At 61.0% G+C, this 266,140-nt stretch overlaps 18 protein-coding genes and 1 pseudogene across 34 annotated transcripts; 13 read left to right on the forward strand and 6 right to left on the reverse strand.

The window, feature by feature from the left end:
• Nucleotides 1-7,576: 7,576 nt before the first annotated feature.
• On the reverse strand, nucleotides 7,577-19,464 carry LOC135326632 (maestro heat-like repeat-containing protein family member 7). Its single transcript, XM_064504444.1, has 23 exons — nucleotides 19,314-19,464; nucleotides 18,932-19,101; nucleotides 18,329-18,423; nucleotides 17,986-18,111; nucleotides 17,600-17,679; nucleotides 17,037-17,157; nucleotides 16,622-16,708; nucleotides 15,940-16,044; nucleotides 15,342-15,522; nucleotides 14,783-14,892; nucleotides 14,107-14,256; nucleotides 13,746-13,900; nucleotides 13,197-13,344; nucleotides 12,405-12,592; nucleotides 12,182-12,319; nucleotides 11,580-11,694; nucleotides 10,982-11,119; nucleotides 10,196-10,372; nucleotides 9,398-9,553; nucleotides 9,019-9,120; nucleotides 8,527-8,629; nucleotides 8,248-8,304; nucleotides 7,577-7,941 (listed from the first exon to the last, which is right to left on the reverse strand). The coding sequence occupies exons 2-23, from the start codon at nucleotides 19,098-19,100 to the stop codon at nucleotides 7,769-7,771; spliced, it is 2,874 nt and encodes a 957-aa protein (XP_064360514.1). The 5' UTR covers nucleotide 19,101; nucleotides 19,314-19,464; the 3' UTR covers nucleotides 7,577-7,768.
• Nucleotides 19,465-23,927: 4,463 nt separating this feature from the next.
• Nucleotides 23,928-26,665, reverse strand: GP1BA (glycoprotein Ib platelet subunit alpha). The gene is made up of 2 exons (XM_026120786.2): nucleotides 26,578-26,665; nucleotides 23,928-26,396 (listed from the first exon to the last, which is right to left on the reverse strand). The coding sequence occupies exons 1-2, from the start codon at nucleotides 26,578-26,580 to the stop codon at nucleotides 24,291-24,293; spliced, it is 2,109 nt and encodes a 702-aa protein (XP_025976571.2). The 5' UTR covers nucleotides 26,581-26,665; the 3' UTR covers nucleotides 23,928-24,290.
• A 3,195-nt stretch (nucleotides 26,666-29,860) lies between these two features.
• On the reverse strand, nucleotides 29,861-37,682 carry LOC112995666 (butyrophilin subfamily 2 member A1-like). Of its 6 annotated transcripts, XM_026120791.2 has the most exons (11): nucleotides 37,545-37,682; nucleotides 36,799-36,900; nucleotides 35,524-35,871; nucleotides 34,655-34,930; nucleotides 33,872-33,976; nucleotides 33,457-33,477; nucleotides 33,145-33,165; nucleotides 32,392-32,412; nucleotides 32,217-32,237; nucleotides 31,507-31,539; nucleotides 29,861-30,751 (listed from the first exon to the last, which is right to left on the reverse strand). In XM_026120791.2, the coding sequence occupies exons 2-11, from the start codon at nucleotides 36,878-36,880 to the stop codon at nucleotides 30,234-30,236; spliced, it is 1,446 nt and encodes a 481-aa protein (XP_025976576.2). In that variant the 5' UTR covers nucleotides 36,881-36,900; nucleotides 37,545-37,682; the 3' UTR covers nucleotides 29,861-30,233. The 6 variants fall into 6 exon arrangements, with proteins under 6 accessions (XP_025976576.2, XP_025976578.2, XP_025976577.2 ...); XM_026120793.2 differs by lacking the exon at nucleotides 33,872-33,976; XM_026120792.2 differs by lacking the exon at nucleotides 33,145-33,165.
• A 1,101-nt stretch (nucleotides 37,683-38,783) lies between these two features.
• LOC112995665 (butyrophilin subfamily 1 member A1-like) lies at nucleotides 38,784-48,766 on the forward strand. 6 transcript variants are annotated; one of them, XM_064504448.1, is made up of 8 exons: nucleotides 38,784-39,172; nucleotides 41,166-41,406; nucleotides 42,623-42,730; nucleotides 43,766-44,110; nucleotides 44,660-44,938; nucleotides 45,557-45,655; nucleotides 46,785-46,817; nucleotides 47,781-48,766. In XM_064504448.1, exons 3-8 carry the CDS (start codon nucleotides 42,628-42,630, stop codon nucleotides 48,296-48,298), a joined length of 1,377 nt encoding a protein of 458 aa, XP_064360518.1. In that variant the 5' UTR covers nucleotides 38,784-39,172; nucleotides 41,166-41,406; nucleotides 42,623-42,627; the 3' UTR covers nucleotides 48,299-48,766. The 6 variants fall into 6 exon arrangements, with proteins under 6 accessions (XP_064360518.1, XP_064360519.1, XP_025976572.2 ...); XM_064504449.1 differs by having other exon boundaries at nucleotides 42,628-42,730; XM_026120787.2 differs by lacking the exon at nucleotides 41,166-41,406.
• A 336-nt stretch (nucleotides 48,767-49,102) lies between these two features.
• Nucleotides 49,103-58,585, forward strand: LOC112995667 (myelin-oligodendrocyte glycoprotein-like). 7 transcript variants are annotated; one of them, XM_064504454.1, is made up of 11 exons: nucleotides 49,103-50,044; nucleotides 51,710-51,833; nucleotides 52,539-52,623; nucleotides 52,724-52,840; nucleotides 53,578-53,919; nucleotides 55,084-55,188; nucleotides 55,605-55,625; nucleotides 56,337-56,357; nucleotides 56,633-56,665; nucleotides 57,254-57,394; nucleotides 57,879-58,585. In XM_064504454.1, exons 4-11 carry the CDS (start codon nucleotides 52,741-52,743, stop codon nucleotides 58,283-58,285), a joined length of 1,170 nt encoding a protein of 389 aa, XP_064360524.1. In that variant the 5' UTR covers nucleotides 49,103-50,044; nucleotides 51,710-51,833; nucleotides 52,539-52,623; nucleotides 52,724-52,740; the 3' UTR covers nucleotides 58,286-58,585. The 7 variants fall into 7 exon arrangements, with proteins under 7 accessions (XP_064360524.1, XP_064360527.1, XP_064360523.1 ...); XM_064504456.1 differs by lacking the exons at nucleotides 49,103-50,044; nucleotides 51,710-51,833 and adding an exon at nucleotides 51,840-52,223; XM_064504457.1 differs by lacking the exon at nucleotides 56,633-56,665 and having other exon boundaries at nucleotides 49,103-51,833.
• Nucleotides 58,586-59,484: 899 nt separating this feature from the next.
• Nucleotides 59,485-100,937, forward strand: LOC112996251 (complement C4-B-like). The gene is made up of 41 exons (XM_064504447.1): nucleotides 59,485-59,613; nucleotides 60,374-60,566; nucleotides 61,602-61,788; nucleotides 62,287-62,357; nucleotides 62,827-62,915; nucleotides 63,536-63,618; nucleotides 63,918-64,014; nucleotides 65,090-65,198; nucleotides 66,075-66,198; nucleotides 66,968-67,083; nucleotides 67,881-68,075; nucleotides 69,799-69,978; nucleotides 70,137-71,690; nucleotides 75,868-76,032; nucleotides 77,204-77,330; nucleotides 77,739-77,813; nucleotides 79,755-79,943; nucleotides 80,713-80,821; nucleotides 81,405-81,475; nucleotides 81,995-82,134; nucleotides 83,668-83,868; nucleotides 84,497-84,548; nucleotides 84,628-84,717; nucleotides 87,361-87,564; nucleotides 89,642-89,717; nucleotides 90,920-91,076; nucleotides 91,910-92,023; nucleotides 92,991-93,141; nucleotides 93,840-94,006; nucleotides 94,449-94,625; nucleotides 94,864-94,923; nucleotides 95,535-95,628; nucleotides 95,745-95,898; nucleotides 96,628-96,718; nucleotides 96,791-96,865; nucleotides 97,324-97,426; nucleotides 97,602-97,691; nucleotides 98,290-98,382; nucleotides 99,433-99,516; nucleotides 100,114-100,243; nucleotides 100,647-100,937. Exons 1-41 carry the CDS (start codon nucleotides 59,546-59,548, stop codon nucleotides 100,786-100,788), a joined length of 6,447 nt encoding a protein of 2,148 aa, XP_064360517.1. The 5' UTR covers nucleotides 59,485-59,545; the 3' UTR covers nucleotides 100,789-100,937.
• Nucleotides 100,938-101,138: 201 nt separating this feature from the next.
• CENPA (centromere protein A) lies at nucleotides 101,139-105,953 on the forward strand. The gene is made up of 5 exons (XM_064504436.1): nucleotides 101,139-101,289; nucleotides 101,474-101,567; nucleotides 102,361-102,461; nucleotides 104,500-104,577; nucleotides 105,684-105,953. Exons 2-5 carry the CDS (start codon nucleotides 101,477-101,479, stop codon nucleotides 105,813-105,815), a joined length of 402 nt encoding a protein of 133 aa, XP_064360506.1. The 5' UTR covers nucleotides 101,139-101,289; nucleotides 101,474-101,476; the 3' UTR covers nucleotides 105,816-105,953.
• A 2,109-nt stretch (nucleotides 105,954-108,062) lies between these two features.
• LOC112981956 (steroid 21-hydroxylase-like) lies at nucleotides 108,063-129,862 on the forward strand (the record flags this gene model as incomplete). The annotated part of the gene is made up of 11 exons (XM_064504438.1): nucleotides 108,063-108,180; nucleotides 116,735-116,824; nucleotides 119,379-119,530; nucleotides 123,342-123,437; nucleotides 124,284-124,391; nucleotides 124,910-124,996; nucleotides 125,562-125,985; nucleotides 127,015-127,067; nucleotides 127,297-127,427; nucleotides 128,100-128,203; nucleotides 129,043-129,862. Coding segments are annotated over 11 exons (1,599 nt in total), but the record flags the coding sequence as incomplete, so codon positions are not given.
• On the reverse strand, nucleotides 129,797-167,830 carry LOC112995890 (tenascin-X-like). Its single transcript, XM_064504437.1, has 41 exons — nucleotides 167,111-167,830; nucleotides 166,931-167,029; nucleotides 165,631-165,930; nucleotides 164,834-165,127; nucleotides 163,806-164,099; nucleotides 162,833-163,123; nucleotides 161,661-161,951; nucleotides 160,994-161,287; nucleotides 160,223-160,513; nucleotides 159,259-159,549; nucleotides 158,366-158,653; nucleotides 157,089-157,385; nucleotides 156,338-156,634; nucleotides 155,595-155,894; nucleotides 154,542-154,835; nucleotides 153,787-154,083; nucleotides 152,663-152,962; nucleotides 151,933-152,232; nucleotides 150,809-151,108; nucleotides 150,079-150,378; nucleotides 148,947-149,246; nucleotides 148,217-148,516; nucleotides 147,093-147,392; nucleotides 146,363-146,662; nucleotides 145,231-145,530; nucleotides 144,501-144,800; nucleotides 143,382-143,678; nucleotides 141,353-141,649; nucleotides 140,076-140,369; nucleotides 139,031-139,330; nucleotides 138,472-138,765; nucleotides 137,228-137,521; nucleotides 136,627-136,920; nucleotides 135,334-135,627; nucleotides 134,236-134,366; nucleotides 133,639-133,771; nucleotides 132,852-133,003; nucleotides 131,990-132,086; nucleotides 131,211-131,372; nucleotides 130,575-130,738; nucleotides 129,797-130,018 (listed from the first exon to the last, which is right to left on the reverse strand). Exons 1-41 carry the CDS (start codon nucleotides 167,718-167,720, stop codon nucleotides 129,938-129,940), a joined length of 11,112 nt encoding a protein of 3,703 aa, XP_064360507.1. The 5' UTR covers nucleotides 167,721-167,830; the 3' UTR covers nucleotides 129,797-129,937.
• A 13,925-nt stretch (nucleotides 167,831-181,755) lies between these two features.
• On the forward strand, nucleotides 181,756-184,094 carry LOC112995891 (T-cell surface glycoprotein CD1b-3-like). The gene is made up of 6 exons (XM_026121128.2): nucleotides 181,756-182,121; nucleotides 182,285-182,557; nucleotides 182,684-182,965; nucleotides 183,060-183,344; nucleotides 183,450-183,549; nucleotides 183,728-184,094. Exons 1-6 carry the CDS (start codon nucleotides 182,070-182,072, stop codon nucleotides 183,780-183,782), a joined length of 1,047 nt encoding a protein of 348 aa, XP_025976913.1. The 5' UTR covers nucleotides 181,756-182,069; the 3' UTR covers nucleotides 183,783-184,094.
• A 412-nt stretch (nucleotides 184,095-184,506) lies between these two features.
• On the reverse strand, nucleotides 184,507-188,061 carry LOC112995892 (T-cell surface glycoprotein CD1b-3-like). Its single transcript, XM_026121129.2, has 6 exons — nucleotides 187,908-188,061; nucleotides 186,857-187,135; nucleotides 186,181-186,462; nucleotides 185,803-186,087; nucleotides 185,615-185,717; nucleotides 184,507-185,512 (listed from the first exon to the last, which is right to left on the reverse strand). Exons 1-6 carry the CDS (start codon nucleotides 187,957-187,959, stop codon nucleotides 185,506-185,508), a joined length of 1,008 nt encoding a protein of 335 aa, XP_025976914.2. The 5' UTR covers nucleotides 187,960-188,061; the 3' UTR covers nucleotides 184,507-185,505.
• Nucleotides 188,062-190,127: 2,066 nt separating this feature from the next.
• LOC112981297 (antigen-presenting glycoprotein CD1d-like) lies at nucleotides 190,128-192,595 on the reverse strand. The gene is made up of 6 exons (XM_064504443.1): nucleotides 192,282-192,595; nucleotides 191,536-191,793; nucleotides 191,029-191,301; nucleotides 190,651-190,935; nucleotides 190,465-190,564; nucleotides 190,128-190,339 (listed from the first exon to the last, which is right to left on the reverse strand). The coding sequence occupies exons 1-6, from the start codon at nucleotides 192,340-192,342 to the stop codon at nucleotides 190,216-190,218; spliced, it is 1,101 nt and encodes a 366-aa protein (XP_064360513.1). The 5' UTR covers nucleotides 192,343-192,595; the 3' UTR covers nucleotides 190,128-190,215.
• A 187-nt stretch (nucleotides 192,596-192,782) lies between these two features.
• On the forward strand, nucleotides 192,783-200,649 carry LOC135326627 (maestro heat-like repeat-containing protein family member 7). Its single transcript, XM_064504439.1, has 13 exons — nucleotides 192,783-192,810; nucleotides 194,141-194,274; nucleotides 194,492-194,617; nucleotides 194,924-195,003; nucleotides 195,446-195,566; nucleotides 195,895-195,981; nucleotides 196,559-196,663; nucleotides 197,081-197,261; nucleotides 197,711-197,820; nucleotides 198,347-198,496; nucleotides 198,703-198,857; nucleotides 199,259-199,406; nucleotides 200,013-200,649. The coding sequence occupies exons 1-13, from the start codon at nucleotides 192,783-192,785 to the stop codon at nucleotides 200,262-200,264; spliced, it is 1,677 nt and encodes a 558-aa protein (XP_064360509.1). The 3' UTR covers nucleotides 200,265-200,649.
• Nucleotides 200,650-200,934: 285 nt separating this feature from the next.
• LOC135326633 (maestro heat-like repeat family member 5) lies at nucleotides 200,935-205,043 on the forward strand. The gene is made up of 8 exons (XM_064504445.1): nucleotides 200,935-201,025; nucleotides 201,486-201,623; nucleotides 202,233-202,409; nucleotides 203,052-203,207; nucleotides 203,485-203,586; nucleotides 203,976-204,078; nucleotides 204,301-204,357; nucleotides 204,665-205,043. The coding sequence occupies exons 1-8, from the start codon at nucleotides 201,008-201,010 to the stop codon at nucleotides 204,835-204,837; spliced, it is 924 nt and encodes a 307-aa protein (XP_064360515.1). The 5' UTR covers nucleotides 200,935-201,007; the 3' UTR covers nucleotides 204,838-205,043.
• Nucleotides 205,044-226,892: 21,849 nt separating this feature from the next.
• Nucleotides 226,893-229,858, forward strand: LOC112997036 (class I histocompatibility antigen, F10 alpha chain-like). The gene is made up of 6 exons (XM_064504460.1): nucleotides 226,893-226,987; nucleotides 227,242-227,502; nucleotides 227,660-227,932; nucleotides 228,067-228,339; nucleotides 228,421-228,522; nucleotides 229,194-229,858. The coding sequence occupies exons 1-6, from the start codon at nucleotides 226,921-226,923 to the stop codon at nucleotides 229,211-229,213; spliced, it is 996 nt and encodes a 331-aa protein (XP_064360530.1). The 5' UTR covers nucleotides 226,893-226,920; the 3' UTR covers nucleotides 229,214-229,858.
• Nucleotides 229,859-233,344: 3,486 nt separating this feature from the next.
• On the forward strand, nucleotides 233,345-237,286 carry LOC112997037 (class I histocompatibility antigen, F10 alpha chain-like; annotated as a pseudogene).
• Nucleotides 237,287-243,633: 6,347 nt separating this feature from the next.
• On the forward strand, nucleotides 243,634-250,873 carry LOC135326628 (maestro heat-like repeat-containing protein family member 7). The gene is made up of 13 exons (XM_064504440.1): nucleotides 243,634-243,800; nucleotides 245,351-245,520; nucleotides 246,029-246,123; nucleotides 246,341-246,466; nucleotides 246,773-246,852; nucleotides 247,295-247,415; nucleotides 247,744-247,830; nucleotides 248,408-248,512; nucleotides 248,930-249,110; nucleotides 249,560-249,669; nucleotides 250,196-250,345; nucleotides 250,552-250,706; nucleotides 250,825-250,873. The coding sequence occupies exons 2-13, from the start codon at nucleotides 245,352-245,354 to the stop codon at nucleotides 250,871-250,873; spliced, it is 1,428 nt and encodes a 475-aa protein (XP_064360510.1). The 5' UTR covers nucleotides 243,634-243,800; nucleotide 245,351.
• LOC135326630 (maestro heat-like repeat-containing protein family member 1) lies at nucleotides 250,486-252,538 on the forward strand. The gene is made up of 3 exons (XM_064504442.1): nucleotides 250,486-250,706; nucleotides 251,108-251,255; nucleotides 251,862-252,538. Exons 2-3 carry the CDS (start codon nucleotides 251,115-251,117, stop codon nucleotides 252,111-252,113), a joined length of 393 nt encoding a protein of 130 aa, XP_064360512.1. The 5' UTR covers nucleotides 250,486-250,706; nucleotides 251,108-251,114; the 3' UTR covers nucleotides 252,114-252,538.
• Nucleotides 252,539-252,792: 254 nt separating this feature from the next.
• LOC135326634 (maestro heat-like repeat family member 5) lies at nucleotides 252,793-256,892 on the forward strand. Its single transcript, XM_064504446.1, has 8 exons — nucleotides 252,793-252,874; nucleotides 253,335-253,472; nucleotides 254,082-254,258; nucleotides 254,901-255,056; nucleotides 255,334-255,435; nucleotides 255,825-255,927; nucleotides 256,150-256,206; nucleotides 256,514-256,892. The coding sequence occupies exons 1-8, from the start codon at nucleotides 252,857-252,859 to the stop codon at nucleotides 256,684-256,686; spliced, it is 924 nt and encodes a 307-aa protein (XP_064360516.1). The 5' UTR covers nucleotides 252,793-252,856; the 3' UTR covers nucleotides 256,687-256,892.
• Nucleotides 256,893-266,140: the final 9,248 nt, after the last annotated feature.

Raw genomic sequence — 266,140 nt, forward strand, 5'->3', positions numbered from 1 at the left:
GCCTCTGATGGGGAGGGTCACACTGGCTGCAGCCCTGCTGCCGGGCTCTCACCCACCTTGGGGCAGTGGAGAAGAGCAAAGTGCCTGTGCTGTGCCCCCTCCCTGCCAGTTCTGCCTCCTGCATGTGTCATCTTTCCCCCTTCCTCTAGCACCAGGTGAGGGCCTGTTTCTGCTTGGGGAGATGTGTTGGGAAGGACAGGATCCCCGGGCATCCCGGCTCCTCTGCCCTCCGCAGGAGCTGGGTGGCAGCCAAGGGGCCTCTCCCCGGTGCGCTGAGCACCGAGGGGTCCCTATGCCAGCCCTTGGGGATGGCGTGTCCTTGGGTGGGGGCTGAGCCCAGCCCTCTGTCTCCCTGTAGGGCTGGGCAGGGGCTGGTGCAGCCCTGGGGCTGGCCAAGCGGGTGCTCGCCCTGTAGGGAACGGCGATCGGAAGATCTCGCGATGGCACGGAAAGAGGAAGGAAGAGGAAGGATATGACGTAGAGATAGCAGTATGCTTGTAGGTATATAAGCAAATACATGCGTACAATAAACGCCATTTGCAGCATCCTCATATTGGTGTCAGTGCTCATTGGCCCGGAGGCTGGGGGAGCCTCCGTGCCGTCTCAGGCAAACGGGAGATTGTCGCATCAGAAGGCGACAAGTGGTGACCCCGACGTGATAGCTGAGACGGCGGACCGCAGGCGGTCGAGAGGATCCGGATCATGGACGCGGTAATTAAGGTTGTACGCGTGGGTGCCCGGGAATGGGGGCTCTCTATGAGAGCGGATGCAGTAGCAAACTGCGTCGGGCGGCTCCTGAAAGATGGAGCGATAATTAGACCAGGGGACATTTTTTCCCCTTCTAACTGGGAGAAGTGCACTCGAGCACTTGCTCAGAGAGCTACGGCCACTAAGAAGGCCGCAGAGCTTAAGACGTGGGGAGATATAACGATCATTTTAGAAAGGACTAGGGAGGAGCTTGAGACCTGGCAGGCTGCCCGCGCGGCGCTACACATGTCCGCGGAAATGGCAACACAGACAGCAGCGAACGCAGAGGAGCGAACGGAGGCGATAGAGGGAGAGGCGATAGTAGGGGATGAAGTGAAAACGGAGAGTGTGGAAACAGACATAAAGGAGGAGGCGGTTAATCAAGAACCAGAGCGGGGAGAGGGGGAGGCAAAAACTCCAGAGGCTTATCCAATAACGCCCTCTTCTCCGCCTCCGCCGCGGTATCCGTGGAAAGAAATGAGGGCGATGGAAGGGGGAGAACTAGGAGAACCAGGAGACCTTTGTGGAGACCGAGATATGAAAAAGCCAGAGGCGGGTAGAGGAAAAGAAAGTAAGGTGAAAGTGGAGGAGGCAGAAGAAAAGGAAAGACCGATTATAGTGGATGATCCCCGAGACTGGCTACCGGGGGCCATGATTCGGGTGCAGTGGGAGGACGAAAGAAGAGAAGAAGCAGGGGAAAGACCAGAAGCAGGGGAAAAACCGAGGGTCCCGCACCCGGGAAAAGATGGCGCTGGCCGAGAGAGGAGTGGGCGTCGACCAGCATTGCGGAAGGAGGAGACTGAAGACTCAGGTGCAGCAACTAGGGCGGAGTTCCCCCGCCGCAGTCAGAGGCGAAGGAAAAAAAAAAAAAAAAAAAAAAAAAAAAAAAAAGAGGAGGAAAGTCACAAGAGATATGGAGCAGATGTTTATGCTGCTTACAGCTCTGGAAGAAGAAACAGCTAAACAAAGAGGGCTATCAGAGGCAATAGCTAAACAAAGAGGGCTATTAGAGGCAACAGCTAAACAAAGAGGGCTATCAGAGGCAGCAGCTAAACAAAGAGGGCCATCAGAGACAGCAGGTTCCACCCAAGCGGGAGGGGGAAAAGAAATTCCCCTAACAGACTGGAAACTGATAGCGATGGAATGTGCCGTGAGTGGCCTCAAGTTTCGTGCGCCAATAGGGGCCTTCCCAGTACGAGTTGCCCCGGGGGGGGGGGCAGTGGAATGGATGCCCCTCGACCCAAAGACGGTACAACAGCTATTGAAAGCAGTGCAAGAACAGGGCCTGCGACACCCGGTGACACAGAGGTTGCTGGACGCGGCGCACGCGGGAGGCCTAATACCGTGGGATTGTCGCGCCCTCGCGCGACTGGTTTTATCGCCCACGATGGTCCTTATGTGGAAAGAAGCGTGGACCTCGCGCTTGCAGCAGGCGTTGATGGCCGCACAGGCAGACCCGCAGAACCCACTGGGCCAATCCACCCTAGCGCGGTTAAGAGGAAATGATGCGGCCATGGCTACACCCCAGCAGCAGGCAGCGGGCCTGAGACCTCGGGAGATACTGGTGGCAACAGAAGCATCTCGAAAGGCCTTTGATGATATTGGGCCACTGGTGCAGCAGGCAGACCCATGGACGACTGTGAAGCAGAGAGTGGGAGAGCCGTTTGACAAGTTTTGTGACAGGCTACAGGCAGCAGTAGAACTTGCATCTTTACCAGACGCTGCAAAAGGAGCGGTGATGTTGGAATGTATCAAACAACAGGGCAACGAGTTGACAAAAGAAATCCTAAGAACAGCGCCTAAGGGAGCAAGTCTAGGGCAGACGATCAAGTACGTATTAGAACACCGGGACAAGACCACAGCCCTACAGATTGCTGCAGCAGTTATGGCAATGCCGGAGGTTAGAGCTAGAGGAGGTCCAAAAGGAGGCCCATGCTTTGGCTGCGGGCGAATGGGCCATTTGAGAGCACAGTGCACGAATAAGGGAAGTTACGCGCGCCCAACAAGGGGTATGGGGAGCCTTACATGCTGGGCCTGTGGAAAACCAGGACACAGAGCACGAGATTGTCAGCGGTCGGGAAATGAGAAGCGGGGAGGGCAACTAGGGGGCCACCCCTCCCCAGTGAGCCGGCCTCAAGTAGCCCCTGTCAACAACAACACACTGCTGATGGACAGCTCCAGCGACCAAACTCCGAAGGGAAACCCCGCGTGGCCCTGGTCTTAGGGTGTGAGAAGAGACCCCGAGTGAAAGCGCATCTGATAGGCCCACCAGGGGCGGGTCCTCCTAGCATCCCCTTAATAATGATGCTAGATACGGGGGCAGATGTTACATGTGTGCCCTCGTGGTTGTGGCCATCGAGTTGGCCAGCAAAAGTGGCAAGCTCGTTAGATGGAGTGGGAGGCAGGGCGGAGGCTATGATTTCTGAAACCGATATCACAATTGTATTGGAGGACCCGGATAGGCCTGCTCAGATCATCCGTGTGCGGCCATACATAACTGCCATAGGGGAACCATTGTTAGGGCGAGATGCCTTATTGCAAAGCGGCTTTCACCTGACAAATTTAGGGTAAGGGCCACTGCCTACCTCCTCGGGGCTCATTTCGCTGTCCCGCTGACATGGTGCTCCAATGAGCCTGTGTGGGTAGAGCAGTGGCCATTGACAGGGGACAAATTGGCGGCTGCCCGACAAATAGTAAGTAGAGAATTAGAGCAGGGACACCTGGAGGAAAGCCACAGTCCCTGGAACACTCCTATATTTGTGATACACAAAAAGGATAAGTCTAAATTTCTATTACTGCACGACCTACGAGCGGTAAATCAGCAGATGGAAGCGATGGGTGCCCTCCAGCCGGGGTTGCCACTACCATCAGTAATACCAAAGAATTGGCCAGTGGTGGTGATGGATATCCAAGATTGCTTTTTCTCTATACCATTAGCCCCTCAGGACAAAGCTCGATTTGCCTTCACACTGCCCTCAGAGAATCTGCAGGAGCCAGCAGCGCGATATCAATGGACAGTCCTCCCGCAGGGCATAAAAATTTCACCTACGATTTGTCAGGCGGCAGTAGCTAAGGTATTGCAGCCGGTAAGGGCGCAGTTCCCGCGCGCGCTTATCATCCATTACATGGACGACCTCCTAATAGCTGCAGAGACCCAGCAAGAAACCGATCAGGCAGAACAGGCAGTAATTAACTGCCTAAATGAAGCGGGATTGTACGTCCGGAAAGCGAAAACGCAAAGGGGAGAATCTGTCGACTATCTGGGAACCACCATCCTCCCCAGAGCTGTGGTCCCACAGCCGATAAAGCTCAATAAAGAGATACGGACGTTGCATGATGTACAGCAATTGGTTGGAGCTCTCCAATGGCTGCGAGGGCTGATAGGTATTCCCAAGGAGTGGATGGAGCCACTGTTCGAGTTGCTCAAGGGCCACAAACCATGGGAACTGAGGCAGATGACACCAAACGCGTTAGAAGCCCTCCGAAAAATAGAAGATCTCATGGCAAAGGGCGGAGTAACGAGATACGACCCGGCCAGACCTATCAATCTGTACGTGGCAGTTACAAGAACAGGAGCCATAGGCGTTTTAGGACAAGGGACGCCGGAGCGTCCGGAAGTCGTATGGTGGATAGTGTCGAACCAAATAAGTACGGCATACGTCACAATCGTAACAGCGTTGGCACAGATGATACAGAAGGGACGAACCGCCACCGTTCGGCACTTCGCGAAGGAGCCTGAGTCCATTTACCTGCCGGTAAAAAGGAGTCAATGGGACAGCGTGGTCCAGAAACAAGATAGTATAGCAATAGCTTTAGAAGGATTCCCAGGAACAATCAGATTATCGCCTGTGCTGGAGATGTATACACACCTCACCGTCCTTCGGCCCCATCTGAAAGCCCGAGTGCTACAGCGACCTGCACCTGGGCGCACAGTGTTCACCGACGCGTCATCGGTGACCAGGGCAGCGGTTGTTGTGTGGCAAGATCAGAAGGCCCAATGGCACCGAGTGAAGATCAGCGAGCCGGACAGTAGTGTACAGCATCTAGAGGCCCGAGCTGTGGCGCAGGCATTGCAAATGTGGCCAGAAGAGCATTTGAATGTAGTGACAGACTCCATGTTCGTCTTTAAATTGTTACACAACATGTCGTATCCCGGATGGGCCGGATCGCCCATTGCGCTAATGCTAGAAGAAGCCCTACAACAACGGCAGGCCACTGCCTCCGTTATTCATGTTCGGAGTCATGAGGCAATCCAAGGAGTGTACCAAGAAGGCAACAATAAAGCCGATCAAGCGGCCAAAGGTGTGTGGACAGTCGCAGAAGCAAGGCAGGTGCACGACCTTCTCCATGTTGGTGCAAAAGCACTGGCAAAAAGCTGCAACATCCCCCTCACCACGGCTCGTGAAGTGGTTGCGGCTTGCCCGTATTGCCAAAAAACCCCCCTGTGGGGCGCCGGCATCAACCCCAGGGGGCTGAAAGGAAACCAAATATGGCAAACGGACTTCACAATGTGCCAGCGACTTCGACCACGGCCCTGGCTGGCTGTTACAGTGGACACACACAGCGGTATCATCGTTGCGACCCAACATAAACGAGTCACAGCGCGGGCGGCACAGTTGCATTGGCACACGGCAATGGCCTGGCTGGGTGCCCCAGAAACTATTAAAACAGACAACGGCACGTGTTTCACAGCGCAAAGCACGAGAGAATGGGCCGTACGGTGGGGAATTAAGCTAGTGCATGGTATTGCCTATAATAGCACAGGTCAAGCCATTGTCGAGCGAGCAAACCACACTTTAAAGCAAAGGATCGAGATTCTTGGGGAGGGGGAAGGATATACACAAAGAATCCCCGCGCACAAACAATCAGAAATAATTATGCGCGCCTTATTCGGTCTGAATCAGTTCATCAGGGGGGAGGAGAACAAGACGCCAGCGGAAAAGCATTGGGTGGTCCGAGCGATGCACGAGGGACCAGACGTAAAGGTCCGAATCCCGGAAAAAGGGGAATGGGAAGAGGGGTGGCAACTGGTAACCCAAGGACGAGGGTATGCAGCGGTCAGGCAGGGAGAAATGGTAAGATGGGTCCCTATGAAGTGGGTACGCCCAGACCTCAGGGCAAGGACAAGACAGGAAGCAGAGAGTCAGGTGAATTAATGAATGTCTGAGTTTTATTGCAGGGGAGGACCACCCTGAAAAGCTGATGATCCCTTCTAGCAGCAAAGACAGCAGACAGGAGAAGAAGAACAGATGAGAAAAGGCGCATGAAACCACAAGAAGAACGCGTAACCAGAAAACCCGAGAAGATGGCAGGGGGAGCAACCCAAGTAGCTCTCCTTGTAGCGATGCTGGGACTGGGACTCCAAGGGGTGAAAGGCGAACCAATGTTAGTGAAATGGGGTAGTAACAATCTATGACTCACCTGGCAAACCGGACAGGAAATAAGCAATTTTGCCTGACGTTGGTGGGTGCGGGGCAGCCCTTTTAAGACATGCTTAATAGGGGTCCCATTGAATTTGACCGTAGACCTACCAAAGCTGAGAGAGCATTGACACGCTGAATGCGTCATTGCCCTGGGACCCGCAAGAGCTTGACCTTCTGGGTTCAGTAGTGGTAATTGGCTTGGGCTAGGACCATGGGCCAGGCAATTACTAATAGAAGAGTTGCACCTGCTACTGATGCTCGTGCTAGGTATATTAGTATGTAGACTAGTGTTTAGATGCTTGGTAAGACAACTGCTAGAAAAGGGGTGGTCCCACCCACACCCACACTATGAACGCTTAACCCGCGACACGGCAATTTAAAGCAAATAGCATAGTCAAAGCATGGGGAGGGGGAGATGTAGGGAACGGCGATCAGAAGATCTCGCGATGGCACGGAAAGAGGAAGGAAGAGGAAGGATATGACGTAGAGATAGCAGTATGCTTGTAGGTATATAAGCAAATACATGCGTACAATAAACGCCATTTGCAGCATCCTCATATTGGTGTCAGTGCTCATTGGCCCGGAGGCTGGGGGAGCCTCCGTGCCGTCTCAGGCGAACGGGAGATTGTCGCATCAGAAGGCGACATCGCCCCATGGCAGAGGGGCCGTGGGGCTGAGCAGGGCCGGCAGCCCTTGCTAAGGTGCCTTTGTGCTGGCCCCAGCACGGCCCCCGGCTGCAGCTGAGCTCACGCTGGCAGCTCCTGCATGGTGCCCACGGGACGAGCAAACCAGGATCCCGCACCCAGGCCTGGGGAGGTTTGTGCTCCCGACCCCTGCTTAAGAGGCCGCTGCTTGAACCCCTGAGCTGCAAGGCCCCCCTGCAGCCTGGCACCAGCTCCGCACTCGCACTGCCAGCTCCCAGTGCTCCAGGACCCTCATCTTCCTCCTGAGCAGCCCCTGAGTCGGGGGAGAATCCCCCACTCTTCTCCACCCCAACTGTGGGAGGCCCATGGGAGAGGAGCCTTCCCAGAGCGAGACCCCTCGCAGGTGGGTAACGCACACAGGTGCTGCAAACACAACCCCAGGCCCCAGGGGAAACCCTGCTCCTGCCAGGACACAGGCTCCAGCCCTGCATCTACCCCCATGGAGAGACGGGCCGGGGCTGGGGAGGGAGGGGGCTGTCTCGGGGCAGGGGCTGCTGGCAGGGAGCTCAGCTGAGCCTTGGCCAACTGGCGCTTTGCAGCAAAACCAGAGTGTCTCAATCTGCTCGCCACTGTCTTGGCATGCTGGAAAGAGAGGACATCTGCCACACCCAGAACAAGCCAGAGTCCTGCAGAGAATAAGTTCTCCCCCTCGCTCTTGTCTCCCTAAAAAAACAACACGCACTCGGGATGAAGAAACAGGGCTCTATCTTTGCGGAAAGCACAATAAAGGCATGAAGGGGGAGCACAAGAGTGGGACAGGCTGCACTCCAGGTGTTGAGCTCTCCTGTGGCTGCAGCAGATGCCAGCAATGGCCCAGACCTTCCAGCACACTTGCTTGTCTGCGGCGTGCCGCACCAGGGCATTGGCACAGCTGTGCCAGCTCTGCTCAAAGAGTCACCTCCTGGCGGGACGGGGACCCCTCTGCCATGCTCTCTGCAGCCACTGACCCAGTGCTCCAAAGCTGAACCTCGATGGAGACGTTGTCCTGGCACTTCTCAGGTTCAGCAAGGTCTGTGTCACCAGGCAACGCACTGAGGGGTCAGGGTCATTTTCCAGGAGCTGGAGGGCTGACAGAGAAAGCAACAGAGCAGATAACAGACTCCCCTCTTTGCAGAGAGCCCACCAAGCACCCCCAAAGAGGGCCAGGCCCACCCAGCTCTTCCCAGGGTGGGCAGGGAGCACGTGGCACAAACAGAGCAGCTGCAAGGTGCTGCTCAGGAACGCCCCAGGTGACCCCCAAATACCCCCTCCTCTGCCCCACGCAGGGACACAGGGCCTTCCTTGCCTGGGGCAGGGCAGCGACCTGCAGCTCACTTCCCAGGCCCCTTCTTCCCCCTGCCAGGGCCACCTGACACAGTGCTGCTCTCACTCACCCTCGCAGATCTCCTGCACCTTCGCCGCCTTCTGCTTCACTTGCTGCCCAATGAGCCCTAGGCAAACACCTCCTGTCACTCCTCCTCCTCCCCACCAAGCCCCCAGCAGCACACCTCCCATCTGGCCTTGCCAGCCTGGCCACGCATCCTCCTCCCCTTGGGCAAGGCTGGCCCCAGCGCCATCCCCGGGCTGCAGCAGCCAGGCATGCTGGGAGCGACTGAAGAACCTCCTCGCAGCCCAGCTGCATGCTCAGCCATGGCACTGGCCTCCTGGCTCACCAATGAGCCTCACGGCTGCCTCCCGCAAGGAGGCCTGAGGGTTCTCCAAGTAGGGCCGGCTCTGCTGCAGGTATTGCTCCACTCTGCTCCTGTCCCTCAGCACCTGAGGACAGCACAAGGCCAGGGGCTTGGCACCCAGACTCCCTGCGCAGCCAGGCCTGCCCCTCCTCCCAGCACCCACCTCCTCTCCCTTCCTGGTCACACCTCCCAGCTAGAACCTGGGTGCTACCAAGCTGCGGAGGCAGCACAGGGCACACTGTGGCCTGCGGCTGCCGAGATCCCCCCAAGCCTTCTGCCAAGGAGCAGCCACACCAGGGGCCCCTTCAGCATCCTGAGGGGCAGCAACGGCAGAGGGGCCTGCAGCAGAGCCCATCACGCCTGGGGCTCTGCACTGCAGCAGGGCGCCAGGGGCACAGCTCTGTGCCCTGCACACTGTGCAGGGGGCCAGCCCTCATCCGGCCTCGACCACAGGCACTTTGGCATTGTCCTTACCAGGTACTCCCCGATCTTCCACGTCTCCCATGCTCTGGCCAGTTGCTCGAGCTCCTCCCACTTCAGGAGCTGTGCAGCACTGACAAGGGCTTCCCGAGAGGCCTGCGGAGCAGCAGAGACCGGGAGATGCCACCACAGCCGGGGAACGACACCCTGCATCCCCCTCATCTCGCCAAGGCTTGGAATGGGAAGATGTAGCTTGGCACCAGGGCTGCCCCTCGCTGAAGGCACAGGCAGCTCGGCCTTGCCCTTGCGCACACAGGCAGTTGCACCTCACGCTGACGTGCATTCAAAGGGACACTTGTCAGCAGCCCTTGCCACGGTGCTCAGGCCCACCCAAGGCATGTCAGCATTGCTCCCCAGAATCACCGCTCCGTACCTGGGCCACGCTCGCGATCTGCTCACTCATGTGCAGCAAGAGCGGCACCAGGCTCCTCTGCACATGCTGCTTCAGCCACCGTTTGTTCTTCCCCACCACACTCCCCATCAGGTCTTTGAAGACGAGGATGGAGAGCTCTCGCACTGTGCGGTCTTTCTGTGGGGAGGGAGGAGAGCAGGGGAAGCCTCAGCAGTGACTCCAGCAACTGGCCATGAGCAGAAGGTTCTCCATTGCAAGGCTTCATCCTCTCCAGGCACCACTGTCCCCCACCCCGGCCGGAGGGCGGAGCTGGCCACAAGCCTCTGCGGAGGCAGCCTGCCCAAGGAGGGTTGCCGGCAGCAGCAGCACAAGCTTCCCTGGCCTCTGTCTCCCTCTGCCTCTGCAGGGAACTTCCTGTGGCTCCATCAGGGCCCCCGCGCAGAAGAGGAGCACAGAAAGGCACAGCCCCGCGGCATGGCCTCTCCCTTGCTCTCTAGCCTGCTCCTGCCTCTTTGCTCATCTCTGACCCAGGCTGTGACAAGCGCTGCAAGGACTCGAGCGCGACACGGAGCAGCCGAGGGCAGAGAGGGGGCTTGTTTGGTCGAGTCCCACAGCCCAGCACACCAAGGCCAGCACAGGCAATGGTCTGACACACACACAGCAAAAGGCTTCCTCACAGGCAGCAGGGCCTGGGGCAGGAGGGACAGATACACATGCCCATGGGCACACAATGGTGCAGAGGGACACACAGCACCCACAGCCATGCATACAGACCCCCGGACACGCCACGAGAGCCCCTGGCTCTCCCACCAGCCTTACGTCAGCAAAGAGCAGCAGAAGCTTCTCCGCCAGCTTCAGAGCCATGGGGTTGGAGCCCTTCTGCTCTAGGTAGCTGAGGATGTTGCGCAGCAGCAGCAGGCTTCCCACACGCATGTCCCTGCGAACATCCTGCAGACACTCCAGGAGCTCTGGCAGCATGCTCTGCATTTTCCTTGCCTGGGGGAAAGACACAACTTCCTTTGGGGGAAGCAAGGCCACGAACCCCTGGCCAGAAGGGCTCTGGCGGCTGATTTCCCATCAGGGCTCAGGCTCCAGGGCCAGGGCTCCACACACCCCCACCCCCACGGCTTGGGCACAGAGGCTGCAGTGCAGGGCAGCCATCTCCAAGGGGGCCCTCAGCAAGCTAGGGCCTCTCTAGGGAGGAAGGCTGCTGCCTCGGGGCCCAGCAGCAGCCGGCTGCCTTAGCCTGGCCCTCTGCTCTGGCTCATCCTCCCTCTCCCAGCGGGGCTCTGGGCACAGCGCTCCCACAACGGAGGCTCTTTGCAGCTGCCTCGCTTGCTGCTGGGCCTGCATCTCTGCCTGGCACAGCCCAGACGCGCCACCACTGGGAGCTCTTCCCGCGGGGCACTGGTGCCTTTCTTCTGGTGCAGCACAGCCAAGGGCCTGGCATGAAAGACTCGGGGCACGTGAACGGGGCAGCAGGTACCCAGAAGTAGCTACTGCACCTCCTGATTGCCAGCAAAGTCCAAGCTACTGTCTGGCCCAGGGCCTCCTGGCAAGCCCCAGGCTGCCAGCATGGCTCCACCCAGCTGCCCCCCTGCTCACCATCTCGGGGCTTGTCGACAGCCTCAGGAGGCCTCTGAATGCCAGTGTGCGCATCTCCAGGCCCTGAGTCTGCACAGAACTCCAAAGCAGCGGCAGGACGGCATCATCCGTATCGGCGAGGTCAGGGCACTCCAGCAGCTGAAATGCACACAGCGCTCAAAGACGGGCAGAGCCGGCACCACTGCCTGCATCCTGCAGCCCACCCCCAATTCAGGCCAAGGGCTCCAGGCTCTCACCAAGCTCAGCTCACACGCAGCAGCAATCGTGCAGACACTCCCAGGCCCTGCTCCCAGCCCTGCGCCTCACGGCACACGGCACACACCGCTCGCCTCCCCCTCCCGGCCTCCCAGCCCTCTGCAGCCTCCTCTTCTCAGCCCTTCCAGCAGCACTTGAACACAGACAGTTGCCTCAAAGCAGGCAGCAAATACAAGTGCTTGCGAGTGGTTGCCCAGCAGAAAGGAGCCAAGGCCAGGGCAACTAAGAGGAGGCCATGTCTTGCCCCAGCTCCATTCACCAGCAGCACCCCACAGGCATGGGCACCAGCGAGCACAGCACTTAGAGGCACCTCCAGAGAGGCACCGCTTGCCATGAGGCCCACCTCAACGAAGAAAGCCATGGCGGGCAGCTGACGACACTGGTCCTCCCTCCTCAGCACACTTGCCAGCTGGCAGAAGATCCAGCGACACAGGTGTCTGGGAACTCCCCTCACCACTCTGGCAGAAGCAAGAAGGCACTGCTGGTCACAGCCTTCCCACACATCCCATTTCCTGACTCCTTTGCATTCCTCTCCCCCTGGGGCCTTCCCAGCTGCTGCTGCGGCTGCTGCTCCTCTTGCACCTTTCCCGGGGCTCTGCCCTCGCTGGCACTGCAGCCACACCATCCCCAATGCTCTCTGCGATGGGAGCCCAGGCCCCACGCGAGGGCACTCCAGGCCTTTGGGAGGGCACCACTCCTGTGAGGGACCCTCTCCCACCACTCCAAACACCACCTGCTCCCCCAGCAACTCTCCCAGCTGCCCAGCAATGGGGCAGGCAGATCCCATGGCCCTTTTGCTGGGGGACCCCTTGCCACAAGTGCTCAGGCTGCAGCTCCTCTCTTGCAGAACTGGGGTCCCCCCTCACCCACAGGGAAGGACACTGGGGGGGCACCCCAAGTCCAGGGAAGAGGTGCTGGTGGAGAGCAGGGAGAAAAGGGCTGTACCTGGCCAGCACAGACACTCCCCTCTGAGATGTCTCTGCACGCAGAAACAGCTCCCAGCCACCCTTCCTCTCAACAGCCAGGGCTGCATGCTGATAGCCAGCGCAGCTGAAGAGACCTTTCATGGCCTCCACAGCGCACCTGCATGGAGCAAAGCCCACGTCACACGGCCAGCCTGGCCCTGCCTCCAGGTCCGAAGCAGAGACGGGGCACTGGGATCCAGCACCTCACGTGGCTGCAGGCACGGGACTCATCCCGTTGGCATTCCCTCAGGAAGATGTTGGCCTCCTGGTGGGTGAACTCTGCTGTGAAGACCATCTGAAAGAGCAGCGCCAGGAAGAACTGGGGGAAAAACGCCTTCACCACCTGCGCGCAGGCGGGCTCCTGGACGATTGCATGCAGTGCTCTCGTTGCCTGCAGAAAACACCCAAACACACCTCTCACTCCACAGCAGCGCCTCCCACGCTTCCTGAAACCCCGAGGTGGGAGCCTCAGGCACAGCCTTGCACCATGGGAAATGCAGATGGAGGGCACAGCCTTGCTGCCTCACCAGGGTCAGTGCCCACAGGCTCTTGGGCCTCAGCTCCTCTCTGTACACAAGGAGCCTTCCTGCGCCAGCAGGACCATCACCTGCGCAGGCTTCATGCAGCGTGCAGGTTCTGCCAGGATCCCTGTCCCAGGCCTTGCCTTTGGCTCAGGTTTTGCAGGAGCCCTAGTCCAGCCCCGAGCCTTGCCCTGAACACTACCCTGCGTTTCCAGCCTGCCGAGAGAGCTTGGGGGATGCAGGGGCAGGGTGGGATGGAGATGTCCTGGGCATGGCCAGCCTGGCTGGTTGTGTGCAGAGGCCCAAGCAGCACTCGGCAGGCCCGTGTGCTGGCAGTCGGAGGCCTGGCGCTGGGCACATTGTCTCCATGGGCCCAGGCGAGGTCCCTGCTTGGGGGCACATAGGCAGGGGAGAGATGGTGCGCAGAGGCAGCTGCCAGCCTGCAGGCAAGTGAGGCCTCGTCCCCTAACTCACGGCCAGGGGAAGGATGCAGCTGTTGTCCCTCTCGCAGCTGGACTGCCTGCGCAGTGGACGCTCCTCCAGCAAGCTCAGCAGCTCCCGCAGCACGTCTCTCGCAACCAGCGGCTTAGCCATCAGCACCTTCCACAGGGTCATGGCGGTGCTGCAGGCCCACAGTGCTCTGTCAGTGGTGCCTCCTTGGCCACAGCGCCACAGCCTGGGCAAGCCCTGGAGGGCCAGGGCTGTCTGGCAACCCTGGCCCTACCCACCCCCTCCTCGCTGGGAGCCCAAGGGGGTCCTGCCCACGCAGGCAGGACAGCACCAGGATGAAAGGCCCTTGTGGAGCCAGCAGCGAGCAGAGCTGCTGGGCTCTGCGCATGAAGGCAGGCACACTTGCTCAGCTCTGGCTTCTGAACACCTGCTTGATGCACCAGGGCTGCGCAGTGCTGGGACAGACAGAGGGCCCTGCCCTTCAGGGGCGGCCTGGGAGGCTCCTTGCGTCTGGCCCTCTTTGGGCCCCTCTCCCCATGTGCCATGAGCCCTCCAGCCTCAGGGGCCCCATACCTGTTGCACAGTGGCGAGCAGTACAGCAGGCTCACGGTCACCTCAGCAGGCTTCGAGCAGGCCAGCTGGCAAAGGGTCCTGTTTAGCGTGACCCGGGCCGAGAACTCCCTGACGTACTTCAGGTTTCGGTAGAGGCACCTGATGATCCGCGACACCTGCAAGACACATGGGCGAGACTGGGACTGCTACCAGACAGCAGCCATTACCCACCTCCCACGGAGATCTCCTCCCCTCTACACCACTCCCAACGCTCCTGGCTGCATTCAGAGGCGGTCGGGTGCTCAAGAACCCTGGCTCTGGTGCGGGGAAACAATGGCCCACAGGGCTCGAGGCCCAAGCACGCCAGCCCCAGGCTGCTTACGTCTTCCAGCGCAGAGACAGCACCCAGCACGAACATGTTGAGCAGGTGGGTAGCCACCACCGTGCTGTAGCTGCTGCAGTTCCTCATGCCCTCCATGGCTGTTACAATGACGTCGGTCGCCTCAGAAGGATGGAGGTTTTTCACAAACAGCTATGGGAGAAAGGAGGTGAAGGGAGAAACGTCACGCTGTGTGCCACGGTAGTGGCGCTTAGCTGAGCAGTGCACGCAGCTCTGGAGAGAGGTGTGGGGCAAGGCTGGCACCGTGGCCCCAGCAGAGCCAGCAGCGCATGCTGTGCTGGGCAGTGGCACCACGGGGCATGTGGCCAGAGGGCCATCAGGGCAAGGGAGCATGGCTGGGAGCAGGGTCACTGCACTGCCTCTGCAGGCAACCACAGCTTGCTGGTGGCCAGCAAGGCTGCAGCTGCTGCTGGCATCTTGGAGGGAAGCCTCTGGCTACGCCCCACTCAGGCACAGTGGAAGAGACACCAGGGAGGGCACGGCTGCTGCCACGCTGCAGCCATTACGCAAGCTACCACTGAGCGCTGCTTCACTCCCTCGCACCACTCTGCAGGAACCGTGAGGCCCTCTCAGCCCTACTCTCTAGGGATCCCTTTGCTCATCCAAATCTCCTGATGACCCCATGGCCAAGAGGCCCAGCAAAGCAGGTGCTCCTCACCCTCATGATCACACTGATGTTGCTGGTCCAGCAAAGGCAGAGCGCATCCTCAGCTTCCACCTCCTTCTGGCACTCTACATGCTCTGCATCATCCTGAAAGGGCTCCCTGCCTGAACAGCAGCAGAAAGACAGAGCGGTCAGCAGGGGTGATGGAGACTTGAAGGTGGCACGCCCATGGCGGCAGGGAGAAACCAGCCTGGCAGAGAAAAAGGCCATGCCAGGAACGCATGGGGAGCAGCATTCCCAGGGAGGCTCGGCGCCTATTCCACAGCAGAGAAGGGCAACTGCTTCAAAGGGTACCAAAAGCTTGAGGGCTGGCACTGCACTTTCTGCTGTGAAGCACCACAGAAGCCCAACGAGGAGCACGGGCTGCTGAGCATTTGCCACACCAGGGGGATTCAGGGCAGCTACTAACATACTGCTCCTCTCCTCCTACATCAGCCAGGTTTCCTGCTCCTTTGTCTCACGGAGCAGAGGGGCCCAGGCAGTGGCATGCCTTCCCTGGCCTTGCCAGGAGGTCTGGCTCCAGAAGGACGCAGCCCACCACAGCTTCTCTTACGTTTTCGTTGCACGACGAATCTGAACAGGCAATGAAGAGCATCCAAAGCGCCACGGTTCGTCTCCGCGTCCTCATAAGCGCAGCAAAGGATGAGACGCCCCACCAGCTGTCCCAGCATTGGGACAGAGATCTTTCCAGAGCAGGTGGGGCTCTCATCAACTCCTCCAAAGGGGCACCAGACCTGGGCAAGGAGGAAGGGCTGATGGCAGGCAGTCCCCACCACAGCCCTGAAGCCAAGAGTCTGCCCAGGCATGCATCCCAGCTGAGGCAAAGCTTTGGAGGGCCCTGCACGCCTTGGCTCCCCAGGCAGCCGCGCAGCAGCCCAGGCAAGGCAGCACTGCCACACCTGGCCTCACATCATGCTCCCCGCGCACTCCTGCCCTGCACAGTGCTGGCGGCACAGCTGCCTCCTCAGAAAAAAACGACTGCAGACAGAAGCTCATGGCAAGAGGGCCAAAGACCTTGGGCTTCAGGCCAGAGCCTTGCTGACCGCTTTCACCTCTGCCCAGGCTTCCCTTAGAAGGGCCCCTAAGCTGCAGGCTGCTCTGCTCTGCAGGGAAGGGGCAAAGGGGTGGCTGGAAGGGGCCTGGCTCCTTACCTCCAGCGAGGAATAGTTGGCCAGCAAGTTGCTCAGCCTTCCAATCCTCCCCACGGCCCTCTCACGCACAGCTGCTCTCTCCGAGGTTGTGAAGGGCAACAGGAGCTGGGAGGAGAAAGGCTACTGGTCTGCCCGCAGAGCTGAGGCCCGCTCCAGCAGAAGCGGCTCTGCTAAGCCCCTGGCTGCATTGCTCCAGTCCAGCAAGGCTTCCTCAGAGCTGCAGCAAAGCCTGCAAGGGGCTTCCTGCTCCTTCCCCAAGGCAGGAAGCCAGACCCCCACCCCCTCCACACACCCTGCTCCTTTCCATGCCCCCCTCCAGAACATCGCCCTCTGGGCCCTCTGCAGTAACGCAGGCCTTTAGGGCAGCACCTTCCCTGGGAATCTGCCCTGGGCAGCCTGGGCCACGGCCTCTTGCGATGGCCCAGGAGCGCAGGCGGCAAGGCTTTCCCAGGACCCGGGAGCAGTCTGGGGAAGGGGAAGGGACTTGGGCTGCAGCCAGGGCACGCTGGGATCACCCCAGAGCACAGGGGGCAACCCCTGCTCACCCAAGGGAGGGGGGCCCCCTCCCTGCAGTGTGCTGCCTGCACATGGCACTGACGGGGGGCATGTCCACTTGAGGGGGTCACTTCCCTCTGAGCTCAAGAAGGGGCCCTGGGAAGCCCACCCTTTGCAGATGCCACACCTGCAAGATATGCTGCAGCTCCAGGAGGCTGGAAGTGGCAGACTTGAGCACCAGCACCTCCAGCATGCTGTCCATGCTCTCCAAGGTCTGCAAGGAGGACACAGGGCTGTGGCACTCCTTCACCACTCCCTCCGACCCCCAGCAAACTGAGTTGAACTCCTGCTGCCAGGGCACGACACCCACTGCCTTGTGGTGCCCAGGCAGAGGCCTCACCATAGGAGAGCTGCTGCACACAGACCAGCTCATGGGCACTGCCCGTGGCCCAGCCCAGGGGAAGGGGACCAAGGCAGGACGGTCAGAAAGCAAAGCTGAGATCCTGCCCTCTCTGGCATCTTACAATCGCCTCTCAGCACAGCCTAGACAGGGGCAAGCCCAGAGCGGCTGGCAGGCTCCCTGTGGCTCACCCAGTGCATACCTTGGAATACAGGGATGTGTCCAGCTTCTCCACGTCTTCTTTGGGAGGAAGCAAGAAGACACTCCTGAAGCAGGCATGCAGCAGGCTGCTCTTTTGGCCCTCCAGAACTGGCTCCACTGCACTGCAAAGACAGAGAGATGCCTGCTCGACACTGGGGCTGGGAGCGCTGCCTTCATGCCTTGACGGAAGGGGGATGTGGATATCTGGGGCAGGAGTCCCTGGGCTGCTACAGAGAACAGCTAGGGCAGCCCTGCAGGGACGCGCCCCCTCCTTCCATGACACTGCTCCAGGCACAGAGGGCAGTCCTGGCGGAGAGGCCTCACGCCTTCTCAACCATCTGCCTCCCCTCCTGGGGTAAAAGCCCAGCTGCCCTGGGCAGCTGCAGGCACCCCTCTGCCTGCCCAGCTGCCCTCCTGACAAGCCCAGGGCACAGGAGAGCAGAGGCCCAGCAGACAGCACCGACAGCCTCCCCCCACCATGGGGGACACCTCCCTGACAGGCACGGTGACACCAGGGCCACGCTGTGGAGAGCTCTGGGACAAACCAGCCCCTCGGCTAGGTACCTCATTGCCGTGAGAGCAACCATGGCTTGCTGACGTACTGCTGTGCCCAGCTGGTCCAGGGGCTCCTCTTCCAGCAGCACCTGCAGAGCACAGCCAGCAGTCAGGCTTGGCAACTGCCACCACCCAGCACTAGCACACCAGCAGCAGTCTGCGAGGCAGGCAGAGCCCTGCTGCCCCCATCCCTGCACCGCAGCCCACAATGGCCCCCACCTCGCCAAGGCCTCAGCTCGCAGGGCTTCTCAGCGGCACCCGCACTCCTGTCGGCAGGAGCTCTTTGCCAATGCATCCTTGCCCCAGCCCTCCCAATGCCCGAGTCCTGTCCTCAGAGCTGGGTCTGTGCCCAGTGCCCTTGACCCCTTCCGCAGACCTGCTGCATCTCCCCTCACCTTGATATGCTCGGCCAGCTCGTATCTGCAGCAGAAAACATCCAGGCCCCACGACAAGGCCTTGGAGCTGCTGCCTCTGCAGAGGGTGCAGATGGATGCGAGAAACTTCAGCTTCTGCACCTCTTCCTGACACACGGGCAAGAGAGACGGAGGGAGGCTCAGAGGGCACAGCAAAGGCCAGCAGGACCAGAGCAGCCAGGCGGCTGCAGTGCTCTGCGGAAGCCCTGGATGGCAGTAGCTCTGCACAGACATCTGCCTCCCAGCACCCTCGCAGCAGGCACCAGACCCGGCGCAACCCAGAGGGAGACTCAGGCACGGCCCCCATGCACATGGCTGCAGCTACCTTCTGTCTGCCGCTCACAAAGTCCCGGATGAACTCCAGGGCTTCCTCATCCTCTCTGGACAGCGCTGACCAGCTGCAGATGGAAGACCTTGCACCTGAGGAAGGAAGAGAGACAGCAGGAATGGAGACACTCACTGCAGGCAGCAGCGAGGAGCACTCTCAGCTCCGCCCTCTCTCCAGCCATGGCCTGCTCCCGTGGACGCAGTCTCCCCCAGGCTTCTCCGGGCTGCAGGGTGCCCAGCACACGGGCTGCCATGCTGGAGCCAGCAAGGCGGGGGGAACGCCTCAAGGCACCGGGGTTGGGAACTTGCTCGCAAGTGGGCAGGAAAGGTCCCCGTCCCGCAGCGTCGCTCCTCCTTCCACGGAGCTGACGCTCGCTGCCCGTCCCAGGGAGCAGAAGCTGGGTCCATCTACACTCTCCCTTCCTTGGCGCACGCTGGGCTGGGGCCGGCTCCCAAGGCCTGAGCGGGCCCAGGCATCCGGGCACCGCCGTGCCACCACCCCTGGGGACCCCGACGCCAGTATGCAGGGCAGACAGGAGCCCGGCACAGAGCTGGGCGCGCTCCCCGGCCCCGGCCTGGCCCCGTGGGGCCGCTCACTCACTGCTCGGTGGGCTCTGCGACGCCTGGCGCTCGCACCCCTCACAGGGTTCCGGGGCAGAGCTGCTCCCCTGGGCAGCCCCGTCCTGCTGCTGGGCCGCCCGGGGGCTGCGGGGGTGCCCGTCCTCCTTCTCCCAGGCTGCCCGGGGGCGGCTGGGGGGTCTCTCCTCCATCCTGCGGGACAGAGCAGAGGCGTGAGGGGGAGAGTTTGTCACCCAGAGCCCGCGAGGGTCCCCCGGTGGGGGGGTGGCAGCGCTGCGGCGTCCCCCCGCCCGCCCCGGCCCTGGCGCCAGCTCTCCTGCGCCTCAGCCCCTTCCGCGAGGCTCTGCCCCGCCGCCGCCGAGGGCCCCCGTGGCGCTGCCCAGCCCCAGCCCCGGGGCTCTCACCCGCGCCAGCAGGTGGGAAGGCCTCGCAAAACGCCTCGGCTCTGCGGGGCTGCCGGGGTGGCAGGGAAAGACGCGGCTGCGCTCGGCGGCTCCTCCACGAGCCTGCACGCTCCTGCCCTCTCCCGTCGCCGTCCTCCCGCACACTGCAGGGCCGCGACCGCGCCCGTGCCTGCCAGCGCCGCCGGCGGCGTCACAAGGGGGGGGTCACAATGGCCCCGCCGGGTGGCGCCTCTGAGGTCACCTCTGCTGCCGGGAGCTGCTCCAGGAGCAGCACTGGCGCCACAAGGGGCTCCAGGGCCTGAGCGCGGCCGCCCCGGCGAGCAGAGAGCTGCCGCAGGCCAGGGGGAGGCAGCGCGAGGGGCAGCAGGGGGCTGCGCGTGGCCACGTCCCTCGTGTTTCAGCCCCCACTGCCCGGGCCCTGCACGCACTGGCCTACTCAGCACTCACCACTAACCTTAAGCCCCATTCCTAAACTTAACCCCAGCCCTACCTCTTACCCCAATCCCCTACTCGAAGCCCTCACCCCAAATCCAAACCGCTAAGGCAAAACACGGACTGGTAACTCCTTTCCCTAACTCCTGCCAGAGCCCTCACCCGAATCCCTAACCCTAGCATTCAGATGCTAGCCTTCACCCCAGCCCTCACCTCCAGCCAGAGCCCAATCCCCCACAAAGCTAGACAGCACTCACAACAAGGACCACCAACCCTAAGCACAACAAAACCTCACCCTAATCCGCACCCAGTCCCTCACCCAATACAGCCAGCTCTTGTCCCCAGCCCCGCCCTCAACACCACCCCAAAGCAGAAACCCTAACGAGATGCCTCAACCCTAACTGCTGGCCTCAACCCCTTCCCCGGTAGCCCTACGCCTCGCAGACCCTCCTAACCTGCAGCCCCTCTGCCAGCGCTCACTCTGGGCTCCCTCCGACCCCAGGAGGCAGAGGAAGGGCAGGCACTGGGAGCTGCTGGAGCAGCTGAGCTCGGCACCGACCTCTCGAGATGCTCTGGTCCAACCCTCTGATCAAGCTACGGCAGCTACAACAGGGTGCCCAGCACTGCGTCAGGCAGGTTTGCAGTATCTCACGGAGTCGAGACTTCACAGCCTCTCGGGGAACCTCTTCCCGTGTTCAACCAGCCTCACAGCGGAAAAGGGGTCTCCTGCATTCAGCTGGGATCTCCTGCTTTGCCATTCTGTGCCCATTGCCTCCCCTCCTCTCACTGGATACCACTGACAACCGCTCAGAGCTATCCACGGTCTCCGTCTTCCTCACACCCCCATCACATACTAGAAGCCCTGAAAACATCCCCACCAGCAGCCTGTTTCCCAGCAGAAACACTCCCAGCTCTCGCAGCACCTCCTCCCAGGGCAGATGCTCCAGCCCTGCAGGCATCTTGGGGACCCACAACAGCAGCAGCCATGACCCAGGGCTGTGCCCAGGGCACACAGGGGTGGCTTTGGAACCGGACACTCAGCACAAACCGCTCCACCCGGGCAGCCGCGGCCCCGGCCCAGCCGGCGGCAGGCAGCGGGTGCTGCGCCACGCGGGCCCCTCGCCTGGGCAGCAGGCACCGCCCCACCGGGGCACGCCAGTGGGCGGCCTGCATGTCGCTCAGAGCACGGCCCGCCCCTCCCACGCACCCATTGGCCCGCCGCCTCCCCTCGCTCGCCGATCGGCCAGGCGCGGGCGGCCCTTCCTGACGAGGGCGGGCAGGCTCGGGGCCCACCTGGCTCCCGCGCAGCCCCGGCCTGGCCCGGCCCGGCTCCTCGTTGCCGCCCGGCCGCACGGGGCGCCGCGGGGCTGGAGGCAGCGGGGGCGCGAAGGGCGTCAGGGTGGGCGGGCCGGGCTGGGGTGGGGACCGCGCGGGGAGACCGGGGCTGTGGGGCCTGGCCCGGCTGCGCACCGCTGCCCTGGAGCCGGTCCTGGCCCCGCCCCCCACCCCCTGGGCCCAGCTGCACAGCTGCCCCCCCGCCCCCGAGCCTCCCCTAAGCCCCCCGAAAGCCGAGCCCGGACACATAGCCCAAGCCTAAACACGGAGCCCCCACCAGAAACCTGAACCAGGTGCCTGTGTTATGAGACAACCCTGGAAGCTCAGGAGGAATGTTCATGCTGTTTAAACTAGGCAGGTTAGGACAACCTCTCTCACTACTTTCTGGAAAGAAGCATTCTTTAATCAAGGGTATCCTGGAACTGCTAAAGCCCTAAAAGAAGCATGAAATCCAAATGTTTCATTTCTAGGTACGTATTGCGAATTTGGCCAAAGAATTGGAGGTCCAGGTATCCCTGACTGAACTGTCCTCATTATAATACCAAAAATCACACCCACAGGTCAGAAAGACCTGTGCCCAGGTGAAGACCCCTCCCCTGAGCATGCGTAGGAGTAAAATGGTGTGTAAGCAAAGTTAGAATTGTATGTAAATCACTAACCAATCAGTGTAAAAGGGAAAGTTGCCAACCTTGCAATTTGCTTGTATAAATGCTACTTGGAAAGCCGGGAGTGTGTGCTTGATTTGTGAGAAACCACCGAGCACCCAGGCGTGTGCAACTTTGCAATAAAGAAGCAAATGTCTCTCCTGAGTGTGTAACTATTGGCCTGTTGCACACCGGGCAACGAATCCGCTTTTCGGACAACAATATGACCTAGCATGAAGCACAGAAACAACATCGTGGCAGCAAGGGCACCCCCATGGCCATCCCAACTGCTGTCTACCTCCATTCACACTTTGGCTTTGCTCCATCTACTCTAGCCTGCTGTCCCCAAGCCTTTTGCTGAGAGTCCTTGCTCTCTTCAGACCTGCCCAAGAGAGGTGCAATTTCCCAACAGGCTTGACAAGAGGAAAAGCAAAGCAACCTCTGTTTTGGCAGTATTCCCAAAGTGTCTTGGTGCTGCTTTGTCACTGCTTCTAGAGGAGAGAAAGAACAAGCAAACACCTCATTGCCACCCCAAGGGACTGGGATGCAGCCTGTCTTTAATGGCCACCTGCTTCCTTCCCATCTACACACACAACCAGGCCATCCCGCATGCTTCTGCAGCCAGGTCAGCAACCACAGCAGAGGTTCCTGGGACTTCCCAGAGCCCTGACAAGCCTCCAGAGATCCCATGCGCAAGCCAGGAGCCCCAGAAGGGAGCCAGGCCTCCTGGCTGGGTGTTGTCTTGAGCACACGCTGCAGCAGGAAAGACCTGGCCTTCAAACATGGCCAAAAATGCTTTCACCAACCCCATCCCCTCTTGCATCTCTTGGACCTGGCACACATAGAGAAAAGGAAAAGGAGCCCCCAGACCTTGCCAGCTGCAGGAAGCCCGATGTTGCCATCACCTGGCCTCTGCGAGAAACCCTGACTCCAACAGCAAAATACCCATAGCTAACAAGGGCCCAGGTAGGACTCCACAGTCCTGCCCAGAGAACAGCCACTCTGCAGCAGCATGGTTGTCTAACTCAGCTGGAGTCCCCAAGCCTTGAGGCCTCCACCCCCTCAAAAGCAGCTGCCAAACCCAAGCAGAGCCCTGACACCACCCAAGAACCCCCACTTCAAACATGACCAGCCCCCAGCACAGCTCCACCTGACACCAGCTGGCAGAAGAGGCCTTGGTCTAGCATCAGGGTCCCCAGCCTGTCCCCAGAGTCCCCAGCATGGCCCCAGTGCTCCAGCACCCTGGTACAACTCCAGCACAGCCCCTGCGATGCCTCATAGCTACCTATGTCATTGCATGCAGGACAGGTCTTCCCTGCAGCCCCCAATGTGGACACCCCATCCATCAACCTGCTCCAGCTCCATGCTCCTTCTCTGCAGGTTTCTGCTGACCAAGCGGTGATGGCCAGCTCCACTCTCCCAGAACAGCCCCTTCTTGTGATTCCCCTTAGGATTTTGCACCCTCCAGAGCAGCATTTCTCCTCCTGGGCTTTGCTGCAGCAGCACAAGCTCCCCGCCTAGGCAGGCTCCTTCCCAGGGGGCCAAGAAAGGGTTTAGAGCTGGGCTTCCTCACAGTCAGCTTGCAACCACAGTCAAGCGCAGCCCAGCAGAAGGGGGCTAAGGCACATCCAAGCAGCAGCCAGGGACCAGCAAAGAGCCCTGGACACCTTTAAAGTGGCCCTGGAGACCTCCAAAACACCCAGAGACAATGAGGAAAGCCTGGGGGGCACCAAACAAGCCTTAGAGACACGGAGGTGGGATCAGAGACCCAGGAAGAAATAACTCCCTGACGCACCCTGGGAGACCTCCACATGTTTCTGGGAACCCCAAAAAGATTTTGGGGAAAGTTCCAGCTCTTCCGTGGGCCCTCAGGAATCCCGGCACCCCTGTGGCTACTCTGGGATCTCTGCAGAGCCATCCTGGTGTCCCTCGGCTGTTCCGAGGCTCTTCTGAGATCTCTTGGGCTGTTGAAGGCATTCCTAGGGTCCATCCAAGGTGTCTGGGTCAGCTTTGGGGTCCCTGGGGCTGTTGCCTCAGGGAATGGGGAGACGATGTGGTGTGAGCATAAAGCAACAGCAACACACAGGCAAACGCTTGCTGACAAATGCAGTGCTTGCATGTTTGCACATAACAGTCTTGCATTTACTATACACTGCGAGGACTACGAGAGGTCCACATGAATAAAACTAGCACCCGTTTGAAATGCAGCCAAAGAGAATATTTATTCTGGGATTAATGAACAAAACTGCCTGGCGCTGAGTTGAAAGCATAGCGCATCTTTATGTGCACTAGGACCTTGTGCATAAAGCAAGCTCTGCATTCCCAAGCCCATCCACAAACCAGGCCAATGGCAGGCCCAAAAATATCACTGAGCGGTCTTGGTGGGAATCTTCCCCCCCGTATGCAAGCAATTCTTTCAATCTAGCAACCACAGAAGACGTGAGAGTAGTGCTAGGGGAAGGAGAGAGCTTCCCTCCAGGGAGCAACCACACCATCCCCTTGCAAAAGAGAATGACAGGCAGCACCCCCCCCCCCCCCATCCTTTCGTCTGAACCGACAGAAGCATTCACAAGGTGTTGCCAGCGTATTTCACTTGGACAGCACCAATGGCCTTGAGACCCCTGTCCAGGCTGTAAGCAGAAGGAGTCGTCAGCGAGCCGAGCTTTGGGAGCATGAGCTTCCCGGAGAACGGCTTGAAAGGAGCATTCAGAGGGCGGGGATGGATCCACAGCTCCTTCGTAGTGCGGAAGGAGGACCTTGCGGGAGGACTGCGCTGCAGCACTATATCTTTGATAGTGCAGTAAGTGTAGGATGTGGCGACATCAGGGCACAACTCCACTTCCTTGATGGTGCAGAAAGTGGGGCGCCGCGGGGGGCTGGCGAAGCTGCTGAGGTGCATCACGGGACCTTCTGCTGACTCCCTTCTCCCTGGTGGTGGGTACCACATCTTTTGCACCTGAAGGGAGGACTTGTGCCAGGAGGGCCACCCCACCAGACACAGCCATGCCAGCCAGGCGGCCAGAGCTAGCGCAGAAAGGAGCAGCAGAGCCAGAGCGGCCAGGTAGAGCAACCAGTGCAGCAGGCAGCAGTGGCGCAGCACCCACCGGCCCCACTGCGGGCCCTCGCCAACGGCCTGTGGGCGCCGCACGGGTACGGCCGGTGCTGGCATGGAGCAGGGGCAGGGCAGGACCGGGACAGGCTGGGGAAGGTGGGTGGAAAGCACTGCCGTGGTGCTGGAGATCACCGGCGTGGTCATGGTCGGTGGAGAAGATAAAGATCTGTGGGGGGTGGAGGCTTCCAAAGTAGGAGAGGGAGGCACCGCAGTAGAAGTGGTGAAAAACGTGCCAACGGACACTGAGAAAAGGGTACGGGTGCTGGCAGTGCCAGTGGTGAGAGTGGCTGGAGCAGGGGTGCTGGTGCCACGCGGTCCGGTGCTCGTTGGGATGGCCAACGAGGTGGTCGAGAGGAGGGTGGTGGAGCTCCCAGGGGTGCTGGGGGAGGTGGCGGTGCTGGCAGGCTGAATGCTGGCGTGGGCGAGGGTAGTCGCGACCGCTGGAGTGGCTGGCACAGGGGCAGCGATGCTGGGAGCTCTGGGGATTGCAACCCAAGTCCTTGGGATGAGGGTGGAGCTACCAGAGCTGCTGGGGGGAGCCCTCGTGGTGGTGGAGGGAGGCCGGGTGGAGGTCCTGTGCTCTTCAGGGGTGGTTGAATGTTGGGGGGAGGAGGAGATCTTGGCAATTGCCTCCCGCGTGCCTTCCCCATAGTCATAGTCATCCCCGTCTTCATCATCGGCATCCCCCACGTTGCCGCAGTCAGGCTTGAAGCGGATGACTGGCTTATGCCGATGCTCAGCAGGGCTATGGCACAGCACCTTCTCCGGGGCCACCTCAACCTTTGTCTTCTCCAGCCCGCGCTCAGGCTGGTAGACGCTCATCTCGTTCTGCCGGATCCAGGCCCGCAGGTAGAGCAGGCTGCAGTCACAGTGCCAGGGGTTCTCAGTCAGGAAAACATACGGGAAGAAGTGGCCCTCGGGGAAGAAGCCTGTGGGCAGAGTCTGGAGGCGGTTGCCCGAGAGCCACAAGTTCTCCAGCTTCCGCAGGTCCTGTAGCAGCTCCTGGGGCAGCTCCTCGAGGACATTGTCAGAGAGGTCCAAGTCCTTGAGGTCCCCCAACCCTGCAAAGGCCTGCGGTGGGAGAGTCCGCAGCTGGTTGCCTCGAAGGTCCAAGTCCTGCAGCTGTGGCACGGCATGGAAAGCCCCTGGGGCCAAGAACTGCAGGTGGTTGTGAGCCAAGGCCAGGCGGGTGAGGGCAGGCAGGCCCTGCAGGGTGGGCAAGGCCCTCAGGGCATTGCGAGACAGGATCAGCTCTTTCAGAGACGGCAGCAGGGGCCCCGTGTGCAGATCCACTAGCCCGTTGTCGGACAAGTCGAGGTCCTGCAGCGCAGCGAGGGGCAGGAAGGCGTCGGTGAAGACAGACGCCAGGTGGTTGGCACTGAGCAGCAGGATGCCCGTGTCCTTGGGCAGGGCCGAGGGCACTGTACTGAGACCCTGCCCTGTGCAGTTGACCTCGAGGAGGTCCTTGATGTGGTTCATGTCTGATGGGCAGGGTTCAGCCCCAGCCAGGGGCAGCAGGGCCAGGAGGACAAGATGGACCAGGGCAGGGAGCCTCATGGCCTGGGATGGAGAGACAAGACTCATTTGCACAAAGCAGCACCAAGGGATGATGCACCACCAAGGATGAAGCACCAGGGGTGCCACGATGCTCCTGCCCATGCTGCCAGCAGCCATGACCGCATCCCCCACCACCCCATCACCTCCTCCAGCTTCACCCCAAGGAAAAGGATGTGTCCCTCACCATCGCCCCTCCCCTGGCACGCGTCCCCTCGTATCCTTGCCTTCACCGGTGGCTCAGCCAGGAGGCACCGTCCCAGCTCCTTCGCTCTTCTGCTTCTCTGCCGGAGGACGCGGTGGGGCTCCGGGGGCAGCTGGCCCCCATATCAGCAGGCGCAGCCGCTGGGCAGGGAGCTGTGGTTTCCTGCAAGGCCAAAGTGCCCTCCACATGCCGGTTCCATAATTCATTGCTGCAACATGCTGGGGCAGTGCGGGGGGGCCTGGGAGCAGCCCTTGCATCACTCCCCCCCCCCCTTTTTTTTTTTTTTAATTCCAACATAACTGAGGGATAAGGGTGAAAATAACCTAAAATATTTCATTCAGCTCCAAGTAATGTGTTCTGTCTTGTCTTCAGCTTAGGTTTTTACCCTTTTTACCCTTTAATTTACTTTTTCCTAGCAGAAGTCAGCATCTCAGTTTGCTTCTAAACAAGGTTTCCTGAAGTTCATTGAATTCTCCATCCATTGGAAGGAAATGTTTTGCCATCCCCCTAACATTTTTCAGCTAAAACCGTTTCCTGAGTTTTGGGCTACATCTATCATGAGTTGTTATGAGGGGTTCCCAGAAACTCCAGTTTTGGCAGCCTGAGTGTTCAGAGGTACTAAATTTCAGGGCTTTTCTTCAGGCTGTGGCAAGCGGCAGGCAGCAGCAGAGGCAGAAGTCTTGGCGTCATTTTAAAAAATAAATATATTCATTTCTCTATAATATATTTATATAGAAATATACATATTTCCTTTATATATCTATAATTCATTTACATATATTTCATTTTTATATATAAATATATACACATACATATACAACATTTTCATAGCTATTCATTTATTTATATAAATATATGTATATATGAATATCCATTCATATAAGTACATTATTTACAGAGCTGAAAGAATCTTGGACAGTTTCTGGCAGGCCAACATGTCCTTCTGCTGCTTCCAGCAGCACTGACATATTTTGCTTTCATGGTTTTGGACAGCCCGGTGTCAACATCCAGCTGCTGGAAGCTCCTCTGAAGAATGAGTCTTGTTTATTCAAGTGATGTTTGCGTGACTCCGTCATCTGTGAGTGGGAGCGCAGTCCCGCCAGTGTCAGTGCTTGGGCTGTGAATTAGCCTTTATTAACTAGAGGATAATAACTGGTGCGAGCAGCTAGAGAGTCACATGCAGAGCGTTTTCCAATATCACATTTTTCCTTAGTGATTCAATGGCCCCATCCGCAGGCTTTTCCTGTTTTGCTCTGGTATCAGATTCCTCTTAGCTGTCAAAGATTGAAGGCTGCTGTCTTACTTCCACCTTGCTACCATGAACCTCCTCCCTTTCCTTTCCAGACTCAGTAAAACTACTTCCTCAGGTAGCTTTTTTTCTTGCTTTCCTCCCTAAATGCATTGCAGTGTATCTGTGTATCCCCAAACTCTTCCTCATAAACATTTGTGCCACTTCGTCCCGAACACCCCGTGGGGGGACAACCCAATAACTCAATAGCTCATGCCCTGGCAACCAGCTCCAGGGCTGGTGTAGACCACGAGCTGTATGGGGAAGGGGTTGTCCTTCCCCTGATGGCTTTGGGCGCTAGTTGCCTCTCTTCCACACATTCCCACCACCTCCTTTGGCCTTGTGTGGGGCGGGACAGACAAACCACCATCTCCCCTGACAGCAAGAGCAAACCCTGTCCAGCTCCAAGGAGGAGTCTGAGGTCTCTTCCAATGGACAGACCCTGGGCAACCTTGCCAAGACTATGGGTCAGTCTGTGGCCCAGCATGTCTCTGCCTGCAGAGATCACATACACTTTCACTGAAAACCTCTCTCTTTTTCAGATTTTGCTCCTGCAGAAGCCCCTTTGGGGCTGTGCGGGCCTTCTGAGGTGCATGGGGAATGATGGGGGAGAAGTGAGAACAAGGTGCTGAGCAAACCAAGTAGGGACAAGACAGGCTGACCTCAGCCAAGAGATAGCCCTGCCTGGATGGGGCGGTTGGGTCCCTCTTTCTTGGCTTAGGGAGGCCCAAAAGAGCAGCTGGGGTCAGTCCTTCACTGCTATATTCGAGGTATATTGACCCTTCCACCACCATGTGGGTGCAGGTAGGGAAGGGAAGTGGGGTCTGGAGGATCTGAATCCCCCATCTCCCCTCCCAGTTATTTTTCCCCACCCCTCTTTTGCTGAAGGGAGATTTCCCTCTCTCCTTCCCCAGGGCTGGCAGGGGGGACTTTCCTACAAAGGGGCCATCAACTGTTGGGCTCTCTCCATTCCTGTGTCCCATTCTGACACTCAGCATCTCACCAACAGTGCACATGACTCCAGGAAATAGGAAGGGTGACCATGAGGTGATGGTGTCCAAGGATCATAGGAATATGCAGCTGTGTCACCCCTGGCTTGAGGAACATGGTGCTCCTTCTCAAGCATAGAGAGTAGAGACCACATCTTCAACTTCCCACCAGCCTCCTTTAAGGATACAGCCCTGACAGTGGGGGCCAAGCTCACACTGCCTGTCCCCATGCCCATAGATCCGTGACACTGTTCACGGGGGCTTTGGAGCCTTCAGTCACCAGTTTCTTCATAAGCCCCTGAGCTACCTCAGGCCTCGCAGCTGATGTGGCATCTGCTACCTCATGTGGGGTTGTGTATAGTAAGCAATAAACCGAAGACTTGAGCATCAAATTGTGTGGGAGCATTACTCCTGAGCGGTGGTCAGATCCGGAGAGAAAGGCGAAAGACCTGAAGGCACCTCTGACCTCTTTTCTTTGGGCTCCTCCCCATGTATGAAGACATGTCTGGCCTCAGAGGAAGCATATATCTATATCCTCCCCTTGCAGGTGGCAGCTTCCACTACAGCAAAGTCATCTGGAATTGCCAGAAAACATGCCTCAAGTTTAGAGGCCTTGCTTCATAGGAGATTGGAGTTTCTTCAGCCTTATTTCAGCCCACGTGGGACACTGAGCCTGCTGCAGGCTCCTCACTGGTGTAGTCAAAAGCGGCTTTTCCTCCCTCAGGGTGAGGGACCAAAGGTGGGCTTCATCTCCAGAGCATGAGATGTCTACAGTGCGCGGCTGAGCTAGTCATCTGGGCTCATGCTGCAGCCAGGGGCCAGGATAAGCACATCCATGAGCCAATCCCACCGCTGTGCCTTAGCTGTCTCCTTGGGGATGAGATGAACTGTATTCCCAAAAATGCCTACAATTACCCACTAGCTGTAAAGGGGGTGGAGACAACTGTCTAAGGTGCAGGCATTAATGCTAGACTTGAAGACAGACAAATCCCAATGGAGTTACTTTATTCTGTGCATCTAAAAACTTCTCCCTATTTAAGACATGTGCCATTTGTACGATAAAGCGTGAGCGTGAAAGGCAACAGTCACAACCAGGGAAATTTTGACCAAGTATTGAGGAGCAATTCTCCCCTCGGAAAGCAGTGCAGCCCCAGACAGAGGTCCAGAGAGGCGGTGGGATCTCCCCCCTTGGAGGTTCTGAAAATTCAGCGCCAGCTAATCTAGCCTTGAAGTTAGCCCTGCTCCGAGCAGGAGGTGGCAGTAGAGCTCTCCACAAGCTCCTTCCAACCTATTTCTGTGAGTCTATGAGGTACTGAGGTCTGATTAAAAAAAAAAGGTCTTCTTTTCCTCCCTTCCCTTTGTCAGGGCCACATTTTGAGCCATGTCCCAGGACCCAGCCAGACCCACGGGTGGATTCTTATCCCATTGAATGACACCAGCGGAAATGTGAAGAGTGGACTCTCCTCATCAACATTGAAAAATGCCACCCGTCCCTCTTCGTAATCCAGGGACACCCGGATCCGCTTGGGACTCTGGATTTCAGTAAGGAAAGTGCGTTCAGGAGAGGTGAGGGCTTGGAAGCGACCTGCCCACTGCCCCACTGCCCAGATGCCCTCTTCTGGTTTAAATTCGATCTCGCCCTTCCTTCTCACATCTTCTCTAGAAACGCCTACAGTCCATCCTCCTCCATCCACCACCTCCACCTCCCAGTAGTATCTCCCCGAGGTGAAGCCTTCACAGCCCAGCACGCAGCGCCATGGCATAAACCTCTGAGGGATGTCAGGGAGGTCCTGCGGCACGTCTTCTCGTTTCACACTTTTGCGGTCATCGGACAGGACAAGGTCACAGTGGGCCGTGTCTGGATCCAGAATCACCTTCACTGTGGGAGAGAAGGAGTCAATGAGTCAGGGGCAGAGCTCAGCCCTGGGAGGGGGCTTCACGGGGGTTGTAAAAGGAAGAAAAAGAAGGTAGCAAGTAATAGCTGGCTGGCAATGAGAAGCTGTGCAAGGCCACAGTACTCGTACAGGGATCTAAAGACAAACCAGAGAGATGACGCTGAGCAGAGAGAGCAGAAGATCATCAGCAGACCTCCAGCCTGAGGAAGTCCCCATGTCTCTAAAGCGTAGCCAGCATTCCTCATTGAGGACTAGGACTCTATAGACTTCCCTGAAACTGCAGCATGCACCCCTCCAACAAGGGTTACACTTTCTCCTGCAAACATAGGATTGGAGGAAGCCTCTCTGGTCCCACCAGGGTCGCTGTGGGAGGGGAAGCAGCACAAAGGGATTAAAGCAAGCAAGATGGTTCAGCATCCCAAACCCAAGAGTTTAACATGGAGAAAAGAGAAAAAAAACAATACTGATGGGCCTACAGAGACAAAAGGGGACAACGTGGCCGTGCACAGCCCCAGCAGCCCTGTGCTGCTCTGGCTGCGATTTCAGGGAACGGTGAACAGCTCGTTGGACCCTTGGGGGCTGGAGATGCCTTTTCTGGGCTGTGCCTGCTTCAGAAACTACCTTCAGCAGCTGAGAGAAAAACACTTGTCTCTTGTGCAAGAGACGTGCTCTGCTTTCTTCTCTCCGGTGTATTTGGGGAATAGATTCAAAAAGTCCAGAAAGACCAAACTTTAATTACCTTCTTCTATATGCACTGCATATCTTCTCCATACTTTAAAAAAAGAAAAGAAAAGAAAAATTTCAGATGAGAAGTTATCTGAACGTGCTTGTGGTACAGGGTTAGCTCCGGGTAACGATAACGCCAGCAGGTAGCTTCAAAGCTTGAACGTCTGACACTGTGGGAAAGCTCCATCTATTTTGTATAAATTTAATCGCACTGTCCAGATTCACGCACATATTTAGGATCTGCACACACTGCCTTTGAGAGGAAGAAGTAAATTTTTCCTAGCATGGCAGGATTATGGGGAATAGCTTAAAAACAGAAAGGAAAATACAGTTTCTGAAATGAATTCAACGTTTTGCCTCTCACTTCTGGAACTGAGCGATCCACCTCGTCTTTTCCCAGAAAAAAAATATATCTTTCATTAAGCCTCTTACATTTGCCAGGCATGAAAGCATCTATATATTTTAAATCCTTATATTGCATCAGGTTTTCTGTACTAAAAACTGAGATACTATTTAATAAAACCCTTTTTTTTTCTTTTTTTTCTTTTTTTCAGCGATACTATGGCTTTATCAGATGACACCCCCACCCCAGGCCGAGTTATAACAAATATCAATTTAGCCTCTACGTGAGAAAACAGAAGCAAAACCAGTGCCTAAATGCAATACCCAGACTGGAATATCGCCCCGCTGGGACGTTTCCTACGTAGGAAGAACGACACTCACCCAATTCTGCAGCTTGTTTCTCTGAAAAGCAAAAAGAAGAAAGATCAGTGCGGATGGGATGCAGATTTGGATGCGCTCTCTGCCACGTGCCCCCGCCAGGCAAGGCAAAGCCCTTGGGGGCTATATAGGCCCTATATAGACTCAGCAAAAAATCCGTTGCGAGAAGGAGACTCACCGATTTCTGCGTCGCGGGCCCCTAAAAAACAACCGGAAACACGTACAAGTCAATATTTTGCTATTTGACACATATATTTCCCCGGGATTCCGGTTAAAGGCCCGTAAGGGTGCGGGTTGCTTTGGAGGAGGGGGCAAATTCAGTGACTTATTGCAAGGCTGCTCCGAATTCCCATGCACAGACACTGGCTACGTTAAACCGCATTCATTTTCCCCACTGGAAGCAATTCAGAAAGAGCTCCGCTTTTAATAGCTAAATGGTTATTTCTTGGGAACACCAAGATGGAAACATAAAAAAAAAAGTCCGTAACTCAGTGTGCGGGGTTCTTTTTCGGTAACTCAACCAGTAACTCAAGTGTTTGGGGATTTTTTCCCATTCATTTAGTGAGAATGCAATCCAGCTTTCCATAGAGTTTTCTTCTTATATTTTGTATTATATTTATATTAGATTCTTGCCATATTTTCTCGTTTTGGATTGCATTCAAAACTCTTGGCAGCATCGTTTTCCATGAGCTGCTCTGCATTTCCAGGACTGTTTCAGTACTTCAATGAGAGTGCTAAAAAAAGCATTGCCAGCCACTCAGGAAAAAAAAACTAATGATTTTTGGGCTGAATTTGCACATTATTAGGATTTTGGCCTGGGAAGGGAGTAAAGCATTTGCAGGAGAGGAGCATTCAGCCTGAAAGGAAGGATAAATAAAAATATCTGCATGTTTTCCCGACGAATTAAGCCCCAGGGGAGAGCGAGACTTACGCAGCGCCGCCACCTGCATTGCTGAAAAGCAAAACCGAAAAAGCATGTTAACACCAAAACCAGTCATTTTTTCATGGGTACCTGGGGGAAGCACCACGGAGGGGCCTTTGCAAAGCAAACTCACCCTGCGACAAATCCCCCACACGCGGTTTTCCTGTCAGCAATGATTCTTCCCCAAATCACAGCATAATTTCATATTTTCAAACAGCCACTGGCCTCCCATCTGTCCCCCTCCAAAAAAATTGTGCCCAGTGGATGCATTGTTTTTCTGGGAATGCTCCAATTTTTTGCAAGCTGGGAAATAAAACTCACCGATTTTTCCCTCGTGCTTTCCTACGGGAGAAAGAAAGAAAGAAACGTAAATTGTTTTTGCCTTTTTTTTTTAAAAGGCCCCTTCCAATGAATGCTAAATTACTAAGTTAAAAGAACTTGCAGCATGGAAAGGCCTCTGGAAGTGCTTCGGTGGCTACACAACCCATGGTCTTCGTGTCGTTTTGGTAAAAAATAAGGGATTTCCCTTTATTCCTCTGTTTTATTTAGGTGTTGTGGGGCAGCATGGGAAAAACAGTGTTTCCTACCGTTGCATTTTTACACTCCAACACGTGGGCACCGAGACAAGGCTCCAGCATCCTCCCAAACCCACCAATCCGTTAAAAATGGAGGCCATTCAATATTACAAATCTTTCCAGCTATCCTTCCCCCTCGAGATGCCGCGCGGAGGCATTACCTTTAATTTTAAATAGATAAACAGTGATAATAAAGAGCACGACCATGGCGACGGCGACCAGGCTCAGGGCGATCTTCCATGGATGGGCGTTTTGGAAAAAGGGATCTGAAAACCAAAGGCAACCCAGCAAGCGGGAACAGGATTATTTGTGTTTCGGATGAGCCAGTGCAAATCCCGCCAGGGGGTGAAAATCTCATTGCACTGCACGACCCGAAGAGGCCAAGAAGCAGCCAAAAAAGAATAGCGATTTCATGCGCAGATGAGGCCGATGGTTTGGCCTGCAAAAGTTGCAGGAGCTTTTGACAAGGGAAAATGGATTTTGAACGGAATTATTTCTAATGAAATCATGCTTTCTTCGCCTTTTCGGGCACGGGGAGGGGGTGACTTATTTTGCATTAGGCAATGCAGGAATAAAAAAAGTCTAAATTCTTGTTAAATTCTTTGGTTTAGCAGCAAAATTGCTGCGCGGAGCGACATCACCCGGAGAGCAGCACAGCCCCACCAGGGAAACCAACTTTCCCCAAAATTTTTCATCACAACATGATAAAAAAGGAGCCAGATGCAGCTGAAAAACCATGCAATATTGCAACGCGGCTCGAAATCCCATTATTTTAGTTCACTGTTGGGTCTCCGTTTCCGGTTTTCCCTCCCCTGCAAAAAATATCGACCCTCTGGTTTAAAAAAAAAAAAGAGAGCTTTCTTGTGTGACGAGGGAAAAATCAAATTAAAATATATTCAAGCAGGCGACAAAATGAGTCATGAGCGCCCTTGCCCGCTGCTTACCTGCCATGGAAAAAGCCAAGCCCTTCTCATGGTGGTGCAGGGCATCCCGGATCAAACAGGACAGGTTTGCAGCCTGGCTGAGGACCACGGTGCTCTCGGCCTCAAAGAGGCCGCTCGCGTCCTGGATGACGTTTTCAGAGGCAGAGGGCAGCGGCTGGCCCCAGCGGTCCCTCCACAGCACCTGGGGCTGAGGGTACCAGCCGGCCCCCCGGCACGCCACCCGGACGCCCCCAGCCTCGTAGCCCTCCAGCGAGATGAGCGGCGCTGAGCCGGCGGCTGGGGGAAAGCAGAGCAAGCCTGGTTATTCCCTGCAGGAATCAAACCCTTCCTTTGGCTGAGAAGGGTGAATAAACCCCAATATTGGAGAAATCTCTATTTTTCAGGGTCATGTGGGCATCCTAAGTGTCGGTTGCAATCAGAGGCGGAAGCATGGAGGCGTTTCTCACTGCCTTTTTTACATGATCCAAAATAATCTGCTCTGGAGACCATCACCTCAGCAAGAAAACCTTCAAGCCTGGCCACTAAAACATGCCCACATGGACCGAGACCTTCTTCATTACGCCATGGGAATTTGTTTCCGTGCACCCATCAACATTGTAAAAATAATGCTAAGAAGACTTTTGAAGCAGGTGGGACATGTCATGAGCTCCTTACCACTGTTCAATGGATCGTTTCCACTCTCCAAGAGATCTCGTTTATTTTTTTTTAAGGAGGAAAACTAAGGGATTTAACAAAAACATGGTCCCAAAGTGACTCCCTAAAATTGCCACTGGGATGGGTGACAGGTAGGAGCAGCTTCATCTAAGGACAAGCAAATTGGGTATATTGAGACCTGTCCGGCAGCAGAAACGGGGACACCAGCTACAGACCTGTCACCTTCAGCTCCAGGACGGCTTCCTCGTAGCCTGCATTGGTGCGAACGAAGCAGGTGTAATTCCCTCCATCAGACAGGCGGACGCTGAAGATCTTCAGGTCCACCCTGCCGTTGTCAAGGCTGTCCTGCAGCAGCTCCGTCCGCCCTTGGTACTGCAGCATCTGCTTGCCATGCTGGTCCCTTCCCGCCTTGTAGCGGTGCACGAAGGGCGAGAAGTGTCCCCGAAACCAGGTCACCTCCATGTCCCGGGCGCTCTGCTCCGGCATGATGTGGCAGGGCAGCACCACGTCCTGTCCCACGGCAGCCACCACGGGGTGCCCCAGTGCCATCACCTTGAAGGGAGCTGGGCAGAACAACCCAAAACCAATGGGAGGATCCCACATGGATTGGCTTGTTGAAAAGCAATGGATCTACCCATGCCCACGTTTCACCCTGCCACTGCTCCGATGCTCCGAGTGTGCCAGATGCAATAAGGAGTTGAGGGACACATGTTACTTCTGCTTTCGGGGCTGTCCTGTGCTATAGTGGAAGGTCTTCTCATCTCCAACAGGACTGAACACCTTTTCTATGGGGGCCAAGTACTGCTCGGGCCTCGGAGGATGGAGAAGGGAGGAGAAAGAAGGAAGGAAGTGGTGGAAAGGGACTGAGGTGGTTTTGGGTGGTTGGCTGAAGAAAATGGACAACTTGGACACAAATAAAACTCAAATACCCTCAGCTAACCACATCTATTACTAGAAAAAGTACACAGCTCTGGGAATCGTTGGAATTTTTTTTAAATGCTTATTAATAAGCTGGGCAGCTTAGCTAGCTAAAACAACCATTTTTCTGGCTCCCTTTCTTGCAAGGTGACTTCCAAGTCGGCTCAGCAAGACAATTGAGGGAGGCCGCCATGCTTGAAGGATGCGATCAGTGCGGCTTTTGAAGCAAGTGGGACATCTCAAGAGCCTGGCTGAGCCAATCTGAATGTTTTTCTGCCCAGAAAAGGGAGAGGGTGCTTCGGCACCTTCTGCCTCTTCTGGGAACAGAAGAGGGAAACGGCAGCGAGTGTTAAATCAACCCATCTGCGCCACCTTATCACCCCACAAGGCCACCAAGGCTGTGCAAATGCCACACTAGCATGGTGAGAAGAACAAAAATGAGGATCTGGAGGGATGCTACTATTTTTTATGCCACTGCTCTGCACTTAACGGTCCATTGGGAGCAGCTCTGAGGAAATGATTCCACCTGGAAGCAATTTGCTGGGGACCAGCGGGACCATGGGGATCCCTACCTGATTGCAGCTCACGGACATGGAGAGCAAAAATGCAGATAAAACCAGGCAGAAAGTGGCTGGCCAGGAACAAAAGGACCATCCTCCTTGCGGGCACTCAACCTGGAGCCGGGAAAGGAGGGAGAAAAGGAGAAAGGTGGGAGAACAGAGTGTTTATGAAAAAAGGGACATTTGAAATACAGAACATCACGGGGCACAATTTATGCTAAAAAGGGATAAATGCTGATTTTAGCTCTTTTTTTAATAATGCCCAGCGAACAGTCATTTGACAGCTAAAGTTGCAATCAGTTTTCCACCATCAGCCTGACTTTGCTTTGCACGTGTTACTTTACATGCAAAGGAGCCCGAGGGGCATAAAAAGTTGTAGAAAATTCCTGTGGGGAAGCAAAAGATGAACTCCAACATCTCCTCGAGTTCAACTAAAATGCAACAGAAAAAGCCACGGTCATTTTAATGGGGACATCTTATTTTTCTTGTTCAGCCCTCAGAGCGAGGAAGGTGCTGCGAGAAAAAACAGGCCGAGGGAGTTGGAGCAGCATGATTTAGCTGCTCCCACAGCTCAGACCGGAGGAAAACGCAGAACTGGAATAACCGAAATGCTAATGCAACCCACTGCCAACAGGGGACATCATGTTGCTGCGAACCCCCCCGAAGCAGCTTTGTTAGCAAGTCGCATGGCCGCTTTCAGCAGAAATTACAGGAAGTGATTTGCATTTGCAGCTTGCAGAGGAAGAGACGCCGCTTACCCAGCCGACCGTCCTGAGACGCTTCCTAGGCAGCTGCTCGAGCTCCTCGCTGCATCAACCCTGGCAGCTGACAGGCTCAGCTGCTGCTCCCTGATTCCAGCCAAGCATTTCCCCGCGCGGAAAGCGAATAAAACCTTGTGCCGACTCCAGCACCGCTGGCACTTCCCTCCATCAGCACCTCAACACTGAAAGCGAAAGAAACTCGGCCTCACCACGGTTTTGTCACTGCTTCTGCCCCGGAAATGCTCTCTCCAAGGAAATCCTGCAGCCCCAGCGTCTGTGCAGCGCAGCCTCCTGCTTTGCCTCTCCCCGGGGTGGGTAACAGCTTTGCAAGCCCCGAGGCGAAGGAGCAGGGCAAGGACGGAGGTCCGACATGACGTCTCTGCATTTTGCTAGCTCGTCCCCACCGGGTACTCAGCCCTTTGCAAGCAGGATGGGATCCTGCACCCTTCTCTTAGAGAGCCAGGAGGTTTCTGCTTCAGCACGAGCTCTGCGGACTCTGCTAACTACGCGTCCAGGCGTGCACAGACTTCTCTTGCCTGCACAGGGTGCCTACAGCAGCTGGGGCTGTGCCCGTGCCACCATGCAGACTCTGGTTATCCCTGAATATCTCCCACAGAGCCAGCCTGTCCCGGGTCCTGCCTTCCCGAGGCCCTTCCCCAGCACCACACGGGAGAGCAGCACATCCACGGGAGCTGACTGTGGATTTTGGAGCGATTTCACAGGGCAGAGTCATCTCCACCTCCTGGGCCGTTCCTGAGGAGCCAAGGTGAAGCCACCAGGCCAGTGAAGAGCAGAGAATGGGGAGGTTGGATGCAAAGCCCAGCATGAGCCATCCCTGTCTACAGGTTGAGCAATCTGGGCAACTTGCGCCCTGCAAGCACCTCCACCAGCATCCCCAAAACCCATCGACAGCATGAGAAATCCCAGCAGGCAGCAGCTGTAAGGGCCCAGACCGCTTCCCTTGCCCCACTGCTTCAAGGTGTATGCAGCTCTGGTGCCCTCTCTGTTAGCCTCGAGCATGGCCATGGCCAGGGGAGTTTCTCCCTGGGGCCAGTTGATCTGTGGCTGGTGTCCCCGAGTGACATCCTGCCTGACCCAGGGTGGCTTCCAAGATGACCGATCCTGGCCAGGCTCCATGCTTCCTGCTGCGAGGAGATACTGCCGCTCTCAGGAGCTCAGCAGGTTCTTATCACCAACCTGCAGCTGGCCAGGGGGAGGTAGGGAAACCCCACCACGTGGGAACCGCATCTCCACAAACAGCCCCACGGGGCCCTGCAGGAGGAGAGTCCCAAGACAGGCAAAATGGAGACGTGCAACGCAAGGATTAAATGAGATCCCACGACTGCGTCGAAGCGCAGAGAGCTGTTGCAGAAGGACCCATCCAGCAACCTCCTTTCCTGGAGTCGTCCTTCAGGGGAGCGCTGGCTGTCCAAAAAGCGCCCGAATGCTGTGACTCTTCCATCATTCCCTTCTCACCATTCGTCATTGAGTCTTGCCATCCACTTCCAGCCAGGAATCATGTTGATCAATGTCCTGTGGATTTTCTGCAGACATGCAGGTACCTGAGCTGGAGATAGAAGAGGGGGAGGCCCGAGCTGATGCAGTGGAGGAGATGAGTGAAAAAGGTGAGTTCCAAGGTGGGAAGAAGCGGGGTGTTGTCTTCTGCTTGGGAGAAAGCTGTGTTGTGTCTCTGATGTGGAAGAGCCATTGCGGGTCAATGCACTTGGGGCTTGTCCTGGCCTGGGCTTGCCATGAGGTTGAGATGTGGTGGCCGCAACATCCCGGCTGGATACCCCCCCCATGGCCCACTGGGAGAAACAGGAAATCCGGGGGTATGGACTGCCATCTCTCTGAGCTGGCTTGTGCCCAGACATGCCTGGGCGCATCGAGCTGTCACCAAGTCTGGGGCAATTCAGTGCCAGGGGTTTTCCCACCCCACACTGGAGATGGCTAGAGGCAAGGAGGTGCCTTCTCTTGCCAGGGGCAGACATAGGCCACCATGTGTCCCACCTTCTCTGGGACTGCCCCTTCTAAGGGTCTTCTCTGTCCCCAGTGGATGTCACCCTGGACCCGGGCACTGCCAACCCCTTCCTGGTCCTGGCGGCAGATCGGCGAGGCGTGAGGCGGGGAGATGTGTGGGCTTCGCTGCCTGACACCCCAGAGAGGTTCACCACCGAGCCCTGCGTGCTGGGCTGCCCAGGCTTCACCATGGGGCAGCACCACTGGGAGGTGGCAGTGGCCGATGGCGGGGACTGGTGGGCCACCGGGGTGGCTGGAGGATCCATCCGGAGGAAGGGCGTCCTCCAGCTTTCCCCCGAAGAGGGGATTTGGGCCGTGGGGCAGTGGTTCGGGCAGTACCATGCTTTCACCCACCCCGACTGGACCCCCCTGCACCTCCACCGGCCCCCCAGGAGCATCCGGGTGTGCCTGGACTGCACCGGCGGGCAGGTGGCCTTCGCCGACGGCGAGGACAGAGTGCCCATCTTCACTTTCTCCCTGCGCCCAGGCCCTGGCGAGGCTCTGCACCCGTGGCTCTACATTGGGAGCGACTCGTGGCTCGCGCTGTGTCCCTGACGTGGTGGGACCCGAGTCCCCCTGTGGGGACCACGGGGCTCCTCCCTGCCAAAAACACAGTATATAGGGCTATAGCTCCTCTACAGCTACATAGGGACAGAGGGACAGAGGGAATACTCCCTTCAGCTCATGCTCTTTACAGCTATTCCCTAGAGCTATAGGGGTATATAGAGATATAGCTCCTCTATAGCTCTTCTCTATAGCTATACACCTATATATAGGGATATGGCTCCTCTACAGCTACTCCCTATAGCTATAGGGATAGAGGGAATACTGCCTATAGCTCACACTCGTTATAGGTATTCCCTAGAGCTATAGGGATATAGGGAATATTCCCTAGAGCTATAGGGATATAGCCATGGGAAATAGCAATAGGGGAGTGCCAGCTCCTCCGAAGGGAGCGGGAGCTCCTGATAACACTTCTTATCTTTTCCATATGTTCAGCGCAGCTCCCCGCCCCCTTCCCAGCTCTCGCTGCCGGGTGCGTTGCGCAGGGCTGTTTTTCTGCCCGCTTCTCCCTGTAGTTTTTCTTCCAACTCTCGGGCGCCGGTGCCATCTGTAACACAGGTTGCCTTGGCCTCCATTGCAGCAAATTCCTGCCTTGGGAAAAACCGAACCGCTACGTTTTCCTCCCAAAAACCCTCTGCCACAGCCGGCGGGGAGAGGGGGAATGGCCCAGCGGAAGGCCCCAGTGGGCCTTAACGTATTTTAAAAAGTAGCAATTATCGCTTTGCAAATTAAATTATTTGGATGTGCCAACTCCGCTGGCAGCGTGCTGAAAGGCAAATCCGTATCCGGAGGGGTGGGTGGACCCCCCCCCGGCACTCGGCAGCCCCTGGGGGGGTCGGGGAGGGCGCTGGCACTGGGGGGGGCAGCGGGGGGGCAGCGCTCGGCGCTTTCTCTTTCGCTTTCCACCGTGGGAAAGGAGCGAGCGGCGCTGCCGGGAAAGGGCTGGTGCCCGACGGCTCCGGAACCCCCGACGGCTCCGGGACCCCCCGACGGCTCTGGGACCTCTGACGGCTCTGGGACCCCCGACGGTTCCAGGACCCCCCAGTGATTCTGGGACCCCCCGACGGCTCCGGGACCCCCCCCAGCGGCTCTGGGACCACCCCCAACAATTCTGGGACCCCCGACGGCTCCGGGACCCCCTGACGGCTCCAGGACCCCCTGACAGCTGCGGGACCCTCTGGGGCTGCAGGACCCCTGACGACTCCAGGACCCCCGACGGTTCCAGGACACCCTGACGGCTCTGGGACCTCCCTGACGGTTGTGGGACCTCTCAGAGGTTTGGGACCCCCCCCCGGCGGCTGTGGGACCCCCCCCTCAACGGTTGTGGTACCCCTGTGAGGTTCGGGAACCCCCTTCCCCCATGACTGAGGGAACCCCCCCCCCAATAACTCTGGGACCCCCCCCTCCGGGGGGCTGCAGACCCCCTGAGAAGTTAGGGATCCCCCGACGGCTGCAGGCCCCCCCCCATGGCTGTGGGACTCCCCCAGCCCTGGTGGACCTCCGACGGGTCTGGGACCCCCAAAGGCTGTGAGACCCCCCCAACGGGTCTGGGACCCCCCCGAGTGTTTCAGGGTCCCCTGACAGCTGCAGCCCCCCCCCCCCCACATGGCTGCAGCACCGTGCAGACACCAGACATCCTGGACTCGTTCCAGGTCCCACACCACCCCAGGGGGCCCGGACCCACCAGGAGTCCCACAGGCACCCGGAGGTCCTGAACCCATCAGGGATCCTGCTGCCACCCAGTCACCTCGGGGGACCTAGACATATTGGGGACCCTGCAGCCACCCTGTGGGTCCTGGACCCACCTGGGGGTCCCGGGCCTGCCGGGCATCCTGCAATGGCACAGGGCACCGGACCCATCGGGGGTCCTGTTGCTGTGTGTGGGTCCTGCACCCACCAGGGAGTCCCACCACTGTCAGCGGTCCAGGACCTCTCCGGACTCCAGGACCTCTTAGAGGTCCCACAGCCACCGGGGGGGGAGGGGGGTGTCCTGCACTCACTGGGAGTCCCACAGTCATCAGGGGTCCCAGACCCATCGGGGGTCCCCCAGGATCAGGGAGTTCCCAACATGGGGTGGGGGTCCAGGACCCCTGGGGTGGCTGCAGAACTCCCAGCAAGTGCAGGACCGCAACAAGTCCAGGACCACCAAGGCCACTGAAGGACGCCAAATGGGCCCAGAACCCCAATGGGTCTGGGACCCCTGGGGTGAGTGCAGGACCCCCAACGGGTGGCTGCAGAGCGCGGTAGGGCCGGAGGGAGGGAAGAGGGAGCCCAGGCTTGAAACTCCTACCCAGGTTCCTTGTCGCTGTTTGGGCTGGCAACCCAAATATCTCCAGATCCGTGTATTTTCTGAGACAGGATTTTTTCATGCTTTATTTCTCTCCTTTCAGACTGCAGCCCACTCAAAGTAAAGCCGTCACCGTATTTCAATACAGCGACTGTAGGGATCAGCTAAACATTTTTTTTCCCCCTGACCTCTTCCTCTTTGGTAGGTCAGATGGTTGCGAGGATGAAGCTTCTTTCATTTTTCCGTGCCAGCTGCCCTCTGCCTCACTTCGTTATCTGCTTCCTGATGCTCTGCATTCCTGAGCTGGAGGCAGGTAGGATCCTGCGTGTTTGCCGCGCGTTGGCTGCATCCTACGTGACTTAAGTGCATTTAAACAGCAAAGGTGCTGAGAAATTCAGCGTGTCACAGCTTTATGGTGGTCTCATAAAAATTTAAAGATGTTGAAATAGATTTAATTTGGGCAGATGACTGAGGAAGAAAGCAGGGGACATCAGGTCCCCTCGTGTTGCTCCTCGGCCTGCTCCTTCTCCAGCCTGCAGGGACCATGCTGGTTCATGGTGGACTGCAGGAACCACAGTGGTTCATGGTGGACTGCAGGGACCATGGTGACTCATGGTGGACTGCAGGGACCATGGTGGTTCATGGTGGACCGCAGGGACCACAGTGGTTCGTGGTGGACTGCAGGGACCATGCTGGTTCATGGGAGACTGCAGGGACCATGGTGGTTCATGGTGGACTGCAGGGACCATGCTGGTTCATGGTGGACTGCAGGGACCATGGTGACTCATGGTGGACTGCAGGGACCATGCTGGTTCATGGTGGACCGCAGGAACCACAGTGGTTCATGGTGGACTGCAGGGACCATGGTGACTCATGGTGGACTGCAGGAACCACAGTGGTTCATGGTGGACTGCAGGGACCATGGTGACTCATGGTGGACTGCAGGGACCATGGTGGTTCATGGTGGACCGCAGGGACCACAGTGGTTCGTGGTGGACTGCAGGGACCATGCTGGTTCATGGGAGACTGCAGGGACCATGGTGGTTCATGGTGGACTGCAGGGACCATGCTGGTTCATGGTGGACTGCAGGGACCATGGTGACTCATGGTAGACTGCAGGGACCATGGTGGTTCATGGTGGACTGCAGGGACCATGGTGGTTCGTGCTGGTTCGCAGGGACCATGGTGCTTCATGGTGGTGTGCAGGAACCATGGTAGTTCATGGTGGGACGTAGGGACCATTGTGCGTAGGCTGCATATCTAATGGCGCCCTTTTGAGCTTTGCATTAAACATGCACACGCCCTCCTCGCCACCACATTTGGCCCAATATCCTGCTCTGTCCCACAGCTCAAGTTTCACGGCGAGGAGCAGACAGCCCCATCCTCCTCGTCACTGTTGGGGCAGACGCCGTGCTGCCCTGCAGCCTCACCCCGTCCAGGAGCCCTCGGCCAGTGGAGGTGACCTGGCTGCAGGTGCTGAACTCCTGGCCATGGCATCACAGCCACGCAGGGACGGCCAGGGATGGGGCGCCAGGACACAGCCGAAGGACAGTGCTGCAGAAGCGCTGGACCTGTGGGGGCCACGCAGATTTGAGGCTTTCCGGAGTCGGACCCTCCAACGAGGGACGCTACACCTGCTTGGTTCAAAACAAGATCAAATATGAAGGTGCCCGGCTGGAACTGAAGGTGACAGGTTTGTAGCCCATGGCTGTGCGGTCTCAGAGAGAGAACTCTTAAAATTTAGTCTTAGACACATTGGCTGGACATGGCCTTTCCAGAAGCTCCTTGCAACTTTTAGAAGGGAGTGTCTGTTCGGTCTCAGCCAAGACACCACTGTGGTTTTCTTTGCAAGAGGGTCCAGGGCAGATGTAGGTGTCAAATACCTCATCCAGGACTGAGCAGATTTTTGGTCATTTCAACTCTTTATTTGTAGGATCACACAGAGGTGGTGGTGAGGTGACATCACTGGAGGTTTTACTCCATTTCAAGGGGGGTTATTTTTTTCCTCTGAGCTGCTGTCTTTCTCTAAGACAAGTAACTATGAAGCACATCTAATTCTAACATATAAGGACTATCTCTAGGTAAATATTGAGTTGGAATAAGACTGAGAAGTTTATTCTTCTAGCTCGCCCCCATGCAAAATAATTGAAACTCCGTGTTGCTGCGGTTTCTGGAATCTGAAATCCCTTTTGAAAATGAGCCCCATTTAACCCCAATTTTGTGTGCGCACGTGTCATCCTAGCCACAGGGTCTGCTCCTTACATCTCCATGGAGAGCTACCAAGGAGGCGTCAGAGCTGTGTGTCGATCGGCTGGTTGGTACCCACAGCCCCAGATGGTGTGGAGGGATCCCAACCATCAGCTCTTACTGCAGCAGTCCCAAACACATTCCCAGGATGAGAGAGGCCTCTTTGAAGCACGAAGTACCCTTGTTATAATAGGAAACACTACGAAGAACCTGTCCTGCGTGGTGAGGAACATCTACCTCAACCAAGAGAAGGAAACGGCTTTTCAAACCCCAGGTTGGTTACCGTAACACGGCACTCCACAGACAGGCAGGGTAAGATTTGGGGAAAGGTGGGGTTTCTCCAGAGGTTTGTGGCTGGCATCTGGGATTTCAAAGGTCTGTGCACATATTTAGTGGTGAAATATTCCTACTGGTGGTTGGGTGTAGCTTCATGGCTAAGTTTAGCAATGAGGTGTCCACTGGGGAGCAAAAACCCACTCAGCCTAGATTTCTGTAGTACTGCAAATCAGCAGCTCAGTGAAGACACTTTTGCAACAGATGAACAGGGCAGCATCTAAATCCTTTGGTCAGTGGGTCTTCAAATGTCCCGTTCAGCTTTACAAGATGAACAAGACAATGAAGGAAAGTGGTAGGTCACAGCTCACCCTGACATGAGAAACAAGACAATTTTACACAGTGTAGCACTGTGAAGACTCGCAGGAGCTGAGATCCAGCACGCTGGTCCCCATCATGTCTGTAGGACACACTTGCTTAGCACCGTTTCTCTCTCCTGAGGAAACCTGGTTCACTGCTGAAGCTGGGGGAGAAGAGAATCCTTGCATGTTATCAGAAAAAACTTAAAATGGAGCAATTTTTGGACATTTCTCTCGTTGGTTTTTTTTTCCTTTTTTAGACTTTTCACAAGCTGCCTATCCAGGGATGGGTGTTCTAACCATGATCCTGACAGTGTTTGGTTTCATTGGCTTCGTTGCATATCTGTCAAAGACCAAAGGTAAAAGCTTAACCTGGTTTCGAGGGGGGAGGATCTGGGTTATCGCCCTTTAGGAAACCCATCAAGGCACAAGGGATGCGTAGGATCATGAGCTTTATCTTCTGAAGCAAATGAGAATGCTAAAAGGAAAGCATGGGTAAGCTGGGAAGTGGAATTTTCTTGGATTCCTGAAGCTCTTGAGTGAAAAGAGTGAAAGAGAAGAATAAGGAAGAGGGAAGGGCCCAGCAGAATGCTGGGACATCTCCGTCCCTGTCATGCTTGGGTGTCCAGTGCCCTGAGTGTGTCAGAGCGACCGCAGCTGCAGGAAGCTCCGGGGTTGCCCTTGGTCTGACCATCACTGAGGTGCTTTAGCGTTGCAGCAACGACTGGAGGCCAAGTCCCAGCCCAGTGCTGCCCTTGCTCTTGCAAGGGAGATTTTCAAAATTCAGGACTTAGCAAATCCATATATGTATAGCTGAAGCATTACTGATACTCCTCTGCAAGTTGTCCCCTAGCTGTCTCCTATTCTTTTTTTTTCTTTTTTTTTGGCCAGTGTTTGGTTCTTTAATGCCAATTAATTTCTCGTGAGCTAAGCAAAGCCCGAGTTACTGCATAATGCTGGAGAAACCTTGGAAGAGCTGAAATCCCTTTATTTTGAAAACGAGAGCCCAGCTATTTTAGCAGAAAACAGTCAAAAATGGATGTGAAGGATAAGCACCCCTTCCATTTTATCAGGCTTATGTATGCTGGGGAAGAGAAAATACTACTTTTGTGACTCCAAGAAGAGATAAATGCAGAAATGAGGCTTTCCTCCCTTCTTGTGCTTATGTTTACTGTCCTGAATTCAATGGAATTTGGTCACGGATTCCGATGGGAAAAGGGCAAGGGCCATAAATAGCCGCGTGTGTTTGTTTTTGCTGCTCGCCCAACCTGTTGGTCTGGAGAGATAAGGTTGATCAGGGTAATTCCGCAGGCAGTGAGGCAATGCATAGGAAGGAGGAGGTGACTTCAGTGCCTGAAGGAGCGGTGTAACCTGAAACCACCCGACACATCGTAATTGCCTTAGTGACACAGCAATAAACTAGTCAAGGGGAAAACAAGCACGTTTGGATCACTTCTCATCTGGGTTGTTTTTTTTTTTTAATTTTAGGGTGGCGGAGATTTGTGGACAAAATGGGAAAAGGTAATTTAAAGCATGTTCAAGAGCTTCCCGTGAGCAGCTCCTGTTGCATCAGCAGGGCCGGGGGAGAGTTTGCCTTCCCTGCCCCCTCATAGCTCCCCATTTTTCTGCCTGGTTTTAATTCTCACCTCCTCCTGCTCTTCTCCTCCCCACTGCCCTCATGGGAGGTGTTCACAGCCTGGAGAAAATCCACAGTCCCCAAGTGCCTGGGGGAAGGGAAGCAAAAAAAACGGTGGAGAAAATCGAGATGGTGGGAAGAAACTCAGCTTGGCTGTGGCTTCTCGCAGCACCAAACACGGTCCCAGAGTTGGATCATGTAAAAGAGCAAAGGGTGGTTCTGATAAAGTGTTCTTGGACCCACCACTGGTGACAAAACATGGTGCTGAGCCAAGTCCTTTCTCAAGCTGCTGCATTTTCTAGTGGAGATGATGCTATAGAGATATCATGATGTCCCCTGCTTCTTCACATGGAAATCTGCCCAACTAAAGGGCCAAATGGGGCAATTACATGCTTCTCTTCTCCAGTGGGTCACCTCTTATTCTCACCATGTCCTTTCCCATTGTCTCCCTCCCCCTCCATCCTCCTGCTCATTCCTGCTCTGGGTTTGCTGTTTGGGAGGTGCCTGATGCCAGTCTCCCTTCCCGGGCAAGGCCTTCATGCCCCTGCTAGGGATTTGGACTGTCAGGAGCGGCGATGTTGATGTCATGCCCGCTCTTCTGCTTGTTCTTCCGTCTCAGCCATGGAGGTAGCGACTTGACCACAGTTGAGAGCAACCTTGACCCCTCCTGTATGGATGGTGTCTCCTGCTGACCTTTAATTTCATTCTTTCTTTCCTTCTTTCTTCTTTGAGGACCATGTCCCAGCAGGAGGACGTAGACATTCCCCATTGGGTAGGTCCCTGCCACCACCCCAAGCCAAGCTCTGCCCCGATCCATTGACCTCTCTCTCTCTCTCTCTACCCCGCAGCAAACATGACCCTGGATCCGGCCACAGTTCACCCCTGGCTGCTCCTCTCCAAAGACGGCAGAGGCGTGAGGTGGGGAGAAGAGCAGCAAGAGCTGCCCGAGACGCCAGAACAATTCGACACGTGGCGCTGCGTGCTGGGCCGTGAGGGCTTCTCCGCAGGCAGACACGCCTGGGAAGTGACGGTGGGCGGTGGGAAGAGCTGGGGCGTCGGGCTGGCCAGGGCCTCTCTGAAGAGGAAGGGACGGACCTACCTGGGCCCTGAGGAGGGGGTCTGGGCAGTGGTGAAGCTGGAGGAGGTGTTTCGGGCTCTCACCTCCCCTGAACGCACCCCACTGCCACAGAGCTGTGTCCCTAGAAGGATCCGCGTGTCCCTGGAGTATGACAAGGGGCAGGTGGCCTTTTCTGATGCAGAAACTGATGCCCCCATCTTCACTTTCCCGCCAGCCTCGTTCAGGGGGGAGAAGATCCATCTTTGGCTCTGGGTGTGGGACAAAAACTGGCTCAGGTTGGCTCCCTGAAGTGCCCCTCAGAGGACCCATATGAGTCTGGCCTTGGTCATTTCATGGTCTTGCTGCTTCTCAAGGATATCTTTCTTGAAGACTTCCTCCTGAATCAATTCGGTGACCCCAGAGGATCAGTGGTTTTGGACTGGTCTGTCGAAGGACAGTCAGCCAGCAAGCACTGAGATGAAGCAGGGGAAACCCCCCGACTGCCGTTTCTGCCCAGAGATGGGACTGAGTTGGACTTATTGCAACGTGGTCTTTCTTGCGGTTGTGTCTTCCCCAACCCTGGGAGCATATGTCCTTCGCTTCAAGTGTTAATGGGGAGAGCTGATAGCTGGTGCTGGGCCTTTCTTGCCGTGCTTCTTCTGGTTGTGTTGGGTGGGAGAAGCTGTTCAAAAGAAATGGTCTTCCAAGCTACCAGGATTGTGTGCTGGTGTGAGTGTGGGCAAGCACTGGGCTCTAAATAAAGGTCTTCACACTTCCCCTGGGAGCACTTTGAGCTCTTTCCCTGCAGTATCTATGTCTGCAAAGGGTGACATTTGCTCCTGGTCCTAGTGGCAGCTTCTTTGGGTGGCAGTTGAAGAGCATAGCTCCAGATCACTTCCATCATTTCTGTGCATTTTTTCGTTTGGTTTCTTTTTTTGCAAACTGTTCATGCTGCCATTACTAGGGTCTTTGCAAAGGTGGGGAGGTTCTCCCAAATGTGCTTCCACTTCAGATCAGAGGGAGGTTCTGCTGCCTGGTGTCCATGGAGGAGGTGTCTGGTGAGGGTTAGTGAGCGGAGATGGCGCCAAAGGGAGCACCCAAAAGAGGTGTGTTCATTTCCATGCACTATTTTTCCCATGTTGGGGTGCTCTGAGAAAAAACTGTGTTTCAGAGCATCCTTTGCGGGGCATTTTGCCAAAGCCTTGGGGTCTCTGATGACCTGGGTCTCACTGGATCTGCTGCTGCCAGCCCCCATCTGTACCCATCCCTGCTCACACGTTCAGGGGCTGTTACGGACCCATCTGAGAGCTTCCGACACCATCCACTGCAGTCACCATTGCCACACCGTGCAGGCACAGTGCTTTACACCACATTTCCCCAGAAAGCCAACACGAGAGTATGAATTATTAGCACAGAAATAGGTCTTCTTGATATCATGTGGGTTGCTGCAAAGAGTCTGTCTTCTCTCCAGCCACCTATCTTTGGATGGCCTTGAATAATCATTATTTACTCCTCTACCCTTAGGAAACTTGCTTCTGAGGTCAAAAAATGTGAAGGAATTGGTTCAGGCCTTAGAGGTGGCCAAGGACAAGGCAGCTTGACTCCGGTTTAGTGGGTGAAAGGGGGTGTCTGCAAGTCTGAACCACAGGAGAAACAGCACCGTGGTGGCCCTTCTCATGCAACAGCCACCACCTCACCGCTTCTGCCTCAGGCTCATGGTTACTGCAATAATCAGCTCAAAACTAGATCTGAGAGCTCAATATTTTTTCCATGTACCTCCCCTTTTTTGACTGTTTTTCTGCTCCAGGTTCATTACCCCTGCCACAGCAACATAGCCCTGAAACATGGCATTGGCTGGAGCTCTTCCCAACCAACCACTGGTTTTAACGTTGCGTCTCTCCTCCCTCACCAGCCATGGGCTCTGCTGCAGCCAGTCTTTCTGTTTTGTACTCAAAATCTTGCCCAAAATCTTGTTTTGGGGGCGAAGAGGAAGCACACCTCCTGTTTGGTCCCATTGCTGCTTCCTTGCTGCAGGTTTTTTTAATACTGCCAGAGGTAATTTTTTTTATCTTGTCGCCCTCCTTTTCTGACTTTTCCCCATTTCTTTTGATTTAGCAAAGGCAACAGCATGCACTGGCCCAAGGTGGTTCCTCTTCCTGATGGTTCCCATTAGTTTATGATCATTCATTTTCCCCCAGATGACTCTCATATTCAGGTCTCTAACACAGCCCAGACTCATCTGCAACAGCTTTTTTAAATGCAACCTGATAAGAATTTGGGGCTGGTCCACTTGCGTTATTTAAAATACCACCAGCAGAAGCTAGTAACTTTTTCCTGCTCTAAAATATATTTCTCCACTTTCATGACACAATTTTCCAATTTCCAACCTTCCCCTGAAAGCCCGCGTACCTGCTCCTGCTCACTGCGGCCAGCGCAGCGGTGACTCCCTGATACGAGCAGTTAGTTTGGCTTTTAATTCCCGTTTTTCCCTCATAATTGCCTGGGTTTATTCAAACGCTTCTTAATGCTGTATAACTGTCGTAGAGCTGCAGCTGCTTCACAAATTTTGCACTCTTCTGGCTAGTTCAGTAGGTTTTTATTTCAGTTTCTGGTTTTGCATTTCCTGTCTACATTCTGATTTTCCTTCCCTGGTCCATTTGCTAACCACACTGCCACACTTTCTGGGAGAAAAATTGGAACTTGGCAGTTTTCTTTAATTCTGCAAATTCTTGCTCAGCTTGCTCAATGCTTTTGCAAGGATCCCGGTCCCAAGGGTTTGGTCCCCACTGAATAACCCCATTCCTCAGCTCTGACATTGCTTGAAAAAACGTGGGAGGGGATGTGTGTGTGGTCTGGGGTCAGAAAAACGCTTGGCTTTTGCTCTTCATTGCTGTGTTTTCTTTCGCTTTGTTTTTTGTGGCGCTCTTACAAACGCGCCTGGCTTGCTGTGCTTTTGCAGAAAAGCCTGCCCAAAAAGGACAGCTGCCTGCATCCTCCACCAATTTATGATGCTCGAAATCTTGGTTTTGGGCAAAGACGATGCAGACCTTGCATATAAATAAAGGCAAGAACGTAGTATAACCGAAATCACGAAGATCTTACTATTAGTCCAGATCTAATTATTACAGAAAAAGAAGGAATAATGCAATTAAAATTACACACATTTCATGCTTTCTACCTCTTTTCCTGGGGTTGTGCTCACACCTCATCCTGCTTCTCAGGGTCCTGAGCTTGGGGGTTTCATTTTGGTGCCACCGGCACGTTACAGCTCATTTTTGTATGTTCGTTAATGTTATAAGCATTATTTGCTTTTGCAAAAGTATTTGCTTTTGCACCTTTGCTCATTCTTTTTTGGTTGGCAGCTCCGTGTTGCATCTGAATTTGCTTTATATGGTGCCATTTATGCATGTTAGTCCCATGTCCGCGCTCTTCTGCGTCACCACTTTGCAAGGGCTCTGCTACTGCGCCAGGCTCCGTTTCCATGCTCGAGTCATAAAACCGGGGTGTCCCCACACCAAGATAAGCAAAAATAAAGCAAAACTGGTGCCACTGCTCAACCAGATGGAGCAAAGCAAGGAAAGCTCTGGCTGAGCTGCCAAGCTGCTGGATGTGGCTGCTCCTGCATGAGCAGGCTCTAATCTTCCCACGCAGCTGGGCTGGAAAGTGCGGCAGTAACATACCCGCCCGCTCGATCGCTTTAATCTTTATTTTTTATCTGAGGCAAGTGCTGAAGAGGCCAAAACATTTCTTCACTGGCGACTATGACTTGCTAACGGAAAGTCACTGAACACTCAAAAACTGGAGAATTTGAGAAGTGACTGCAGTTTCCAGGAGCACCGAGCTGGTAAGCGACAATATTCTGCCTGGAAATGTTTCCCTGCAATAAATGATTATTGCTTCTACAGCTCATAAATAGAAAAAATCCTAAAAATCCTCATCACCCTCTCTGCCTGCAAACACAGCGCGTGTGCACCAGCATGGGGACCCATTGCACAGGAGCAGAGTAGTGCAGGGAGCTGGGTCTCAGCTGGCTTTGGCCGTTGACCTCCCCCAGGAGTAGGTCGTCCTGACTTCCTTTATAGCTGAGAGGAGGAAATAGCAGTCCGTAAAGGAATTTTTCCAGCTCCCTGCAGTTTCCGTCTCTCTCCAGCTGAGACACGCTGAAGACCCTTGCCCTTTTCCACTGCTGTCATCATTCGCTGAGTATTTTTCCCCTGGAGGCAGCCAATGTCCGGTAATTCACATGAACAATTTCTTTGTTTCTTGCACATACAGGCATTACGAATCCTGCTGCATTCCTTGCTGTTTCTGTCACATGTATGGAAAGACATCGCAGAAACGTAATTTGTGCACTGCAGCCAAGCCTGTGTGCGGTCCCCTGCCCTGGGGACCGTCCCTCACGCCAGCAACCTCCCAGGGGTCATGGTCTGACGGTGTCAAGCACGCTTGCAGTGAAACAACCCCAAGAAACACAGAGTCTTCGCCTTCCAGGCCTTATTGCAGTGCAGATAAATGATGTGATTTATCCTTCTTTCTCTTGCCCCATCAGGGTGCTGTCACTGCTGGCTTTGCTTTACCTTTAGCCTTCCACCAGCAAAGTGAGAAGCACAGGTGGAAAACCAGCAGGTGTTGCAGTAAGTCAGGGAAAAAAAAATAAGGTGGTGCTGGTACTGCCTGCACATCAAATTGCCATAATCGCTCTTTTTTCTTCGCTTCCTCCTCTCTTCTCGCTAGGTTGAGGTGCAGGGAAGATGTGGTTTCTCTCCTTCTGCGGGAACTTCAACATCAAGTCTCCCCTGCCTGGCTTCATCATGTATTTCACAGCATCCGTCGTTCAAAAGCTGGAAGCAGGTAGGTGTCCTCACTGCTCCTGCGGGCTCCTAGAGGATCAATTCTCCATTATCTGAGATTGTACATGATCTCGACCACTCAAGTAACTGAAGAACAAGGAATGAACCCTCCTTTTGCCATCGGCTTCTAAGGTTGGGTCCCGAATCCCTTTCAAAGCTCAGACCCCATTCACAGAGTCACTGAATGGTTGAGGTTGGAAGGGACTTCTGGAGATCATCTAGTCTAACCCCCTGCTCAAGCAGGATCACCTAGAGCACGTTGCCCAGGACCCTGTCCAGATGGGTTTTGAATATCTCCATCCAAAGCATTGGGAAGGGCAGCACTGAGGTGCATTCTTCAAACCTTAAATAGCACAGGAGAACAAGTCCGCCACAGGGTCCCTAAAGCACCAAGCGGAGTCATCCCCTGGTTTCAGCAGGGTTCAAACTGGACTTCAGCTCCTCCTTGCCCAGAGATGTTGTAGAGTCTCCATCCTTGGAGATATTCAAAAGCTGTCTGGACACAATCCTGGGCAATGTGCTCTAGATGACCCTGCTGGAGCAGGGGACTTGGACTAGATGGTCTCCAGAGGTCCCTTCCAACCTCAGCCGTTCAGTGATTCTGTGAATATCTCCTCCAGCTTCTTGCTCTTGATGGCCTCGCTTGAGCTTGCCTGACCACACAGAAGGGAGATGCAGATGAGCCTCACACGGGTGCCCGCATTTGCCCTGACAGTTCTGCCCTGCCCCTCTCCACAGCCCCGTTCACGCTGGTGGGACCTGCCGGCCCTGTGGCAGCGGTCATGGGCCAGGGCATCGTGTTGCCCTGCAGCCTGCGTCCCCGGAGGAGCGCCACCAACATGACGGTGACGTGGACCCGAGTCGCCGACGTCGTGCACCACTACGGCAGCAGGCAGGACCAACACGAGAAGCAGGGGCCGAGCTACCGCGGGAGGACAGGGCTGTCCAAAGAGGGTCTCGCCAGCGGGAGTGCAGCGCTGAGCATCTCCACGGTCAGGCCCGCCGATGAAGGCCAGTACATCTGTTTTGTTCAAGATGGTTCTGATCATGAACGTGCCACGTTGACGCTGGAAGTAGCAGGTCCGTAGCTCAGATCCGTGTTTTCAGGGAAAGATTGTCCTTGGGGTTTCTCTTCTGCTTGCCCAGATCATTTATTCCCAAGAAGAAACTCCAGAGAGTCCCATTTGGAAATGTGATAGGGGATCCCTAAAGCACCTTCATGCTTTTGAAAATATTGACACACCTTGGCAGGGTGCTCCCATGTCTCCTGGACCCACATTCCTGTGACAGGCTGAGATGGGCACCGCCGCTAGGTCAGAGCTCGTCCCCTTTTTTAAGTTTATTTCCAAACAACCCAAATCCACCAGGGTCTGTCAGATCACAGCAGCGCGTGGGCTGGCAGAAGGGAGCAGTGTGCATGGACCCAAGGGGACAGGGAAGATGCTGCGGGCGAATATTCAAACGTCTTACCCCTCTTCCATGGAGAACACCCCAAAGCAGATGTCGCAATGGAGAACATGAGCAGTGGAGAAGCATAGCTGTGTTGCTAAACTGTCCAGGGTTGTGACCCATCAAAACCATAATGTGGACACTGATGTTTTCCACAGCAAGAATGGTCAGACCTTACCAGCCTGGGAATGTGCGATGAGGGTGGAGAAAGACCTCCTCCCCGGTGCACAAAATGGGGAGGAGACCCCACCTCCCAAAGCGAGCGTCAAAATCAAAATCAGTCACCCAACATGGAAATACTCAGAGCCAGCAAATCCAAAAAAGTCCTCCTAGGAATGATAAGCTCAGTCGCTCTTTGCTTCCGTTCTTCTCCGTGGAGCAGAGCTCCAGCTCTCATGATTTTCTCTGCAGGCAGCCACGTTGAGGACTTTCTACATTTTCCACCTGTGGAGCATGGCATAATTCAGATTAGACCCTGCAGAGCTGGAGGAAGCATTTAGAGGCACAGCTTATTGCTGAAGATCTGGGGCTTTTTCCCCTTGGAAAGGGACCAATTATCAAAAGCCATGTTTAGACCAGACAAAAGCTAATTTCTGTGTATTCTTACACTATCTTAACAAAAAAATAATACCAAACAACTGGAATAAGCCTCAATTTATCCCCCCAGTGTTAGTACAGCTAGCGCTGTAGTCCCCACCTCCCCGCTGCCTTCTCTTTTTCAGACCAGTGCCCCTAAGGATAGATTTCTACAATTTTTTTCTACTATTTTCTTTCTTTTTCTGTTTTTTTTTTCAGCTCCCTTTTCTCTAGGAGTGTTTCCCTGGATGGTGGCTCTGATCGTGACCCTGGTGGCTTGGATGGGGTCTCTTGGCCTCATAGCTTACCTGCTTAAAGCTAAAGGTAAAGTCTTAATGGAGGAGTGGGAGGATGCTTTGGATGGGGAAGAGTTTGTCTTAAAGTGCATGAAAACAGAGAGGAGAGCGACCAGGACCCCTGAGTCACAGGGCTTATGAATTAAATAGAAGAACAGGGCTCATGGGTGACTTAGATGTATTAAATGCACTAAAGACTCCAAGTGAAGAGAAAAGGGGAGGAAAAAGGAGAAAAGGAAGAAGAGAGGCGGTTGGGTGGGAAGGAAGAGCCCCAAGGACTCCACTCAGGTTTCCAGCTCACCCTTCATCTTCTTTGGAGATACATATTCCATAAGGCACGGTAGGGAAAGACATGAGAGAGAGGGATAAGAAAGGGAGCACCGAATTCGTCTTGAAATAGAAATTGTTTTGCCGATAACACATTCTTTGTGGTTTGTTTTCCAGCAAGGCAGTCCACAGAATGGGGTGAGTCTCTTTTTTCCCCCCACTTCCAACTGGTGAAATTGTGTTCCCATGGCAATGTTTTCTCTGGAGTTTTCTTCTGATGAGATTTCATGAAAAGTATCTCTGTGGAGGAGCTGACAGGCAGCTTGATAGAGCTGCTGGAAAGTCCCTGAAGGGCCGTGAACGATGAGAAAAGAGGAAGAAGGGTGTTTGTGCAGGGTGAAAATGGGGAAGTAAAAAGCAGAGAAAGACAAGGTCAGCATCTCACTAATCCAGACAATGTGCTGCGTGTCCCTGTAGCTTAACCCAATTATAGACTAGAGCTAGATGTATGAATAATGATTTTTAGTGAATCATGAGTAAGAAAGATTATGTATGAAGAATCTATACGGGTATAAGTATATGTGCAAAACCTCAATAAAGGGTCTTCTGATTCACCCGCATCAGGAGTCCATGCCTTAACTCTCCGTCATATCTCCATAGCTGAAGTTGGCCAAGAGTGAGACTGTAAAGTTTTGTATCGCAAGGCAATGGGAAATAACCTAATATATAGTCTAAAAGCCCACAGTGATTTTCACTCCTTTCCTGGAGGCATCCCTGCATTTAACGTTGTCCAGTGACGGGGTGCAAACAAAATAATCTGAAGAGCAGGGGGCAGGACCAGATCTGCCCTTCCCAAATAGCAGATTCATTTTTTGTAACTGCTTTTTCTTTATGAATTATCTCTTACAGGCAGAAAAGCTGCAGAACTTGGTAAGTCTCTGTCCTGCTTGCAATGCCTTCACCCTACAGTGGGGAGGTTCTTTGTTTTCTGTCTTTTCCCCACATTTTAATTACTGCATGTTAGGGAATTAGTAGCGCCTTAGCTGAGCAACTGTGACACATTACTAAAAGAATTAATTAAAAGAAGTAATTGGCACCACCTTCTGCCGCCGCTGTAAACCCAAAAGCATGATGACTGGCGAGAAAACGCTGTAAACAGTGTGTCATGGTCACGTCTCATCTCCCACCATGTGATTGATTTGCAGAGTGGAGAAGACGCATCATGCCCATCCAGAAAGGTGAGCAAGCATCGTGTCTCCTGGAACAAGGCAGAAGTTGTATCGTGGCCCATACGGTGGGGGTGGTGGGATCTCCACCCTTGGAGATGTTCAAAGCCTGGCCCTGAGCAGCCTGGGCTAGCTGGACCTGCTCTGAGCAGGAGGTTGGCTTGGAGACCTCCAGAGGTCTGGTCCCACCTCAGTTACTTAGTGATTATGAGGTTGACCTGGAGACCTCCAGAGGACCGGTCCCACCTCAATTCTTTGGTGATTATGACTGATTTCCCATGTTCTGGACACAGCCACAACCTGATATTGGGTGAGTCCCTGGGCAGCACCATGAGGAGGTGGGGCATGTCCTCTTACTGGTCCCCTGTGATAGCAAATGTCTTGCAGCTGTGACAGCAAAAGCATGCAAACCCCACGGAGGAAAATTTCAGGAGAAATTTCCTGAGAGCTCAGAGCTGTTTTTCTGCAGTCCTGGGCCCAACCCGGAGGCAGGCGATTGCCTGATTCCCACCAAGCTTGGGCAGATGCCAACAGCTGCCGCAAAAACTCTATGGGAAGGGGGTCTTCTCTTGACGCTCTGCCTCCCTCTCCCCCCTGCAGCCGACGTGACGTGGGATCCCGACACGGCTCACCCTCTCCTCCGCCTCTCCGCGGACGGCAGACGCGTGGAACGGGGGGAGGCACCACAGCTTCTGCCCCAGCGCCCGGGGCGATTCGACACTGAGCGCTGCGTGCTGGGGGGTGAGGGCTTCGCCGGGGGGCAGCACGCTTGGGTGGTGGAGGTGGCGGAGGGAGGACACTGGTGGGCGGTGGGGGTGGCCGCCGGGTCTGTGAGGAGGACGGGGAGCTTCGCCTTCTGCCCCGAGGGCAAGATCTGGGCAGTGGGGAAGCTCATGGACCACCACCGAGTCTTCACAGCTCCTCACCCCACACCGCTGCCCCTGGACCACATCCCCCAGAGGATCCAGGTTCTTCTGGACCACGCTACAGGGCAGGTGGTGTTCTCCGATGCTGATAGCTGGGCCACGATCTTCATTTTCCCTCTGTCCCTGTCTGCTGGAGAGAGGCTCTACCCTTGGCTCTGGCTGGGGGAGGCTGGAACCCACCTCGAGGTCTGCATCTGAGCCCGGAGGAGAAACTGCCTCCTCAGCAGCAACCCAACAAAAACTGGAGGCTGGCGCATTCTTTCTTCTGTCTGTTTGGACAAGTTTCCATCTTCTTGCAGACTTTCTGTCCTGCCACAGCGTTGGTGGAGCCACCACTGCTCCAAGCAAGGAGGAGAAGCCAGAAATGGGGAGAATTAGGGGCTTCTCTGCCTCACCGGGGAGGACGCATGGAGCAGAAGGAGACGTCATCGCGTGTGTATTACACACTCTTTGGCCCAACTTTTGTATCACAGGGATTCAACCCCAAATTGCTGGAATTACGATTAAAAAATTACAATTAAAAACAACCAAAAAAAGCGCTCACAACTACATTGCGGACACGTGTTTTCTCCGTGCATTTTTCCATGCTTTTCACAGCCGGATGGTGTCACAAGGGCATCCAGGGCTTCTCCGAGATGCAGAGGGGCATCTCAGGTGGCTTTTACCTCCGGGGAGTTTATTGTCAGGCTGGTTCACGCTTTACTAAAAGACTCATTGTTAGTCCGATCGCAATAGCGACATTTATAAGCCACTTTGCCCCAAATTTCCGGGCTGGAAGGGAAGGAGATGCAGGGGAACGCGAAGGAGGTCTAGAAGTAACCTACGGAAAGGAGAAGGTGAGCTGGGACCTGCTCGACATCTCTTGAAGCTGGAACCAAGGTCACCTGCGGACAGATCTAATTAACAAGCAGAAGGCGACGGACGCGGCAAGTTTCCATTGGGCCAAAAAAATCATTTGGCTGCAGGGATGAAGGAAATAATTGAATGAAACAAATGAAAAAATGAATGGATAAGTCTGAGGGTTGCCTAAGTTTTGCGTAAACACAAAACTCTGGGATTTCAGCCCGGAATTTGCCCTTCCTCCTGCATATTTCAACTCTACCTTATATCCATAGGGCTCCCACAGACCCTATAGGGCCCCATAGACCTCCCCAACCCTATAGGGTCCACCTAACCCTGTGGTCTACCCTGATCCCATAGACCTCCCCTGTTCTTAGGGCCCCCCCAATATAACCCCCCCGACTCCATAGGGCCCCCATAGACCCCCCCCAACCCCATAGGGTCTTTCCCAACCTCGTGGTCCTCCCCTGCCCCATAGCCTCCACCCCCACCCTTAGGACCCCCTATATGTGCCCCCCCAAACTCCATAGAGTCCCCATAGACACCCTAGACCTCATAGGACCCTCCCAACCCCGTGGTCCCCCACCCCATAGTCAACCCCACACCCTTAAGACCACCTGGACCCCCCACAGACCCCTTCCAGCCCCTTAGGACTCCCTGGACCACCCAGACCCCATAGGGTCCCTCCAACCCTGTGGCCTCCCAAGGCCTATAGACCCCTCCTATCCTTATAGCCCCTATAGGTCACCCCCAGACCCTATAGGGTCCCCACAGACCCTCTCCAGACCCCACAGGGTCTCCCCAACACTTTGCCCCCCCCCCGCTCCATAGTCCCCCCCAGACCCTTAGGACCCCCCCCAGACCCCATAGTATCCTCCCCGTTAGCCTCTGGACCCCATAGGGTCCCCCCGCATAGGCTCGCCAGCCCCACAAGGCCCCACAGTTTCCCCGCAGCCATGTGGGTGCCGGGAAGGGGGTCGATGGCCGCCAGGGCTGCAGCTGCCCAGGGCAGACCCAGGCGTCCGGGCCCCTCCCCCACCCACCCCAGTTAATGATTTACTCCCCACCCCATAGGCCCTATGCCGACCATCCCCGGGCTGCACCACACGGTCCCCAGCCCTGCGCCATGGGGCCTCCCTGGACCTTTCTCCTCCTCCTCCTCCTCCTCCCGGGGCCCAGCTACCAGGACCCACAGTATGGAGCCAGGGCTATGGGGCCAGCAGAGCCGTTGGGCTGGAGTTATGGGGCTGGACAAGCTGTGGGGCCAGCTATGGTGCTGGGGAGCTATGGGGCTGGAGGAGCTATGGGGCTGGCTGTGGGGCCATGGGGGGCTGTGGAGCAAGAGGGCTCTGGGGGGGCTGTGGGGCCAGTCATGGGGCTGGCTATGGGGCTATCTATGAGGCTGCAATGGGGTGGTGGAACTGGTGATGGGGCCATGGAGTGGCAGTGGGACAGCCGTGGGGCCATGGGGCAGATGTGGGACTGGCTATGGGGCCAGAGGGTGGCCATGGGCCTGTCTATGCCACTGGCTTTGGGGCCATGGGGCAGCTGTGGGGCAGCCATGGGGCTGGCTATGGGGCCATGCAGCTGCCTATGGGGCTGCAGTGGGGTGGTGGAGCTGGCTGTGGGGCCATGGACCAGCTGTGGTGTGGCCATGAGGCTGGCTATGGGGCTGTGAGGTGGTCGGGGGGTGGCCATGGGGCTGGCTATTGGGCTGCCTTTGGGGTTGCCTGTGGGGCTGACTATGGCACTGCAATGGGGTGGTGGAGCTGGCTATGGGGCCGGCTATGGGGCCATGGGGCAGCCGTGGGATGGCCATGGGGCTGTGCAGTGACCATGGGGCAGCCACAGAGCTGGCAATGGAGCCATGGGGTGGCTGTGGGGCAGCTGCGGCATGGCCATGGGATTGTGGGGCTGGCGACAGGGCTGTGGGGCTAAGCGCAGCCTGTTGCAGGCTGGCCATGGTGGCCCCGAGGCGCGTGGCGCTGGGGGTGCCGGCCGGGGTCCTGCTCCAGGCCACAGGGCCGGTGGCTGGGGCGCTGGTGGCCCAAGCCCAGGGGGCCACCGACGGGACCGGGCTCTGCTCCGCCGAGGTGCCGTTCTCCCTCGAGCCCCACAACGACTTCAGCCAGCTCCTGCACATCCAGGTGGGGCCAGCACGGGGACATGGGGACACAGGACATGGGACACAGGGACATAGGGGACAGGAGAACATGGGACACGGGGACATAGGGACATGGGACACAGGGACATAGGGGACACGAGAACATGGGGTACACAAAACATGGGGACATGGGGGACCCAGGGACATGGGGACATGGGACATGGGCAAGACAGGACATGGGGACATGGGGGATGTGGGACATGGGACACAGAGGACTCGGGAAACACAGGGGACACAGAGCCATAGAGGCAGCTCCATTGGGTGGAAGGACATGGGACATTTCCAGGGGGCATGAGGATGGGTGGGACATGGGGGGCACAGGGCCATCCCTATGGGGGCACAAGGAGATGGGGACATCCTCATGTGGTGGGGGAACACAGGGTCATCCCCATGGGGCAGGAGGACATGGGGATGTCCCCATGGAGTCAAGAGACACAAGGATGTCCCCATGGGGTGGGGGGACATGGGAACATCTCCATGGTGTGGGGGCACAGGAGGACATACCCATGGGGTGGAGGGGACACGGGGATATCCCCATGGAGTAGGGGTACACAGGGGCATCTCCATGGTGTGAGGGGCCATGGAGACATCCCCACAGGATAGGGGGACATGGGGACATCCCCATGGAGTGGAGGGACACGGGGGTGTCCCCATGGGGTGGGGGCACATGAACACATCCCCATAGAATGAGGGGACATGGGGATGTCCCCATGGATGGGAGGAACATGACGGCATCCCCATTGGGTAGGGGGACATGGGACATCTCCATAGCGCACGAGGACAGGAGGGACGCTGGGGATATGGGAACATCCTCATAGGGTGGAGGACCATGGAGATGTCCTCATGGGGCACAAGGAAATGGACACGTCCCCATGGGACAAGAGGACATGGGGACGTCCCCATGGGCTGGAAGACCATGGGGACGTCCCCACGGGGCAAGGGGACGTCAAGTCCCCCATGTCCCCCCCATGCTGCCCGCACCTCCACCCCCGGGTCCCCACGTGTTCCCCCGCCGCAGGTGTCCCTGGAGCAGGCAGCACGCTGCGGGCTGGTGGACAAGGGTGGGGGCCGGGCGCTGCTGCTGGAGGCCCGGAGCCCCCAGCTGCCCCCCCCTGGGAGCCAGCGTCTGCAGGTGACCTGGGGAGGTCCCCGGGGCCACCTCTTCGTGCAGACCGACAAGCCCATCTATGCCCCCCAGCAGACCGGTGAGCCGCCGTCTGCCCCCAGCGCCTCCAAATGTCCCCTGAAACATGGGGAAAGTCCCCAAATGCCCCTGGAATGCCCCAAGATGCAACCGGCGCCCTGAAAGCCCCACATCTGCCCCAAATAATCCCTCCAGGTCCCCACATGTCCTCTACATTGTCCATGTCCCCCATGTCCCCTCATGTCCCTCCATGTCCCCCCATGTCCCTCCACGTCCCCCATGTCTCCTCGTCTCTCCCCATGTCCCCCATGTCCCTTCATGTCCCTCCATATCCCCCCATGTCCCCTCCTGTCCTCCATGTTCCTCCATGTCCCCACGTCGCTCCATGTCCCTCCATGTCACCCATGTCCCCCATCTCTATCCATGTCCCTCCATGTCCCCCCATGTCCCCCAATCTCTCCCCATGTCCATCCATGTCCCATGTCCCCGCATGTCCGTCCATGTCCCTTCCTGTCCTCCATGTTCCTCCATGCATCCATGTCCCCCCATGTCCCCCCAGTGCGCTTCCGTGTTTTCTCCCTGGACCTGGACCTGCAGCCCAGCCTCAGCCCCATCCTCGTCACCATCCTGGTGAGGCCCCAGGGACGGGACGGGGGGGCGGGATGTGGGGCACAGCAGGGCGGCAGTGGCTGGGCGTGGGGCAAGGGGGTGGCCAAGGGGCAGGCCATGGGTCAGCCATGGGTGGCAGCAGGATGGGCAGGGGGCTGAGGGCTGGGGGCAGGCCATGGGTTGAGCTGTGGGTCAGGCCATGGGTCACGCAGGACGGGCTGGGGGGCCGTGGTCCAGGCCACGGCTCAGCCGTGGGTCACGCAGGACGGGCGGGGGTGCCATGGGCCAGGCCACGGCTCAGCTGTGGGTCACGCAGGACAGGCAGGGGGGCCGTAGCTCGGCCGTGGCTTGGCTGTGGGTCACGCAGGACGGGCGGGGGGCCGTAGGCCAGGCTGTGGGTCAGCCGTGGCTCGGCCATGGGTCGCGCAGGGCAGGCTGGGGGCTGTGGCTCAGCTGTGGCTCGGCCGTGGGTCGGCCGTGGGTCCCGCAGGACGGGCAGGGGGTGCCGGTGCGGCAGAAGCAACAGGTGCCGGTGAACGCGGTGCTCAGCGACCACCTGACGCTGCCCGACGTGGCCCGGTGAGACCACGGCCGCCGCGGGGCCCCGGGGGTGTGGGGGCAACACGGGGTATGGGGGGCTATAGGGGGCTGCAGGGGTAGGGTGGCTGGGGGGTATGGGGGCTACAGGGGTATGGGGGCTGGGGGAGTAGGGGAGCTATAGGGGACTGCAGGGGTAGGGGGGCTATGGGGGTAGGGGGCTATGGGGGGCATGGGGGGGCTATAGGGGTTATGGGGGGCTACATGGGGCCCGGGACTCTTGGGAGCTATGGCGGCTATGGGGACTACAGTGTTATGGGGGAGGGGGGATAAGCCTATAGGGGGCTACAGGAGCTATGGGGGCTGGGGGGGGGGGTCTATAGGGCAACCAGGGGATATAAGGAGTGTTACAGAGGGCTATAGGGGGCTATGGAGGCTTATAGGGGGCTGATAAAGGGCTATAGGTGCTATAGGGGCTGGGCAGCTGTAGGGGGCTATAGGGGTTGTAGGGTGCTGCGAGGGGCTATGGGGGTGGTAGGGAGCTGTAGGGGTTATAAGGGGCTATAGGGGGTTGCATGAGGGTATAGGGGTGATAAGGGGCTATAGGGGGCTGTAGGGGGCTATACGGTCTATAGGGCAACCCCCAACGCGCTGCCCCCCAGGCCGGGCACGTGGCAGATCCAGGCCCAGCTTATCCACTCACCCGAAACCGTGGGGAACATCTCCTTCGCCGTTCGCAAGTATGGTGAGCCCGGACGCCTGGGCCCCGGGGGGCCGGACGCCTGGGTCCTGGGGACATGGGGTGCCCGGACACCTGGACCCCAGGGACATGGGGGGCCCAGACGCCTGGGCCCCCAGGGGCTGGATGACTGGGTCCCGGGGATGTGGTGGGGGCCCGGACGCCTGGGCCCCCGGGGGCTGGATGCCTGGGTCCTTGGGGGAGGGGGCCCAGAGAGCTGGCTCTGCTGGGTGGGGGCCACCCGGATGCCTGGGTCCCTCAGTCCCCGGACGCCTGGGCCCCTTCCCTCCCCCCCCCCCCCCCAGTGCTGCCCACTTTTGACGTGAAGATCGTCCCTGAGCAAAAGTTCATCCTGGTGACGGACCCTGACCCCCCCGACCTCCACGTGGAGCTCCACGTCAAGTACGGCCTCCCCCCCCGCCCTGGGACCCCCCCAAATCTGCCAGGACCCCCCCAAAACCCCCCCAGAAGCCCCCAACCCCCCCAACTTCCCCCCAAATCCACCGGGGACCCCAAAATGATCGCGACCCCCCCAAAATACCCAGAACTCCCCAACCCCCCCCAGATACCCCCCAAAATCCAGCTGGGACCCCAAAAACTGTCACGACGCCCCCTAAAATAACCCAGAACCCCTAAACTACCCCAGCCCCCCCCAAATCCACCGGGGACCCCAAAACCATCACCCCCCAAAAAAACACCCCATAACCCCCAAACTGCCCTGAAACCCCCCAAAATCCACTGGGGACCCCAAAAACCATCGTGATCCCCCCCAAAAATGGAACCCCCAAACTGCCCCAGACCCCCCCCAAAATCCCCCAGGACCCCCAAATACCCCCCGGGATACCCCAAAATCCACTGGGACCCCCCAAAAAGATCCCCAGACCCCCAAATCCCACGGGACCCCCAAATACCCCCCCCGAGCCCCCCAAAATCCTCTGGGGACCCCCAAAAACCCAGGACCCCCCCCAAACCTGCCTGGACCCCGCCAAAATCCACCGGGACCCCCTAAAATCAGTGGGACCCCCCCAAAATCCCCAACCTGCTCCGGATTCCTCTGGGACCCCCCGGGACCCCAGGCCGTTTTGGGGGACCCCCCCCATTTTGGGGGAACCCCCCCACACCCAATTTGGGGGAAAACCAGCCGGTTTGGGGTCTCCAGCCTTTTTTGGGGTCCCCGGGCTGATTTTGGGGGTCCCCCCAATTTTGGGGGTCCCAACCCATTCGGGGGTCCCCAGCTGCTTTTGGGGGCCCCTGGCGGCTTTGGGGGATCCCGGGGGTATCGGGGCCCCCCTCCCCATTTCGGGGTCCCCCGGCTGATTTTGGGGGTCCCCCCAATTTTAAGGGTCCCCCAACTCATTTGGGGGGTCCCCAGCCGTTTTGGGGGGACCCTGGCGGCTTTGGGGGACCCCGGGGGGTATCGGGCCCCCCCTCCCCATTTCGGGGTCCTCCGGCTGATTTTGGGGTCCCTCCCCGGCAGGTACTTGCATGGGGCACCGGTGGGGGCTGGGCTGGCACGGCTGCGCGTGGGGCTGGGGGCCGTCGGCACCCCGGGGCGCTTCCTGCGGCCGCTGGAGCAGCAGGCGCCGGTGAGCACCCCGAAAACGGGGGGACTCCCCAAAATGGGACCCCCCCAAAAATTTGGGGCACCCCAAAACCCTTGAGCACCCCCAAAACCCTGGGAGAGCCCCAAAAGGCCTGGGTGGGGGGGGATTTGGGGAACCCCCCCTCGATGGAGCCCCCAAAGTGGGGGGACCCCCAAAAAAGGGGGGACTCCAAAAAAGAGGTGGGACCTCCCGAAAAAAAGGGGGCCCACGAAAATTTGGGAAGGGGGGGTGAAAATGGGAGGCAGCCCGGAAAGCTGGGTGGGGGGCCCAAAATCTGGGGGGGGGCTCAAGATTTGGGGGGGGCGGCAAAAAATCTGGGAGAGCCCCCCCAAAAAAGGGGGGCGCAAAATTTGGGGGGACCCCAAAAGCCTGTGTTCCTGCCCCAAAAAGAGGGGGGACCCTAAAATCTGGAAGCGAGCCTGAAAATCTGGGAGGGCCCAAAAAAGGGGGGCCCCAAAAGTTGGAGGGACCCCAAAACCCCTGGGTTTTCCCCCCAAAAATGGGGGGAGCCCCAAAATTTAGGTGGGACCCCAAAACTCTGGGTTTTCCCCCCAAAAATAGGGGGAACCCCAAAAACCTGAGTTTTCCCCAAAAATCTGGGTTTTCCCCCCCAAAATGGGGGGAGCCCCAAAATTTAGGTGGGACCCCAAAACCCTGGGTTTTCCCCCCAAAAATGGGGGGAACCCAAAATCCTGAGTTTTCCCCCAAAACCTGGGGGAACCCCCCCAAAATGGAGGGAACCCCAAAATCCTTGGGAGCCCCCCCAAAATCCGCCCCCCCCCGGCGCCCCCCAAAGCGCTGGCACTGACCAGGCGCTCCGGCCCCGCCCCCTGGCCCCCCGGGCCCCCGCCCCCTCAGGTGACGTCAGGGCGCGCAGTGCTGACGGTGTCGCCGCGGGAGGTGGCGCGGGCGCTGGGGCGGCCGCTGCCGGAGCTGGCGGGGGCGCGGCTGCGCCTGGCGGCCGCCGTGCTGGAGACGCGCGGTAGGGGCGGGGCCGGGGGCGGGGCCTCGGGCCGCGGGGGGCGGGGCCGCGGCGGCCGCGCTGGGACCCTGGGGAGCGGGGAGGCAGGGGGCGAGGCCTGGGCGCAGGGGGCGGGGCTAGGGGCGGGGCGGGGAGCGGGAGGGGCGGCCTAGAGGGCGACGGGGCGATGGGTGGGTGCCACGTGGGTGGGGGTCCCAGGGGTGGGTGCCCCCGGGGTAGGTGCCCCATGGGTGGGGGTCCCAAAGGGGGGGTGCCATGGGGGGGTTCCTGTAGGTGGATCCCACGTCTGGGTGCCCCATGGGTGGGTGTCCCATGAGTGGGGGGGGTCCCTATGGGCAGGTGCTGTAGATGAGTATCCCATGGCGGGGGGGGATTCCAGAACTGGATATCCCATGGATGGGGGGGTCCCGTGGGTGGGTGCCATGGGTAGGGGTCCCTATGGGTGGGGGTCCCATAACTAGGTGTCCTATGGGTGCGGGTCCCATGGGGGGGGGGGAATTCCATAGCTGAGTATCCCATGGATAGGGGTCCCATGGGTGGGGGGTCCCCATGAGTAGGAGTCCCATGGGTGGGGAGTCCCATAACTGGGTGTCCCATGGGTGGGGGTACCATGGGTGGGGGGGTTCATGGGTGAGGGGGGGGTCCCATAACTGGGTGTCCCACACCTGGGTGTCCCATGGGTGGAGGTCCCACGGGTGGGGGGATCCCATGGGTGGTGGTGGGGGTACCCCGGGGGGGCGCTGAGCAGGGGGGGCCCCCACTGGCGCAGGGGGGGAGCTGGTGCAGCAGGAGTCGATGGCCGTGAAGCTGGTGGCGTCGCGCTGGAGCCTGGAGCTGGCCGAGACCCCCCGCGTCTTCGTGCCCGCCGCCCCCTTCCTGCTGCTGGTGAGCCGCCCCCCGGCCAGGCTCCGGGCCACGGGCCCCCTCGTGCGAGGCCACGTGCACCTATGTCCCCGTGTGAGGCCATGCATGCACACGCCTGCCAGTGCGAGGCCACGTGCCCTGCCCCGTGTGAGGCCACGTGCTCGCCCGTGCATGCACCTATGTCCCCATGCATCCTTGTGCAAGGCTGTGCGTGCACACGCGTGCGAGGCCATGTGCACCCTCGTGCGAGGCTACGTGCCCCCCTGTGCAAGGCCACGTGCACCTATGTCTCCGTGAGAGGCCACGTGCCCCCCCGTGCGAGACCGTGCGTGCACATGCGCGTGCCCATGCAGGGCCACATGCCCCCCCTTGTGAGGCCTCTTGCCCCCTCGTGCAAGCCTAAGTGCCCCCCCCGTGCGAGGCCATGTGCACCCCCATGGGAGGCCACAAGCCCCCCATGTGAGGCTGTGCATGCACACACATGTCCGTGCAAGGCCACGTGTAAGGCCACATGCAAGGCCACGTGCACACGCATGCCCATGCGAGGCCACATGCCCCCCCATGCGAGGCCACATGCCCCCCCCATGCAAGGCCGTGCATGCACATGCATGCTCATGCAAGGCCACGGGCAAGGCCACGTGTGAGGCCATGTGTCCCCCGTGCAAGGCTGTCCATGCACACGCATGCCCGTGCGAGGCCACGTGCCCCCCCCCCCATGCAAGGCCACACAGCCCCCCTCCTGTGAGGCCACACGCATTCCCGTGAGAGGCCACGCGCCTCCCCCCCCCCCCCTGTGCAAACCCACGTGCCCCCCCCAGGTGCAGGTGAAGGAGGCGGACGGCGCCCCGGCACCCCACGTGCCGGTGCGGGTGCGGGTGCTGGTGCAGGGCGCCGGGGGCCCCCTGGAGCTGCCCCCCCCCGGCGAGGGGGCCGAGGTGCCCCGCACTGACGCCACCGGCACCCTCGTCTTCCCCGTGAACGTCCCCGCCGGCGCCACCACCCTCAACCTCACGGTGAGCGAGGGGGCTGGGGGGCGCTATAGGGTGTCACGGGGGGGTTGGGGGGGTCTCAGGGGGGCTATGGGGGATTATGGGGTGCTAAGGGGTGTCATGGGGGGGTTAGGGAGTGTCTCGGGGGGCTATGGGGGGTTATGGGGTGCCGCTATAGGGTGTCACGGGGGGGTTATGGGGTGTCACAGGGGGGCTATGGGGTGCTATGGGGGATTATGGGGTGCTATGGGGTGTCACAGGGGGGCTATGGGGGATTATGCGGTGTCACGGAGGGATTAGGGGGTGCCATGGGGTGCTATGGGGGATTATGGGGTGCTATGGGGTGTCACAGGGGTTATGGGGTGTCACAGGGGGGCTATGGTGTGCTATGTGGGGGCTATGGGGTGCTATGGGGTGTCACAGAGGGGTTGGGGGTGTCTCAGGGGGGCTATGGGGGGCTATGGGGTGCCATGGGGTGCTATGGGGTGTTATGGGGTGCTATGGGGTGCTATGGGGTGTCATGGGGGGGTTAGGGGGTGTCTCGGGGGGCTATGGGGGGTTATGGGGTGCTATGGGGTGCTATGGGGTGTCATGGGGGGATTAGGGGGTGCCATGGGGGGTTATGGAGTGCTATGGGGTGCTATGGGGTGTCACAAGGGGGGTTAGGGGGTGTCTCAGGGGGGCTGTGGGGTTAGGGTTAGGGTTATGGGGTGCTATGAGGTTTCATGCGGCTTAGGGGGTGTCACAGGGGGGCTATGGGGGTTACGGGGTGCTATGGGGTGTCACAAGGGGGTTAGGGTGTGTCTCAGGGGGGCTATGGGGGATTATGGGGTGCTATGGGGTGCTATGGGGTGTCACAGGGGGGTTAGGGGGTGTCACAGGGGGGCCATGGGGTGCTATGGGGGTGTCAATGGGGGGTTATGGGGTGCTATGGGGGTTATGGGGTGTCAATGGGCCCTATAGAGTCTCTAGGCTCTATAGGCACTATAGGGTCAGGTGTGGAGATGGAGGTAGGGGCGGCGGGTGCCCTGGGGAGGGGGGGATCCCGGGGGGGGGGGACCCCGGGGGGGTCGATCTCTAGGCTCTATAGGGTCTATAGGCGCTATAGGGTCGGCTCGGCAGGTGGAGGCGGGGGCGGCAGGCGCCCCGGAGGGGAGGAATCCCGGGGGAGGGGTCCCGGGGGGGTCGGGTCTCTAAGCTCTACAGGCTCCATAGGGTCTATAGGGTCTATATGGTCGGCTGGGCAGGTGGAGGCGGGGGCGGCGGGCGGCCCGGGGGCGGGGGGATCCCCGGGGGGGTCGGTTCTCTACGCTCTGTAGGGTCTCTGGGCTCTACAGGCTCCATAGGGTCTATAGGCGCTATAGGGTTTCTGGGGGCGCAGGTGGAGGCGGGGGCGACGGGCACCCCGGGGCCGGGGGGAATCCGGGGGGAATCCGGGGGGGGAAGGTCCCGGGGGGGTCGGGTCTCTAGGCTCTATAGGCTCCATAGCGTCTATAGGGTCCCTGGGGTCGGGGGCGCAGGTGGAGGCGGGGGCGGCGGGCGTCCCGGGGGGGGGGGGGGATCGCAGGGGAGGGGTCCCAGGGGGGTCGGTCTCTAGGCTCCATAGGGTCTATAGGCGCTATAGGGTCGGCTGGGCAGGTGGAGGCGGGGGCGGCGGGCGGCCCGGGGGCGGGGGGAATCCCGGGGGGGGTCCCGGGGGGGTCGGGTCTCTAGGCTCTATAGGGTCTATAGGGTCCGTGGGGCGCAGGTGGAGGCGGGGGCGGCGGGCCCCCCCGCGCGGGCCGCCCTGGCCGCCGCCGCCGTCGCGGGGCCGCTGGCGCTGGCGCTGGAGGCGCCGCCGCTGCCGCTGCCGCCCGGGCAGCTGCTGCCGCTGCGCATGCGCCGCTCCGGGGGCGGGGCCGAGCCCGACGGCCCCACCCACCTGCTGGTGAGCCCCGCCCCCCGGACCCTCCCCCCCCCGCGACCCCCCCTCATGGGCCCCCCCTCAATGGGACCCCCCGCCATGGGACATCCCTGGGACAACCCCCCCAAAGACATCTCCATGGGACACCTCCCCCAAAGACATCTCCATGGGACACCCCCTAGGACACTCCCCGCCATGGGCCCCCCCTCCATGGGCCCCCCCATGGCCCCCCCATGGGACACCCCCCCCGGGGAACCCACTCCATGGGACCCCCAGGGACACCCATCCCGGGACCCCCCCAGGACACTCCCCCCCCCATGGGACCCCCCCCTGCATGGGCCTCTCCATGGGACACTCCCCCCCCGGGATCCCCCCCAATGGGACACCGCCCCCATTGGATACCCCCCCGGGACCCCCCTATGGGACCCCCCCAATGGGACACACACCCCCCGGGACACCCCCCAATGGGACCCCCCCATGAGACACCTCCGCTGGGGACCCACCGTGGGAGCACTCCGGATGCCCCTGGGTACACTCCCCCATTGGATCCCCCCAGAACTCCCCCATGGGACCCCCCCGGCCCTCCCCGACCCCCCCCAGGACCCCCTCGGGAGCCCCCCCATGAGACCCCCCATGGGAACCACCTCGGGACTCCCCCCCCAGGGACCCTCGGGGCTCCCAGCTGGCGCGGGGAGGGGGGCAGCGTGGGCTGCATGTGCAGGGCAGGGAGCACACGGCGGGGGCGGGGGGGCGGCGGGGGGGGCGTTGCGTTGCGTGTTATTTGGTGTGTGGCGTGTTGCATCGCCTGTTGCATCACCTGTTGCATTGTGTGTTGCATTGCATCTTGCACGGTGCATGGCGTGTTGCATTGTGTGTTGTGTGTAGCATGGCACGTGGTGCATGGCATGTTGCTTCGCCTGTTGCACTGCGTGTTGCATTGCACTATAGCATTGCATGTTGCATTGCGTGTTCTGTGTTGCATGGCGTGTGGTGCGTGGCGTGTTGCATTGCCTGTTGCATTGCACGCTGCGTGTTGCATCGCCTGTTGCATTGCACGTGGCATGGCGTGTGGTGCGTGGCGTGTTGCATTGCCTGTTGCATTGCACGCTGCGTGTTGCATCGCCTGTTGCATCGCCTGTTGCATTGCACGTGGCATGGCGTGTGGTGCGTGGCGTGTTGCATTGCCTGTTGCATTGCACGCTGCGTGTTGCATCGCCTGTTGCATCGCCTGTTGCATTGCACGTGGCATGGCGTGTGGTGTGTGGCGTGTTGCATTGCCTGTTGCATTGCACGCTGCGTGTTGCATCGCCTGTTGCATCGCCTGTTGCATTGCACGTGGCATGGCGTGTGGTGCGTGGCGTGTTGCATTGCCTGTTGCATTGCACGCTGCGTGTTGCATCGCCTGTTGCACCGCACGCTGCACTGCACACGGCCTGCTGCGTGGCGCGTCGCGTGGCGCGTCGCGTGCTGCCGTGCACGGCGCGTGGCGCGTGGCGCGTTGCTCCGCCCGGTGCCTCACGCGGTGCCTCCCGCGGCGCCCGGCGGCGGCGCAGGTGGTGGCGCGCGGGCGGCTGCTGCGGGCGCTGCGGGCGCCGCCGGGCGCCGTGACGGAGACGCAGGTGCCGCTGCCGCCGGCGCTGGCTCCCGCCTGCCGCCTCGTCGCCTTCTTCCGCGCCGGCGGCCGCCTGGTGGCGGCGGGGCTGCGGCTGCGCCTGGCGCCGCCCTGCCCCGGCCAGGTGGGGGGGGCCGGGGGGCGGGGGGCTGTAGGGGCGGGGGCTATGGGGCCGGGGGGGCAGTGTGGGGCGGGGGAATGTATGGGGGCAATATGGGAATGCGGCAATATGGGGGCTATAGGGGGCTGGGGGATGTATGGGGGCAATATGGGAATGGGGCAATATGGGGGCTATAGGGGGCTGGGGGATGTATGGGGGCAATATGGGAATGCGGCAATATGGGGGCTATAGGGGGCTGGGGGATGTATGGGGGCAATATGGGAATGGGGCAATATGGGGGCTATAGGGGGCTGGGGGATATATGGGGCAATATGGGAATGGGGCAATATGGGGGCTATAGGGGGCTGGGGGATATATGGGGGCAATATGGGAATGGGGCAATATGGGGGCTATAGGGGGCTGGGGGATATATGGGGCAATATGGGAATGGGGCAATATGGGGGCTATAGGGGGCTGGGGGATGTATGGGGGCAATATGGGAATGGGGCAATATGGGGGCTATAGGGGGCTGGGGGATATATGGGGCAATATGGGAATGCGGCAATATGGGGGCTATAGGGGGCTGGGGGATGTATGGGGCAATATGGGAATGCGGCAATATGGGGGCTATAGGGGGCTGGGGGATGTATGGGGGCAATATGGGAATGGGGCAATATGGGGGCTATAGGGGGCTGGGGGATATATGGGGCAATATGGGAATGGGGCAATATGGGGGCTATAGGGGGCTGGGGGATATATGGGGGCAATATGGGAATGGGGCAATATGGGGGCTATAGGGGGCTGGGGGATATATGGGGCAATATGGGAATGGGGCAATATGGGGGCTATAGGGGGCTGGGGGATGTATGGGGGCAATATGGGAATGGGGCAATATGGGGGCTATAGGGGGCTGGGGGATATATGGGGCAATATGGGAATGCGGCAATATGGGGGCTATAGGGGGCTGGGGGATGTATGGGGCAATATGGGAATGCGGCAATATGGGGGCTATAGGGGGCTGGGGGATGTATGGGGGCAATATGGGAATGGGGCAATATGGGGGCTATAGGGGGCTGGGGGATGTATGGGGGCAATATGGGAATGGGGCAATATGGGGGCTATAGGGGGCTGGGGGATATATGGGGCAATATGGGAATGGGGCAATATGGGGGCTATAGGGGGCTGGGGGATGTATGGGGGCAATATGGGAATGCGGCAATATGGGGGCTATAGGGGGCTGGGGGATGTATGGGGGCAATATGGGAATGGGGCAATATGGGGGCTATAGGGGGCTGGGGGATATATGGGGCAATATGGGAATGGGGCAATATGGGGGCTATAGGGGGCTGGGGGATATATGGGGGCAATATGGGAATGGGGCAATATGGGGGCTATAGGGGGCTGGGGGATATATGGGGCAATATGGGAATGGGGCAATATGGGGGCTATAGGGGGCTGGGGGATGTATGGGGGCAATATGGGAATGGGGCAATATGGGGGCTATAGGGGGCTGGGGGATATATGGGGCAATATGGGAATGCGGCAATATGGGGGCTATAGGGGGCTGGGGGATGTATGGGGCAATATGGGAATGCGGCAATATGGGGGCTATAGGGGGCTGGGGGATGTATGGGGGCAATATGGGAATGGGGCAATATGGGGGCTATAGGGGGCTGGGGGATGTATGGGGGCAATATGGGAATGCGGCAATATGGGGGCTATAGGGGGCTGGGGGATGTATGGGGGCAATATGGGAATGGGGCAATATGGGGGATATAGGGGGCTGGGGGATATATGGGGGCAATATGGGAATGGGGCAATATGGGGGCTATAGGGGGCTGGGGGATGTATGGGGGCAATATGGGAATGGGGCAATATGGGGGCTATAGGGGGCTGGGGGATATATGGGGCAATATGGGAATGGGGCAATATGGGGGCTATAGGGGGCTGGGGGATGTATGGGGGCAATATGGGAATGGGGCAATATGGGGGCTATAGGGGGCTGGGGGATGTATGGGGGCAATATGGGAATGGGGCAATATGGGGGCTATAGGGGGCTGGGGGATGTATGGGGGCAATATGGGAATGGGGCAATATGGGGGCTATAGGGGGCTGGGGGATGTATGGGGGCAATATGGGAATGGGGCAATATGGGGGCTATAGGGGGCTGGGGGATGTATGGGGGCAATATGGGAATGGGGCAATATGGGGGCTATAGGGGGCTGGGGGATGTATGGGGGCAATATGGGAATGGGGCAATATGGGGGCTATAGGGGGCTGGGGGATGTATGGGGGCAATATGGGAATGGGGCAATATGGGGGCTATAGGGGGCTGGGGGATGTATGGGGGCAATATGGGAATGGGGCAATATGGGGGCTATAGGGGGCTGGGGGATGTATGGGGGCAATATGGGAATGGGGCAATATGGGGGCTATAGGGGGCTGGGGGATATATGGGGCAATATGGGAATGCGGCAATATGGGGGCTATAGGGGGCTGGGGGATGTATGGGGGCAATATGGGAATGGGGCAATATGGGGGCTATAGGGGGCTGGGGGATGTATGGGGGCAATATGGGAATGGGGCAATATGGGGGCTATAGGGGGCTGGGGGATGTATGGGGGCAATATGGGAATGGGGCAATATGGGGGCTATAGGGGGCTGGGGGATATATGGGGCAATATGGGAATGGGGCAATATGGGGGCTATAGGGGGCTGGGGGATGTATGGGGGCAATATGGGAATGGGGCAATATGGGGGCTATAGGGGGCTGGGGGATATATGGGGCAATATGGGAATGGGGCAATATGGGGGCTATAGGGGGCTGGGGGATGTATGGGGGCAATATGGGAATGGGGCAATATGGGGGCTATAGGGGGCTGGGGGATATATGGGGCAATATGGGAATGGGGCAATATGGGGGCTATAGGGGGCTGGGGGATGTATGGGGGCAATATGGGAATGGGGCAATATGGGGGCTATAGGGGGCTGGGGGATATATGGGGCAATATGGGAATGGGGCAATATGGGGGCTATAGGGGGCTGGGGGATGTATGGGGGCAATATGGGAATGGGGCAATATGGGGGCTATAGGGGGCTGGGGGATATATGGGGCAATATGGGAATGGGGCAATATGGGGGCTATAGGGGGCTGGGGGATATATGGGGCAATATGGGAATGGGGCAATATGGGGCTGGGGGATATATGGGTGCAATATGGATGGGGCAATATGGGGGTGGGCCGTATGGGGCAATAGGGGACAGGGAGCAATATGAGGGCTATATGGGGCTGGGGGATATATGGCGGGCAATATGGGGGTGGGCTGTATGGGGCAAGATGGGGTGAGGGCAATATGGGGGCTATAGGGGGCTGGGGGATATATGGGGCTATATGGGGATGGGGCAATATGGAGTGGGGGCCATATGGGGCAATGTAGGAGTGGGGGATATATGAGGGGGTTAATATGGGAGTGGGCCTTGTGGGGCTATATGGGGTGGGGGGTGTATGGGGGCAATATGGGGGTGGGCCATATGGGGCAATATGGGGCGGGGGCAGTATGTGGCTATAGGGAGTGGGGGTAATATGGGGTCTATACAGACCATACTGGCTTATATTCGCCCATACTGGCCCATACCGGGTTATACTGGCCCATCCTGGGCCATACTAGCCCTTATTTGTCCACACAAAGTTTGTGCTGGCTCATGCTGGGTCATATTGGCCCTTACTGGCTTATACTGGCCCATACTGTGTTGTGTTGGGCCATACCTGGTTATACTAGTCCATACTGGTCCATACTGGGTTATACCACCCACAGCCAGAATGTGCTGGTGGGGCCATGGCCATGGTCATACTGGTGGGTGCCAGTCTATACTGGTGTGTGCTGGCCCATACTGGTTTATACTGGTGCATACTGGTGTATACCAGTCTATACTGGTGTGTGCCAGCCCATAGTGGTCCACACTGGTACATACCAGTCTATACTGGTGCAAAGCGGTCCATAGTGGTCTATACTGGTGTATACCAGTCTACACTGGTGCATACCAGCCCATAGCAGCCTATACTGGTGTGTACTGGTGCATACTGGTGCGTACCAGTCTATACTTGTGCATGCTGGCCCATAGCGGTCTGTACTGTTGTATACCAGTCTATACTGGTGCATAGCGGCCTATAGCAGTCCATACTGGTGCATACTGGTGGCAGGTGGCGGTGCAGCGGGCAGTGCGGGGGGGGGAGCTGCTCCCCCAGAGCACGGTGGAGCTGACGGTGACGGTGACGGAGCCGGGGCCGGTGACGGTGGCCCTGGGAGCCACCGACGGCGCTGTGCTGGCCCTGGACGGGGGGCGCCAGCGCCTGAGCCAGGACAAGGTGCCGCCCCCCCCAAATCCACCCCCTCCCAAAACCCAGATCTGGGGACCCACCCCAAAAAAACCCCCGAAAATACCACCAATCTGCCCCAAATCCCCCCTGATCTGCCCCAAACCTGGAGGACCCCCCAAATCCCCCCCAAATCCCCCCAATGTGCCCCAAATCTGGGGGACCCCCGCCAAATCCCCCCAATGTGCCCCAAATCGGGGGGAACCCCCCCGAAACCCCCCTGAACCCCCCAAATCCCCCCTGAACCCCCCAAATCTGAGGAACCCCCCAAATACCCCCAAATCCACCCCAAATCCCCCCAATGTGACCCCCCTGAAACACCCACCCCCCCCCAAATCTGGGGACCCCCCTGACCCCCCCAAAATCTGGGGAAACCCCCCAAAATCCAGGGGACTGGGGCCCCCTCACGATGTCTTTGGAGGGGACTTTGGGGAGCCCCCCCGGGGTGACCCCCCCAATTCTGCCCCCCCCACTGCCCCCCAACTGATCCCCCCCGGGGTGACACCCCCCGAAAACGACCCCCCCATTGACTCCCCCCCTTGGGTGCCCCTCCCCTAAAGACCCCCCCCCGGACTGACCCCCCCCCTTGGGTCCCCCCCCCAAACTGACCCCTGCAGACTGTCCCTCCCCCGAGTGACCCCCCCCTTGGGTGCATCCCTCAAAACTGACCCCCCCGAGTGACCCCCTCCGAGTGAGTCCCCCCCTTTGGGTGACCCCCCCCAAAAACTGACCCCTCCAAACTGACCCCCCCAAGTGCCCCCCCGACTGAGCCCCCCCCTTTGGCTGCCCCCCGCAACTGACTCCCCCAAGGGACACCCTGAGTGACCTCCCCCTTGGGTGCCCCCCCCGAGTGACCCCCCCCTTGGGTGTCCCCCCTTTGGGTGCCCCCCCAAACTGATCCCTCTGGACCAACCCCCCCCCTTGGGTGCCCCCCCCTTGGGTGCCCCCCGGACTGACCCCCCCCCTTGGGTGCTCCTCCCAGACTGACCCCCCCCTTGGGTCCCCCCCAATGACCCCCCCCCTTGGGTACCCCCCCCTTGGGTGCTCCCCCGGACCAACCCCCCCCCCGAGAGACCCCCCCCCTTGGGTGGTCCCCCGGAATGACCCCCCCAATGACCCCCCCCTTGGGTGCCCCCCCCGGACTGACACCCCCCCCCCGCAGGTGGCGGTGGCCCTGGGGGCCCTGGACCAGGGCTGTGGCCCCGGGGGGGCCCCCGACGCCTGGGGGGTGTTCGAGGCCGCGGGGCTGGCGCTGGCCGTGGGGGGGGTCCAGAGAACCCCGGAGCCACGTGAGTGATGTGGGGCCACGGGGGGACACAGGAGGACTGCAGGGACATGAGGACATGGGGGGACATGGAGGGACATGGGGGACATGGGACATAGGGGACATGGGGGACATGAGGGACATGGAGAGGCATGAGGGACATGGGGGACATGGGACATGGACATGAGTACATGGAGGACGTGGGGACATGAGGGACATGGGTGGACATTGAGGGTCATGGGGACATGGGACATGGAGGGACATGTGGGGACATGAGGACATGGGGTGTTGAAGGGGACATGGAGCCAAGCCTGGGGGTTCCAACTCCCCCGGGTGACACGGGGGTGGGGCCAGGGGACATGGGGGACAGCGCAGGGCCGGGGGCTGGTGCGGGGGGGCTTGCCATGTCCCTCCGTCCCCGTGTCCCCCGCAGCCGCATGTCCCCCCAACCCTGCGCGGCGACGGCGCTCGCTGGAGCTACAGAAGCTCTTGGAGGAGGAGGAGGAGAGTGAGTGTCACCGTGTCCCCAAGCCATCGCGTCCCCATGCCATCATGTCCCCAAGCCAGCACTCCCCCAGGCCATTGTGTCCCCATGCCATCGTGTCCCCAAGCCACCACATCCCCATGCCATTGCGTCCCCAAACCACCACATCCCCATGCCACCACATCCCCAAGCCACCACATCCCCATGCCACCATGTCCCCGTGTCCCCACATTGCTCTTGCCATGTCCCCAAGCCACTGCGTCCCCAAGCCACCCTGTCCCCATGCCACCATGTCCCTATGTCCCCGCATCACTCTTGCCACCACATCTCCATGCCATCGTGTCCCCAAGCCACTGCGTCCCCATGCCCCCAAGCCATCATGTCCCCAAGCCACCATGTCCCGAAGCCACCACGTCCCCATGGCATTGTGTCCCCATGCCATCACGTCCCCAAGCCACTGTGTCTCTACACCACCACATCCCCATGCCACCATGTCACCATGCCACTGTGTCGCCCTGCCCCCACACTCCACACCCCCATGTCACCTCCTGTCCCCGCTGCCCTGTTCCTGGGTCACCGTGTCACCCTGTGTCCCCGCGGTGCATGCATGCAGGGACAGTGGCATTGGCGGGTGGCAGCAGGAGCAGGCAGGTCCCCGCAGCCCTGTCCCCACGGTGACAGTGCTATTGCTATGTCCCTGCATGTCCCCATACTGCATCCCCGCATGTCCCTGTGTGTCCCCGTGCTGTGTCCCATGTGTCCCCCATGTCCCTGTGTGTCCCCGAGCCATGTCCCGTGGTGACAGCCTCCCACTGTGTCCCTGTGTGTCCCTGCATGTCCCCATGCTGTGTCCCTGCACTGACACTACCATTGCCAGGTCCCCACACCGTGTCCCTGCATGTCCCCATGTGTCCCCATGTGCCCCCATGCTGTGTCCCTAAGTGTCCCTTCATGTCCCTATACCGTGTCCCTACATGTCCTTGTGTGTCCACATGCCGTGTCCCTGCATGTGCCTGCGTGTCCCCATGCCATGTGCCTGTGTGTCCCCACATGTTCTCATGCCATATCCCCATGCTGTGTCCCTACATGTCCTTGTGTGCCCCTGTACCATGTCCTCATGTGTCCATGCATGTCCCCACGTGTCCCCATGCTGTGTCTCTGCATGTCCTTGTGTGTCCCTGCGTGTCCCCATACTGCATCCCGTGTGTCCCCATGCCACATCCTTGCATGTCCCCATGCCGTGTCCCTGCATGTCCCTACAGTGTCCCTGTGTGTCCCCGCGTGTCCTCATGCCATGTCCCTGTGTGTCCCCATGTATCCCCACACCATGTCCCCATATGTCCCTGTGCCATGCCCCTGCAGTGACAGTGCCATTGCTGTGTCCTCACGGGTCTCCATGCCATGTTCCCACGTGTCCTTGGGTGTCCCCATGCTGCGTCCCCACGGGTCCCCTTGCTGTGCCCCCCTGTGATCCCCCACGACTCTGCAGTGCCCCCCCTGTGTCCCCACCCCGGTGCCCCCCATGACCCCCCTGTGACCCCCAATGCCCCATCGCCCCTCCATGCCCCTCTGTGTCCCCCTCTGCACCCCCCATGCCCCCCCGGTGACCCCCCCATTACACCCTGTGACCCCCCCGTGACCCCCCCGGTGCCTCTCTGTGTCCCCCCCCCACACACCCCCCCGTGTCCCCACCCCGGTGCCCCCCCCACGACCCCCTGTGACCCCCCATGACCCTGCCATCCCCCCTGTGACCCCATTACCCCCCTCGTACCCCCCCACATGACCCCAGTGACCCCCCTGCAGCCGCTGTGACCCCCCCGCAACCCCTCCGATGCCCCCCCCGCACTCCTCGCGCCCCACTCGTGTCCCCCCCCCATGGCCCCCGATGATCCCCCGGTCCCGCCCCGTGACCCCGCGTGACCTCCCGCGACCGCGTGACCCCCCCGTGACGCGGGGCCGCCGCAGGGGCGGGGCCGTCGGGCGGCCGCTGCTGCCGGGACGGGGCGGTGGCGCTGCCGCTGCGGCGCTCGTGCGCGGCGCGGGCGCGGCGGGTGCCGCGGGAGGACGGCTGCCGCGCGGCCTTCGAGCGCTGCTGCGCCCGCGCCCGCCACTGGCGGCGCCGTCACGCCGCGCGGGGCGCCGGGCTGGCGCGCGGTGAGCGGGGGGGCAGCGGGTTGTATGGGGGGGCACCTGGGGCTGTGGGGGGGGCAACGGGGGGGCACCTGGGTGTAGGGGGGGGCAGCTGGGGCCATGGGGGGGCAACAGGGGGGCACCTGGGTGTACGGGGGGGCACCGGGGTCTATGGGGAGATATCGGGGGGGGCACCTGGGTGTATGGGGGGGCAGCTGGGGCCATGGGGGGGGCAACAGGGGGGCACCTGGGTGTACGGGGGGCTACCGGGGCCCATGGGGGGGGCACCTCGGGCTATGGGGGGGGCACACCAGCACCCATGGGGGGTCACCTGTGTGTATGGTGGGGGGACCTGGGTAATTGGGAGGGGGACCTGGGTCTGTGCGGGGGGCACCTGAGCCCGGGGTGGGCATCTGGGTCCATGGAGGGGGGGACACCAGGGCCCATGGGGGGGGGGCAGGCCGGACACCTGGGTCCCTTGGGAGGGGAACACTGGGGTCCCTGGGGGGGGCATGCGGGTCCCTTGTGTGTGGGGGGGAACGCGGATGCCTGGCTCCCTTGGAGGGGGACACCTGGGCCCCTTGGGGGGGGTGAACCCGGATGCCTGGGCCCATGGGTGGCCATGTGCAGACACCTGGGTCCCCCGAGGTGGGGGGTGAAGACACCTGGATCCCTTTGTGGAGGGGGTGGTGAAGACACCTGGGTCCCCATTGGTGGGGGGTACCCGGCCGCTGGGGTCCCCGGGGTGCGGGGGGGGGGACACCAGGGTGACGGTGACCCGCGGTGGTGGCAGTGCTGGACATGATGCCAGACGAGGAGCTGCTGGAGGACGATCTGCCCACGCGGAGCTTCTTCCCCGAGAGCTGGCTCTGGCGCAGCCTCAGGGTCAACGGCTCGGAGCGGTGTGGCCCCCCCCCGCCCCCCCCAGCGGCCCCCGAGCACCTCCTGTCCCCCCATGTCCCTCCATGGCCTCCCACAGCCCTCCATGTCCTACCTGACCCCTCATGTCCCCCATGTTCCTCCATGTTCCTCTATGTCCTTCTGTGTCCATCCATGTTCTCTATGACCGCTCAGGTCCCTGCACATCCCTTGATGTCCTTCCATGACCATCCATGTCCTTCTATGACCGCCCATGGCCCTCCATGTTCCTCCATGACCCCCCATGGCCCCCCATGGCCCCTCATATCCATCCACGGCCCCCCATGTCCCTCCATGTCCCTCCATGACCCTCCATGGCCCCTCATGTCCATCCATGGCCCCCCATGTTGCTCATGTCCCTCCATGTCCTCCATGACTCTCCATGTCCTTCCATGTCCCCCATGTCCTCCATAAGCCTCCATGTCCCTCATATCCCTTCACATCTCTCCATGTCCCCTGTTGTCCCTCCATGTCCTCCGTGACCGACCATGCCCCCCATGTCGCCCCATGTCCCTCCATGTTCCCCATGTCCAACATATCCCTCGTGTCCCCTGTCCCTGTTCCCAGGCTCTCAGTGCCACTCCCTGACTCCATCACCACCTGGGAGATCCAGGCCATCGCCATCATCCCCGGCTACGGTGAGTGTCCCCATGTGTCCCTGCGGTGTCCCCACATGTCTTTGTGTCCCTGGTGTCCTTGCAGTGTCCCCACATGTCCCCCCATCTCAGCGGTGTCCCTATGGTGTCCCCATCACTCTGTGTCCCTTTGGTGTTCCCATGGTGCACGTGTCCCCGTGATGTTCCTCCAGTGTCCCCACGTCCCCAGAGTGCCCCATAGCCCCGGGGCATTCCGTGTTGGTGGTGACCTCAGGAATGTCCCCACATCTCCCCATCTCAGCGGTGTCCACACGTCCTTATGGTGCCCCCATTACTCTGCGTCCCTTTGGTGTTCCCATGGTGCCCATGTGTCCCTGTGATGTTCCTCCAGTGTCCCCATGTCCCCAGAGTGCCCCATAGCCCCAGGGCATCTCATGCTGGTGGTGACCTCAAGAATGTCCCCACGTCCCCCCAACATCCCCATGTCCGTGATGACACTGTCCCTGTAGGGGGGTGCCGTGTGTCCTGTGGGGGGGTGTCACGTGTCACGTGTCCCCATAGGCGTGTGCGTGGCGGCCCCACTGCGCCTGCAGGTGACGCAGGATCTGCACGTGGGGCTGCGGCTGCCCTACAGTGCCCGCCCCCGCGAGCAGCTCCAGCCCCGGGCCCTGCTGCACAGCCGCCTGCCCCAGGACGTCAACGTGAGCCCCCCACCCAGCCCCTATAGATGCCCCATAGACCCCCGTAGATCCTCTATAGACACTCTGTAGCTCCCCCTTAGGCACCCCATAGATCCCCCCTTAGAGCCCCCACTGAGCTCCCACAGATGCCCTGTAGACCCCCCCATAGATCCCCTATAGACACCCCACCGAGGCCCTGTTGATGCCCCATAGACAGTCCATAGGCACCCTATAGATCTCCTATAGATGTCCCGTAGAGCTCCTACAGACACCCCATAGATCCCATATAGGCAATCCAGGGGTGCCTTATAGACACCCTATAGATCTTCTATAGATGTCTCGTAGATTCTCTATAGACACCCAGCAACACCCCACAGATGCCCTAGAGACCGCCTTGCCCCACAGCTGCCCCACAGACACTGATGGCCACCCCACGGCTGCCCCATAGCCCCCATAGTTGCCCCATGGACACTCATAAGCCCCCATAGCTGCCCCATAGCCACCCCATAGCCACCCCATAGCTGCCCCAAAGCCCCCATAGACATCCGTAGCCCACACAGACACCCATAGACCACGTAGCCCCATAGCCCCCATAGACCCCCTTAGACATCCATAACCCCCATAGACCCCCACAGCTGCCCCAATTCCCCTCATGGATACTCCATAGAACCCGTAGATACCCCATAGCCCCACAGATGCCCCAAAGCCCCCATAGACACCCTATAGACACCCCATAGCTGTCCCAAAGCTCCCCCCACCATGGTACCAGCCGCAGTGATGGTGGCAGTGGCAGGGACGGAGACAGAGACGATGGTGATGGTGGGGATGGGGACAGCGGTGGGGATGGGGATGGGGCAGCAGGGACAGTGATGGTGACAGGAACAGGGACAATGGCAGGGACAAGGACAGTGGTGGGGATGGTGATGGTGACTGTGGTGGGGACCGTGGTGGGGATGTGGACGGTGGCAGTGGTAGGGGCAGCGGTGGGGACAGTGACGGTGGTGGGGATGAGAATGGTGGCGGTGATCGGGACGATGAGGATGGGGGCAAGGCTGGTGGCAGTGGCAGGGATGGGGACAGTGGGGACGGTGGCAGTGATTGGGACAAGGATGGTGGCAGTGGCTGGGATGGTGGTGGTGGCAGGGGCAGCGATGGGAATGGTGGGGACAGTGACATGGCAGCGATAGTGGGGACGAGGATGGCAGTGGTGGCAGAGGTGGCAATGGGGATGGTGGGGACGGTGACATGTCACTGATGATGGGGACGAGGATGGTGATGGTGGCAGAGATGGTGATGGGGATGGTGGGGACAGTGACGTGGTGACGATGGGGACAAGGATGGTGATGGTGGCAGAGATGGGGATGGTGGGGACGGTGACACGGCGATGATGATGGTGGGGACGAGGATGGTGATGGTGGCAGAGATGGCAATGAGGATGGTGGGGACAGTGATATGGTGACGGTGGTGGGGACGAGGATGACGATGGTGGCATGGACGACGATGGGGATGGTGACACGGCGGTGTGGCGGTGATGTGGCGGTGACATGGCGGCAGGTGACGGTGAGCCTGTCGGTGGCGGCGGGGGTGTGCGCGGCGCTGGCTGAGGGCCCGCAGCACCTCGAGGTGCCCGCCGGGGCGGTGGTGGCCATGCCCTTCACCCTGGTGGCCCTGGGCCCCGGTGACATCCCCATCACCATCACTGCCCGCGGGCCCTGGGGTTTTGGCGACCGCATCACCCGCATCCTGCACGTCAAGGTGAGCCCGGACACCTGGGCCCCCAGATGCCTGGGTCCCCACAGGTCCCCTCCTGGGCCCCCTGGTCACCTGGGTCCCTTTGGGTCCCCAACTGGGTCCCCTGGTCACCTGGGTCCTTTTGGGTCCCCTCCTAGGTCCCCGGACACCTGGGTCCCTTTGGGTCCCCTCTTGGACCCCCAGACACCTGGGTCCTTTTGGGTCCCCTCCTGGACCCCCGGACACTTGGGTCCTTTTGGGTCCCTTCCTGGGTCCCTGGTCACCTGGGTCCTTTTGGGTCCCCTCCTGGACACCTGGGTCCCTTTGGGTCCCCTCTTGGATCCCCGGACACCTGGGTCCCCCAGATGCCTGGGTCCCTATGGGTCTCCTTCAGGGCCCCAGACACTGGGGTCCCCACCAGGTTCCCTCCTGGGTCCTCCAGATGCCTGGGTCCCCACAACCCCCCCCCTTGGTCCCTTCTGGATCTCCCGGACACCTGGGTCCTTCCAGGACCCCCCGTGGGTTTCCCAGCCACCTGCGTCCTCGTTAGTCCCCTGGACGCCTGGGCCCCCCCGGGTCCTCCTGGCTCCCCCGGACGCCTGGCTCCCCCAAATGCCTGGGTCCTCGCACCCATTGTCCCCTGTCCCCACAGGCTGAGGGTGAGCTGCACCTGGAGGAGACCAGCTACGTCCTGGACACTGACGGTGGGTCTGCAGGGGGGCCCAGGCGTCCGGGGGGGGACCAGGTGTCTGAGCCCCCTCCCCTGACGGCCCGTCCCTGCAGGCCAGAGGGGCTGGAGCCTGCAGATCCCCGGGGACATCCCGGCCGATGTCGTCCCCGACGGGGACTTCTCCATGAGCGTCCGTGTGTCTGGTGCGCGGGGACGGGGACGTGACGAGGACGCGGGGATGGGAGGACGTGGGGACACGGGGATGGGTGGATGTGGGGACACGGGCTTTGGGGACTTGGAGACAGGGAGATGGTGGGGACACGGGGGTGGGAGGGCGTGGGGAAACGGGCTTCAGGGACTTGGGGACAGGGACATGGTGGGGACCCAGAGATGGAGACATGGGTGCTGGGGACATGGGGACAGGGAGATGGTGGGGACATGGGGATGGGGGACCACAGGGCCGGGTGGGGACACAGGGATGGATGTTGGGAACACGGGGATGGGGGGGCCGGGGACACATTGGGGACCCAGGGATGGGGATAGGGTAGAGACATGGGAACGGGTGTTGGGGACAGGGAGATGGGGACATTGTGGTGACACGGTGAGGACATAGGGACGTAGCGGGGATGGGTTTGGGGGACAGGGATGGGGACACAGACGTGGGGACACAAGGACGGGTGTTGGGGACATGGGACAGGGACCTGGCGGGGACACAGGGACCTGGTGGGGACGTGGAGATGTGGTTGGGGACATGGGACAGGGACACAGCGGTGGAGTCGTGGGGCCACAGGGATGGTGGTCAGGGCCACGGGGATGTGGCCCTGATCTGGCCTCTGTCCCCATCTCTGTGTGTCCCCTTGCATGTCCCCTTGCGTGTCCCCCCATCTCCTGCATGTGCCCGGTCATGTGGCCCCTGTCCCCCCATGCATGTCCCCATGGCCTGTGTCCTCATGCATGTCCCCATGGCCTGTGTTCCTGTGCATGTCGCTATGTGTGTCCCTGTGTCCCCATGCCTGTCCCTGTGCATGTCTGCATGTGTGTCCCCATGTGCCCCATGTGTGTCCCCATGCATGTCCCATGTGTCCCCATGTCCCCATGTGTGTCCCTGTGCATGTCCGCATGTGTGTCCCCATGCGCCCTGTGCATGTCCCCATGCCTTTCCCTGTGGCCCATGTCCCCATGCGTGTCCCCCTGCGTGTCCTCATGCGTGTCCCCATGCATGTTCCCATGACCTGCCTCCCTGTGTGTGTCCTGTGCATGTCCCCATGTGTGTCCCTGTGCGTATCCGCATTTGTGTCCCCATGTCCCTGTGCATGTCCCCATGCATTTCCCTGTGACCCATGTCCCCATGCGTGTCCCCGTGCATGTCCTCATGCGTGTCCCCATGCATGTTCCCATGACCTGCCTCTCCATGCCTGTCCCCATGCGTGTCCCCATGCGTGTCCCATGTGTGTCCCCATGTCCCCATGTGTGTCCCATGTGTGTCCCCATGCATGTTCCCATGACCTGCCTCCCCGTGCCTGTCCCCATGTGTGTCCCCATGCATGTCCCATGTGTCTCCCCATGCATGCCCCATGTGTGTCCCCATGTCCCCATGTGTGTCCCTGTGCATGTCCACATGTGTGTCCCCATGTCCCTGTGCATGTCCCCATGCATTTCTCTGTGACCCATGTCCCCATGCGTGTCCCTGTGCGTGTCCTCATGCGTGTCCCCATGCATGTCCCCATGCGTGTCCCATGTGTGTCCCTATGTGTGTCCCCATGTCCCCGTGCGTGTCCCATGTGTGTCCCCGTGTATGTCCTCATGTGTGTCCCCATGTATGTTCCCATGACCTGCCTCCCTGTGCCTGTCCCCACGTGTGTCCCCATGCGTGTCCCATGTGTGTCCCCATGTCCCCATGTGTGTCCCCATGCATGTCCCCATGCGTGTCCCCATGCATGTTCCCATGACCTGCCTCCCCATGCGTGTCCCCATGCATGTCCCATGTGTGTCCCCATGTCCCCATGTGTGTCCCCATGCATGTCCTCATGCGTGTCCCCATGCATGTTCCCATGACCTGCTTCCCCGTGCCTGTCCCCATGTGTGTCCCCATGCATTTCCCATGTGTGTCCCCATGTCCCTATGCATGTCCCCATGCATTTCCCTGTGACCCATGTCCCCATGTGTGTCCACATGGCCTGCATCCCCGTGCATGCCCTGTATGTGTCCCCATGTCCCCCTGTGTGTGTCCCCATGCGTCTCCTCATGCATGCCCCATGTCCATCCCCATGTCCCCATGCATGCCCCATGTGTGTCCCCATGTCCCCATGCGTGTCCCATGTGTGTCCCTATGTGTGTCCCCGTGCATGTCCCATGCGTGTCCCTATGTGCCACATGCATGTCCCCATGCATGCCCCATGCATGTCCCATGTGTGTCCCCATGCATGTCCCATGTGTCCCCATGTGTGTCCCTGTGCATGTCCCCATGCATGTCCCCATGTCCCTGTGCATGTCCCCATGCATGTCTCATGTGTCCCCATGTCCCCGTGCATGTCCCATGTGTGTCCCCATGTGTGTCCCTGTGTGTCATGCACATCCCATGTGTGCCCCCATGTCCCCATGCATGCCCCGTGTGTGTCGCTGTGCCCCATGCGTGTCCCACGTGTCCCCATGTCCCCGCGTGTGTCCCCATCTGTGTCCCCGTGTCCCTGTGCATGTCCCCATGCGCCCCATCTGTGTCCCCATCTGTGTCCCCATCTGTGTCCCCGTGCGTGTCCCCATGCGTGTCCCTGTGTGTGTCCCCGCGCGTGTCCCATTCGTGTCCCCCTGCCCCCCCCGTGTCCCCCCCGGTGCGGGCACGGGCGCAGGGCGGGTTCTGGGGGCGACGCTGGAGGCGGCGCTGGGCGCGGGGGCGGCGGGGGTGCTGCTGCGGGCGCCGCGGGGCTGCGGCGAGCAGACCCTGATGGTGCTGGCGCCCGCCGCCGCCGCCCTGCGCTACCTGGACCACAGCCGGGCCTGGGCCCGCCTGCCCCCGGGCTGCCGCCAGCGGGGCCTGCGCGCCCTGCAGCAGGGTGAGACACGGGTGCGGGGGGGTGCTTGGGGCCTGCGCGCCCTGCAGCAGGGTGAGACACGGGTGCGGGGGGGTGCGGGGGGGTGCTTGGGGCCTGCGCGCCCTGCAGCAGGGTGAGACACGGGTGCGGGGGGGTGCGGGGGGGTGCTTGGGGCCTGCGCGCCCTGCAGCAGGGTGAGACACGGGTGCGGGGGGGTGCAGGGGGGTGCTTGGGGCCTGCGCGCCCTGCAGCAGGGTGAGACACGGGTGCGGGGGGGTGCGGGGGGGTGCTTGGGGCCTGCGCGCCCTGCAGCAGAGTGAGACACGGGTGCGGGGGGGTGCTTGGGGCCTGCGCGCCCTGCAGCAGAGTGAGACACGGGTGCGGGGGGGTGCGGGGGGGTGCTTGGGGCCTGCGCGCCCTGCAGCAGGGTGAGACACGGGTGCGGGGGGGGTGCGGGGGGGTGCTTGGGGCCTGCGCGCCCTGCAGCAGGGTGAGACACGGGTGCAGGGGGGTGCGGGGGGGTGCTTGGGGCCTGCGCGCCCTGCAGCAGGGTGAGACACGGGTGCGGGGGGGTGCGGGGGGGTGCTTGGGGCCTGCGCGCCCTGCAGCAGGGTGAGACACGGGTGCGGGGGGGTGCGGGGGGGTGCTTGGGGCCTGCGCGCCCTGCAGCAGGGTGAGACACGGGTGCGGGGGGGGTGCGGGGGGGTGCTTGGGGCCTGCGCGCCCTGCAGCAGGGTGAGACACGGGTGCGGGGGGGTGCGGGGGGGTGCTTGGGGCCTGCGCGCCCTGCAGCAGGGTGAGACACGGGTGCGGGGGGGTGCGGGGGGGTGCTTGGGGCCTGCGCGCCCTGCAGCAGGGTGAGACACGGGTGCGGGGGGGTGCAGGGGGGTGCTTGGGGCCTGCGCGCCCTGCAGCAGGGTGAGACACGGGTGCGGGGGGGTGCTTGGGGCCTGCGCGCCCTGCAGCAGGGTGAGACACGGGTGCGGGGGGGTGCGGGGGGGTGCTTGGGGCCTGCGCGCCCTGCAGCAGGGTGAGACACGGGTGCGGGGGGGTGCGGGGGGGTGCTTGGGGCCTGCGCGCCCTGCAGCAGGGTGAGACACGGGTGCGGGGGGGTGCGGGGGGGTGCTTGGGGCCTGCGCGCCCTGCAGCAGGGTGAGACACGGGTGCGGGGGGGTGCTTGGGGCCTGCGCGCCCTGCAGCAGGGTGAGACACGGGTGCGGGGGGGTGCAGGGGGGTGCTTGGGGCCTGTGCGCCCTGCAGCAGGGTGAGACACAGGTGCGGGGGGGTGCGGGGGGGTGCTTGGGGCCTGCGCGCCCTGCAGCAGGGTGAGACGGGTGCGGGGGGGTGCAGGGGGGTGCTTGGGGCCTGCGCGCCCTGCAGCAGGGTGAGACACGGGTGCGGGGGGGTGCGGGGGGGTGCTTGGGGCCTGCGCGCCCTGCAGCAGGGTGAGACACGGGTGCAGGGGGGTGCGGGGGGGTGCAGGGGGGTGCTTGGGGCCTGCACGCCCTGCAGCAGGGTGAGCCGCGACGTGCAAAGCTCTGCACGGGGATGCGATGCTCTGCAGGGGCGTGCGATGCTGTGCAGGGGGGTGGAAGGGGTGTGCAATGCTGTGCAGGGGTGTGCAAGTGGCGTGCAATGCTCCGCAGGGGGGTACAATGCCCTGCAGGGGTGTGCAAGGGGCGTGCGATGCTCTGCAGGGCCGTGCAATGCTCTGCAAGAGGTGTGCGACACTTTTCAGGGGTGTGCAATGCCATGCACGGGCGTGCAACACTGCAGGGGAGTGCCATGCCCTGCGGGGGTGTGCGATGCTCTGCAAGGTTGTGCAATGCATTGCAAGCGTGCACAAGGGGTGTGCAATGCCCTGCAGGGTGGCAATGCCCTGCGGAGTGGCAATGTCCTGCAGGGGGGTGCAATGCTCTGTGGGGGGGGGTGCAAGGCCCCGCAGGGGTGTGCCAAGGTGTCCCCTGATCCCATTCCCCCCCCATCCATGTGTCCCCCCTTCCCCCCATCCATGTGTCCCCCCCCGTCCATGCATCCCCCATCTGCGTGTCCCCCGTCCCTCCCGTCTGTGTGTCCCGTGTCCCCCCGCCCGCCCCAGGCTACGAGCGCATCCAGAGCTTCCGCAAGGACGACGGCTCCTACGCGGGCTGGCGGCACCGGCCCAGCAGCACCTGGTGAGGGGACCGGGGGGACACGGGGGCACATGGGGCAACCTGGGGGACATGGAAGACATGGGACATAAGGGACATGGGAGGATATGAGGGACATGGGGGCCATGGAGGAACATGAGGGACATGGAGGACATGGAAGGATGGGGAGGAACATGAGGGACATGGAGGGATATGAGGGACATGGAGGAACATGGGGGATGTGGATGGGGGGGGACATGAGGAGACATCGGCGGACATGGGGGACCTGGAGGACATGGGGGACATTGGAGGAGATGGAAGACATGGATATGGGGATATGGAGGGACATGGGGGGATGTGGACAGAGGGGACATAAGGGGACATGGGGGACATGGGATGTGGACGGGAGGGACATGGGGGACATGAGGGACATGGAGGAACATGGAGAACATAGAGGGCCATGGACGTGAGGGACATGGAGGACGGGGACATTGGGGGACATGGAGGGCCATGGAAGACATGGGGGGACATGGGGACATGGAGGGACACAGGGGGACATGGGGGATATGGGGGACATGGGGATATGGAGGGACATGGAGGAACACGGGGGACGTAGAGGGACATGGGGGGACACTGGGGACTTGGGGACAGCCACGGTGCCCCATCTCTGATGAGCTGCCCGTGTCCATGTCTGTGATGTCTCCGTGCTCGTCTTGGCCTTGGTGACCTGCTGGTGACGTGTCCGGGTTGGTGGTGTGTCCCTGTGGGTGGCCTGTGGTTGTGTGGTGGTGGTGGGTGCGTGGCATGTGGGTGCCCATGGGTGTGTCCGGGTGCCATGTGGGTGCCACGTGGGTGCATGTGGTTGCACGCGGGTGCCCTGTGGGTGCCGTGTGGTTGCATGCTGGTGCTGTGTGGGTGCCGTGTGGGTGCCCATGGGTGCTATGCGGTTGCTTGTTGGTGGTGGGTGCCATGTGGGTGCCCATGGGTGCATGCTGGTGCTGTGTGGGTACATGTGGGTGCTGTGTGCTTGCATGTGGGTGTGCGTGTGTGCCACATGGGTGCTGTGTGGCTGCACACGGGTGCTGTGTGGGTGCATGTGGATGCACATGGGTGCCACATGGGTGCTGGGTGGGTGCATGTGCGTGCCCTGGGGGTGCCATGTGGTTGCATGTGGCTGCATATGGGTGCCGTGTGGGTGGGTGCGGGTGCCTATGGGTGCCCATGGGTGCCATGCGGGGGCCCGGCAGGCTGTCGGCGCTGGTGCTGCGGGTGCTGTCGGGGCTGCGGCGCTGGCAGCAGGTGGACGAGGCCGGGCTGCGGGCCACCACCCGCTGGCTGCTGCGCCAGCAGGGCCCCTCGGGCGCCTTCCGCGATCCCCAGCCCATCATCCACCGGCGCATGCAGGTGGGTGCCCCCTCCCAGCCCCCCCCGGCACCCTGACCCCCCTGCAAGGCCCTTGTGCAACTGCCCCCCGTGCAAAAGCCGTGTGCAACGTCCCTGTGCACCCTCCCCGCAACATCCCCTGTGCAACATCCCTGTGCAGCCCCCCCGTGCAACATCCCCCTGCAACCCCCCTGTGGAAGACCCTTGTGCCACATCCCCATGCAACTCCCCCAGGCAAGATGTGCGTGCGACATCCCTGTGCAACATCCCCGTGCAACATCCGTGTGCAAAACCTCCATGCAAAATCCCTGTGCAACGTCCCGTGCAAGACGCTTGTGTAACATGCCTGGGCAAAACTCACATGCAACATCCCCGTGCAAACCCCCTGTGCAACATCCCCGTGCAATGGCCTTTTGCAAAAACCCTGTGCGACATCCCTGTGCAAACCCCCTGTGCAAAACCCCTGTGCAACATCCCCGTGCAATAGCACTGTGCTACATACCTGTGCAGGGCCCTTGTGCAACATCCCTGTGCAAACCCCCCATGCAACTTCCCCGTGCAAACCCCCCATGCAACATCCATGTGCAAGGGCCTTGTGCAAACAGCCTGTGCAAAACCCCCATGCGGCATCCCCGTGCAAAACCCTTGTGCAACATCCCTGTGCAAAACCTCCATGCAACAGCCCTGTGCAACATGCCCATGCAAGGTCTTTGTGCAACATCTCCATGCAACCCCCGCCATGCAACACCCCTGCGCGAGGCCATACAGACCTCCCCCCGTGCCTGAGCCATGTGCAAGCCACATGCACGTGACCGCGCATGCGAGGTGCGTGTGCGAGCGTGCGTGTGCCGCAGGGCGGCATGGCGGGCGCAGAGGCGGCCGTGGCGCTCACGGCCTTCGTGGCCGTGGCCCTGCACCAGGCCCGCGACGTGCACGGCCCTGAGCACACCGAGCAACAGCAGCTTCTGGTGCGTGTTCCCTCCCCCCCATGTCACCCTGTGTCACCTCCTGTCACCCCATGTCCCTCTGTGTCCTTCTCTCTCCCCCTGTGCAGCCCTGTGTGGACACATGTCCCATGTCTGCGTCCGTGTGCTGTGTCTATGTCCCCATCTTCCGTGTCCATGTCCCTTGTCCATGTACACGTCCAAGTCCATGTCCCTGTCTCATGTCCATGTCCCTTGTCCCATGTCCATGTCACGTCTCATGTCCATGTCCCATGTCTGTGTCCCATATCCATGTCCCGTGTCCATGTCTCCACGTCTCGTGTCCATGTCCCATATCCCTGTCCCCATCCCATAACCCATGTCCTATGTCCATGTCCCATGTTCAAGTCTATGTCCCATGTCCATAACCCATGTCCTTATCCCATGTCCATTTCCCGTATCCCATGACCCACGTCTGTATCTCATGTCCATGTCCGTGTCCTCATCTCCCATGTATATGTCCCCTATCCCATAACCCTTGTCCTATGCCCAAGTCCACATCCCACGTCCCATGTCCACGTCCTGTGTCCATTTCCCATATCACATGGCTCATGTCTATGTCCCATCTTCCGTGTCCATGTCCCCTATCCCATAACCTATGTCCTATGTCCATGTCCCGTGACCCACATCCATGTCCCATGTCCATATCTCCCATGTCCCTTATCCCATAAGCCATGTCTTATGTCCATGTCCCATGTCCCAGTCCACATCCCACTTCCCATGTCCATGTCTCATGTCCATTTCCCATATCTCATGACCCACTTCCATGTTCCATGTCCCATCTCCCATGTCCGTGTCCCATGTCCATTTCCCATATCTCATGACCCATGTCCATGTCCTGTGTCTATATCCCATGTCCATGTCCCATATCCCATGGCCGTGGCCACGTCCCGTGTCTCCCATCCCATGGCCACGTCTGGTGACCGTGCCCACACCCGTGTCCATGGAGCAGGACGCGGCGCTAGCGCGGGCCGCAGGCTTCCTGCGGGGCCGCATGGAGATGGCAGGGCCCTTCGCGGCTGCCATCGGCACTTACGCCCTGGCCCTCAGCGACACCCCGGGGTCCCCCGAGCCCCTGCTGCGGCTCGCGCGGAGCGCCCACAGTGAGCCGGACGCCTGGGTCCCTTGCCGGGGGAGGGGTGGGACACAGGGACGCCCAGATGCCTGGGTCCCGTCGCACCCAGGCACGTGGGTCCCTGGGGAGGGGGCACCTGGATGCCTGGGTCCCTGCCATGGCGGTGGGGGATGCCTGGGTCCCTGGGGGGTGGCAAGTGCCCCAGACAGCCGGGTCCCCCCATGGGTTGGTGGCTTCCTGAACACCTGGGATCCTGGAGGTCAGTGGGTGCCATGGACACCTGGGTCCCTGGGGGTTGAGGGGTTCCCCAGACACCTGGGTCCTCCACGGGTTGGTTGCTTCCTGGACACTTGGGGCCCTGGAGGTCAGTGGGTGCCCCGGACACCTGGGTCCCTGGGGTGGTAGGGGACACCTGGACGCATGGGTCCCTGGGGGTTGGTGGGTGCCCTGGATGCCTGGGTCCTCCATGGGTTGGTTGCTTCCTGGACACCTGGGTCCCTGGGGAGTTGGTGGCTTCTCAGACACCTGGATCCCTCGGGTTTCGTGGGTGCCATGGACACCTGGGTCCCTAGGGGTTGGTGGCTTCCTAGACACCTGGGGGCCCCATGGGTGGGTGGCTTCTCAGCCACTTAGGTCCCTGGGGTAGTGGGGTGTACCCGGACACCTGGGCCCGTGGGGGGACGTGCAAGGCTCCACGGCCCCCTCCCGGATGCCTGGGTCCTGCAGACGGCTCGGCGCAGTTCTGGCCGGCCGGCGGGGCGGCCGAGACGGTGGAGGCCACGGGCTATGGGCTGCTGGCGCTGCTGCGGCTCAACGACGTGGCTGGGGCCCTGCGGGCAGCCCGGTGGCTCCGTGAGCAGAGCAACTACGGCGGTGGCTTCCACTCCACCCAGGTGCCTGGACGCCTGGGCCCCTTGGATGCCTGGGCCCCCGGGGTCTTGGGCAACCCGGACATCTGGGTCCCTTGGACACCTGGGTCCCTTGAATGCCTGGGACCTTCAGGCGCCTGGGACCCCGGGGTGGAGGGTGACCTGGACTCCTGGGTCCCTCAGACACCTGGGACCCCGGGGTGGTGGGTGACCTGGACACCTGGGTCCCTTGGACACCTGAGTCCTTTGGATGCCTGGGACCTTCAGACACCTGGGACCCCAGGGTGGGGGGCGTCCCAGACACCTGGGTCTTTAGGGTGACGGGGTGCCTCGATGCATGAGTCTCTCAAACACGAGGGTCACCAGGATGGTGGGGTGCCTGGACACCTTGGTCCCCTTGGTTGGACATGTGGGTCCCTGAGGTTGGTGGGGTGCCTTGGCCCACCTGGACGCCTGGGTCCTGCAGGACACAGTGGTGGCACTGGAGGCGCTGAGCGAGCTGTGGCTGCACTCGCCGCAGCTGGAGGAGCTCGGCCTTGATGTCACCTTCGCGTGGCCACGTGGCCCTGGGAGACACAGTGCGGCCGGGAGGACGCAGGTGACACTGCGGAAGGGGCTGGAGCACGTCGAGAGGAAGCTGGAGGTGGGACGGGGACGAGAGGACATGGGGGGATATAGAGGGGCATGGGGGGACATGGATGGATGTGGAAGGACATGGGGGACACGGGGGATCATGGAGGGACATGGGGGACATGGAGGGACATGGGTCATGGGAGGACATGGAGGGTCATAGGGGGACATGGGGGGACACCGGGCTCCCCAGGCAGGTCTTTGGGTCCCTCAGTCCCTGTTGTCCTCCCCATGTCCCCCCATGTCCCCAGGTGCCCCTGGGCAGCCCTGTGACGGTGCAGGTGAAGGGTGAAGGCCAGGGGACCCTCACCGTGAGTGACCGCCCGGACACCTGTGTCCCTTGGGGGTGGGGCAAGCCCGGACACCTGGGACCCCCCCTTCCAGCCACCAGGGTCCCTCCTGGATGCCTGGGTCCTTCCTGGACACATGGTCCCTCCCCAGACACCTGAGTCCTTCCCGGACGCCTGGGCCCTTCCCGGACTCCTGGGTCCCTCTCGGACACCTTGGTCCTTCCCGGACACATGGTCCCTCCCTGGACGCCTGGCCCCTTCCCAGAGGCCCGAGTCCTTCCTGGACACATGGTCCCTCCCCGGATGCCTGGGCACTTCCCGGATGCCTGGGCCCCCTCTCCCAGATGCCTGGGTTCTTCCCAGGCACATGGTCTCTCCCCGGATGCCTGGCCCCTTCCCGGACTCCTGAGTCCTTCCTGGACACATGGTCCCTCCCCGGATGCCTGGGCCCCCTCTCCTGGATGCCTGGGTCCTTCCCAGACACATGGTCTCTCCCTGGATGCCTGGGCCCTTCCTGGACTCCTGGGTCCTTCCCGGACATATGGTTGCTCCCTGGATGCCTGGGCCCTTCCCGGATGCCTGGGCCTCCTCTCCCGGACGCCTGGGCCCTGCCCGGATGCCTGGGCCCACAGGTGCAGCGGCAGTACCGGGTGATGTCTCCTGCCAATGGGACCTGCGGGGAGCTGGGCCTCGAGGTCTCCCTCAGTGGCCCAATCAACTATGAGCGTGAGGCCCTGTCCAATCCAGCCCCGCCTGTCACCGCCGGGCCCCACCCCCTTACGATGGCAGGCGGGGCCTGGGCATCCCCCCCTCCCCCACTCAAAGGGCCCCTCCCCCGGCAGAGGAGGACTACGAGGACTACGAGGACTACGAGGAGGGGGCAGGACCGGGAGAAGGGGCGGGGCTGGAGGAGGGGGTGGAGCCCCGGCGGCGGCGGCAGGCTCTGGCCTCCCCAGAGCTGCGGAGCCGCCAGGCGGCCATGCACGTCTGCATCTGGTGAGGGGGCGGGGCTTCCTGCCCGCCCCACCCCCGGAGGGCAGGACTTCCTGCTGTGCCTTTATTTAGGGGGGGCAGGGCTTCCAGTAGTCCCACGGTTTGTGGGTGGGACTTCCTGTATCACTCCAGAGCAGGGTTGGGATTTCCTGCCTTCATGGATATTGTGGGTGGGACGTCCCGTTTATGCCATGGGGTGGGACTTCCTGTTTTCCTGGGTTTTGTGGGTGGGACTTCCTGTTTAGCCCCATAATGGGGGTGGGACTTCCTGTTTCCCTGGGTTTTGTGGGTGGGACTTCCTGTTTAGCCCCATAATGGGGGTGGGACTTCCTGTTTCCCTGGGTTTTGTGGGTGGGACTTCCTGTCTATCCCCATTTTTGTGGGTGGGACTTCCTGTCAACCCCCATAAATGGGTCAGGGCTTCCTGTTTTTCCAGGGTTTTGGGATGGGACTTCCTGCTTTTCCCCATAATGGGGGTGTGGCTTCCTGTTTTCCCAGATTTTGTGGGCAGGACTTCTTGTCTATCCTCATCACGGGGTGGGACTTCTTGTTTCTCCCTCTTTTGTGGGTGGGACTTCCTGTTTTATCCCCATCATGGGGGTGGGACTTCCTGTTTATCCCCATTATGGGGGTGGGACTTCCCATTTCCTCCTGGAAGTGGGGGGCGAGGGGTGCAGGACTTCCCACCCCCCCTGCCCCGGCTGACGGGGTCCGGGCCGTGGGGGGCGGCAGGCGGCAGGCGGGGACACCGCTCGCTGGCATGGCTGTGGCCGAGGTCGCTCTGCTCAGCGGCTTCCGGCCCCACCGCGACGACCTGGACAAGGTGGGGGGCGCTGGGGGGTGGGCGACGTGGGGCCCCATGGGGGGACCTGGACCCACAACCTGCCCCACGCAGCTGCGGGACGTGGTGGACCGCTACATCAGCCACTACGAGCTGGACGGGGGGCAGCTGGTGCTCTACTTTGACGAGGTGGGGGGCGCGGGTGCAGTGGGGGGGACATGGGGTGGGGGTGCTGTGGGGACAATGTGCTGTGGGGCAATTTGGGGGGCAGTTGGGGGGGGATATGGCAGGGGATTTGAGGTCGCCCAATGGGGGGCAGGGTGGGTTGAGGGGGAAAGGATTGGGCTGGATGCTCACTTGGTGGCTGCAGAGACCCCCGTGTCCTCCATGTCCCTCCATGACTCCCACGTCCCTCCATGTCCCCCATGTCCCTTGTGTCTCCGTGTCCCCTATGTTCTTTATGTTCTCCATGTCCCTATCTCTCCATGTTCTTCATGACTCCCAGGTCCCTCCATGTCTCTTCATGTCCTTTATGACCTTCTATGTCTCTCATGTCCCCCAGGTTCCCCCATGATCTCCATTTCCCTCCATGTCCCTCCATGTCCCCCCATGTTCCTCATGTCCCCCCATGTCCCCCCCATCCCCAGGTGCCACCCCAGCGGGACTGTGTGACCTTTGGGGTGACGCAGGAGGTGGCCGTGGGGCTGCTGCAGCCAGCGGCCGCTACCATCTTCGACTACTACGAGCCAGGTGGGCGGGGCCTCACCTGTGGGCGAGGCCCAGGGGGAGGGGTCGGATGGGGGCAGGGCCTAAAAGCGGGTGGGGCCGATTCAAGGCCTGGGGTGTAGCAGGGGGCTGCGGGTGCCGGGGGCGTGTCTTGGTGAGGCCCTGACCCCGCCCCCTCATGTGGCTCCGCCCCCCCCAGAGCGCCGCTGCACCGTCTTCTACAGCGCCCCCCGGCGGAGCAGCTTCGTGGCGACGCTCTGCTCCCCCGGCGTCTGCGAGTGCGCCGAAGGTGGGGCCTCGGCATCCGGGGCGGCCCCCCGCAGAGCCCCCTCTGCCTCCCCCCCCAAGGGACCCAGGGGTTCCCCTGCCTCACTCCACATCCTGGGGGAGCCGGGAGGGGTCGGGCCCTGCTGTCCGCAGACAGGCCCAGGCGTCCGAGGCACCCAGGCGTCTGGGTGCCCCCTTCCCCAGGACCCAGGTGTCCAGGAGGGACCCAGGCGTCCAGGGAAGGACCCCAGCATGGGAGGTACCCAGGTGTCCGGGGAGGGACCCAGGCATCCAGGGAGGGACCCCAGCATGGGAGGGACCCCGGCATCCGAGAGGCCCATGTGTCTGGGCACCCTCTCCCCGGGGAACCCTGGCATCCAAGGGGCCCAGGCGTCCGAGGGACCCAGGCATCCAGAAAAGGGCCCCAGTGTGGGAGGGACCCGGGCAGCCAGGGAGGGACCCCGGTGTCCAAGGGGCCGAGGTGTCCGAGGGGCCCAGATATCCAAGGGGCCTAGGCCTCCGACAGACCCAGGCGCCCAGGAACGGGCCCAGGCGTCTGAGGGGCCCAGGCGTCCGAGAGGCCCAGGCGTCCGAGGGACCCAGGCGTCCGGGCCCCGCAGGCGCCTGCCCCCGGGCCCAGCGGCCATTGGCCAAGGAGCTGACGGCGGCCAAACGCCTTCACTTCGCCTGTAACAGCCCCCGCGTGGACTACGGTACCCTCGCCCTGCCCCACGGCCGGCCCTGCCACACAGCAGCCCCACAGCTGCCCTGTGGTAGTCTCCTGCCCCATGGTGGCCCTATGGTGACCCCTGGCCCCCAGCTGTCCCGTGGCTGCCCCATGGCACCCCTGCCCCACAGCCACCCCACGGTGGCCCCTGCCCCATGGCTACCCCATGGTGGTCTCCCACGCCATGGCAGCCCCACAGCAGCCCCCTGCCCCATGGCGGCCCTATGGTGCCCTCCTGCCCCCTGGCTGCCCCATGGCCTGGCTGCCCCATAGCTGCCCTGTGGTGCTCTCCTGCCCCATGGCAGACCCATGGCTGCCTCATGGTGTCCCCTGCCCCGCGGTGTCCCCTGCCCCATGGCTGCCTCATGGCGCCCCTCTGCCCCACAGAACCTCCTGCCCCATGGCATCCCACTGCCCCATGGTGCCCCCCTGCCACACGACCTCCTCTGACCCACAGTGTCCCCTGCCCCACAGCTGCCCCATGGTGCAGCCCTGCCCCACTGGGCCCCACAGTGTCCCCGGGCCCCACGGCATCCTGACCCATGGCGTCCCCCTGCCCCATGGTGTATCCCTTCCCTACAGTGTCCCCCCCAGCAGGGTCCTGCCCCACAGCATCCCTTCTGCCCCATGGCATCCCCCTGCCCCACCATGTCCCCCTGCCCCACCATGTCCCCCTGCCCCATGGCATCCCCCTGTCCCACAGCATCCCCCCTGCCCCACAGTGTCTGCCCTGCCCCACGGTGTCCCCCCAGGGGGGTCCTGCCCCATGGTGTCCCCCCTGCCCCATGGCATCTCCCTGCCCCACAGCATCCCCCCTGCCCCATGGTGTCCCCCCAGTGGGGTCCTGCCCCACGGTGTCCCCCCTGCCCCATGGCATCTCCCTGCTCCATGGCACCCCCCTGCCCTATGGTGTACCCATGCCCCACGGTGTCCCCCCCAGCAAGGTCCTGCCCCATGGCATCCCCCTGCCCCACGGTGTCCCCAGGCTCCGCCCCCAGCTGCCCCTCAGCCCCTGACCCCTGGCCCTTGCCCCCAGCGCTGGTGGTGGAGGTCCAGGGCGAGGGGCAGTTCGGGGCCTTCGTGGGAGCCGAGACCAAAATCGTGGAGGTTCTGCAAAGCGGTGAGTGGGCGGAAACAAGCAAAACTGGGCGAAAATGGGTGAAATGAGGCGGGAACGGGCAAAACTGGGCAAAAAAGGGCAAAAACGGGCCAAATGGGGCAAAAAGGGCAAAGCCAGGCAGAACTGGGCAAAACAGGGTGAAAGCAGACAGGAACAGGCAAAACCAGGCAGAACGGGGTGAAAATGGGCTGAAAGCGGGTGGAACTGGGCAAAATGGGGCAGAACAGGGTGAAACCAGGCAGGAATGGGCAAAATCAGGCGGAATGGGGCAAAACCGGGTAAAATAGGGCAGAAGGAGGCAAAATCGGGTGGGAATGGGCAAAACCGGGCAAAACGGAGTGAAAGTGGGTGGAACAGGGCGAAACTGGGCAAAATGGAGTGGAAAAAGGCAAAAACAGGCAAACGGGGGCAAAATGGGCTGAAATAGGCCATGGGGCAGTGAGGGGCAATGGGGAGCAATGAGGGCAATGGGGGGAATGGGGCAGTGGGGGGCAATGGGACAATGGAGAGCAGTGGGGGCAGTTTGGGGGCGGGCGCAGGCTGCCGTGGGGCAGCGGGGCCTGGCGGTGCCTCGGCCGTGCTGATGCTGTGGGGCAGGCCCCTGGGAGGCGGCTGTGGGACAGCAGCGGCGGTTCCTGGTGCGGGGGGGCTGCCGGCTGCGCCTGCGCCCCCAGCGCCGCTACCTGCTCATGGGCCGCAGCGGCCCCACACGTGACCCACATGGCCGGTGAGCACCCATGGGGCCCAGGCGGCGGGGGGGGCCAGGGAGCTGGGAGAGGGGGGGCCCCCCCATGTCTTCATGTCCACCATGTCCCCCCATGTCTGCCATGTCCCCGAGGTCCCTCCATGTCCCCCATGTCCCTCCATGTCCCCCATGTCTCCCTGTGTCCCCCATGTCCCTCCATGACCCCCATGTCCCTCCATGTCCCCCGTGTCCTCCTGTGTCCCCCGTGTCCCTCATGTCCCTCCATGTCCCCCATGTCCCTGAGGTCCCCCCATGTCCCTCCAGGTACCCCCAGGTCCCTCCAGGTCTCCCCATCTCCCCCATGTCCCCCCATGTCTCTCCATATCCCATGTCCCCCCATGTCCCTCATGCCCCCCCACGTCCCCACGTCGCTGCGTGTCCCCAGGCCGCAGACCCTCCTGGGCCCCGACTCGTGGGTTGAGGAGGTCCCGTCCGCCTCCCGCTGCGGGGCCACCCTCCTGCGGGGCGTCTGCGCCGAGCTGCAGTCCTTCCTCGAGGACTTCGCCCGGCACGGCTGCCAGGTCTGAGCCCCACCGGGACCTGCTGGGACTGTGCTGGGGCCAACTGGGATCAACCAGGACCGTGCTGGGGCCAACGGGGATCATGCTGGGGCCAAGTGGGGTCAAGCAGGACCAACTGGGAGCAACTGGAACTGTGCTGGGACCATGCTGGGACCAACCGGGACCATGCTGGGGTCAACCGGGATCAACTGGACCTGCCCCCCCTCCCCAAATCAATAAAGGCCGAGCTCAGCACGGCCCGGACGCCTGGGTCCCGCTGCGCCCCCCCGGCCATGGCGGAAGAGGGGGGGCTGGCGGCGGGGCGGGAGGCGCGTCATCATGCAAATGAGGCGGCTCCGGCGCCGGCACCATCGAGACGCGGCCTCCGGGCGGCGCGGAGCGGCCGCGCCCCGCCCCCCTCCCGCGGGCGGAAGTGACGCGCGGGGCCGCGGCGCGAAGTTTGAATCGCGCGCGGCGCGGAGCCCGCGCGCAGCTGGCCGTGACGTCAGCGGAGAGCAGTGACGTCAGGTGCGGGGGGTCGCGGACGTCAGGCGCGGATCGGGGTGCGGGTGGGGGGCGGCCGGGGCGCCCCGCGGTGATGACGCCAGAAAGCGGCCGCGGCGCTTTGGGGGAGGGTGGTGACATTATGGCTACAGCTGGGGGGGGGCGAGCCTGGACGCCGGGGTCCGCCGTGACGCTTGACCCCCCCCAGGTCATGCCCCGCCGGAAGTCGCCGCCCACCCGGCGCCGCCGCCGCCCCCCCTCGCCGCCGCCGCCGCCGCCGCCGCCGCCCCCCCCCCGCGCCCGTGAGTGCCGCCCCGGGATCCCCCGGGTCCTAGAGACACGCCCCCCCCCGACACCCCCCCCCCCGGGCCTCCTGGGTCCTAGAGACCGGCGGACAACCCCCCCCCCCCCCGCTCCCCAAGTCCTACCCCCGAGCGCCCCCGGGTCCTAGATACCCTCAGAACCACCCCCCCCCAGGTCCTAGAGACCCCCCCCCCCCCCAGAACGACCCCCCGCCCCCTCCCCGGGTCCTAGAGAATCCCCGCCGGCCGGTCACCCCCTCCGGGTCCTAGAGTCCGCCGCACCCAGCTTTCCCCCTCCTCCCCCGGGTCCTAGAGCCCTTCCGCTTCCCTGCGCGTTTCACCCCACGTGTCCCGCTGGGCGCGGCTCTTCCCTCCCCCGGGTCCTAGAGCCCTCCAGGCCCAACTCTCCCCTGGGTCCTAGACCGCGCCGGGCCCGGCTCTCCCTCTCTTCTCCCTGCTCGTAGTGCCCGTCAGGCCCGGCTCTCCTTCCCCCGGGTCCTAAGCCCCTCCGCGCCCCTCCGCGTTGCCCCCCACGGCCCCGCGTGCCCCGCCGGGCCCACCTTTCCTTCTCCTCCCCCGGGTCCTAGTGCCCGCCGGGCCCGGCTCTTCCCCGGGTCTTAGAGTCCCTCCGCTCCCTTCCGCGTTTCCCCCCGCGGCCCCGCGTGGCCGCCGGCCCGGCTTTCCCCCTCCTCCCCCGGGTCCTAGAGCCCCTCCGCGCCCCCCCCTCACGGCCCCGCGTGGCCGCCGGCTCCCACGCGCGGTGACGCCGCGGCCGGGCGGTGCCGGGCTGCAGGGCGCCGGCGGTACCGGCCGGGGCAGCGGGCGCTGCAGGAGATCCGCAAGTACCAGAAGAGCACGGCGCTGCTCATCCGCCGCAGGCCCTTCTCCCGCGTGGTGAGCCCCCCCAGGTCCCCCCCCCCAAACCCTGACCCCCCCCCAAGGCACCCAACACCCCCCGGGACCCCAAAATCCCCCCCCCCAAACCTTTGACCCCCCCCCCCGGGCACCCAACACCCCCCCCAGGACCCCAAAATCACCCTGAAACGCTCCCCAAACCCTCTGACCCCCCCGGGCACCCAACACCCCCCCGAGTGCCCCCAAATCTCTGACTCCCCCCCAGGCATTCAAACCCCCGCAGTGCCCCAAAACCATCGCCAAATCATCCTGAACCCCCCCAACCGCCCCCCCCCGGGCACCCAACCCCCCCCCCCCGGACCCCCAAATCCCCCCAAAATCTCCCCCCCCAAATCCCTGACCCCTCCCGGGCACCAAACACCCCACCGGGACCCCCAAATCACCCTGAAACACCCCCCAAAATCCCTGCCCCCCCCGGCACCCCAAAACCCCCTTTGGGACCCACCAAACCACCCCCCTCCTCCGTGGTGCCGTTCTCTTGTGTGGCGAGCCCAAAATGCCCCAAAATTGCCCCCAAATCACCCCCAGACCCCCCTGAACCCCCCCCAAAAAACTCTGACTCCTCCCCTCAAGCACCCAACCCCCCTCAGGCACCCCAAAACCCCCTTTGGGCCCTCCCAAACTGCCCCCCTTCCTCTCAGTGCAGCTCTTCTGTGTGGCGAGTCCCAAATGCCCCAAAATTGCCCTAAATCACCCCAAAATCCCCCGGAGCTCCCCAGACCCCCCTGTCTCCCCCCCCAATGTCCCCATCCCCAGGGACACCGTGTCCCACCCCCCGTGCTGTGTCCTTGTGTCCCCCCCAGTGACGTGGGGCCTCTCATGTCCTTGTCCTTGGGGTGATGCAGTGGCCTTGTGTCCCCCCTCCCGGTGGCCTTGTCCCCCCCAATGGCCTTGTGTCCCCCCCCTCGGTGGCCTTGTCGTTCCCCCCCGTGATGCAGTGCCTCCCCGTGTCCTTGTCCCCAGCGAGATGCTGGTTGTGCCCCCCCCATGATGGGTCCCCTGTGTCCCCCATGTCCTACATTGCTGGTGACGGGTGGCCCATGTTCCCCCGTGTCCCCCTGTGTCCCCTGGTGACGAGTCCCCCATGTCCCTCATGTCCCCAGTGATGGGTCCTCCATGTTCTATGTTGCTGGTGATGAGTGGCCTATGTCCCCCCTATGTCCTCGGTGACGGGTCCCCCCCCGTCCCCCTGTGTCCCCCATGTCCCCCCCCATGATGGGTCCCCCATGTCCCTGGTGATGGGTCCCCCATGATGGGTCCCCCATGTTCTACGTCACTGGTGACGGGTGGCCCATGTCCCCCACGTGACCTCGGTGATGGGTCTCCCATGTCCCCCTGTGTCCCCTGGTGAGAAGTCCCTCATGTCCCCCCCCGTGACAGGTTCTGTGTGTCCCCCCTGTCCCAGGTGATGGGTCCTCCATGCTCTACGTCACTGATGACGGGTGGCCCATGTCCCCCTGTGTCCTCAGTGACGGATTCTCTATGTCACCAGAGATGGGTCCCCCAAGTCCCCAATGACGGGTCCCGTGTCCCCTGTGTCCCCCCACAATGGGTCCCCCATGTCCTTGGTGATGGGTCCCCCGTGTTCCCCCATGATGGGTCGGTCCCCCATCTCCCCCATGTCACCCTGTGACAGGTCCCCCATGTCCCCTGTCACCGCTGACAGCTCTCCTATATCCTCCCCCCATGTCCGTGGTGATGGGTCCCCTTGTTGTCTTCTGCCTCACATCCCCAGTGACGCGTCCTTTCATGTCCCCCGTGACACGTCCCATGTGGTCCACATGTCTCCACCAATGTCCCCTGTGTCTCTTCATGTCCCCCATGTCCCCAGTGGTGGGTCCCCCATGCTGTATTTGTGTCCCCAGTAACATGGCCCACCTCCCCAGTGAGGGGTCCCCAGTGACAGGTCCTGTGTCCCCCGTTGTCCCACCACCCCGGTGATGGTCCCCTCTATCCCTCCCGTGCCCCTGGTGACGTGTCCCCCGCGTCCCTGGTGGCGTGTCCCCTGTGTCCCCAGGTACGGGAGATCTGCCTGATGTTCACGCGGGGGGTGGACTATTACTGGCAGGCCACGGCCCTGCTCGCCCTCCAGGAGGTGACACGGGGGGGGACACGGGGACAGGGACGGGGGACAGGGGGACCATGGGGATGGGGGGACACAGGGACATGGATGGTGGGACGTGGGGGATGAGGGGACATGGGGATGAAGGGACAGGGGGACATGGATGGGGGGATGAGGGGACACGAGGATGGGGGTACCATGGGCACATGGGGATGGGGGGGACAAGGGGACAAGGATGGCGGGACATGGGGGATGAGGGGACATGCGGATGGGGGGACACAGGGACATGGGGTTGGGGGGATGAGGGGACACAGGGATGGAGGTACCATGGGGACATGTGGATAGGGGGACAAGGGGACACAGGGATGGAGTGACACAGGGATGGGACATGGGGACATGCATGGGGGGACATGAGGGATGAGAGGACAGGGGAATGGGGGGACACAGGGACATGGATGGGGGATGAGGGGACACAGGGATGGAGGTACCATGGGGACATGGGGATGAGGGGAAAAGGGGACACAGGGACAGAATGACATGGGGATGGGGGGACACAAGGACAGGGATGGGGGTACTATGGGGACATGGGAGGGGACACGGGGACGGGGGACACAGGGACATGGATGAGGGGACATGGGGATGGGGGTACCATGGGGACATGAGGATGGGGGGGACAAGGGGACATGGATGGTGGAACATGGGGACATGGGGAAGGGGGAACAAGGGGACACAGGGATGGAGTGACAGTGGGTTGGGGGGACACAGGGTTGGGGGACAAGGGGACACAGAGGCCGGGGGGACATGGTGCACCCCAGGGTGCTGGGGGGGTGCAGGACCCCTGCTTTGGGGTGTCCCATCCCATGGGTGGATTTTGGGGTGCTCCACCTTTGGGGGGGTGGATGTGGGGGGCAATTTTGGGGTGCCCCATCCCATGGGTGGATTTTGGGGTGCCCTCTGTGGGGGTGGATCTGGGGGTGCCCCATCCCAGAGGTGGTTTTGGGGGTCCTCCAGCTTTGGGGAGGTGGATTTGGGGGGCAGGTTTGGGGTGCCCTATCGGGGGGTGGATTTTGGGGTGCCCCATCCCATGGCTGGATTTTGGGGTGCTCCAGCTTTGGGGGGGGGTTGGGGGGCCCCCACAGGCGGCGGAGGCCTTCGTGGTGCGGCTGCTGGAGGACGCCTACCTGTGCTCGCTGCACGCCCGCCGCGTCACCCTCTTCCCCAAGGACCTGCAGCTGGCCCGGCGCCTCCGCGGCCTCGACGACGGCATCTGACCCCAAACCGCCGGGATTCGCCCCGAAACCCGCCCCTGGACTCCCCCGCCGAAAAGCGCCCCGTCCCGCCACCAGAACCCCCCCCCAAAATGGACCGAGTTCCCCCAAGCTTCTGCAATAAAGGCGTTGCTCGATTGAGGTCTCTGCATCTCCAGGGCTTCGTAGGGGTTGTCTGAGCCAAAACGGTGGGAATTTGCCCCAAAATAGGCCCTTGCATTGAAAGTATCCATCTCTGAAAAACACATATGCTCGAAAATTAACTGATTTCCCCCAGATTTCTGCAAGAAACCTCTCTGGATTGGGGTCTCTGTGTCTGCAGGGCTTCATGGGGTGCATTTGACCCAAAATGGCCAGAATTTGCCCCAAAATAGGCCCTTGTGCCAAAAATATCCCTCTCCAAAAAACACATCCACTCAAAAATTAACCGATTTCCCCCAGATTTCAGCACTAAAGGTGATGCCCAGTTGGGGTCTCTGTGTCTCCGGGGCTTCGTGGGGGGCATTTGAGCCAAAATGGCAGGAATTTGCCCCAAAACAGGCCCTTGCGCCAAAAATATCCATCTCCAGGAAACACATCTGCTCCAAAATTAACTGATTTCCCCCAAATTTCAGCGTTAAAGGTGTTGCTCGATTGAGGTCTCTGCATCTCTGGGGCTTTGTGGGGGGCATTTGAGCCAAAATGGCGGGAATTTGACCCAAAACGGGCCCTTGCGCTAAAAATATCCCTCTCCAAAAAACACATCCACTCAAAAATTAACCGATTTCCCCCAAATTTTGGCAATAAAGGTGGTGCCCAATTGAGGTCTCTGTGTCTCTGGGGCTTCATGGGGGGCATTTGAGCCAAAACAGCAGGAATTTGCCCCAAAATAGGCCCTTGTGCCAAAAATATCCATCTCCAAAAACCATATCTGCTTGAAAATTAACAATTTTTCCCCAAATTTTAGCAATAAAGGTGTTGCTCAGTTGGGGTCTCTGCCTCTCTGGGGCTTTGTGGGGGGCATTTGAGCCAAAACGTCCAGAATTTGCCCCAAAATAGGCCCTTGCGCCAAAAATATCCATCTCCAGAAAGCACATCTGCTCCAAAACTAACCGATTTCCCCCAAATTTCTGCAATAAAGGTGGTGCCCAATTGAGGTCTCTGTGTCTCCGGGGCTTCGTGGGGGCGTTTGAGCCAAAACAGCTAGAATTTGCCCCAAAATAGGCCCTTGCACCAAAAATTTCTGTCTCCAAAAAGCACATCTGCTCCAAAATTAACTGATTTCCCCCAAATTTTGGCGATAAAGCGCTTGCCAGATTGGGGTCTCTGCATCTCCAGGGCTTTGTGGGGAGCGTTTGACCGCAAATGATGGGAATTTGCCCCAAAACAGGCCCTTGTGCCAAAAATAAAATGATAACAAATACAAAATAATAATAAATAATGAAATAATAAAATAATAATGATAAAATAGTAATTAAACTAATAATAAAAAATAAATAATAAATAATAGAAAATAATAATAAACAATAAAATAATGATAAAATAATAAAATAATAATAATAAATAACAAAAGGTAAAAAATAAAAATAATGAATAATAAATAATGAAATGATAAAATAAGAAAATAATAGTGAGATAAATAGTAAATAATAAAATTATAAAATTATAGTAATAAGAAAAAGTAAAAATGAGAAATCATAATTAATAATCAATAATAAAATACTAATATGATTAAAAGCAATTACAAATAATAAAAAATAAAACAGAGAAATATCAATAAATATTAATAATAAATAATAAAAATAATAAAATAATAAAAATAATAAAAATAAATAAACATAATAAAAAGTGGAAAATAATAAATTTATCAATAAATATTAATAAATAATAATAAATATAAAAATGATAAAAATAATAGCGATTGAAAATAAAAATAATACATATTAATAAATATTGAAAAATAATAATAAATAATATCTAATAATAACTAGTAGCAAGCACCCGCACTCACACGCACCACCGCCCCCAGCAGCGGAAACGCCCCAACCCGGTCGAGCGGCCGCAGGCGCCGCCCCCCGCCGCCCCCCGCCCGCAGCCCCGGAGCAGCAGCAGCAGCAGCAGCAGCAGCAGCAGCAGCAGCAGCAGCAGCAGGAGGTCGCGATGCTGCTGGCGCTGGCGCTGCTGGCGCTGCTGGCGCTGGCGGCCTGCCGGGGGCTGCGGCCCCCCCGCCTCCCGCGCCCCCCCCCGGGGCCCCCCCGCCTGCCGGGGCCGCGGGCGCTGCCGCTGCTGGGGGGCGCCGCGCACCTGCTGCACCCGGCGGCGCCGCGGCACCTGGCGGCCCTGGCGCGGCTATACGGGCCGGCGCTGCGGCTGCGCCTGGGCGGCGCCGGTGAGTGCGGGGGGCGGGGGGCGGCACCGCCAGAGCCCCCCCTGCACCCCCAGAGCCCCCCCCGCACCCCCGATACCGCCCTGCACCCCCAGAGCCCCCCCGCTCCCCCAGAGCCCCCCCTGCACCCCCGATACCGCCCTGCACCCCCAGAGCCCCCCCCGCACCCCCGATACCGCCCTGCACCCCCAGAGCCCCCCCGCTCCCCCAGAGCCCCCCCTGCACCCCCGATACCGCCCTGCACCCCCAGAGTCCCCCCTGCACCCCCAGAGCCCCCCCGCACCCCCGATACCGCCCTGCACCCCCAGAGCCCCCCCGCTCCCCCAGAGCCCCCCCTGCACCCCCGATACCGCCCTGCACCCCCAGAGCCCCCCCGCTCCCCCAGAGCCCCCCCTGCACCCCCGATACCGCCCTGCACCCCCAGAGCCCCCCCCGCACCCCCGATACCGCCCTGCACCCCCAGAGCCCCCCCGCTCCCCCAGAGCCCCCCCTGCACCCCCGATACCGCCCTGCACCCCCAGAGTCCCCCCTGCACCCCCAGAGCCCCCCCGCACCCCCGATACCGCCCTGCACCCCCAGAGCCCCCCCGCTCCCCCAGAGCCCCCCCTGCACCCCCGATACCGCCCTGCACCCCCAGAGCCCTCCCCGCACCCCCAGAGCCCCCCCCGCACCCCCGATACCGCCCTGCACCCCCAGAGCCCTCCCCGCACCCCCAGAGCCCCGCCGGCACCCCCGATACCGCCCTGCACCCCCAGAGCCCCCCCTGCACCCCCAGAGCCCCCCCGGCACCCGCGATACCGCCCTGCACCCCCACAGCCCTCCCCGCACCCCCGATACCGCCCTGCACCCCCAGAGCCCTCCCCGCACCCCCAGAGCCCCCCCCGCACCCCCGATACCGCCCTGCACCCCCAGAGCCCTCCCCGCACCCCCAGAGCCCCGCCGGCACCCCCGACACCGCCCTGCACCCCCAGAGCCCTCCCCGCACCCCCAGAGCCCCGCCGGCACCCCCGATACCGCCCTGCACCCCCAGAGCCCCCCCGCACCCCCAGAGCCCCCCCCGCACCCCCTATACCGCCCTGCACCCCCAGAGCCCTCCCCGCACCCCCAGAGCCCCCCCTGCACCCCCGATACCGCCCTGCACCCCCAGAGCCCCCCCTGCACCCCCAGAGCCCCCCCGGCACCCCCGATACCGCCCTGCACCCCCAGAGTCCCCCCTGCACCCCCAGAGCCCCCCCCGCACCCCCGATACCGCCCTGCACCCCCAGAGGCCCCCCCGCACCCCCGATACCGCCCTGCACCCCCAGAGCCCCCCCTGCACCCCCGATACCGCCCTGCACCCCCAGAGCCCTCCCCGCACCCCCAGAGCCCCCCCCGCACCCCCGATACCGCCCTGCAACCCCAGAGCCCGCCCCGCACCCCCAGAGCCCCCCGCGCACCCCCGATACTGCCCTGCACCCCCAGAGCCCCCCCTGCACCCCCAGAGCCCCCCTGCACCCCCGATACCGCCCTGCACCCCCAGAGTCCCCCCTGCACCCCCAGAGCCCCCCCCGCACCCCCGATACCGCCCTGCACCCCCAGAGCCCCCCCCGCACCCCCAGAGCCCCCCCGCACCCCCGATACCGCCCTGCACCCCCAGAGTCCCCCCTGCACCCCCAGAGCCCCCCCCGCACCCCCGATACCGCCCTGCACCCCCAGAGCCCCCCCTGCACCCCCAGAGCCCCCCCCGCACCCCCGATACCGCCCTGCACCCCCAGAGCCCCCCCTGCACCCCCTACACCGCCCTGCACCCCCAGAGCCCTCCCCGCACCCCCAGAGCCCCGCCGGAACCCCCGATACCGCCCTGCACCCCCAGAGCCCTCCCCGCACCCCCAGAGCCCCCCCGCACCCCCGATACCGCCCTGCACCCCCAGAGCCCCCCCTGCACACCCTATACCGCCCTGCACCCCCAGAGCCCTCCCCGCACCCCCAGAGCCCCCCCCGCACCCCCGATACCGCCCTGCACCCCCAGAGCCCCCCCTGCACCCCCAGAGCCCGCCCCGCACCCCCTATACCGCCCTGCACCCCCAGAGCCCTCCCCGCACCCCCAGAGCCCGCCCCGCACCCCCTATACCGCCCTGCACCCCCAGAGCCCCCCCTGCACCCCCAGAGCCCTCCCCGCACCCCCAGAGCCCCCCCCGCACCCCCGATACCGCCCTGCACCTCCAGAGCCCCCCCCGAACCCCCTATACCGCCCCGCACCCCCAGAGCCCTCCCCGCACCCCCAGAGCCCGCCCCGCACCCCCTATACCGCCCTGCACCCCCAGAGCCCCCCCTGCACCCCCAGGGCCCCGCCGGCACCCCCGATACCGCCCTGCACCCCCAGAGCCCCCCCGCACCCCCAGAGCCCCCCCCCGCACCCCCGATACCGCCCTGCACCCCCAGAGCCCCCCCTGCACCCCCAGGGCCCTGCCGGCACCCCCGATACCGCCCTGCACCCCCAGAGCCCCCCCGCACCCCCAGAGCCCCCCCTGCACCCCCGATACCGCCCTGCACCCCCAGAGCCCCCCCGCACCCCCAGAGCCCCGCCGGCACCCCCGATACCGCCCTGCACCCCCAGAGCCCCCCCTGCACCCCCAGAGCCCCCCCCGCACCCCCGATACCGCCCTGCACCCCCAGAGCCCTCCCCGCACCCCCAGAGCCCCGCCGGCACCCCCGATACCGCCCTGCACCCCCAGAGCCCCCCCGCACCCCCAGAGCCCCGCCGGCACCCCCGATACCGCCCTGCACCCCCAGAGCACCCCCCGCACTCCCGATACCGCCCTGCACCCCCAGAGCCCTCCCCGCACCCCCAGAGCCCCCCCTGCACCCCCGATACCGCCTTGCACCCCCAGAGCCCTCCCCGCACCCCCAGAGCCCCCCCTGCACCCCCGATACCGCCCTGCACCCCCAGAGTCTTCCCCGCACCCCCAGAGCCCCCCCTGCAGTCCCGATATCGCCCTGCACCCCCAGAGTCCCCCCCGCACCCCCAGAGCCCCCCCCGCACCCCCGATACCGCCCTGCACCCCCAGAGCCCCCCCTGCACCCCAGAGCCCCCCCCGCACCCCGGATACCGCCCTGCACCCCCAGAGCCCCCCCGCACCCCCAGAGCCCCGCCGGCACCCCCGATACCGCCCTGCACCCCCAGAGCCCTCCCCGCACCCCCAGAGCCCCCCCCGCACCCGCGATACCGCCCTGCACCCCCAGAGCCCCCCCGCACCCCCAGAGCCCCCCCCGCACCCCCGATACCGCCCTGCACCCCCAGAGCCCCCCCTGCACCTCCAGAGCCCCCCCCGCACCCCCGATACCGCCCTGCACCCCCAGAGCCCTCCCCGCACCCCCAGAGCCCCCCCCGCACCCCCTATACCGCCCTGCACCCCCAGAGCCCCCCCGCACCCCCAGAGCCCCGCCGGAACCCCCGACACCGCCCTGCACCCCCAGAGCCCCCCCTGCACCTCCAGAGCCCCCCCCGCACCCCCGATACCGCCCTGCACCCCCAGAGCCCTCCCCGCACCCCCAGAGCCCCGCCGGCACCCCCGATACCGCCCTGCACCCCCAGAGCCCCCCCGCACCCCCAGAGCCCCGCCGGCACCCCCGATACCGCCCTGCACCCCCAGAGCCCTCCCCGCACCCCCAGAGCCCCGCCGGCACCCCCGATACCGCCCCGCACCCCCAGAGCCCCCCCGCACCCCCAGAGCCCCCCCTGCACCCCCTATACCGCCCTGCACCCCCAGAGCCCCCCCCGCACCCCCTATACCGCCCTGCACCCCCAGAGCCCTCCCCGCACCCCCAGAGCCCCGCCGTCACCCCCGATACCGCCCTGCACCCCCAGAGCCCCCCCTGCACCCCCAGAGCCCCGCCGGAACCCCCGATACCGCCCTGCACCCCCAGAGCCCCCCCGCACCCCCAGAGCCCCCCCCGCACCCCCGATACCGCCCTGCACCCCCAGAGCCCCCCCCGCACCCCCAGAGCCCCGCCGGCACCCCCGCTACCGCCCTGCACCCCCAGAGCCCCCCCGCACCCCCAGAGCCCCCCCTGCACCCCCGATACCGCCCTGCACCCCCAGAGCCCCCCCTGCACCCCCAGAGCCCCGCCGGCACCCCCGATACCGCCCTGCACCCCCAGAGCCCTCCCCGCACCCCCAGAGCCCCGCCGGCACCCCCGATACCGCCCTGCACCCCCAGAGCCCCCCCGCACCCCCAGAGCCCCCCCCGCACCCCCGATACCGCCCTGCACCCCCAGAGCCCTCCCCGCATCCCCAGAGCCCCGCCGGCACCCCCGATACCGCCCTGCACCCCCAGAGCCCCCCCGCACCCCCAGAGCCCCCCCCGCACCCCCTATACCGCCCTGCACCCCCAGAGCCCTCCCCGCACCCCCAGAGCCCCGCCGGCACCCCCGATCCCGCCCTGCACCCCCAGAGCCCCCCCGCACCCCCAGAGCCCCCCCTGCACCCCTGATACCGCCCTGCACCCCCAGAGCCCTCCCCGCATCCCCAGAGCCCCGCCGGAACCCCCGATCCCGCCCTGCACCCCCAGAGCCCCCCCGCACCCCCAGAGCCCCCCCTGCACCCCTGATACCGCCCTGCACCCCCACAGCCCCCCCGCACCCCCACAGCCCCCCCTGCACCCCCGATACCGCCCTGCACCCCCAGAGGCCCCCCCGCACCCCCAGAGCCCTCCCTGCACCCCCAGAGCCCCCCCCGCACCCCCAGTGTCCCCCCTGCACCCCCGATACCGCCCTGCACCCCCAGAGCCCTCCCCGCACCCCCAGAGCCCCGCCGGCACCCCCGATACTGCCCTGCACCCCCACAGCCCCCCCCGCACCCCCGATACCGCCCTGCACCCCCAGAGCCCCCCCCGCACTCCCACAGCCCCCCCCGCACCCCCAGAGCACCCCCCGCACTCCCGATACCGCCCTGCACCCCCAGAGCCCTCCCCGCACCCCCAGAGCCCCCCCTGCACCCCCGATACCGCCTTGCACCCCCAGAGCCCTCCCCGCACCCCCAGAGCCCCCCCTGCACCCCCGATACCGCCCTGCACCCCCAGAGTCTTCCCCGCACCCCCAGAGCCCCCCCTGCAGTCCCGATATCGCCCTGCACCCCCAGAGTCCCCCCCGCACCCCCAGAGCCCCCCCCGCACCCCCGATACCGCCCTGCACCCCCAGAGCCCCCCCTGCACCCCAGAGCCCCCCCCGCACCCCGGATACCGCCCTGCACCCCCAGAGCCCCCCCGCACCCCCAGAGCCCCGCCGGCACCCCCGATACCGCCCTGCACCCCCAGAGCCCTCCCCGCACCCCCAGAGCCCCCCCCGCACCCGCGATACCGCCCTGCACCCCCAGAGCCCCCCCGCACCCCCAGAGCCCCCCCCGCACCCCCGATACCGCCCTGCACCCCCAGAGCCCTCCCCGCACCCCCAGAGCCCCGCCGGCACCCCCGACACCGCCCTGCACCCCCAGAGCCCCCCCTGCACCTCCAGAGCCCCCCCCGCACCCCCGATACCGCCCTGCACCCCCAGAGCCCTCCCCGCACCCCCAGAGCCCCGCCGGCACCCCCGATACCGCCCTGCACCCCCAGAGCCCCCCCGCACCCCCAGAGCCCCGCCGGCACCCCCGATACCGCCCTGCACCCCCAGAGCCCTCCCCGCACCCCCAGAGCCCCGCCGGCACCCCCGATACCGCCCCGCACCCCCAGAGCCCCCCCGCACCCCCAGAGCCCCCCCTGCACCCCCTATACCGCCCTGCACCCCCAGAGCCCCCCCCGCACCCCCTATACCGCCCTGCACCCCCAGAGCCCTCCCCGCACCCCCAGAGCCCCGCCGTCACCCCCGATACCGCCCTGCACCCCCAGAGCCCCCCCTGCACCCCCAGAGCCCCGCCGGAACCCCCGATACCGCCCTGCACCCCCAGAGCCCCCCCGCACCCCCAGAGCCCCCCCCGCACCCCCGATACCGCCCTGCACCCCCAGAGCCCCCCCCGCACCCCCAGAGCCCCGCCGGCACCCCCGCTACCGCCCTGCACCCCCAGAGCCCCCCCGCACCCCCAGAGCCCCCCCTGCACCCCCGATACCGCCCTGCACCCCCAGAGCCCCCCCTGCACCCCCAGAGCCCCGCCGGCACCCCCGATACCGCCCTGCACCCCCAGAGCCCTCCCCGCACCCCCAGAGCCCCGCTGGCACCCCCGATACCGCCCTGCACCCCCAGAGCCCTCCCCGCATCCCCAGAGCCCCGCCGGCACCCCCGATACCGCCCTGCACCCCCAGAGCCCCCCCGCACCCCCAGAGCCCCCCCCGCACCCCCTATACCGCCCTGCACCCCCAGAGCCCTCCCCGCACCCCCAGAGCCCCGCCGGCACCCCCGATCCCGCCCTGCACCCCCAGAGCCCCCCCTGCACCCCTGATACCGCCCTGCACCCCCAGAGCCCTCCCCGCACCCCCAGAGCCCCGCCGGAACCCCCGATCCCGCCCTGCACCCCCAGAGCCCCCCCGCACCCCCAGAGCCCCCCCTGCACCCCTGATACCGCCCTGCACCCCCAGAGCCCTCCCCGCATCCCCAGAGCCCCGCCGGAACCCCCGATCCCGCCCTGCACCCCCAGAGCCCCCCCGCACCCCCAGAGCCCCCCCTGCACCCCTGATACCGCCCTGCACCCCCACAGCCCCCCCGCACCCCCACAGCCCCCCCTGCACCCCCGATACCGCCCTGCACCCCCAGAGGCCCCCCCGCACCCCCAGAGCCCTCCCTGCACCCCCAGAGCCCCCCCCGCACCCCCAGTGTCCCCCCTGCACCCCCGATACCGCCCTGCACCCCCAGAGCCCTCCCCGCACCCCCAGAGCCCCGCCGGCACCCCCGATACTGCCCTGCACCCCCACAGCCCCCCCCGCACCCCCGATACCGCCCTGCACCCCCAGAGCCCCCCCCGCACTCCCACAGCCCCCCCCGCACCCCCAGAGCCCCCCCTGCACCCCCGATACCGCCCTGCACCCCCACAGCCCCCCCCGCACCCCCAGAGCCCCGCCGGCACCCCCGATACCGCCCTGCACCCCCAGAGTCCCCTCCGCACCCCCAGAGCCCCGCCGGCACCCCCGATACCGCCCTGCACCCCCAGAGCCCTCCCCGCACCCCCAGAGCCCCCCTACACCCCCAGAGCCCCGCCGGCACCCCCACAGCCCCCCCAGATGCCGCCCTGTACCCCCAGTACCTCCCTGCACCCCCAGAGCCCCCCCGATACCACCCTGCACCCCCACAGCCCTGCCTGCACCCCAGATACCGCCCTGCACCCCCAATACCGCCCTGCAGCCCCAAATACAGCCCTGCACCCCCCGATACTGCCCTGCACCCCCACATCCTCCCCCTGCACCCCCAAATCCCCCCTGCACCCCCAAATCTGCCGGGACCCGCTGCACCCCCGATCCTGCTCTGCACCCCAAAACCGCCTGGGAACCCCCTGCACCCCCAAATGCCTCCCTGCACACCCCTCGCCGTCCCTGCACCCCCAAACTTCCTGAGACCCCCTCTGCACCCCCGAATCCCTCTCTGCACCCCCAAACCAGCTAGGACACTCCTGCACCCCCAAGTGCCCAGCTGCACCCCCGCGCGGGCCCTGCACCCCCAAATCCCCCTCTGCACCCCCAAATCCCTCCCTGCACCCCAAAACCGGCTGGGACCCCCCCGCACCCCCAAAGCGCTCCCTGCACCCCCCCCGCGGGTCCTGCACCCCCAAATGCCTCCCTGCACCCCCCCAAACTTGCTGGGACCTCCCCTGCACACCCAAATTCTGCTCTGCAGCCCCCCCAAACTGCCTAGAGGCCCCCAATCCCCCCTGCACACCCACATCGCGCTCTGCACCCCCCAAAGCTGCTGGGGGACCCCCCACACCCCTAAATGACCTCCTGCAGCCCCCAATCTTCCCCCTGCACCCGCCCTGGCTCCTGCACCCCCAAACTGGCCCCTACACCTCCAAATCCTTCCCGCACCCCCACATCCCACTCTGTGCCCCCCCCAAATCCCTCCCTGCACCCCCAAACTTGCTGGGACCCCCCTCCATGCCCAAATTCTGCTCTACACCCCCCCCCAAACCAGCCCCTGCACTCCCTAAATCCCCTCCCTGCACTCCCAAACCGGCTGGGACCCCCCTGTACTCTGGCCCCCCCCCCCGGGATTTTGGGGTGCCCAGGGGGGTTGTGGCCCCCCCCGGGGGGGGATTCGAGTCCCCATGGATTTCGGGGTCCCCCGAGGATTCGGGGTGCCCGGGGGGGGTGTGTGGTCCCCCGGGGGTGTTTTGCAGGCACCCATGGATTTCGGGGTGCCCTGGGGGGGGGTGTCCCCCCAGGGGGGTTTGGGAACCCCCGGATTTTGGGGTGCCCTGGGGGGGGCTGTGTCCCCCCCGGGGGGGTTGGGGTGGGGACCCCCCCCGGATTTTTGGGTCCCCTGGGGGGTCGTGGCCCCCCGGGGGGTTTTGGGGACCCCCCCCGGATTTCAGGGTGCCCTGGGGGGGTCATGGCCCCCCGGGGTTTTTGGGGACCCCCCCAATTTCGGGGTGCCCCCCCAGACGTGGTGGTGCTGAGCTCGGTGGAGAGCATCCGGGAGGCCTTCACCCGCCGCTGGGGCGCCTGCGCCGGGCGCCCCCCCAGCTACCTGGGTACCCCCCCCCGGGGGCAATGGGTTCTATGGGTGCTGCGGGCGCTATGGGGGCTGTGGGGCTGGGGGAGATGTGGGTGCTACAGGGGATGTGGGTGCTGTGGGGCTATGGGTGCTGTGGGTGCTCGGGGGCTATGGGGTGCTGTGTGGGACTGGGGGGGGCTGTGGGTGCTGTGGGTGCTTGGGGGTGTGTGGGTGCTGGGGGGGCTGGGGATGCTATGGGGGATGTGGGGACTATGGTTGCTGTTTGGGCTATGGGGGTTATGGGGTCTGTGGGGGGGCTATGAGGGGCTATGGGTGCTATGGGGGATGTGGGGGATGGGTGCTTGGGAGGGACTATGAGTGCTGGGGGGATGTGGGGGATGTGGGGGCTGTGGGTGCTTGGGGGCCATGGGGTGCTGTGTGGGACTGGGGGGGCTATGGATGCTGTGGGGTGCCGTGCGGGCTATGGGGTGCTATGGGGGATGTGGGTGCTTGAGGGGTGGGAGGGCTATGGGGGCCATAGGGGCTATGGGTGCTGTGGGGGATGTGGGTGCTACGGGGGGACTGTGGGTGCTGGGGGGGAAGTAGGTGCTTGGGGGGGTGGGGCAGCTATGGGACTGGGGGGGCTGTGGGTGCTGTGGGGCTATGGAGGGGCTATGGATGCTATGGGGGGATATGGGTGCTGGGGGGGGATGTGGGTGCTGGGGGGATGTGGGTGACATGGGGGTGCTGGGGGTGCTGGGGGGAGCTAGGAGGGGCTATGGGTGGTAGGGGGGCCATGGGGGCTGTGGGGGCTGTGGGTACTATGGAGGGCTATGGGGAGGCTGTGGGGTATATGGGTGCTACGGGGGGGGCCATGGGTGCTGTGTGGGACTGGGGGTGCTGTGGGGGGCTATGGGGGGCTGTGGGTGCTGCAGGGATTATGGGGGGCTGTGGATGCTTGGGCGGCCGGGGGGATATGGGCGGCTGTGTGTGACTGGGGGGGGGGCTATGGGTGCTATGGGGCCGGGGGGGCTGTGGCAGGGGGCCATGGGGGGGCTATGGGGAGCTATAGGGGCCTATGGAGCCGGGGGGGGACATGGGGGGCTTGGGGGGGGGTCACACAACTACCTGGGGGGGGGATTGGGGGGGGTTGTCTATAGGGCTGGGGGGCCCCTATGGGGCTGGCTGAAGCCCTTCTTGGGGGATCCCCTATGGGGCAGGGGTTGTCTATAGGGCTAAGGGGGGGGCAGTGGGGATGGGGGGAGTGGACTGGCCTGGGGGGGACCCTATGGGGCAGGGAGGGACCCTATGGGGCTGGGGGAGCCCCTATGGGGTGTGAGGGACCCTATGGAGCTGGGGGGGGTGGGTAGACTCTATGGGGCTGAGGGGGCCCCTATAGGTCCTTGGGGGGCCCAGTGGGGCTGAGGGGACCTCTTGGGGCTGGGGGTGTCTATGGGCCAGGGGGGGCTATAGGATGAGGGGGCCCTATGGGGCTGGGTGGGGTCTTGAAGGGCTGGGGGCCTCTATAGGGCTGCTGGGGGTGTCTATAGGGTTGGGGGGGCCCTATGGGGCTGGGGTTGTCTATAGGGCTGGAGGGGTGGGGCTATAGGAATGGGGGGGCCCTATGGGGCTGAGGGGTGTCTATAGGGCTAGAGGTGTCTAAAGGCAGGCTTGGGAGGCCCAATGGGGCTGGGGGAGGTTGGGTGGGATCTATGGGGCAGGGGGGGCTGGGGACCCCTAAAGGGCTGGGGGTTGTCTATAGGGCTGCAAGCGGGGTTGGGGGCCCCTATAGGCCGTTGAGGGGCCCTATGGGGCTGAGTGGACTTTATGGGGCTGAGGGTGTCTGTGGGGCTGGGGTGGGGTTATGGAAGGGGCTATAGGATGGGGGGGCCCTGTGGGGCATGAGGGGACTCTATGGGGCTGGAGTTGTCTATAGGGCTGGAGGGGGACTATAGGATGAGGGGGCCCTATAGGGCATGGGGGGCACCTATGGGGTATGGGGGGGGTGGTCCTGTGGGACATGGCGGTCCAATGGGGCTGAGGGTGTCTATAGGGCTGGGGGGGGGGCTATGGAGGGGAGCTATAGGGTGAGGGGGCTCTATGGGGCATGGGGGGCCCCTGTGGGGCTGGGGGTGTCTATAGGCCGGGGGGGGGGCTGTGGAGGGGAGCTATAGGATGGGGGCAGCCTATGGGGCATGGAGGGGCCCTATGGGGCATGGGGGGGGCCTATGGAGCACAGGGGGCACCTATGGGGCTGGGGGTGTCTAGGGCTGGGGGGGCTATAGAGGGGAGCTATAGGATGGGGGGGCTATGGGGCATGGGGGACACCTATAGGGCAGAGGGGGTCCCTATGGGGCATGGGGGGTCCCTATGGGACATAGGGGGTGCCTATGGGGCTGGGGGTGTCTATAGGGCTGGGGGGGGCTATAGAGGGGAGCTATAGGATGGGGGGGCCCATGGGGCATGGGGAGCCCCTACGGGGTTGAGGGGCCCCCTATGGGGCTAGGGGGGGGCCTGTGGGTCTGGCGGCCCCTATAGGGCACAGGGGCCCCCCCGTGGGCCGGAGCACCCATGGGTGCCCCGCCCCGCAGCGGGGCTGGTGTCGCGGGGGGGGCAGGACCTGGCGCTGGGCGATGTCTCCCCGGGGTGGCGGCGGCAGCGTCGGGCCACCCGCGACGCCCTGGCCCGGGCCCAGCGGCGCCTCGACGCCGTCCTCGCCCAGCAGGCCCAGGCCCTCTGCGAGGTGAGACCCCCGGAGCGCCCCCAGACGCCCCCAGACACCCCCAAACGCCCAGGGAATGCCCCCAGACGCCCCCAAACGCCCCCAGACGCCCCCAAACGCCCAGGGAATGCCCCCAGACGCCCCCAGACACCCCCAAACACCCAGGGAATGCTCCCAGACGCCCCCAGACGCCCCCAGACACCCCCAAACACCCAGGGAATGCTCCCAGACGCCCCCAGACGCCCCCAGACACCCCCAAACGCCCAGGGAATGCTCCCAAACGCCCCCAAACGCCCCCAGACGCCCCCAAACGCCCAGGGAATGCCCCCAGACGCCCCCAGACACCCCCAAACACCCAGGGAATGCTCCCAGACGCCCCCAGACGCCCCCAGACGCCCCCAAACACCCAGGGAATGCTCCCAGACGCCCCCAGACGCCCCCAAACGCCCCCAAACACCCAGGGAATGCCCCCAGACGCCCCCAGACACCCCCAAACGCCCAGGGAATGCCCCCAGATGCCCCCAGACGCCCCCAAACGCCCAGGGAATGCCCCCAGACGCCCCCAGACGCCCCCAGACACCCCCAAACACCCAGGGAATGCTCCCAGACGCCCCCAGACGCCCCCAGACGCCCCCAAACACCCAGGGAATGCTCCCAGACGCCCCCAGACGCCCCCAAACGCCCCCAAACACCCAGGGAATGCCCCCAGACGCCCCCAGACACCCCCAAACGCCCAGGGAATGCCCCCAGATGCCCCCAGACGCCCCCAAACGCCCAGGGAATACTCCCAGACGCCCCCAGACGCCCCCAGACGCCCCCAAACACCCAGGGAATGCTCCCAAACGCCCCCAAACGCCCCCAGACGCCCCCAAACGCCCAGGGAATGCCCCCAGACGCCCCCAGACGCCCCCAAACACCCAGGGAATGCCCCCAGATGCCCCCAGACGCCCCCAGACGCCCCCAAACACCCAGGGAATGCTCCCAAACGCCCCCAAACGCCCCCAGACGCCCCCAAACGCCCAGGGAATGCCCCCAGACGCCCCCAGACGCCCCCAGACACCCCCAAACGCCCAGGGAATGCCCCCAGACGCCCCCAGACGCCCCCAGACACCCCCAAACACCCAGGGAATGCTCCCAGACGCCCCCAGACGCCCCCAGACGCCCCCAAACACCCAGGGAATGCTCCCAGACGCCCCCAGACGCCCCCAAACGCCCCCAAACACCCAGGGAATGCCCCCAGACGCCCCCAGACACCCCCAAACGCCCAGGGAATGCCCCCAGACGCCCCCAGACGCCCCCAAACGCCCAGGGAATGCTCCCAGACGCCCCCAGACGCCCCCAGACGCCCCCAAACGCCCAGGGAATGCTCCCAGACGCCCCCAAACGCCCCCAGACGCCCCCAAACGCCCAGGGAATGCCCCCAGACGCCCCCAGACGCCCCCAGACACCCCCAAACACCCAGGGAATGCTCCCAGACGCCCCCAGACGCCCCCAGACGCCCCCAAACACCCAGGGAATGCTCCCAGACGCCCCCAGACGCCCCCAAACGCCCCCAAACACCCAGGGAATGCCCCCAGACGCCCCCAGACACCCCCAAACGCCCAGGGAATGCCCCCAGATGCCCCCAGACGCCCCCAAACGCCCAGGGAATACTCCCAGACGCCCCCAGACGCCCCCAGACGCCCCCAAACGCCCAGGGAATGCTCCCAGACGCCCCCAGACGCCCAGGGAATGCTCCCAGATGCCCCCAAATGCCCAGAGAATGCTCCCAAACGCCCCCAAACACCCCCAAACGCCCAGAGAATGCTCCCAGACGCCCCCAGACACCCCCAAACGCCCAGGGAATGCTCCCAGACGCCCCCAGACGCCCCCAGACGCCCAGGGAATGCTCCCAGATGCCCCCAGATGCCCCCAAATGCCCAGGGAATGCTCCCAAACGCCCCCAGACGCCCCCAGACGCCCCCAGACGCCCAGGGAATGCTCCCAGATGCCCCCAGATGCCCCCAAATGCCCAGAGAATGCTCCCAAACGCCCCCAAACGCCCCCAAACGCCCAGAGAATGCTCCCAGACGCCCCCAGACACCCCCAAACGCCCAGGGAATGCTCCCAGACGCCCCCAGACGCCCAGGGAATGCTCCCAGATGCCCCCAGACGCCCAGGGAATGCTCCCAGACGCCCCCAGACGCCCCCAGACGCCCCCAAACGCCCAGGGAATGCTCCCAAATGCCCCCAGAATGCCCCCAAACGCCCCCCAAATGCCCCCCCAAATGCCCCAAAACGCCCCCCCAAACGCCCCCAAACGCTGAGGGAATGCCCCCAAACGCCCCCTCGAAATGCCCTGGAATGTCCCAAATTGCCCCCAAAATGACTCAAAACACCCACCAAATGCTCCAAAACGCCAAAAAATGCCCCCAAACGTCCAAAAACGCCCAGGGAATGCTTCCAAAGGCCCCCCCCGAAATGCCCCAGAATGTCCCGAATCCCCCCCCAAAATGAGCAAAATGTCATAAAATGCCCCCAAATGTGCCCCCAAACACCCAAGACCATCCCCAAATATCCAAAAAGCACCCAGGGAATGCTTCCGAACGCCCCCAAAATGCCCCCAAACACCCCCCCCGAAATGCCCCAGAATGTCCTGAATCGCCCCTAAAATGAGCAAAATGTCGTAAAACGCCCCAAATTATCCCCCCAAATGCCCCAAAATATCCCAAAACACCCCCTAAATGCCCCCAGAACACCCCAGGAATGCTCCCAAACGCCCCCAGCATGCCCCAAAACGGCCCCCTGAAATGTCCCGGAACAACCCTGGAATGTCCTGAATTTCCCCCCAAATGACCGAAATGTTGTAAAATGCCCTCAAAATGCCCTAAACCACCCCAAATGCCCGAAAACGCCTGAAAACGCCCCCAAATGCCAGGGAATGCTCCCAAACGCTCCCCAATGTCCCCCAAATGCCACAAAACACCCCTTGAAACGACCCAGAATGATCCCCGAATCACCCCCAAAATGACTCAAATGCCCCCAAATGCCCCCAATCACCCCGAAATATCCCCTAATTCCACAAAATGCCCCCAAACACCCCCAAAATGCCCCCAAATGCCCCCAAATGCCCAAGGAATGCTCAAAATGCCCCCAAACACCCCAGAAATGCCCCCAAAATGCCCCCCAAAACACCCCAAAATATCCCCAGAATGTCCCAAATCGCCTCCAAAATGACCTAAAATGACCTAAATGGCCTAAAACACCCCAAAATACCCCCAGTCGTTCAAGAAATGCTCCAGAATGCCCCCAAATGCCCCAGAAATGCCCCAAAACGTCCCCCCTCAAAACGCCCCAAAATATTCCCGGAATGTCTCAAATTACCTCCAAAATGGCCTAAAATGACCAAAATGGCCTAAAATGCCCCAAACACCCCCAAATTCCACTAGATGCCCCCAAAATGCCCCTACTGCCCTCAAAATGGCCAGGAAATGCTGTGAAAGGCCCCCAAACACCCCGGAACATCCCGAATTGTCCCCCCAAAATGCCCCAAAATGGCTGAAATGCCCCAAAACACCCCAAAATTCCCCCAAACGGCCCCAAATTCAACCAAACACCTCAAAACCACCTCGGGGGGGTCAGAATGACCCCAAAAGCCCCCCAAACCACCTGAAATCACCCCAAACCCTCCTGGTGCCCCCAAGGGCCCCATATCCGCCCCCAAAACCAGCCCAAATCCCTCCCCAAAACCATCCTCCTCTGGGCTCCCCGTGGCGGCTCCTTCGGGTGGCCTCGCCCCCCCCGCCGTGGCCCCGCCCCCGGCCCCGCCCCCTGACCCAGGCCCCGCCCCCAGGACCTGCGGCGCTACCGCGGGGCCCCCGTGGACGTGGCCGAGGATTTCGCCTTCCGCACCTGCAGCACCATCTGCAGCCTCGTCTTCGGGCCCCTGGTAGGGGCCCAGGCTTCCGGGAGGGACCCAGGCGTCCGGGGGGGCCCAGGTGTCCGGGGAGGGATCCAGGCATCTGGGAGGGACCCAGGCATCCGGGAGGGACTCAGGTGTTCAGGAGGGGCCCGGGCATCTGGGAGGGACCCAGGTGTCCGGGAGGGGCCCAGGTGTCCGGGGAGGGATCCAGGCATCTGGGAGGGACCCAGGCATCCGGGAGGGACTCAGGTGTTCAGGAGGGGCCCAGGCATCTGGGAGGGACCCAGGTGTCCGGGAGGGGCCCAGGTGTCCGGGGAGGGATCCAGGCATCTGGGAGGGACCCAGGTGTCCGGGAGGGGCCCAGGTGTCCGGGGAGGGATCCAGGCATCTGGGAGGGACCCAGGCGTCCAGGGAGGGGCCCAGGTGTCCGGGGAGGGACCCAGGTGTCTGGGAGGGACCCAGGCATCCAGGAGGGACCCAGGCATCTGGGAGGGGCCCGGGCATCCGGGAGGGATCCAAATGTCCAGGGCAGCCATGGGATCCAGGAGGGACCCAGGCGTCCAGGGCAGCCAAGGGGTCCAGGAGGGGCCCAGGTGTCCCAGGAACCTAGGTGTCCGGGAGGGGCCCAGGCGTCTGGGAGGTGCCCAGGCATGCGAGGGACCCAGGCATTCGGGGGACTCTGATGGCCACGAGGGGCCCAGGCATCCGGGGCACCCAAGGGATCCAGGAGGGGCCCAGGCATCCAGGGCAGGGACCCAGGTGTCCAGGAGGGGCCCAGGCGTCCGGATGGGGACCCAGGTGTCTGGGAGGGGCCCAGGCATCTGGGAGGGGCCCAGGAATCCAGGCAGGGACCCAGGCATCCGGGCTCTGCAGATGCCCGCCGAGGCCGAGGTGCGGGACTTCACCCGCTGCATCATGGGGCTGCTGGAGGTGTGGGGCCGGGCCAGCGTGCGGGTGCTCGACCTGCTGCCCCCCCTGAGGGTGAGCCCCACGTGTGTGTGGGGGGGGGCGCGGCTGGGGGCCCAGGCGGCTGGGCAGGGTCGGGGGGCCCAGGCATCCAGGGAGGGGGGAGGTTAGGGGGACCCAGGTGTCCAGGAAGGTCAAGTGGACCCAGGCATCCGGGAGGGGGTCAGAGGGACCCAGGCGTCCGGGGAGGTCAAGTGGACCCAGGCATTTGGGGAGGGTCAGGGGGACCCAGGCGTCTGGGGTGGTTGAGGGGCCCCAGGTGTCCGGGACAGTCCTGGGGATCCAGGGGACCCAGGTGTCCAGGAGACCCAGGCATCCGGGGAGGGTTGGGGGGACCCAGGCATCCGGGAGGGTCCTTGGGAGGTCGGGGGGGAGCCCAGGCGTCCGGGCGGACCAGGGCATTGGGGGAACCCAGGCGTCGCAAGGGTCGAGGGGACCCAGGTGTCCGGGGTGGGGCTGGGAGTTTGGGAGGGGGTTGGGGGGGACCCAGGCATCCAAGGGGCCCAGGTGTCTGGGCTGACGGGTGGCCACAGGCGCTGCCCAACCCGGCGCTGCGGGAGCTGCTGCGGCTTGTCGAGCACCGCGACGCCTTCGTGCAGGCCCAGCTGCAGCGGCACGAGGTGGGGGCCCAGGCATCCGGGGGGGGCCCAGGCATCCGGGAGGGGACCCAGAGACCCAGGGGGCCCAGGTGTCCGGGAAGGGGAGCCAGGCATCCAGGAGGGGACCCAGGTGTCAGGGGAACCCATACAGGAGGGACTCAGGCATCCAGGAGTGGGCCCAGGCATCCAGGAGGGGCCCAGGCGTCCGGGAGGGGCCCAGGCATCCAGGAAAGGGCCCAGGTGTCCAGGAGGGACCCAGGCATCCAGGAGGGACCCAGGCGTCTGGGAAAGGGCCCAGGCATCCGGAAAGGCCCAGGTGTCTGGGAAAGGACCCAGGTGTCCAGGAGGGACCCAGGCATCCAGGAGGGACCCAGGCGTCTGGGAAAGGGCCCAGGCATCCGGAAAGGCCCAGGTGTCTGGGAAAGGACCCAGGTGTCCAGAGGGGGCCCAGGCATCCGGGAGGGGCTCAGGCATCTGGGAAAGGACCCAGGCGTCCGGGAGGGGCCCAGGCATCTGGGAAGGACCCAGGTGTCCAGGGAGGGGCCCAGGCGTCCGGGAGGTGCCCGACAGCTGAGGCGCCCCGCAGGCGGCCGGCTGCCCTCCCGGGGGGATGCTGGGCGACCTGTGGCCGGACCCCGGTGTCCGAGGGGGGCCGCTGGGCCCTGACCGCCTCCACATGGCCCTGGTGGATCTGTTCATCGGTGGCACCGAGACCACGGCCGCCGCCCTTGCCTGGGCCGTCGCCTTCCTGCTGCACCGCCCTGAGGTACCGCCACGCACACGCCACGCACATGCATCCAGCATGCTGTGCACATGCCAAGGACATGCGTGTGTGAGGTCCCCCGCATGTCCCGGGTCTCCTTCCCCATCTGTTGCCTTCCTGCTGCACCGCTGCAAAGCACACGCTAAGCACATGCATCCATCATGCCACGCACATGCGTGTCCGTGCTCCACCCGTGTGTCCCGGGTCCCCTTTCCTGTCCCTCGCCGCCCTGCTGCACCATTGCAAAGCACATGCTAAGCACACGCATCCAATGTGACACACACACACCATGCACACACCAAGGACACACGTGTCTGTGCTCCCCCGTGCACCCCAGGTCCCCTTCCCTGTTTTTCAGTCGCCCTTGGTGCATCGCACCCGTGTGCCATTGCTGTGTGCGTTGCACACATGTGACACTGGCGTGTTCAGTCACCCTCAATGCATTGCACACCCATGTCATTGCCATGTGCATTGCACATGCGTGATGTTAGCATGATGTTAGCATGCCATTGGCATGTGCATTGCACCCACATGACACCCTTGGTGCATTGCACCCATGTGCCATTGCCATGTGCATTGCACCTGTGTAATGCTCTCAGTGCGTTGCACACCCGAGTCGTTGCCGTGTGCATTGCACCCAGGTGACATTAGCATGATGCTAGCGTGCTGTTGCTGTGTGCATTGCACCCACATGATGCCCTCAGTGCATCGCACCCATGTGCTGTTGCTGTGTGCATTGCACCCGCGTGACGTTGGCGTGTTTGGTCGCCCTCAGTGTATCACACCTGTGTGCTGTTGCCGTGTGCATTAGGCATGCATGACGCTGGCGTGTGCATTGCACCCACGTGCTGTTGCTGTGTGCATTGCACCCACGTGACACCCTTGGTGCATTGCACCTGCCTGACGTTGCTGTGGGCATTGCACCCACATGCCGTTGGTGTGATGCTGGCGTGCTGTTGCTGTGTGCGTTGCACACATATGATGTTAGTATGATGTTAGCATGCCATTGGCATGTGCATTGCACCCACATGACGCCTTTGGTGCATTGCACACCTGAGCCATTGCTGTGTGCATTGCACCCGCGTGACATTGGCGTGTTTGGTCACCCTTGCTGCGTTGCACCCGCGTGACATTGCCGTGTTCATTGCACCTGCGTGATGCTGGCATGTTCGATCGCCCTTGGTGCATTGCACCCATGTGCCGTTGGCGTGACGCTGGCGTGCCATTGCCGTGTGCATTGCACCCGTATGCTGTTGGCATGTTCGGTCACCCTCAGTGCGTTGCACCCGCGTGACGCTGCCATGTGCATTGCACCTGCGTGACACTGGCGTGACGTTAGTTTGCCATTGCTGCGTGCATTGCACACATGTGCCGTTGGCGTGACACTGGCATGCCATTGCCGTGTGCATTGCACCCACATGACGTTAGCATGACGCTCGCGTGCCATTGGTGTGTGCATTGCACCTGCATGATGCCCTCAGTGCATCACACCCGCGCGCTGTTAGCGTGCCGTTAGTGTGACGCTGGCGTGACGCTGGCGTGCCATTGGCGTGCGCAGGTGGCAGCGGGGGTGCGGGCGGAGGTGCCGGGGGCCACCCGGGGGCTGCTGGGCGCCTCCGTGTGCGAGACCCTCCGCCTGCGGCCCCCGGCGCCCCTGGCGCTGCCCCACCGCGCCCGTGCCCCCACCAGGTACCACCCGCCAGTATGCACCAGTGCGCACCAGTATGGGCTGGGGGGGGGGAGGGGCGGCCCGCCCGGCCCGGGGACCCGGCCACCGCGGGGGAGGGTGCCCAGGGCCTCCCAGTGCATCCCAGTGCCCTCCCAGTCCCTTCCCAGTCCCTTCCCAGTACATCCCAGTGCCCTCCCAGTGCATCCCAGTACATCCCAGTGCCCACCCAGTACATCCCAGTCCCCTCCCAGTACATCCCAGTGCCCACTGAGTGCATCCCAGTGCCTCCCAGTGCATCCCAGTGCCTGCCAGTGCATCCCAGTCCCCTCCCAGTACATCCCAGTACATCCCAGTGCCCTCCCAGTGCATCCCAGTCCTCTCCCAGTGCATCTCAGTGCCCACCCAGTCCCCTCCCAGTGTCCGTCCAGTATGTCCCCATGCCTCCCAACCCCCTCCCAGTGCATCCCAGTCCCTCCCCACCCCTCCCAGTACATCCCAGTCCCTTCCCAGTCCCCTTCCAGTGCCTCCCAGTACATCCCAGTGCCTCCCAGCCCCTCCCAGTACATCCCAGTCCTCTCCCAGTACATCCCAGTCCCCTTCCAGTCCCTCCCAGTCCCCCCCCAGTGCCCTCCGAGTCCCCTCCCTGTGCCCCCCAGTCTCTCCCAGTGCCTCCCAGTGCCCCGTGTCCGCAGCATTGCAGGCGCCCTGGTGCCCCGCGACTCCCTGCTCGTCCCCAACCTCTTCGCTGCCCACCACGACCCCGACAAGTGGCAGCGCCCCGAGGCCTTCCTGCCAGGTGTGCCCCGGACGCCTGGGTCCCCTCCCCGATGCCTGGGCCTCTCCTGAAGGCCTGCCCCCCCCCCCCGGGTGCCTGGGCCCCCCCCCCCGGACACCTGTGCCCCTCCTGAATGCCTGCCTTCCCCCCCCGGACACCTGGGCCCCTCCTGAATTCCTGGGTCCCTCCCGGACGCTTGGGTCTCCCCCCCCCCCCCCCCCGCTCCGATGACTGGCCCCACCCCCGGGTGCCTGGGCCCCTCCTGAATGCCTGGGTCCCCCCCCCCCCCCCCAGACGCCTGGGCCCCTTCCGGATGCCTTGTCCCACCCTGGCTGCCTGCCCCCCCCCCCCGATGCCTGGGCCCCTCCCAGACACCTGGGTCCCCTCCCGAACCTCTGGGTCCTGTCCCGGATGCCTGGGTCCCCCCTCGGATGCCTGGGCCCCCTCCCGGATGCCTGGGCCCCTCCTGAATGCCTGGGTTGCTCCTGGACTCCTGGACCCCCCCAGATGCCTGGGTCCTCTCCCGGATGCCTGCCCCCCCCCCTCCGGATGCCTGGGCTCTCCCGCACACCTGGGTCCCCTCCCGGATGCCTGGGTCCCTCCCAGATGCTTGGCCTCCCGCCCCGGACGCCTGGGTCCTTTGACCCCCTTTGGGGTGGGTTCCCTGCCCGGACGCCTGGGTCCTTCCTGGATGCCTGGGTCCCTCCTGAATGCTTGGGTCCCTTCCCTGACGCCTGGAACCCTCCTGGACGCCTGGGCCCCTCCTGGACGCCTGGGTCCCTGAACCCCTTGGGATGGGTTCCCTGCCTGGACGCCTGGGCCCTGCCCGGACGCCTGGGTCCCTGACGCGGCCCTCGCAGAGCGGTTCCTGGAGGCAGGGCCGGGGCGGGCGCTGGTGCCCTTTGGCTGCGGGGCTCGGGCCTGCCTGGGCGAGGGGCTGGCACGGGCCGAGCTCCTGGTCTTCTTGGGCCACATCCTGCGCCACTTCCGCCTGGAGCCGCCGGCGCCCGGCGTCCTGCCCAGCCTGGAGGTCACGGCTGGCACCGTGCTGCGCTGCCCCCCCTTCCGCGTCCGCCTCATCGCCCTGGAGCACTGAGCCCCGCCCGGATGCCTGGGCCCGCCCGGACGCCTGGGACTCCCTGGATGCTTGGGATCACTGGGATGCATGTGATGGCCCGGACGCCTGGGCCTGCCCAGATGCCTGGGACCGCCTGGGTGCTTGGGATCACTTGGATGCATGGGATGGCCTGGACACCTGGGCCCGCCTGGACACCTGGGCCCGCTCAGATGCCCAGGACCGCCCAGACGCCTGGGCCCGCCTGGAAGTCTGGGACTGCCCAGACAGCTGGGACCCGCTGGATGCTTGGGACCACTCGGACGCCTGGGCTTGCCCGGACGCCTGGGCCTGCCCAGACACCTGGGACCCCCTGGATGCCTGGGACCACCCGGATGCCTGGGCCTGCCCAGATGCCTGGGCCTGCTCAGACGCCTGGAACCACCTGGACACCTGGGCCCGCCCAGCCACCCGGACACCTGGGTCCCCCCAGACACCCGGACACCTGGGCCCACCCTACTCCCCCACAGACACCTGGGTCCCCCATATGCCTGGGCCCTCGCACGGCAGGGCCCTCAGTCGCTTGCAGCTTTTATTGCTCTCCCATAAAGGCTTCACCCACTCCAGCCTCCTTCCTTGGTGCTGCCTGGACGCTGGGGCCCCGCCCTGGACGCCTGGCCCCCCCGGATGCCTGGGCCCGCTCAGTCGCGCTGTGGCCGCAGCTTCATCTCCGTGAAGGGGATGGAGAACTCGAAACCCTTCCAGGGAAACCAGTTGATGCCCTGGGGGAGAGTGGGGACCCCGTCAGCCCGGCCCTGTGGGCGCCTATAGGGGCTCTATAGGGGCCTTGAGACACTGCCTGCCCCAGGCCCCACCGTAGGTCTCCCCATACTCCCCCATAGCCCCCAGAGGCCCCCTTGTGGCCCTTATGGGCCCACCATAGACCCTATAGCCCCCATAGGGTTTCCCATAACCCCCTATAGCTCCCATAGCCCTCAAAGGGTCCCCCATAGCCCCCATAGCCCTCTATAGCACCTGTAACCCCGATAGGGTTCCCAATAGCCTCCTATAGCACCCATAGGGCCCCATAGCCCCCATAGGGTCCCAGTGGCACATGGTGGTCCCAGGGGATGCCATAGTCCCTATAGCCCCCATAGGGTACCCCATAGCCCCCATAACCCCCTATAGCCCCCATAGGGTCCCCTATAGCTCCCATAGCCCCCATAGGACCCTGGCAGCACCTGGTGGTCCCAGGGGATGCCGTAGCCCCTATAGCCCCCATAGGGTCCCCCATAGCCCCCACAGCCCCCTATAGCCCCCGTAGGGCCCCAGCAGCACCTGGTGGTCCCAGGGGATGCCATAGCGCCCATTGAGGTTGGCATAGTGGCAGTTGCGGTACCACCAGGCGCCTGTGTAGGACACGGCGCAGAGACGGGAACGTCCCCGGGGGCCCCGGTCCCGCGTCGAGAAGGGGCTGCCCGCATGGTAGCCCATTGCGTCCCCTGCGACAGGCCGCTGCGTCACCGGTGCCACCAGCGTCACCGGTGCCACCAGTGCCACCACGACCCCAGACCCCCATATCTAGGAGACCGGGACTTCCAGGACCCCCATATCTCCATCATGGAGACACCAGACCTCCATACCTAGGAGACGGGGACCTCCAGGACCCCCATATCTCCATCACGGGGACACCAGACACCCATATCTAGGAGACGGGGACCTCCAGGACCCCCATATCTCCATCACGGGGACACCAGACACCCATATCTAGGAGACGGGGACCTCCAGGACCCCCATATCTCCATCACAGGGACACCAGACACCCGTATCTAGGAGACGGGGACCTCCAGGACCCCCATATGTATGGGACAGAGCCACCCAGGACCCACCCCAGGGGTTGGGGACCTCCAGGACCCCCCAGACCCCACCACGGGCTAGACGCCCCCTCCCACTGTGTCCCCCATGTCCCCGCACCGGCGGTGCCGCTGTAGGTGCCCAGGTGGAGGCGGAAGTCGTCCTCGGGGCCAGCGACGGCGAAGTCACGGTAGCGGGCGAAGGCGGCCTCGCCAGGCACCCGCAGGTCCACCCGCAGCTCCATGGGGCGCCCCCAGGTCAGGGCGTGCAGCGCCTCGTTGCCTGTGCCCGGACACCTGGGTCCCACAGGGTGCCCGGGGCCACCCGGACTCCTGGGACCCTCCCCAGACCCACCCAGATGCCTGGGTCCCTCCCAGGGGCCACCTAGACCCACCCGGATGCCTGGGTCCCTCCCAGGGGACACCCAGACCCACGTGGACACCTGGGTGCCTTCTAGGTGGCACCCAGACCCACCCGGACGCCTGGGTCCCTTAGGGCTGCCAGGGTGCCAGGGGCCTCCCCAAGGTCGCCCAGATGCCTGGGACCCACCCAGACGTCACCCGGACTGCTGGGTCCCTCCCAGGGGCCACCAGGACGCCTGGGTCCCTCAGGGCTACTGAAGCACCAGGGGCCTCCCCAAGGCCACCCAGACGCCTGGGTCTCTCCCAGGGGCCACCCAACCCCACCTGGACACCTGGGTCCCTTGGGGGCTATTCGGACACCCAGGGCCCTTCACAGGGCCACCTGGACACCTGGGTCCCTCCTCAGCCCTCCCAGCCGCCTGGCTCCCTCCCCAGGCCCCCCCAGCCACCTAGGCCCCTTGGATGGCTGGGCACCCCCCCCAATGCCTGCCCCCCCCCCCCCCCGCCACCTGGGCCCACGGCCGCCTGGGCCCTCACCAAGCCAGAACTCCTGGGAGAGGTTGCCGAAGCCGCGGGCGTACTCGTCCCAGCCCCGCCAGAAGTCAGTGAGGCCGTTCATGCGCCGCTGGAAAACCTGGGGGGGGGGGGGGGCTGGGGTCAGTGATTCCCCCCCCAAAATCGCCCATCACCCCCCCCCACAGGGCCCCCCATGATCCCCTGGGACCCCTCTGAAACCCCCCCCCGCCAGATCAACCCTCTTGGACCCCCCTCCCCAAGGACACCTGGGATCCCCCCCTCCATCACCCAGGGACCCCCCAGGACCCCCATTGTCCCCCAGAGACCCCAGCCCCCCCTGGGACCCCTATTGCTCCCCTGGGACCCCCCAAGTTGTCCCCCAGGACCCTCCCTGCCCCCCAGACCCCTATTGCCCCCCAGGGACCCCCCCAATAGCCCCCCTGCAACCCCCAGGGACCCCCCAGGACCCCGGATTGCCCCCCCATGACCCCCGGAACCTCCCTACACCCCCCCAGGGACCCCCCCTGAATTGTCCCCCTGGGACCCCTATTGCCCCCACCCCAGGGACCCCCTCGGACCCCCAGGAGCCCCCATTGCCCCACTGGGACCTGCCCTACACTCCCCAGGGACCCCCCCCAATTACCCCCTCTGGGACCCTCCTTGCCCCCCGGACCCCTATTGCCCCCCAGGGACCCCCCCAGGACCCCCAGTTGCCCCCCTGGGACCCCTCTTGCCCCCCAAGACACCCCCAGAACCCCCAGGAACCTCCCAACACCCCCCCCCAGGGACCCCTGTTGCCCCCCAGGATCCCTAATTGCCCCTGGGACCTCTATTGCCCCAGCACCCCCCATGCTCTCCCCCGGCCCCCCCGCCCCAGCCGCACCAGCCAGCCGCCACCATCAGTCTCCATGTCGCAGAACACGCGCAGGGGCCGCTCGGGGCGTCCGTCGAGGAAGACGAGGGTCTCGCGCGAAGGCCCCGGACCGTTGAGCTGCTCCTCGGCACAGTCCCGGGGGTACGGGATGGGCAGGGCCGCTGGGGGCACCGCGTGCCTTGGCACCCCAGGCCCAGGCATCCGGGAGCCCCCCCACCCCCAGCCTCCACCCTTGGGGGCCCAGGCATCTGGGGAGCCCAGGCGTCCCTGCCCTTGCCCCGCCAGCCTCCACCCTCAGGGGCCCAGGTGTCTGGACTCCCCCACCAAGGGATCCCTCCAATTGCCCCCCTGGGACCCCTATTGCCCCCCAGGAACCTCCCTACACCCCCCCCTAGGGCCCCCCCCCAGTTGCCCCCCCAAGACCCTCATTGCCCTGTTGGGACCCCCATTGCCTCCCCAGGACCCCTCAATTGCCCCCCTGGGATCCCTATTGCCCCCCAGGGATCCCCCAGGGACCCCTATTGGCCCCCTGGGCCCCCCCTACACCCCCCCAGAGACCCCCCCAACTGCCCCCCTGGGGCCCTCATTGCCCCCCTGGGACCCAAGCATCCGGGTGCCCTTGTCCCTCACCAAGGGGCCCAGGCGTCCAGGTGCCCCCCACCTCATAGGGACCCAGGTGTCCGGGTGGCTCCTCATCTCCCACCAAGGGACCCAGGTGTCTGGGTGCCCCCCAACCCGCAGAGGGACCCAGGCTTCCCCCCCCTCCCCTGCCCCGGAGCCCAGGCGTCCGGCTCACGGGTGGCGAAGGCAGCCTCCAGGGGGGCGCTGGGCTGCCCCCCACTCAGGGCCCACAGCTGCACCCGGTAGCGCCCGGCCGGCTCCAGCCCCACCAGCTCGTGGGTCGCCACCCCGGGGGGCAGCCGCAGCATCTGGGGGGATGGCAGGGTGTCACAGGGGTCCCCGGGAGGGGTGTTGGGGTGCCCAGGGAGATATTGGGGTGTCACTGGGGTCCCCAGGGGGATATTGGGGTGCCCAGGGGGATATTGGGGTGTCACTGGGGCCCCCAGGGGGATATCGGGGTGCCCAAGGGGGGTAATGGGGTGTCACTGGGGTCCCAAGGGGGATATTGGGGTGCCCAGGGGGGTAATGGAGTGTCATTGGGGTCCCCAGGGGGGTATTGGGGTGCCCAAGGGGATATCGAGGTGCCATTGGGGGATATTGGGGTGCCCAGGGGGGTACTGGGGTGTCATTAGGTGGTATTGGGGTCCCTGGGGGGTACTGGGGTGTCATTAGGTGGTATTGGGGTCCCTGGGCTTTGGGGGAATTGGGGGGGGTCAGGTTTGGGGGGGATTGGGTATTCGGGGAGTGGGTCAGGGGTCGGGTTTGGGGGTACCTGGGGGTCACCACTGGGGGGGCCGTAGGAGAGGAGGTAGCCATCGGGGGGGTCGCTGGGGGGGTCCCAGTGCAGCCGGGCGCTTCGGGGCGTCACCACCTCCACCCGGAGCCCCCGTGGGGCTGCTGGATCTGGGGGGTGGGGGGGTGCTCGTGTGGGTCGGGGGGTCCTGCCTCACCCCCCCCAGAGACCCCCAGACCCTTCCACAGAGCACTCAGAGACCCTGCAGTGCCCCACAGATGCCAGAGACTCCATAGACCCTATAGTGCCCCATAGACCCCATAGACTCCCCATAGACCCCACAGACCCCACAGATCCCCCATAGATCCCATATGGCCCTATAGGCTCCACAACATCCCATAGATCTCCATAAACTCCCCCCATAGACTCTATAGTGCCCCATAGATAGTGCCCCATAGACCCCACAGACCTCCATAGGCCCTATAGTGCCCATAGACTCATAGACCCCACAGAACCCCTATAGATCCCATAGACTGCATAACATCCCACAGATCCCCGTAAACTCCCCCAACAGACCCCACAGCACCCCATAGAGCGCCATAGACCCCCACAGACCCCATAGACCCCTCACAAACCCCCAAAGATTCCCCCATAGACTCATAGACACTACGAAACCCCACAGGGCCCCATAGTGCTCAATAGTCCCCCACGGACCCTATAGACCCCCACTGGACCCCATAGCACTCCACAGACCCCATCATGCCCAATAGGCCCCCACAGAGCCCATAGACCTATAGACTCCATACAGAGCCCATAGACCCCTCCCCATAGACCCCTGCAGACACCCCCATAGACTCCAGAGTGCCGCATAGACCCCATAGCACCCTCAAAACTCTCGCAGTGCCCCCCTATGGATCTTAGAGCCCTAGACACCCCATACACAAACAGCACCCCACAGACGCCACAGCACCCTAGAGATGCCAAAGGCTGCCCCATAGAGCCCCTTAGACACAGCAGGGACTGCCTGGGGGCATGGAGACATCAGAGACCCCACAGGCAAGAGGGACCAGGGGAAATGGAGATGTTGGGCACCCACCAAGGGACATGGAGATAACAGGGACCCACAGCCACCCTCACCTGTGACCACGTTGGTGGAGATGGGGCCCAGACGTTTCTGCCCCCACACCCCGTACAGGTTGAACTTGTAGAGGTGGGATGGGACCAGCTCAGGCACGGTCACCGTGTGGGACCCACCATCCACGGGCAGCACCTGGGGCTGGCCTTGTGCATCCTTGTACTGCACCGTGAAGGAGTCAAAGGTGCCCTCGGGGACGGTCCAGTTGAGCTGGACGGAGGTGGGTGTGACGTGGGAGGCCGTGAGCTCGCCCAGTTGGGGCTGGGATGGTTGTTCCTCCTCTGATGGAGCCAGGGCTGCAAAGGAGAAGACACAGTGCAGGGCCCGTTGGGGTCAGCCACCCACCCACCACCCGTCCTTCCATCCAGCTATCCATCCATCCATCCATCCATCCGTTCATACATTCATTATCTAATCATCTCACCCAACCATCCACACAGGAATCCATCCATCCATCTGTTTGTCCATTCATCCCTCCAGGTTTCCATCCATCCAATCACCCATTTCTCCATGCACTGTTTTCCATCTCTCCATGAATTCCTTCCCCCCTCCCTCCATCCATCCAAACAGTTCGATTCTCCATCCAACCATCCCAGCATCCATCCACCCAATCTTTATGCCACTTGCCAACCCAACCATCTACCCGTTTATCCACCTGTTCATCAATCAAATCATTCCTCCATTCATCAGTCTGTTTAAGCATCCAGCCGTTTGTTCATCTATCCTTCCACTCAACCATCTGTCCATCCATACGTCTATGTAATCATTCACCTATCTGTCCATCCTTCCACCCAACCAATCATCTGTCCATCCATGCATCCATCCATCCATGCAGCCACACTCCCATTAGACCAGCTTTTGTCCACACATCCATTCCTGCATCTATTTATCCATCCATCTCACAGTCCATTCTTTCACCCATCCATCCATCTCTTTATCTCTCCACCCAACTGTATGTCTACCGGCTGTACAACCATCAGTCCACTCATCCATTCATAGCTCCAGCCATCCTATTGCCCATTTCTCCATGCACCTTTTTGCACCTTAGTCCTTGATTCCATCTGTCCATCCAAACACACAATTTCCATCCATGCATCCATCCTTCCATCTGACCAAGCAATCCCTCATGCAGCCAGCCAGCCAGGCCATCATCCATCCATTTCTCCAACCTTGCATGCGCCCATCCCTCCATCCATCCCCAAGTCAGCACCAAGACCCAAGACCTGCAAACTCAGGGCAGCAGCTTGGGCCAAGGGCTCAGAAGGCACCGAGTTGGTGCCCGCAGCCACCCTCACCTGCGACAGCGTCGGTGGAGATGGGGCCCAGACGTTTCCGCCCCCACACCCCGTACAGGTTGAACTTGTAGCGGTGGGATGGAGCCAGATCAGGCACGGTCACTGTGCGGGACCCACCATCCACGGGCAGCACCTGGGGCTGGCCTTGCGCATCCTTGTACTGCACCGTGAAGGAGTCAAAGGTGCCCTCGGGGACGGTCCAGTCGAGCTGGATGGAGGTGGGTGTGACGTGGGAGGCCGTGAGCTCGCCCAGTTGGGGCTGGGATGGTTGTTCCTCCTCCCGTGGGGGCAGGGCTGCAACAGAGAGGTCACAATTGAGGGCGTGTTGGGGACAGACAGCCACCCACCCATCCTTACATCTATCCATCCATCCGTTCATCCATCCAAGTAATCCATCATCCAGCCATGCAACCAGGCACACATCCAGCTAGCCAGCCAACCAGCCAGCCAGCCAGTTGTCCACCCATCAAACCTTGCATGCACCCATCCCTCCATCCATCCCCATGTCAGCACCCAAGACCTCTTCCCCTGCCCAAGCTCCTGCCCTGAGTCAAACCCAGGGCCCAGAAGGGACCGAGTCAGTGCCTGCAGCCACCCTCACCTGTGACCGCATCGGTGGAGATGGGGCCCAGACGCTTCCGCCCCCACACCGCGTACAGGTTGAACTTGTAGCGGTGGGACGGCACCAGGTCAGGCACGGTCACTGTGCGGGACCCACCATCCACGGGCAGCACTTGGGGCTGGCCTTGCGCATCCTTGTACTGCACCGTGAAGGAGTCAAAGGTGCCCTCAGGGACAGTCCAGTTGAGCTGGACGGAGGTGGGTGTGACGTGGGAGGCCGTGAGCTCACCCAGTTGGGCCTGGGGTGATGCTTTCATCCCTGATGGAGCAGGGGCTGCAACAGAGAGGGCACAATTGAGGGCGTGTTGGGGACAGACAGCCACCCACTCATCCTTCCATCCAGCTATCCATTTGTTTACCTAATCATCCACCTATCAATCAACTCACCCAACCATCCACACAGCAATCCATCCATCTATCCCTTTGTCCATTCATCCCTCCAGGCTTCCATCCATCCAGTCACTCATTTCTCCATGCACTGTTTTCCATCCGTCACTGCGTGAATTCCTCCCTCCCTCTCTCCATCCATCCAAGCAGTTCAATTCTCCATCCAACCATCCATTCATCCCAGCGTCCATTTACCCAATCTTTACCCAAGCCCATTTGCCAACCTGACCAGCCACCCATGTATCCATCTGTTCATCAATCAAGTCATTCCTCCATTCATCAGTCTGTTTAAGCATTCAGCTGTTTGTCCATCCATTCTTCAACCATCCATCCATGCATGCATTTATCCATGCAGCCATGCTCCCATTAAACCAGCTTTTGTCCACACATCCATTCCTGCATCTATTTATCCATCCACTTCACAGTCCATCCTTTCACCCATCCATTCATCTCCTTATCTCTCCACCCAACTATCTACCCATCCGGTCATCCAACCATTGGTCCACTCATCCATCCCTAATTCCAGCCATCCAATTGTCCATTTCTCCAAGGAATCTTTTTGCACCTCTTAGTCCTTGATTCCATCCATCCATTCAATCATACAACTACCCATCCATCTATCCATCCTTCCATCCATCCTTCCATCCATCCTTCCATCCATCCAAGCAATCCATCATCCAGCCATGCAACCAGACACACATCCATCAATCCATCCATCCAACCTTGCATGTGCCGATCCCTCCATCCATCCCCAAGTCAGCACCCAAGACCTGCTCCTGCCCTGAGTCAAACCCAGGGCCCAGAAGAGACCGAGCCGGTGCCTGCAGCCACCCTCACCTGTGACAGCATCGGTGGAGATGGGGCCCAGACGCTTCCGCCCCCACACCCCGTACAGGTTGAACTTGTAGCGGCGGGATGGAGCCAGATCAGGCACAGTCACTGTGTGGGACCCACCATCCACGGGCAGCACCTGGGGCTGGCCTTGTGCATCCTTGTACTGCACCGTGAAGGAGTCAAAGGTGCCCTCGGGGACGGTCCAGTCGAGCTGGACGGAGGTGGGTGTGACGTGGGAGGCCGTGAGCTCGCCCAGTTGGGGCTGGGATGGTTGTTCCTCCTCTGATGGAGCCAGGGCTGCAAAGGAGAAGACACAGTGCAGGGCCCGTTGGGGTCAGCCACCCACCCACCCATCCTTCCATCCATCTATCCATCCATCCATCCATCCAAGTAATCCATCATCCAGCCATGCAACCAGACACACATCCATCAATCCATCCATCCAACCTTGCATGTGTCGATCCCTCCATCCATCCCCAAGTCAGCACCCAAGACCTGCTCCTGCCCTGAGTCAAACCCAGGGCCCAGAAGAGACCGAGTCAGTGCCTGCAGCCACCCTCACCTGTGACAGCATCGGTGGCGATGGGGCCCAGACGCTTCCGCCCCCACACCCCGTACAGGTTGAACTTGTAGCGGTGGGACGGCACCAGGTCGGGCACAGTCACTGTGCGGGACCCACCGTCCATGGGCAGCACTTGGGGCTGGCCTTGCACATCCTTGTACTGCACCGTGAAGGAGTCAAAGGTGCCCTTGGGGACAGTCCAGTCAAGCTGGACGGAGTTAGGTGTGACATGGGATGCCGTCAGCCCGCCCAGTTGGGGTTGGGATGCTGGTTCCTCCTTCAGCAGGGCTGCAGCTTGGGCTGCAACACAGCACAACGTCCTACTTGTCAATCTGCCCATCCATCCATCCATCTAACCATCCACCCTGCTATCAAATCAAACAACCTTCCACTCAACCTGCTGTCCATCCATCTAATCATCTGCCCACCCATCACCCTCCCAGTAATCCAGCTGATTCTCTACCCATCCTTCCCTCCATCCATTTACCCATCCATTTCTTGTCCACTACTCCATCCATTCATCCATCAAATAACCCCTTGTTCCATGAACCTTTTTCTATCCATCAGGCCTTGAATCCATCCCTCTATTGAACTATCCAGCCATCTAAGCCTTCCTTGATTCCTTCAGCCAGCCAATCAATCCATGCATTCTTTCATTTGGTTAGCAATGCAAGCATCCATCCATCCTTCCATTCCTCCACCCAACCATGCATCCATTAAACCATGCAATCAGTGAACCAGCCACACACTCATCCAAGCATCCAACCGACCATCCATCCATCCATCTATCCATCCATCCAGTCACCCAAACAGCCACACACTCATCCAACCAGTCCTCTTTCCATCCTTTCATCAGTTCAACCATGCATCCATGCCCCCAGCCCTCCAACCTTGCACACACCCATCCCTCCATCCATCCCCACATCTGCACCCAAGAGCTATTCCCATTTCTCAGATGGCCCAAGCTTGGCCCTGTCCAGGTTCCTGCCTCACTCCAAAACCAGTGCACAGAGAGGACAGGGACGATGCCCGCAGCCACCCTCACCTGTGATGGCATCAGTGGAGATGGGGCCCAGACGCTTCCGCCCCCACACCCCGTACAGGTTGAACTTGTAGCGGTGGGATGGAGCCAGGTCAGTCACGGTCACCGTGCGGGACCCGCCATCCATGGGCAGCACCTGGGGCTGGCCTTGTGCATCCTTGTACTGCACCGTGAAGGAGTCAAAGGTGCCCTCGGGGACGGTCCAGTTGAGCTGGATGGAGGTGGGTGTGACGTGGGAGGCCGTGAGCTCGCCTAGTTGGGGCCGGGATGGCGGTTCCTGCTCCTGTGGGGCTGGGTCTGCAATGGAGACAGCACAATGCAGGGCACACTGGGGACATACATCCATGCAGCCAGCCACACAGCCAGCTATCCACCTGTCCATCCACCCGCCCAACCACACAGTCAAATCTGCCCTTTGTCCCTCCAGGCTTCCACCCATCCAGTCACCCAGCTCTCCATGCACCATTTTCCATCCATCACTGTGTGACTCCATCCAACAATTCCTTTATCCATTCATCCCAGCATCCATCCAACCATTAATCATACAATTTTTAATCCACGCATCCATCAGTCCATCTGTCTATGAATTCATACATTTATCCATCCATCCAGCTATCCATTTGTCTGTCCATCCACCAATCCACCCAACCTTCCGCCCATTACATCTGGTATTTCTCCACCCAACCATTCATTCATCCACTCACTCATCCATCAGTTTATGCATCCATCCAACCAGCCAGCCAGCCATTTCTCCATCCATCCATCCACTCTTCCAGCCACCCAATCCCACATCTTTCCATTAACCTTTTCCGTCCATCAGGCTATGAATCTATCCATGCATTTGACCACGTGCCCATCAAACCATTCATTCATCCCCCAGACATCACTCCAAACACTGGTCAAGTCCATCCATGCTTCTGTCCACCCAGTCACCCATTTCTCCATCCACCTTTCTCCATCGCTTAATTCCACACTCCATCCATCCATCTAATTATCCATCCAAACATCCAATTATCCCTCCATCCATCCCTCAAAACAACCAATCATCCATCCATCCATCCATCCATCCAATCATACCTCCATCCAACCATCCCATCATCCATCCATCCCTCTGAACTTGCATGTACCCAGCTCTTTGTCTATCCTCCAGTTGATGCCCAAGACCTGCTCCCATTTCCCAGAAGGCCCGAGGAGTCCAGGATGGGCCCTGCCCAGGCTCCTGCCCAACTCTAAAACCAGAGCACAGAGAGGACAGGGATGGTGCCCACAGCTACTCTTACCTGTGACTGCATCGGTGGAAATAAGACCAACACGTTTCTGCTGCCAGATCCCGTACAGGTTGAACTTGTAGTGGCGGGCTGGAACCAGTTTGGGCATGGTCACCGTGCGGGACCTACCATCCACGCGCAGCACCTGGGGCTGGCCTTGTGCATCCTTGTACTGCACTGTGAAGAAGTCAAAGCTGCCCTCGAGGACAGTCCAGTCAAGCTGGATGGAGCTGGAGGTGATGTGGGAGGCTGTGACCTCCCCCAGGCGGGGCTGGGACGGCAGTTCCTCCTCTTCCGGTGGGGCTGGGGCTGCAAAGGAGAGGGCACAGTGCAGGGCACACTGGGGACAGACATCCTCTCAGCCAGCCAGCCATCAATCCATCCGTCTGTTCACCTATTTAATCATCCACCCACCAGTCAACTCATTCAACTCACATCCACCCACCCAACCACACGTTCAACCATCTACCCGGTTGTCCATCCATCCATCCATGCTTCCATCCATCTATCCATCAGGTGGTCCCCCCATCCACCCATCTATGAAACCACCCTTCCAGCCCACCAGCCAGCCTTGAAACAGTACAGCCAACCATCCCTCCAACCCTACATCTACACCATACATTTCGTCCACTTGTCCATCCTTCCACCCACCACTATCCATGCAGTCATCCATCTAATCATCCAATCATCAGTCAGCTCACCCAACCATCCATCCTAGTAGCCAGCTATATATCCCTTAATCCAGATTTTTGTTCACTCATCCTTTCATAGATCTACTTATCTATGAGCTTGTTAGTTGATTCATCAATCCATCCATTTCTCTATCTGTCCATCCATCCATCTATCCATTCATCCAAGAACCCATTTTGCCATGCACTTTTCTCCATCCATCAGGCCTTGAATGGATTCATTTATCCAGCTATCAACCATCCATCTATCCATGCAACCCTATAACCACCCACCCTTTCATCCAACCATACAATTGACAAACCATCCAATCAGCAAAACAGCTAATCATCCAGCCAACCACAGTCATCCATCCATCCATCAATTTCCATCCATCAGTTCTTGAATCCATCCCTCCAACCAACCATTAAATTATCCATCCATTCAGCCATCTTTCCATCCTATACATCCCTCACCCAACTGGCCAAAAAACGCATCAACCACTGATACATCCATCTATCTACCCACGCATCCAGTCCAACACCCAACCAACCCTCCAATATTGCATGCACCCGCCCTTCCATCCATCGTCAATTGGTGGGCATACCAGGGACAGACAGCCACACATCCAGCTAGTCATCCGTCCAACCATCTGACCATGTGTTCATCCATCTCATCCACCATCAGTTGCTCATCCACCACCACTCACCCACATATGCACCCATCCATTCTCCCGTTCCTTCAGCCATTTGGCCATACGACTGCTCATCCATCCATTTAGCCGGTTGTCATTCCACTCAGCCAGCCAGCCACCAGTTTGTCTCTCCATCCATCCATCTGTCCAGCCAGACAGCCAGGCTTCCTTCCATCCCATCACCCACCTCTCCAAGCACATCCATCCATTCATTCATCAGGCCATGGATCCATGAATCCAGGCATCTGACCATCCATACAAACATTTAACCATCCAATTGTTCATCCAAGCATCTGTACTTCCATTCAGCCATTAAAACATCTTCCCATCCAACCATCTTTCCAACCATCCATCCAACCATCCAAAAACCCATCCAGGCATCCGATCAACCAGCCACCCATCCAGCCAGCTTTTTTATCCAGCTATCTTTCCATCTACTGCCCAGCCAGCCAACATGACACCCATCCATCCAGCCACCCAACCTTTCATACAACCATCCATCCATCTATTCCTCCCTCCATCCCCCCACCCTTGCATGCACCCATGACCAATTCAGGGGCCAGGAGCTGTTCCTGTTCCTCAGATGGCCCAAATGGACAAGGATGGACCCTGCCAGGGTCCTGACCCACTCCAAAATGAATGCACAGAGGGGACAGAAATGATGCCTGCAGCCACCCTCACCTGTGACGGCGTCGGTGGAGATGGGGCCCAGACGCTTCCGCCCCCACACCCCGTACAGGTTGAACTTGTAGCGGCGGGACGGTGCCAGGTCAGGCACAGTCACCATGTGGGACCCACCATCCACGGGCAGCACCTGGGGCTGGCCTTGCGCATCCTTGTACTGCACCGTGAAGGAGTCAAAGGTGCCCTCGGGGACGGTCCAGTCGAGCTGGACAGAGGCGGGGGTGACGTGGGAGGCCGTGAGCTCGCCCAGTTGGGGCTGGGATGCTGGTTCCTTCTCCTCTTGTGGGGCTGGGGCTGCAACGGAGAGGACACAGAGCAGGGTAAACCGCGATGTGGACGTTGACCTACCTGTCCATCCATCCACTTACCTGTCCATACATGAGTCCATCCATACACCCTTCCCCTCAGCCAGCCAGCCAGCCACCTAAGCATCCACCCATCAACCAACTCAATGATCTGTCTGCCCATCCATTTTTTCATTCCTCCAGCCCTTTGTCCAGACAGCCACTCACCCCTCCATCCTCATCCATCTGGTTGACACTCCACTCAGCCAGTAAGCAACCAGTCTGTCTGTCCATCCATCCATCCATCCATCCATCGATCTACTAGCCATCCAGCCAGACAGGCTTCCTTCCATCCAACCATCCAGCCTTCCAATCACCTTTTTCCATCCATCAGGACATGGATCCATGAATCCAGGACTCAAACAACCCATACATTCATTTAACCATCCAATTATTGATCCATCCATCCATGCTTCCATCCATCCATTTCAACATCTCCCCATCCAACCATCTTTCCAACCATCCATACATGAATCAAAACATCCATCCAATGATCCGCCCAAGGGACCAAACCTCCATTCAGCTTTCTTTCCATCTACTAGCCCCTCAGCCACCCAGCCATCATATCTTTCATGCAACTACCCATCCATCTATTCCTCTCTCCATCCTTCCATCCTTGTATGCGCCCATGGCCATCACCAATTCAGCACCCAAGATCTGTTCCCATTTCTCAGACAGCCCAAATGGACAAGGATGGACCCTGCCAGGGTCCTGACCCACTCCAAAATGAATGCACAGAGGGGACAGAAATGATGCCTGCAGCCACCCTCACCTGTGACTGCGTCAGTGGAGATGGGGCCCAGACGCTTCCGCCCCCACACCCCGTACAGGTTGAACTTGTAGCGGTGGGACGGCACCAGGTCAGGCACGATCACTGTGCGGGACCCACCATCCATGGGCAGCACCTGGGGCTGGCCTTGCGCATCCTTGTACTGCACCGTGAAGGAGTCAAAGGTGCCCTCGGGGATGGTCCAGTTGAGCTGGACGGAGGTGGGGGTGATGTGGGAGGCCATGAGCTCGCCCAGTTGGGGCTGGGAAGGTGGTTCCTCCTCCTCCTCCTGTGGGGCTGGGGCTGCAACGCAGAGGGCACAGTGCAGAAGGGATGTACAGTGGGGATAAAAATCCACCCATCCGTCCATCCAATTAACCATCCATCTGCTCATGTAACCATCCTCCTGTCCAGCTCTTCACCCATCCATCCATGTCAACTTTCACCATAAATTAAACCACCCAAATATCCACCCATGCGCCCTTTCATTCTGCTCTTTGAGCACCTGTACAATCACCCATCCATCCATCCATCAATCCCTTCATCAAACCACCCATCCAACCCTCCAACCTTCCATCCACCCATCCCTCCAGCCTACACAATTCAGCACCCAGGACCTCTTCCCATTTCCCCAATAGCCCAAATGGACCAGGAGGGGCCATGACCACACTCTTGCCCCACTGCTAACCAAAGGCCCAGAGGGGACAGGAACGATGCCTGCAGCCACCCTCACCTGTGACGGCATCAGTGGAGATGGGGCCCAGACGCTTCCGCCCCCACACCCCGTACAGGTTGAACTTGTAGCGGCGGGATGGAGCCAGGTCAGGCACAGTCGCCGTGTGGGACTCGCCATCCACGGGCAGCACCTGGGGCTGGCCTTGCGCATCCTTGTACTGCACCGTGAAGGAGTCAAAGGTGCCCTCGGGGACGGTCCAGTCGAGCTGGACGGAGGTGGGTGTGACGTGGGAGGCCGTGAGCTCGCCCAGTTGGGGCTGGGATGCTGGTTCCTTCTCCTCCTCCGGTGGGACTGGGGCTGCAATGGAGAGGGCACAATGCAAAAGAGATGCACAGTGGGGATAAAAATCCACCCATCCGTCCCTCCAACCATCTATCAGCCCATCAATTTACCCACCCAGACATCGCTCCATACCTCCATGCATTCAGCTCATCACCCCTCCCTCTGTCACTTCCCCAAACATCCACCAACCTATCCATCCACCCATCTGCCCATCCATCCATCTCTCTAATCAGCCACCCATCAACCAACTCACCCATCTGCCACCCAACCATCCTCCCATTCTTCCACCTGTTTGTCCACACAACCACTCATCCCTCCATTTTTCCATCCCTTGCTCACTCCACTCAGCCAACCAGACACCAGTCTGTCTCTCCATCCATCCAAACATCCAGCCACCCACCAATTTCTCCAGACAGACAGGCTTTCTTCCATCCAATCAACCATCATTCCAGCACATCTATCCATCCATGCAACCATAGATCCATGAATCAGCCCATCCAACCACCCATACATTCATTTAATCTTCCAGTTATTCATCCAACCTTCCGTGCTTCCCTCCATTGGTCCAAATACCTTCCCATTCAAAGATCTTTCCAACCACCCATCCAACCATCCAACCATCCAAATATCCACCAATATCTTCCAAGCAAGCAACTGTCCAACCTTTCGTTCGGCCATCCATTCTCCTTCCTGTCACTCACCCACAACCATCACCAGTTCAGCACCCAAGAACAGTTCCCATTTCCCAGACAGCCCAAACAACAAGGATGGACCCTGTCAGGGCTCCTGACCAACCCCTAAACCAGTGCACAGATGGGACATGCATGGCACCTGCAGCCACCCTCACCTGTGACCACGTCGGTGGAGATGGGGCCCAGACGCTTCCGCCCCCACACCCCGTACAGGTTGAACTTGTAGTGGCGGGATGGAGCCAGGTTGGGCACAGTCACTGTGCGGGACTCGCCATCCATGGGCAGCACCTGGGGCTGGCCTTGTGCATCCTTGTACTGCACCGTGAAGGAGTCAAAGGTGCCCTCGGGGACGGTCCAGTCGAGCTGGACGGAGGTGGGGGTGATGTGGGAGGCCATGAGCTCGCCCAGTTGGGGCTGGGAAGGTGGTTCCTCCTCCTCCTCCTGTGGGGCTGGGGCTGCAACGCAGAGGGCACAGTGCAGAAGGGATGTACAGTGGGGATAAAAATCCACCCATCCGTCCATCCAATTAACCATCCATCTGCTCATGTAACCATCCTCCTGTCCAGCTCTTCACCCATCCATCCATGTCAACTTTCGCCATAAATCAAACCACCCAAATATCCACCCATGCTCCCTTTCATTCTGCTCTTTGAGCACCTGTACAATCACCCATCCATCCATCCATCAATCCCTTCATCAAACCACCCATCCAACCCTCCAACCTTCCATCCACCCATCCCTCCAGCCTACACAATTCAGCACCCAGGACCTCTTCCCATTTCCCCAATAGCCCAAATGGACCAGGAGGGGCCATGACCACACTCTTGCCCCACTGCTAACCAAAGGCCCAGAGGGGACAGGAACGATGCCTGCAGCCACCCTCACCTGTGACGGCATCAGTGGAGATGGGGCCCAGACGCTTCCGCCCCCACACCCCGTACAGGTTGAACTTGTAGCGGCGGGATGGAGCCAGGTCAGGCACAGTCGCCGTGTGGGACTCGCCATCCACGGGCAGCACCTGGGGCTGGCCTTGCGCATCCTTGTACTGCACCGTGAAGGAGTCAAAGGTGCCCTCGGGGACGGTCCAGTCGAGCTGGACGGAGGTGGGTGTGACGTGGGAGGCCGTGAGCTCGCCCAGTTGGGGCTGGGATGCTGGTTCCTCCTCCTCCTCCGGTGGGACTGGGGCTGCAATGGAGAGGGCACAATGCAAAAGAGATGCACAGTGGGGATAAAAATCCACCCATCCGTCCCTCCAACCATCTATCAGCCCATCAATTTACCCACCCAGACATCGCTCCATACCTCCATGCATTCAGCTCATCACCCCTCCCTCTGTCACTTCCCCAAACATCCACCAACCTATCCATCCACCCATCTGCCCATCCATCCATCTCTCTAATCAGCCACCCATCAACCAACTCACCCATCTGCCACCCAACCATCCTCCCATTCTTCCACCTGTTTGTCCACACAACCACTCATCCCTCCATTTTTCCATCCCTTGCTCACTCCACTCAGCCAACCAGACACCAGTCTGTCTCTCCATCCATCCAAACATCCAGCCACCCACCAATTTCTCCAGACAGACAGGCTTTCTTCCATCCAATCAACCATCATTCCAGCACATCTATCCATCCATGCAACCATAGATCCATGAATCAGCCCATCCAACCACCCATACATTCATTTAATCTTCCAGTTATTCATCCAACCTTCCGTGCTTCCCTCCATTGGTCCAAATACCTTCCCATTCAAAGATCTTTCCAACCACCCATCCAACCATCCAAATATCCACCAATATCTTCCAAGCAAGCAACTGTCCAACCTTTCGTTCGGCCATCCATTCTCCTTCCTGTCACTCACCCACAACCATCACCAGTTCAGCACCCAAGAACAGTTCCCATTTCCCAGACAGCCCAAACAACAAGGATGGACCCTGTCAGGGCTCCTGACCAACCCCTAAACCAGTGCACAGATGGGACATGCATGGCACCTGCAGCCACCCTCACCTGTGACCACGTCGGTGGAGATGGGGCCCAGACGCTTCCGCCCCCACACCCCGTACAGGTTGAACTTGTAGCGGCGGGATGGAGCCAGGTTGGGCACAGTCACTGTGCGGGACTCGCCATCCATGGGCAGCACCTGGGGCTGGCCTTGTGCATCCTTGTACTGCACCGTGAAGGAGTCAAAGGTGCCCTCGGGGACGGTCCAGTTGAGCTGGACGGAGGTGGGGGTGATGTGGGAGGCCATGAGCTCGCCCAGTTGGGGCTGGGAAGGTGGTTCCTCCTCCTCCTCCTGTGGGGCTGGGGCTGCAACGCAGAGGGCACAGTGCAGAAGGGATGTACAGTGGGGATAAAAATCCACCCATCCGTCCATCCAATTAACCATCCATCTGCTCATGTAACCATCCTCCTGTCCAGCTCTTCACCCATCCATCCATGTCAACTTTCACCATAAATTAAACCACCCAAATATCCACCCATGCGCCCTTTCATTCTGCTCTTTGAGCACCTGTACAATCACCCATCCATCCATCCATCAATCCCTTCATCAAACCACCCATCCAACCCTCCAACCTTCCATCCACCCATCCCTCCAGCCTACACAATTCAGCACCCAGGACCTCTTCCCATTTCCCCAATAGCCCAAATGGACCAGGAGGGGCCATGACCACACTCTTGCCCCACTGCTAACCAAAGGCCCAGAGGGGACAGGAACGATGCCTGCAGCCACCCTCACCTGTGACGGCATCAGTGGAGATGGGGCCCAGACGCTTCCGCCCCCACACCCCGTACAGGTTGAACTTGTAGCGGCGGGATGGAGCCAGGTCAGGCACAGTCGCCGTGTGGGACTCGCCATCCACGGGCAGCACCTGGGGCTGGCCTTGCGCATCCTTGTACTGCACCGTGAAGGAGTCAAAGGTGCCCTCGGGGACAGTCCAGTCGAGCTGGACGGAGGTGGGTGTGACGTGGGAGGCCGTGAGCTCGCCCAGTTGGGGCTGGGATGCTGGTTCCTCCTCCTCCTCCGGTGGGACTGGGGCTGCAATGGAGAGGGCACAATGCAAAAGAGATGCACAGTGGGGATAAAAATCCACCCATCCGTCCCTCCAACCATCTATCAGCCCATCAATTTACCCACCCAGACATCGCTCCATACCTCCATGCATTCAGCTCATCACCCCTCCCTCTGTCACTTCCCCAAACATCCACCAACCTATCCATCCACCCATCTGCCCATCCATCCATCTCTCTAATCAGCCACCCATCAACCAACTCACCCATCTGCCACCCAACCATCCTCCCATTCTTCCACCTGTTTGTCCACACAACCACTCATCCCTCCATTTTTCCATCCCTTGCTCACTCCACTCAGCCAACCAGACACCAGTCTGTCTCTCCATCCATCCAAACATCCAGCCACCCACCAATTTCTCCAGACAGACAGGCTTTCTTCCATCCAATCAACCATCATTCCAGCACATCTATCCATCCATGCAACCATAGATCCATGAATCAGCCCATCCAACCACCCATACATTCATTTAATCTTCCAGTTATTCATCCAACCTTCCGTGCTTCCCTCCATTGGTCCAAATACCTTCCCATTCAAAGATCTTTCCAACCACCCATCCAACCATCCAACCATCCAAATATCCACCAATATCTTCCAAGCAAGCAACTGTCCAACCTTTCGTTCGGCCATCCATTCTCCTTCCTGTCACTCACCCACAACCATCACCAGTTCAGCACCCAAGAACAGTTCCCATTTCCCAGACAGCCCAAACAACAAGGATGGACCCTGTCAGGGCTCCTGACCAACCCCTAAACCAGTGCACAGATGGGACATGCATGGCACCTGCAGCCACCCTCACCTGTGACCACGTCGGTGGAGATGGGGCCCAGACGCTTCCGCCCCCACACCCCGTACAGGTTGAACTTGTAGCGGCGGGATGGAGCCAGGTTGGGCACAGTCACTGTGCGGGACTCGCCATCCATGGGCAGCACCTGGGGCTGGCCTTGTGCATCCTTGTACTGCACCGTGAAGGAGTCAAAGGTGCCCTCGGGGACGGTCCAGTCGAGCTGGACGGAGGTGGGGGTGATGTGGGAGGCCATGAGCTCGCCCAGTTGGGGCTGGGAAGGTGGTTCCTCCTCCTCCTCCTGTGGGGCTGGGGCTGCAACGCAGAGGGCACAGTGCAGAAGGGATGTACAGTGGGGATAAAAATCCACCCATCCGTCCATCCAATTAACCATCCATCTGCTCATGTAACCATCCTCCTGTCCAGCTCTTCACCCATCCATCCATGTCAACTTTCACCATAAATTAAACCACCCAAATATCCACCCATGCTCCCTTTCATTCTGCTCTTTGAGCACCTGTACAATCACCCATCCATCCATCCATCAATCCCTTCATCAAACCACCCATCCAACCCTCCAACCTTCCATCCACCCATCCCTCCAGCCTACACAATTCAGCACCCAGGACCTCTTCCCATTTCCCCAATAGCCCAAATGGACCAGGAGGGGCCATGACCACACTCTTGCCCCACTGCTAACCAAAGGCCCAGAGGGGACAGGAACGATGCCTGCAGCCACCCTCACCTGTGACGGCATCAGTGGAGATGGGGCCCAGACGCTTCCGCCCCCACACCCCGTACAGGTTGAACTTGTAGCGGCGGGATGGAGCCAGGTCAGGCACAGTCGCCGTGTGGGACTTGCCATCCACGGGCAGCACCTGGGGCTGGCCTTGCGCATCCTTGTACTGCACCGTGAAGGAGTCAAAGGTGCCCTCGGGGACGGTCCAGTCGAGCTGGACGGAGGTGGGTGTGACGTGGGAGGCCGTGAGCTCGCCCAGTTGGGGCTGGGATGCTGGTTCCTTCTCCTCCTCCGGTGGGACTGGGGCTGCAATGGAGAGGGCACAATGCAAAAGAGATGCACAGTGGGGATAAAAATCCACCCATCCGTCCCTCCAACCATCTATCAGCCCATCAATTTACCCACCCAGACATCGCTCCATACCTCCATGCATTCAGCTCATCACCCCTCCCTCTGTCACTTCCCCAAACATCCACCAACCTATCCATCCACCCATCTGCCCATCCATCCATCTCTCTAATCAGCCACCCATCAACCAACTCACCCATCTGCCACCCAACCATCCTCCCATTCTTCCACCTGTTTGTCCACACAACCACTCATCCCTCCATTTTTCCATCCCTTGCTCACTCCACTCAGCCAACCAGACACCAGTCTGTCTCTCCATCCATCCAAACATCCAGCCACCCACCAATTTCTCCAGACAGACAGGCTTTCTTCCATCCAATCAACCATCATTCCAGCACATCTATCCATCCATGCAACCATAGATCCATGAATCAGCCCATCCAACCACCCATACATTCATTTAATCTTCCAGTTATTCATCCAACCTTCCGTGCTTCCCTCCATTGGTCCAAATACCTTCCCATTCAAAGATCTTTCCAACCACCCATCCAACCATCCAAATATCCACCAATATCTTCCAAGCAAGCAACTGTCCAACCTTTCGTTCGGCCATCCATTCTCCTTCCTGTCACTCACCCACAACCATCACCAGTTCAGCACCCAAGAACAGTTCCCATTTCCCAGACAGCCCAAACAACAAGGATGGACCCTGTCAGGGCTCCTGACCAACCCCTAAACCAGTGCACAGATGGGACATGCATGGCACCTGCAGCCACCCTCACCTGTGACCACGTCGGTGGAGATGGGGCCCAGACGCTTCCGCCCCCACACCCCGTACAGGTTGAACTTGTAGCGGCGGGATGGAGCCAGGTTGGGCACAGTCACTGTGCGGGACTCGCCATCCATGGGCAGCACCTGGGGCTGGCCTTGTGCATCCTTGTACTGCACCGTGAAGGAGTCAAAGGTGCCCTCGGGGACGGTCCAGTCGAGCTGGACGGAGGTGGGGGTGATGTGGGAGGCCATGAGCTCGCCCAGTTGGGGCTGGGAAGGTGGTTCCTCCTCCTCCTCCTGTGGGGCTGGGGCTGCAACGCAGAGGGCACAGTGCAGAAGGGATGTACAGTGGGGATAAAAATCCACCCATCCGTCCATCCAATTAACCATCCATCTGCTCATGTAACCATCCTCCTGTCCAGCTCTTCACCCATCCATCCATGTCAACTTTCACCATAAATTAAACCACCCAAATATCCACCCATGCTCCCTTTCATTCTGCTCTTTGAGCACCTGTACAATCACCCATCCATCCATCCATCAATCCCTTCATCAAACCACCCATCCAACCCTCCAACCTTCCATCCACCCATCCCTCCAGCCTACACAATTCAGCACCCAGGACCTCTTCCCATTTCCCCAATAGCCCAAATGGACCAGGAGGGGCCATGACCACACTCTTGCCCCACTGCTAACCAAAGGCCCAGAGGGGACAGGAACGATGCCTGCAGCCACCCTCACCTGTGACGGCATCAGTGGAGATGGGGCCCAGACGCTTCCGCCCCCACACCCCGTACAGGTTGAACTTGTAGCGGCGGGATGGAGCCAGGTCAGGCACAGTCGCCGTGTGGGACTCGCCATCCACGGGCAGCACCTGGGGCTGGCCTTGCGCATCCTTGTACTGCACCGTGAAGGAGTCAAAGGTGCCCTCGGGGACGGTCCAGTCGAGCTGGACGGAGGTGGGTGTGACGTGGGAGGCCGTGAGCTCGCCCAGTTGGGGCTGGGATGCTGGTTCCTTCTCCTCCTCCGGTGGGACTGGGGCTGCAATGGAGAGGGCACAATGCAAAAGAGATGCACAGTGGGGATAAAAATCCACCCATCCGTCCCTCCAACCATCTATCAGCCCATCAATTTACCCACCCAGACATCGCTCCATACCTCCATGCATTCAGCTCATCACCCCTCCCTCTGTCACTTCCCCAAACATCCACCAACCTATCCATCCACCCATCTGCCCATCCATCCATCTCTCTAATCAGCCACCCATCAACCAACTCACCCATCTGCCACCCAACCATCCTCCCATTCTTCCACCTGTTTGTCCACACAACCACTCATCCCTCCATTTTTCCATCCCTTGCTCACTCCACTCAGCCAACCAGACACCAGTCTGTCTCTCCATCCATCCAAACATCCAGCCACCCACCAATTTCTCCAGACAGACAGGCTTTCTTCCATCCAATCAACCATCATTCCAGCACATCTATCCATCCATGCAACCATAGATCCATGAATCAGCCCATCCAACCACCCATACATTCATTTAATCTTCCAGTTATTCATCCAACCTTCCGTGCTTCCCTCCATTGGTCCAAATACCTTCCCATTCAAAGATCTTTCCAACCACCCATCCAACCATCCAAATATCCACCAATATCTTCCAAGCAAGCAACTGTCCAACCTTTCGTTCGGCCATCCATTCTCCTTCCTGTCACTCACCCACAACCATCACCAGTTCAGCACCCAAGAACAGTTCCCATTTCCCAGACAGCCCAAACAACAAGGATGGACCCTGTCAGGGCTCCTGACCAACCCCTAAACCAGTGCACAGATGGGACATGCATGGCACCTGCAGCCACCCTCACCTGTGACCACGTCGGTGGAGATGGGGCCCAGACGCTTCCGCCCCCACACCCCGTACAGGTTGAACTTGTAGCGGCGGGATGGAGCCAGGTCAGGCACAGTCACCGTGCGGGACCCACCATCCACGGGCAGCACCTGGGGCTGGCCTTGTGCATCCTTGTACTGCACCGTGAAGGAGTCAAAGGTGCCCTCGGGGACGGTCCAGTTGAGCTGGACGGAGGTGGGGGTGACGTGGGAGGCCGTGAGCTTGCCCAGTTGGGGCTGGGTTGCTGGTTCCTTCTCCTCCTGTGGGGCTGGGGCTGCAACGCAGAGGGCACAGTGCAGAAGGGATGTACAGTGGGGATAAAAATCCACCCATCCGTCCATCCAATTAACCATCCATCTGCTCATGTAACCATCCTCCTGTCCAGCACTTCACCCATCCATCCATGTCAACTTTCGCCATAAATCAAACCACCCAAATAGCCATCCATGCTCCCTTTCATTCTGCTCTTTGACCACCCGTACAATCATCCATCCATCCACGCATCTTTCCATAAATTCATCCATCTATCCATCAATTGCTTCATCAAACCACCCATCCAACCCTCCAACCTTCCATCCACCCATCCCTCCAGCCTACACAATTCAGCACCCAGGACCTCTTCCCATTTCCCCAATAGCCCAAATGGACCAGGAGGGGCCATGACCACACTCTTGCCCCACTGCTAACCAAAGGCCCAGAGGGGACAGGAACGATGCCCGCAGCCACCCTCACCTGTGACGGCATCAGTGGAGATGGGGCCCAGACGCTTCCGCCCCCACACCCCGTACAGGTTGAACTTGTAGCGGCGGGATGGAGCCAGGTCAGGCACAGTCGCCGTGTGGGACTCGCCATCCACGGGCAGCACCTGGGGCTGGCCTTGTGCATCCTTGTACTGCACCGTGAAGGAGTCAAAGGTGCCCTCGGGGACGGTCCAGTCGAGCTGGATGGAGGTGGGTGTGACGTGGGAGGCCGTGAGCTCGCCCAGTTGGGGCTGGGATGGCGGTTCTTCCTCCTGTGGAGCCGGAGCTGCCAGCGAGAGGACACAATGCGGAAGATAGAGTGGCGTTAAAATCTACCTGTCTGTCCGTCCATCCATCCAACCTTCCATCCATCAGTGGATCAGCTTACCTACTTAAACATCCATCTATACATCTAGTCATTCAATTCATCACCCCTTCATCTATCAGTCCCCCATATATCCACCAACCTATCCATCCATCCCCCTGTCCGTGCATCCATCTATCTAACCAGCCAACCATCAACCAACTCACCCATCTGCCACCCAACCATCCTCCCATTCCTCCACCTGATTGTCCACACAACCATTTATCCCTCCATTTATCCATCCCTTGCTCACTCCACTCAGCCAACCAGACACCAGTCTGTCTCTCCATCCATCCAAACATCCAGCCACTCATGTGCCCAGCCAGACAGGCTTCCTTTCATCCAATCAACCATCATTCCAAGCACATTTATCCATCCGTCCAACCATAGATCCATAAATCCTGAACTGCAACCATCCATACATTCACTTGATGGTCCAATGACTCATCTAACCATCCAAACGTCCACCCAGCCTTCCAAGCAAGCAGTCATCCAACCGTTCCTTCTGCCATGCATCTCTCCTTCCTGTCATTCACCACAATCATCCCTGATTCAACACCCAAGAACAGTTCCCATTTCCCAGACAGCCCAAAACGCAAGGATGGACCCTGCCCGAGTTCCTGCCTCACTCCAAAACCAGCGCACAGAGAGGACAGGGACGATGCCCGCAGCCACCCTCACCTGTGATGGCGTCGGTGGAGATGGGGCCCAGATGCTTATGCCTCCACATCCCGTACAGGTTGAACTTGTAGCGGTGGGACGGCGCCAGGTCAGGCACAGTCACCGTGCGGGACTCGCCATCCACAGGCAGCACCCGGGGCTGGCCTTGTGCATCCTTGTACTGCACCGTGAAGGAGTCAAAGGTGCCCTTGGGGATGGTCCAGTCGAGCTGGATGGAGTCAGGTGTGACGTGGGAGGCCGTGAGCTCGCCCAGTTGGGGCTGGGATGCTGGTTCCTCCTCCTCCTCCTGTGGGGCTGGGGCTGCAACGCAGAGGGCACAGTGCAGAAGGGATGCACAGTGTGGAAAAAAATCCACCCGTCCATCCACCCATCCACCCATCTGTCTATCCATCTGCTCATCTAGTCATTCTCCTGCCCATCATTTCATCCACTCATCTCATATTTTACCATGAATTAAATAACTCAAATATCCACCCATGCTCCCTTTCATTCTGCTCTTTGAGCACTTGTACAATCATTCATCCAGTCATCCATCAACCTGTCTAGCCCTTCATCAAACCATCCATCCATCACTCCAACCTTCCATGCACCCATCCCTTCATTCATCCCCAGTTCAGTGCTGAAGACCTGTTTCCATTTCCCAGACAGCCCAAAATGACAAGGATGGGCCCTGTCCAGTCTTTTGTCCCACTCTTAACTAAAGGCCCAGAGGGGACAGGGATGATACCCACAACTACCCTCACCTGTGACAGTGTCTGTGGAGATGGGGCCCAGATGTTTCTGTCCCCACACCCCGTACAGGTTGAACTTGTAGCGGCGGGATGGCACCAGGTCAGGCACGGTCACTGTGCGGGACTTGCCATCCACAGGCAGCACCTGGGGCTGGCCTTGCGCATCCTTGTACTGCACCGTGAAGGAGTCAAAGGTGCCCTTGGGGATGGTCCAGTCGAGCTGGATGGAGTCAGGTGTGACGTGGGAGGCCGTAAGCTTGCCCAGTTGGGGCTGGGAAGGTGGTTCCTCCTCCTCCTGTGGGGCTGGGGCTGCAACGCAGAGGGCACAGTGCAGAAGGGATGCACAGTGTGGACAAAAATCCACCCATCCGTCCATCCATCCATCCATCTATCCATCCATCTGCTCATCTAACCATCCTCCTGCCCATCATTTCATCCACCCATCTCATTTTCACCATAAGTCAAATCACTCAAATATCCATCCATGCTCCCTTTCATTCTGATCTTTGTCCAGCTGTACAATCATTCATCCATCCATCTATTTATCCATCCATCAATCTGTCTAGTCCTTCATCAAATCATTCGCTCATCCCTCCAACCTTGCATGCACCCCTCCTTTCTTTCGTCTCCAATTCAGCACTCAGGACCTCTTCCCATTTCACAGACAGCCCAAAACCACAAGGATGCACCCTGTCCAGACTTCTGCCCCACTCATAACCAAAGGCCCAAAGGTGATAGGGACAATGCCCGCAGCCACCCTCACCTGTGACCACATCAGTGGAGATGGGGCCCAGACGTTTCTGCCCCCACACCCCGTACAGGTTGAACTTGTAGCGGCGGGATGGTGCCAGGTCGGGTACGGTCACTGTGCGGGACCCACCGTCCACAGGCAGCACCTGGGGCTGGCCTTGCGCATCCTTGTACTGCACTGTGAAGGAGTCAAAGGTGCCCTCGGGGATGGTCCAGTCGAGCTGGACGGAGGTGGGTGTGATGTGGGAGGCCGTGAGTTCGCCCAGTTGGGGCTGGGATGGTGGTCTTTCCTCCTTCTGCAGGGCTGAGGCTGCAACAGAAAGGGTACAGTGCAGGAGACACCTGAGACAACAGCCACTCATCTCTCCAGCTAGCCAGCCATCTCACCATGCTTCTGTCCACCCAGCCACCCCGCCATCTGTCCATCTACTTGGCCATCCATCCATTTCATCTTTCACCATCAATGAACTCTCAAGCATCCATCCTTACTCCCATTCAGGCAGCTCTTTGTCCACCCATGCACGCATCCATCCATCCCTCTGTCTATCCCTTCATCAAATTATCCTTCCATCCATCCATCAGGCCACCCATCCAGCCATCTGTCCATCCTTACACCCACCCATCCTCACAACCACCTATTCACAGTCACCCTTCCATTCATCCATTGATCCATCCATCCATCTCATCACCACATATCAATCAACCCATCCAACGATCCAAACATCCTCCCATACTCCATCCATTTCTCCCCCTTACTCACCCCTTCACCCACTTTCCTATCTGTGCCTCACTTGATGACTGTATTCATCCCTCCAGCAAGCTCCCTGGTGGGCCAGTCACTCACCCATTCATCCAGTCCTCCATTCATCAATTCATGCCTCCATCCATCCATCCATCTAGTCACCATTCTTCCCATGCACCTTTTCCCAGTCCTCCATTCATCAATTCATGCTTCCATCCATCCATCCATCTAGTCACCATTCTTCCCATGCACCTTTTCCCAACCATCAGTAGAAGCATCCATCCAACCATAAAGTCATCCAATCAGCCACACATGCAATCATCCACCTCTACATCCATCCAAACTTATATCCATCCATCCATCCATCCATCCATCCATCCATCCAAACCTCTGACCTGGCACATGCCCACCACTCCATCCAACCCACAGTCAGTGCCCAGTTCCCACTTCCAAGACAGTCCAAGGGGACGAGGATGGTCCTGTGCTCCTTCTGCCCTCCTAACCAAAGTCCCAAGGAGGACAAGGACGATGCCCACAGCCACCCTCACCTGTGACAGCGTCAGTGGAGATGGGGCCCAGACGTTTCCGCCCCCACACCCCGTACAGGTTGAACTTGTAGCGGCGGGATGGTGCCAGGTCAGTCATGGTCACCGTGCGGGACCCACCATCCACAGGCAGCACCTGGGGCTGGCCTTGTGCATCCTTGTACTGCACCATGAAGGAGTCAAAGGTGCCCTCAGGGATGGTCCAGTCGAGCTGGATGGAGGTGGGTGTGACATGGGAGGCTGTGAGCTCACCCAGTTGGGGCTGGGAAGGCAGTTCCTGCTCCTGTGGGGCTGGGGTGGCAATGGAGAGGGCACAGTTCAGAAGATACAGTGGGAATAAAAATCCACCCATCCGTCCATTCATCCACCTACCTGTCCATAGACCAGTGCATCCATACATCCTTCCGCTCAACCACCCATCAGTCCATCCACCCATCTAACCATCCATCCACCCTTTTGCCTGCCAAGTCAGGCTCCTTCCATCCAATCACCCATCTTTCCAAGCACATTTTTCAACCCCTCCAGCAATGGAGCCATGAATCCGGTCTTTGAACCATCCACACATTCCTTTAACCATTGAATTGTCCATGCTTCCATCCATCTGTCCAAACACCTTCCCATCCAAACATCTTTCCAACCATTCAAATAGCCCTCCAACCATCCACTCAACCAAGCAAATGCCCATCCACCCAACCATCCAACATTTCATACCACCATTCATCCATCCATTCCTCCATCCTTGCATGCACCCATGCCCACCACCAATTGACCGTCCAAGACCTGATCCCATATCCCAGATGCCCAAATGGAGCAGGATGGACCCTGCCAGGGCTTTGGACCCACTCCAAAACCAGTGCACAGAGAGGATAGGGACGGTGCCTGCAGCTGCCCCTCACCTGTGACTGCATCAGTGGAGATGGGGCCCAGACGCTTCCACCCCCACACCCCGTACAGGTTGAACTTGTAGCGGCGGGATGGCACCAGGTCAGGCACGGTCACTGTGCGGGACTCGCCATCCATGGGCAGCACCTGGGGCTGGCCTTGTGCATCCTTGTACTGCACCGTGAAGGAGTCAAAGATGCCCTCAGGGACGGTCCATTCCAGCTGGATGGAGGTGGGGGTGATGTGGGAGGCCGTGAGCTCGCCCAGCCGAGACTGGGTTGCTGGTTCCTCCTCTTCCGGTGGGGCTGGGGTGACAATGGAGAGGGCATAATGCAGAAGATACAGTGGGGATAAAAATCCACCTGTCTGTCCATGCATCCATCCTTCTGTTCCTCCACTGTTTGTCCACCACTGCCCTCCTCCCTCCATGTGTCCATTTGGTAGTCACTCCATTCAGCCAGACAGACACCAGTCTATCATTCCATCCATCAATCCAGTCATCCATCCACCCACCTATTTCACCAGCCAGCCAGCAATGCTTCCATTCATCCCATCACCTACCTTTCCAAGCATATCTTTTCGTCTATCAGGCCATGGATCCATGAATCCAAGCTTCCAACCACCCATACATTCCTTTAACCATCCAATTATTCATCCAACCATCCACGCTCCCATCCATCTGTCCAAACACCTTCACATTCAAACATCCTTACAACCATCCACCCATGCATACAAAAATCCATTCAACCATGCCACCAACCAGCCACACATCCACCCAATCATCCAACCTCTCATTCCAACATCCATCCACTCCTCTTTCCTGTCATGGGCCCATGGCCATTACCAACTCAGCATCCAAAACCTGATCCCATTTCCCTGAAGGCCCAAGGGAGATAGCATGGGCCCTGTCCATGATCCTGTCCCAATACCAAACCATTGCACAGAGGGGACAGGGATGATGCCCGCAGCTGCCCTCACTTGTGACTGCATCAGTGGAGATGGGGCCCAGACGCTTCCGCCCCCACACCCCGTACAGGTTGAACTTGTAGCGGCGGGATGGAGCCAGGTCAGGCACAGTCACTGTGTGGGACTTGCCATCCACAGGCAGCACCTGGGGCTGGCCTTGCGCATCCTTGTACTGCACCGTGAAGGAGTCAAAGGTGCCCTCAGGGATGGTCCAGTCGAGCTGGATGGAGATGGGGGTGATGTGGGAGGCTGTGAGCTTGCCCAGCCGGGGCTGGGAAGGTGGTTCCTCCTCCTCCGGTGGGGCTGGGGTAGCAATGGAGAGGGCACAGTGAAGAAGGGATGTACAGTGGGGATAAAAATCCACCCATCCATCTATCAAACGTCTGTCTATCCATCTGCTCATCTAACCATCCTCCTGTCCAACTCTTCATCCATCCATACGTCTCATCTTTCACCCTAAATTAAATAAAGCAAGCATCCATCCATGCTCCTTTTCATTCTGCTCTTTGTCCACCTGTATAATCATCCATCCATCCATTCATCCATCTCTCGGTCAATTCATCCATCCATCTAATGAATCTGTCTACACATTCATCAAACCATCCATCCATCTGTCCAACTTTGCATACACCCAGCCATCCATCCATCCCCAGGTCAGCACACAAGACCTGTACTTATTTCCCAGATGTCCCAAGAGGACCATCATGGGTCCTGCCCAGGCTTCTGACCACTCCTGACACAGGGTTCGAAGGGAACAGGGACGATGTCAGCAGCTGCCCTCACCTGTGACCACGTCGGTGGAGACAGGACCCAGACGTTTCCGCCCCCACACCCCGTACAGGTTGAACTTGTAGCGGCGGGATGGCACCAGGTTGGGCACGGTCACCATGCGGGACCCACTGTCAACAGCAAGTGCTTGAGGCTGGCCTTGTGCATCCTTGTATTGCACCATGAAGGAGTCAAAGGTGCCCTCGTAGATGCTCCAGTCGAGCTGGATGGAGCTGGGGGTGATGTGGGAGGCTGTGAGCTCGCCCAGCCGAGGCTGGGAGGGTGGCTTCTCCTCCAGCAGGGCTGGGGCTGCAACAGAGAGGACACAGTGCAGAAGACAGTGTCGATAAAGATCCATCCTTCTATTGGTCTACTCACTCAACCATCCATCCATATGAACATACATTCAAACAATCCCCCCTCCATGCCTGTTTCCCCAAAACATCTATCCATCCACTATCCAGACAACATGACACTCATCCATCCAACCATCCCAACCTTTCATTCCAAATTCTACCCATCTGTCCTTCCTGTCAGGCACCCATGCCCACCACCAAGTCAGCTTCCTAGACCTGATCCCATTTCCCCGAAGGCCCAAATGGACACGGTGAGTCAGGGCTCCTGACCCACTCCAAAATGAGAGCACAGAGGAGACAGGGACGGTGCCCACAACCACCCTCACCTGTGACTGCATCGGTGGAGATGGGGCCCAGACGCTTCCGCCCCCACACCCCGTACAGGTTGAACTTGTAGCGGCGGGATGGAGCCAGGTCAGGCACAGTCACCGTGTGGGACTCGCCAACCACGGGCAGCACCTGGGGCTGGCCTTGCGCATCCTTGTACTGCACCGTGAAGGAGTCAAAGGTGCCCTCGGGGACGGTCCATTCCAGCTGGACAGAGGTGGGTGTGACGTGGGAGGCCGTGAGCTCCCCCAGTTGGGGCTGGGATGGTGGTTCTTCCGATGGAGCCGGGGCTGCAACGGAGAAGGCTCAATGAAGAATTTATAGTGGGAATAAAAATCCACCCATCCTTCCATCAGTCCACCAGTTTACCCGCTCAACCAAACATCCATATGAGCAAACATTCAGGTTATCACCCCTCCATCTCTCAGTTCCCCCAAACATCCATCCATCCATTGGTCCATCCATCCATCCTTCCACTCAGTCATCTGTCCATCCATCCATCTAACCATCCACCCATCAATCAACTCAATCATCTCATCCATATTCCCATTTCTCCAGCCCTTTGTGCACACAACTCACTTGTCACGCCACTCAGACAGCCAAACACCAGTCTGTTTCTTCATCCATCCTTCCATCCATCCAATCAGCTGGCCATTTGTCCAACCCGCCAGCCATGCTTCCATCCATCCTATCACCCCTCTTTCCAAGCACCTTTTTCCATCCATCAGGCCATGGATCCATGAATCCACAAATCCAACCACCCAATAATTCGTTTAACCATCCAGTTTTTCATCCAACCATCCATGTTTCCACCCATCTGTCCGAAAAACTGCCTATCCAGCCACCTTTCCAACCATCCATCCATGTATCAAAAAATCCATGCAGCCATCCAATCAACAAACCACCCAGCCAGCCACCCAGATATCCAGCTATTTTTCTATTTACTGTCCAACCAGACAACATGACACTCATCCATCCAACCGTTCATTCCCACATCCATCCATCTGTCCTTCCTGTCAGGCACCCATGCCCACCACCAAGTCAACTTCCAAGACCTGATCCCATTTCCCTGATGGCCCAAAAGGACAAGGATGGGCCCTGCCCGGGATCCTGCCTCACTTCAAAATGAGCCCACAGAGGTGACAGGGACGATGTCCGTAGCTGACCTCACCTGCGACAGCGTCAGTGGAGATGGGGCCCAGACGCTTCCGCCCCCACACCCCGTACAGGTTGAACTTGTAGCGGCGGGATGGTGCCAGGTCAGGCACGGTCACCGTGTGGGACCCACCGTCCACGGGCAGCACCTGGGGCTGGCCTTGTGCATCCCTGTACTGCACTGTGAAGGAGTCAAAGGTGCCCTCAGGGACGGTCCATTCCAGCTGGACGGAGGTGGGGGTGACATGGGAGGCTGTGAGCTCGCCCAGTTGGGGCTGGGATGGCAGTTCCTCCTCCTTTGGTGAGGCTGCAATGGAAAGGGCACAATGTAGGGCATGCTAGGGTAGGGACATCCACCCGTCTGTCCATCCATCCATCCGTCCATCTCTCTAATCATCCACCCATCAGTCAAGCCAGCAACCATCCAGTCCTTTATCCATCCATTTCTCAGTCCATTACAGCATCCATCCATCCACCAATCTGTCTTTCCAGCCATCCAATCATACATTTGTCCATGATTTCATGTATCCAATCAGCCACATCTCCATGCTCATCCCTCAGACCATGAATCTATCCCGCTCTCAATCCATCCACACATCCATATATCCATTCAACAATTCAGATATCCATCCAATAAGCTAAACCTCCATAAACCATCTAGTCTGTCCAACCATCCATCTGTCCAGCCTCCATCCATCCGTACAAAAAGTCAGCCAGTTAGCCATTCGTCCATCTAAGCATTCATCCACATATCAAACCTTCCATTCACCCAACCATCCTATCAAGCAATCAGCCACTACTTCATCCAATCCTCAATCCTTCTAGGTAAGCATCCATCCATTCCTCTTGCCATCCTTGTGTCCTTGCATGCACTCGTTCCCATCCCAAATTCAGCTCCCAAGAGTTGTTTCCTCTGCTCATGCCCTGGCCTGCTCCAAAAAGAAAAAAGGCCCGAAGGGGGCAGGGATGATGCCCACAAACACCCTCACCTGTGACCGCATCAGTGGAGATGGGGCCCAGACGCTTCCGCCCCCACACCCCGTACAGGTTGAACTTGTAGCGACGGGATGGCACCAGGTCAGTCACGGTCACCGTGCGGGACCCACCGTCCACAGGCAGCACCTGGGGCTGGCCTTGTGCATCCTTGTACTGCACCATGAAGGAGTCAAAGGTGCCCTCAGGGACAGTCCATTCCAGCTGGATGGAGCCAGGAGTAACATGGGAGGTCATGAGTTCGCCCAGCCGGGGTGGTGATGGTGGTTCCTCCTGCGGTGGTGCTGGGGCTGCAACGGAGACGGCACAATGTAGGACTCCTCGGGGTATGGACATCCACCCATCTGTCCAGCCATCCACCCATCTGACCATCTATCTGATCAGCCACCCATCAATCAGCTCCTGTCTGTCCACCCACCCATCCTCCCATTCCTCCACCTCTTTGTCCACCACTGCCCTCATCATTCCACTTAGCCGTCTGTTGGTCATTCCCTTTAGCCAGCCAGACACCAGTCTGACTCTCCATCCATCCAACCCTCACTCCATCCATCCATCCAACCATCCATCCAACCATTTCTCCAGCCAGACAGGCTTCTTTCCATCCAATCACCCATCTTTCCAAGCACATCTTTCCATCCATGAGGCCATGGATCCGTGAATCCAGGCTTCCAACCATCCACACATTCCTTTATCCAACCAATTATTCATCCAACCAGCCACGCTTCCATCTACCTGTCCAAACATCTCCCCATCCAAACATCTTTCCAACCATCCATCTACTTCTCTCTACGATCCCATCAAACAGCCAGCCAGACAGCCAACCTCTCATACTACTCCCCATCCTTTCCTCCCTCCATCCCTCCTGCCTTGCATACACCAATGCCCACCACCAATTCAGTGGCCAAGAGCTGTTCCCATTTCCCAGAAAGCCCAAGGGAATGAAGACAGGTCCTGCCTAGGTCCCTGCCTCACTTCAAATACAGGGGCCAGAGAGGACTGGGACGGTGCTTGCAGCTGACCTCACCTGTGACAACTTCAGTAGAGATGAGACCAATACGCTTCCGCTCCCACACCCCATACAGGTTGAATTTGTAGCGGCGGGATGGCACCAGGTTGGGCACAGTCACCATGCGCGATCCGCCATCAACAGCAAGGGCTTGAGGCTGGCCTTGTGCATCCTTGTACTGCACCGTGAAGGAGTCAAAGGTGCCCTCAGGGACGGTCCATTCCAGCTGGATGGAGCTAGGGGTGATGTGGGAGGCTGTGACCTCCCCCAGGCGGGGTGGGGATGGCGATTCCTCCTCCGGCGGGGCAGGGGCTGCAATGGAGAGGGTACAATGGAGGGCACACTGGGAATCCATCCATCCATCCATCCAACCATCCAGCCAGGCTTCCATCTATTCCATCACCCATTTTTCCATGCACCTTTTTCCATCCATAAGCCCTTGATTCCATCCACGCTTCCCATCATACATCCTCTTGGCTGTCCAGTTACTCAGCCAGCCTTCCAGCTGTGAAACCATCTATCCATTCTTTCATTCATCCATCTGCTCAACCATCCATCCATCCAATCAACCAACCTCCCATCCATCCATCCATTCAAACATCCATCTTTCCATCTATCTGTCAGTCCAGCCAATCTGCCATCCCTCCAACCTTGCATGTAGCCATTCCTCCATCCATCCTCCAGCCAGCACCCAGGACCTGTTCCTATTTCCCAGACAGGCCAAGAGGAACAGCACTGGCCCTGTGAGGGCTTCTGACCCACTCCAAAATGAGAGGCCCAGAGGGGAGAGGGACAATGCCCACAACCACCCTCACCTGGGACCACATCAGTGGAGATGGGGCCCAGACGCTTCCGCCCCCACACCCCGTACAGGTTGAACTTGTAGCGGTGGGATGGTGCCAGGTCAGGCACGGTCACTGTGCGGGACTCGCCGTCCACGCGCAGCACCTGGGGCTGGCCTTGTGCATCCTTGTACTGCACCGTGAAGGAGTCAAAGGTGCCCTCAGGGACGGTCCATTCCAGCTGGACAGAGGTGGGGGTGATGTGGGAGGCTGTGAGCTTGCCCAGTTGGGGCTGGGATGACAGTTCCTCCTCCGATGGAGCCGGAGCTGCAACTGGGAGGGCACAGTTCAGGGGACAGACACCTGCCCATCTCTCCAGCCATCCTTCCATCTTCCCCTTTCTCCATCTACCTCTCCATCCATCGATCAAGTCACTCATTCATCCTCTCACAATCCCACCATTTGTCCAACCATCTGTTTGTCCATGTGCTTGTCAGGCGATTCGTCCATCCATCTATTCATCCATCTGACCCTCTGTCCATCCATCTGTCTGTTCATCCAGCCACACTTACATCCGTCCAATCACCCATTTTGCCATGCGCTTTTTTCAGTTCATCGGTCCCTGAATATATCCATCCAACCATCCAATTATGCATCCCACCATCCCTCTGTTGAACACTCCATCCATCCAACCATTCAGTTATCCAGCCATCTTTCCTTCCATCCATCCATCCAGTTATCCCACCATCCAATCAACCAATCATCCCTCCAACCTTTCATGCACCCACTTCCACCCCCACCAGAGAAAGGACAGCACAGGGCACACTGCAAGGACAAACATATACCCGCTCATCCATCCGTCCATCCAGTCTCTCCATTTGTCCCATCATGCTTCCATCTATCCACCCATCTGCTCAGCTGTTTGCTCACCATCCATCCATCAATCTTTCTGTCCTTTCATCTTTCTCTAAGTTCATTCTTTTGTGCATTCATCTGTTCATCCATCTGTTTGGCCAGCTGTCCATTCACTGATTCTTCCATCCATTTGTCCCACCACTCGTCCATCCACCTGTCCATCTATCTATTCGTCCATCCACTCATCTATCCATCCTTACAGCTTTTGTTCTGTTCATCCATCCACCCCTCCACCCACCCTTTCATCCGTTACATCATCCATCTATCCTCCAATCCCTCCTATCATACCTCTTTCCATGCACCATGTCTCCAGCTACCCACCCACCATTCCATCCATCCACCCCCAATTTGGCTGCCAAGAGCTGGGGATCCCGGACACCTGGGTCCTCCCACCAGGTTGGGGACTGCCTGGGGGTACCTGCTTCAGCCATTGTGCCGTGGGGCTCAGCCCTCCCCGTCAGCTCCATCCCATATCGGTGCCCCTGGTCCGGGGGAGGCTCACCGGTGCCGTCCATCCCTGCAAGGGGAGGAGATGGTCACAGGGGGAGAGAGGGATGTCCCGGGCAAGGCCATCCCCTTCCCCATCCCCATCACCCACCTGTGGTCACCAGGGTGGAGTAGGACTTGGAGGCATGCCCCCGCACCACGCCGTGGACCTCCACGTGATACGTGGCCCCCGGGACCAGCCCTGGGAGCCGGGCCACCGCCGCATCCCCCGGCACCTGCAGCTCCCCCCCGGCCCCCTCGGGCCCTCCCAGGAGCCGGTAGCGGATCACCACAGTGTCCACATGGTCCCGCAGCCCATCTAGGGCCACCAGGGCTTCGCCTATGGCCCCTGGCATCACCCGAGGCTTGACATGGGATGGGGGGCCCGGGGGACCCTGGCGGAGGCGGTGGAAGACCTGGTCACGCAGCTCAGCCGGGCTCCGGTGCAACAGGTAGGAGAGGATGGCCCGGGCCACGGCCGGCACTGTCTGGTTGCCGCGGAGCGGGAACGCTGAGGCCCGGAGGTAGCTCTCCAGGCGCTGCAGCAAGGTGCCATTGTAGGGCGAGAGCTTGGCCCCCAGGTCGTGCACCACCGTCTGCAGGGACAGGCCCCCTGGGGACACTGGGGATGCCGGGGACCGTGGGGATGCAGGAGACCGTGGAGATGTTGGTGACCCTGAGGACGCTGGTGACCCTGGGGATGCTGGTGACATAGGGGACATCGGGGACACTGGGGATGCTGGAGACCCCGGGGATGCAAGGGACTGCGGAGATACTGGTGATCTTGGGGATGTTGGTGACACCAGGGACCTTGGGGACGCTGGTGACCCTGGGGACGCTGGTGACCCTGAGGATCCCAGGGATCCCGGTGACACTGGGGATGCCGGTGACCTCAGGGAGGCTGGCGACCCCAGGGATGCTGGTGACTCCGGGGACACTGGTGATGCCGGGGACGCAGGGGGCCCGGGGGGACCCCGAGGGGACCCCGGGGGCACCCCGCGGGCGTGCAGGGGCTGGGCAGGCACTGTGAGAGCAAACAGGGCTGGTGTCACCACGCTGTCCCCTCCCCAGAAGCACCTGTCCGCCAGGGATCAGGTGGGGGAGACGGACACGGGGACAGACGGACCTATGGGGACACATTGGGGACACCCGGACCTACAGGAACAAAGGGATGCACAGGGACGCACCAGGAGACATAGGGACACACGGACCCATGGGGACAGATGGACACATGGGGACAGACTGGGGACACACGGAGCCACGGAGACACATGGACGGACGGGTCCAAGGGGACACACGGAGCCACGGGGACAGACAGATGCACGGGCACAGACGGAGCCAGAGGACAGACATCATGGGTACCACCCCCGTCCCCATTCCTGTCCCTTTGCCAGTCCCTGCCCCCATGCCTGGCCATGTCCTTGTCCCCATGCCTGTCCCCATGCATGACCTCATCCCATGCTTGTCCCTGTCCCCATCCCTGTCCCTGACCTTGTCCCTGTGCCTGTTCCCATTACTGTGCCTGTCCCCTCTCTGTCCCCCTTCCACTCCGGGCCCTGCTCCTGTTCCTGTCCCCATGCCCATCTCTGTGACCGTCCTTTCCCGTCCCTGTTCCGTTTCCATCCCTGTGTGTCCCCTTGTCTGTCCCCACCCCTGTCCTTGTCCCCATCCCCATCTCCATCCCTGTCCCCATGCTCATCCCCATCCCTATCGCCGTTCCTCTCCCCATCCCAGTCTCTGTCCCCACCTCCATGCCTATCCCTGTCCCCATCTCTGTGCCTGTCCCTGTCCCCAACCCTCTCACTGTCCCCATCCCCATCCCTGTCCCCATCCCTGTCCCCATCCCAGTGCCTGTCAACATCCCCATCCCCATCAGTGTGCCCCTGGCCATCTCCATGTCTCTCCCTGTCCCCATCCCTGTTCCCGTCCCTGTGCCCATCAGTGTCCCCATCCCTGTCCTCATCTCCATCCTTGTCCCCATCACCATCACCATCCCTGTCCCCATCCCTGTGCCCATCAATGTCCCCATCCTTGTCCTCATCTCCATCCTTGTCCCCATCCCCGTCACCATCCCTGTCCCCATTGCCCATCCCCATCACTGTCCCCATCCCCATTGTCATCCCCGTCGCTGCGCAGTGCCACATACGGGTGCGGACGCGCAGGGTGCTGGGCGCCCCGGGGTGCTGCTCCCGCTGCGCCTGCACCGAGACCTCGTAGGTGCCGCCGGGCACCAGCCCTGTTGCCTCGAAGGTGACGGCAGAGCTGGGCAGCTGGTGCATGGTCACCACCTCCGCCTCATCCTGGGGACAGGGACACGCTGTTGGGGACATCGCAGGGACAGCCCCAGCCCTGGCCCCAAGCCAGGCAGCTGGCAGGTGGCCATGGCCAACAGCTCGTCCCAGGTCCAGGCATGCATTGGGGACACATTGCAGACACATTGGGGATGTGTTGGGGACACCATGCTGGGGACCTGTCCCCACCCCAACCCCAAGCCAGGCAACCAGCAAGTGGCCACAGCCAATGGCTTGTCCTGGGGCCAAGGGTGCATTGGGGACGCGTTGGGGACCCAGCTCACCATGGGGACGATGGCCACCTGGTAGCCATCCACAGGCTCAGGCAGCTGTGACCAGGCCACTTGGAAGGACGTCTGGCCACGGACAGTCATGTGCAGTGTCACCAAGGGGATCTCTGTGGGGACATGGCTCCGTCAGTGGGTGCCAGCAGGGGGACACCCTGGGGACAGCCTGGGGATGGGGCACCCATGGGATGGGGGCACCCTGGGGATGGGGACACCCTGGGGATGTGGCACCCATAGGATGGGGACATCTTGGGGATGGAGCACCCATGGGATGAGGACACCATGGGGACACCCACGGGATGGGGACATCCTGGGGATGGGACTGCCATGGGATGGGGACATCACGGGGACACCCATGGGATGGGGCACCCATAGGATGGGGACACCCTGGGGATGGGGCTTCCATGGGATGGGGCACCCGTGGAATGGGGACACCCTAGGGACACCCGGGGATGGAGCACCCATGGGCCAGGGATACCCTGGGAAAACCCACTGGGACACATCAAGACAGGGCACTGGGAGCACTGAGGGGGAGGCACAGGGGATACGAGGAGGGCAGTGGGGTGTACTGGGAGGGCAATGGTGGCAATGGGAGGGCACTAGGAGGGGCACTGGGGGCACTGGGGGGCACTGGAAGGACACTGGGAGCACTGGGAGGAGCCCTAGGAATGGCACTGGGAGGCACTGGGAGTGGCACTGGGAGCCTTAAGAGGGGCACTGGGAGCCCTGGGAACACTGGGAGGAGCCTAGGAAGGGCACTAGGAGGCACGGGGAGGCACTGGGGGCACTGGGAAGAACCCTAGGAAGGGCACTGGGAGCACTGGGAGCACTGGGAGGGGCACTGGGAGCCTTAGGAGGGGCACTGGAAGCACTGGGAGGAGCCCTAGGTGGGACATTAGGAGGAACTGGGAACATTGGGAGCACTGGGAGGAGCCCTAGGAGGGGCACTAGGAGGCACTGGGAGCCCTGGGAGCACTGGGAAGCACAGGTAGGCACTGGGAGGGGCACTGGGAGGGGCACTGGGAGCCCTGGGAAGGGCACTGGGAGGAGCCCTAGCAGGGGCACTATGAGGAACTGGGAGCACTGGGAGGCACTGGGAGGAGCCCTAGGAAGGGCACTGGGAGCACTGGGAGGAGCCCTAGGAAGGGCACTGGGAGGCACTGCGAGCACAGGGAAGAGCCCTAGGAGGGGCACTGGGAGCCCTGGGAGCCCTGGGAGGAGCCCTAGAAAGGGCTCTGGGGGCACTGGGAGCCCTGGGAATGGCACTGGGAGCAGTGGGAGGAGCCCTAGCAGGGGCACTATGAGGAACTGGGAGCACTGGGAGGCACTGGGAGGGGCACTGGGAGGAACTGGGAGCCCCGGGAGCCCCAGAGGGGACCAGGGGGGTGGGGGGCACACCGAGGCGGCAGCGGGGCCCGCCGCGGCCGGGGGGGCAGGCGGGGGCGTCACAGGCGGCGCCGCTGTAGCCGGCGAAGCAGTGGCAGCGGCCGCGGTGGCACCGTCCCTGGTCGCTGCAGTCGCGGGGACACTGGGCCTCGGCGCACGTGGGGCCGCCCCAGCCCGGGGCACAGGCGCAGGCGCAGCGCCCCACCTCGAAGGTCCCGCGCCCGCTGCACAGGCGCCGCGCGTCCGTCCGCCCTGCCGGCACAGCCTGTGCCACTGCCGCAGGCCACGCCCACCATGCTGCAGGCCCCACCCACTGCAGTGCAAGCCCCGCCCACTGTGGCATGAGGCCCTGCCCCAGCTGGCCCATGCCCCAGCCCTGCCACTGCCAGCCTTGCCTGCTCTGCTGCAAGCCCCACCCACCACGCTGCAAGCCCCGCCCACTCTAGTGCAAGCCCCGCCCACCAATCAACCCCCCGCCCATGCTTGGGTGAGCCCCACGCGCCACGTTGGAAGCCCCACCCACTCTGGTGCAAGCCCTGACCACTGAGCACCCCCCCCATGCTTGGGCAAGCCCCGCCCACCACAGTGTGAGCCCCGCCCACTGCTGGACACACCCTGCCCACCATGCTGCAAGCCCCACCCACTCTGGCACAAGTCCCACCCACTGAGTGAGGCCCCACCAACTCAGGCGATCCCCGCCCTGCATCGTGCAAGCCCCACCCACTCTGCTGCAAGCCTCACCCACCATGCCAAAAGCCCCGCCCACTCTGTTACAAGCCCCGCCCACCAAAGCAAGCCCTGCCCACCTTTGGGCAAGCCCCACCCATGCTTGGGTGAGCCCTGCCCGCCGCCCTGCAAGCCCCGCCTGTTGGTGTGTGAGCCCCACCCACCACAGGGCAAAGCCCCTCCCCACCCTCGTGCAAGCCCCACCCATGATAGTGCAAGCCCCGCCTCCTCTAGCACAGAACCTGCCTGCTCTGCTGGAAGCTCCGCCTCTGCGGCCACAAGCCCCTCCCCTGGCACAAGCTGAAGCTGCATTGGTGCAAGCCCCTTGGCTGGAAGCCCCGCCCCCCTTGCATAAGACCCGCCCCTGCTGCACACATGTCCCTGTCCCTGTCCCCCCATGTCGCTCCGTGACCCCCATGTCCTCCCATGTCCCTCCATGACCCCCATGTCCCTCATGTCCCCCCATGACCCTCCATGTCCCCCCATGTCCCTCATGTCCCCCCATGACCCTCCATGTCCCTCCATGTCCCCCAGGTCCCCCCATGGCCCCCCGTGTCCCCCCATCCCCGTACCGGTGCCCGCCTGGGGCCAGCCCTCAGCCCCACACTGGGCCCGCAGCGCCCGCACTTGCCCCTCCAGGGCCTTCAGGCGGCTCAGCAGGTCCTCGAGCACCGCTGCCCCACACGGGTGCCCTGGTGGCGCTGTGGGGCCCGCAGGTGCCGTGGGGCCAGAGGGGGCCCAGGGCGGCCCCTCATCCCCCCACGCCCCCGCCAGCGCCACCAGCACCAACGCCAGCCTCAGCCACATGCTCCTGTGGGGACACAGGCGTCACCACTGACCCACAGCATCACCGATCCATGGCATCACCCACCCATGGCATCACCCACGGTGACGCCACTGGTGGCCCTGACCCACAGTGTCACCTCCTGTGGCCCTGACCCATGGTGTCTACCATGGTGTCACCTCCCAGGCACCAACCCATGGTGTCACTGACCGAAGGTGTCACCTGCTGTGGCCCTGACCCATGGCATCACCCATGGTGCCACCACTTGTGGCCCTGACCCACAGTGTCACCCATGTCCTGACCTATGGCATCAACCAAGGTGTCACCACCCAGGTGACAACCCATGGCATCACCGTCCCACGGGATCACCCACAGTGTCACCTCCTGTGGCCCTGACCCATGGTGTCAACCATGGTGTCACCACCAAGGTGCTGACCCCTGGTGTCACTGACCCAAGGTGGCACCACCTGTGGCCCTGACCCATGGCATCACCCACGGTGCCACCACCTGTGGCCCTGACCCACAGTGTCACCACTCATGCCCTGACCTATGGTGTCAATCATGATGTCAACATCCAGGCGCCGACCCATGGCATCACCCACCCACGGTGTCACCCACAGTGCCACGACTTGTGGCCCTGCCCCACAGTGTTGCCTCCTGTGGCCCTGACCCATGGTGTCACCCATGGCGTCACCACCAGGACACCGACCGACGGCATCATCGACCGACGGCATCCCCACGCATGGCCCTGACCCACAGCATCACCCATGGTGCCACCACCTGTGGCCCCGACTCATGGTGTCACCCATGGTGTCATCACCTGGACACCGACCCACGGCATCACCGACCCACGGCGTCACCCACAGCATCACCACCCATGGCCCTGCCCCACGGTGTCACCCACCCACAGTGCTGACCCACAGCACCCATCACCAACGGCATCACCCACCCCCAGCACCCTGATCCACAGCACCCATGACCCACGGCAACACCGACCCATAGCACCACCCCATAGCAGGCATGACTCACGGCACCCCCCACTCCCTAGCACCTTGACCCACAGCACCCATGACCCATGGCAGCATCGACCCATAGCACCACCCCATAGCACCCGTGACCCACAGCACCCCCCACTCCCCAGCACCCTGACCCACAGCACCTGTGACCCACGGCAGCACCGACCCATAGCACCCGTGACTCACGGCACCCCCCCCCCACTCCCCTAAGGACCCCCAGAGACCCCAGGCGCCCCCCCCACTGGATGCCTGGGTTCACCCTTGGGTGGGGGGGGAGATGGAGGGATGGATGGAGGGGGGAGGGGGGATGGAGGGATGGAGGGAAGGATGGAGGGGGAGACGGAGGAGGGATGGAAGGAAGGATGGAGGGGGGTGGAGAGGGGGATAGAGGCATGAAGGGATGGAGATGAAGGGGGGATGGAGGGAAGGATGGAGGGGGATGGAGGGAAGGAGGGGGATGGAGGGAAGGAGGGGGATGGAGGTAAGGAGGGAGGGGGGATGGAGGAGGGATGGAGGGAAGGATGGAGGGGGGATGGAGGGGGATGGAGGCATGGAGGGATGGAGGGGGGGAGGAGGGGATGAGGGGGGATGGAGGAGGGATGGAGGGATGGAGGGAAGGATGGAGGGGGATGGAGGGAGATGGAAGGGGATGGAAGGATGGAGGGATGGAGAGATGGAGGGATGGATGGAGGGGGGATGGAGGCATGGAGGGATGGAGGGGGATGGAGGAATGGAAGGATGGAGGGGGATGGAGGGGGATGGAGCAGGGGATGGAGCAGGGGATGGAGGGGGGATGAAGAGAGGGAAGGAGGGAGGATGGAGCAGGGGATGGGGGGATGGAGCAGGGATGGAGCAGGGGATGGGGGGATGGAGGAGGGATGGAGGGGGCATGGAGGGACGGAGGGGGATGGAAGGGGGATGGAGGGTGATGGAGGGATGGAGGGAAGGATGGAGGGGGATGGATGGGCAGGTGGAGGGAGGATGGAGGGACCTGTCTGGGCAACGGTCACTGTGGGGCAGCCCCGGGGCTTGGAGAGACCCCGAGAGCATGGAGCCCCCCAGCACCAGTGCTCCCAGTAACCCCAGTGCTCCCAGAAACCCCAGGCCCACCAGCAACCCCAGTGCTCCCGATAACCCCAGACCTACCAGTAACCCCAGTTACACCAGTAACCCCAGCACATCCCAGTGCCCCAGCACTTCCAGTACCCCTAGACCCACCAGTAACCCCAGTGCTCCCAGCAACCCCAGTGCTCTCGATAACCCCAGACCCACCAGTAACCCCAGTTACACCAGTAAACCCAGTTACACCAGTAAGCTCAGTCACAGCAGTGCACGGCAGCAACCCCAGATGCCCCAGGCAAGCCCAGTGCTCCCAGTCACCCCAGTAACCCCAGCCCCCCAGTAGCCCCGGTGCTCCCAGTGGCCCCAGATGTACCAGTCCTCCCAGTGCTCCCAGTCCTCCCAGTGCCCCCCCCCGGCAGTACCTGAGCTGCTCCTGATGTGGGTCCAGTCCTGTTGCGGGGCTCAGCGGGGCTGATCCGGATCCGGACCCTGTCCCAGTCCGGGCTCAGCGGGGCTGATCCGGATCCCGTGCCGGTGCCGGTGTGGGGCTCAGTGGGGCCAATCTGGATCTGAATCCGGTCCCGGTCCTGGGCTCAGCAGGACCGATCCGGATCCGGTCCCGGTCCAGGCACGGGGCTCAGAGGGGCCGATCCGGATCTGAACCCGGTCCCAGCACCAGTCCCGGACCTGATCCCGGTGCGGGGCTCAGCGGAACCGATCCCGATCCCGAGCCGGATCCTCATCCGGTCCCGGTCCGGGCGCGGGGCTCAGTGGGGCCGATCCGGAGCCGGTCCCGGTCCGGGCTCGGCGGGGCCGATCCCGATCCGGACCCAGTCCGGGTGCGGGGCTCAGCAGGGCCGATCCCGATCCCAATCCTGATCCCGATCCCGATCCAGTCCGGGCGCGGGGCTCAGCGGGACCGATCCGGAGCCGGTGCCAGTCCTGGCGCGGGGCTCGTCCCGGTTCGCTGCGGCTCCGGCGCGGGGTCGGGAGCCGCGGCTCGATCCGGTTCGGGTCGACTCCGTTCGGTCCGGTTCGGCTCCGTTCGACTCCGTTCGGTCCGGTTCGGATCGGTTCGGCCCGGCTCGGCTCGGTTCGGCTCGGCCCGGTTCGGCTCGGTTCGGCTCGGCCCGGTTCGGCCCGGCGGCGGCGGGGCGGGCGCAGTGCGGGCGCGGGCGGCTCCGGCCCCTTTCATAGCCGCGGGCCGGGCCGGGCGCCAGCGCTGAGCTCACGGCGCGGCCCCGCCGCAGGTGCCGGGCAGGAGCCGGCCGGGAGGGACCGGGCCGGGGGCAGAACCGGGCGGGACCGGGGCAGAACCGGGGCAGAACTGGGGTAGAACTGGGGGCAGAACCGGGGCGGGACCGGGCAGGACCGGGCTGGAACCGGGGCGGAACCCGGGGGCAGAACCAGGGCAGGACCAGGGCAGGACCAGGCTGGAACTGGGGCGGAACCAGGCTGGAACTGGGGCAGGAGCAGGGCAGGAGTGGGACAGAACCAGGCTAGAATCGAGCTGGAACCACGGCAGAACTGGGGCAGGACTGGGCTGGAACTGCGACAAGACTGGGACAGGACTGGGCTGGAACTGCGACAAGACTGGGACAGGACTGGGGCAGAAGCAGGCAGAACCAGGCTGGAAGTGGGGCAGAACTGGGCTGGAATTGGGCTGAAACCGGGCAGGAGCAGGGCAGAACTGGGGCAGGACCAGGCTGGAACTGAGGCAGGACTGGGGCAGAACTGCGCTAGAAGCAGGGCAGAAGTGGGGGGGCAGAACTAGGGCAAAACAGAGGGCAGAACCGGGCTGGAACCAGGCTGGAACTGGGGCAGGAGCAGGGCAGAACTGGGGCAGGACTGGGCTGGAACTGGGAGAGAACCAGGGGCAGGATCGGGGCAGAAAGGGGGCAGAACCGGACCAGAACTGGGGCAGAACCAGGCTGGACGTGGGGCAGAAAGAGGCTGCCCCGAACAGGGCCAGCCCCAGAGACGCCCCCAGCCCCACGGCAGCACCCACCCGAGCCACAGAGGGCCCAGGCGTCTGGGCGGCTTCCCCTTGACCTGACCCATGACCCCCCCCAACCCCCACAGAGGGCCCAGGTGTCCGGGGCAGCCCCACGGCGCTGGGGGGGGGGGGGGAAACTGAGGCATGGAGGAGGCCAGCGCCGGCTTCACACTTTCCTGGCGCCCGTTCGGGGCCAGAGCAGACGGAAAAATCTGGGCGGCTCCGGCCTCCGCCCCGGGGTGCCCGTGCCAGCTGCGCGGGGACCCAGGCGTCTGGGTGCCCGGCGTCACTCGCTCCGTTACCCCCAAGGGCCCAGGCGTCCGGGCGCCCAGCGTGCCCTGCGCCAAACCGGGCTCTCATCGAGGGGCCCAGGCATCCAGGCGCCCGGCACCCCCTGCGCTGAGCCTGTTGTTATCCCGAAGAGCCCAGGCGTCCGGGGCCCGGCACCCCCTGCACGGAGCCCGCTGTTGTCCCGAGGGGCCCAGGCGTCCAGGTGCCAAGCTTCCGCCTCGCCAGAGGGCCCAGGTGTCTGGGCGCCCGGTGTTACCCGGAGCCCTAGGCCACAGTCAGAGCCTCCTGGGTGAGAGGGGCCCAGGCATCCGGGCAGCGCCTCTGCCCCCACCCCCCGTTTGGGGGGGGCCATGTTTACAGGCAGCAGTCGCCGTGGCAACCAAACATCTGGGCGGCCGCCGCCAGATGTGGGGTCCAGCTGCCATAGCAGAGCGGTGACACAACGCGTGGGGGGGATGCTGGGGCCCTGGCCCGCACCGCCCTCCCCGCGGCTCCCAGTGCTCCCAGTAACCCCAGCGCCACCGGCCCCAGTGCTTCCAGTAACCCCAGTGCTGCCAGCCCCACATCTCCCAGTGCTCCCAGTAATCCCAGCGCCGCCAGCCCCACGGCTCCCAGTAACCCCAGTGTTGTCCTCTCCACGGCTCCCAGTTCTCCCAGTAGCCCCAGCATCACCGGCCCCACAGCTCCCAGTGCTCCCAGTTACCCCAGCACCACCCACCCCACGGCTCCCAGTGCTCCCAGTGCTCCCAGCTCAGCCTGCCCCAGTGCTCCCAGCAACCCCAGCACCACCAGCCCCACAGCTCCTGGTGCTCCCAGTAACCCCAGTGCTGCCAGCCCCACAGCTCCTAGTGCTCCCAGTAACCCCAGCACCACTGGCCCCACGGCTCTCAGTGCTCCCAGTAACCCCAGCACCACCCACCCCATGGCTCCCAGTGCTCCCAGCAACCCCAGTGCTGCCGTTCCCACAGCCGTGGGGCTGGGCTGGAGCAGGGGTTTGCAGCCCTGGGGCGGGGGGGCAGAGCTGGGGGGCGCCGGGGGAGCGGGGCTGTGGCATGAGGCCACGGTGTGGGGCTGAGCCGTGGGGCTGTGGGTCAGCATCATGCGGCTGCAGGGCCGTGGGGCTGGGCCGTGGGGCTGTGCGACTGTGTGGCCTTGCTGTGGGGCCACGGCATCGCTGCGCGGGGGGCCGGGGGGCCGTGCCAGGGGGCCTTGCTGTGGGGCAGGGCCATGGGGCTGCACCGTTGGGCTACACTGTAGGGCTGGGCTGGGGGCCGGGGCACCGCGCCATGGGCTTGAGGGCTGTGGGACTTTGCCATGGGGCTGCGCCGGGGGGCCGGGGGCCAGGGGGTTGGGCTGTGGGGCTGGACTGGGGGCTGTGGGCCATGGGGCAGGGCTGTGGGGCCGCACGGTAGAGCTGAGGGCTAAGGGGCCGCACCGTCGGGCTGGGCTGGGGGCCGTGGGGTCTTGTTGTGGGGCTGCACTGTGGGGCCGGGCGCTGTGTGGTTGCACTGTGGGGCCAGGCCATGTGGCTGTGGGGCAGCACCATGGGGCTGTGGGAGTGTGGGGCCAGGCCATAGGGCTGGGCGCTGTGGGGCCACACCATGGGGCTGGGCTGGGGGGCCGGGGGGCCCAGCTGTGGGGCCTTGCCGTGGGGTCGCACCATGGGGCCTTGCCATGGGGCCAGGCCATGGGGCTGTGCCGTGGGGCCCTGGGGCCGGGCCGGGGGGCCATGCTGTGGGGCCGGGGGGCCTTGTCATGGGACCAGGCCGTGGGGCCACACTGGGCGGCCAGGGGGCCCGGCTGTGGGGCCTTGCCGTGGGGCCAGGCGCCATGGGGTTGCACCATGGGGCCAGGCCGTGGGGCTGGGGGACCTTGCCATGAGGCCAGGCCATGGGGCCAGACTAGGGGCCTTGGGGTCAAGCGCTGTGGGGTCGCGCTGTGGGGCCGTGCGGCCTTGCCGGGGGGCCAGGGGCCGTGGGGCCGGGCGGCACCTCAGGGCTGGCGCGGGCCCCTCGCGGCTGTTGTTGTTCGGCGGGAGGCGGCGGGGCCGCCCCAGACGCCTGGGCCCTCGCGGGGGGGGGGGGGGGAAGCACACGTGGGGCTGCCACGAGGCGTGGGTCAGGCGCGGGGTGTGGGAGCCCGGACGCCTGGGTCCCCCGGGGCCGGGGGGGGGGGGGCCGGCGGGGGCCCGGACGCCTGGGCCCGCTGGCGCCCGCCCTTGTTTTGCTGCCGCCCCCGGCTGGGCGCGTCCGGCCGCACGGGGCCGCGGCCGCGGGGGGGGCGGGGGGTCACGTGGACACGGGGGGTGCGCCGGCGGGGGCGGAGGGGGCTGCAGGTCACGTGGACACGTGGACACGGGGGTCGCGGGGGCTGCGGGTCACGTGGGCGTGGGGGGGGGGAGCGGCCGCGGGTCTCGGGGGGGGCTGTGGGGGGGCCGCGGACATGGAGGGAAGGCCATGGGGCTCATGTGGGGCTGCGGGGGGGTGAGCCGTGGGGGGGGTTGGGGGGGGCCATGGGCAGGTGTGGGGCTGGGGGGGCTATAGGGGGCCATGGGGCTCCTATAGGGCTGGGGGGGGTCCATGGGGTTTCCATGCAGGTGTGGGGCTGGGGGGGGGAAGGTGTGGGGCTGGAGGGGGCTGGGGGGGCAGGTGTGGGGCTGGGGAGGGTCCATGGGGGTCCTAGGCAGGTGTGGGGCTGGGGGGGGGCAGGTGTCAGGCTGTGGAGGGGGGGCTGGGGAGGGCAGGTGTGGGGCTGGGGGAGGCTGGGGGGAGCCACGAGCAGGCGTGGGGCTGGGGGTCAGCCATGGAGCGGGGGGGGTCCACGGGGGTCCCAGGCAGGCATGGGGCTGGACGGGGGCAGGTGTGGGGCTGGGGCGGGCAGCCGTGGGGTGTGGGTGGGAGGCGTGGGGATTGGGGGGGGTCCATGGGGGTCCCGGGCAGGTGTGGGGCTGAGGGGGGGAGCAGACATGGGGCTCGGGGGGCAGGTAGGGAGCTGGGGGGAGCCAGCGTGGGGCTGGGGGGGCTCCCTGGGGGCCAGGAGCAGGTGTGGGGCTGTGGGGGCAGGCATGGGTTGGGGGGTCCATAGGGATCCCAGGCAGGCGTGGGGCTGGGGGGGCAGGTGTGGGGCTGAGGGGGAGCCTCTGTGGGGCTGAGGGGGGGGTCCATGGTGGTCCCAGGCAGCTGTGGGGCTGCAGGGGGGGCAGCTGTGGGGGGGGTCCATGGTGGTCCCAGGCAGCTGTGGGGCTGCAGGGGGGGCAGCTGTGGGGCAGGAGGGGGCTGCTCTGGGGCCACTCAGCCCCCTCCGCCATCTCCTCCCAGCCCAGGAATCTCCTTGGCCTCCCCGGGCCACCGGGGGAGGGGGGGGGAGCCGGGGGGCCCAGGCGTCCGGGGCGCTGGCCAAGCACTGGCCCAGGCGTCCGGGCCTCCCCCGCAGCCGCCCCCCTCCCCCCCCCTCCCCCCCCCGGCTCTGGCTGGAGACCCAGGCATCCGGGGCCACCTCCACGGCCGAGAGGGCTCGGTGTGGGGCTGACCTGCCCCACGGCCACGGCCAGCCCCATGGCAGCGCCCCCCCACCAGGGAGCTCCCACCCCACACCTCCCCCCCGTGCCCTACGGCGCCAGTGCTGCTCCCCGCGTTTACTTGTGGGGTGCTGCCCCACGGCACCTGCCCCGAAATGCGTGTGGGTTGCTATGGGGCAGCACTGCCAGGGGCCGTGGGGCGCTATGGGGTGGCATTGCCAGGGCTGCGTTGCGTGTGGGTCGCTATGGGGCAGTGCTGCCAGGGCCATGGGGCAAGTGGGTCACTATGGGACAGTGTCACGTGTGGGTCGCTATGGGGCAGTGCTGCCGGGGCCCTGGTGCATCACATGTGTGTCGCTATGGGGCGGCGCTGCCAGATCCTCGGTACATTGCCTGTGGGTCGCTATGGAGCAGTGCTGTGGGGGTGCCACATCACGCGTGTGTCGTTATGGGGCAGTGCTGCCAGGGCTGTGCAGCAGCGCACGTGGGTCGCTATGGGGTGGCGCTGCCAGAGCCCCAGTGCATCACACGTGGGTTGCTGTGGGGCGGCATTGTGGGGGGCTGTGTTGCACATGGGTTGCTATGGGGCAGCACTGCTGGGGCCGTGGTGTGCATGGGTCGCTATGGGGCGGTGCTGCTGCGGTGCCGTGTCACATGTGGGTCGCTATGGGGTGGTGCTGCCGGATCCTCAGTGTGTCTGTCGCATGTGGGTCGCTATGGGGCAATGCTGCCGGGGCACCATGTTGCGTGTGGGTCTTTATGGGGTGGTGCTGCTGGATCCTTGGTGCATCACGCGTGGGTCGCTATGGGGCAGTACTGCCGGGGCGCCACATCGCATGTGGGTTGCTATGGGGTGACGCTGCTGGGGCACGACATCATGTGTGGATTGCTATGGGGCAGCACTGCCGGGGCACCACGTCACGCATGGGTTGCTATGGGGCGGCGCTGCTGGATCCTCAGTGTGTCGCCCATGGGTCACTATGGGACAGTGCTGCCGGGGCGCCACATCGCATGTGGGTTGCTATGGGGCGGCACTACTGGGGCCATGGTGTGTGTGGGTCGCTATGGGGTGGTGCTGCTGCGGTGCCATGTCACGTGTGGGTTGCTATGGGGCAGCACTGCCAGAGCCTCGGTGCGTCACACGTGGGTCGCTATGGGGCAGCACTGCTGGGCGCCACATCGCGTGTGGGTTGCTATGGGGAGGTGCTGCTACAGCACCATGTCACGTGTGGGTCTTTATGGGGCAGCACTGCCAAGGCACCATGTCGCGTGTGGGTCGCTGTGGGGCAGCTCGTGCCATGCATGGCGCCTGAGGGCCTTGTGCGAGCAGGGCGGGCGCCGCACGGGGGCCATGTGAGCCCCGGCCACCCCCTTCCCCCCCCCACATCACCCTCCCCATGGTTTCCCTTCCCCTTTTCCCCCCCTCCACGTTGGGGGGCAGAAGCAGAACTGAAACCGCCCCGCCGCCCCCCGCGGGCGCTGGGCTCCCCCGTTGGGCGACTGCTGGTGCCAGCCCCACGCGTGACAAGGCCGCCGCCCTTCGCCGGCCTCCTCCCGCGGCACCCACCAGGCCTTTGCGCCGGCCCGCGCGAGTGGTGACTCAGCCCCAAGCCCTCCCTGAAACCTCAGCTCGGGCCCCATTGGCTGCTGGGGCCACCCGGAGCCGGTGGCAGACAGTTGTCACCGCCGGTGCTCGGCGCGTCCTGGGCGTCGCCATGCTGGTGCCTCTCCTCCTCTTCCTCGCCGGCGCTCGGCTGCTGGCTGCCGGTAAGGGGGAGGCTCCGCTCGGCACCATGGGGCACCGTCCTGCTTCGTCCGTGCCCCACGGCGCGGCGTCTCCCCACACCGCTCAGTGGGGCGACGGGCACCCGGCAAAACCTTCCCTCCGGTGTCCCTCTCCCTTCAATGCCTCCCCACCCCTCTCCCCCAGCCTTCCCCCCTCTGCCCAGGTCCTACACGCTGCGGCTCCTGCAGACGTCCACCTTCCAAGATGGCGGTGTGGACACGGAGGGGCTGGGGCTGCTGGACGACATCGAGCTGGGCGTCCTGGAGCACCGCACTTGGGCCATCCGCTTCCTGCAGCCCTGGGTGCGGCCGGCGCTGCCGCGGGGCGACTGGGACGCCATCGAGGACATGGTCCGCATCTACCTCAACAAGTTCCACCACCTGGTCTGGGCGGGCGCTGTGGAGAAGGGCGTACCGTGTAAGCGCCCCCTGCGCCGCGTTCGGGACGCTCCCCCCCCCGCCGAACCGGGCGAGGGACGGGTCGGCTTTGCAGACCTGTGGCCCCCGGCCGGTGCGTCACTCCCGCCCCGTCCTTCCCTTGCAGTCCCCTTCGTGGCCCAGTGCACCGCTGGCTGCGAACTCTTCCCCAACGGGAGCTCCAAGGCATTCGCCTACGTTGCCTACGACGGCCGCGACTTCCTCAGCTATGACATGGGCAGCGGCACCTGGCTGCTGCGGCAGGACACGGATCTGGCCAGGTACGTGCGGGAGACGCTGAGGAACTACACGGCCTTCACGGAGCTCGTGGAGGTGCTCTTCAACAGCACCTGCGTGGATGATGTGGACATCATCCTGCACTATGCAAAGGAGGCTCTGGAAAGGCAAGGTGAGGACGCCTGTGCGGTGCTGGTGACCCCACGTGGTGCCACCGGCTTCGCTGGGCCACCGCGCGACTGGTCTCCGGTTGTCACCCGCTGCAGTGAAGCCGGTGGCTGTGGTCTTTGCCAAGGTGCCCAACCCTGCGCGCCTGCTGCTCGTCTGCCGCGTCACCGGCTTCTACCCGCGGCCCGTGAGCGTCGCCTGGCTGCGGGATGGGCAGGAGGTGCCGCCGGGCCCGGAGCTCAGCGCCACGCCACCGCTGCCCAACGCCGACCTCACCTACCAGCTCCGCAGTATCCTGGCCGTGGCCCCCCGTGACGGGCACCGCTACGCCTGCCGTGTGCAGCACAGCAGCCTGGGCGGCCGCAGCCTGCTGGTGCCCTGGGGTAGGTGCCGGCGCGCCACGCCGCCGCTCCGGGCAGCTCCGAGCCTGCGCGGCAGGAACAGGAGGGCAAAGCCTCGCAGGACGCTCACAACCCGCCTCTTTTCAGGGAATTCAGGTGTCATCCTGCCCGCAGGGCTCGCGGCTGCCACTGTCGTGCTGGTGGCCGCCACGGCCACCGCCGTGGTGGTTTGGATGCGGAGACGCAGGTTGGTTCTCCTCCCGCCCCGGGTGGGTTTCCTTCCTGCCGATGGGGGGAACCGCACGCCGGGCGCGGACGTCTGCGCTCGCACGTTGTGTATCGTTACGGCGGGTTTTACCGTGTTTACCGAAGTGCAGCATGGGCAAAATGCCGTTTCCCCCCTCAAACCGTCCCTCTCGTTTCAGAAAATACCAGGAGATGGACGATTCGGAGCGCAGCAGCTCCGTTCGGAGCCACTAGCCTTGAGCCCAGGAAGGGGGAAATGATCCGTCCGCTTCCGCCACCTGGGCCAGGATCTGGGCCCCTCTCTGTCGCCGGCGCCTCTGGGCTCCCGTGCCGCTTCCCAGTGACGGCTCCTCCCGCTTTCGGTAGAGCAAACTGTTTTATTAGTGGAAGAAGCTCATTTATAACTGCATTTATTCACGATACCCCGGAGAAGCTTGTACTAAACCCGAGCCGCAACTGCGTGCACTAACGGCTGCCCGAACCGCTGGCGCTGCTCATAGCTGCCCGAGTGATTAAAACGGGATTAAACGATTAGCGTTTCGCAACGAGCGCGGCTCCTCTTGTCATCCGGGTGGGCTCCGGGCTGCACGTGCCCGCGGAAACGAGGCTTTGGGAGTTTTTGTTTTCACGGGAAAAGCTATGGAAAACCCCACGGCGCCCTGTGCTGCCACGCCGCTGGTGCTGGTTATTCCCTCACCAAACCGCCATGCTGTCAGAGCCAGGGATTTCCCTCCACGAGGCAGCAGGGCGTTTCCCACCCCCACCGGGGACCGCGGGGCTCGATCTCCCCTGACATGGCCACCCACGGCCGCGGCCTCCCCCGCGCAGCCCGGAGAGGGCGACGAGGCTCTGCCACCTTCCCGCCCTCTGCGGCGTGGCCAATCAGGCGGCCCTGAGCCCGCGTCGTCACGCATCACCAGGCGGAACAGCGGTGTGAGGGTGGCAAAAGGGCGGGAAGTGCAGCGGCCCCGTGAGGAGGCAGCGGGGGAGGGTAACGGTTGCCTGGGGGGAGGGTCGTGCGCGCTAACGGTCACCTCAGGGGCACGTGGGGAGACTAACGGTCACGCAGGAGAGGGTCACGTGTGATAACGGTCACCTCAGGAGCATGTGCGGAGACTAACGGTCACCCGGGGGATGGTCACGCATGCTGATGGTCACCGTGGGAGCACGTGAGGAGACTGACGGTCAGCCGAGGAAGGGTCATGCGTGATAACAGTCACTGTGGGAGTGTGTGGGGAGACTGACAGTCCCGCGGGGGAGGGTCACATGCGCTGACAGTCACCGCAGGCATGTGGAGGGCATACCAGAGCTGCGGGAACCCCCCTGCGAAGTCTGGGAGGATGCGGAGGGGGGGCCTCAGGTGAAGCACCCGGGCGTCCAGGTGCTTCTGCACGCTTGACCGCTCCTCTCGGTCGGGCGACTCCTCAACGCCAGCGATTCATTTGCATGGTGAAACCTCCCGGGAGCGCTGCGCGGGGGCCTGGGTGTGTTGCCCCGGGGTCTCCTGGGACAGACAGTACTCAACTCTTTTTTTACGTGTTTGCTCTCTGGTTACGCATGCTGTTTCTGCAGATGACTTTCCCTGAGCTCTCACAAGCGCTCGCAGACGTTTCCTTCACTGTTCTCGTCAAGTTTTGCATTTGTGATATAAACTGCCTCCTGCGACCCCGGTGGCTCAGCACTGGCGGTCGAGACTCCTGCCTTGCCTCCCCCAAGCTCAGCTGCAGCTCGAAGCTTGGTGGCTCCATCCCGGGCCAGCCCACTGACTTCTCCTATGAGACTTGTCCCGTGAAAACAAACTGGCCTGGGCGGTTAAAGAGGTTTATTCGGGCCGGCGCGGAAGAGGCAAGCGAGGACATGTGCGAGGTTGGCGGAGGCCGCACGCTGCCGGCCGGGCGCGGGGCGTCCTGGGTCCCTCCGCGGTGGGCGGCTGGTGCCCGACGCCTCCCGTGCACGTTCAGTTCCTGCGGGCCAAGAGGAGCCGCAGGGCGGCGTGTCGCTGCCGCCCCGCAGCGCGTCCCACTCTGACCCGTGGATGGATGGGGGGGGGAAGGAGGGACCCTCACCTGCGTCTCCGCCACCAAAGAGCCCCGGCGATGGCTGCGGCGGCGATCAGCAGCAGGGCGATAGTGATCCCGACTGCCAGGCTGGTCTTGGGGCTGCCCGGAGCTGAGACAGGGAGAAGCAGGAGGTGGCACGCGTGCAGCACCGGGGCAGGGAGCTGCCCGGTGCCCTGTGGCGCGCCGGCACCTACCCCAGGGCACCAGCAGGCTACGGCCGCCCAGGCTGCTGTGCCGCACACGGCAGGCGTAGCGGTGCCCGTCACGGGGGGCCACGGCCAGGACGCTGCGGAGCTGGTAGGTGAGGTCGGCGTTGGGCAGCGGCGGCGTGGCGCTGAGCTCCGGGCCCGGCGGCACCTCCCGCCCATCCCGCAGCCAGGCGACGCTCACGGGCCGCGGGTAGAAGCCAGTGACGCGGCAGACGAGCAGCAGGCGCGCGGGGTTAGGCACCTTGGCAAAGACCACAGCCACCGGCTTCACTGCAGCGGGTGACAACCGGAGACCAGTCACGTGGTGGCCCGGTGAAGCCAGCGGCGTTGCATGGGGTCACTGCACCACATGGTTGTCCTCACCTTGCCTCTCCAGATCCTCCTTCCCTTTCAGGATGAATTTCTCCATGTGGTCGAAGCAGGTGAAGTTGAGGAGCTGCTGCAGCGTTATGGATAAGCCAGTGAAGCTGTTGAAGGATGTTTCGATGCGCGTCGCTACGTCGTCCTCTTTCTGCTTCTCCCAGAGGCCTTTGTCCACGTCAAAGGAGACGAGGTCCTGCCCGTTGTAGCCAAGACGGAAGAATTTGGCGTAGGAGCCATTGGGGTACAGCTCGCAGCCGGTCAGGGTCTGGTACACGAAGGGGTCTGCCGGGGACGGCAGGTGGATGTGTCACGCGCGCAGCCGGTGCTCGGAGCGGATCCCCGAGCACCAGCCGGCGACCGGCTTCTTCGTACGCACCTCTTCACCCCGCTTCCCTCTCCCCGTCCCAAACTCGCGGTGTTTCTCCCCGTCACTCTGGCCGGGTGGAAAAGCCACGGGCAAAACACCCATGCGCTAGGCTCGTGGCCGCCCTCATTGGGCACCGAGGCGACCGGCTGCGATCTTTGTGCGGGCCGGGGCTGGCTCAGCGATGCAGGGTGAGGCCCTCCCGCCAGCCCCGTGCCGAGAAAGCAGCCGGTTGCCGCTCTGTGGTTGCCTTTTCCCACCTCTCTGCCTGCACCCGGGCAAGGCAGGATGCCCAGGAGCCCCGGCACTCACAGGGCTCGTGATGCTCCCTGGCATCGCTGTTGCACAGGAGGATGAAGTTGTGCACGTAGACTTGGAAGAGGTTCTGCAGATAGTCCCACTGGGCCGGCAGCAGGGCCGGGTAGACCCAGGGCCGCAGGTAGACGATCTCCCGGGTGTGTTGGTGCAGAGCGGCGAAGACAGTGCCGTCCAGCGCCGCGCAGCTCGATAGGTCCACCGTGGCGGGGGCTTGAAACACGAAGCTCAGGAAGAGGTGGAGGGCGTGCGAGGCCGCGGGCGGAGGCAGCGAAGCTGGGGGAGAGACGTCGGGCTTGGCAAAGCCTCAGAGGAGGGCGAGGGCCCGGTGCTGCGGTGGGAGAAGGAAGATCGGGGACGCGTGGGGTGAGCCGGGCAGGTGAGGAGGGCCGTCACGCCAGGGCTGGGAGACAACGCTCGGAGGAGCCGAGAACCCACCGAGGCGGCGGGGGAAAGGAGGTGAGAGAGCGAGCGCAATGCTCATGGGGCGTTTCCCGCGGCCGCCCGAGGAGGATGTTGGGCAGGGAGTTGGCAGCCTTGAGCGGAGCCCGTTTTGGAGAAGTGTGTGTTGCCATGGCCCCTGGGCGCGGTGGGCACCCAGTCTCAATTTAGAAAGCGCTGGGCTGGAAACGGAAGTCAAGGTTTTCCACGTAGCTGCAAGAGGAAGCTTCAGGCGTCGGCTCGCGGTCAGTACGTGCCGAGGCTCCCGCTGGCTTTTGAAGCGCCAGGAAATTCTGCAGCGGGTTTGGCGCCTCCTCGAAGGTGCCTGAGTGCTGCGCGGGGCTTGCTGTGCCACGAGGGGACAAGCTTGAGGCCTCGCTGGTGCGAGCGGGCACAGGGAAGGTGCCTTCGCAGGTGCTGAGTGTTGCAGAGCCCGGTTCCTTGGCAGCCCAGCCCACGCCGCAGCACATGGCGCACGCCCGAGCGCCAGCCGTGGGGAGCAGCAAGCCTCGAGTTTGCAGAAGGAAAGCGGAGCGGGGGTGGCGGCACAGCAGCCCCTTTCGATCCCCACTCCGCGAGCTGGGGACGCGCAGGGGCTCCCACTTACCCTCGAGGACTGTCCACGTCCCGGGAACAAGGAGGAGGAGATGGGCCAGCATGGTGCCAGCAGCCAGAACCTGGGCGTACTGGCGCGGCAGCAGCGGGAGGAGGAAGCGGTGGCTGTGTGTGGGCACCGTCGGATCCTTCTCCCCGGCGCTGGCTCTGCTGTGCTCAGCCGCGGCGTTGGCTGATGCCTTCTGCTGGCCCAGCAGCCAATGGGGCCCAAGCTGAGGTTTCGGGGAGGGTGCAGTCCCCAGAGGTACTTGGCTGGGTTGGCCTGGGGTTGTGATGAGTCACCGCGGTGGTGCCGGGTTCAAGTTCACCGGGGTGGTTCACTGGGCGCGATGCTGCTGGAGGACGTCAGGCTCGGCGTGATGGGAGGGCTTGGCAGGGTCATCTTGTGGCTGTGCGTCTTGCTGCGCACCATGTCACTGGCTCATTTAGGTTAGATTAATTAAGGTGAGGATGCACCTCAGGACATTTATAGTCCACACACCACTCAGAGCAGGGCATCCAGGCGTTTAGATCCTGTCTGGCTCTGGCTGCGTTACAGGAAGTTGGAGATCATGAATGGCTGAGGGTGGAAGGGACCTCTGGAGAACATCTAGTGCAACCCCTCTGCTCAAGCAGGGTCGCCTAGACCATGTTGCCCAGGACCATGTCCAGATGGCTCTTGAACATCTCCAGCGATGGAGACTCCACACCCACCCTGGCCAACCCCTTCCAGCGCTACCCTCCCCGTCAAGAAGCTTTCCCTCATGTTCAGGCGGAGCTCCCTCTGTTTCATTTTGCACCCGTTGCCTCTCGTCCTGTTGCTGGGCACCACTGAGAAGGGTCTGGCCCATCCTCTTGCCCCCCTCCCTTCAGATACTTGTGCACAGTGATGAGCTCCCCCTCAGCCTTCTCTTCTCCAGGCTGCAGAGGCCCAGCTCTCTCCGTCCTTCCTCCTAGGAGAGGAGCTCCAGGTCCCAAACCATCTCCGTAGCCCTCTGCCGGACTCGCTCCAGTAGCTCCAGGTCTCTCCTGTGCTGGGGAGCCTAGAACTGGACCCAGCACTGCAGATTGGGCCTCACCAGGGCTGAGCAGAGCAGGAGGATCCCCTCCCTCCACCTGCTGGCAGCGCTCTTCCTCCTGCCAACCACGGTCCCATTGGCCACAAGGGCACTGCTGGCTCATGGGCACCTTGGTGCCCACCAGGACCCCCAGGTCCTTCTCCGCAGAGCTGCTCTCCAGCATCTCAGCCCCCAGCCTGTCCTGGCGGATGGAGTTGCTCCTCCCTCGGTGCAGGACTTGACCCTTCCTCTTCTTGAACTTCATGAGGTTCCTCTCCACCCACCTCTGCAGCCTGTTGAGGTCCCTCTGAGTGGCAGCACGGCCCCCTGGGGTATCAGCTCCCCCTCCCATTTTGGGATCACCAGCAGATGTGCTGAGGGTGCCCTCTGTGCCTTCATCCACGTCACCAATGAAGAAGATGGACAATGCTGCAGCCGGTATTGACCCCCCAGGGGACACCGCTAGCTACAGGCCTCCCAGTAGACCTTGCACCACCGAGCGCAACCCTGCCGAGCTCTGCCGTTCGGCCAGGTCTCTGTCCACTGCACATGCCTGTGGGGACGTTACGGGAGGTGGCGTGGAGAAGATGGCCCTGAGATGCCCCCTCAACCAGCGAAACACCTCCAGCTCCCTCGGTCTCTCCCCGAGATGGGAAGCGCTCCGTCTTCCTGACCCTCCAAGCAGCCTGGCACGGGGCTGGCTCCCGTTTGTTCCTGCCCTCCTCCTGCGGAGGCCTGAAACTGGGGCCACTGGGGGGGGGGGGGGGGCGGCAGGAGTGGAGGGCAGCACCGGCATCCCGCGCCGTGCCAGGTGAGCTCGGGTGGCGGCGAGGGAGGAAGCGGGATGCCATCCTGGCATGGGCAGCGCGGGCTTGCCGCGAGGTTCTCCACGGGGAAGCGCCACGACGGGGGTGCCCAAGCTGACGGGAGCTGGGGGTGGGATGGGGAAGTGAGAGGGGACCTCGCTCCACCTGGGGGGAGGATGATGGTGGCATTGGCATTCCCGGGACATGCTCGGACCAGCCGAGACCCTGATGGTGGGGGGTGGACATGCGGCGGCTCCCACTCACCCTCCAGGGTCTCTCGCGTCCCTGGCACTAGGAGGAGGAGAGGGGACGACATCACGACGCAGTGGGCGGTTACGCTGCCAGTTGAAAAGGGAATCAAACATGAAAAAAGAAAAAAAAGGGTAAATTTATTAACTGCCTTTCATCAGGTGGCGTCCGGCTCCCCTCACGGCGCCACTCGGCCCCGCCGGCAGGCTCAGTCCGGCGCCGCCCGGCCCCGCGGCTGCAGGTGGAGTGTGGGCAGGTGCCAGCCTGGGCTGCCGGCGGGGCAGTAGAGGATGGAATCCCAGCGCTGGGCCGCGTCCACGTCCTCATAGCTCCTGTGGGGAGAGGCCGGCGTGAGTTGGGCGCCGGGGCATGGTCCTCTCTGTGGAGCGGTGGCTCGGCAGCGCGTCCCGCTTGGCCCCGCTGGTGGGTTGGGATGGGGGGAAGGAGGGAACCTCACCTGCGTCTCCGCCACCAAAGAGCCCCGGCGATGGCTGCGGCGGCGATCAGCAGGGCAATACCGATCCCAGCTGCCAGGCCGGTCTTGGGGCTGCCCGGAGCTGAGAGGGGGAGAAGCAGGGGGGGGTCACACGTGCGGCCCCGGGACGGGGAGCTGCCCGGTGCCCTGTGGCATGCTGGCACCTACCCCAGGGCACCAGCAGGCTACGGCCGCCCAGGCTGCTGTGCTGCACACGGCAGGCGTAGCGGTGCCCGTCATGGGGGGCCACGGCCAGGACGCTGCGGAGCTGGTAGGTGAGGTCGGCGTTGGGCAGCGGCGGCGTGGCGCTGAGCTCCGGGCCCGGCGGCACCTCCTGCCCATCCCGCAGCCAGGCGACGCTCACGGGCCGCGGGTAGAAGCCGGTGACGCGGCAGACAAGCAGCAGGCGCGCAGGGTTGGGCACCTTGGCAAAGACCACAGCCACCGGCTTCACTGCAGCGGGTGACAACCGGAGACCAGTCGCGCGGTGGCCTGGTGAAGCCGGCGGCGTTGCATGCGGTCACCGCGCCACACGGACGTCCTCACCTTGCCTCTCCAGATCCTCCTTCCCATGCTGGGCCAATCTGTGGAGGGCCTTGATGCAGGTGATGTTGAACAGATGCACCATGGTGGCGCATGTCCCCTCGTCGTGGTTGAGCACTGCCTCGACATAGCGCGCCAGCTCGTCGTCTCGCCGGCGCGTCCAGCTGCCGTTGCGGGCGGTGAAGCTCACGAAGTCCTGCCCGTCGTAGGCGGTGTCGTAGAAGCCACTGCCGGCGTCCTCTCGGCAGCCCATGGAGCACTGCACCACCACGGGGACTGCGGGAGCGGAGCAGGCGCTGGGATGGCACGGGGGACCCCGCAGCTCCGTGCGAGGGTGGCTGGTTCCATCCCACAGTTTGAGGGAGCAGGACACTTCTCCAGGCCCCATTCCTGAGGGTTGGGTGGGCCCGGCCAGTTGGGGGTGCAGGGAGGAGCCTGTTGGGGGCCTTTTGGGCACAGCCGCGAGTGGGTCGGTTCTCGGGAAGTGATGCCAGACTGGGCCCTACTCACACGTCATGGTCCTCTGCCGCACGATCTGGTCCACCATGTGGGCCAAGTTGCCCAGGTAGGAGTTGAGGAGCAGCTCCAGGTCGGCCCACTCGGTCGGGGCCAAGGCCGGGAAGACCCACGGGCGGAGGAAGTGGATCTTGTGGCTGCTCCAGTCCAAGGTGGTGACCTCCACATCAGCCAGCAGCCCCAGGACCTCGACATCGGACGAGCTGAAGCCAAAGAAGCTGCTGGTTTGCAGCATCCGGACAGTGAGGGGCCCTGGCGGGAGAGAGCACCATGGCGGGAAGCCTCCATCCCCCTGAGGCATCCTCACCAACCCCACCGCTTGCCGCGAGGCCATAGCATGCCCGTACGCTGCCAGGGCGCTGGCGAGCGCCCCAAGCCCAACATCCGTGGAGAACCACCCTGCTCCAAGGAGGACGCGACGCCGCAGCCCAGCGACTGCGGAATTTTGGGCCAGGATGCATTTTGCATGCATATATTTTATAACTCGCTATATATATTCACTAAGACTTAGCTGCTCACGTGGTTTAGCTGCTTGTGGCTACGGGAAAGGGCCGCCCGAGCTCCCTCGCCTGAGCTGCCTCCCCAAATCCCTGGTGACCCTGGGGACTTCCTGCACCCGAGCGCATGGCGGCTGGAGGCCTCGCGTCCCCCCCGGCGGGTTTCCCCTGTCCTTCCTTGGCTCATTGCACCAACGGGGCCGGGGGGGGGGGTGCAGAAGCTACCTGGCAGCTGGGACTTACCCTCAGGGAACGTCCCCAGGACTGGGAGAAGGAGGAGGAGGAGGAGGAGAGCAGACGACATTGCGCTGCGGCTGGGCGGCAGCGGGAGCAGGAAGCGAGGGGGGGCTGCAGCTTCCCCCCACCTCCGGCGGCTGCTCTCCGCCTCTGGGGCTGGCACTGAGGTTTCGGGGAGGGCCACAGCCCCCTTCCTCACCGAGGCACTGAGCAGGGGTGGCGGCAGCAGGCGGGACGGAGGCCGCCGCGGAGCCAGGGGAGCGCCAGGGACGGGCACCTGGGGCTGGGGGTGATAGGGACCCCCAGCACCCCCGGGCAGGGCAGCGGTGCATGGGCGGGGGGCAACCTCCGATGTCCAGCCGTGGTCTCCGAGGGGCTCAGCCCCCCCTCCCCGGCACTGCTGCCCAGCCCCTCTCCCTCCACGCATGGGGCGGGCGAGGAAGAAGAGGCCACTGGGGCAGCTGCGCACAACGAGCAGATGTACTGCTGCCAGGAGCACACGGGGACATGCTGATGGCCATGGGGCAGGGGCACGGTGTGGGAATGTTGTTGTCCGAAAAGCGGATTCATTGTCCAGTGTGCAATAAGCCGATAATTACACACTCAGGAGAGACATTTGCTTCTTTATTGCAGAGTTGCGCATGCCTGGGTGCTCGGTGCTTTCCCACAAATCAAGCACAACCCCCCCCCCCCCCCCCCCGGCTTTCCAAGTAGCATTTATACAAGCAAATTGCAAGGTTGGCAACTTTCCCTTTTACACTGATTGGTTAGTGATTTACATACAATTCTAACTTTGCTTACACACCATTTTACTCCTACGCATGCTCAGGGGAGGGGTCTTCACCTGGGCACGGGTCTTTCTGACCTGTGGGCATGATTTTTGGTATTATAATGAGGACAGTTCAGTCAGGGATACCTGGACCTCCAATTCTTTGGCCAAATTCGCAATACGTACCTAGAAATAAAACATTTGGATTTCATGTTTCTTTTACGGCTTCAGCAGTTCCAGGATGCCCTTGATTAAAGAATGCTTCTTTCCAGAAAGTAGCGAGAGAGGTTGTCCTATCCTGCCTGGTTTAAACAGCATGAACATTCCTTCTGAGCTTCCAGGGTTGTCTCGTAACATAGGCACCTGGTTCAAGTGAACTGGCGCTCACCGAGATGGGTCATCTTTCTAGCAGCCCCTGCGTAGTGGTTTGTCCCGAATGTCCAGTTCTAAAGCCACCCCTGTGTGCCCTGGGCACAGCCCTGGGTCATGGCTGCTGCTGTTGTGGGTCCCCAAGATGCCTGCAGGGCTGGAGCATCTGCCCTGGGAGGAGGTGCTGCGAGAGCTGGGAGTGTTTCTGCTGGGAAACAGGCTGCTGGTGGGGATGTTTTCAGGGCTTCTAGTATGTGATGGGGGTGTGAGGAAGACGGAGACCGTGGATAGCTCTGAGCGGTTGTCAGTGGTATCCTGGGCTCCTGTCTGCCCTGCATACTGGCGTCGGGGTCCCCAGGGGTGGTGGCACGGCGGTGCCCGGATGCCTGGGCCCGCTCAGGCCTTGGGAGCCGGCCCCAGCCCAGCGTGCGCCAAGGAAGGGAGAGTGTAGATGGACCCAGCTCCTGCTCCCTGGGACGGGCAGCGAGCGTCAGCTCCGTGGAAGGAGGAGCGACGCTGCGGGACGGGGACCTTTCCTGCCCACTTGCGAGCAAGTTCCCAACCCCGGTGCCTTGAGGCGTTCCCCCCGCCTTGCTGGCTCCAGCATGGCAGCCCGTGTGCTGGGCACCCTGCAGCCCGGAGAAGCCTGGGGGAGACTGCGTCCACGGGAGCAGGCCATGGCTGGAGAGAGGGCGGAGCTGAGAGTGCTCCTCGCTGCTGCCTGCAGTGAGTGTCTCCATTCCTGCTGTCTCTCTTCCTTCCTCAGGTGCAAGGTCTTCCATCTGCAGCTGGTCAGCGCTGTCCAGAGAGGATGAGGAAGCCCTGGAGTTCATCCGGGACTTTGTGAGCGGCAGACAGAAGGTAGCTGCAGCCATGTGCATGGGGGCCGTGCCTGAGTCTCCCTCTGGGTTGCGCCGGGTCTGGTGCCTGCTGCGAGGGTGCTGGGAGGCAGATGTCTGTGCAGAGCTACTGCCATCCAGGGCTTCCGCAGAGCACTGCAGCCGCCTGGCTGCTCTGGTCCTGCTGGCCTTTGCTGTGCCCTCTGAGCCTCCCTCCGTCTCTCTTGCCCGTGTGTCAGGAAGAGGTGCAGAAGCTGAAGTTTCTCGCATCCATCTGCACCCTCTGCAGAGGCAGCAGCTCCAAGGCCTTGTCGTGGGGCCTGGATGTTTTCTGCTGCAGATACGAGCTGGCCGAGCATATCAAGGTGAGGGGAGATGCAGCAGGTCTGCGGAAGGGGTCAAGGGCACTGGGCACAGACCCAGCTCTGAGGACAGGACTCGGGCATTGGGAGGGCTGGGGCAAGGATGCATTGGCAAAGAGCTCCTGCCGACAGGAGTGCGGGTGCCGCTGAGAAGCCCTGCGAGCTGAGGCCTTGGCGAGGTGGGGGCCATTGTGGGCTGCGGTGCAGGGATGGGGGCAGCAGGGCTCTGCCTGCCTCGCAGACTGCTGCTGGTGTGCTAGTGCTGGGTGGTGGCAGTTGCCAAGCCTGACTGCTGGCTGTGCTCTGCAGGTGCTGCTGGAAGAGGAACCCCTGGACCAGCTGGGCACAGCAGTACGTCAGCAAGCCATGGTTGCTCTCACGGCAATGAGGTACCTAGCCGAGGGGCTGGTTTGTCCCAGAGCTCTCCACAGCGTGGCCCTGGTGTCACCGTGCCTGTCAGGGAGGTGTCCCCCATGGTGGGGGGAGGCTGTCGGTGCTGTCTGCTGGGCCTGTGCTCTCCTGTGCCCTGGGCTTGTCAGGAGGGCAGCTGGGCAGGCAGAGGGGTGCCTGCAGCTGCCCAGGGCAGCTGGGCTTTTACCCCAGGAGGGGAGGCAGATGGTTGAGAAGGCGTGAGGCCTCTCCGCCAGGACTGCCCTCTGTGCCTGGAGCAGTGTCATGGAAGGAGGGGGCGCGTCCCTGCAGGGCTGCCCTAGCTGTTCTCTGTAGCAGCCCAGGGACTCCTGCCCCAGATGTCCACATCCCCCTTCCGTCAAGGCATGAAGGCAGCGCTCCCAGCCCCAGTGTCGAGCAGGCATCTCTCTGTCTTTGCAGTGCAGTGGAGCCAGTTCTGGAGGGCCAAAAGAGCAGCCTGCTGCATGCCTGCTTCAGGAGTGTCTTCTTGCTTCCTCCCAAAGAAGACATGGAGAAGCTGGACACATCCCTGTATTCCAAGGTATGCACTGGGTGAGCCACAGGGAGCCTGCCAGCCGCTCTGGGCTTGCCCCTGTCTAGGCTGTGCTGAGAGGCGATTGTAAGATGCCAGAGAGGGCAGGATCTCAGCTTTGCTTTCTGACCGTCCTGCCTTGGTCCCCTTCCCCTGGGCTGGGCCACGGGCAGTGCCCATGAGCTGGTCTGTGTGCAGCAGCTCTCCTATGGTGAGGCCTCTGCCTGGGCACCACAAGGCAGTGGGTGTCGTGCCCTGGCAGCAGGAGTTCAACTCAGTTTGCTGGGGGTCGGAGGGAGTGGTGAAGGAGTGCCACAGCCCTGTGTCCTCCTTGCAGACCTTGGAGAGCATGGACAGCATGCTGGAGGTGCTGGTGCTCAAGTCTGCCACTTCCAGCCTCCTGGAGCTGCAGCATATCTTGCAGGTGTGGCATCTGCAAAGGGTGGGCTTCCCAGGGCCCCTTCTTGAGCTCAGAGGGAAGTGACCCCCTCAAGTGGACATGCCCCCCGTCAGTGCCATGTGCAGGCAGCACACTGCAGGGAGGGGGCCCCCCTCCCTTGGGTGAGCAGGGGTTGCCCCCTGTGCTCTGGGGTGATCCCAGCGTGCCCTGGCTGCAGCCCAAGTCCCTTCCCCTTCCCCAGACTGCTCCCGGGTCCCGGGAAAGCCTTGCCGCCTGCGCTCCTGGGCCATCGCAAGAGGCCGTGGCCCAGGCTGCCCAGGGCAGATTCCCAGGGAAGGTGCTGCCCTAAAGGCCTGCGTTACTGCAGAGGGCCCAGAGGGCGATGTTCTGGAGGGGGGCATGGAAAGGAGCAGGGTGTGTGGAGGGGGTGGGGGTCTGGCTTCCTGCCTTGGGGAAGGAGCAGGAAGCCCCTTGCAGGCTTTGCTGCAGCTCTGAGGAAGCCTTGCTGGACTGGAGCAATGCAGCCAGGGGCTTAGCAGAGCCGCTTCTGCTGGAGCGGGCCTCAGCTCTGCGGGCAGACCAGTAGCCTTTCTCCTCCCAGCTCCTGTTGCCCTTCACAACCTCGGAGAGAGCAGCTGTGCGTGAGAGGGCCGTGGGGAGGATTGGAAGGCTGAGCAACTTGCTGGCCAACTATTCCTCGCTGGAGGTAAGGAGCCAGGCCCCTTCCAGCCACCCCTTTGCTCCTTCCCTGCAGAGCAGAGCAGCCTGCAGCTTAGGGGCCCTTCTAAGGGAAGCCTGGGCAGAGGTGAAAGCGGTCAGCAAGGCTCTGGCCTGAAGCCCAAGGTCTTTGGCCCTCTTGCCATGAGCTTCTGTCTGCAGTCGTTTTTTTCTGAGGAGGCAGCTGTGCCGCCAGCACTGTGCAGGGCAGGAGTGCGCGGGGAGCATGATGTGAGGCCAGGTGTGGCAGTGCTGCCTTGCCTGGGCTGCTGCGCGGCTGCCTGGGGAGCCAAGGCGTGCAGGGCCCTCCAAAGCTTTGCCTCAGCTGGGATGCATGCCTGGGCAGACTCTTGGCTTCAGGGCTGTGGTGGGGACTGCCTGCCATCAGCCCTTCCTCCTTGCCCAGGTCTGGTGCCCCTTTGGAGGAGTTGATGAGAGCCCCACCTGCTCTGGAAAGATCTCTGTCCCAATGCTGGGACAGCTGGTGGGGCGTCTCATCCTTTGCTGCGCTTATGAGGACGCGGAGACGAACCGTGGCGCTTTGGATGCTCTTCATTGCCTGTTCAGATTCGTCGTGCAACGAAAACGTAAGAGAAGCTGTGGTGGGCTGCGTCCTTCTGGAGCCAGACCTCCTGGCAAGGCCAGGGAAGGCATGCCACTGCCTGGGCCCCTCTGCTCCGTGAGACAAAGGAGCAGGAAACCTGGCTGATGTAGGAGGAGAGGAGCAGTATGTTAGTAGCTGCCCTGAATCCCCCTGGTGTGGCAAATGCTCAGCAGCCCGTGCTCCTCGTTGGGCTTCTGTGGTGCTTCACAGCAGAAAGTGCAGTGCCAGCCCTCAAGCTTTTGTTACCCTTTGAAGCAGTTGCCCTTCTCTGCTGTGGAATAGGCGCCGAGCCTCCCTGGGAATGCTGCTCCCCATGCGTTCCTGGCATGGCCTTTTTCTCTGCCAGGCTGGTTTCTCCCTGCCGCCATGGGCGTGCCACCTTCAAGTCTCCATCACCCCTGCTGACCGCTCTGTCTTTCTGCTGCTGTTCAGGCAGGGAGCCCTTTCAGGATGATGCAGAGCATGTAGAGTGCCAGAAGGAGGTGGAAGCTGAGGATGCGCTCTGCCTTTGCTGGACCAGCAACATCAGTGTGATCATGAGGGTGAGGAGCACCTGCTTTGCTGGGCCTCTTGGCCATGGGGTCATCAGGAGATTTGGATGAGCAAAGGGATCCCTAGAGAGTAGGGCTGAGAGGGCCTCACGGTTCCTGCAGAGTGGTGCGAGGGAGTGAAGCAGCGCTCAGTGGTAGCTTGCGTAATGGCTGCAGCGTGGCAGCAGCCGTGCCCTCCCTGGTGTCTCTTCCACTGTGCCTGAGTGGGGCGTAGCCAGAGGCTTCCCTCCAAGATGCCAGCAGCAGCTGCAGCCTTGCTGGCCACCAGCAAGCTGTGGTTGCCTGCAGAGGCAGTGCAGTGACCCTGCTCCCAGCCATGCTCCCTTGCCCTGATGGCCCTCTGGCCACATGCCCCGTGGTGCCACTGCCCAGCACAGCATGCGCTGCTGGCTCTGCTGGGGCCACGGTGCCAGCCTTGCCCCACACCTCTCTCCAGAGCTGCGTGCACTGCTCAGCTAAGCGCCACTACCGTGGCACACAGCGTGACGTTTCTCCCTTCACCTCCTTTCTCCCATAGCTGTTTGTGAAAAACCTCCATCCTTCTGAGGCGACCGACGTCATTGTAACAGCCATGGAGGGCATGAGGAACTGCAGCAGCTACAGCACGGTGGTGGCTACCCACCTGCTCAACATGTTCATGCTGGGTGCTGTCTCTGCGCTGGAAGACGTAAGCAGCCTGGGGCTGGCGTGCTTGGGCCTCGAGCCCTGTGGGCCATTGTTTCCCCGCACCAGAGCCAGGGTTCTTGGGCACCCGACCGCCTCTGAATGCAGCCAGGAGCGTTGGGAGTGGTGTAGAGGGGAGGAGATCTCCGTGGGAGGTGGGTAATGGCTGCTGTCTGGTAGCAGTCCCAGTCTCGCCCATGTGTCTTGCAGGTGCCGCGGATCATCAGGTGCCTCTACCGAAACCTGAAGTACGTCAGGGAGTTCTCGGCCCGGGTCACGCTAAACAGGACCCTTTGCCAGCTGGCCTGCTCGAAGCCTGCTGAGGTGACCGTGAGCCTGCTGTACTGCTCGCCACTGTGCAACAGGTATGGGGCCCCTGAGGCTGGAGGGCTCATGGCACATGGGGAGAGGGGCCCAAAGAGGGCCAGACGCAAGGAGCCTCCCAGGCCGCCCCTGAAGGGCAGGGCCCTCTGTCTGTCCCAGCACTGCGCAGCCCTAGTGCATCAAGCAGGTGTTCAGAAGCCAGAGCTGAGCAAGTGTGCCTGCCTTCATGCGCAGAGCCCAGCAGCTCTGCTCGCTGCTGGCTCCACAAGGGCCTTTCATCCTGGTGCTGTCCTGCCTGCGTGGGCAGGACCCCCTTGGGCTCCCAGCGAGGAGGGGGTGGGTAGGGCCAGGGTTGCCAGACAGCCCTGGCCCTCCAGGGCTTGCCCAGGCTGCGGCGCTGTGGCCAAGGAGGCACCACTGACAGAGCACTGTGGGCCTGCAGCACCGCCATGACCCTGTGGAAGGTGCTGATGGCTAAGCCGCTGGTTGCGAGAGACGTGCTGCGGGAGCTGCTGAGCTTGCTGGAGGAGCGTCCACTGCGCAGGCAGTCCAGCTGCGAGAGGGACAACAGCTGCATCCTTCCCCTGGCCGTGAGTTAGGGGACGAGGCCTCGCTTGCCTGCAGGCTGGCAGCTGCCTCTGCGCACCGCCTCTCCCCTGCCTATGTGCCCCCAAGCAGGGACCTTGCCTGGGCCCATGGAGACAATGTGCCCCGCGCCAGGCCTCCGACTGCCAGCACACGGGGCTGCCGAGTGCTGCTTGGGCCTCTCTGCACACAACCAGTCAGGCTGGCCATGCCCAGGACATCTCCATCCCACCCTGCCCCTGCATCCCCCAAGCTCTCTCGGCAGGCTGGAAACGCAGGGTAGTGTTCAGGGCAAGGCTCGGGGCTGGACTAGGGCTCCTGCAAAACCTGAGCCAAAGGCAAGGCCTGGGACAGGGATCCTGGCAGAACCTGCACGCTGCATGAAGCCTGCGCAGGTGATGGTCCTGCTGGCGCAGGAAGGCTCCTTGTGTACAGAGAGGAGCTGAGGCCCAAGAGCCTGTGGGCACTGGCCCTGGTGAGGCAGCAAGGCTGTGCCCTCCATCTGCATTTCCCATGGTGCAAGGCTGTGCCTGAGGCTCCCACCTCGGGGTTTCAGGAAGCGTGGGAGGCGCTGCTGTGGAGTGAGAGGTGTGTTTGGGTGTTTTCTGCAGGCAACGAGAGCACTGCATGCAATCGTCCAGGAGCCCGCCTGCGCGCAGGTGGTGAAGGCGTTTTTCCCCCAGTTCTTCCTGGCGCTGCTCTTTCAGATGGTCTTCACAGCAGAGTTCACCCGCCAGGAGGCCAACATCTTCCTGAGGGAATGCCAACGGGATGAGTCCCGTGCCTGCAGCCACGTGAGGTGCTGGATCCCAGTGCCCCGTCTCTGCTTCGGACCTGGAGGCAGGGCCAGGCTGGCCGTGTGACGTGGGCTTTGCTCCATGCAGGTGCGCTGTGGAGGCCATGAAAGGTCTCTTCAGCTGCGCTGGCTATCAGCGTGCAGCCCTGGCTGTTGAGAGGAAGGGTGGCTGGGAGCTGTTTCTGTGTGCAGAGACATCTCAGAGGGGAGTGTCTGTGCTGGCCAGGTACAGCCCTTTTCTCCCTGCTCTCCACCAGCACCTCTTCCCTGGACTTGGGGTGCCCCCCCAGTGTCCTTCCCTGTGGGTGAGGGGGGACCCCAGTTCTGCAAGAGAGGAGCTGCAGCCTGAGCACTTGTGGCAAGGGGTCCCCCAGCAAAAGGGCCATGGGATCTGCCTGCCCCATTGCTGGGCAGCTGGGAGAGTTGCTGGGGGAGCAGGTGGTGTTTGGAGTGGTGGGAGAGGGTCCCTCACAGGAGTGGTGCCCTCCCAAAGGCCTGGAGTGCCCTTGCGTGGGGCCTGGGCTCCCATCGCAGAGAGCATTGGGGACGGTGTGGCTGCAGTGCCAGCGAGGGCAGAGCCCCGGGAAAGGTGCAAGAGGAGCAGCAGCCGCAGCAGCAGCTGGGAAGGCCCCAGGGGGAGAGGAATGCAAAGGAGTCAGGAAATGGGATGTGTGGGAAGGCTGTGACCAGCAGTGCCTTCTTGCTTCTGCCAGAGTGCTGAGAGGAGCTCCCAGATGCCTGTGTCGCTGGATCTTCTGCCAGCTGGCAAGTGTGCTGAGGAGGGAGGACCAGTGTCGTCAGCTGCCCGCCATGGCTTTCTTCGTTGAGGTGGGCCTCATGGCAAGCGGTGCCTCTCTGGAGGTGCCTCTAAGTGCTGTGCTCGCTGGTGCCCATGCCTGTGGGGTGCTGCTGGTGAATGGAGCTGGGGCAAGACATGGCCTCCTCTTAGTTGCCCTGGCCTTGGCTCCTTTCTGCTGGGCAACCACTCGCAAGCACTTGTATTTGCTGCCTGCTTTGAGGCAACTGTCTGTGTTCAAGTGCTGCTGGAAGGGCTGAGAAGAGGAGGCTGCAGAGGGCTGGGAGGCCGGGAGGGGGAGGCGAGCGGTGTGTGCCGTGTGCCGTGAGGCGCAGGGCTGGGAGCAGGGCCTGGGAGTGTCTGCACGATTGCTGCTGCGTGTGAGCTGAGCTTGGTGAGAGCCTGGAGCCCTTGGCCTGAATTGGGGGTGGGCTGCAGGATGCAGGCAGTGGTGCCAGCTCTGCTCGTCTTTGAGCGCTGTGTGCATTTCAGCTGCTGGAGTGCCCTGACCTCGCCGATACGGATGATGCCGTCCTGCCGCTGCTTTGGAGTTCTGTGCAGACTCAGGGCCTGGAGATGCGCACACTGGCATTCAGAGGCCTCCTGAGGCTGTCGACAAGCCCCGAGATGGTGAGCAGGGGGGCAGCTGGGTGGAGCCATGCTGGCAGCCTGGGGCTTGCCAGGAGGCCCTGGGCCAGACAGTAGCTTGGACTTTGCTGGCAATCAGGAGGTGCAGTAGCTACTTCTGGGTACCTGCTGCCCCTTTCACGTGCCCCGAGTCTTTCATGCCAGGCCCTTGGCTGTGCTGCACCAGAAGAAAGGCACCAGTGCCCCGCGGGAAGAGCTCCCAGTGGTGGCGCGTCTGGGCTGTGCCAGGCAGAGATGCAGGCCCAGCAGCAAGCGAGGCAGCTGCAAAGAGCCTCCGTTGTGGGAGCGCTGTGCCCAGAGCCCCGCTGGGAGAGGGAGGATGAGCCAGAGCAGAGGGCCAGGCTAAGGCAGCCGGCTGCTGCTGGGCCCCGAGGCAGCAGCCTTCCTCCCTAGAGAGGCCCTAGCTTGCTGAGGGCCCCCTTGGAGATGGCTGCCCTGCACTGCAGCCTCTGTGCCCAAGCCGTGGGGGTGGGGGTGTGTGGAGCCCTGGCCCTGGAGCCTGAGCCCTGATGGGAAATCAGCCGCCAGAGCCCTTCTGGCCAGGGGTTCGTGGCCTTGCTTCCCCCAAAGGAAGTTGTGTCTTTCCCCCAGGCAAGGAAAATGCAGAGCATGCTGCCAGAGCTCCTGGAGTGTCTGCAGGATGTTCGCAGGGACATGCGTGTGGGAAGCCTGCTGCTGCTGCGCAACATCCTCAGCTACCTAGAGCAGAAGGGCTCCAACCCCATGGCTCTGCAGCTGGCGGAGAAGCTTCTGCTGCTCTTTGCTGACGTAAGGCTGGTGGGAGAGCCAGGGGCTCTCGTGGCGTGTCCGGGGGTCTGTATGCATGGCTGTGGGTGCTGTGTGTCCCTCTGCACCATTGTGTGCCCATGGGCATGTGTATCTGTCCCTCCTGCCCCAGGCCCTGCTGCCTGTGAGGAAGCCTTTTGCTGTGTGTGTGTCAGACCATTGCCTGTGCTGGCCTTGGTGTGCTGGGCTGTGGGACTCGACCAAACGAGCCCCCTCTCTGCCCTCGGCTGCTCCGTGTCGCGCTCGAGTCCTTGCAGCGCTTGTCACAGCCTGGGTCAGAGATGAGCAAAGAGGCAGGAGCAGGCTAGAGAGCAAGGGAGAGGCCATGCCGCGGGGCTGTGCCTTTCTGTGCTCCTCTTCTGCGCGGGGGCCCTGATGGAGCCACAGGAAGTTCCCTGCAGAGGCAGAGGGAGACAGAGGCCAGGGAAGCTTGTGCTGCTGCTGCCGGCAACCCTCCTTGGGCAGGCTGCCTCCGCAGAGGCTTGTGGCCAGCTCCGCCCTCCGGCCGGGGTGGGGGACAGTGGTGCCTGGAGAGGATGAAGCCTTGCAATGGAGAACCTTCTGCTCATGGCCAGTTGCTGGAGTCACTGCTGAGGCTTCCCCTGCTCTCCTCCCTCCCCACAGAAAGACCGCACAGTGCGAGAGCTCTCCATCCTCGTCTTCAAAGACCTGATGGGGAGTGTGGTGGGGAAGAACAAACGGTGGCTGAAGCAGCATGTGCAGAGGAGCCTGGTGCCGCTCTTGCTGCACATGAGTGAGCAGATCGCGAGCGTGGCCCAGGTACGGAGCGGTGATTCTGGGGAGCAATGCTGACATGCCTTGGGTGGGCCTGAGCACCGTGGCAAGGGCTGCTGACAAGTGTCCCTTTGAATGCACGTCAGCGTGAGGTGCAACTGCCTGTGTGCGCAAGGGCAAGGCCGAGCTGCCTGTGCCTTCAGCGAGGGGCAGCCCTGGTGCCAAGCTACATCTTCCCATTCCAAGCCTTGGCGAGATGAGGGGGATGCAGGGTGTCGTTCCCCGGCTGTGGTGGCATCTCCCGGTCTCTGCTGCTCCGCAGGCCTCTCGGGAAGCCCTTGTCAGTGCTGCACGGCTCCTGAAGTGGGAGGAGCTCAAGCAACTGGCCAGAGCAGGGCAGACGTGGAAGATCGGGGAGTACCTGGTAAGGACAATGCCAAAGTGCCTGTGGTCGAGGCCGGATGAGGGCTGGCCCCCTGCACAGTGTGCAGGGCACAGAGCTGTGCCCCTGGCGCCCTGCTGCAGTGCAGAGCCCCAGGCGTGATGGGCTCTGCTGCAGGCCCCTCTGCCGTTGCTGCCCCTCAGGATGCTGAAGGGGCCCCTGGTGTGGCTGCTCCTTGGCAGAAGGCTTGGCGGGATCTTGGCAGCCGCAGGCCACAGTGTGCCCTGTGCTGCCTCCGCAGCTTGGTAGCACCCAGGTTCTAGCTGGGAGGTGTGACCAGGAAGGGAGAGGAGGTGGGTGCTGGGAGGAGGGGCAGGCCTGGCTGCGCAGGGAGTCTGGGTGCCAAGCCCCTGGCCTTGTGCTGTCCTCAGGTGCTGAGGGACAGGAGCAGAGTGGAGCAATACCTGCAGCAGAGCCGGCCCTACTTGGAGAACCCTCAGGCCTCCTTGCGGGAGGCAGCCGTGAGGCTCATTGGTGAGCCAGGAGGCCAGTGCCATGGCTGAGCATGCAGCTGGGCTGCGAGGAGGTTCTTCAGTCGCTCCCAGCATGCCTGGCTGCTGCAGCCCGGGGATGGCGCTGGGGCCAGCCTTGCCCAAGGGGAGGAGGATGCGTGGCCAGGCTGGCAAGGCCAGATGGGAGGTGTGCTGCTGGGGGCTTGGTGGGGAGGAGGAGGAGTGACAGGAGGTGTTTGCCTAGGGCTCATTGGGCAGCAAGTGAAGCAGAAGGCGGCGAAGGTGCAGGAGATCTGCGAGGGTGAGTGAGAGCAGCACTGTGTCAGGTGGCCCTGGCAGGGGGGAAGAAGGGGCCTGGGAAGTGAGCTGCAGGTCGCTGCCCTGCCCCAGGCAAGGAAGGCCCTGTGTCCCTGCGTGGGGCAGAGGAGGGGGTATTTGGGGGTCACCTGGGGCGTTCCTGAGCAGCACCTTGCAGCTGCTCTGTTTGTGCCACGTGCTCCCTGCCCACCCTGGGAAGAGCTGGGTGGGCCTGGCCCTCTTTGGGGGTGCTTGGTGGGCTCTCTGCAAAGAGGGGAGTCTGTTATCTGCTCTGTTGCTTTCTCTGTCAGCCCTCCAGCTCCTGGAAAATGACCCTGACCCCTCAGTGCGTTGCCTGGTGACACAGACCTTGCTGAACCTGAGAAGTGCCAGGACAACGTCTCCATCGAGGTTCAGCTTTGGAGCACTGGGTCAGTGGCTGCAGAGAGCATGGCAGAGGGGTCCCCGTCCCGCCAGGAGGTGACTCTTTGAGCAGAGCTGGCACAGCTGTGCCAATGCCCTGGTGCGGCACGCCGCAGACAAGCAAGTGTGCTGGAAGGTCTGGGCCATTGCTGGCATCTGCTGCAGCCACAGGAGAGCTCGACACCTGGAGTGCAGCCTGTCCCACTCTTGTGCTCCCCCTTCATGCCTTTATTGTGCTTTCCGCAAAGATAGAGCCCTGTTTCTTCATCCCGAGTGCGTGTTGTTTTTTTAGGGAGACAAGAGCGAGGGGGAGAACTTATTCTCTGCAGGACTCTGGCTTGTTCTGGGTGTGGCAGATGTCCTCTCTTTCCAGCATGCCAAGACAGTGGCGAGCAGATTGAGACACTCTGGTTTTGCTGCAAAGCGCCAGTTGGCCAAGGCTCAGCTGAGCTCCCTGCCAGCAGCCCCTGCCCCGAGACAGCCCCCTCCCTCCCCAGCCCCGGCCCGTCTCTCCATGGGGGTAGATGCAGGGCTGGAGCCTGTGTCCTGGCAGGAGGACCATCTACCGCAGCCCAGCCCAGCTCTGCCAGACCGTCCCCAGAGCCTGCAGCAAGACGTGTCCCGGGGAGCGCTGCAGCCATTGCCTTTGCCAAGCCCTGTTCCCACACTCACACACACGAACATGGGCCAGAGATGGACAAAGAGGGACAAAATAAAGACAGACCCCTGCTCTATCGCCACAAGGATGCCTTTGGGATCAGAAGATGATGGATCAAAATGATCTGGTTGCTTCACAGATACTCATGGACAGAGTGTTAGTTTTAAAAAAAGGAAGAAATAGAACAACCTAATGTATTGGGATCTTTTCCTGAGGGTAATCCAAACAATGTGAAGAGGATTGTTGGTTGCTGTCCAGCTGAGGATGGTAGTCTCTGTCACAGGTGTCCTTGCAATAGCATCTTCAGCTGGATCAGATGACAGTCCCTCCATGGGGATGTTTCAGTGAACCCTGATAATCCAGCTGGCCCATGGTCCTATGTGACCACTCCAGAGCATGCACCATCCATTTCTGTTGATACAGGACCGGGTTGGACTGGATCAGGCTGGTGACTTGCTCAGGGAAGGGGCTGTCTCCTGAACCAGGGCTGCTGGGAACAGAGGGGTCCTCGCTGGCGGGGCTGCTGCCACTGACCTTCCTGTTCACACCTGTGGGTGTGCAGAGCTGGGTCTTGCCAAGGAGTGTGACGCTGGGAGGCAACGGGGAGGGGGAGCAACACTGTCAAGATATGGCTACAACAGCATAAATCAGGGTTTAGGGAATGCTGACCATTCTGCCCTGTGTCATCCTCCAGAGAGGAGAAGAAAGGGAAACATGAACAGCCACAAATGAATCCCAAACACTTGCCCAAAGCATCTCCTGGCTGTGTCTTCACCATCCCCTTGCGGTGCTGGGAACCTCCCTGCACCTCCCCTGCTCGCAGGCAAGGATCTTTTCCACCCCCAGGAATTGACCTTGAAAACCCCGAGGGAAAAGGGAAAATTCCCCTCCCTGCAACAGACGGGAGCCGCCAGGGCTGTTCGGGTCAGCGCTGCCTACAAGCTCACAGGACACATTGCTCAGACTTCTCCCTGCTGCACAGCCCTGATGTTCAAAAGCAAAAGCAGAAGAACAGGCCAGAGCTGCATTTGTTTTCTGCAAAGCTGAAGAATACAAACTGACAACAACAGCATGGCAAAGAGGGGGCCAAGGGATCACAGTGATACACTGCTCATCTCTTCTGTACCGTGCACATGGGCTCAACCCCTTTCCTCATCAAAGACACTCCTGGTTCTGGCTCCACACCAACCTGGAAGGAGTCTTTGGGGGCAGGGGCAGTCCTGCAGTCCCTGTCCCTATGGACAAGCATTTGCAAGCTCATTCTCAAAGCTGGCCACACAAGCACCTTGCTTGCGTGCACAGCCCCTTCCTCTCCTCCCTCCTCTCACTTGAGCTCAGTCACAACAAAAGCCAGACTTCTCCAGAGGTACATCCCTGGGGAGCCAGCTCTGGCACAGCACATCTGCTGGGGGCTGCGACATGCATGTTGCTGTGGCACGTCCTTTCTGGAGCATGTGGGATGGCCCGAGAAGCTGAAGAGCAGCACGGAGGATGCACACGTGTCCTGTTGAACCTGAGCTGAGAGGCTTGTGACGTCTCCTTGACTGCTGGGAAGGGCAGAAGAGGGAATGGTGTGTGTCAGTGCTGGGTGGTCATGTCTGTACATCTCGTTACTGAACGGGGAGAAGAGAGGGTGCGGTGCCATGGGGCAGTGAAAGAGGCCAGGTGAGTCCCCACTCCAGCCACTGTGTGGGGACGTGGGAGCCATTCTGACATCTGCCTGATGTGCAGACAGCTCTGCCAGAGACCCCTGTGGCAGGGTCAGTCCTTCCTCCGCCCTGACCACAGCATCGGGGGAGAGGACAGCGCTCTCAGTCCCTCCCGTCTGTGCTCGATCCTTGGCCTGACTTGTCGGCTGGAGAGAGGCTGAGACTGGAGACAGAGCGAGATGTCCTGGGTCGCAGTCGTAGCTGAGCTGCTGATGGGAGAGCAGGGTTCAGCAGCAGCGAGAGCTGGCAAGAGCAGCCAAGCAGCTTGTGGGGTTGCAGGAGCAGGGCTTCTGCCTCCGTGCAGGGACGAGGGGCTGCAAGGTGCTGCAGCTGGGCTGGCCGGGGCAGTCTGGTGAGGGAGTGGGTTTGGGTAAGGGAAGGGGGGAGGATGGCGCCGTTGGTGCTGTGAGCTGCTACTGAGGGCACAGAGAACACAAAAGCAAAGTCCGTGTGCAATGTTCAGGAGATGTAGGAGAAAAAAAGTAAATTGGGAGAGCACAACTGACTGCCAGTCGCTAATCTGGAGCTGTTGTGAAGTCACAGCTTCACAGTCAGGTTTCACCCTCCCTGCTGGACCCCCGGGGAGTCCCTGCATTTCTGCCCTGTCTTGTGCCCTTTGAGCCGGAAGGAGCCGATGCAGAGGGATGTTCATTAGGGGTCGCAGACAGATCCCTCTCTGCTATTTCTCTCCCTCATCAGCTCCTGCTGTTTCCTTCCCTTTTCCACCTCTGATTCCAAGCACCAGAACCAAGAAACCTTTGGGCAATTAATCACCACCAGGCAGGCAACATTTTGTAGGAAACAGCTCACGCAAGTCCCTGCTCCGTGGGCAGCTGCTTAAACAGCCTCTTCCCTGCAACTCACATTCAGTGCTCGTCCCTCTACATGTGCTGGGCCAGGACGCCAAGGACAGCCTGCCCCGCGTGCACTGTGCTTGTCTCTTGCACTGCAAATCCCCTCTTTTTCCACCGATGCAGTCTTTCTCCTCAAGGGCCTCCTGCCCTTGGGAGGGGCAGGACCAGGCTGAGATTTGCACTCTGCAGCCACACAGCCTCATGCAGGTTCCTCACCGGAGTGGATCTTGACCTGCAATGGCCTGCTCTTCCCTCTGCTGAGCGGCACCACAGTGCTTTGTGCTATGCCCTGCTGACTGCTCCAAAGAGCAGGCCCCAAGGATTACAAATGCTGGGCGACTGCTTGCTAAAAGCCCCAAAGGTGAGACATGCAGCGATGAAGTGAAAGCCTGCCCCGGCCTGGCCAGTGCCAGCTTTCCAATATTCCCCAAAGAGCATGCAGGTAGCTAAGCTAGCGCCGAGGACAAGGAGATGGCAGCAAACTTGCCAGCAGCAGCAGGGCTGCTTCATGCTCAGTTCATTCCTCAGGGCCCAGCAGGCCTTTCCAGGGAGCAAAGGGAGGGATGTCCAGCTGGTGAGGATTGCCTGGGCTGGGATGCTGAGAGGGCCCTGGGAGAGCCCATCTGCTGCCCCTTCACTCCAGGGAGCAAATCAGCTCTCCTGGGGCATGCCTGTGGGAGCTGCATTATTCCCAGGAGTCATCAGCTAGTCTGAGCTTTCATCCATTAAGAAGATCCCACAAAAGCCCAACTCTTCGGACTATTGCCCCAGCTGGCAGAGAGCCTGGCGGAGCAGCAAGCAGAGGCAGCCAACAGAGACAGAGCAGTTCTTGCAGCCATTTCCAGGCTTCTGGGCACTTCTGGTGGCTTGCTGCTGCTGCTGCTGCTTAGGAGTTGCTTCTGGAGGAGTTGGTCTCTTTCCAAATCTCCTCTGCAGTTCCATGAATGGAAAGAGCCCGGGCACAGAGACCGGCTCTGCCTGTCCCATGGGCTGCCCTCCCAGCGGGCGAGGGGCAGAGCCCTTGGCCAGCCCCACACTCCCTCGTCCTCCTCTGCTTCTGAGAGGGACATCGCCTGGGTCCACATAGGGCCCCACTCATGGCCCCACCGCAGGCTGCTGCCTGCAAAGGGTGAAACCCCAACGTTCCCGGCACAGAGCTGACGATGAAGCAGCATCTGGAGCCCAGCCAGCCCCAAAGCCCTCAACCCTCCCCGGCCCAGCTGTGGGGCCCTGAGTAGGGCTGCTCACCCTGCCACACTGCCCCCCGTGCTCCCCTTCCCCTCGAGCCTTTCCCGCCCCTGGCCTTTGCAGTTGCATCTGCCTGCTCTGCCCACTTGCCTTCACCACAGTCACGGCTGCACTGGAAGCCCATGAAAATCCCAGGGCTCCTGCCCTCCAGCTGGCATCCACCCCGAACCTGGAGCCTGGCCGGCCACAAAGGCATCGCCCACCCAGCACCCCAGCTGTGCAGCCAAGGGCAGGGGTCTGCACCCCAGTTTCCCTGCTCCTCCCCCTGCTCCCAGCACTGCTGCTGCTGTGCCCATGTCAAACCCTCCTGCCGCCAGACGGCCCCGGGGCCCGAGGCAGCTCCAGCTGCCTCCAAGACCATGCTGAAGCCTTTCAGGAGCAGGCTGAGGTGGGGCTGGCACTGCCAGGGTGGGTTGGGAGAGGGCAGCTCCCCTCTGCCATGCTGGGGCTGGGACTGGGCACAGCTTTTCCCTGGGGAGCTCCTGGAGGAGCCGCTCCAGGGGATCCTCCACATCTGCCCTGGCAGCAGCACCAGCGCTCAGGGTGCCGGGGGAGAGAAGTGCACTGAGGTGAGGGCAAAAGATGGGCTGGGGCAGGTGGTAAAAGATGGGCCGCTGCGCCCTGCTGCAACAGTGTGATGGTGGCAGTGCTGGCAGGGCCGCGGGGGGCATTGCTGGTGGCAAAAGCAGCTGCCTTCACAAATCTCCCTCTCTGGCTTCAGCTCTGTGCCAGAAACTCCTTCTGTAACCTGTGGCAACCGGAGGTGACGCGAGTGGAGCTCCTCAAGGACGCGAGGTCCAAGTGGGAGGTGCAGGAGCGGCTGTACGCCCATGCGCCCAGGAGGGAGCGGGAGCTGGGAGCTGGGAAGAGAGTCCGGGGAGCACCAGAGGATGCTGGCGTGGAGTGGAGCGATGAGGAAGAGGACTTTGTTGAAGATCCATGGCAAATGGGAGGAGCTGGAGAAAAACATGGCCTTGGTCATGAGCTGGGTCAGACCGAGCCTCAGGAGCCTCTTGGCAGACCCACAGCCGTGTCCTGAGGAGGTGCCCTGCTCACCCATTGTGAAGGGCAGAGATGCTGCCAGGGAGGCAGCTGGTGACCTGCAGAGCACGCCTCTGGCCCCAGCAGTGCCCCGAGGAGCCGAGGCAGCGGCATCTGCTCTGGCGGGAGGCTGCCAGGATGCGGGGGACAGTGTGCCTCTGGCCCCAGCAGCCAGCACAGGAACAAAGGCAGAGGCCTCCCCCCGCAGCCAGAGACCCTCAGGCTTGCCCTGCACTTGCCCAGCCCCTCGCCCACGGCTCTCCTTCCTCCACAGGCATCACCGCCCTCCCGCATGCTGCGCCTTCCAGGCGATGGCCATCACGGCTCAGGGCAGCGCTTCGGGCTCTGCGCAGAGCTTTTAGCTGCCGCTGTGTCTCAGGGCAGTGAGAGGAACAGCGCGAGGATGCAGCTGCCACACAGGTGGCCCGAGATGGGAGATGGCGCAGAGCAAAGAGGCAGAGCGACGGAGGCTCTCTCCTGGCTGCTACAGCAATGCTGCTGCATCATGTCCCACAGCCCATGTTCTGCTCCAAATAAACCCTCGGCAGCTGTTCCCGCCGTGTTACTTGGTGTCAGGGAAATGTCAGGAGAAAGACTAGTGCAGGCGCTGCCAAGGAAGGCAGTCAGGGCTGCAGAGAAAGCCCTACAAGCAGTCGCAGAGTGAGAGAGCAGCTGGGGTGGGAAGGGTCTTCTGGAGGTGTCTGTCTGTCTCTGACTGTCTCTGGCGATGGATTCCCGCACGGCCCTGGCACCCTGCTCCAGTGTTGCACCACCATTCGGCTTCCAAGGCCATTTGCAGTCTCTGAGGGGACTTTTCCCTGCCGCAAGCCGTGCCGTTGCCCTCAACCTGTCCCCAGGCCCCTCAGGACGTCTCTGGCGCCATGCTCTCTGCACGCTCCCGTTAGGCACTTGCAGGCAGCAGTGAGATCCCCCTACGCCTTCTCTTCTGCCGGCTGCACAAAGCCAGCACCCTTGGCCTCTGCTCCTGTGTGCTGTGCTGCAGCTGCCAGGCAGCTTGGGGGCCTGCGCTGGGCTTGCTGCAGTGTGGCCACGTCTGCATGGGTCTGGGCATCCCAACGTTGACCCAGAGGCAGGCTCTCCTGGGTCAAGCCGAGGGGAAGGATGCCTTGGCTCGTGGCCCTGGCTGAGGCCTTCCAAAGAGAGGCCGGGCTGTAGGGCTAGCCTTGTTTCCTGGGCACACTGCTGAGTCTGCTCAGTTTGTGCCCAGCACCCCTAGACCCTGCTGTGAGGTGTTATCACATTGCCAGCCAAGGGCAGAGAAACTTCTCTTGACCCATCAGAGGCCTTGATGCAGACGGAGCCAGATGGAGCTGCCAAAGGAGGGTCTTGGGGCTCTTCAGGTGTTGGGCTGTGTGCATTTTGCTGAACCTGGGCTACAACGAGCTTGGCTCCAGGAGAGCGTGGAGAGGCTGCAAAGGCTTATATGGTCCTGAGAGTGTTCGCTGCTGCTGCTGCTGCTGCTGCTGCTCCGTATGGGCACCAAGGATCCTGCCTGGAAAGTACCAAGTGTGATGACATGGCTGTAGGCCTGGCAGGGCAGGTGGGGTTTTTCCTGCATGCTGCCAGTGAGGGGAATGGGCTTGAGCAGCAGTGCTTGGACCCAGCAGGTCAGCCCCTGGGTGTGCAGCTGGTGCTGGCAGCAGGGCTTTGGTTTCATGGGCCCCTCTTTGTGCATGAAGGCTGGCGTGGAGATATGGTCCCCATGTGCCCCTGGGGGCAAAAGCATCTTTGCCAACAGGCTGGACAACCTGGCAGGGAGAGCTTTACTTGAGGAAGAAGATGGGAGGGAGAGGATGACCCGTATCCTGTGAGGACATGGTGGTCTGGGCTGCCAAAGGGTCCAAGATGATGAATAGAGACAAGAGCCCGTAGTCTGCAGAAGAGGGGTGAAGGGGCCCCCCTGCAGCATACGCACGCTAATAAGGAAGTGCCTCAGGGATGGAATTATGGGGACAGCTCTCAGACTGCTGTGGGGAAATCAGCACACTCGGGGCCTCTCTTCAGGGCCTGATACTCCTGCCTGCAGCCTGGGGCACAAACAGAAGGCCTTAGGAGTGGGTGTGCGGTTCCAGGGCCACAATCTCATGGGCATCGCAGACATGTCGGGGGATAGCTCACATGGCTGGAGCGCTGTGATGCATGGATAAGGGCTCTTTAGGAAGGTGCGGCTGGGCCCTCGTGGGTCAGGATTAGTGGGAAGGCCAATGGTGGTGAGGTTGCAGGGGGTCTGTATGACATGCCCTGATGAGGACCAACAAGTTGAGGAGGTCTTCCTTAGACAACTGGCCAAAGCCTCCTGTTTGCAGGCCCTGCTCCTCCTGGGCCACTTGAAGCAGCTGGAGAGCTGCTGCTGGAGACACAGCAGAGCAGGGCACAAGCAAGCCAGGAGGTTGCTGGAGTGCCCTGATGACACCTGCGGGACACAAGGGATCCAGAAATAAGCCTGCCTCTCTGCACACCAGCACGCTGAGTCCCACCTCCAGGGAAGCAAGGACATCTCTTCTCTGTGGCTCTGCGCACTTCGGAACTGCTCCTTTGTGCTCAGCTGGACTGGTGTTTGCATGAGAGAGCTGGTTATCCGCAGGAAAGACCAAGTGAGGGGAGGTTTTCTCTCGTTGGGCAGGACGCTGCTCACTGTGGCCAGTTCCTAACTTTGGGCTGTCTACTAGATTCTAAGAGTCCCAAGAGAGTTTTCGTGCAGGGCATTACCCCACCCACTGTCCACACTGACACCTCTGTACACACAAGCCGTTGCCATGCCTTCAGAGACACCTGGGATGTGTTCACAGCAGCCAGCATGTTCCAAGTCCTTCCCCTCAGGCAGGCCTGCACGAGGCCAAAGACACAAGCAGGCTGCTGCTCTGCAAGCCTTCCTGCTGCCCGCTGCTTGGGCACATGCTGCCCATTCCATGCAGCAGCAGGCACAGAAGTTGGTCTCCTCCTGGGGTGTAGTGCAATAAGGACAGCCGTGCCACTGAACAGTGGAGCACTGGAGAAGGGGCTCTTCAGGACGATTTCTTTGGGCTGCCTAGAAAGAAGAGTGAGGCATGGCGAGGCCTGTAGGAAAAGAGAGGCAGCTGAAAGGGAGCCAAGCCAAAGGGCTTCTGAGATAGGCTGCTTCTGCTTCTTTCCCGTGGGGTCCTTCTTTCCCCCCACACTCATGACCTGATGGCAATAATCACCTGCCCCAGTACCCAACATCTCTCTCTGCTCACACAGCTAACAACAGAGCTGTCTTCCCTGTGACCACAAAGCACGGCCATAGTACAAAGGACCAAGTGGGGGCCTAGGAGTGGGGTGCTGTCAGCCAAGGAGAGCTGGAAGCCCCAAAGCAACGCTGCTTTGCAAAGGACCACCTAGCACTGCTGGGCAGTTCTGTGCAGAGAGCTGGGCAGTGCTGTGACACAGCTGAGCTCACGACACAGGTGGCACTTGTGCCAAGCCCAGGCAAGAGGGCAGTCCCCCCCAGCCATAGCTATTGCTCAGCCACGCAGGCCGGGCTGCCAAGTCTTGGCCTGTTTGGTGGGTGATTTTGGCAGGACACTTGCTCTAAGCCTCAGCCCTCCACAAAGGAGAGCATTATGCCAAATACACGTGCAAGTGCCACAGGAAGTGGCTAAGGAGAGGATTCTGCTGTGTGCATCTCAGTCCAAAGCTCTACAATTAGTTCCTACTCAAATCAGAGCATGGTCTTTGTGGCTTTCCTCTCTGGGAGAAGTCCTTGTGCCCCAAGTTTCACAAGAGAGATATGTGGCGGCACAAAACACTCACCCCTGTCTCCACCCACTTCCTCTGCTCCCTGCATGTCATTGGGCTTGCTAATGGTTTTGGCATGCTGCACTCTGGGGCTGCCCAGCTTCTGGCCATGCATGGCTTTTCCCAGTCTCCTGCTGAGCTGGGGGGGACAGGGGAGCTGCAGGAGAGGAAATGGACCCGCTCTGTCTGAGAGGAACACCCCCTGAGATTCCGTGGGGGGGCTGGAGACGAGCTCTTCATGCACCACCACAACACCTCTTCCTTTCTGCCAGGCTGCCTCTATGGCCATCCAAGGGCTGTCAAACGTGGCAAGGAAGTCCATGAGGTTGCAGAATTCCTCCGCAGGCACGTGGGAGGGGGAGAAGGGAGCATGTGGTCCCTCTTGGGCCTTCTCTGCTGTGGTCCTCTCATGGAGACTCCCAGGGGAAACATCTTGGCGACAGTGTGACTCCCGTGGCTTCTGGCACCCACCATGGTCTGAGGTGAAGGTCAAGGTGGCCCCTCAGAAAGTGCTGTGCCACAACCGCCTCAAGCATTGGCAGAAGCCAGGCAGCTGCTCCAAGGCTGACCATGGCAACGTGGGGGATGTCAGTGAGGAAGAAGAGGATGAATGGCTAGGAGGAGGTAATGCCTGAGGCAACTGCCAAGATGCCCTCCTTCCCCCCACATTTGATCACCCCGGAAGAGCACAGGACCCCCACCTTTGCAATCACCCAGCCTCCCCTCACCACCATGACGGCTCCCCTCAGCAGCTCTCGTAGCTCCAGCCTCACCCCAAGCGCTTGGGTCGTAATGCCCAGTTGCACTCCCAGGAACCTCTGCTGTGGTTGCTGACCTGGCTGCAGAAGCATGCGGGATGGCCTGGGTGTGCGTGTAGACGAGAAGGAAGCAGGCGGCCATTAAAGCCAGGCTGCATCCCAGTCCCTTGGGGTGGCAATAAGGTGCTTGCTTGTTCTTTCTCTCCTCTGGAAGCAGTGACAAAGCAGCACCAAGACACTTCGGGAATACTGCCAAAACAGAGGTTGCTTTGCTTTTCCTCTTGTCAAGCCTGTTGGGAAATGGCACCTCTCTTGGGCAGGTCTGAAGAGAGCAAGGACTCTCAGCAAAAGGCTTGGGGACAGCAGGCTAGAGTAGATGTGTTACAAGGCAACCCTGAGAAGCTCAGAAAGAATGTTTGAAGTAGGTAGATTTGGATAACTTCTATCTTAGATAGAATTTGCTTAGCATGAGTAGCCGCACACTTGCTTAGCATAAGTAGCTAAATTTGCCGAAGCCTTAGGCCGCGCTCCTAGTTCGGTAAGAAAGGGCCCCAGAGCTGGTGCAGGCTGGAAAGATAAGGGAGTTACAAGCAGTCTGCATTCCTGTGCCCCACTCTCCGAAAGGGAGGATGCCAAGGCTGAGAAATAAGGCCTGTTTGGGTGCCAGGACCTTGGGAAGCAAAGCCTCCTCTCACTGTTGAAACAGTGTTAATTAAGGGGTCTGGATTATGTCCTCTTCGTCAGGACCTTGGGAGATAACGTCTACTGACCTAGCTGGGACAGTGTTAATTGATCAGGACCTTGAGAAGCAGGGGTGGGACCCAGGGAATGAAGAAATCACTAACCAATCAGTGTACAAGGGAAAGTCGCAAATCTGGCAATTTGTTTGTATAAATGCTACCTGAAAAGTTGGGGGGGTGTGCTCGATTTGTGGGAGACCACCGAGCACCCAGGCTTGCGCAACTCTGAAATAAATAAATAAATGTCTCTCCTGAGTGTGTAATTATTGGCTCATTGCACACCGGGCAACGAATCCGCTTTTCGGACAACAGTTTTCTGGCGACTCTGGTGGGACCCTCGCTGTAAAGCCTTGCCCGGATCGTCTTGCCAGTTCCGGCAGGGAGACGCTGCTCATCAGACTCCAGCGCGCACCGACCGTTTTGTTCGGGGACTCCGTGAGCACCCTCCCTGGTCGGAACAGGTAAGCGACTCAAAGGTGCAACGCAGTAATTATTAAGAGACATTGCATAAAGGGTATGATACAAGGGTAATTGGTTGTGGTAACCAAAGGTAAGCTTTGTACACGTTTGGACAGTGACGACTGGAGTGTACGAAAGCGTAATTGGTAAGAACGTTCTTTTAAGGGTGGTAATATGGGAACAGGACAATCTGTGGGGGTATCCTCCTGTTCTCCTTTAGGATGCATCCTGAAACATTGGAGAAAGTTTGGTGGGAATCCTTTAACAAGGAGAAAATTAAAGGAATACTGTACTCAGTGGTGGCCAATGTATAAACTGGAAGATGAGGAAAAATGGCCAGAAATGGGAACGCTAAACTATAATACAATCTTGCAACTTATGTTGTTTTGCAGAAGACAGAACAAATGGGATGAGGTCCCATATGTAGATTTGTTCTTCTCTCTGAGAAATGATCATGAAACTAGAAAAAAATGTAAGCTGTTGATTTCTGATTCAAATGTGTTAATGATGATGGGAAACAAAGAGAAAATGTCTCGGTGTTGCTCTGCTTGTAGCATTGGGAAAAGATGTTTAAAAGCGGGTGATGAGGAAGAGGATGTACAATTATTGGTCTCTCCTGAAAGAGATCAAGATAGTGTTAATAGCAGAAATAAGGGAAGTGAGGCATGTAGCCCGATTGCAGGCAGAACTCGGGCCACTCGGGCTCAACAAAATCCCGTGATTCAGGCCCCGCTGCGTCAAGCAGTCGGACCAGACGGGATGCCTGTGTATGTGAAGGTCCCTTTTTCAACTACAGATTTAATGAATTGGAAGGAGTCTACCGGGTCGTACCGAGAAAATCCAGAAAAAATGTATCAATCCTTTAAAATGATAATTGAAAATCATAATCCAGATTGGCAGGATTTACAAGGGCTTTTAAATACTTTGCTTTCACCTGAGGAGAAAAGAATGGTATTAGATAAAGCTCAAGAGGAAAATGAAAAGCAAAATGCCAGAGACAGACCAGACCGTTTTATGCCGACCCGGAAACCGGGTTGGGATCAAAACACAGGGGCAGGCAGGTTAATGACTAAACAGTACCAACAGTTAATACTATATGGGGTAAAGCATGGAGTGCCTAGGCCCACAAATATTGCAAAACTATATCAAGTCGCACAGGGTAAGACTGAGGATCCCTCTGCATTTTACGAGCGGTTATGTGAAACTGCCCGAAAATGGACAGACTTGGATCCCGAGGACGAAGCAAATAAAATAACTTTTACTACATTATTTGTAGGACAATCAGCACCAGATATAAGGAGAAAGCTTCAGAAAGTAGATGGTATGTCGGGAATGTCGATATCGCAATTAATAGAAATTGCATATAAGGTGTACAATAATAGGGAAGAAGTAGAGAGAAAGGAAAAACAAAAGGAGAAACTGAAAGATAAGAGGCAAAATGCTGCAATCTTGGCAGCTGCATTTGCCCAAGCACAAACTCCCTCTCAGGGAGGGAGTTTTCCGAAAGGACAAGGACGTAGAAGAGGGTATAGAGTAAGAGGGAATTTAAGAGATAGAATTCCGCTAAGGAGAGATCAGTGTGCAATTTGCAGGGGGAAGGGGCACTGGAAAAATGAGTGCCCGAAGAGACAAACAGATCATTGGAAACCTGAGTCTGCATCTGTTCCAGAGGCAGATTTGCTCATGATTGGTACAGAGGATTCAGACTGACGGGGACCGGGGGTTGAGGAATTGGATTCCCCAGCCGAACCCCTGGTTTCAGTAAAGCTGGGGAACGAAACAGTTAAATTTTTAGTAGACACTGGAGCAGCACACTCAGTACTAAATAGCTGTAAGGGACCAATGAGTAAATTCTCTATGCCAGTAATTGGGGCCACGGGAAAGCGAGAGGTTAAACCTTTCTGTCAACCAATTAAATGTGAAATAGGAAATAAAGTGTTAACACATGAATTCTTATACATGCCAGAATGCCCATTACCCCTAATGGGGAGGGATTTACTGAATAAACTGGGGGCACAGATAACCTTTGATCAAAACAAAGTTAAGGTGCACATTCCACAAAGTAACGCCTGGAAGGCACAAGCATATATGTTGCAGAAAACACTGGATTCCGAACAGGTGGAGGATGGACCAAGTGAAATTCCCTCTGAAGTAATGGACGCAGTAATCCCTTTTGCGTGGGCAACGGAGAAACCTGGAAGAGCCAGATGTGCAGAGCCGGTAAAGGTGGAATTAAAACAAGGAGCTAAACCGGTAAGGCGAAAACAGTATCCCATGAAGTTAGAGGCCCGTGTTGGACTGGAGCCTATGATTAATAATTTCTTAAAGTATGGACTGTTGAGAGAATGTCAATCCGAGTACAATACTCCAATCCTGCCTGTAAGAAAACCACATTCACAAGAATATCGTCTAGTACAGGATTTGCGAGCTATTAACCAGATAGTGACTGATGTGCACCCGGTGGTACCCAATCCATACACTTTGTTAACAACGATAAATGATTCCAACGTCTATTTTACAGTATTGGACTTAAAAGATGCTTTCTTCTGTATCCCTTTGGAGGAACAAAGTCAGCAATTATTCGCCTTTGAGTGGGAAAGTCCTACAACGAAACGCAAAATGCAGTTGTGCTGGACAGTACTCCCTCAAGGATTCAAGAACAGTCCTACAATTTTTGGTAATGTACTTGCAAAAGAATTAGAATTATGGCAAGGTAAGAAAGAGACCACTACCTTATTACAGTATGTGGACGATATCTTACTGGGGGCAGACACTATTGAAGAATGTAGAGAAACAACCATCAGTTTATTAAATTTTCTGGGAACAGCGGGATACAGGGTATCTCGGAAAAAAGTACAGATCATGAAGGAAAGCGTAATCTATCTAGGATTTGAAATATCCCAGGGGGAGAGAAGATTAGGAATCGAAAGAAAAGAAGCGATTTGTCAGATCGCCCCCCCAAAATCAAAAAGAGAACTCAGGGGATTTTTAGGAATGGCTGGGTGGTGTCGCCTGTGGATACCTAATTTTGGATTAATGGCAAAGCCTTTATATGAAGCTGTTAAGGGGCCGGGAGACTTGCTGGAGTGGACTCCAGAGTGCCGAAAAGGATTTGATGAAATCAAGATTGCTCTCATGAGTGCCCCTGCATTAGGACTTCCGAACCTAACAAAGCCATTTGAGCTTTATGTACATGAGAGAGGGCACCAGGCTTTGGGAGTGCTTGTACAGACTTTAGGAAACTGGAAAAGACCTGTGGCTTATTTTTCAAGACAGCTGGATAAAGTAAGTGCAGGGTGGCCAGGATGCCTCAGAGCAGTTGCAGCTGCTGTGCTGTTAATACAAGAGGCACGGAAATTGACATTGGGACAAAAAGTGACTGTTTATGTGCCATATGCTGTTGCAGCAGTTTTAGAACAAAAAGGGCATCACTGGTTATCCCCAAGTAGGATGGTGCAGTACCAGGCAGTGATACTTGAGCAAGAAGATGTAACCATGAAGGTGTCTAATACCCTTAATCCGGCATCTCTATTACCAGTCCATGAAGAGGGGAGGTTGGCTCATGACTGTCTGCAAACTATTGAGCGAGTATATTCCAGCCGTCCAGATTTGAGAGATATTCCATTGCAGAATCCAGACTGGGAATTATTTACCGATGGGAGCAGTTTTATAGTAAAGGGAGAAAGAAGGGCCGGATACGCTGTTGTCACTTTGGAAGGAGAAATCGAAGCAAGATCGCTACCAGCAAATACATCTGCCCAGAAAGCAGAACTGATTGCTTTAACCCGGGCTCTGGAATTATCAGAGGGAAAACGAACTAATGTGTTTACAGATTCAAAATACGCCTTTGGGGTTATACATGCCCATGGCGCAATTTGGAAAGAAAGAGGATTGCTATCTTCTCAAGGGAATCCTATAAAATACAGTAAGGAGATTATGGGACTACTCAAAGCAGTTAATAAACCCAAAGAAATAGCAGTAATGCATTGCAAAGCGCACCAGTCCGGACAGACTGACATAGTTAAAGGGAACAAAAGGGCCGATGAGGCTGCAAAAAGGGCAGCATTATCCGTGTCGGTGGCAGCCTTAGTTCCAGAAAGAATGTTAAAAATGGAAATTCCAGTATACACTGAAAAAGAAAATAAATTAGCAGAAATACTGAAATGCATAAAAACTCCCGAGGGATGGTGGGTGACATCTACTGGACAATGTGTGGTAACTTTGCCGATAATGAAGAAGCTGATGAAGCAAATACATGATAGCACCCACATGGGAGCCGAGTCACTTGTTGAAACAGTTAAAAGATTTGCTGTGGGAGTCAATATGCTAATAATTGCAAAAGGTATTACACAAAAATGTGAAATCTGTCTTAGAAATAATCCCAAGATTCAGAAGAAGCCCCCCCCAGGGGAAGTAAAAAGGGGCTTTATGCCCGGGGATTACTGGCAAATTGATTTTTCTGAATTACCAAAATGTAATGGATATAAATATTTGTTGGTAATTGTTGACACCTTTTCAGGATGGCCTGAAGCTTTCCCGTGCCGTACCAATAAGGCCAGGGAGGTAGTAAAAATGTTATTAAAAGAAATTATACCAAGATTTGGGGTACCAGAAGGGTTTTCTTCAGATAGAGGACCTCATTTTATAGCAGAAATAGTACAGCAAATCTCAAAAATACTACAAATTAAATGGGACTTACATACCCCCTGGAGGCCACAATCCAGTGGAAAAGTGGAAAGAATGAATCAAACCATTAAGAGACAGGTAGGAAAATTGTGTCAGGAGACTCAGATGAAATGGACTGATGTTTTACCTCTGGCATTATTAAGAATCAGAATAACCCCAAGGGTTAGGGAGAAAGTTAGTCCATTTGAGATTCTGTATGGTAAACCTTACACTGTAAATTTAACTGGAAATGAAATTCAAATGCACGTTAAGGGCGATCAAATTTTAAGTGATTATCTCTTGTCTATGGCAAAGGTTCTTACTTCTCTCCGTAGGTACATCCAGTTAAGATCTCCTGTACTTTTAGATTCACCTGTACATTCATTCCAGCCAGGAGATCAAGTGTACCTTCGGACCTGGAAGGACGAGCCGTTGGTAGAAAAGTGGAGGGGACCGTATCTTGTACTGCTAACAACAAATACTGCTGTGAAACTGCAGGGAATTGATTCCTGGATCCACTATACCCGAGTGAAAGCAGTACCTCGAGAGACGTGGAAAGCTGAACAAGTTCAACCTTTAAAGTTAAAAATATATAAAGATATATGAGTTGTATTGGAAGCAAATCGGTTTTAAATTTAGATTGTATTCAGGGAAGAATTGCTTTAATCTGTTTGTTAGGAATAGGGTTAATATTGTTGTTATGGTATCTGTGTAAAAATGATGTTGTCCTTAATAACCAGGGGAGAAATGTGGTGGTTAGCTTTTCTAGGTTACCTGAGCCAAACAATTAAAGGGAATCAGGAAGGATTTTGGAATCACAATCTCCATTTGGAAGTAATTATGGAACAGATCGACCTACTAGGTTTCAGTCATTTGTAAGGTGGCTGTTTCCACAGTCGGGAGTGAGTGATAAAACCTCTGATGCCATTGCAGCTTTATGTTATTGGCATCTCAGGGAGGCGTATGTACAGTAATAAATACTAGTTGCTGTGTATATGTGGATCAAAGCGGGAGAATTTCTACCGATCTAAATGAAATCTGGAAGCAGACTGAAATCTTACATGAGGTTCAGAAAGATGATACTTCTTTCGGATTTGAAGAAATATGGAAATGGTTGACTTCCTGGTTCCCTGATGTGAGCTCATGGGTTAAAAAATGTTTAACAATTCTAGGATTGATGCTAGTAATTTTTGTATGCGTTTATGTAGTGATTCAATGTATTTCTAAGTGTTATATGAAACTAATATGGGAAAGATTTTAAAAGAGTGAGACTAATATGAAAATGATCATATAAGTCTCAAAGGGGGGAACTGTTACAAGGCAACCCTGAGAAGCTCAGAAAGAATGTTTGAAGTAGGTAGATTTGGATAACTTCTATCTTAGATAGAATTTGCTTAGCATGAGTAGCCGCACACTTGCTTAGCATAAGTAGCTAAATTTGCTGAAGCCTTAGGCCGCGCTCCTAGTTCGGTAAGAAAGGGCCCCAGAGCTGGTGCAGGCTGGAAAGATAAGGGAGTTACAAGCAGTCTGCATTCCTGTGCCCCACTCTCCGAAAGGGAGGATGCCAAGGCTGAGAAATAAGGCCTGTTTGGGTGCCAGGACCTTGGGAAGCAAAGCCTCCTCTCACTGTTGAAACAGTGTTAATTAAGGGGTCTGGATTATGTCCTCTTCGTCAGGACCTTGGGAGATAACGTCTACTGACCTAGCTGGGACAGTGTTAATTGATCAGGACCTTGAGAAGCAGGGGTGGGACCCAGGGAATGAAGAAATCACTAACCAATCAGTGTACAAGGGAAAGTCGCAAATCTGGCAATTTGTTTGTATAAATGCTACCTGAAAAGTTGGGGGGGTGTGCTCGATTTGTGGGAGACCACCGAGCACCCAGGCTTGCGCAACTCTGAAATAAATAAATAAATGTCTCTCCTGAGTGTGTAATTATTGGCTCATTGCACACCGGGCAACGAATCCGCTTTTCGGACAACAGATGGAGTGAAGCCAAAGTGTGAATGGAGGTAGACAGCAGTTGGGATGGCCATGGGGGTGCCCTTGCTGCCACGATGTTGTTTCTGTGCTTCATGCTAGGTCATGTCAAGCTGTATTTCTTCATCAGGTGCCTTCTGGGATGATTGTACTCGCCTGTCCTTGTGATCTTTCCGGGACTGTTAGGCTGTTCTTGTCACATGCCCTCCTCAGTGGTCTCTTGCACCAGGTCCAGCTTCTCCCCCTTCCGAGTCGCTGCATTCTGCTGGTTTGTAGCTCTTCACCTGGTGTTTTGTGACTCTGGCTCTTCCAGGCCATGTCTGTGGCCTTTCTGCCACTCTTGCACCCGTTTCCTCTTCCGCACCAGCATTTTCCCCTCTTGGCCTGAGCTGCTGCTTCACACGGAGCTGTAGTGCTGCAGGTGGGTGTTCCATTCTCTGCCCAGTCTTGCCTAGCATATCAGGGGCTCTGTTCTTTTCTGCAAGGCTGGAGCTTTTGTGGCTCTTCTGTCCTGCTTTCCTTAGACCAGAGTGATGCCAGCTTGCTGCCCCCTCCTCTGGAGAGACCTTTTGCACTGGAGGAAAGGGCTGGGCAGGCAGTGGAGCGTACGCTTTTGCAAGGGCCAGGGGAGCTTTTGGGAGCTCCAAAGAGAGAACTTGGAGCTCTGGCTTCGGCAGCAGGTGCTGAGGTGCCCTGAGGTTGGTAAGCCCAGGCTTTGGTTCTGGGGAAGCTGCAGGGCTGGGGTCCTGGGGGCTGGGAGGCTGCCCATGGCATGCTACCGAAACAGCTTTTCCTGTTGTCTTGGCTTCACTGCTTCTCTCAGCGACTGGATGCAGTCTGAGCACACCAGCAGGATGGTTGGTCGTGGCTAGCTGAAGGAGTGTAGAAGTCACGCTCCTGTTTTCTAGCGAAGGGTGTGGAAGTGTTGTCCGAAAAGCAGATTCGTTGCCCGGTGTGCAATAAGCCGATAATTACACACTCAGGAGAGACATTTGCTTCTTTATTGCAGAGTTGCGCACACCTGGGTGCTCGGTGCTTTCCCACAAATCAAGCACAACCCCCCCCCCCCCCCCCCCCCCCGGCTTTCCAAGTAGCATTTATACAAACAAATTGCAAGGTTGGCAACTTTCCCTTTTACACTGATTGGTTAGTGATTTACATACAATTCTAATTTTGCTTACACACCAATTTAGTCCTACACATGCTCAGGGGAGGGGTCTTCACCTGGGCACGGGTCTTTCTGATCTGTGGGCGTGATTTTTGGTATTATAATGAGGACAGTTCAGTCAGGGATACCTGGACCTCCAATTCTTTGGCCAAATTCGCAATACGTACCTAGAAATAAAACATTTGGATTTCATGTTTCTTTTACGGCTTCAGCAGTTCCAGGATGCCCTTGATTAAAGAATGCTTCTTTCCAGAAAATAGCGATAGAAGTTGTCCTATCCTGCCTGGTTTAAACAGCATGAACATTCCTTCTGAGCTTCCAGGGTTGTCTTGTAACAACATCCTTACGGCCATGGGGCACAGGCACGGCACAGGGACGTCCCGATGGCCATGGGGCACGGCCACAGCATGGGGACGTTGTGGAGGACAGACAAGGCGCTGTTTACTCCAAAGGCCTGCTGAGGAGGGGAAGGTATCACTGCTCACAGATGGGGAGCGGGACCGGGCGTAGGCCGGGTAGTCTCTCCCCGCCCGTGGACACACGCCCCAGCTTGTGCAGGGCGTGATAACACTGCCTTTGGCACCACCACCACTATTAACTGCTGCCAACCACTTGTGGCCTAAACTAACGTCAAGAGCCCGACCCACATCAAAGCTGCCTCACAAGTCAAGTGAAAGGGGACTCAACATCTACACATGCATGCTGATCAGCCATGAGGACTCGTGATGGGGCCTCCACTCTTCAGTTGTCTAAATCTGAAGAGCGGAGACCTTTGTCACGAGTTTTCATTGATTTCTGTTCCCTTTCCGTTTGAAAACCCAGCCAGCGGGTTGAGCCCAGAGGAGTGTGTCAGAGTGATATAGGTTCTGGCTACCGATAAGGACGGCAAGGAACCTCATTGCAACAGCTGCGCCTTAAAAACATATAAACCGTGACAGTAACAACAGCTCTGGGGAGCTCCCTCTCAGCTGGTCTGGGACGTGGGCATGGTGTGGGGGCGTCCTGATGGCCATGGGGCATGGGCACAGCACAGGGATGTCCCGATGGCCACAGGGCATGGCCCAGGCATGAGGACATCCTGGTGGTCTCAAGACACGGCCCCAGCACCAAGATGTTGGGACAGCCACCAGGCATGGCCCTGGCATGGGGACATCTTGATGACCATGAGGACTAGGGACATCTTGGTGGCCATGAGGACTAGGGACATCCTGATGGCCATGAGGACCAGGGACATCTTGATGGTCATTAGGCACAGCCCCAGCACAGGGACATCGAGATGGCCACCAGCCCCAGCATGGGGACATCCTGGCAGCCGCAGGGCACGGGGACACGTGAGGGGCCTGGATGCCTGGACCTCTCTGGTGATGGGGGGGAGGGAGCGTTTCTGGGGGGGGGGAGGAGCACCCAGCGGGTGGGGGAGGTATTGGAGGGGGGTGCGGGTGGACAGGGCACACGCATGTGCACTCGCACACAGCCCCATGCAGGTGCCCCCCCCCCCCCCCCCCCCCCCGCTGCGCGCGCTCCCACTGAGGATATGGGCTCGGGTTGTGAGTGCAATGGGGCGGGGGGCTGGGGATGTGGGTGCAATGGGGCAGGGGGGCTGGGGACGTGGGTGCAATAGGGCAGGGGGCTGGGACCATGGGTGCAGTGGGGTGGGGGGGCTGGGGACACAGGTGCAATGGAGCAGGGGCCTGGGACCATGGGTGCAATGGGGTGGGGGGCCTGGGTCCACAGGTGGTCGCGGGTGCTGATGGGACCTCATGCCTGGGTCCATGGATGCTGGTGGGTGCTGATGGGGTGGCCACCTGGGCCCATGGGTGATAACACAGTGTACAGGTGCAATGGGGCTGGACACCTGGGTCCATGGGTGGTGGTGGGTGCTGATGGGGTGGCCACCTGGGCCCACGGGTGCAACAGGGGTGGACACCTGGGTCCATGGGTGGCAGACGGTGCTGATGGGGTTGGACACCTGGGTCCATGGATGGGTGTGGGTGTTGATGGGACTGGATGCCTGGCTCCTGGGGTGCAACGGGGCTGGACGCCTGGGTCCCCGGGCAGCTCCTCACCCATGGGTGCCACCTTGGGCAGGTTTCCACATCTTCCAGTAGACCTACGGGTGCAAGGGGTGGGCCGGGGGGCACCTACCGGCGCTTGGCCTTCGATGGGCACCACTCCCTGAGCTCCCACTGCTGGCCCCGTGTCCCCATCGCCATGTCCCCGTGGTCTCCTGTCCCTATCCCTGCCCCCATCCCTGCATCCTCGGGTCCCCATCTCCATCGCCGGGTCCCCGTCCCTTGGCCGAGCCAAACTCCATCCCCGGAGCTGACCCCCGTCCCCACTGTGTCCCCCCATCCCTGTGACAGAGCCAGCTCCATCAGCGTCCCCACAGCATCCCCGTCCCCATGGTGTCCCCATCCCCACATCATCCCCATTCGCCTGCCGTCCTCATCCTCACCATGTCCCCATCCCCATGGTGTCCCTGTCCCCCTGCCCCTGCGACAGAGCCAACTCCATCCCCATCTCCATGGCATCCCCATCCCCACATCGTCCCCATCCCCACATCGTCCCCATCCCCACAGCGTGCCCCTGTCCCTGTGACAGAGCCAACTCCATCTCCATCCGCACGGTGTCCCATCCTCACGTCGTCCCCATCCCCACGTCGTCTCCGTCCCCACATCGGCCTCGGCCTCCCACATCGCCTCCACCCTCCCGCCCACCACGCGCTCCGCGGAGATCTGCCCGGCGCCCGGCGGCGTCACCGCTGCCGCGCCGCGCCATTGGCGGGCGGCCGCCGGCGGGGCCAATGGCCGTGCGACAAGGCGGAGCGGGAGCCGCGGCTCGGCGCTGCGCAGCGCCCTCCGCAAGCGCCCTCGCTGTCGCTCCTCCCAACCCGCCGCGCCGGGATCCGCCCAGCGCCTGGGGACGCCTCAGCCGACGAGAGCCGCTATTGGCGGGCGGGACAGAGCGCAGCCAATGGCAGTGCGCCGCAGCGGAGCCAATGGCGGCGCGGGGGCGTGGCCGCCGTGGGCTTCGACGCTGGGTGAGGGCGAGGGCGCTGGCAGCGAGGAGGCGGTAGCGGGGCGGGCGATGGGGCCGGGGCTGTTGCTGGCGCTCGCGCTGCTGCTGCTGGGGGGCGGCGGGGCGGCGGCGAGCGGTGAGTGCGGGCGGGGACCCCGGGCCCCCCTCTGCCCCCCCCGGCGCCGGGCTCCCCGTCAGCGGCCCCACGGACCGGCCTGCAACTGCCCCTGGGAGGTGCTGCCCCCCCGATCTGCCCCCTGGGTCGTGCTGCCCCACCCGACCCCCCCGACCTGCCCCCGGGATGTGCTGTCCCCCCGGGACGTCTTGATCCCCCGGATGCCCCCCAACGTGCCCCCCCCAGCCCCTCACCACCCCCACGTGTCCCCGCAGGCCCCCACTCCCTGCGCTACTTCAACACTGCCGTGACGGAGCCCAGCCCGGGGCTGCCCGCCTTTGTCTCCGTGGGCTACGTGGACGGAGAGCTCATCGATCGCTACGACAGTGAGACGCAGAGAGCGGTGCCGGGCGCGGCCTGGATGGAGCAGGAGGGTCAGGACCACTGGGACAAGGAGACCCGGATCAATCAGGACTGTCAGGAGGCTTTCCGTGTGTACCTGGACACACTGCAGGAGCGCTACAACCAGAGCGGGGGTGAGCGCGGGCCGGGGCTCCCAGCAGCAGCCGCTCGCCACCAGCGCTGGGGGCTGCGGGTCTGGGGTGCCCCCAGCCCTGCGCTGAATGCAGGGTCCGAGCCCCTGTGCGGGGCTGGGGCTGCCCCTGAGCCCCCGTCTCCCTGCTTGTGTCTCAGGGTATCACACACTGCAGCGCATGTACGGCTGTGACCTCCTGGAGGACGGCGGGATCCGGGGGTTTCTGCGGGATGCCTACGACGGGAAGGACTTCATCGCCTTTGACAACGACACGCAGACGTTTGTCGCGGTGGATGCTGGTGCGGTAATCACCAAGAGGGAGTGGGAGGCAGAGAATGAGACTGAGAGGCTGAAGCACTACCTGGACAACACCTGCATCCAGTGGCTGTGGAGATACGTGGAGTACGGGAGGGCCGCGCTGGAGAGGAGAGGTGAGGGCAAGGCGGGACCCGGGCTTGGCGCTGGGCCTGGGCACCCGAGGGCGCTGCTGGCGGTGCGGTGCGGCGCGTGCGTCCGGGGCTGGGCGCGAGCTGCCTGACCTCCCTCCCTCGCGCCGTCTCCCCAGAGCGCCCTGCGGTGAGAGTATCGGCCAAGGAGAGCCACGGCTTCGTGACCCTGTCGTGCCGGGCTCACGGCTTCTACCCGCGGCCCATCAGCATCAGCTGGCTGAAAAAGGGCCGCATCCAAGCCCAGGACACCAAGTGGGGCAGCGTCATGCCCAACGGCGACGGCACCTACCGCGCCTGGGCCAGCATTGAGGCCCTCCCTGCAGAGAAGCACGAGTACCAGTGCCGCGTGGAGCACGCCAGCCTGCCGGAGCCCGGCCTCTTCTCCTGGGGTGAGCGCGGGTGGCCGGAGCTCGCGGAGCGCCCGCTGGGGGCGGCTCATGGCCCCCGCTCACGGCCCCGCTCTCTTCCAGAGCCGCCGAGCTCCCTGCTGCCCATCGTCCTCGGGGCGGTCATCGCTGTGGTCGTTGTCATCGCGGCAATTGCTGGCTTTGTGGTCTGGAGGAGCAGATCCGGTAAAGCGCTGGGGTCGGGGAGGCTGGGGGAGGGAGGCCGGGAGGAGAAGGGGCCTGAGCCGGTGCCCTGGGGCCAGAGCGGAGCCAGGCCGCGAGGGGCCATGTGGCCTGATGCCTCTTTCTTCCCGCAGGGAGGAAGGAAGAGGGGTACGCGATTGCCAGAGATGAGTGCCGGGGCCGCTCCGTCCCGGGCCGCGCCCGGAAGCGGGGCGGCATTTGCTCTCTGGTTTCTGGTGGCCGTGGGTCTGGCGCGTCCCATCCCCCGCCTGCCCCCGTCTCCCCTCTTCCACGCCCTGCAGCTTTTGCCCAGCTGCGGGGCAGGGAAAGGGTTGGCGTCCCGCTGCTGGAGGCTGAGGTGCCTGGACGCTGCCCTCTGCTCCTGGCGCCCGTAAGGTGGCTCCAGGGCTGGGTCCCGGCCCGGCGTGCTCTGCCCCGGCCCGGCTTTGCCTGCTCCGGCTGCTGGCCGGCCGGGTGCTGCGGCTGGGTCCCTGGGGGCTTCTGCCCCTTCCCCTGGCTCCGGGAGGGGGGATTTAGCCCCACAGCACAGCTCCCATGGGGGATGGCGACATGGGGCCGGGACCCGCAGGACAGGGCGCGCACGGGGGTGCTGGGACACCCCCCCGCCCCCCGCAGCTCTGCCGTTATTGATTTTTCCTCTCTTGTCTTTGCAGGAAGCAATGCCGCCATTTAAGCGCTCCGTCCTGGTAAGCAAGGGGCCGCGGCCGGACCCGGTGGCACGGGCAGCGTGGGGCCCAGCCCACCCGAGCACTCGCTGTCTCCTCGCTGCAGCTCCCGGGACGCTGCCAAGCCCCCTCGGCTCCTGCAGCCCGGGAGCAGCAGCACCTGACGCCCCGCTCGAGGCTAAACCCGCCCCGTTTGGGTGCTCAGGCGCTGCGGGGTGCAGGTGGGCACCCGGGGGCGGGTCGGGGGCTCAGGCTTTTGTCTCACCACGCCTTGGATCTGCTCCCTGGCTCCGACGTGCTGCAAAAAGCTGTGAAGGTGGTGGGAAGCCCCTGGAGAAGAGGAGCGTTTGGAGCCTGCTCCTGCCGTGGTCCCAGCTCGGAGCTGGGGTAAAACTCACCGGTTTATTGGTGCATGAGGCAGGGTTTCCATCTGCTGGTTGCCTGGGAAATAGAGAATTTGCAGTATTTTTCAGCACTTGTCCTGGTGGCTCTCTTCGAACAAGAACTCTGTTTTTGCGGTGGGCCTCTTCGAACAAGAACTCTGTTTCTCTCGGGGGCTTCTGAACAAGAAGGCTGTTTTTTTGGTGTGTCTCGTAGCACAGGAATGTTGTTTTTAGGTGTGTCTGTTACAACAATGCTGTTTTCTGACTGCACCTCACTCGAGTTCGGTGGATTCCCCAGAGCCCCAGCCACCATTTGGGCATCCTTCAAGGCCCGGCCCCGTGGGGCAGCCCCCCACTGGGGTGTGTGTGGGGGGTCTGGCCCCACTCAGCGTGAGGGGGGTGAGCCGGCAGCACCCCCCATTTGGCCCCAAGGCCCAGCCCCCTCCAGGCTGGAGCGAGTCCCAGTGCTTTCACCCGCGGGGCGGCACTGGGTGGTTGGGGGGATGGAGCCTCCGCCCGCCTGCGCCAACCCCAGGCCGCTTCCTGCTGTCCTGGCCTGGGTGCCAGGGCCCCGGCGAGGACGAGGATGGCGGGGCGCTGGGGCAGAAGAGCTCAGGCTCCTGGCCTGCCGCCGCCACCCACTGCAAGAGGCAGAGGCTGAGACTGGGCACAGCTCGGCACAGGCACCTCCCCCACCGCCTGCTGCAGCAGGGAGCAGGCTCCCCCTGCACCCTGGGGTGCACACCAGTCAGCACCAGTGCTCCCAGTCCCATCCCTGGTCCTTGCCCAGCTCCCTAGGGTGCACACCAGTCAGTACCAGTGCTCCCAGTTCCGCACCCCAATCACTGCCCAGCACCCTAGGGTGCACACCAGTCAGCACCAGTGCTCCCACTCCACTCCTGGTGCCAACCCTGCACCCTAGGGTGCACACCAGCCAGCACTGGTGCTCCCAGTCCCGTCCCTCGTCCCTGCCCAGCACTGTAGAGTGCACACCAGTCAGCACCAGCGATCCCAGTCCCGCACCCCAGTCCCTGCCCAGCACCCTAGGGTGCACACCCGTCAGCACCAGTGATCCCACTCCACTCCCTAGGTCCCTGCTGTGCTCACCAGGGCCCTGCCCGGCCCCCTAGGCCGCAGCCCCGCGTCCCAGTACGGCCTCCCAGTCACTGCCGGGGGGACTGGGAGCGCCCCTGCCTCCACCCCCATAGGGACGTCGCGGCCGGGCGGCAGCGAGGCCGGAGGCTCCTGGCGCCCAGCGCTGGCGGCTCCTGGGCAGAAGCACCGGAGGAGCCCCGGGAGAGGTGCCTGGCCTCTGCCCGGAGACAACTCCCCGCAGGGAGCGGCGCGGCCAGCCCGGCCCCGGCCCCGGCCCCGGCCCCGGCCCCGGCCCCGGCGGGCAGCCCCGATTCCCCCCTTCGCTCGCCGCGTGTCCCCCCGGGCGGCACCTGAGCACTGTGGGGACGGAAACGGCCCAGCGCCCCATCGTCCCCGTCCTGCCGCGGCCCCGAAACCCCGCGTCGCCAGGGGCAGGACGCCTGGGTCCCCAGGGGTGACCGAGGGAGGGGCAGGACGCCTGGGCCCACAGAGGGGCACCCTGGGGCAGGGGGACCAGACAGGGGCCGGGCTTGTGGGGACATCCCAGGGGAGGTCCCAGGGGCTGTGGGGAGCCATAGAGGCCCCCTCAAGAGCTGGGGGGTTCCCAGGGAGAGTCCTGGAGAGGTCCAGGGGGGTGTTGGGGGTCTGCAGGGAGGTCTGGGAGGGGTGTCCAGGGGGGTGTCCACAAGAACGCTGTTTCTCTGGTGGTTCTCTTAGAACAAGAACTTTGTCTTTTGGTGTCTTAGCACAAGAATATTGTTTTCTGACTGTACCTCATCCCGTTTGGCCCTGGGGCCCAGCCCCCTCCGAGCTGGAGCGAGTCCTGGTGCTTTCACCCGCAGGGCGGCACTGGGTGGTTGGGGGATGGAGCCCCCGCCAGCCGCTTCCCCCTGTCCTGGCTCCGGGGACGGAAACAGCCCAGCACTGGCACCCCATCGTCCCCGTCCTGCCACGGCCCTGAAACCCTGCGTCACCGGGGCCGAGGCAGCAGTGCCCGAAATAAAGCTGCTTCGTGCCCTCGCCAGCACGTCCCAGCGTCCTTGTGGCCAACGAGCTGGGGTTGGCACCGGCGCGAGAGCGGCCCGGGCACTGGGGACATCCAGGGCGGAGGGGCAGGATGCCTGGGTCCCCGGCGGGGACCGAGGGAGGGGCAGGACGCCTGGGCCCACAGAGGGGCACCCTGGGGCAGGGGGACCAGACAAGGGCCAGGGGGGGCGGGGTTGTGGGGACATCCCGGGGAGGCTCCCGGCCGCAGCTGCTCGCTGTCAGCACTGGGGGCTGCGTTGCTGGGGTGCTCCCGGCCCTGCGCTGGGTGCCGGGGGGGGGTTGCGTGACGCCCCCAACGGGAGAGCCGTATCGGCCCCCTCAGGAGTTGGGGGGTCCCAGGGAGGGTCCTGGAGAGGTCCACGGGGGTGTTGGGGGTCTGCAGGGAGGTCTAGGAGGGGTGTCCAGGGGGGTGTCCACAACCACACTGCTTCTCTGGTGGGTGTCCGCACAAGAACTTTAGTTTTCTGCTGGGTCTCTTTGAACAAGAACGCGGTCTTCTGGTGGGTCTGTTCACACAAGAACGCGGTTTCCTGGTGGGTCTCTTAGAACAACAACTTTTGTTTTTTGGTGTGTCTCTTAGTACAAGAATATTGTTTTCTGACTGTACCTCACTTGAGTTTGGTGAATTCCCCAGAGCCCCAGCCACCGTCTGGGCATCCTTCAAGGCCTGGTCCCAGGCCCTGGAGGGCCCCCCAGGGAGGGCCCTGGAGAGGTCCAGGGGAGTGTTGGGGGGCTGGGGGAGCCTGGGGGGGTCTGGCAGGGTGTCCAGGGGGGTGTTGGGGATCTGGGGAGAGCCGGAGGGCTGGGAGGGTCCCGGGGGGCTTCCAGGGAGTGTGGGGAGGGGGCCAGGGGTGCGGCGCTCATGGGGAGGGTGCTCATGAGCTGGGGGGGCCCTGGGAAGGCTTCCAGGGGGGTCCAGTGGGGTGTTGAAGGTCTGGGATGAGCCTGGAACAGTCTGGGGGGGGGTGTCCAGGGGGGTTGGGGGGAGCCCAGGGACTGGGGGCAATCCCGGGAGGGTCCCAGGGGGGTGCAGGGGGGTGTTGAGGGCCTGGGGGGATCTGGGGGGTGTCCAGAGGGGTTTGGGGGGGTCTAGGGGAGCCCAGGAACTGGGGGGGGGCCCAAGGAGGGATCCCGGGAGGCTGCAGGGGTTGTTGGGGGTCTGGGGAGAGCCCCAGGTATCCGGGGGGGTGTCCAGGGGGGCTTGGGGGGTCTGAGGGGAGCCCGGGGACTCTGGGGGCCCCGAGGAGGGGTCCCGGGGGGGGGTCCGGGGCAGGTTGGGGGGAGTCGAGGGACGCGGGAGGTCCCGGGGGGGCCCGGGGCTGCGGGAAGGACTCGGGCAGCGTCCCGCGGGGGAGCCCGGCGGCAGCGCGGCGGCTCCGGGCGCCGTTGCGGTCCCGGGGGGACGCGGGGGTGCGGCCGTGGCCGGGGGGGGCCCAGGGTCCCGGAGGGGCCACGGGGGCCGCGCCGGGCTCCCCCTCCCCCCCGCCTCACCGGTCGCGCCTTTCGCTTTCGCTTCTCACAACCTGTCGCGCCGGGATCTGCCCGGCGCCCGGTGACGCCCGCACCCACGCGCGAAGCCATTGGCTAGCGTGCCGCAGCGGAGCCAATGGCGGCGCGGGGGCGGGGCGCGGGCGCGCGCGGCCGAGTCGCAGCGGCGCTGAGCGCGAGACGAGCGGCGGGGCCGGAGCGGGGCGGGCGATGGGGCCGTGGCGGCGGCGGCGGCGGCTGCTGCTGCTGCTGCTGCTGCTGCTGCTGCTGCTGCTGCGGGGCGGCGGCGCGGCGGCGAGCGGTGAGTGCGGGCGGGCGGGGACCCCGGGTGCCCCTCTGCCCCCCCCCGCCGGGCTCTCCGTCAGCAGCCCCACGGACCGGCCTGCAACCGCCCCCGGGAGGTGCTGCCCCCCCGACCTGCGCCGCGGGACGTGCGGCCCCCCCCGAACTGCCTCCCCGGGACGTGCTGCCGCCCCGGCCCCCCCCGACCTGCCCCCCGGGTCGTGCTGACCCCCCTGACCTGCCCCCGGTACGTGCTGCCCCCCCCGACCCCCCCGATCTGCCCTGCCGGTACGTGCTGCCACCCCCGGTCTGCCCCCCCGGGACATGCTACCCCCCCGACCTGGCCCCCTTGGATGTGCTCTCCCCCCCCCCCCCGGACCCCCTGACCTGCCCCCCTGGGACATGCTTCCCCCTCGACCCCTCCCCCCGACATCCCCAACTCGGGATGTGCTGCCCCCCCGCCCCCCCCACCTGCCCCCCCCCCAGGACGTGCTGCCTCCCCCAACTCCCTCAACACCCCCGCGGGACCCCCAGCTCTTTACCCCCCAGTCCCCCCCCCATCCTCCTGTCCCTGACCGCCCCCCGTGTCCCTGCAGGCCCCCACTCCCTGCGCTACTTCCTCACCGCCATGACGGAGCCCAGCCCGGGCCTGCCCGCCTTCGTCTCCGTGGGCTACGTGGACAGAGAGACCTTCTTGCAGTACGACAGTGAGATGCAGAGGATGGTGCCCCGCGTGGGCTGGATGGAGCAGGAGGGTCAGGACTACTGGGACAGGCAGACCCAGATCGCATACGGCAATCAACAGTTTGACAGAGTGGGCCTGGACACGCTGCAGAAGCACTACAACCAGAGCAGGGGTGAGCACGGGCTGGGGCTTCAGGGGCTGGGTCGGGGCTCCTGGCGGCAGCCGCTAGCCGTAAGCACTGGGGTGTGCGGGTCTAGGGTGCCCCCGGCCCTGTGCTGGGTGCCAGGGGGTTCGGTGACGCCCCCAACGCTTCCGGCCCTGGCGGGAGGCCGAGCTGCTCCGGTGCCGGCGCTGGAACCCGCGGGGTGCCCCGTGCCGGGACCCGGCTGTCCCGGCGGCTGTGCGGGGCTGGGGTGGGGGCCACCGCCAAGGGGGTCCGAGCAGCTCCGTGGGGCTGGGGCTGCCCCTGAGCCCCCGTCTCCCTGCTTGTGTCTCAGGGTATCACATAGTGCAGGCCATGTACAGCTGTGACCTCCTGGAAGACGGCGGGATCTGGGGGTTTCTGCAGGCTATGACGGGAAGGACTTCATCGCCTTCGACAAGGACATGCAGACGTTTGTCGCGGCGGATGCTGCTGCCCTAATCACCAAGAGGAAGTGGGAGGCTGATGAGTCTGTGTCTGAGAAGTGGAAGCACTACCTGGAGAAGAGCTGCATGGAGTGGCTGTGGAGATACGTGGAGTACGGGAGGGCCGCGCTGGAGAGGAGAGGTGAGGGTGAGGTGGGACCCCCTGGACACGGGGATGGGCCCCGGGCTCAGCGCTGGGCCCGGGCACCCAAGGGTGCTGCTGGTGGTGCGGTGCGGCGCGTGCGTCCGGGGCTGGGTGCGAGCTGCCTGACCTCCCTCCCTCGCGCCGTCTCCCCAGAGCACCCTGCGGTGAGAGTGTCAGCCAAGGAGAGCCACGGCTTCGTGACCCTCACAGCCTCTACCCACGGCCCATCAGCATCAGCTGGCTGAAAAAGGGCCGCATCCAAGCCCAGGAGACCAAGCGGGGCAGCGTCACACCCAACGGCGACGGCACCTACCACACCTGGGCCAGCATTGAGGCCCTCCCTGCAGAGAAGCACGAGTACCAGTGCCGTGTGGAGCACGCCAGCCTGCCGGAGCCCGGCCTCTTCTCCTGGGGTGAGCGCCGGCGGCCGGAGCTTGCGGAGCACCCACTGGGGGCGACTCTTGGCTGCCGCAAATATGCCTCTCTGGCTTCAGCTCTGTGCCAGAAACTCCTTCTATAACCTGTGGCAACCGGAGGTGACACGAGTGGAGCTCCTCAAGGACGCGAGGTCCAAGTGGGAGGTGCAGGAGGGGCTGTACGCCCATGCGCCCAGGAGGGAGCAGGAGCTGGGAGCTGGGAAGAGAGTCCGGGGAGCACCGGAGGATGCTGGCATGGAGTGGAGTGATGAGGAAGAGGACGTTGAAGAAGAACCTTTGCAATGGGAGGAGCTGGAGAAAAACACGGCCTTGGTCATGAGCTGGGTCAGACCGAGCCTCAGGAGCCTCTTGGCAGACCCACAGCCGTGTCCTGAGGAGGTGCCCTGCTCACCCATTGTGAAGGGCAGAGATGCTGCCAGGGAGGCAGCTGGTGACCTGCAGAGCACGCCTCTGGCCCCAGCAGTGCCCCGAGGAGCCGAGGCAGCGGCATCTGCTCTGGCGGGAGGCTGCCAGGACGCGGGGGACAGTGTGCCTCTGGCCCCATTGGTCAGCACAGGAGCAAAGGCGGAGGCCTCCCCCACAGCCAGAGACCCTGAGGATGCAGGGGAAAATGCTCCTCTGCCTCCATCGCTTCCCGCAGAGGCTGCGCCAGAGGCCTCCCACTTGTGCGGAGGCCCTTGTGGGGAGAGCAACAGCCTGCCTCTCCAACCACCATTGCCCAAAGAAAGCGCAGCAGAAGGCTCTGCCCTGGCCGCAGGCCTTCCTCACCAGGTGAGCAAGGAGCATGGCGTCGGCACCCACCACCAAAGGGAGGTGCGGTGTGAGCAGCGTCTGGGGTGTGCAGGGTGGGTGAGAAGAGCTGCCCCATCGCATGGGTCCCCTGCGGCCATGGTGAGAAGCTGTCCCCCCAGCCCTTTGCGCTCTGCACTCTCTGCCCTGGGGAAGATGCCTGGTGCTCTGCGTTTCCAAGTGCCAGAGGCCCCGGGCTGACGTGCCCTCCCCGGCCTGCACAGCATCCAGCCCTGGGGCATGGATGCTGAGCGAGGAGGGCAGGGGCAGCCCCAGCAGCAGCCGCCTCCCACAGCCAGCAAGCCAGCCCCCTTGTGCCACGCACCCGGCCACCTCCATTCCCCGCTGCCCGTCGTGGCCCCCGGCCCAGCCCTGCTGCTACGGCCCCAAGACAAGCCTTGTGCCATTGCCCAGCCAGCTGCATGTGCCTCCCCTTGGGGCTCGCGGCCACTCACAGCATCCCCCCACCCCAGACCCTTTGCCCCCTCCTATATCCCAGGGCACCAGGATGCTGAGCATGGCCAGCTGATATCACACAGGGGTGTGTTCCTGCTCTCCCCATGCAGGTTGCCTGTGAGCCCCAAGAGGAGCACAAGTCATCGTCTTCCCTCCGGCCCACGCCAGAGGTGGACTCAGGTAGGTACCCAGTTCGAGAGCCATTCTGGGGACAGCACAGCGAGCGGCACTGAGGCTGGCAGCAGGAAGCACCCAGGGGCTGGCCATGCCGAGGCCATGAGCCCTCGGGAAAGCCCTTGGTGCCAGGGACAGGCAGGTGCTTGCCCTGCGCCTGCCCAGCCCCTCGCCCACAGCTCTCCTTCCTCCACAGGCATCGCCGCCCTCCCGCATGCTGCGCCTTCCAGGCGATGGCCATTGCAGCTCAGGGCAGCGCTTCGGGCTCTGCGCAGAGCTTTTAGCTGCCGCTGTGTCTCAGGGCAGTGAGAGGAACAGCGCGAGGATGCAGCTGCCAGACAGGTGGCCCGAGATGGGGCATGGTGCAGAGCAAAGAGGCAGAGCGACGGAGGCTCTCTCCTGGCTGCTACAGCAATGCTGCCGCATCGTGTCCCACAGCCCATGTTATGCTTCCAATAAACCCTTTTAGCTTCTTCTCTGTGTTTCTGTGAGGAGAGCAACCTGTGAAGCCTTCCCCTCTCCCATTGGCTAACCTGAAATGGCTGCCCTGCGCCATCGCCCTGAGGCAGGCACAGCAGGCATGTACAGCACGTACTGCACGGATCACTGTGCTGAGGGAAACTTCAGCGCTGGCAGAGGCTGTATAAGGCCTCCTCGTGCTCGGACATTTTGTGGTCTTCACCAGACTCATTGCGAGCGTGAAACTCCCAACGGGGCTGAGGAAAGCAGGGGACGCCCCACTGGAACTAGGGCTGAGGCAAGGGAATGGGGCCTCCAGAAGGGGAGAAAGTCAGTACATGTGGTTATGTATTAGAAAGCTGAAACGGTCTTACCGCACGTGCTTGTTGTTTGGTTTGTGTGTGTTAAAGAAGCTTCATCCTTTGGCTCAGAGTCATAGGGCCTCATAATGGCCTTCTCATGGCCAATCCTGAAGAAGCAGTGGCCCATGCCATGGACACCGTTGTGAGGCACTTTGCTGCTCTGGCGGTGAATATTCCCCTCGAGAAATCTAAAGGACCAAATCAGGAAGTCCCATCCCTGGGGCTGATCTAGTGGGGTGGCCAGAGGATGACTCCTCCAGATGGCCTTACCCAGTTAGAAAATCTTCCACCTCCCTCCTCCCATGCAAAAGAATCAAATCAAGGGTGAGGGACGCGGCAGTTCTGGGCAAAACATATTCCAGGTGCTAGTCCAGTTGCCAGACCACTTTATAATTTATTAAAGAGACGAGCAGTATGGAGATGGGGGCTGGAGCACAAAGAAGCCCTTAAAGGCTTAATTCACTCCGTTCAGCAACATCAAACTCTGGCTCTAGGGTTTCTACCTCAGCCTTGCGAGTTACAGATTGGGATTAGTGAGGCAGCGTATCAGCGGGGACTGTGGCAAAGGCCCCCAGCAGGCGCACTCCTTATCCCCCTTCCCTTTGGGTCCCGAACGTGGAGGGGAGCCACACACCGGTAAGCTGAAGCCCTGAGCAAGGGTTCCTTGCAGTTTATCAAGCACTATCGGATACAGAGTCTATCAGCGGAGATGATGCAGATGCTACAGTCCGGACCCCACTTGCCCTCTTGCGGGGAATATGGGAGGTTGCCCTCCCTCCTCAGGCTAGAGCCACGTGTCCCACGCTACAGAAGGGGATATTCTATCTAGCCCATCGGATTTGGAGTTTGTTGCCGGATGGAGGAATGCCTTGGGGAGGTCTGACTGAGAGAGCTTTTTCCTCTGTCCCCTCACGGGAAGAGCAGAAGCTGATTCAAGTTAGCAGGAATGCTGCAGCTGGAATTTGTGCCAAGTTACCCAATGGTAAAACCATTCCTGTTACTCTCACACATGCACCCCCCACCTTGGAGATGGGCTTGCATTGCTTGTACCGACCAGGGCCAACATCACCTGTTATCTGAACAAGATCTCTTATCCAAGTGAACCAAAGCAACTGTGCTTTCTTGAGAGGTGGAAAATGCCACTCCGTCCCCAGAAGAATACGCCCTCCTCTCCCATGGGGAGATAAACATTGCCATCGGAGTTCTTTCTGGAAGCCTGTTTTTTGGAATGGGAGCAAGCTTAGCCCTGCGAGACCTACATTGACACCTACATTGACACCACCTTCACCGGTCAGGGCAACGTGTATGGTTGCCAGCCATTTTTATGGTTGTTTTCTTTTCCCTTTCCCCTGGGGGTACTGCTGACCCCTGGATAAATTGAGTCCCTTAGAATGCTCTGACTCCTCTTGTACGCAGCATCTCTCAAGCCCTCAAGAGGTCTGTTTTTTATGTATGAGGGATGTTATCTCAGCAGAAGATTCAGCAGTTCCCCTCACCGCTGCCCAGGCAAATGCTGCTGCAGGGGCAGCAGATGACCTTGACATTTTCCCTGCCACAGATGGAGCCAATCACAGCCTTACCCCCATGGGATGCATGGGCCCCCTTTCCCGGGGTCGACCATTCACCCTCAGCTGCCCCCTTGTCTAATACAACCTTCTGTTTGGAATTCACTTACCAACACAATCGAACGACAAATAACATGTTAAAGAATAGTGAACTGAAATGGTCTAGAGTTGACCACTTAGCACAACTTCTATCAAACTGGCTTAGCATGAGGAGCTGAATTTGCTGAAGCCTGAGGCCGCACTCAGGTAACAGGAGGAACTTTCACCTGGTTCAGGAAGAAGGGGCCCCAGAAGTGATTCAAGCTGGAATGAGAAGGAAGATTACAAGGCAGGGGAATCCATCAACAGAAGCCGCCACAGGAAAGAGAAGGAAAGCAGCCTGCCTAGGGACAACAATGGGAGCCAATGAAGACCAGGAAGACCCCAGACCCAAACATTACGATTGGTCTGAACCTTTGCCTGGCGGGTGGGGAACTTAGATTGCAAGGGTCGAATTGCCCAGGGATTTCTTTGTTTGGGGTCCCTCTTTGGGGTCACCCAGCTCGAGCTGTAATTACTACACGCACATCATTAAAATTTATTTATTGAATTCACTTTGAGATGGTTCCGAACTTCTCAGCGGGAACCTAGGCTTGGACCCTGTTATGGTGACTGGCGAGCCTAATTTTCCATAAGTTTGGTGACCCAGATGGGACCCTAGGTGACCACTGTCAGGGCCTCTCGTCTCCAAATGACCATCTGGTGCCATCAGGTGAGTTCACCTGGGATCTTTGGCACCAAGAGGCACCGAAAAGGTGAGTCTTAAATTCCCTCCTCAATTCTAAATTCTGGTTTGGTAACAAAGTGCACTGTAAGGGGTACACGGGCTGATCGCCCGAAGGCGTACCAGGCAGTGGGATGGGTTCGAGTCCCATTCCCGGAATTGGGATAGGTTTGAGTCCCATCTCGATCAACGCAGAAAGGGGAGTGTGCAGCCTGAGTAGCGTAAGGGGCACCGCAAGACTATAAAAACAGAAATCTAGAGTCACCGTGACTGGTGTGAGTGTGAACAATACTTTGAGTGTGTGAGTGTGCATAACCTGGGAACCGACCGGGGCACCTGTTGGCTGATAAAGCCGCCCACTGCGAAGGGACAGCAGTCCTAGCAGTCAAAGACTCGGCTGGTGGGAGTGCGATTCCCAGAGAGAGAGACTGAGAGAGACAGAGTGTGTGATCACACCAGCTGCAGGTGGGTATTGTGGGGAAGGGGGGAAAAAAAAAAGAGAGAGGAAAAAAAAAAGAAAGGTTTACCTGATGAACATAAGACACATTTTTCAGGAACTGAGAAATCATTGAAAATAATTTTGGCATAGAAAAGGGCACACCCTTAGCCGAAAGTCTGCAAAACTGCAGTAAGATTGATGGTACCAAGAACCTAAAGGAAAAAAAAAGAGAGAGAGATTGATCCAACTATGTCGGGAGGATTGGCCTTTCTTGACAAAGGAGGGCAACCTGGCAGAACGGTGGCCACTGCAAGGGACTTTTGTCCAGCAGGAACTAACTTTCTTGCAAAACTGTCTAGAAGACAGGTTTCCAACTCAAAGGGATTACTGGTGTTCTTGAGATAATTCAGCATGAGCATGAGAGCATTCGAGCCAGAAGGGAGGGAGGAAAGAAACCCGCCAAAGGTAACACTCATGTTACCAGACACTAGGACCCCAGACCAACTTCCAAAAGTTTCTACTCCACCTTATATGCCTGATGATCTATCTGTCATTCCTCCTCCTCCTCCTCCTCCTCCTCCCTCTACTCTACTGGCTGCTGGACTCTATCCTATGGTCTCCAAGGTGCTGACTAATCCTGCCACTTTACAGCCAGGGGGAATGGGAGGAACCAACCACCCTCCTCCTGTGCTGCAGGAATTTACTGATCAGCCCTGCAACCCTGGCAGCCTTGCCTCATGGGAGAGTAAAAGGTCGAGATTAAGAGAAGATGCTGAGTGACGTAGCAAGTTCTTTTCTAATACATGCACCGGGAACAACCCAAACTGGACTGATACCCAACTTCTTTGGAGGGAATTATTTCAACCAGATAAACGGGATAAGATAATTAACAAAGGTGTGGAATTAGCGCAGCAAGCCGGGGGAAATAGAAACCCCTGGCTAGCAAATGATCCAAATTGGGATTATAAGAATGCAGGAGAGAGACCCGTGTGTCCAACAGGACTTTGAAATTTAGTAGAAGCAATCAGAGCATGCAGAAAGTGAGGAGTAAATTGGACTAACGTGCAAGAATGCAGACAGCGATTAGATGAACACCCCAGTGACTTCTGCGGGTGTCTGCAGCGAGCCCTGCTAAAATAGGGAGGAATGACCCCACAAGACTTCAATGAGGCACTCGCAATTAGTGTTTTTGTAGATCAAGCAGCCCCTGATACACGGAAGTATTTTAAAGAGCACATGCCGGGCTGGCAAGAGGAGACTTTACAAAAGATTTTAAGTGTAGCAGTATTCATTTATGATGGTTGAGAGGAAAAACAGAAAGCTGAGCAAGTAAAAGAAAGACAGAAAGAGCAAAAGAACAAGAAGGCAATATACTGGCGGCGGCTTTAGCAAGAAACTTGCAAGTGAAAGATGGGGTAGAGGACGAGGAAGGCCAAGGCCAGGGTTCGGGTGGAGGCCAGTGTTACGCCCCAGGGTCATAGAGATCCAGGTTTCCTGATTCCCCTGGCCTAAATTAAGGTGAAAGGACATGAAACCATCGGTCCCAGCCTTTATTCATTAACATGAACTTAGAAACAACATTAACTTGGAGGCAACCTAAACCTGCTAAACGTAAATGGTCGGCAAGGGGTTCTCTTGAAATGTTTATAAGAAGAAACAAAGAGAGAAAGGAGCGAAAGATAGAGAAGGAGATGGTCACCACCCTTGGGTCCCGCCATGTTGATGACGGGCATGGCAATCCTCCGGGGGCAGGCGCGCGCGTGCTTCACAGAGGCTGCGGTTTTTCTAGGCGCTCGCCCCGCCTCGGGAGGGGGCTTCCTCGCGTCTCACGCAAATCAGCTGTCCTGCGCAGTCCACCCTCCGGGAACCTTCCAGAAATGGCCCAGGGGCTTCTGGGGTCTCTGGTGGTCTCCGCCCCCACCGTTGCAACGTCAGGGCCAATCAGAAAGCGGGACTGTGCCCCCTTCGGCGCACCTCCCCCCCCGCCCTGTGTTGCCTAACGGCGCTGCGCCGCCGGGTTCCAGAAGCTTCTCCCGGGCGCGGGCAGCCCCGTGCCATGGTTTTGTGCACGCTTCCTTAAAGGTTTGCCACTGCTGTTGTCCGAAAAGCGGATCCGTCGCCCGGTGTGCCATAGACCAATAGTTACACACTCAGGAGAGACATTTGCTTCTTTATTGCAGAGTTGCGCACACCTGGGTGCTCTCAGGGGAGATTTGTGGGATGCTTTCCCACAAATCAAGCACAACCCCCTGCCTTTCCAAGTAGCATTTATACAAATTGCAAGGTTGGCAACTTTCCCTTTTACACTGATTGGTTAGTGATTTACATACAATTCTAACTTTGCTTACACACCATTTTACTCCTACGCATGCTCAGGGGAGGGGTCTTCACCTGGGCACGGGTCTTTCTGACCTGTGGGCATGATTTTTGGTGTTCTAATGAGGACAGTTCAGTCAGGGATACCTGGACCTCCAATTCTTTGGCCAAATTCGCAATACGTACCTAGAAATGAAACATTTGGATTTCATGCTTCTTTTAGGGCTTTAGCAGTTCCAGGATACCCTTGATTAAAGAATGCTTCTTTCCAGAAAGTAGTGAGAGAGGTTGTCCTAACCTGCCTAGTTTAAACAGCATGAACATTCCTCCTGAGCTTCCAGGGTTGTCTCATAACACAGGCACCTGGTTCAGGTTTCTGGTGGGGGCTCCGTGTTTAGGCTTGGGCTATGTGTCCGGGCTCGGCTTTCGGGGGGCTTAGGGGAGGCTCGGGGGCGGGGGGGCAGCTGTGCAGCTGGGCCCAGGGGGTGGGGGGCGGGGCCAGGACCGGCTCCAGGGCAGCGGTGCGCAGCCGGGCCAGGCCCCACAGCCCCGGTCTCCCCGCGCGGTCCCCACCCCAGCCCGGCCCGGCCTGGCCCGGCCCGCCCACCCTGACGCCCTTCGCGCCCCCGCTGCCTCCAGCCCCGCGGCGCCCCGTGCGGCCGGGCGGCAACGAGGAGCCGGGCCGGGCCAGGCCGGGGCTGCGCGGGAGCCAGGTGGGCCCCGAGCCTGCCCGCCCTCGTCAGGAAGGGCCGCCCGCGCCTGGCCGATCGGCGAGCGAGGGGAGGCGGCGGGCCAATGGGTGCGTGGGAGGGGCGGGCCGTGCTCTGAGCGACATGCAGGCCGCCCACTGGCGTGCCCCGGTGGGGCGGTGCCTGCTGCCCAGGCGAGGGGCCCGCGTGGCGCAGCACCCGCTGCCTGCCGCCGGCTGGGCCGGGGCCGCGGCTGCCCGGGTGGAGCGGTTTGTGCTGAGTGTCCGGTTCCAAAGCCACCCCTGTGTGCCCTGGGCACAGCCCTGGGTCATGGCTGCTGCTGTTGTGGGTCCCCAAGATGCCTGCAGGGCTGGAGCATCTGCCCTGGGAGGAGGTGCTGTGAGAGCTGGGAGTGTTTCTGCTGGGAAACAGGCTGCTGGTGGGGATGTTTTCAGGGCTTCTAGTATGTGATGGGGGTGTGAGGAAGACGGAGACCGTGGATAGCTCTGAGCGGTTGTCAGTGGTATCCAGTGAGAGGAGGGGAGGCAATGGGCACAGAATGGCAAAGCAGGAGATCCCAGCTGAATGCAGGAGACCCCTTTTCCGCTGTGAGGCTGGTTGAACACGGGAAGAGGTTCCCCGAGAGGCTGTGAAGTCTCGACTCCGTGAGATACTGCAAACCTGCCTGACGCAGTGCTGGGCACCCTGTTGTAGCTGCCGTAGCTTGATCAGAGGGTTGGACCAGAGCATCTCGAGAGGTCGGTGCCGAGCTCAGCAGCTCCCAGTGCCTGCCCTTCCTCTGCCTCCTGGGGTCGGAGGGAGCCCAGAGTGAGCGCTGGCAGAGGGGCTGCAGGTTAGGAGGGGAGTGTGAGGCGTAGGGCTACCGGGGAAGGGGTTGAGGCCAGCAGTTAGGGTTGAGGCATCTCGTTAGGGTTTCTGCTTTGGGGTGGTGTTGAGGGCAGGGCTGGGGACAAGAGCTGGCTGTATTGGGTGAGGGACTGGGTGCGGATTAGGGTGAGGTTTTGTTGTGCTTAGGGTTGGTGGTCCTTGTTGTGAGTGCTGTCTAGCTTTGTGGGGGATTGGGCTCTGGCTGGAGGTGAGGGCTGGGGTGAAGGCTAGCATCTGAATGCTAGGGTTAGGGATTCGGGTGAGGGCTCTGGCAGGAGTTAGGGAAAGGAGTTACCAGTCCGTGTTTTGCCTTAGCGGTTTGGGTTTGGGGTGAGGGCTTCGAGTAGGGGATTGGGGTAAGAGGTAGGGCTGGGGTTAAGTTTAGGAATGGGGCTTAAGGTTAGTGGTGAGTGCTGAGTAGGCCAGTGCGTGCAGGGCCCGGGCAGTGGGGGCTGAAACACGAGGGACGTGGCCACGCGCAGCCCCCTGCTGCCCCTCGCGCTGCCTCCCCCTGGCCTGCGGCAGCTCTCTGCTCGCCGGGGCGGCCGCGCTCAGGCCCTGGAGCCCCTTGTGGCGCCAGTGCTGCTCCTGGAGCAGCTCCCGGCAGCAGAGGTGACCTCAGAGGCGCCACCCGGCGGGGCCATTGTGACCCCCCCCTTGTGACGCCGCCGGCGGCGCTGGCAGGCACGGGCGCAGTCGCGGCCCTGCAGTGTGCGGGAGGACGGCGACGGGAGAGGGCAGGAGCGTGCAGGCTCGTGGAGGAGCCGCCGAGCGCAGCCGCGTCTTTCCCTGCCACCCCGGCAGCCCCGCAGAGCCGAGGCGTTTTGCGAGGCCTTCCCACCTGCCGGCGCGGGTGAGAGCCCCGGGGCTGGGGCTGGGCAGCGCCACGGGGGCCCTCGGCGGCGGCGGGGCAGAGCCTCGCGGAAGGGGCTGAGGCGCAGGAGAGCTGGCGCCAGGGGCGGGGGGACGCCGCAGCGCTGCCACCCCCCCACCGGGGGACCCTCGCGGGCTCTGGGTGACAAACTCTCCCCCTCACGCCTCTGCTCTGTCCCGCAGGATGGAGGAGAGACCCCCCAGCCGCCCCCGGGCAGCCTGGGAGAAGGAGGACGGGCACCCCCGCAGCCCCCGGGCGGCCCAGCAGCAGGACGGGGCTGCCCAGGGGAGCAGCTCTGCCCCGGAACCCTGTGAGGGGTGCGAGCGCCAGGCGTCGCAGAGCCCACCGAGCAGTGAGTGAGCGGCCCCACGGGGCCAGGCCGGGGCCGGGGAGCGCGCCCAGCTCTGTGCCGGGCTCCTGTCTGCCCTGCATACTGGCGTCGGGGTCCCCAGGGGTGGTGGCACGGCGGTGCCCGGATGCCTGGGCCCGCTCAGGCCTTGGGAGCCGGCCCCAGCCCAGCGTGCGCCAAGGAAGGGAGAGTGTAGATGGACCCAGCTCCTGCTCCCTGGGACGGGCAGCGAGCGTCAGCTCCGTGGAAGGAGGAGCGACGCTGCGGGACGGGGACCTTTCCTGCCCACTTGCGAGCAAGTTCCCAACCCCGGTGCCTTGAGGCGTTCCCCCCGCCTTGCTGGCTCCAGCATGGCAGCCCGTGTGCTGGGCACCCTGCAGCCCGGAGAAGCCTGGGGGAGACTGCGTCCACGGGAGCAGGCCATGGCTGGAGAGAGGGCGGAGCTGAGAGTGCTCCTCGCTGCTGCCTGCAGTGAGTGTCTCCATTCCTGCTGTCTCTCTTCCTTCCTCAGGTGCAAGGTCTTCCATCTGCAGCTGGTCAGCGCTGTCCAGAGAGGATGAGGAAGCCCTGGAGTTCATCCGGGACTTTGTGAGCGGCAGACAGAAGGTAGCTGCAGCCATGTGCATGGGGGCCGTGCCTGAGTCTCCCTCTGGGTTGCGCCGGGTCTGGTGCCTGCTGCGAGGGTGCTGGGAGGCAGATGTCTGTGCAGAGCTACTGCCATCCAGGGCTTCCGCAGAGCACTGCAGCCGCCTGGCTGCTCTGGTCCTGCTGGCCTTTGCTGTGCCCTCTGAGCCTCCCTCCGTCTCTCTTGCCCGTGTGTCAGGAAGAGGTGCAGAAGCTGAAGTTTCTCGCATCCATCTGCACCCTCTGCAGAGGCAGCAGCTCCAAGGCCTTGTCGTGGGGCCTGGATGTTTTCTGCTGCAGATACGAGCTGGCCGAGCATATCAAGGTGAGGGGAGATGCAGCAGGTCTGCGGAAGGGGTCAAGGGCACTGGGCACAGACCCAGCTCTGAGGACAGGACTCGGGCATTGGGAGGGCTGGGGCAAGGATGCATTGGCAAAGAGCTCCTGCCGACAGGAGTACGGGTGCCGCTGAGAAGCCCTGCGAGCTGAGGCCTTGGCGAGGTGGGGGCCATTGTGGGCTGCGGTGCAGGGATGGGGGCAGCAGGGCTCTGCCTGCCTCGCAGACTGCTGCTGGTGTGCTAGTGCTGGGTGGTGGCAGTTGCCAAGCCTGACTGCTGGCTGTGCTCTGCAGGTGCTGCTGGAAGAGGAGCCCCTGGACCAGCTGGGCACAGCAGTACGTCAGCAAGCCATGGTTGCTCTCACGGCAATGAGGTACCTAGCCGAGGGGCTGGTTTGTCCCAGAGCTCTCCACAGCGTGGCCCTGGTGTCACCGTGCCTGTCAGGGAGGTGTCCCCCATGGTGGGGGGAGGCTGTCGGTGCTGTCTGCTGGGCCTCTGGTCTCCTGTGCCCTGGGCTTGTCAGGAGGGCAGCTGGGCAGGCAGAGGGGTGCCTGCAGCTGCCCAGGGCAGCTGGGCTTTTACCCCAGGAGGGGAGGCAGATGGTTGAGAAGGCGTGAGGCCTCTCCGCCAGGACTGCCCTCTGTGCCTGGAGCAGTGTCATGGAAGGAGGGGGCGCGTCCCTGCAGGGCTGCCCTAGCTGTTCTCTGTAGCAGCCCAGGGACTCCTGCCCCAGATGTCCACATCCCCCTTCCGTCAAGGCATGAAGGCAGCGCTCCCAGCCCCAGTGTCGAGCAGGCATCTCTCTGTCTTTGCAGTGCAGTGGAGCCAGTTCTGGAGGGCCAAAAGAGCAGCCTGCTGCATGCCTGCTTCAGGAGTGTCTTCTTGCTTCCTCCCAAAGAAGACATGGAGAAGCTGGACACATCCCTGTATTCCAAGGTATGCACTGGGTGAGCCACAGGGAGCCTGCCAGCCGCTCTGGGCTTGCCCCTGTCTAGGCTGTGCTGAGAGGCGATTGTAAGATGCCAGAGAGGGCAGGATCTCAGCTTTGCTTTCTGACCGTCCTGCCTTGGTCCCCTTCCCCTGGGCTGGGCCACGGGCAGTGCCCATGAGCTGGTCTGTGTGCAGCAGCTCTCCTATGGTGAGGCCTCTGCCTGGGCACCACAAGGCAGTGGGTGTCGTGCCCTGGCAGCAGGAGTTCAACTCAGTTTGCTGGGGGTCGGAGGGAGTGGTGAAGGAGTGCCACAGCCCTGTGTCCTCCTTGCAGACCTTGGAGAGCATGGACAGCATGCTGGAGGTGCTGGTGCTCAAGTCTGCCACTTCCAGCCTCCTGGAGCTGCAGCATATCTTGCAGGTGTGGCATCTGCAAAGGGTGGGCTTCCCAGGGCCCCTTCTTGAGCTCAGAGGGAAGTGACCCCCTCAAGTGGACATGCCCCCCGTCAGTGCCATGTGCAGGCAGCACACTGCAGGGAGGGGGCCCCCCTCCCTTGGGTGAGCAGGGGTTGCCCCCTGTGCTCTGGGGTGATCCCAGCGTGCCCTGGCTGCAGCCCAAGTCCCTTCCCCTTCCCCAGACTGCTCCCGGGTCCCGGGAAAGCCTTGCCGCCTGCGCTCCTGGGCCATCGCAAGAGGCCGTGGCCCAGGCTGCCCAGGGCAGATTCCCAGGGAAGGTGCTGCCCTAAAGGCCTGCGTTACTGCAGAGGGCCCAGAGGGCGATGTTCTGGAGGGGGGCATGGAAAGGAGCAGGGTGTGTGGAGGGGGTGGGGGTCTGGCTTCCTGCCTTGGGGAAGGAGCAGGAAGCCCCTTGCAGGCTTTGCTGCAGCTCTGAGGAAGCCTTGCTGGACTGGAGCAATGCAGCCAGGGGCTTAGCAGAGCCGCTTCTGCTGGAGCGGGCCTCAGCTCTGCGGGCAGACCAGTAGCCTTTCTCCTCCCAGCTCCTGTTGCCCTTCACAACCTCGGAGAGAGCAGCTGTGCGTGAGAGGGCCGTGGGGAGGATTGGAAGGCTGAGCAACTTGCTGGCCAACTATTCCTCGCTGGAGGTAAGGAGCCAGGCCCCTTCCAGCCACCCCTTTGCCCCTTCCCTGCAGAGCAGAGCAGCCTGCAGCTTAGGGGCCCTTCTAAGGGAAGCCTGGGCAGAGGTGAAAGCGGTCAGCAAGGCTCTGGCCTGAAGCCCAAGGTCTTTGGCCCTCTTGCCATGAGCTTCTGTCTGCAGTCGTTTTTTTCTGAGGAGGCAGCTGTGCCGCCAGCACTGTGCAGGGCAGGAGTGCGCGGGGAGCATGATGTGAGGCCAGGTGTGGCAGTGCTGCCTTGCCTGGGCTGCTGCGCGGCTGCCTGGGGAGCCAAGGCGTGTAGGGCCCTCCAAAGCTTTGCCTCAGCTGGGATGCATGCCTGGGCAGACTCTTGGCTTCAGGGCTGTGGTGGGGACTGCCTGCCATCAGCCCTTCCTCCTTGCCCAGGTCTGGTGCCCCTTTGGAGGAGTTGATGAGAGCCCCACCTGCTCTGGAAAGATCTCTGTCCCAATGCTGGGACAGCTGGTGGGGCGTCTCATCCTTTGCTGCGCTTATGAGGACGCGGAGACGAACCGTGGCGCTTTGGATGCTCTTCATTGCCTGTTCAGATTCGTCGTGCAACGAAAACGTAAGAGAAGCTGTGGTGGGCTGCGTCCTTCTGGAGCCAGACCTCCTGGCAAGGCCAGGGAAGGCATGCCACTGCCTGGGCCCCTCTGCTCCGTGAGACAAAGGAGCAGGAAACCTGGCTGATGTAGGAGGAGAGGAGCAGTATGTTAGTAGCTGCCCTGAATCCCCCTGGTGTGGCAAATGCTCAGCAGCCCGTGCTCCTCGTTGGGCTTCTGTGGTGCTTCACAGCAGAAAGTGCAGTGCCAGCCCTCAAGCTTTTGGTACCCTTTGAAGCAGTTGCCCTTCTCTGCTGTGGAATAGGCGCCGAGCCTCCCTGGGAATGCTGCTCCCCATGCGTTCCTGGCATGGCCTTTTTCTCTGCCAGGCTGGTTTCTCCCTGCCGCCATGGGCGTGCCACCTTCAAGTCTCCATCACCCCTGCTGACCGCTCTGTCTTTCTGCTGCTGTTCAGGCAGGGAGCCCTTTCAGGATGATGCAGAGCATGTAGAGTGCCAGAAGGAGGTGGAAGCTGAGGATGCGCTCTGCCTTTGCTGGACCAGCAACATCAGTGTGATCATGAGGGTGAGGAGCACCTGCTTTGCTGGGCCTCTTGGCCATGGGGTCATCAGGAGATTTGGATGAGCAAAGGGATCCCTAGAGAGTAGGGCTGAGAGGGCCTCACGGTTCCTGCAGAGTGGTGCGAGGGAGTGAAGCAGCGCTCAGTGGTAGCTTGCGTAATGGCTGCAGCGTGGCAGCAGCCGTGCCCTCCCTGGTGTCTCTTCCACTGTGCCTGAGTGGGGCGTAGCCAGAGGCTTCCCTCCAAGATGCCAGCAGCAGCTGCAGCCTTGCTGGCCACCAGCAAGCTGTGGTTGCCTGCAGAGGCAGTGCAGTGACCCTGCTCCCAGCCATGCTCCCTTGCCCTGATGGCCCTCTGGCCACATGCCCCGTGGTGCCACTGCCCAGCACAGCATGCGCTGCTGGCTCTGCTGGGGCCACGGTGCCAGCCTTGCCCCACACCTCTCTCCAGAGCTGCGTGCACTGCTCAGCTAAGCGCCACTACCGTGGCACACAGCGTGACGTTTCTCCCTTCACCTCCTTTCTCCCATAGCTGTTTGTGAAAAACCTCCATCCTTCTGAGGCGACCGACGTCATTGTAACAGCCATGGAGGGCATGAGGAACTGCAGCAGCTACAGCACGGTGGTGGCTACCCACCTGCTGAACGTGTTCGTGCTGGGCGCTGTCTCTGCACTGGAAGACGTAAGCAGCCTGGGGCTGGCGTGCTTGGGCCTCGAGCCCTGTGGGCCATTGTTTCCCCGCACCAGAGCCAGGGTTCTTGGGCACCCGACCGCCTCTGAATGCAGCCAGGAGCGTTGGGAGTGGTGTAGAGGGGAGGAGATCTCCGTGGGAGGTGGGTAATGGCTGCTGTCTGGTAGCAGTCCCAGTCTCGCCCATGTGTCTTGCAGGTGCCGCGGATCATCAGGTGCCTCTACCGAAACCTGAAGTACGTCAGGGAGTTCTCGGCCCGGGTCACGCTAAACAGGACCCTTTGCCAGCTGGCCTGCTCGAAGCCTGCTGAGGTGACCGTGAGCCTGCTGTACTGCTCGCCACTGTGCAACAGGTATGGGGCCCCTGAGGCTGGAGGGCTCATGGCACATGGGGAGAGGGGCCCAAAGAGGGCCAGACGCAAGGAGCCTCCCAGGCCGCCCCTGAAGGGCAGGGCCCTCTGTCTGTCCCAGCACTGCGCAGCCCTGGTGCATCAAGCAGGCGTTCAGAAGCCAGAGCTGAGCAAGTGTGCCTGCCTTCATGCGCAGAGCCCAGCAGCTCTGCTCGCTGCTGGCTCCACAAGGGCCTTTCATCCTGGTGCTGTCCTGCCTGCGTGGGCAGGACCCCCTTGGGCTCCCAGCGAGGAGGGGGTGGGTAGGGCCAGGGTTGCCAGACAGCCCTGGCCCTCCAGGGCTTGCCCAGGCTGCGGCGCTGTGGCCAAGGAGGCACCACTGACAGAGCACTGTGGGCCTGCAGCACCGCCATGACCCTGTGGAAGGTGCTGATGGCTAAGCCGCTGGTTGCGAGAGACGTGCTGCGGGAGCTGCTGAGCTTGCTGGAGGAGCGTCCACTGCGCAGGCAGTCCAGCTGCGAGAGGGACAACAGCTGCATCCTTCCCCTGGCCGTGAGTTAGGGGACGAGGCCTCGCTTGCCTGCAGGCTGGCAGCTGCCTCTGCGCACCGCCTCTCCCCTGCCTATGTGCCCCCAAGCAGGGACCTTGCCTGGGCCCATGGAGACAATGTGCCCAGCGCCAGGCCTCCGACTGCCAGCACACGGGGCTGCCGAGTGCTGCTTGGGCCTCTCTGCACACAACCAGCCAGGCTGGCCATGCCCAGGACATCTCCATCCCACCCTGCCCCTGCATCCCCCAAGCTCTCTCGGCAGGCTGGAAACGCAGGGTAGTGTTCAGGGCAAGGCTCGGGGCTGGACTAGGGCTCCTGCAAAACCTGAGCCAAAGGCAAGGCCTGGGACAGGGATCCTGGCAGAACCTGCACGCTGCATGAAGCCTGCGCAGGTGATGGTCCTGCTGGCGCAGGAAGGCTCCTTGTGTACAGAGAGGAGCTGAGGCCCAAGAGCCTGTGGGCACTGGCCCTGGTGAGGCAGCAAGGCTGTGCCCTCCATCTGCATTTCCCATGGTGCAAGGCTGTGCCTGAGGCTCCCACCTCGGGGTTTCAGGAAGCGTGGGAGGCGCTGCTGTGGAGTGAGAGGTGTGTTTGGGTGTTTTCTGCAGGCAACGAGAGCACTGCATGCAATCGTCCAGGAGCCCGCCTGCGCGCAGGTGGTGAAGGCGTTTTTCCCCCAGTTCTTCCTGGCGCTGCTCTTTCAGATGGTCTTCACAGCAGAGTTCACCCGCCAGGAGGCCAACATCTTCCTGAGGGAATGCCAACGGGATGAGTCCCGTGCCTGCAGCCACGTGAGGTGCTGGATCCCAGTGCCCCGTCTCTGCTTCGGACCTGGAGGCAGGGCCAGGCTGGCCGTGTGACGTGGGCTTTGCTCCATGCAGGTGCGCTGTGGAGGCCATGAAAGGTCTCTTCAGCTGCGCTGGCTATCAGCGTGCAGCCCTGGCTGTTGAGAGGAAGGGTGGCTGGGAGCTGTTTCTGTGTGCAGAGACATCTCAGAGGGGAGTGTCTGTGCTGGCCAGGTACAGCCCTTTTCTCCCTGCTCTCCACCAGCACCTCTTCCCTGGACTTGGGGTGCCCCCCCAGTGTCCTTCCCTGTGGGTGAGGGGGGACCCCAGTTCTGCAAGAGAGGAGCTGCAGCCTGAGCACTTGTGGCAAGGGGTCCCCCAGCAAAAGGGCCATGGGATCTGCCTGCCCCATTGCTGGGCAGCTGGGAGAGTTGCTGGGGGAGCAGGTGGTGTTTGGAGTGGTGGGAGAGGGTCCCTCACAGGAGTGGTGCCCTCCCAAAGGCCTGGAGTGCCCTTGCGTGGGGCCTGGGCTCCCATCGCAGAGAGCATTGGGGACGGTGTGGCTGCAGTGCCAGCGAGGGCAGAGCCCCGGGAAAGGTGCAAGAGGAGCAGCAGCCGCAACAGCAGCTGGGAAGGCCCCAGGGGGAGAGGAATGCAAAGGAGTCAGGAAATGGGATGTGTGGGAAGGCTGTGACCAGCAGTGCCTTCTTGCTTCTGCCAGAGTGCTGAGAGGAGCTCCCAGATGCCTGTGTCGCTGGATCTTCTGCCAGCTGGCAAGTGTGCTGAGGAGGGAGGACCAGTGTCGTCAGCTGCCCGCCATGGCTTTCTTCGTTGAGGTGGGCCTCATGGCAAGCGGTGCCTCTCTGGAGGTGCCTCTAAGTGCTGTGCTCGCTGGTGCCCATGCCTGTGGGGTGCTGCTGGTGAATGGAGCTGGGGCAAGACATGGCCTCCTCTTAGTTGCCCTGGCCTTGGCTCCTTTCTGCTGGGCAACCACTCGCAAGCACTTGTATTTGCTGCCTGCTTTGAGGCAACTGTCTGTGTTCAAGTGCTGCTGGAAGCGCTGAGAAGAGGAGGCTGCAGAGGGCTGGGAGGCCGGGAGGGGGAGGCGAGCGGTGTGTGCCGTGTGCCGTGAGGCGCAGGGCTGGGAGCAGGGCCTGGGAGTGTCTGCACGATTGCTGCTGCGTGTGGGCTGAGCTTGGTGAGAGCCTGGAGCCCTTGGCCTGAATTGGGGGTGGGCTGCAGGATGCAGGCAGTGGTGCCGGCTCTGCCCGTCTTTGAGCGCTGTGTGCATTTCAGCTGCTGGAGTGCCCTGACCTCGCCGATACGGATGATGCCGTCCTGCCGCTGCTTTGGAGTTCTGTGCAGACTCAGGGCCTGGAGATGCGCACACTGGCGTTCAGAGGCCTCCTGAGGCTGTCGACAAGCCCCGAGATGGTGAGCAGGGGGGCAGCTGGGTGGAGCCATGCTGGCAGCCTGGGGCTTGCCAGGAGGCCCTGGGCCAGACAGTAGCTTGGACTTTGCTGGCAATCAGGAGGTGCAGTAGCTACTTCTGGGTACCTGCTGCCCCGTTCACGTGCCCCGAGTCTTTCATGCCAGGCCCTTGGCTGTGCTGCACCAGAAGAAAGGCACCAGTGCCCCGCGGGAAGAGCTCCCAGTGGTGGCGCGTCTGGGCTGTGCCAGGCAGAGATGCAGGCCCAGCAGCAAGCGAGGCAGCTGCAAAGAGCCTCCGTTGTGGGAGCGCTGTGCCCAGAGCCCCGCTGGGAGAGGGAGGATGAGCCAGAGCAGAGGGCCAGGCTAAGGCAGCCGGCTGCTGCTGGGCCCCGAGGCAGCAGCCTTCCTCCCTAGAGAGGCCCTAGCTTGCTGAGGGCCCCCTTGGAGATGGCTGCCCTGCACTGCAGCCTCTGTGCCCAAGCCGTGGGGGTGGGGGTGTGTGGAGCCCTGGCCCTGGAGCCTGAGCCCTGATGGGAAATCAGCCGCCAGAGCCCTTCTGGCCAGGGGTTCGTGGCCTTGCTTCCCCCAAAGGAAGTTGTGTCTTTCCCCCAGGCAAGGAAAATGCAGAGCATGCTGCCAGAGCTCCTGGAGTGTCTGCAGGATGTTCGCAGGGACATGCGTGTGGGAAGCCTGCTGCTGCTGCGCAACATCCTCAGCTACCTAGAGCAGAAGGGCTCCAACCCCATGGCTCTGCAGCTGGCGGAGAAGCTTCTGCTGCTCTTTGCTGACGTAAGGCTGGTGGGAGAGCCAGGGGCTCTCGTGGCGTGTCCGGGGGTCTGTATGCATGGCTGTGGGTGCTGTGTGTCTCTCTGCACCATTGTGTGCCCATGGGCATGTGTATCTGTCCCTCCTGCCCCAGGCCCTGCTGCCTGTGAGGAAGCCTTTTGCTGTGTGTGTGTCAGACCATTGCCTGTGCTGGCCTTGGTGTGCTGGGCTGTGGGACTCGACCAAACGAGCCCCCTCTCTGCCCTCGGCTGCTCCGTGTCGCGCTCGAGTCCTTGCAGCGCTTGTCACAGCCTGGGTCAGAGATGAGCAAAGAGGCAGGAGCAGGCTAGAGAGCAAGGGAGAGGCCATGCCGCGGGGCTGTGCCTTTCTGTGCTCCTCTTCTGCGCGGGGGCCCTGATGGAGCCACAGGAAGTTCCCTGCAGAGGCAGAGGGAGACAGAGGCCAGGGAAGCTTGTGCTGCTGCTGCCGGCAACCCTCCTTGGGCAGGCTGCCTCCGCAGAGGCTTGTGGCCAGCTCCGCCCTCCGGCCGGGGTGAGGGACAGTGGTGCCTGGAGAGGATGAAGCCTTGCAATGGAGAACCTTCTGCTCATGGCCAGTTGCTGGAGTCACTGCTGAGGCTTCCCCTGCTCTCCTCCCTCCCCACAGAAAGACCGCACAGTGCGAGAGCTCTCCATCCTCGTCTTCAAAGACCTGATGGGGAGTGTGGTGGGGAAGAACAAACGGTGGCTGAAGCAGCATGTGCAGAGGAGCCTGGTGCCGCTCTTGCTGCACATGAGTGAGCAGATCGCGAGCGTGGCCCAGGTACGGAGCGGTGATTCTGGGGAGCAATGCTGACATGCCTTGGGTGGGCCTGAGCACCGTGGCAAGGGCTGCTGACAAGTGTCCCTTTGAATGCACGTCAGCGTGAGGTGCAACTGCCTGTGTGCGCAAGGGCAAGGCCGAGCTGCCTGTGCCTTCAGCGAGGGGCAGCCCTGGTGCCAAGCTACATCTTCCCATTCCAAGCCTTGGCGAGATGAGGGGGATGCAGGGTGTCGTTCCCCGGCTGTGGTGGCATCTCCCGGTCTCTGCTGCTCCGCAGGCCTCTCGGGAAGCCCTTGTCAGTGCTGCACAGCTCCTGAAGTGGGAGGAGCTCGAGCAACTGGCCAGAGCAGGGCAGATGTGGAAGATCGGGGAGTACCTGGTAAGGACAATGCCAAAGTGCCTGTGGTCGAGGCCGGATGAGGGCTGGCCCCCTGCACAGTGTGCAGGGCACAGAGCTGTGCCCCTGGCGCCCTGCTGCAGTGCAGAGCCCCAGGCGTGATGGGCTCTGCTGCAGGCCCCTCTGCCGTTGCTGCCCCTCAGGATGCTGAAGGGGCCCCTGGTGTGGCTGCTCCTTGGCAGAAGGCTTGGCGGGATCTTGGCAGCCGCAGGCCACAGTGTGCCCTGTGCTGCCTCCGCAGCTTGGTAGCACCCAGGTTCTAGCTGGGAGGTGTGACCAGGAAGGGAGAGGAGGTGGGTGCTGGGAGGAGGGGCAGGCCTGGCTGCGCAGGGAGTCTGGGTGCCAAGCCCCTGGCCTTGTGCTGTCCTCAGGTGCTGAGGGACAGGAGCAGAGTGGAGCAATACCTGCAGCAGAGCCGGCCCTACTTGGAGAACCCTCAGGCCTCCTTGCGGGAGGCAGCCGTGAGGCTCATTGGTGAGCCAGGAGGCCAGTGCCATGGCTGAGCATGCAGCTGGGCTGCGAGGAGGTTCTTCAGTCGCTCCCAGCATGCCTGGCTGCTGCAGCCCGGGGATGGCGCTGGGGCCAGCCTTGCCCAAGGGGAGGAGGATGCGTGGCCAGGCTGGCAAGGCCAGATGGGAGGTGTGCTGCTGGGGGCTTGGTGGGGAGGAGGAGGAGTGACAGGAGGTGTTTGCCTAGGGCTCATTGGGCAGCAAGTGAAGCAGAAGGCGGCGAAGGTGCAGGAGATCTGCGAGGGTGAGTGAGAGCAGCACTGTGTCAGGTGGCCCTGGCAGGGGGGAAGAAGGGGCCTGGGAAGTGAGCTGCAGGTCGCTGCCCTGCCCCAGGCAAGGAAGGCCCTGTGTCCCTGCGTGGGGCAGAGGAGGGGGTATTTGGGGGTCACCTGGGGCGTTCCTGAGCAGCACCTTGCAGCTGCTCTGTTTGTGCCACGTGCTCCCTGCCCACCCTGGGAAGAGCTGGGTGGGCCTGGCCCTCTTTGGGGGTGCTTGGTGGGCTCTCTGCAAAGAGGGGAGTCTGTTATCTGCTCTGTTGCTTTCTCTGTCAGCCCTCCAGCTCCTGGAAAATGACCCTGACCCCTCAGTGCGTTGCCTGGTGACACAGACCTTGCTGAACCTGAGAAGTGCCAGGACAACGTCTCCATCGAGGTTCAGCTTTGGAGCACTGGGTCAGTGGCTGCAGAGAGCATGGCAGAGGGGTCCCCGTCCCGCCAGGAGGTGACTCTTTGAGCAGAGCTGGCACAGCTGTGCCAATGCCCTGGTGCGGCACGCCGCAGACAAGCAAGTGTGCTGGAAGGTCTGGGCCATTGCTGGCATCTGCTGCAGCCACAGGAGAGCTCGACACCTGGAGTGCAGCCTGTCCCACTCTTGTGCTCCCCCTTCATGCCTTTATTGTGCTTTCCGCAAAGATAGAGCCCTGTTTCTTCATCCCGAGTGCGTGTTGTTTTTTTAGGGAGACAAGAGCGAGGGGGAGAACTTATTCTCTGCAGGACTCTGGCTTGTTCTGGGTGTGGCAGATGTCCTCTCTTTCCAGCATGCCAAGACAGTGGCGAGCAGATTGAGACACTCTGGTTCTGCTGCAAAGCGCCAGTTGGCCAAGGCTCAGCTGAGCTCCCTGCCAGCAGCCCCTGCCCCGAGACAGCCCCCTCCCTCCCCAGCCCCGGCCCGTCTCTCCATGGGGGTAGATGCAGGGCTGGAGCCTGTGTCCTGGCAGGAGGACCATCTACCGCAGCCCAGCCCAGCTCTGCCAGACCGTCCCCAGAGCCTGCAGCAAGACGTGTCCCGGGGAGCGCTGCAGCCATTGCCTTTGCCAAGCCCTGTTCCCACACTCACACACACGAACATGGGCCAGAGATGGACAAAGAGGGACAAAATAAAGACAGACCCCTGCTCTATCGCCACAAGGATGCCTTTGGGATCAGAAGATGATGGATCAAAATGATCTGGTTGCTTCACAGATATTCATGGACAGAGTGTTAGTTTTAAAAAAAGGAAGAAATAGAACAACCTAATGTATTGGGATCTTTTCCTGAGGGTAATCCAAACAATGTGAAGAGGATTGTTGGTTGCTGTCCAGCTGAGGATGGTAGTCTCTGTCACAGGTGTCCTTGCAATAGCATCTTCAGCTGGATCAGATGACAGTCCCTCCATGGGGATGTTTCAGTGAACCCTGATAATCCAGCTGGCCCATGGTCCTATGTGACCACTCCAGAGCATGCACCATCCATTTCTGTTGATATAGGACCGGGTTGGACTGGATCAGGCTGGTGACTTGCTCAGGGAAGGGGCTGTCTCCTGAACCAGGGCTGCTGGGAACAGAGGGGTCCTCGCTGGCGGGGCTGCTGCCACTGACCTTCCTGTTCACACCTGTGGGTGTGCAGAGCTGGGTCTTGCCAAGGAGTGTGACGCTGGGAGGCAACGGGGAGGGGGAGCAACACTGTCAAGATATGGCTACAGCAGCATAAATCAGGGTTTAGGGAATGCTGACCATTCTGCCCTGTGTCATCCTCCAGAGAGGAGAAGAAAGGGAAACATGAACAGCCACAAATGAATCCCAAACACTTGCCCAAAGCATCTCCTGGCTGTGTCTTCACCATCCCCTTGTGGTGCTGGGAACCTCCCTGCACCTCCCCTGCTCGCAGGCAAGGATCTTTTCCACCCCCAGGAATTGACCTTGAAAACCCCGAGGGAAAAGGGAAAATTCCCCTCCCTGCAACAGACGGGAGCCGCCAGGGCTGTTCGGGTCAGCGCTGCCTACAAACTCACAGGACACATTGCTCAGACTTCTCCCTGCTGCACAGCCCTGATGTTCAAAAGCAAAAGCAGAAGAACAGGCCAGAGCTGCATTTGTTTTCTGCAAAGCTGAAGAATACAAACTGACAACAACAGCATGGCAAAGAGGGGGCCAAGGGATCACAGTGATACACTGCTCATCTCTTCTGTACCGTGCACATGGGCTCAACCCCTTTCCTCATCAAAGACACTCCTGGTTCTGGCTCCACACCAACCTGGAAGGAGTCTTTGGGGGCAGGGGCAGTCCTGCAGTCCCTGTCCCTATGGACAAGCATTTGCAAGCTCATTCTCAAAGCTGGCCACACAAGCACCTTGCTTGCGTGCACAGCCCCTTCCTCTCCTCCCTCCTCTCACTTGAGCTCAGTCACAACAAAAGCCAGACTTCTCCAGAGGTACATCCCTGGGGAGCCAGCTCTGGCACAGCACATCTGCTGGGGGCTGCGACATGCATGTTGCTGTGGCACGTCCTTTCTGGAGCATGTGGGATGGCCCGAGAAGCTGAAGAGCAGCACGGAGGATGCACACGTGTCCTGTTGAACCTGAGCTGAGAGGCTTGTGACGTCTCCTTGACTGCTGGGAAGGGCAGAAGAGGGAATGGTGTGTGTCAGTGCTGGGTGGTCATGTCTGTACATCTCGTTACTGAACGGGGAGAGGGTGCGGTGCCATGGGGCAGTGAAAGAGGCCAGGTGAGTCCCCACTCCAGCCACTGTGTGGGGACGTGGGAGCCATTCTGACATCTGCCTGATGTGCAGACAGCTCTGCCAGAGACCCCTGTGGCAGGGTCAGTCCTTCCTCTGCCCTGACCACAGCATCGGGGGAGAGGACAGCGCTCTCAGTCCCTCCCGTCTGTGCTCGATCCTTGGCCTGACTTGTCGGCTGGAGAGAGGCTGAGACTGGAGACAGAGCGAGATGTCCTGGGTCGCAGTCGTAGCTGAGCTGCTGATGGGAGAGCAGGGTTCAGCAGCAGCGAGAGCTGGCAAGAGCAGCCAAGCAGCTTGTGGGGTTGCAGGAGCAGGGCTTCTGCCTCCGTGCAGGGACGAGGGGCTGCAAGGTGCTGCAGCTGGGCTGGCCGGGGCAGTCTGGTGAGGGAGTGGGTTTGGGTAAGGGAAGGGGGGAGGATGGCGCCGTTGGTGCTGTGAGCTGCTACTGAGGGCACAGAGAACACAAAAGCAAAGTCCGTGTGCAATGTTCAGGAGATGTAGGAGAAAAAAAGTAAATTGGGAGAGCACAACTGACTGCCAGTCGCTAATCTGGAGCTGTTGTGAAGTCACAGCTTCACAGTCAGGTTTCACCCTCCCTGCTGGACCCCCGGGGAGTCCCTGCATTTCTGCCCTGTCTCGTGCCCTTTGAGCCGGAAGGAGCCGATGCAGAGGGATGTTCATTAGGGGTCGCAGACAGATCCCTCTCTGCTATTTCTCTCCCTCATCAGCTCCTGCTGTTTCCTTCCCTTTTCCACCTCTGATTCCAAGCACCAGAACCAAGAAACCTTTGGGCAATTAATCACCACCAGGCAGGCAACATTTTGTAGGAAACAGCTCACGCAAGTCCCTGCTCCGTGGGCAGCTGCTTAAACAGCCTCTTCCCTGCAACTCACATTCAGTGCTCGTCCCTCTACATGTGCTGGGCCAGGACGCCAAGGACAGCCTGCCCCGCGTGCACTGTGCTTGTCTCTTGCACTGCAAATCCCCTCTTTTTCCACCGATGCAGTCTTTCTCCTCAAGGGCCTCCTGCCCTTGGGAGGGGCAGGACCAGGCTGAGATTTGCACTCTGCAGCCACACAGCCTCATGCAGGTTCCTCACCGGAGTGGATCTTGACCTGCAATGGCCTGCTCTTCCCTCTGCTGAGCGGCACCACAGTGCTTTGTGCTATGCCCTGCTGACTGCTCCAAAGAGCAGGCCCCAAGGATTACAAATGCTGGGCGACTGCTTGCTAAAAGCCCCAAAGGTGAGACATGCAGCGATGAAGTGAAAGCCTGCCCCTGCCTGGCCAGTGCCAGCTTTCCAATATTCCCCAAAGAGCATGCAGGTAGCTAAGCTAGCTCCGAGGACAAGGAGATGGCAGCAAACTTGCCAGCAGCAGCAGGGCTGCTTCATGCTCAGTTCATTCCTCAGGGCCCAGCAGGCCTTTCCAGGGAGCAAAGGGAGGGATGTCCAGCTGGTGAGGATTGCCTGGGCTGGGATGCTGAGAGGGCCCTGGGAGAGCCCATCTGCTGCCCCTTCACTCCAGGGAGCAAATCAGCTCTCCTGGGGCATGCCTGTGGGAGCTGCATTATTCCCAGGAGTCATCAGCTAGTCTGAGCTTTCATCCATTAAGAAGATCCCACAAAAGCCCAACTCTTCGGACTATTGCCCCAGCTGGCGGAGAGCCTGGCGGAGCAGCAAGCAGAGGCAGCCAACAGAGACAGAGCAGTTCTTGCAGCCATTTCCAGGCTTCTGGGCACTTCTGGTGGCTTGCTGCTGCTGCTGCTGCTTAGGAGTTGCTTCTGGAGGAGTTGGTCTCTTTCCAAATCTCCTCTGCAGTTCCATGAATGGAAAGAGCCCGGGCACAGAGACCGGCTCTGCCTGTCCCATGGGCTGCCCTCCCAGCGGGCGAGGGGCAGAGCCCTTGGCCAGCCCCACACTCCCTCGTCCTCCTCTGCTTCTGGGAGGGACATTGCCTGGGTCCACATAGGGCCCCACTCATGGCCCCACTGCAGGCTGCTGCCTGCAAAGGGTGAAACCCCGACGTTCCCGGCACAGAGCTGACGATGAAGCAGCATCTGGAGCCCAGCCAGCCCCAGAGCCCTCAACCCTCCCTGGCCCAGTTGTGGGGCCCTGAGTAGGGCTGCTCACCCTGCCACACTGCCCCCCGTGCTCCCCTTCCCCTCGAGCCTTTCCCGCCCCTGGCCTTTGCAGTTGCATCTGCCTGCTCTGCCCACTTGCCTTCACCACAGTCACGGCTGCACTGGAAGCCCATGAAAATCCCAGGGCTCCTGCCCTCCAGCTGGCATCCACCCCGAACCTGGAGCCTGGCCGGCCACAAAGGCATCGCCCACCCAGCACCCCAGCTGTGCAGCCAAGGGCAGGGGTCTGCACCCCAGTTTCCCTGCTCCTCCCCCTGCTCCCAGCACTGCTGCTGCTGTGCCCATGTCAAACCCTCCTGCCGCCGGACGGCCCTGGGGCCCGAGGCAGCTCCAGCTCCCTGCAAGACCACGCTGAAGCCTTTCAGGAGCAGGCTGAGGTGGGGCTGGCACTGCCAGGGTGGGTTGGGAGAGGGCAGCTCCCCTCTGCCATGCTGGGGCTGGGGCTGGGGCTGGGGCTGGGCACAGCTTTTCCCTGGGGAGCTCCTGGAGGAGCCGCTCCAGGGGATCCTCCACCTCTGCCCTGGCAGCAGCACCATCGCTCAGGGTACCGGGGGAGAGAAGTGCACTGAGGTGAGGGCAAAAGATGGGCTGGGGCAGGTGGTAACGCTGGGGCCGGCCGCTGCGCCCTGCTGCAACAGTGTGATGGTGGCAGTGCTGGCAGGGCCGCGGGGGGCATTGCTGGTGGCAAAAGCAGCTGCCTTCACAAATCTCCCTCCCTGGCTTCAGCTCTGTGCCAGAAACTCCTTCTATAACCTGTGGCAACCGGAGGTGACACGAGTGGAGCTCCTCAAGGACGTGAGGTCCAAGTGGGAGGTGCAGGAGCGGCTGTACGCCCATGCGCCCAGGAGGGAGCGGGAGCTGGGAGCTGGGAAGAGAGTCCGGGGAGCACCGGAGGATGCTGGCGTGGAGTGGAGCGATGAGGAAGAGGACTTTGTTGAAGATCCATGGCAAATGGGAGGAGCTGGGGAAAAACATGGCCTTGGTCATGAGCTGGGTCAGACCGAGCCTCAGGAGCCTCTTGGCAGACCCAGAGCCGTGTCCTGAGGAGGTGCCCTGCTCACCCATTGTGAAGGGCAGAGATGCTGCCAGGGAGGCAGCTGGTGACCTGCAGAGCACGCCTCTGGCCCCAGCAGTGCCCCGAGGAGCCGAGGCAGCGGCATCTGCTCTGGCGGGAGGCTGCCAGGTTGCGGGGGACAGTGTGCCTCTGACCCCATTGGCCACCACAGGAACAAAGGCAGAGGCCTCCCCCACAGCCAGAGACCCCCAGGCTTGCCCTGCACTTGCCCAGTCCCTCGCCCACGGCTCTCCTTCCTCCACAGCCATCACCGCCCTCCTGCATGCTGCGCCTTCTAGGCGATGGCCATGGCGGCTCAGGACAGCGCTTCGGGCTCTGCGCAGAGCTTTTAGCTGCCGTTGTGTCTCAGGGCAGTGAGAGGAACAGCGCGAGGATGCAGCTGCCAGACAGGTCGCCCGAGATAGGGGATGGCGCAGAGCAAAGAGGCAGAGCGACGGAGGCTCTCTCTTGGCTGCTACAGCAATGCTGCCGCATCGTGTCCCACAGCCCATGTTCTGCTCCAAATAAACCCTCGGCAGCTGTTCCCGCCGTGTTACTTGGTGTCAGGGAAATGTCAGGAGAAAGACTAGTGCAGGCGCTGCCAAGGAAGGCAGTCAGGGCTGCAGAGAAAGCCCTACAAGCAGTCGCAGAGTGAGAGAGCAGCTGGGTTGGGAAGGGTCTTCTGGAGGTGTCTGTCTGTCTCTGTCTGTCTCTGGCGATGGATTCCCGCACGGCCCTCAACCTGTCCCCAGGCCCCTCAGGATATCTCTGGCTCCATGCTCTCTGCATGCTCCCGTTAGGCACTTGCAGGCAGCAGTGAGATTCCCCCTATGCCTTCTCTTCTGCCGGCTGCACCAAGCCAGCACCCTTGGCCTCTGCTCCTGTGTGCTGTGCTGCAGCTGCCAGGCAGCTTGGGGGCCTGCGCTGGGCTTGCTGCAGTGTGGCCACGTCTGCATGGGTCTGGGCATCCCAACGTTGACCCAGAGGCAGGCTCTCCTGGGTCAAGCCGAGGGGAAGGATGCCTTGGCTCGTGGCCCTGGCTGAGGCCTTCCAAAGAGAGGCCGGGCTGTAGGGCTAGCCTTGTTTCCTGGGCACACTGCTGAGTCTGCTCAGTTTGTGCCCAGCACCCCTAGACCCTGCTGTGAGGTGTTATCACATTGCCAGCCAAGGGCAGAGAAATTGTCATTCCTCCTCCTCCTCCTCCTCCTCCTCCCTCTACTCTACTGGCTGCTGGACTCTATCCTATGGTCTCCAAGGTGCTGACTAATCCTGCCACTTTACAGCCAGGGGGAATGGGAGGAACCAACCACCCTCCTCCTGTGCTGCAGGAATTTACTGATCAGCCCTGCAACCCTGGCAGCCTTGCCTCATGGGAGAGTAAAAGGTCGAGATTAAGAGAAGATGCTGAGTGACGTAGCAAGTTCTTTTCTAATACATGCACCGGGAACAACCCAAACTGGACTGATACCCAACTTCTTTGGAGGGAATTATTTCAACCAGATAAACGGGATAAGATAATTAACAAAGGTGTGGAATTAGCGCAGCAAGCCGGGGGAAATAGAAACCCCTGGCTAGCAAATGATCCAAATTGGGATTATAAGAATGCAGGAGAGAGACCCGTGTGTCCAACAGGACTTTGAAATTTAGTAGAAGCAATCAGAGCATGCAGAAAGTGAGGAGTAAATTGGACTAACGTGCAAGAATGCAGACAGCGATTAGATGAACACCCCAGTGACTTCTGCGGGTGTCTGCAGCGAGCCCTGCTAAAATAGGGAGGAATGACCCCACAAGACTTCAATGAGGCACTCGCAATTAGTGTTTTTGTAGATCAAGCAGCCCCTGATACACGGAAGTATTTTAAAGAGCACATGCCGGGCTGGCAAGAGGAGACTTTACAAAAGATTTTAAGTGTAGCAGTATTCATTTATGATGGTTGAGAGGAAAAACAGAAAGCTGAGCAAGTAAAAGAAAGACAGAAAGAGCAAAAGAACAAGAAGGCAATATACTGGCGGCGGCTTTAGCAAGAAACTTGCAAGTGAAAGATGGGGTAGAGGACGAGGAAGGCCAAGGCCAGGGTTCGGGTGGAGGCCAGTGTTACGCCCCAGGGTCATAGAGATCCAGGTTTCCTGATTCCCCTGGCCTAAATTAAGGTGAAAGGACATGAAACCATCGGTCCCAGCCTTTATTCATTAACATGAACTTAGAAACAACATTAACTTGGAGGCAACCTAAACCTGCTAAACGTAAATGGTCGGCAAGGGGTTCTCTTGAAATGTTTATAAGAAGAAACAAAGAGAGAAAGGAGCGAAAGATAGAGAAGGAGATGGTCACCACCCTTGGGTCCCGCCATGTTGATGACGGGCATGGCAATCCTCCGGGGGCAGGCGCGCGCGTGCTTCACAGAGGCTGCGGTTTTTCTAGGCGCTCGCCCCGCCTCGGGAGGGGGCTTCCTCGCGTCTCACGCAAATCAGCTGTCCTGCGCAGTCCACCCTCCGGGAACCTTCCAGAAATGGCCCAGGGGCTTCTGGGGTCTCTGGTGGTCTCCGCCCCCACCGTTGCAACGTCAGGGCCAATCAGAAAGCGGGACTGTGCCCCCTTCGGCGCACCTCCCCCCCCGCCCTGTGTTGCCTAACGGCGCTGCGCCGCCGGGTTCCAGAAGCTTCTCCCGGGCGCGGGCAGCCCCGTGCCATGGTTTTGTGCACGCTTCCTTAAAGGTTTGCCACTGCTGTTGTCCGAAAAGCGGATCCGTCGCCCGGTGTGCCATAGACCAATAGTTACACACTCAGGAGAGACATTTGCTTCTTTATTGCAGAGTTGCGCACACCTGGGTGCTCAGTGCTTTCCCACAAATCAAGCACAACCCCCCCCCCCGGCTTTCCAAGTAGCATTTATACAAACAAATTGCAAGGTTGGCAACTTTCCCTTTTACACTGATTGGTTAGTGATTTACATACAATTCTAATTTTGCTTACATGCCATTTTACTCCTACGCATGCTCAGGGGAGGGGTCTTCACCTGGGCACGGGTCTTTCTGACCTATGGGTGTGATTTTTGGTATTATAATGAGGACAGTTCAGTCAGGGGTACCTGGACCTCCAAAAACTAACAACACCATTCCCAAAATTGCTAAACACTTTTTAACCCCTGAGCTTACGTTCAGAGCCAAATTAAAACAAATCAGATAATTTTAATCACGCGTGTGCCGTAATTACAGCTCAAGCTGGGTGCCTCCACAGAGGCACACCAACATAAACAAATCCTGGGTAATTATAGTCTTTTCGACTTCCATTTCCCACCCCTCATGCAGTAGTTAGATCAATAGTAATTTTTTGGTCTGGGGTCTCCTGCTCCTCATTGGGTCTCATCGTCATTCTGAGGCAAGCTGTTTTTCTCTTCATTTTTGTTTTTTTGCAGTCTCTGATGACGGTTGTACTTCTGTTTTGTTGGGTCTGGCGGTTGTCTCCCAAGGTCTTATTTTCCCCATTGTTTTGCCATCTTCCCTCTCGGAGTCAGTGACACAGGTGCGCAGACTGCGTGTGGCTTCCTTGTTTTCCCAGCCTGAACGAGCTCTGAGGCACTTTTTTTTATTAAACTAGGTAAAGATTCGTTACTTTTCCCACGCTTGGCCTAAGGCTTCAGCAAATCTAGCCACTCATGCTATGCAAGTTTTATGTAAGTTGTGCTAAGCAGCTATTTCTAGACAGTTTCAATTCACTGTTCTTTAACAGTTTCCCCCCTTTGTTTTACGAAGCATCCCTGCTAATACTGTCCCCGTCCCTTGGCCCAGCCAAACTCTATCCTCAGAGCTGACCCCCGTCCCCACCATGTCCCCCCATCCCTGTGACAGAGCCAACTCCATCAGCGTCCCCACAGCATCCCCGTCCCCACGGTGTCCCCATCCCCACGGTGTCCCCATCACCACATCGTCCCCATCCCCACATCGTCCCTGTCCCCATGTCGTCTCCATCCCCACATTGTCCCCATCC

This window comes from Dromaius novaehollandiae, unplaced genomic scaffold (genome assembly GCF_036370855.1).
Source record: "Dromaius novaehollandiae isolate bDroNov1 unplaced genomic scaffold, bDroNov1.hap1 HAP1_SCAFFOLD_33, whole genome shotgun sequence".
Taxonomy (NCBI): Eukaryota; Metazoa; Chordata; class Aves; order Casuariiformes; family Dromaiidae; genus Dromaius; species Dromaius novaehollandiae.

Bases quoted from the DNA above. Each gene is read 5' to 3' on its own strand.
- LOC135326632 (XM_064504444.1), bottom strand. From the start codon at position 19,100: ATGGAGGAGAGACCCCCCAGCCGCCCCCGGGCAGCCTGGGAGAAGGAG. The intron at 18,112-18,328 runs GTAGCTGCAGCC...CCCGTGTGTCAG, and splicing joins TTGTGAGCGGCAGACAGAAG to GAAGAGGTGCAGAAGCTGAA. The intron at 16,045-16,621 runs GTGTGGCATCTG...TTCTCCTCCCAG, and splicing joins AGCTGCAGCATATCTTGCAG to CTCCTGTTGCCCTTCACAAC.
- LOC112995666 (XM_026120791.2), bottom strand. From the start codon at position 36,880: ATGGTCCTTTTGTTCCTGGCCAGCCACTTTCTGCCTGGTTTTATCTGC. The intron at 33,166-33,456 runs GTGAGTTTTATT...TTTGCTTTTCAG, and splicing joins AAAGCACGAGGGAAAAATCG to CAATGCAGGTGGCGGCGCTG. The intron at 32,413-33,144 runs GTAAGTCTCGCT...GTTGTTTTTTAG, and splicing joins AATGCAGGTGGCGGCGCTGC to GGGCCCGCGACGCAGAAATC.
- LOC112995665 (XM_026120787.2), top strand. From the start codon at position 39,076: ATGTCCTGTGGATTTTCTGCAGACATGCAGGTACCTGAGCTGGAGATA. The intron at 39,173-42,622 runs GTGAGTTCCAAG...CCTCTTTGGTAG, and splicing joins GGAGGAGATGAGTGAAAAAG to GTCAGATGGTTGCGAGGATG. The intron at 45,656-46,784 runs GTAAAAGCTTAA...TTTTAATTTTAG, and splicing joins ATATCTGTCAAAGACCAAAG to GGTGGCGGAGATTTGTGGAC.
- LOC112995667 (XM_064504453.1), top strand. From the start codon at position 52,741: ATGTGGTTTCTCTCCTTCTGCGGGAACTTCAACATCAAGTCTCCCCTG. The intron at 56,358-56,632 runs GTAAGTCTCTGT...ATTGATTTGCAG, and splicing joins CAGAAAAGCTGCAGAACTTG to AGTGGAGAAGACGCATCATG. The intron at 56,666-57,253 runs GTGAGCAAGCAT...TCCCCCCTGCAG, and splicing joins CATCATGCCCATCCAGAAAG to CCGACGTGACGTGGGATCCC.
- LOC112996251 (XM_064504447.1), top strand. From the start codon at position 59,546: ATGGGGCCTCCCTGGACCTTTCTCCTCCTCCTCCTCCTCCTCCCGGGG. The intron at 68,076-69,798 runs GTGAGCGAGGGG...CGTGGGGCGCAG, and splicing joins CCACCACCCTCAACCTCACG to GTGGAGGCGGGGGCGGCGGG. The intron at 96,866-97,323 runs GTGGGGGGCGCG...CCCCATCCCCAG, and splicing joins TGGTGCTCTACTTTGACGAG to GTGCCACCCCAGCGGGACTG.
- CENPA (XM_064504436.1), top strand. From the start codon at position 101,477: ATGCCCCGCCGGAAGTCGCCGCCCACCCGGCGCCGCCGCCGCCCCCCC. The intron at 101,568-102,360 runs GTGAGTGCCGCC...GCCGGGCTGCAG, and splicing joins GCCGCCCCCCCCCCGCGCCC to GGCGCCGGCGGTACCGGCCG. The intron at 102,462-104,499 runs GTGAGCCCCCCC...CTGTGTCCCCAG, and splicing joins GCAGGCCCTTCTCCCGCGTG to GTACGGGAGATCTGCCTGAT.
- LOC112995890 (XM_064504437.1), bottom strand. From the start codon at position 167,720: ATGTCCCCTATGTCACCAGCATCCCCAGGGTCACCAGCGTCCTCAGGG. The intron at 151,109-151,932 runs GTGAGGGTGGCT...TCTCCATTGCAG, and splicing joins CTCCACCGACGTGGTCACAG to CCCCAGTCCCACCGGAGGAG. The intron at 140,370-141,352 runs GTAAGAGTAGCT...TCTCCATTGCAG, and splicing joins TTCCACCGATGCAGTCACAG to ACCCAGCCCCACAGGAGCAG.
- LOC112995891 (XM_026121128.2), top strand. From the start codon at position 182,070: ATGCTGGTGCCTCTCCTCCTCTTCCTCGCCGGCGCTCGGCTGCTGGCT. The intron at 183,345-183,449 runs GTAGGTGCCGGC...GCCTCTTTTCAG, and splicing joins CAGCCTGCTGGTGCCCTGGG to GGAATTCAGGTGTCATCCTG. The intron at 183,550-183,727 runs GTTGGTTCTCCT...CTCTCGTTTCAG, and splicing joins GTTTGGATGCGGAGACGCAG to AAAATACCAGGAGATGGACG.
- LOC112995892 (XM_026121129.2), bottom strand. From the start codon at position 187,959: ATGCTGGCCCATCTCCTCCTCCTTGTTCCCGGGACGTGGACAGTCCTC. The intron at 186,463-186,856 runs GTGAGTGCCGGG...CGTCCCCGGCAG, and splicing joins CAGGGAGCATCACGAGCCCT to ACCCCTTCGTGTACCAGACC. The intron at 186,088-186,180 runs GTGAGGACAACC...CACCCGCTGCAG, and splicing joins GGAGGATCTGGAGAGGCAAG to TGAAGCCGGTGGCTGTGGTC.
- LOC112981297 (XM_064504443.1), bottom strand. From the start codon at position 192,342: ATGTCGTCTGCTCTCCTCCTCCTCCTCCTCCTTCTCCCAGTCCTGGGG. The intron at 190,936-191,028 runs GTGAGGACGTCC...CACCCGCTGCAG, and splicing joins GGAGGATCTGGAGAGGCAAG to TGAAGCCGGTGGCTGTGGTC. The intron at 190,565-190,650 runs GTAGGTGCCAGC...TCCCCCTCTCAG, and splicing joins TAGCCTGCTGGTGCCCTGGG to CTCCGGGCAGCCCCAAGACC.
- LOC135326627 (XM_064504439.1), top strand. From the start codon at position 192,783: ATGCTGATGGCCATGGGGCAGGGGCACG. The intron at 192,811-194,140 runs GTGTGGGAATGT...TGCTGCCTGCAG, and splicing joins GGCCATGGGGCAGGGGCACG to TGAGTGTCTCCATTCCTGCT. The intron at 197,821-198,346 runs GTGAGGAGCACC...TTTCTCCCATAG, and splicing joins ACATCAGTGTGATCATGAGG to CTGTTTGTGAAAAACCTCCA.
- LOC135326633 (XM_064504445.1), top strand. The intron at 201,624-202,232 runs GTGAGCAGGGGG...TCTTTCCCCCAG, and splicing joins TGTCGACAAGCCCCGAGATG to GCAAGGAAAATGCAGAGCAT. The intron at 204,358-204,664 runs GTGAGTGAGAGC...TTTCTCTGTCAG, and splicing joins GGTGCAGGAGATCTGCGAGG to CCCTCCAGCTCCTGGAAAAT.
- LOC112997036 (XM_064504460.1), top strand. From the start codon at position 226,921: ATGGGGCCGGGGCTGTTGCTGGCGCTCGCGCTGCTGCTGCTGGGGGGC. The intron at 226,988-227,241 runs GTGAGTGCGGGC...GTGTCCCCGCAG, and splicing joins CGGCGGGGCGGCGGCGAGCG to GCCCCCACTCCCTGCGCTAC. The intron at 228,340-228,420 runs GTGAGCGCGGGT...GCTCTCTTCCAG, and splicing joins GCCCGGCCTCTTCTCCTGGG to AGCCGCCGAGCTCCCTGCTG.
- LOC135326628 (XM_064504440.1), top strand. From the start codon at position 245,352: ATGGAGGAGAGACCCCCCAGCCGCCCCCGGGCAGCCTGGGAGAAGGAG. The intron at 248,513-248,929 runs GTAAGGAGCCAG...CTCCTTGCCCAG, and splicing joins CCAACTATTCCTCGCTGGAG to GTCTGGTGCCCCTTTGGAGG. The intron at 250,707-250,824 runs GTATGGGGCCCC...TGTCTGTCCCAG, and splicing joins TGCTCGCCACTGTGCAACAG to CACTGCGCAGCCCTGGTGCA.
- LOC135326630 (XM_064504442.1), top strand. From the start codon at position 251,115: ATGACCCTGTGGAAGGTGCTGATGGCTAAGCCGCTGGTTGCGAGAGAC. The intron at 251,256-251,861 runs GTGAGTTAGGGG...TGTTTTCTGCAG, and splicing joins GCTGCATCCTTCCCCTGGCC to GCAACGAGAGCACTGCATGC.
- LOC135326634 (XM_064504446.1), top strand. The intron at 253,473-254,081 runs GTGAGCAGGGGG...TCTTTCCCCCAG, and splicing joins TGTCGACAAGCCCCGAGATG to GCAAGGAAAATGCAGAGCAT. The intron at 255,436-255,824 runs GTAAGGACAATG...TGCTGTCCTCAG, and splicing joins GGAAGATCGGGGAGTACCTG to GTGCTGAGGGACAGGAGCAG.